This window comes from Meriones unguiculatus, chromosome 4 (genome assembly GCF_030254825.1).
Source record: "Meriones unguiculatus strain TT.TT164.6M chromosome 4, Bangor_MerUng_6.1, whole genome shotgun sequence".
NCBI lineage: Eukaryota > Metazoa > Chordata > Mammalia > Rodentia > Muridae > Meriones > Meriones unguiculatus.
The window spans coordinates 15204857-15447511 of record NC_083352.1 but is presented as its reverse complement, the minus strand read 5'-3'; the positions used below and the strand labels follow the sequence as shown (position 1 = coordinate 15447511).

Here is a 242655-nt window from a genome sequence, read left to right as displayed (position 1 = left end):
TTGTATCAAGTTGACAAAACAAAGAAACAAAAAACCTGGCACAATTGGCTCCTTTTCAATTTGACGCGCTTATTACTATACTGCTATTAAACTATAACCTTTGTTTATTCCCAAGATAATACTGATATAATATGAAACACATCTACCTTTATAAGTCCTGTAGTCTTAAAATTCACTTGTAAGTTCAGTCTTTATTAAAGTGTTCAAAGTCTCTAAAAATTTAAAAGTTAGGTTCCTATAAAACCAACAGTAAGTTGCATGCTTCTTATTCCACGAGGTAAATCTGTGTGCAGTATCTGGGATTTGCTCACTCAGATCTGGTCTTCAAAGCTTAGGCAGTTCTGCTTCTCCAGCCTTGCCGTCCACGCACAGCACAGGTACTCTGTCTCAGGCTCAAGCCAGCGTCAGCGCATAACCTGCTACAGCCATTGCTAGTCATCCCACAGTCCTGGCGTCTCCAGTAGGTTGCACTCTACTGCACCTGAGACTATCTTTACCACTTGGCCTCTTACAGTGCCAGGCCTCAGCTGCTCTCCAGTACCCTTCAGTCCTGCAGCTTCCATATTGCCTGGCCAGTACACATGGAATCCTCGTGCATGTGCCAGGTTTGGCCACAAGTCCGAGATGCACTCTGCTGGACCACAGCTTCTGTGTGCTGATCATTAAGGAGTACTTCCAGATTTTATCTCAGCGGCACCCAGTCTTGTTAATAACAGCTGATTCTTTAGCCCCAGCTGACCAGAAACCACAGACTTATATACAGAATATTATATGAACAGCCCTACCAGATTCTTTGAGAGATTCTCAGACTTTCCTCTAACTTCACAGTTCAGGCTGCCATGGTCTGTACTGCTCTCAGCTTTCTCCCAAGCGCCCACAGAACAGCCTATTAATCTTTTGAGTGTATAGTAGCTTTTCCATACCGTAGTTTCACACACTTCCCATAATCCTCCCAACAATATGGTCAGGTCTGTCCCAGCAATAGCCCACTCCATTCTCTCCTAGTTTGCTTTTTATCACTACAGTAAAATATGACCAAAAGCAACTTGGGAGGAAAGGGTTTATTTGGCTTAGACATCCTAGGCATAATCCATTAAGGGAGGTCACGGTGGGAACCTGGAGGGAGGACCTGAAGCAGAGGCCATGGAGAAATGCTGCTTACTGACTGGTTCTTTGTGGCTCGTTCAGCCTCAATTATACAACCCAGGATTACCTTTCCCAGAAGTGGCACTGCTCCCAGTGTCCTGAGCCGTTCCACATTAGTCAAGAAAATGCCCCTATGGACTTGCCCACAGGCAGTCTAATAGAGGGAGTCTTCTCAAGTGAGGTTTCCTCTTTCCAGACGACTCAGTTTAGGTCAAGTTCACAAAAGAAGATCCTGAGTCCAAGATGGTCTCACTGTAAAGATGATACTTGGGCTGAGGTCTGAGTAACAAGCTGGACATGCAGAGATCACATGGCAGGGAATTCTACGTGGGTAAGAAAGTTGTGTGAGATCCTAAAGCAGAAGTGGCATGCTCTTTCTGTGGTTGGCATGGCTGAAATGCAATATGCAAACAGAAAGTAGTGCAGGATAAAGTCTGGGAGGTGCGCTCAGCCCAGATAACGAGAGCTTGCTGGATCCCATTCGGTCCTCACAGCAACTCTGAGAAGTGGCTGTTTAGTGGTCGGTCTGAGCTCAGAGCCTCCATCAAACTGCACTGCAGTGCTCAGTCTCAAGGAGAGCACCCTTGGCTATCGCGTGGAACAGTTCTGTCCTTTTTAAAGTTATTTGTGTGTACATCTGTATGTGGGTGGGCATGTGCAAACCACAGCACACGTGTAGAGGTCAGAAGACAACTGTGGAGAGTGCATTCTGTTTTTCTACCACATAGGTCTTCAGGATGAAGATTAGTCATCAGGCTTGTTGGCGAGTGCCCTTCCCTTTAAGCCATCTTGCAGCCCTAAAATAGTTATTAAGTCTTTGATGGACACCTCACTCACAGAGAGGTCTTAGTAAAGTTTAGATTTCCAAACTAGGGGTATAGGTCAATGGTGGAAGTACTGGATACTTAGTCAGAGGCTGTAGATTCCAGACGGGCTTGGTGGGGCCGGTGGGGCCTACGGTTCTGCGATCGCTGCTGCTCCAGGCACCGCACTGCACAGCCAGTTTCATACCTGTACTGTGCCTGCCAGGCTGTATGAAGGAGCCAGAGGGTCGATTGCTCCATTTCTTTGAGGAAGACTAAAATTTGTCCTCTCTATGGAGGAGTTTGTACTTTAAGACCAAGTAGAAAGGCTTGGCTGTCATGGATTTTACTTTTTTGTTTTATGATATTTTACTTTAGAATTAAAAACTTACCACTAAAATCCTAACAGGCATTTTCATCAAATAATTACATCATCCGTTGTAAACTTGTACAACTATTCAAGACAACCCAGCTAAATAACAGGGTTGAGAGTGTAAGTTCAATGGTAGAATAGTGATGTGCCCTGGGTTTTTTATTGCCGAGCTTTCTTTTTTTCTCTTTCTTCAAGGAAAATACAAAGAGGCTTAACAAGACACTAGTATTTCGATCCACAACTTAGACAGCTGAAAGGAAGTAAATTTCTTGGGTTGGAAACTTTGATGAAAGCCTCTTAGGGATATAACTTGGTGCCCAAATTGATGCCAGCCCAAATAATTTTTAAGTTGTTCTCTGTTTCCTCTGAACCTATAATTTTTTTAAGCGTAATTTTAATTATCTTATTGCTTCTCAAAAAGTTTTGTTATCACTCAGGAGGCAGAGACAGGTGGATCTCTGTGAGTTTGAGGCCAGCCTGGTCTACAAAATGAGTCCAGGACAGCCAAGACAACACAGATAAACCCTGTCTTGGAAAAACAAAACAAAACAAAAAATTACTTCCAGAAGAGGAAGGAGTAAAGGGAATTGCTGTGTATCCAAAGATTTCCTACGTCATGGGAAACAGAAGGTTAAAGACATAGCTGGGTAAAAAGAATTTACAAAGGACATAAGACATTGAAACACTGCAAGAGAGAAAGTGGGAGTTCCCAGAGGGTCACACCACTGAGTCTTTTGCAATAGTTCAGGAAAGTGACTCTGCCTTAGGTGTTCCCTTGAGGACCATTGTGAAATGTTTATTTGAATAGATAGGGAGGCATCTCGCTGTTTTGTTGAGTAGTAGTACACTTTACAGCACAGGTTGTGTAAAATGTCACGGGATCATATGTCTGACTAGAACATCATTGAGTCAGTAGGCATGAGGCTCCCAGGAGTCATGGCGAGTTGTAAGAGTGTAGAAATTGAGCTGTTGTTTCTACCTTGTGGACAATGAGTAAGCTGCATTCCATGGATGACTTAAAATCCTTATTGTGGCCCCCTGAGGAAGCACAGTTCTCTACTGGCAGTCAGGTCCTGGTCAGTTTGTCCTTTCTGTTTTTCTTAACAGCTTATCTCCTTTTATGCCTCCAGTTTTACTACTTTATCTTTACTTAAAACCCCAAAATTCCATCTGGAATTGAGGAATTACTCAGAATTTCATGTAAGTGATTCTGGAGAGATCAAGACAGTTTGTGCACATACAGCATGGTCACACCTGTCGCCTGCCTACTAGAAAAGGCCATGAAAATTACATAATGAAAAATGGAATCTGTTATGTCTAGCTTCATCTGTTAAATACAACGTGCTGGAATGTGGCACACTCATAATTCTCTTTGCAGGCAAGCCTGCTTCGACCTCTAAACAAGTTGGCCCTTAGGCTGAGAGAGAAGGGATATTCAGGCTCACTCTTTCTAAGTGATCCTCACCTCTGAAGTCTTAATACTTTGTGATCTCCAGTCAACATCATATGCTTATTGATATTGCTCATTAGTTTTGAGAACAGTTTAATAAATGAAATGAGAGAGCTTAGAGAAAGTTCTTCAGTCTGCTTCTTAGTTCCCCGAGTTTATTTCTGTGTCAGAGTTGATTGCAGAATAGTGTTTCTGAGTTGGTGTACATACCAGTGTGTGCCAGAGCACTGGTCTGCACCTATGCCAGTGGGGTGAGACAATTGCCGCCTTGCTCAGGGCGCCACCTCCAGTTGGGCTGAGCTGGGCCTCATGTCTCCTATCTCTCCTAACCAGACATGATAACCTGGTTCCAAAACATGTCTGCCCTAAGGATAAATGCAGAAAGATGCTAGAGGCTCTGAGGTGGTGAGCGGGTCAAAAAGACCCTCCCTGCCAACCTCAGCTTAAATAGACCCTTGAAAAACAGAAGATCCTTAGGTCTTAGGGGATAAAACAGTGGTAAAGTGTTTGCCTTCTAAGGTTGAGGACCTGAGTTAGAGCCTCAGAAACTATCTAATGTTAAAATAAATAAATAAGCTGGGACAAACAGAATCTCTGGAGCTCCAGGGTTGAACTGAGAGACTGTGTCTCAGTATCTAAGGTGAAGATCTATGAAGAAAGACTTCAGCCTTGGGCCTCTACATACATGAGTTACCCACATGCAAAGGCATGTGCAGAAACCACACCCACCTTTCCCACCAAAACAGCTGGGGATCCCTGGCCAGCCAGTCAGCCTGAGGGTTCCTGTCCGCAAAAAGGTAGATGGCACCTGAGAAATAACACCAGAGGCTGTCCTTTGACCTCTGCGTGTATATCACAATATGCATGCATGCAGAAAATACGTGAAAATGAATTCCTTGCAACTCTTGATGCCATTACAAGCCAAAGCCACATCTGTAGATTGTGTTACCAAGGTCTGTTCTAACTGTTCAGTGCCACAGACCATTTGCAGTACTTGCTAGAGTATTTGGAGTGGATCACTCAGTACACTCTGTAGCATTTAGAACTGTCTCAGGATGCTGTAGAATTGACTGTATCTGACCATGGTATATGACAAGACAGGCACGAACATGGAACACCTCCCAAATGGATGAGGCTATCCAGCTAGAACTGTGCCACAGGGTAAAAATCTCTCAGGTGAATCAGGGAAGTGCATAGTAAAACCATTTTGAAATTCATTCTTACCCCAATCAGAATGACAGTAAGAAACAACAAATACCGGTGAGGTTGTGGACTAGGGCACCCCACTGGTGGGGATGTAAACTAGTCCAGCCACTGGGTTTCTTTAAGCCTAACATATAACCCAGCTTTATACCACTCTGGTTGTTGGAATGAGAATGGTCCTTAGTTGGTAAAACAGTTTGGGAAGGATTAGGAAGTGTGGCCTTGTTGGACAAGGTGTATATCTGGTGTAGGCTTTTTGAGGTTTCAAAGCCCATGCCCTACCTAGCTGTGTGCACACTTGTTTTTAAGACTCAAAAGCCAGATGCTGGGGGGAAAGTCTGCTAGCTCAGGCAGAGAAAGCACCCAGCTGACCTTCCTACTCAGCCAACCTCTCAGAGGAATGCCCCCTCTCCCATACTTTAACCTTCAAACTGAATATCCCTCCCTTCTACTTCCTGTACATCTCTCTATCCGTTTTCTTCTTTTTAATAACCCTGTGTTCACTTCCTATCTACTGGTTGCTTGCTCTGCCTCTTGACTTCTGCTTGACTTTATTTAATCCTGTTGACAATATTCAAGCAGGAAGTTCTTGGATTAAAGCTGTGTGCTAAGGCTGAGCCACACCACAACTAAAGACAGATTTTTCCAGTAAATAACACAATCTTGGGTTTCACTGTATGATCAAATATCCTGAAACACAAGGTCTCTCCCCCACTCCCAGCCCCCACCTTCTGCATCATGCTCGGTGGATCAAACATAAGCTCTCAGCTCAGCTACTGCTCTAGCACCATGTCTGCCTACGTGGTCATGGAGTCTGCTCAACTTCTGAAACTTGTACACAGTCCCCAATCACATACTTCGTATGACAAGTTACTTTGGTCATGGTGTCTCTTCATGACAATAGAAAAGGAACCAGGAGACACTCTTCAGGTATTGACCTGAAGGACTCCAGGGCAGCACACCACAGAAATACCTCCACATCAGGCTAATGAAACCAACCTATGTGTCCAGCAACTGAGAAATGGACAAACAACATGTGCTGTCTATACACAGTGAAACTTTTCCATCCATAAAGAATAAAGTTACATCCTTTGCATGACAATGGATATAACTGGAGAGAATTATTAAGTGACTTAAACACATAAAAGCATGTTTCTGTATATGGCATGGAAGTAGAAGCAAAACTATCTAGGGAACAAAGACCAACAGGGAGGTGAGACTTGTAGGATGGGAATACAGTCAGAGCATACTTATGAAATCCTGTGAAACCCAGTACCAGGAACAATGAAAAAAAGTGGAGCAGAATGATAAAAAGAAAACACTGAATTTTTAATTTTTTTCTCAGGAAAAAAAAACCTACAGTTGATAAACAGCACAGTACCAAGGCTCCAGCCTGGGCTATGTAGGAAAACCCACACTAAAAACATCCTACAAAATTAGAATTAAACCATTACAAATTATATTTTCCTTTGTTTCCTATATAAGGATGTATATAACAATTTTCTCAACTTAGTACAGATAAAAGTTTATTTAAAATTTGTAATTTATTTTACCAGGCAGAATCATCCTGTGAGTTCCCCTTTTGGCCTCAGGGACCCAGACTACTTAAAATCTTCACTGCCTCTGTGCTCTTCCTCCTAACAGGCCCCTACATTTTTCTTTTATTCATTTATGGTCCCTTTTTTTGTGTGTGTGTCTTTTATTTTTTTGTTTTTGTGGTGTTCAAGAATGAACCCAAGGCATTGAGCATGCTGAGCTGCACCCCAGCCCACGCTTTTTATATCTTCATATTTCGGTTTAATTAAACACAAACATTTAAGGGGAGAATTAAATAATACACACAGTAGTTTGGATGAACTTTACTAAAGTTCTCACTTTTAAAAACATTAGGCAATTCATGTTAGGTATGGTGTACATCTTGAATTCTAACACTCTGGAGGCAGAGGCAGGTGGATGGACCTCTGTGAGTTCAAAGCTAGCCTGGTCTATGCAGCAAGTTCCAGGCTAACCAAGGCCTGTTAGAGCCTGGAACTTGCTGCATAGACCAGGCTAGCTTTGACAGTTTGACAGTTAGAGCCTGTCTTTTTGTTTGTTTTTAAGCAATTTATATGCCATTTCATGAAATATAAATTTGGAGAGGGGGTAAAATGTCATAGCAGGTAAGGGGTAAAGCATGCACTTGCTGCTCCAGGCTGACAACCAGTTAAATTCTTGGATGGAGCCCTTGTAAAGGTAGGAGGAGAGAACCGATTCCACAGGATTGTCCTCTGAACGTCACACATGTTATGCACACACCTTTTACACAAGAGAGCCATCTTCAAAAATTAAAACCCAAATGCTTGTTTCCCACTTAAATGTGATGCTAAATGGACAACCATGTAGAAATGTGATCGGGCACACAGGGCTGGGCTCCAGTGCCACAGACTACAGGCAAGCCAGCAAAGCCTACTTGTAGTTTCTGCCTTTTCTGAGTAGTACATTTTCCCCTTGTATATGAGTTAGGGCTACTCTAGAAGAAAGGTCTTCAGAAAAGAAAGTGAGCTTTCTAGAATGGATGCCTTGCTTTGAGAAAAGGTAATTTTTAGTTTCAATGCCCTGCCTTAAGAGAAGTTATGATATCTTATAACTTCAGAAGAGAAAGACAGCCGGCAAGGGAGGCTTTGCTTTTGAGGCTGCTTCTAAGGCCTTCCAACCTGTTAGTTCAAAGTACTCGACATGTCAAGGTGCTGTATTAGGGAGTTATCAGTTCCCAAAAGTACATTCAGAGAAAAAGCCCCTGGCTGAGAGCAGCTGAGAGTCTCCTAGAGAAAACCAACAACACAAGTCAAGGAATATTCTGTTCTTGCAAAGTTGAAAAAGTTAAGTTATGAAAGAACATAGGAAGGACTCCAAGACTGTAAGAACCACAGAATTGTCCCCAAAGAGGTGTTTTAGTCCAAGGCTGAAACACTGGGAGGGAGTAGTTAGGCAAGATTGCTGTCTGGGAAGCCACAGGATTCAGGAGAAGGCACCTCCAAGGAGCTGGGCTTGGTCAGCCAGAAATGAGATTGATGTGTGGAGAAGAGGCAGCCTCTGTCTTTGTGAGGGAGATTTAAGGAGACCCAAGCCTTTAAAGACTTGTAGAGTCCAGAATTTGTACCAACATTTGGGAGCTCTGAAAGGCTTTAAACTGAGATTGGATGGAATCAAATTTACAGTTTTGGGAATCTCATTTGCATTTAAAACTCTATCTCTAGTGACTATGTAGAATAGAGGCCAAGCTCATGTTTGAACACTTGGTCCCCCTTTGGTGCTGGGTTAAATAATCATGGAGCCTTTGGAATTTGAGGAATGGCTGGGAGAGGTAGCCCGTTCAGGATAGTGAGCCTCTCACTGTGTCGCCTAACCCCACCTCCAATCTAGAGCTCTCTGCTTCCTAACCCGACAAGATGTCACAAGCCACAAGTGCAGCTCCCCAGGCCAGAAAACAGCAGCAGGCCGTTTGTACAAGGTGGCTGTATTATGTCACCAAGCTGGTCTTTGAACGCATTGCTCTCCTGTTAGGATTATAGGTATACCTCCATACCAGCAATAGCTTCTCATTCTAAGGTCCCAGTGACTGCCCCACTTTGGGTCATGTACCCGTAAAACTGTGGCTGTAATTACAATTGACAACCAGAGTGGGCATCAGCTATGATACCAAAATGGAAAATGGAGAAAAGAGACAAATAGCCACACAGCTTAAGGACCAGTGCTTGCATATTTTTAATAAGGTTGGAGCCAATGGGAATGGTTATTACTGTCACAATTTAATGGGACTAGATTTCTCTCCTCATTTCGACTTACAGGAACCAGGTAACTAATTCCCAAGCAGTTCTGCTATCCATGAGCAACTTGGAAGCTTTATGGGAAATAATCCTTTGCTCACTTCCTCCATCATTTGGTTAGCAACGCTAGCCTGTCACTCACTAGATGTCACTAAGTGACTGACTCTGAGCACAGAAAATCAGTAACTCCTAACAATGTAACTTCATTGTAAAAATGATAATTTTCCATATACATTAAAACGTACACAAAATGTAACAGCTTTTAATTTTTTTCCTTTTAGTTTTCTTCTTAAGAGTACATCCTCCACAAGATATAGCCAGTTAGGTACAAAGATGGAATCTTGGATCTCTTTTTTTTTTTAAGATTTATTTTTATTTTTATTAATTACAGTTTATTCACTTTGTATCCCACCTGGAACTCCTTCTCTCTTCCTCTCTCAATCCCCCCCACCCCCCATCTACTGATAAGGGAGGTCTCCTCTTCCCTTTCCATCTGATCCTGTCTATCAGGTCTCATCAGGAGTGGCTGCATTGTCTTCCTCTGTAGCCAGGTAAGGCTGCACCTCCCTCAGGGCAAGGTGATCAGAGAGCCAGACACTGAGATGTCAGAGACAGCCCCTGTGCCTATTCTTGGGAAATATTCTTGGACACTGAGCTGCAATGGGCTACATCTGTGCAGAGGTTCTAGGTTATCTCCATGAATGGTCCTTGGTTGGAGTATCAGTCTCAGAAAACACCCATGTCCAGATTTTGGGGTTCTGTTGCTCTCCTTGTGGAGCTCCTGTCCTCTCCAGGTCTTACTATCTCCCCCTTCTTTCATAAGATTCCCTGCACTCTGCCCAAAGTTTGGCTATGAGTCTTAGCATCTGCTTTGTTACCCTGCAGGGTAGAGTCTTTCAGAGGCCTCTGTGGTAGGCTCCTGTCTTGTTCCCTGTTTTCTCCCTCTTCTGATGTTGAATCTCTTTTTTAGCTACATGGAATTTCATTACCTGAACAACCATAGTTTAGTTGACTGGTCACTTGTCACTTGGGAGTCTTTCCAAACTTTTGTTACAATAATTGCTGCTACATTGAACCCCCGTACACCTGCTGTTTCATTCACAAATAAGAATAGCTGTAGACTGAATACGTTATATATTATATATATAATAATCCTGTCAGTCATGTGCACTATAAATATATCATTTTGGGTTTTTTTTTTGTCACACAGAAGTATTCAATTAAATGCAGCCTTTTTTAGGGGTGAGAGGCAAAGTCCCTGTGTCCTGCTCCGGCTACTTGGAACTCTTGATCCTCCTCCCCCAGTGCTGGAATCATAGGTTGTGACACTGCACTCAACTAGCCAAGATACTATCTTTTTCCCCAGTTGGTACAAATTTGCAGCTATAAGAGCTTCAGCATTCCCACAGCCAACTAAGTAATGTGGCCAAGCTTGCAATCTACTACCTCCAACTTAGAAAATCAGTTACCTTTCCCTGACCCTGCTGTTTGGGGGGGGGGGGGGGCGCTGGTATTGAGCTCTTCAGATGGTATTCACACAGGCAATGCCTGGCCAGCTGGCTAGTTTCCAGCTGAGTTAAGTAACATGATTGATTTGGTAGATTTTTTTCCATTTCTAAGTGGTTGAAATGTTATTCCAACTCAAGGTCTCTGTGGGTGAAAGGCTTTTAAACTTTTGAAATGTTTACATGTGCTCAAGCATGTGTTTAAGCATGTGTTTATGCTTAGCCGGTTTTGTGGGGTATTTTAAGCTGTTACTGTGATCTGTGATAATCATCTTATGAGTAAGAGATTTATTTTGAGCTGTTTCTGAGTAGAAAGATTTATTTGGGTTAACAGGCTTCGTGCTGTGGTCTGTAGTGCAGGAGAACGTCATGGGAAGGAACGGGGAAGAAGACAAGGCTGCTGCGCTCCTGGTGACCAGGAAAGGGGTGGGGACTAGGGTCCCAGTGATTAACTTCCATCAGGATATTCTTCCTAAAGGTTCTGCCACTTCTCCAGTAGTGTAACAAACTGGTAGACCATTTTTTTCTGACCTGTTTAATAATTTCTTTTTAATACAATCTATTTTGATCTTGATTTTTCCCCTCCCCAGCTCCTCCCAGATCCATCTCCCTTCACACCCAACTTTGTTCTCTCTCTCTCAAAACAAGACCCATAAAAACACAACAAAAAGCAAACAAGCAAAAGACCAATAAAATAACAAAACAAAAAGTTCAGAAACAAACAAACAAACAAATTAAAAAACATGGGGTTCATTCTGTGTTAGTCAACTACTTCTGGGCACCAGGCCTGTCCTGGGGTGTGGTTATGAGACTCCACTGGAGAAAATTGATTTTCCAGTTACCAGCTTCTCGTTTGGCAAATAGCTTCTTGGTTCAGGGTGAAGCTTTGTGTTCAATTCTCCACCATGCTGGGATTTTTTGTCAGGTCTTAAGTATGCTGTCATAGTCTGTATGACTTCTTATGTGCTTCAGTCCTGTTGTGTCTGAGGCACATGCTTTCTTTGAAGTCCTCCATCACCTCTGGCTCTTCCGATCTGCCTCCTCTTCCCCACAGCTCCCTGAGCCTTGAGGAGAGGGGTTTGATGAAGGCATCCCATTTAGAACCGAGTGCTCTCAAGTCTCTCCGCACCTTGTCTAATTGTGGGTCTCTGTTAATTCCCACCTGCTGCAACAAGCTGCTTTTGTGATGTGGGCTGATTCTTGGGGGACATATTAAATCAAGCCTTAACAAGCAGTTTGGTATACAGGATGAAAACAAATCCCATGGAGCTGGGGAGATGGTTTTCAGTGATTCAAAGCATTTACTTTCCTTTCAGAAAATCAGGCTTTAGTTCTCAGGACCCCAAATAGGGTGGCTCGCAGCCATCTATAACTCCAACTCTAGGGGTACCAGACACCTTTGGCCTTCTTGGACGCCTGCACTTTGATGCACTTATCCATTCACATAGTTAAAAAGGAAAAAAATGATTTTTTTTAAAAGCACACAATTCCTGATCTCATGAATTTTGGATAGCCTGTCACCTACTCCTTCAGTCTGCAGTGCTGATGGTAATGGCAGGAGTGCTGACTAGAGGCTTGGCTTGGTTGGTATTGGTGAACACAGGAAAACTCATGCAATGGTAGTCAGCATCAGGGACCAATTTTTGCCCTCTCTCCTGCAGACTGAAACATGACATAAAGGGAAAATTGACGGGACAGAGGAAGGGAAAGAAATTTCTCATCCAGGAGTCTAGTTGAACCATCAGAGAGAATCATGAATTCTAGGACAGTTAAGAAAATTTGTTTTGAAGGTTGCCTACAAAGACAGAAAATTCCTTTTATAGAGAGAACATTTAAGTTAAGCATGCTCCTAACTCAAAGGGATAGTAAGTTTGCCCTTCAGGGAGATTTGAGCAGCCCTCCCATTACAGAGCAGCTTTTAAATGGAGGTAGCTGAAGACATGTAATTATTTAACACACTTAGAGTGTCCACAGAACCTAACTAGGCCATAGGCCCAAGTGTTGCTGTTTAAACACGTTTCCCCTTTAAACATGTGTGCTTTAAAACATCCCCGTACACTATCTTTGGTGATTTGATCCATTTTTTTTTAAAGTGTGATTTGTCATCTTTTTAGGGTGCAGGCATGAGGCTCAGCTCTCCCCCACTTTCCTCAGGTGATGGAATCCCCCTCAACTAAGGCTACAACAGCCTTTAAAGCTGAAAAAGAGTTTCAGGACTAGCCGGTTTATGAAGCATGTAACCCTAGCTGCCCTGGAACTCACTCTAAACCAGGCTGGCCTCAAATTTACACTGTCTTCCGAGTGCTAGGATTAAAGGTGTTTGCTACCATGCCTGACTTCTATTATTTATTATCCATTAATGTGTTGGTGTGTTTGCATACATGTACATTTGTGAGTATGACTTTTCCACAATGCACATGTGGAGGTTAGAGGACAAATTGTAAGAGTGGGCCCCAGGGATTAAATTTAGGTCAGGAGGCTTGGCAACAGGTGCCTTTTCCCACTGACTCATCACACCTGCAACTTGCTGTGTAGCTGAAGATGACCTTGAACTTGTGATTTTCCTGCCTCTATATTTGTGGAGGGTTTTATTTTATTTTATTTATTATTTATGCAGTATTCAGCCTGCATGCCAGAAGAGGATATCAGATCTCATTATAGATTGTGAACCACCATGTGGTTGCTGGGAATTGAACTCTGGACCTTTGGAAGAACAGCCAGTGCTCTTAATCTCTGAGCCATCTCTCCAGCCCCCTGTGGATTGTTTTGATGATCATTAGCAATAATAATGGTCTAAAGAAACCATGACTTAAAAAAAATATTTTCCTGTAGTCATTCCTCAGCATGTTAGCATTGTAAAGATCAAATTAGCATTTTGGGGGTTGCACTGTATTAGAATAGTTTATTTCAAAAACTGCTTCAGTTAATCTGCTCACAAAAATCTGTTAAAACTACTTTGTTTTGGGATTAAGGCAGAATCTCTAATAATTTCTGAAATGTCCATAAACTTAATAATGCAATTTTGTACAAGGTATTTGTGAACAAGTGTTCCCAGCATTGCTTATTATAAAATTAAAAACTGAGAAACATTTTATATTCCTTAGTATCAAATATTTATTCGACTCCACGCACATCCATCTCATTAATATGCAAATTTTCTTTAATAGCTAATAAGACTACATACACACAGCAAAATACTTGTAAATAAATATGAATATCAGTAAATATCTGTCTTGTATACTTATGTTATACTTACATACCGAGAGTTTTGTAAAATTTCTTTGCCAAGAAGTAATTAGAAAGTTTAAAAGTTTAAGTCCCTAATTAGGGAAAGGGCTTGGTACTGTAGGAATTAAATGAAAGCAAGAAAACTCGGGAGAATGTAGCTCAATTGGTTGAGTGCCTTTCTAAACAAAAACATGCACGAGGCTCTGAGTTCACCTTATAAAACTTGGGGTGGTAGTTTATTCCAGCACGTTGGGAGGTGGAGGCAGTAGGTTCAGAAGTTCAAGGTTTGGGGCAAGCCTGTATTACAGGATGTCCTGCCTCTAAAATAAATAAGTAAACAAATAAATAGATAAATGGCGTGCCCCCCTCCCCCGTCCCTTCTCATTCTTTTCTTTCCCTGTAAGGACCTACAAAACCTCTCTGGAGTTTCAAGTCAGACGAGAGATTAGTTAGAACTGAGGCTGCGTTGGAAAACTGCAGCTGGCCAACCAGCCAACTATGTCAAGGGAAGCTCAGGGATGCCCCGTGGCGCTGCGGTGGCAGCTACCCTTTCGTGGGCAGCCAGGACCGGACCTCACTGTACACAACGTCCCACGATGACTCAGTAAACAAAGCCCGCTCCTCCGGGCTGACCTCCCCCCCTCCCCGAACGATGCCCGCACTGGGAACCTGACGCAGCTCCGAAACCGGGCAGCCCTTCGGAAGGCGACCTTTGCTCACACCTACATCCCCGCAGCATCAGCGCCAGGGGCAGGCGGGCGGGCGCGGGGCGGGCGCCGGCCAATCGCCGAGCGCGGGAGGCGAGCGCCGCCGCGCCCCACCCCGGCGGCGGGCAGGCTCTGCGCGCCCACCCTTCCCTCCCGGGTCCCCTCCGCCCCCGGCGGAACGGCGCAAGCGCGGGTGGGCGGGACGCGGGGGGACCACGTCCAGCGGCGTAGACAAAGGCGGGCGTGCGCACGCTCTGACGTAGGCCCGGCCGGCGGCGGGCAGGGCAGGGCGGGAGCGGCAGCCGCCGAGGACTGGAGCCGAGCCTCACGGCCGGTGAGTTGGAGGGGTCCGTCCGGGCCGGGCGCGGGGTCGGGAGCCGGGGTCCGGCCGGCTGGGCCGCCGCCGCCGCGGGCGCTCCGAGCCCCCGCCCGCCCCGCGCTCCCCATCCGGCCCCGCGCAGCCAGCCCCGCTGTCCTGCCGACTCCCCACCCGGTCCTCCTCCCATCGCCGCGCTCCCGCCGCCCCGCTCCGGCCCTCCTCCCAGCCGCCCCGCTCCTCTCGCCTCCTCGCAGCCGGCGCTCCTCGCCCTCAGCGGGCCGCGCTCCCCTGGCAGGCCGCTCGCCGCCTCGGCCTGGCGAGGCCCTGAGCCGAGGAGCGTGGCCGAGGACCGGGCGTTAGGTCACGTGGGAGCGCCTTCACCTGTGCGTCCCCCCCGGCATGCACCCCTGCTCCCCGGCCCTGCTCTCACTTTCTTGTTCGGGTCTGTCTCCGCCTTCTCCGCTCTCGCCCTTTCCGCGTGTCAGACACCACCCCTTGGGGTCCAGGTTTGCCTCGTCCTAGGGCAGTCCTGCTTCGTCCTGCTTCACACCCCAGTCATTTGCCACTACTTTCGCCGCCGTGGTTCCACGCCCTCGGTGGCAGCATCCTACCTGAAAGTTTTACTCAATTTATTCACTTTCCATCTTACTTGCATGTAATATTGATGTCCCAGAAGTTAGAGGGAAAAGTCTGTGTGAAATTGTCGGGCTTCATGGGTGTAAATTCTATCCCATCAACTCTTCATGTTTATTATTAATAGATAGCCTAGAAAGCGGTTGAAGAACTTTGATTTGAGTTTGTTTTTCCTTAAATCTAGCCCAACTTTAAGAAACTTTGCTGAATAGGAGCATTTTTTATTGCAAGCCCGTAAAAATGGGCATGAGAATCACTCATACTGAAATGAAAGACTGTATGGACAAAATTCGGTAATCCCGCCTGCTGGATGTTCTTTTCTCTTTGTGAGAGTAACGTTTTAGATCTATCTTTTGGAAATTTTCAAATATACAAGAATAGTATTTCTAGCTAACATATGCCCGTTATTTAGTCTCAATAACATCCATGGTTAATCTTGCGTCATCTACATCTCCATTTATTTTTTTTTTTTCCATTTCAGGAAGAAACAAAAAATTAGCTCTCAGTTGTGTCTGGGTGTGTGTAGGGGGGTGGGAGTTTACCAATGAATTATATATGTATCTACAGTCCCGGAGAAGCTTTTTGATAGACAATGAGCCTTTACATGTCAAAAAGTAGCTTAAGTTTCAAAATAGATTTGAGCATTGCGTAAAATCATAATATATCTTTGTTGGAAGATACCCTTGTTATGATATGTAATGATGCGGCAAGGGGCTACCATGGCCGGGCCCGCTCGAAGGTATGCCCCTGAGGAATTACTCCACGAAACTGATCTGGTATGAAGTTTGTTGGGGGATGGGAAGGGAGGGCCTGGGGCAGGGCCAGGACCTGCAAGCGACCCACGAGGGCAGAGGAAGAAAGAGGGGTCACTTAGGATAGAGAGAGAGAGCTGGGGCTTCGCTCCTGCACACACCAGCTGCATGAAAGCGAAAGCGATTGCCGGGTCGCTGAGGGCAGGCCTGTAGAATCGCCTGCAGGGAAACAACCCCATTATTAAAAGTTCTTTGAGCTGAGGGGATGGCCCTGTTGGTCAAGTGCTGCACAAACATGAGGACCAGAGTTCAGATTCCCAGCGTCCATGAACAATAGCCAGTTGTGGCACTCATGTACTGCTGGGAGGCAGAGACAAGAGGATTCTGGGAGCCATTTGGTAAGATCCTGGTTTAGTGATAGACCATGTCTCAATAAGATAGAAGGAATAGAGAGATGGCTCATTAGTTTTGAGAACCCGAAACTCTTGCGGAGGACCTGGATTCTGGCACCACGTGGTGGTTTACAGTTATCTATAACTCCAGCTCCAGGTGATCCTATAGCCCTACATGAACATGGCCACACAAACACATACAGTTAAAAAAAAAAAAAAAACAGCTGGAGAAGGCAGCTTGGAGCTTAAGAGCATAGGCTGCTCTTCCAGGACCTAGGTGTGATTCCCAGCATTCACAGAGTGCCACACAATTGTCCATAGCTCCAATCCAGGTCACCTGGCACCCTTTTCTAGCCTCAGACACCAGGTATGCACAGACATAGGTATACACATACATACACGAAGGCAAAACATAAAACAATTTTTAAAAAATGTTAAAGTGGAAAGTGATTAAGGATGAGACCTCACTTCTGGTTTCAGTATGCACATGCATGAATGAGAACTTCCAGATTGTTTTGTCCAGTAACTTTATTTTTTTTTTAATGAATTTTCATGTTTAGAGGGGTTCATTGACTTGTCCAGATACATAGTTCTAAGAGCCCAGTATTGAGTCTAGGAAGAACATCCCATTTTCCCAACTCTGCATTAGGTTTTTTCTTTTCTGCCACAGTGAAGTGCCACTTTCAGGTTGCTCTGAAAACTTTATAATCATGAAAGGTGTACATGAGTTAACATAAATTTTCCCAATGAAATCCAGAATAGTACAATGAAAATATGCTTTAATTTACTTTAAAAAATGAATGTGGCACAAAGTACAAGTTTTGATTATAGCTTTTATTAGACTTTGGAAAATGGTGTCTTAAAAATGATTGGCAATAGATATAAGAGATTTAAATAACATTCACTGCTTGGTAATAAAGTCACTAAAGGGATTACACTAGGGATGCAGCTCAAGTGGTAGAGCACTCAGTATGCTTGAGTCCCTGGATTTGATCTCCAGCATTGCAGGGAAAACTTGTTAATGGAAATTAGACTTGATTAGAAATACTCTTGGTGTTTTGTTTTGTTTTTTCTTTCCTTTTTTTTTGGGGGGGGCTAAGATGGGGAGGTGGCTTCCTTTGTAGTCTATGCTGGCCCCTTGCTCTAACCTCCCTAGTGCTGGGTTGTTTTACTCTTCATGGCTGAGAGAACAATAGTATCCTCCCATAAGTCCTTTCATGCCATTAACAGATAAAAATCTGGGCTGAATAGGTTAGGTTTTATTTTAATAAAACATAGTGTGGATTTCCTAGCAAACTATATGCTATTAAATTTCTTATAAGAAAGACCAGTAAATACTGTTCTGAAAAGTGCATAGTTAGGAAGTTTGTTATTGGAACAGGATAGAGTACATTCACAACAAAATAAGATGGCTACAGTGTATCAGTAGTAAAGTCTTGGGACCACTGTCCTGTTGGTGGTTTGTGACTGACCAAAATGCCCTTATACAGTGCTGTAGCAGTTAATTTTATTTTCCAAAACAGTGTTGCAGCTAGGAAATTGTCAATATTACAAGGCAACCAACAGAGTCCCAAGACACAATTAAAGGGATTTCTTCACATGTGTTGAGTTCTTTGGTTAATTTGGTTGTGGTTAGCTTGCTTGTTTTTCATGACGGAACAGGGGTGTAAACATGCAGAGGATAACTATTGCCAAGATTTCTTGCATGAGATGCCTGTCTTTAAAACACAGGATGCTTAAATGGGACAGCTTCATTAAGTGAATCTGTATGTTGGTTCATGGCCGGAGTGTTTTTACAAGAGAATTTATTAGTGAGATTCCCTAAGCAAGTTAAATTGGAAAGCCAAATGAAAAGTAATGTGACTGATAATAGAGTCACATTCCATCCATAGACAACATGTGGCAAAACTTATTATTGAGTATTGGTTATAGTCCATGCTTCCACTAGATGCCTCTACTTCTCTTTCATCTTCCATCCTGTGTGATGGCTAATCTTAATTATTAACTTGATTGCACTGAGAAACGCCTACAAGACTAGCAAAGCACACCTGGAGGTATCTGATGAGTTAGTGAACAGATTAGTCCCTTGGTAGATTAATATGGCATTACTGAACATCGGTAAAAGGTGAGAAATAAGTCACAGGGACCATGCCCTTCAGAATGTCTTCTTTGTGTATCCCATCTCTGCTGAGCCTGTCTGCCATAAAGTGAACAGCCAATTCCATCACACATCCTGCTGCCTCCCAAGTGCTGGGATTAAAGGTGTTTGCCACCACACCTCACTTCTCAGCTAACTTTTTGTGTTAGGTTAACAAAAACCAGCACAGTGGACCCCTGTCAACTTGACAAACATATCACTGTTAAACCATAATCTTCCTTTTCTTGTTCATCTCAAGACCTCATGTTACCATCACAGTATAAAATATAACTTTAGAAGTCCGACAGTCTTTAAATTGTTCTGAGTCAGGATCTCTCTTACATTGGTTCTCAACTTTCCTAACGCTGAGACCCTTTAATACAGTTCCTCGTTGCTATGGTGATCACAACCATAAAAGTATTTTTGTTGCTACTTCACACCTAAGTTTGCTGCTATTATGAATCTTAATGTAAACATCTGTGTTTTCCCATGGTCTTAGGCAACCTCTGTATAAAAGGGTCAACCGACCCTGAGGCCAACCCTGTCATTTAGTCCTGGAACTTGCTCTGTAGACCAGGCTGGACTAAAACTCAGAGGTCCACCTGCCTCCCGGCTGCTGGGATTTAAAGGCATGTGCCACCATGCTTGGCAAGATTTTCAATACTTTAAAAAGTCTAGAGTTTCTTTAAAAATCCATATTCTCTGAACATTGTGCTCCTGTAAAATAAAAACAACATACATACTTTCTTGTTTCAAAAGGAAAGATTCAGGGCACAGTCAAAATCAGATGAAAGCAAAATCTATGATTTAGCTATGCAGATAGCTCAATGTTCCATAACCAGGAACTCACTCATGATCGTCTGGGCTTGTCCCATTTTCCCATCTCTAATGATAGAGAAAAATGCTTTTTTTTAATATTAGTTGGAAATAATATTATTTTCAGAGTTTCCCTTTAGAAGTTTTATATTGGTACTGTTTACTAAAAATGTAAGCATATGTACAATTTTAATGTTTATGGTAGCTGCTTTGAAAAAATGTAAAAGTGATATGCTAGTTAGTTTCCTTGAGAGTCCACAGTGTGTATTAAAAGATCACGTTGAACCCTTTATATACAATTGTCAGCTAAAAGTTTTAAAACCTTGGCCTGATGAGCTTGCTTTAGGGGGTAAAGGTGTATGTCAGTAAGGCTGACAACCCAGGTTTGATCCCTGGGACACATGATGACTGACTCCTGCAAGTTATTCTCTGACCCACACATAAGCAAACACACAACACTAAATTTTTAAATAATTTCTAAAAATTACTGTTACATGTTAATTTACTTATAGTGTTGGAGATTAAGCCTAGGGCCTTGCACATTGCTAGACAGCTGTTCCACCACTGAACCAGGTCCCCCACCCCTTGAGTTTTTGAGGTAGAGTTAATGCAGGCTTGGGTTCAAACTCTGTATAACTCTGGCTGGCCTGAGATTTGGGATCCCAGTGCTTGTGGTGTCTGCTCCCTAAGAGGACAGTGACTCCTATACCCACTTCCTCAGTGTATGTGTGCTTGTGTTTGAGTGTTGGAAGTAGAACGACAGGCCTGTGTGTGTTCTAGGCGGGCTTCCTACTATCGAGCTATACTCCTCACCCCATTAAGTTTATGTATTGAGACAGGATCTAACCATGTAGTCCTGGTTAGCCTGAACATCACTATGTAGACCAGGCTAGCTTCAAACTCAGAGATCTATGTGCTTCTGCCTCTTGGGTTCTGGGCTCAAAGATGAGTACTACCAGACCCAGCTGCCGTGTTAAGTTTTGAAACAAAGGCTCTGTAGTTCATGCTGTCCTGAAATTCACCATTGTCGCCTAGGCTGGCCTCAAAACCGTGATCCTCCTGGCTGAACCTCTCATTGTTGACATTTCAGCCTGGAGCCACCACTCCCAACTTTCTTATTTGAACTGGCCTTGAACAAAACATAAACCATTACAGTATGTTTTGAAGGACTCTAGTAGGCCTGAGCATGGCAAACATGATGCCCTACAGTTTTTGCCTTCTCCCATATTCCCTCTACCTTGCTAAACCATTAGATTGCATTCTTAAAGCTGGCCACCAAGGTCTCTCTTCTTATTTGGCCACTTTCTCCTCCTGAGGCCAACTACCAAGATCCAGCTATCAAAGTATTGAGGTCCATCAGTCAAAAAAAAAAAGAAAAAAACTTTTGACTCGCCTCATTAACATGCCTAATCAAAATTAACCAACTCATCCTAACATGGGTTCCCCTCTTTCCCTTCATAAACTGCCATTTGCCTATGGGCCACGTCTGTCTCCTCCCTATCCAGAGGCAGTCCTTTGTCCCTCCAGAGCAAAAATCCCTTCCCCCTCTCCCTTGTCCTCTGTCTCCTGTCTTTGTCTCTTATTCCCTACCCTTTGTCCCTCTCAAATAAATCTCCTTTATGCTGAGAACTTGGTCAGGGGGTGTGTGTGGGGTGTCTTGTGCTGACTTTGAGTTCCTTCCTTTTTAGTCAAACACTTTTCTAAATTATCTTGCATTTTGTATTTCCACTAGGAGTACAAGGAGTTGCAATTATTGTACATCCATACCTGATAAAGCTGTCATTTTAGTTTCATACATGCTCGTGAATGTAAAATGGGATCTAATAATTCAAATTTGCATTTCCCTAATATAATATAGAACACCTTTTTGTGATTATTTGCCGTTCATATGTCCTCTCTAGGTGTCCAGATGTTATCACCACTAATTATGCTATCATTGACTTTGTTACTGACTTCTAAAATGTTTATTAAGAGTGTGTGTCTGTGTCTCTGACTGTCTGTCTGTATGTGTGTGTGATACACAGGAGGGTCTATGTGATCTGTGATGTGAAGGTAAGTCAGGACAACTTGTCAGTTCTCTCTCCCTCTTTCTTAAGACAGGGTTTCACTATGTATCTCTGGCTGGTCTGCAACTTACTATGTAGACCAGGCTGGCCTCAAGGTCACAGAGCTACTGCTTCTACATTGAGTTCTGGGACTAAAGGTGTGCATCAACATTCCCAGCTGGTTCTCTCTTTCCATCATGTGATTTCCAGGGATTGAGTTCAGGTCATTAGGTTTAGTGGCAAGCACCTTTGTAGTCTAGGCCAGCTCCCTGGCCCTGTTACTGGCTTTTCAAAACAACAACCCTGCCACTACAACCACCACACAAACACACGCACCTTTTTGCACAAGGATTCAACAGCCTTACTTAACAGTGGAAGCACTGCTCCGAACTGCTTTATTACATGTGTTGCTGATTTCAACTTACATGTTACATGTGGCCCTTTCAACTCTCACAGCAAGTAACCTTCCTTACCAAGCCATCTCACTGGGCCCCACATTGTCCTTTTTAAATTTTAAAGTTTGTTTTTATGTGTATGACTGTGCTTGCATGTATAGAAGCACCACATGCATCCAGTGTGCCATTTGAGGCCTAAAGACAGTATTGGACCCCCTGGAACTAGCGTTATAACAGTGTATATACATGTATAGGCCATGTCGGAGATGGGAACCGAAGTGGGTCTTCTGCAAGAGGAGCCAGTGCTATGGGCCATTGAGCCATCTCTCCAGCCCCTGCCTTCCTCTCTCTTGCTCCCTTCTTTTCTCGGTGATTTTTAAAGAGAGAGAGAGAGAGAGAGAGCGTGTGTGTGTGTGTGTGTGTGTGTGTGTGTGTGTGTGTTAACTGCCGTATTTGTGCACCATGTGCAGGCAGGGCCTGCAGAGGCCAGAAGAGGGCACCTGATAACCTGTAGCTGGGGCTGCAGATGTTTGTCTGCAATCACATGAATGCTAAAAACCAGTGCTGAGTCCTTGGCAAAGAAGTAAGTGTTCTTCACTACTGAGCCATCTCTCTAGCCTACATGGTGTCTTTTTTTAAGTGGATGAAAAGAAGATTAAAATACACATTTTTCCCTAGCTTCAAGAAATCCTTTTTTTTTTTGGCGTGAACTTGGTGTACCATGCTACTTATTATCCAGTGCTAACCCTAGTGAATTCAGAATGGGGGCTGGGGTGGGTGGGCAATGACATAGGAGTGGATGGGACAAGACCCCCAGCCCAGCCCCACTCTTCTTCCTGGTGAGCTAAGTCATCTTTTCCCTATTGTAACTTTGACTGCACCGTGAATACTTTATTTTACCAGAGCTGATTTCAAAAGTATGTACATTGGTGATTCTTTGGGTTCTCTTTAACTTAGTCGTAGTGCTTCTCTGTTTTGGGAAACACAACCTCCTACCAAGCTTCAGCAACCCAGTGAAGATATTCTTTCCACTTCACCACTGATAAGTTAAAATGAAATCAGCCCAGCTGTGGCTAGTGGTCATGTTTGTCCTCACATCAGAAATGAGCATTTGGTAGCGCTGAAGTTTAACCCACCCAAAAGCAAATAGCAAAGTTATAGCAGAAGCAGAGAGCTCTCTAGACTGGGGATCAGAACTGAGGTATGGTGCTGCTTCTGTTCTGTGGTTTGCCTCAGTTAATATTTAACCCTTCGAGCTCTTAAATTGCAGAGGTTGGACTGGATTCTCAGTGGCTAAATTACAACTTTGTGGTTTGTCATCAGCGTGTTGCCTCCAGCTTTGAACTGATAATTGTGTTTATACTTAGGATTTATCAAGCTCTGTGTCAAGCACTAAACTGATAGCTTGATCTGGTTGGCAGATAAAGATGTTGGCAGAGATTCAAGGTACATAAGTTCCACAGTTTTAAATAGAGACCAATAGACATAAAACTCAGAGATGCAACTTAGTGGTTAGCTAACAAACTTCCTGCCGACGTTCACTTTACCTTTTCTCATGTTGGCCTGAATTTTTTGTCTTTTTTATGATAGCCAGGCTCTACATACTTTGAGGAATTCTTTCGGTCAGTAGTTATTGCTAACAGAAGCTGAAAGAGATGGAGTAATTGACCCAAATCCCATTCACACTGCTAAGTAAGTTGGGATTCAAGTTTTAAGGTGTGTCTTTGAGTGAACGGAAACTACTACCGACTGAAAATAACTGAACGCAGCTTTAAAGACGCTTATCCGATGAACAGCGGCATTAATTCCGAGAGGCACCATAACATGGACCCTGTGTCTTAATGTGTGTTTCTCCAGAGTGACTGTATGCACATAGCCATAAACTTGATAGTTTTTTCATTTCCTTCTTCATAATTGGTATTTATTGTAGACATTCTGTTTCTAACTGGGAGATTGTATGTTTGAGACAGGTTTATGTAGGCCTTAGGCCAGAAGGAGGGTATCAGGTGTCCTCTTGCCCTCTGCCATTTTCTTTGAGGTAGAGTCTCTCCCTAAACCTGAGACTCTTTCTTTCTTCCTCCTTTCCTTTCCTTTCCTTTCCTTTCCTTTCCTTTCCTTTCCTTTCCTTTCCTTTCCTTTTCCTTTTCCTTTTCCTTTTCCTTTTCCCTTTCCTTTTCCCTTTCCTTTTCCCTTTCCTTTCCTCTTTTCTTTCTTTTCTTTCCTTTCATCCCTCTCCTCTCTCTTCTCTCTCCCTTCTCTCTCTCTCCCCTCTTGGCTGGAAGCCTGCTATCCCTATGATCCATGCATTTCTACCTGCCTCAGAGCTAGGAATGCAGTTGTGCTCTGGACAGCAGGCTTGTGAGTGTGCTAGGATGTGAACTCTGGGCCTCATACTTGTACAGCAAGCTTGTTTAACCACTGAGCCTTTTTTTCCAGTTTATTTCTTTTTTGAAAAAGATAGGGTGCCAGTGTGTTTTCTGCTGATGGGCCTTGTATTTTTGGGTTTCTTTGTTGTTGTTGTTATTGTGTTTTTTAGATATTTAAAGTGCAACTGCATCTGTTTCCTTTTGCACTTGATTTAGTAGTATGAAGTTTTCAGCTTCAGCCTTATGAATATTTAGACAAGGCAATTCTTTGTTATGGGGCAATCCTGTGTCTGACTTATATAGTAGCGTCCCAGCTCCATTGCACCAGGTACTGGTAGTATTCCTATTCTTAGATGACAGACGTACCTGCAGTTATTAAATGTTCCCAAGGGGTATAAAAAAATCAGCCCTAGCTGAGAACCATTGCTTTCATTTGTTCTTAGTACACACTTCTGTAAGTAGTATGGCTGAACTTAAGGAACCCACATTTACGCTTTATGACAGTTGCTAAATCATTCTTCAAAGAGATCATAACATAGCATGTTAACTCTTTAACCAGTGACATTTGAGGGTATTTTATAATTTCCATCAACACAGTGGTTTGGTAAAATTTACCATAGTGCTGTTGGTTGGTTGGTTTTGGGTTTTTGAGACAGTCTCATATATTCTCAGTTTTCTTCAAACTTACTATATAGGTAAGGATGTCCTTGAACTTCGATCCTCCTGCCTCAGCCTCTTGAGTGCTGGGATTACATGCACGGGTCACAACACCTGGTTTACCATAGAGGTTTAAATCATATTTTGTTGTTGTTTTATAGTTATCTTATTTTTCTTTTGAGTACTTGCTGCTTGCTCAAAATGTAATCTGTATTTTATTATCTTTTTTTTTTTTTTTTTTTTTTTTTTTGCTTGTGGAGTTTGTGTCCTTGAAATACCTTTCCCTCTAAGCTCTAAGACTACTTAAAATTTGATGTTCAGATTCAAAATAATCTTGAGTTTCTTCAGTCCTGCTTTGCTTTTATTATGTTGCTGTGGCAGATGAGAGGATGTGTTTGACCTACACTTGTAGGTTACGGTTCATCACTGAGGGAATCAGCTAGCTTTCTTACGTAACCCAGGACTGTTTGCCCGGGGAATGGTGCCACTTATAGTGGACTGACCTTCTTGTGTCAATTGACATGACAGTCCCCAGCAAGTCAGTCTAGTTAGAGGAGCCCTTCTTTTCACGGGTGAGTGTGAAGGCTGTCTCTAGTTGACAGTTACAGCTTAGGGCAGTTGCTTGAATGAACTTTAATTGCCATCTAATGTGTGACAAGGATCATACTTCGTGTGCTTAAAAAATGCATCTATCCCTAAACAATTTAAATTTTAATTTCTGAGTGAGTGTGGGGGAGGGAGAGAGGGAGGAGAGAGCGTGCATGTGTGGGTATGCATATGGACAGGTGAAATGAGAGGACAGCCATTGGAGACAGTTTCTCCTTCCATGCAGAGATCGCACTTTGGGCATCAGGTTTGCACAGCAAGCGTGTCTTGTGTGTTTAGGAGTGTTAACAGTCCCTGCCACATACCTGTCACTAGATCTGAACTGGTACAGAATTTTAAATGAATTCAATTATTCATTTCCCAGCCTTTTCTGGGACTCCTGTCTTTTCCTACTCAGCTATCACGAAGTTTGAAATATGACTGACTTTGTGTTTGCTTTTTCATTTGGCTCTTGGCTATAGGTTATTTGTTCACTGTGAAATAATATTCAGCACATACTGTCTAGTGAGCATATATTGAATTAGTCACTGTGATTGAGGACATTTGGAGACCTAAGAGGCCCAGATTTGCCACTTGGGATTAAAAAGTTTAGTTGGCTCAGCGGTCTGCACTCTCTGCCTACAGTGAAACTGTCTTCCTTCCTGACAGACTCAGAACTGCTTGGTTCTTGTGTTTTTCTCTGAAGCAGTTAGGTTGGGTTTTTAGGGGGGGGGGCACGAGGAAGAGCAGCTTTTGGTTGATGTGATTCTCGGCGTTTGGTAGGAATCTGGCTAGAGAAGCTAAGAGACTGAGTAAACACTAATTCATGACTTCCCTACCACACACCCTTAAGAGGTTTTTTGTGTTGCTTGAAGCAAAGTAGCATCTGCTCCTAAATGCACACTTTTCTGATATTTCGGCTTACTTCTAACTTTAATATTTCTACTAATCCTCCAAAGTCAGAAAGTTATTTTATAACTGCAGTGTGTGTATTGTTTCCTTGACTTCTAAGAATGAGTATTAGTATTGCCAGTGAACTTGTCAGACTGGTTCAGGGTTTTCTGGTTTGGAGTCCAGTTTTCAAGAGCAAGTACTCTAGGAGGGGCAGGAAGAGGGGAGAGGTCATTATCTCTCATGGAAAGTTTAAAAAAGAAAGAAAGAAAGAAAAAAGATGTTACAAGCCATTTCTGTGACAGCTCGGTGGCCAATATTGTAGGCTTTTGCAGGCCATGGTCTCTGTCATACATCCATATTTCCGTATCTCTTTAAAATTGTAAAAGCCACACCAAGCTCCACAGCCTTATAAAACAAACCATAGTCAGTTATGTGCGGTTGGCCAACTCCTGAACTAAGTGAAGAAATGAATGTGTTGCTACATGTGTTTATTTTAATGTTTTGGGGACATGAACCCAGAATAACCTTGGGAATTCTCAATTGATTGTGATACAAAGAAGAATGTTCAAAACTTTGATGTGTGGGGTCAGAGTTGATATGTGACAGTCATGCTGGGCCCATGGTACTCGACGTAACCTTGGCTAGTGAGACAGAGGGCTCTTGGTGCATCTTCTTGTGGGAATGCTGGCCAAGAGGAACAGGGGCCAGGCTAGAGGGGGAGTGGAGTGGAGGTATGGCTCTTGAGTTACACTGGGCCCTGACAGGTGTAAGGAACACAGTGACGCAAATTCTTCAGTCACTTTGGGGGTGTGGTTAGAAATCTGGCCTGTGTAATGAGCTTAGCCAGTTTGTAAAAATGAAAAGACAAAACACACATGTCCTTGGATTCTAAGAACGGCAAATTCTAATATATGATCCCAGATCTGCCCTGTGGTTTGTCTCTAGAGGAAGTCCTATAGCACCTGGCATAAGTGAGGCTCTGATTATTTCAGGGCAGTTTGGAATGTAGGAAGCCACAAGTATTGCTAAAGAGCATGAGATTAGAGATGGTCCCTTTTCTGGCCTTCTGCTGTGTTAACAGGTTGTGTGACCCTGGGAGGTTTAGTTGATCTCCTAAACTTCACTGTCTTCATTTGTGAAGGGTAGTGGATGACTCCTGCATGGAGTTGTTAGTAGAATAAATGCAGACAGTGTGTGGGTGATGCTTTCAGTACCTTTTGTGTTGTAAGTGTGCGGCAAATATTGTCAATAATTTGAAAGTGGAAGAAGTGGTAATGAGAAATGGGAACATTTATTTGTGATTCAGTGACACTGAAGAGGTGTGTTTGTGCTCAGCATTTGACCATGCTGTCAACAAATGCAAGGCTGAATCTGCCTCATTGCATTTAGTAATTGGAAAATGGAAATAAACTATGTTGACAGGAAGGAAATAACCAGGTGGGATTACATTTTATTACATTTATTTTGTATGTTATATGTGTACATAGCATGTGGAAGTCAAGAGGACAAGTTGTGAGAGTTAGTTCTCTCCTCATACCATGTGGGTTGTGGGGACCAAACTCAGGGCCTTAAGTGGGGTGCCTTTCCCACTAAGCTGCTTCGCCAGCCCTGGGATAATGCATGTTAGTTCATAAAACTTGAATCAGGATTGGTGGTAAACTCAGTACCTGTTTGTTCAGTTTCTTGAACTGTGTGTCGGGGGAGAACTGAAATGTGAGTCCTGGGGAAGCAGAAACTTCTGGCAGTGGCTGGTGTGTAGCCCTGTTAAAGACTACTTGCCCAGCATGGTCAAGGAAGGCCCTGGGTTCTACCCACAGAACCACATGGTAAACATTTTTTGCTAGAAAGATTTGACAGAATTCTCTCGAGTTCAGAACTTGCATTGTTAACCTGCATAATGTGGAGTGAGCACCACTTTCATAAGATATCTGAAATACAATTTAAGATGAGCCGCCAATATACTGAGTGGACTGAAAGAACTTACTTTTTATAAAAGAAATGTGAGCAATATCTTATAAAAGTTTAAATGTATATTTTCTTTTTCTCTACAATTCTATTTCTAGGAATTTTGCTGGTACTGAATCATGTATGGTAGGATTATTTGTCCCTGCAGCTTTTAATAAAAAGGTGCATTAATAGTGTCTAGTCTTAGGGGACAGATTTCCTTAATCCTGCTGTGTTCTTACAGTTGCAAAACTGTACCTGCGAAGAGTGGGGGGAGCTCTGTTTTCACTGATAGAGCTCTCTTCCAAGTTAATTAAGACGAAGTAAAAAGCAAAGGGAAGAACAGGGTGCTGTTAACAATGCCTTCATTTTGGTTGTCTGGCCCTGCTTGAGTAGTACTTACACTGGGAAGAAAATACAAAGCTAATCTTACAGTTGGATCTGTTACGAAGAACTAGCTCTAGGTAACTATGGAACAAGTCAGAAAGGGTTCACATTTTATATTATGCCCTTACCTTTCAAAATGTGGAGTATCAAAAGTTGGCCAGGCCGCTGTTGTTCTCATTGCAGCTGAAAACACTGGAAACCTCCGTTCTTCTCCCTATGTGTATATCTGTTTGCTGCTTTCTTGACCTTGATGACTAGAGAAATAGGCTGTTGGGTCACCCTACCACAGTTGTCCCTTGCTACACATATGGAAGCATATTGAACTTCTTACTTTCCTTTGACTGATGATGTTTCTGTTTCCACCCCCAGCCCTGACAGCATGTAAACAACCTTTCGCCGAGAACCCAGGTCACCACTGAGAAGGGTGCCTTAAGGGAGAAGACTATCAGAGGACACCAATGCCAGGCGTGTCTGGAATAGTGCTCGGTACAGGCAGCATGAGACGTTCTGTGCCAGCCTCTGTGTGCTACTGGCAAAGGCTGGGGCTCTCCTGGTAGGAGGGTCCTGGGGCAGCCAGTACCCGGAGCCCCCCAAGGGAGCATGGGACCAGCTATGAACTCTTTACAGTGAACTTGGTTTAGCTTATGAAGGAATCGTAAGTAAAGGTTACTTAATTCGTACATACGGAAGCCTTTGACATTCAGAAGCCTTTGGTGTGAAGTGCCAGCACTACCCTTGTCTACTGGAGTTAACAGGATTCTTCTGGCACCAAAGTGAACTCTTCTTGGTACTTCTGGCAATACAGATCTTTAGGACAAATCCACCTGCTGAATGCTTTGGGGCAAGAGGAAAGTAAAGCCTTGGAAGCAGCCACGTGGCCGAACAGAAAACTCCCCCTTGTCGCTCGTCTGCCCGGACACTTGGTCAGGACTCGGGTGCCTTTCCTGAAGCCTCGTCCTGCCTCACTCACAACAGACTATCTATGCCTGGGAGACCTGGAATTTCTGGGGTGCTCCTGTGACCCTTTTCTACTGCTATTCTGCGCCCCAGTTCTGTTTTCAGGCAGTTGGATGACATGAACTTTGAGATGGAGTTTGTCACCCGTGGTGGACTAGCTGCCTTTCCAAGGCTTTTGCTGTCAGAAGGGACCATCTGAAGGACTTGTTTGTGTGTGGAAAGGAGGGCACCAGCCTGACCTGCATCAACCACCATGTTCCTGTTGCTGCCTTTTGATAGCTTGATTGTCAACCTTCTGGGCATCTCCCTGACTGTCCTCTTCACCCTGCTGCTCGTTTTTATCATAGTCCCTGCCATTTTTGGAGTCTCCTTTGGTATCCGAAAGCTCTACATGAAAACATTGTTAAAGATCTTTGCGGTAAGTTCTGCTGTTGTGATAGTTTTCCTCACAGGGAAGAGAAGGGCATTAGCAGAAAGAGTGGTTCTTATCAGGAGTCCTTTTACCTTCTGTGTCACAGGGTGGGTGCGCCTTAGACACTGGAAACTGCCACATGCAGAACAGGTGATAGGACATAAGGCTTCTGTTGGTGGGCTGGCCCCTTTTTCCCTCTCACAGGAATCTTAGGTAGATCCTTGCATTCATGCAAAAAGAATGCACAGAAAAAAAGCACTGGAATTATTTTCAGAAAGACAGAGGAAACAGTAGAACCTACTGTGCCATTGAACAGAACTGGCTGTGTTAACTGAAGCAGACGCGCCTAGCAGTTGATCTGTGCCACAAAGACTTTACTATTTAGACGAAGTTGCTACTCTAGTTGCAGAATCTGTTTGAAACAGTCACTAAATCTTCAGGAATTTTTTTCCAGTGCTGAAATGGCATAATTTGAGTAACATGCCCTAAAACATAATATACTTGCTCATGTGATATCTTATAGGTTGGTTTGGTTTGGTTTGCTGGTTCTGGGAATCAAACCAAGGTCTGATGGCATGCTTTGCAAGTATTCCACAGTCTTTACATATTTTTTCCCACTTTCTTTTAGTTTCTTTGAATTCTGTGGTATTCATTGTCCTTACAAGAATGAGCTGGGACTGAAGAGATGGTGCAGGGGTTAACAGCATATACTGCTTCTTCCAGAGGACCCGTGTGTAAATCTCAGCACCCACACCCAGTGACTTCAGCTCCAGAGGAATCCAGCACCTCTGGCCTCTGTGGGACATGCACTTATATGCAGAGACACAGATGTGCACACATACATACATAATTTAAAATGATAAAAAGAATTGAAATTGAGTTAAAATAAGCAGATTATAAATCCAACCATTCTAAAGGCAGCTTGGTGGCCTTCAATATGTTTATATCATCATCACCTGTATTGCCACGTTATCACTTCAAAGAAAGCTCTTAAACAGTCACAGTACTGGGGAGAATTACTAGTTCAGAGCCAGTATGAATTAGATATTTTGTGTGGATGGAGTCATACACAATGCACACTTCTGTGCTTGGCTTCTTCGACTTAGTATTTTCAGAGTTCATCTGTCAGTACTTTTGTGTGTTATGTGGGTGTCTGTACGTGATTTGCTTATGTATTCATCCACCTTTGGGCTGCTGTGAATAGTGCTGCTGTGGATGCATGTTAGGAGTCCCTGTTTGCAAGTGTTTTTTGATTCAAATATGTTCATGTTTTTGACTGTTATAGAAGGGCTAATAGTATCTACTATTACTACATATGATAATTGTGATGGTTATTATTTATCCTGCTATTTTAGAAATAAAAGACAGACACCTGTTATATTTTTAATATACCTATACACTGGAACGGGGCAGAAACTAACCCCTAACCTGTCTTGTCACCTCCCAGCCCCACATCCCCTGCCATTTGTCCAGCCATTCCTATCTAGGCTACTCCCCGTCCATTATTCCCATGAATACTTCCCTTGTTTCCCATTTGGACTGCTTCTCCAACTGCTGATCCTAAGAGCAAGCTCCTCTCGGCCATGCTTTGCTAACTCATGCCAACTCCCTTTCTTTCTCTTCCTCACCTGTCCCTCTCTCCTCTTCCTTCCCGGATTCCTTCTCTCCTCCAAGCCCTTAGCTCCGCCTGTCTCTCTTCTGCCCTGCCCTGGTGTAGGCATTTTTTATTGGCCAATCAGGGACAATTTGGAGGCAGGGTTACACAACATCACTTGATATGTAGGAGCATTTGTTCTTAGAGTAGTGAAGATCTTGGGGGACAAGCAATTAACCCAATAGCTCCAGGCAATGCTGCCACATTAGACTGTTGTGGGAACACGTGTGCATGTGGGGGCCTGAGGTTGATGTCCCTCATCTTCCTCAGTCCTCCTTCCACCCTATTTATTGAACCACACAGTCTCTCTCTCAGTCAAACCCAGAGCTTCTTGACACCTACCTAGTCTCTCTCTCTCTCTCTCTCTCTCTCTCCCCCTCCCTCTCTCCCTCTCTCTCCCTCTCCCTCCCTCTCTCCCCCCCCCCTCTCTAGTATGCTCTGGAGATCTTGTCTCTGATATCTAAGGCTGAAATTACAGGAGGGCCACCATGTCCACCTGGCATTCATGTGGACTCTGAGGAATCTGAATTCTGGTCCTGATGCTTGCATGGTCATTTCTTCTCCCCTTAGACAATGACATTTTTAAAACAGAAGTCAGAGTTCTAAATCTAGGGCTCTTTTTTAGTGTTTAGTTCACCTTGGATGGCATAGGTGAGAAAAAAAGCCTAGACTGCTGGTAAATCCTTTCCTGAATGGAGAGCCAGCCACATGGCTCAGTGGGTAAAGGTGCTTGCTGCCAAGCCTGATGTCCTAAATTCTGTTGCCTAGTCCATATGGTGAATGGAGGAATTGACACCTTGAAAGCTGTCATCCTTTAATATCCTCTCATGCAATGTAGCAAGTATACACATACTATATTAGTCAGGGGTCTCTAGAGGAACAGAAATGACAGAATATATATAGATATATATATAGACAGATTAATTACAGTGGCTTATGGGCTGTGATTCAGTGACTTAGCGTTACTATTCCTGAATAGTAATTAGTAATAGTAATTCCTAAAATGCCATGCAAGAGCAGTGTGGGTAGGAAAAGGTTTATTTCACTGCTGGTTACATATAACAGTTAATCATCCAAAGCGGTGAGGGCAGGAACCTGGAGGCAGGAGGTGATGAACGGGACACGAAGGAGTGCTGCTTACTGGTTTACACTTCTGGCATGCTCAGGTCACTTTCTTATAAAAGCCTGGGCTACCATCCCAGGGATGACTGCACCCACAATAGACTGAACCGTCCCACATCAATCACTAATTAAGAAAATGCCCTGCAGCCTTGCCTGCAGACCTGTCTTATAGAGGCATGTTCTTAATTTACACTACCTTTTCTCAGGTGACTCTGGTTTGTGACCATCTGACATACAACTATCCAGCTCATCTGTCTAGTCTAAGAATGACTGTCTCCGGAAGGAAAGGCCAAGAATCTGATAGTAGTTCAGGCCAATAGGCTGGGTGTCTCAGCTGGTCTTCAGCATATTAGGAATCCTGAAGAAGTGTGTTCTGATGCCACACAATGCCTCTGCAGCAGGAGAGATGAACTTGCCAGTGAGAGTGCAAACAGGCAGAAAGCAAAAACTACCTTCTAGGTCCTTTTATGTAAGCTGCCACCAGAAGGTGTGACCCTGATTTAGGGTGGGACTTTCCACCTCAATACTTGAGGATTACTCCAGCCCAGAAAATGTCCTCACAGGTGTGCTCAGATGCTTGGGTTTTAGTTCATTCCAGACGCTGTGAGTTGATAGCCAAGTAAAATCCTGTGGGGTCGAGTGTTGGATGTCCAGTCCCTATGTATGCTAGATTTGCTCTGCCATTGAGCAAATAAATCTTTTTTATAATTTTGTTTTAAAAATACACATTCAGGGTTTGGAGAGATGGCTCAGTGGTTGAGTGCTTGCTGCTTTCTCAGAAAACCTGAGTTTGGATCCCTCACCAGGTCAGGCAGCTTACAACTGCCTGAACTCCTGATGCGATCATTTGGCCTCTACAGGTGCTGCACTCACATCATGACACCCTCCCTGATAATTAAAAATAACTAGAATAAAATGTTAGCGATCATAAAGTACACATTGGAATCATTAAATGCTGACTGTAGGGCATGTCATCTTAGGCTACCAGAGAGTACACATCTTGAAAATTACTGTTCTGGGCACAGGGATTTAAAGTAGTAATGGAAATAGTTTATACACTTATAAACGTCAAGATAAAGCTCACTGGTAGAGTTCTTACCTAGCATGGCCTAACACTAGCGCAGCAAAAAATACAAACTTTTTCAAAAATTGTATTTGCAGCCAGTTGTAGTAACACACATGCTTTTATTTCCAGCACTCAGAAGGCAGAGGCAGGTGGATCTCTTGAGTGTGAGGCCAGCCAAGGCCACACAGTAAGACTCTGTCACTAAATAAATTTGCTCTTCTTGTAGCTTCAGAGGAATGTTGCTTTCAGAGGCCTCACAGCACCGTGTTACAAACAGTTACAAACAGACTACATGCTAGAGAAAAGGATGGACCTGCTGTTTGTCAATTAAGGTATAGGGTGGCTCTGGAAGTGTCTGGTCTTTTATCTTTGGTGTCCTGAGTTGACTTTCGTGTGTGTGTGTGTGTGTGTGTGTGTGTGTGTGTGTGTGTGTACTCATAGATGCTAGGTACGCACTCTATCAATGAGCTTAATCCCCTGAATTAATCTTAGTGCACTCAAAGAATTGATGCTACTTTTATCACTGACAGTACTTAAAAGGTTATCAAACTTTAGAAAATATATATCTGTATATTCATATATATATATATCTACATCTAAATATACTTGTACTTATATGTGAAGATTGATTGGTTGGTTGGTTTTGAGCAGTGCCTAAATTTGGTCTAGGATAACAGTCTGTTGTCATAGACTGATGGTCTATAAAAAGAAAAAGTTTCTCCAAGAGCAAGGTGCTGACAGCATTGTCTGGTCAGGACCCTACTTCCTGGAGCTTGCTGGGATCCCTTTTATAATCCCCATTTAAAAGAAAAAAAGTTGTTATTTTATTTGTATTAATAGATGTATACATACCACGTGTGCACAAGTATAGTGGAGGCCAGAAAAGGGTGTCAGATGTCTTGGATCTGAAGTTACAGGTGATTGTAAATGACTTGATTGTAGGTATTGGTAACCAAAATCCAGCTCCTCTTCACGAACAGCAAATGATCTTAATGACTAAACTATCTCTCCAGCCCCTATAACCTTATTCTTGAAGGCTTCCCTTAATAGTCTATTCACTTCTAAATAATATCATATTGGAGATTAAGTTTCAACGTGTTTTACAAGACATAAAGACTTTGGTCTCATGGAACAGAATAATCTTTATTTTACCTTTTAAAAGCTTCTTTGTTTTTTCCTAAATCGGGATGATACGCATATTTTTAGAATTGGAAGAAAGCTAAGAGATTATCATAGTTCTTTGATTCTCCCTTCTCACTACACATTTTCATTACTTGGGGAAGCATTTAAGTACTTAATTTGGGCTGTGGCTTTAGCTCCGTTGGTAAGGGTCCTGCATGTACAAAGCAGTGGGTTCAGTCTCCAGTACAGTATGCAGAGGATGCGGTAGCACATGCCTTTCCTAGCACTACCTCAGGAGGTAGAGGCAGGAAGATAGAAATCAAGTTCATCCTGCTACAGAGTGAGTTTAAGCCAGTCTGGAATACATAAGACCCTCTTTAAAAAAAAAAAAAAGTGCTTATTTTGATATCTTGATTCATTGGTTCTGGTGAGCATTTTTACAACACTCTCCAGCCTGCTTCCTTCCTTCCTTGCTGTCCTAGAGGTTGAACGTAGGGCCTCATGCATGCAAGTGCTCTACTGCTGAGCTCTACTGCTGTGCCCTTAGTGAATGGTTCCTAGTAGGTATAGTGTGGGTGCGGCACTGTGCAGCATGCCAGGTTAGGTAAGAGAAGGTAGTACTGTTGCTTCTTATTTGCTTTTTTGAGACAGGGTCACTCCAAGTCCTGGCTGTCCTGTAAGTCACTGTGTAGACTAGACTGGCTTTGAACTCACAGAGATCTGCCTTCCTTTGCTGGGATTAAAGGCATGCGCCACTGTGCCCACCCAGCTCAGTGGTGGGATCTTAAACCATTAAGTTTTGGGGTAGTTTTATATAGTAGTAGGTAACCAAACAAATAACATAATGTCAAAAATCGTAATCATACATGTCTTATAGATTACACCTTTATTACTTTTTGCATATTGCTCTTCAGTGTAATATTATTTATCCTTTTAAATTACCGAATATTTATACTAATAAAGTCATGGGAGGCATAAACTGAGGTAAAAACCTGCTGGCTCAGTCAGGTAAACTTTGATAAGTGTTCTTCTACCAACAGAATGAGCCAATTCCAGCCCAATAATTAGGTGCAGCTCAGGGGTGGTTGAGTGACCTCACGGGGGGGGGGGGGGTAATCACAAAGAGAGAAAAAGTGTACACAGAGAGGACGGGAAAGAGAGAAAAACCAAAATGTTTGTATTATAGAGTGAAGAGCCTCTGGGTCTCTACCCTTGGGCTGGAGAGTTCAGGGTAGAAGGCAGGGTATGCCAGCCATTCCCTGTAACAGGTAGGGTAAGGGATGCTGGGAAAGCCTGGAGGCCATGTCTGCTTCAGTTGAAAAGGCATCTCAGCAGCTTGTTGTGGGTCTGAATCCCAACATTATTTTCTGAACTGTTTACATATGTATTTACAAGCCCGATTCTACAACGGAACTGCTAGCTCCGTAGAAATCTCTATCTGTGTCCTTTACCTTGCTAGTCTACCTTTCTCTTGAGCTCCTCCAACCCCATGAGGGCTCCTTGGCTCTCTTTCCTAGAAATCTTTTATCCGTGTCCTGCCAGCTGCTTTTCTATTGTTCCTGCAAGACCAGAGAGAGAATCCCTATCTCTCAACTGACCTCCTTCCACAAGGGCTCTGCCAAGCCTTTCTTTAGGAGAAACTCCATGCCTGCCACAGATGGGCCTGTCCATGAGTCCCTTACGGTAATTTTCTGTTTCAGGAGTCTTTGCTTCAGATGGTCTCTATACAATAGCAGTAATATTTTTGGCATGGAATTTCTAGGAATTGACTTTCAATTGGATTGAAGATAATTTGGAGAGAAGGGAAAAAAAAAAGCCTGGATATAAGCAAAAAGATGAGAATAAGTTACCCCAAATAAAAGGAGCCCATTAGACCAGGTTAGGGAATATGAGGTCTTGTAATCTGGTCAGCATCCAGCTGCATAGTCACATTTGTTGGAAAGTTACAGAAAAATACGATGTCACTGCAGAGGCTGAAGACATAATTGCAGAGAAAATAGAATTAGGGCAAAGGAGGCAATATTTTTGAGCACTTGGGGTTTTTCAACCAGCCTTGAAACTTAACTGTTACAGTAATTTTTATATAACTGTTTTGGCTTCTCTTAGTTTCACTCTTAATCTGCTGTTATATAAATAATTGAGACTTTATTTATTTATAATTTGCTTCACAAGAACTGAGCAGTTATTACTGTATTGTTAGCCCTCCAGGCTAACTTGGTTTCCTTCCAGTGTACATCCCAGGATACTTGCATTTTGTAGCTTTTCTGCTCAGCTCCTCTCCTCATTTTACCTGGACATCTCCTGTGGCTGAATTCCCTCCTTGCACCCCCTACTTCCTCTTCTCTAATTCCTCCTCCCCTGGCTGGCAGGAAGTCTAGCCCTATTCTCTCCCCTGCCCAGTGATTGGCTGTAAGCTCCTTTATTGACGTAGCAGAGGGCCATTGGGGAGCAGAGTTTATACAACATTGAGCAACAGGAGATCTCAGATAGGCTTGCACCCAGGTATGGGGATACAGAAATGAACATTATTCAATAACTTTATGCCTACACGTAAGTTTAATTGAAAAACTTTCTAGTGTTGTCTGTTGTCTGGGAAGGAGTTGTCATTCCCACCTCACATGAAAGTAATGGAAAGGTTTTGTTTTGAAGACAGATGATTCCTGGGAGGTAAGGTGACAGGAAGAATTTGAGGCTTGTTTTAAAATGTTTTATTTATTCTTTGGTTTCATGCATGATACAAAGCATTTTGATTGTATCCACTCCAAACTCCCCGCTCCCATGCTCTTCTTGTACCTCTTTTTCTTTTTCAAACCCCACTGAATCTGACTCGTTTGGTTTGCATGCTCATGGCTGTGGGGCTGTTCACTTGAACAAGGCCTGCCTTCCACATTCCCGAAGAACAGTCAGTCCACTCTTCCTCAGCAGTGATTGCAATGGCTCCTCAGCTAAGAGGGGGTCTCGTGAGCCTTTTTTTTATCCATGCTCACATGGAGCCTGGCTTGAACTTGTGTAGGTCTTATTCATGTGCCCAGATCTGCAGTGAATTCATGAAGGAAACAACAGCAATGCTGTGTCCAGAAGACAGCACTTCATAGCACTTCTTACTTTTTCCAGTGTCTCTTCTGCAGTGTTCTCTGTGACCTTGAGGATATGGATCAATGTCCCACTTAGGGCTGATCACCAGTCAGTCTTTATTCTTTGTGCTTTGGGCAGCTATGAATCTCTTCATTAACTGCTGTCTGTGGACTTTTCCTTTCTAAATATAGACACATTTTCTGTGAAAGCCTAAGGGGAAGGACAACAAATCCTGAGCTGTTCTAGAGCTGAGAGAGCCTCAGTGAAGAGTTGCTCTTCCAATGAACGCAGTAACCTACAGCCGTTGTCACTGGTGTCCTGGGTTGGAGTTGTTGATTTCACTGTCTCACTATTGAAAAGGAGAGAACAGAATTGAGAGTAAATGAGCAAGGGGTTATTGAGAAGTATAGTAGCAGTTACAGCAGAGAGAGGTCCCAAAAATAGCTTGCCAAGTAGCACTCTAGCTCAGATGTTCTTTTATATCTTGGGAAAGGGTCAGTTTGTCCACATCAGTACATAAATTAGGAATCAAGGTGGAATGAACCTGCTTGACTAATTTGAGTGTATGTGGGGTATTCTGACTGGTCAGGGGATCAGGTGAAAGAGTGCAGACTCAGAAAGTCCATTAAAGTCACCAGAGAGGAGGAAGAACCCTGAAGTAAAAGGACAGCCTGGCAATGAGCCTTTTAGATTTCATCTCGGACTCTTTGTTCCTTTGGCTTATCACCAATTCCATCTACTTCTGTGTTCTTAGAGTTCACTGGTTTCATCAGGACATGCATCGATACTTTTGTTCATTTGATCCCCAGAATCCACCTGGTGGAAGAGAGAGAACCAACCATTTCCCCACAAATTGCCCTCTGACCTCCACACAGGCTTGTTCCTTCCCCCACTCCAGCCCTGGCATGCCCCACAAAAAATAAATAAGTGATGTAGTAGGCATCCTTGCAGGGGTAAGCAGTAGTTAAAGGAGGCAGGTTTTACTAGCCAGTTCCTGAATGCCTGTTGGTAGATCTAGGCAGTGAGAAAAATCACCCTGAAAATCTTGTCATGGCTTAGTAACTTTTTAGTTCTTAATCGCGGGGAAACACACACTGCTGTATGTATTCCTGGTTAAGTCAGAGCCCTGTGAAAACAGTGAGCCCTGTTTGGAAGGCATGCTGCTTGGCTGCCACCTGGTGTCAAGCAACTAGAATTGAACCTTTCACTCTTGCTGTCATTTTACCATTTTTTTTTTCCTCAGTGGGCTACCTTAAGAATGGAGAGAGGAGCCAAGGAGAAGAACCACCAGCTTTACAAGCCCTACACCAACGGTAGGATTGGATCCCTTATTCTAAAAGAACCTCCAAAATAATACTCCTAAATGGTGCTGTTTGTAACAAAATACCTAAGGGTACTTTGCAGAAGAAAAGGTTTTTACCTTTCTGGTAGATTGAAAACTCAGGCAAGGGCTGGGCAGGTGGATTAGTGAGTAAAAAGCTCATTCTGCATTTACATGGCTTGGATTCCTCAGACCCAGGTACAACCTTGGTTCAGTGACATACCTCGTAAAACCCCAGGGCTAATGGGTGGCAACAGGCAGATTTACAGAGCTCAGTGGCTTGCCAGTCTAGCAGCTGTCAGGCTTCAGGCTCACTGTGACCATGGTAAAAGTGTGTGTAGTGAGGGATAAAGGGAAGACGCTTCATGGACCTCTGGCCTGTATGCTCATGTAACACAGTCAATCTTTCTCTTTCCCCTTCCCCCCTCTGTCTTTTCTCTTTCTCCCTCTCTTTCTCTCTCCCCTCTCCATCTTCCTCTTCTCTCTCCCTCTCTCTCTGCCTTCCTTTTCTCTTTCTCCCTCTCTCTCTCCCCCTCTCCATCTTCCTCTTCTCTCTCCCTCTTTCTCTGTCTTCCTTTTCTCTCTCCCTCTCTCCCCTTCCCCCTGTCTTTTCTCTTTCTCCCTCTCTCTCCCCCCTCCATCTCCCTCTTCTCTCTCCTTCTCTCTCTGTCTTCCTTTTCTCTCTCCCTCTCCCCCCATCTCCCTCTCTCTCTCTCGCTCTCTCTCGGCCCTCACACACAGACACACAGAACAGAAACCCTGCGTAGAAGCAGGACAGCATTGACGAGGCTCCTTCATCTCCCTCTCTCTCTCTGTCTCTCGGCCCTCACACACACAGACACACAGAAAAGAAACCTGCGTAGAAGCAGGACAGCATTGATGAGGGCTCCTTCATCTTCCTCTCTCTCCCCCCATTCCCCCCCCCCCCCCCGTCTCCCGGCCCTCACACACAGACACACAGAAAAGAAACCTGCGTAGAAGCAGGACAGCATTGACAAGGCTCCTTGCCCATACTGCAGCATGGCAGATGGCATCACCTGGCACAAAGGCGCAGGAAAAGAGGGAAGAAAGAGTTGGTTCCAGGGGCAAGGAAGGGCCCAGGAGAGAAGGAGGATGTCAGGCTTTTTTTATGTGTGAATGCTCTATCTGCATATACACCCAAATGCCAGAGGATGCATCAGATTCCAGGATAAGTGACTCAGAATTGAACTTACGACCTCTGGAAGAACAGACAGTATTCTCACCACTGAGCCATCTCTCCAGCCCAGTCTGGCTTGCTTTTTTTGTTTTGTTTTTGTTTTTAAACAACTAGAGTTAAAGAGGTGGGCACAGTGGCAAATGCCTGTCTTGCCTACACTTGGGAGATGGAAGTAGGAGGATGAGGAATTCAAAGGTATCCTTAGCTTCATAGTTGAAGGCCAGCCACCACTCCTGAGACCTTGTCTCAGACAGACAAATCTACCAAAACCCAGCCTGATGTTGTGGACGTGAGTGGCCCCTGCAGAACCCACGCATTTAGAGCAAAGACAGTACTTCTCTATTCAGGGACATCAGTCTCATGGCCTAATCTCATGAGCTAATCTCTTAAAATCTGTCAAGGTTTGTTTGTTTGAAAATGCAGCCCAGGCTGGCCTCAGACTCACAGAGATTTGATTGCCTATGCCTCCGGAGTGTTGGGATTAAAGGTATTTGCCATCACTCTTGTTGGGTTTGGGTTTTTGATAGTTTCTTACAAGTATATAATGAATTTTAGTCTTTTCATCCCCTATTTCCCTGTCTCATCTCCCTTTTTTCTGCTGAAACCCTCCTTTCCCTAAATCTACTTCCTGCGTTCCTTCCTTGTATGTAACTGACCCACTTAGTTTACATAGTGTTGCAAACATGAGCCTAAGTGGAAGGTTACATACTGGAGCATGGTATATCCACTACTTAAAGACCCAACACTTCTCAGTACTGTTGAATTGCAGCCACCTTTTTCTGCCCATGAAACTCTGGAGAGCATATTCAGCCCACATTCCAACATGGTATATGGATCCTTCATACTGTAAAACAGTCTTCATACACATGTTCCCTTGTAGCATGCCGCTTGACTAGGGATGTTGTCTTTTTATTTTTGTTTTTGTTTTTTTCAGGAATCATTGCAAAAGATCCCACTTCTCTGGAAGAAGAAATCAAAGAAATTCGTCGGAGTGGTAGTAACAAGGCTCTGGATAAGACACCGGAGTTTGAGCTCTCTGACATCTTCTACTTTTGCCGGAAAGGAATGGAGACTATTATGGATGACGAAGTGACAAAGAGATTCTCAGCAGAAGAGTTGGAGTCCTGGAACTTGCTGAGCAGAACCAATTACAATTTCCAATATATAAGCCTGCGGCTTACCATCCTCTGGGGGTTAGGAGTGCTGATTCGGTATTGCTTCCTTCTGCCACTCAGGTGAGGTTGGGCCTTGGAGGCTGTGGAAGCTGCTCTGCCTCTATGCATGGCTTACCTACCTCACTCTGCCTTGTTTTCCATTTATAAAGGAGGATAGTGGACTTAGAGAGGGGAGTGGGAGGGGATGAAGAAAGGAGGGTGGGATTGGGAGGGAGTAAGGGAGGGGGCTACAGCTGGGACACAAAGCAAATAAAATGTAATTGATGTAAAAAAAATAAAAATTAAAAATAAATAAATAGAGGAGGACAGTATTTTTCCCCCTGGCTAGTCCATTTTACCCTTGGAAGGGCACACTGGAGCACCATCCCTTCAGGCCCCTTACGTTCTTTACATAGCAGACAGAAATGGTTAGATTCCTTCCTTCCTTCTGTATTTATTTTTTTAGATAGGGTCTCACTGTGTAGCTCTGGCTATGTAGACTAGGCTGGCCTGGAACTCAAGAGATCCACCTGCCTCTGCCTCCTGAGTCTTGGGATTAAAGGTGTGAACCAGGTAACACACGAGGCTAGTAGTAGGCTTTCTTAAAGACCGTTTGCTTGTTGGTGATACCGAACACATGACAGGGAACACCATCTGCTTCCTGGGCCTAGCCTTTCCTGAAACTTGCCTCTGGCACAGAAACAGCATTGATCTCTGATTCTCTGGGTCCTGCTCAATTTGTCTTGCCAGATGCTGGCATCTTCCAATTCTACCTCCTGCTTCACAAAGAGGTTTTGCTTTTGCCAGGGTGTCCAGCCAAAGCAAGACCATACAGGTGCTGGGTGTGGCAACTGAAGAGACAGTATTAGCCCACCCACAGTTCACGGGCTGTTTGGAATTGCAGTCATCTCTCAGTACAGGTGCTTTCTCACATTTCCAGGGGAAGCTCTTGTCAGGTCTTCTGTGTGTTTGATGATTCTTTCCTTTCCTTCAGTCACACAGTCACTGAATAACTGTTTGTCTGCTTACAGGATTGCTCTGGCGTTCACGGGGATTAGCCTCTTGGTAGTGGGCACTACTATGGTTGGATACCTGCCAAATGGGAGGTGAGTACAGGAAATGCACATGTCGGCAGCTTGCTCTGAGCAGGGTAGCTGACGCTGGAGGCAGCCACAGCTCTGGTCGCCAACACAGTCCTTGAGTCTTAGGTCATTAAAATAACCCATAGTGAGTGACAGTGGTGCCTGCTGTAATGGCTTCTCGGAACCCAGCCCCCACTCTCTTCCCATTTTAGAGTAAAAAAGGCAGTTACCATAAAGGAGTCTAGGCTCAGGTAGTAACAGATTTTTATAGCATGTCGTTTGTTTTTGCTGGGGATCAAGACCAGGACTCTGTATACTGGGCAATTTCTCTATTACAGCTGGTCTCAGTCCTCCAGATGTTTAATTAAAAACCAAACAAACAAAACAAAAACAATGTTTAATTGCATGGTTCTGCTAGCTCCATAAGTTGACAAATGACTTAGAGCGGGAGTAGATTTCTCTTTCTGCTCACCACCCCTCTTTCTTAAGGAAACTTTACTCTCTTAGGGAAATTCTGGGCCCAATAGACATCTGTTTGGCTGGGGCTGGTAGTGAGGTTGTGCCTGCTGTGGGTGGTGGCTGGGGGATGGGAATCTGAGAAAGCCTGGCCTGCTGGTGCTGGGAATTCTAAGCTTTTACTGTTTGACCACTAAAAGGTGAATGTCCTCAAGTCTCATCAAGTTTCTCTGCTTGTGTGTGGATAGAAAGTTGCTAAATGATACATCTTCACCTTTTGCCATGTATGCTAATATTTCTACAAGTACTCTGTGCACTGTTAAATAATTGGAGTCAGCAATTTGTCCTGTTTTTATACTGCTCAGCTGTCATGTTGTTGCAGGTTTAAGGAGTTTTTGAGTAAACACGTTCATTTAATGTGCTACCGTATCTGTGTACGAGCCCTCACGGCCATCATCACCTACCACAACAGGTGAGAGAATGTATATTAGCATGGAGGGAGAGTCCATTCATAGAAACATTAGGCTTGAGCTGGTGATGCTTGTGAGGTGAGAGGTGTATTCCAAATGGATTGTTCATGCTGTTTTGTTGCTTTGTATATATTTTATACTCAGGAAAAACAGACCAAGAAATGGTGGCATCTGTGTGGCTAATCATACCTCTCCCATTGATGTGATCATCTTAGCCAGTGATGGCTACTATGCCATGGTATGCAGTCTCTTGTTTTGGTTATCTGATCAGCACTAGGTAATCTCTGTACCTTCCACAGGAAGCTTCCTTGATTAGGGGTTCAGACATATAAACATGCTTTTGCATGCAGATCCCAACTTAGAGTTACCCTAATACTGGCCACCCTAGAAGCTCTCCTGAGTAGGGTGATTGGTGCTGTGGTTGGAAGTTGTCTTGTGTCCTTGGATTGAAGGGGTTCCAGGAAAGGGGGAGACTGAGAAACTGAGGGGAGATCACTGAGAATACCTGAGAGGTCCACTTTACCGTTATCGCTTTGTATTTCACTGGATTAGCCTCTGGCCTACTGGTCAAAGGGAGAATTCAGAATCAGGAGTCTGAAGGGTGGCTTCTTAATAGTGAGAAAGTTAAAATTGTGAAACATTAATAGGTTGAGAGGCTTGGGTATGTGTTTTGTGGGATCAGGGTCCTCCCAGAGTGAGGAGATTTGTGTGAGAATGGCTTCACTACTAATTATTTCTCCCTGTCTGAGATTAGGTGGGACAGGTACACGGGGGCCTCATGGGTGTGATTCAAAGAGCCATGGTCAAAGCCTGTCCCCATGTCTGGTTTGAACGTTCTGAGGTGAAAGATCGCCACCTGGTGGCTAAGAGGTAAGTGGGCAAAATGTTCAGTTCTAGTTAGGAAGTAAGCAGAAAATATTTTGGGGGTCATTATTCCCTTTATACTGAGCCTATGTAGTTCTCATAATAAGGTTTTCCCCGAAATAGGACATGTAAAAAGTATGTAAATAAACTCAAATGATTTAGCAAGTTCTGTTTTCATTATATTTTTCCTAATAAACAAATTAGGAACCATCATTCAGTGGGGGAGTTTCTTATTTGTTTTGGGTGGTGCTGGGTGGGGCATTATACATAAAAGCAAATGCTCCATCACCAAGATACACTGACTGCAAGACAAAAAAAGCTTATATTGCTATTTGCAACCTATAAGGTTATGGCTCTTTTTTTGTTTCTTTGTCTTAAAGACTAACTGAGCACGTACAAGATAAAAGCAAGCTGCCCATCCTCATCTTCCCAGAAGGTACAAAGTGACTCAAATGTGGGAAAGTGGTGTGCCTGGGGGGGCAAGCCCATAAGCACTGGGTAGTATCTGGGGAGACTAAAGGCTTGGTAGATTCAGAAGTGTGCTGGCCTTGATAGTGTGCACCTGACCGGTGCAGGCTCCTTTCTGTGACACAGGCAGCAACCCAGCTTCTTGTAGATACTCCTTCAGTCTAGCCCTGCTGCTACCTAAGGCTGGGACAGTAGCCTAAGACAGAAAAGGAATAAGTATTGATTTGTCCAGCTTCCTTAGTGTCCACTCATGATTTGGGTTGATGACAGGTGTGTGCTATTTGAGGGATGTTTTGTAGTGCTACAAAAACACTGAGTGAAAATCCAGGAAGGAAGTGTTTTCTCTTGCATGTGTTTCAGGAACCTGCATCAATAACACGTCAGTGATGATGTTCAAAAAGGGAAGCTTTGAAATTGGAGCCACTGTTTACCCTGTTGCTATCAAGGTACGAGACCTCTGATGCCAGCTGGAATGCACAAGTGGGAAGTGGGGATTGAGCTAGTTAGGGCTACTCCTCTCTGTCCGCCAGCACTGCCAGACCACAGGGCAGAGAGTGGTGGAATCCACAGGGATGTGGGATGGATCAGAAGAGCAGCTGCAAACAGAAACTTGACAAGCTCTGTAGTTGTATCCTCACTATTTGTTCTTCAGAGACATCATTGAAATGTAGAGCACTTCGATTGCACAGGTGACTTGCTGCCAGGAGCAGGGGAGGGGTTGTAAGTTAGGTTGGTACACTGGGCGGAGAGGAGGGAATGGATGGATCCTTGTCATACTACCATGCTGCTATGCGCTCCACTGCCTTGGGTTTCAGTGTCCTCTCATCCCCGTGATGGAGGACTGGATCCTGGGAGCTTTTCCACTCTTGTTTCCTCCCTTCAGGAAGGAACTTGTCCTCCCTGGAGACATGAGATGGTTCAGCTAGTCAGCTTCCCTGTATCCCTCCATCCCCTCATCCCCTTATATCCTAGTACAGGTCTGTATTATTTCTGAAAGAATCTAGACTTTGTGGTATGACTCCCCAAGTAGGCTGTTTTCAGTAACGTTTGTGTACCTAGGATGACACTTAGAGCAGGGTCAGCAGTTTTGAACAAGTTTAATCCCTGCCTTTTCATGTCTGTTGTCGGCAGAGTGTGGTAGAAATGTCCCAGTTGGTTTTCAGCTTGCCAGGAAGAACACCACCTTCTGCCATCTAAGCAGAACACCAGGCCCACTAGTAGCTGAAGGTTGGCTGCAGGCCCAGCGGTGGGCAGGCCCTGGGCCGCCGTCAGTGGTGGATGACATGCCAGGGGAGAGTGTGGAGCAGGGTCTGTTGAGAAAGTGGAGCGTGGGGTCTGCGTCTCACTGTCGCAGTCAGGGTTCTCTAGGGGAGCAGACTGACAGGATGAATCTTCACTAGCGTTATTGGTCCCGGTAGTCCCACTGCCAGTCTCCCAGCAGCAGTCCAAGAATCTAGTAGTTGTTCAGTCTACAAGGCTGATGTCTTAGCTGGACTTCAGTATATGCCAGAATCCTGAAGACGTGGGCTCTAATGCCGGTGAAGGAATGGACTTGCCAGTTAGAATGAAACCAAGCAGGCAGAGAGAACACGCTTCCTTCTTCACGTTCTTTCCATAGGCTGCCAGCAGAAGGTATGCCCAGGTTAAAGGTGAATCTTCCCACTTCAGAAGGTCCAGATTAGGAGTAGATCTTCCCAATTCAAATGATTCATTTCAAGGGATTCAATCAAAATCCCTCACAGGTGTACCCCAGCCCTTTAGATTTTAGTAACTTACAGGTGTCAAGTTGGTAACCAAGAAAAGCCATCACACCACCAATGCCGTCCTGCAGTCCAGCATAATGGAGGCAGGTGGGTGAGGGACAAGGACTTTTATTAGCTTTTTTTAGTGACCAGCGGTTTTCCCCCACACTGTGTTAGCTCCTACAGCATCACCTGGGTGTGGTTAAACAGATTGCTAGGGCTCAGGCCAAATTCTGAGTGGCATTTTATCATGACCCTGGGTGATACTCAGGGTACTAGTCACACGAACACACTGGTACGTCCTCTGCTATGAATTGTGGTTCTCATCCATTGTGAAACATGAAATCTTGACAGAGGTAGGACTCCTGAAAAATAAAATGCATGTAAATTTTCATCCTGTTCACATATTACAAACTTCTATAGATAGTCTCTATTTTTTGTGAAAGTTCTGTCAGTATCTGAACTTGGGTAGCCTTAGCAGTGACAATGCTTTTACCACATTTCTACCAGAATTAAGTCACTATCTGGTTTTGAGAACGTTAATTTTGAACTTTTGTTTTGCTTTTCTTTGCTGTACAGTGTCTGACTGGCATAGAAAGAAAGAGACTCAGTTCTAAACAGGGGAGTTGATCTCTTACTCTTTATTATTATTTATTATAATTTTTTTTACTTTGTATCCTGGCTATAATTCCTCCCGTTTCCCCACACACACACATACACACGTTCCTCCCCTAATCCACTGATAGGGGAACCCTACTCTCCTACTATCTGACTCTAACCTATCAGGTCTCATCAGGACTGCATGAATCTTCTTTCTCTGTGACCTAGTTAGGACACCTTGCCAGGGTGAGGTGATCAAAGAGCCAGCCACTGTGATCTTTTATTCTTAACACAACTTCTACTCATGTACTTACAACAAAAGAGTCAGGTCTCCCTGTGCTGCCCAGGCTGGCCTCAAGCTCATCCTTTTCTCTGTTCTCCAGGTAGCTGGGATGGCAGGTGTACTCCAGTATGTTTGGCTATCTGCACTGTCTTTGTAATTATATGTCATAGATTAGTTTAGAACTTTTACTCTCCCTTGTTTCTTACTGGTATTAAAAAATTACTATTGCCATTTTCATTTTTTAAAATAATTTATTTTTATTTTATGGGCACTGGTGTTCTTCCTCCATGCGTGTCTGTGTGTGAGTGTAGGATCCCCTGGAACTGGAGTTACACATGGTTGTGATCTGCCATGTGGGTGCTGAGAATTGAACCCAGGTCCTCCAGAAGAGCAGCCTGTGCTCTGAACCTTGGAGCCGTCTCTCCAGCCCCTAGTATTGCTATTTTTAAATCTTATGCATATGGGTGTTTTTCCTGTGTGTGTCTGTGCACAGTTTTTGTGCCTGGTGTATAAGAAAGCCAGAAGACAGTATCAGAACCCCTGGAACCAAAGTTACAGATGGCTGTGAGCTAACATATGGGTGTTGGGAATTGAACCCAGGTCCTCTAGAAGAACAACCAGTGTTCTTAATATCTCTTCAGCTCCTATTAGTGGTATTTAAGGTGCATTCATTAAGGCATTACATTTCTTAGTTTTTATTAAGTCTTTGTTTCTATAAAACTGAACAACATTAATTATTTAGTTTTTATTCTGAAATCACAAACTTAGACTGGGAAGGCCTAAAAGATTGGACAGTTGAAACCCTATTCACCGGCACATGAATCTCCATGAGAGTGCTCTACAGTCATCATCCTACAGGAAGAGCAGCAGTGGTTCCTAGTCCTGTGGAGTAGCTTTTGAAATTCTTCTTTCATTTATGCATTCTCCTTGCTGATCCTTTGCTTTGTGATTCTGCAGTCAATGCACTTCCTTATCCATCTCTTCAAACACTTGGTAGAAACTGCTCATGCTTTATGCTCAGGCGGCTTCTTAATGCCCCAGCTTTTTCTGTTACTTCTCATATACCTTCCCTCACCAGGCTTTCCTACTCCTGAGATTACTATAGTCAAATAGTTCAATAGCTGCAGTCACGTTTCTCAGAAAACACATTTGAAACAGCCTTTTCCCTTTATTAAAGTCATTAGTGAAACCCAAGTACCCAATACACCTGCCTTGTTGAGACCTCATGAGTAGTGGGTGTGAACCAATTTGCTAATGTATACTGGTGATTAAATTAGCAGAGTTTCCTACCCAAACAGAAATTTACTTTGTTAGAATTGCAAATATGTAAATTGTATTTGCAATACTTAAGTATATTTACAGTATACTTAATAGAATATTAGAAGCTTTGTATGTGTTTCTTGTTCTGGAGCCTCAATTTTTTTTTTGAATGTCTTATGAAAAAGTAGGTGATTAAATACATGTGCCTTTGTTTAGATATACACTATGTGCATAAGAAGATAGGCCTTATAAGAAAGGAAAGGGTCCATGAAGCAAGCGCAGGAGAATTTTCTCAGTTGTTGAACCTGGGAAATTAGTGTTTGATAGTATGTTACCCTGCAGTGTGTTTTCAGATTGTCTGAAACCTTTGTTTGCCTGTGTGAGTGCAGGGCTATCTGAGGCAGGGACTGTTTGGAAGGACTTCCCTCATGGTCTGAATTTAATCTGGAGGCAGCCAGGAGGAGGGCTGGAGGTCGGAATACCATGTGTGTAGAGCCACATTAGCAGTGTTTACATGGGGCTTGATCCCTGTGGGCCCATCACCAAGCAATGGTCAGAGGCTCGTTCCTTATATCCAGCCTTCTCTCCTTCTGTAGTATGACCCTCAGTTTGGTGACGCCTTCTGGAACAGCAGTAAGTATGGGATGGTGACGTACTTGCTGAGAATGATGACCAGTTGGGCCATTGTCTGCAGTGTTTGGTACCTGCCTCCTATGACCAGAGAGGTAGGTGTCCCCAGTCCTCCAGTGCAAGTCTTAAGTGCTACTGTGACCAGGAGTCGGGCGGAGTGTTCCCATTCATTCTTTGTTGCAGAAAGATGAAGATGCTGTGCAGTTTGCTAACAGAGTGAAGTCTGCCATTGCTCGGCAGGGAGGATTGGTAGACCTTCTCTGGTGAGTAGAGCTGATTCCAGAGAACCTTGCAGCTCTGAGGCAAAGGCCTTCCTCTCCCCCGGGCACAGAAATGAAACCTGCTGGCCCTAGAGAAGCAATGGCCAGACTCCTTACCCTAGCTCTAGTCTGTAGGTGTCATCCTCAGGAACATGGCCTGTGGCCTTGCCTAGTCTTCTGGGACTTCCAGACCATTTATGCCTTGAGGTAGGGACAACCTGCCTCTTGGAGACTTCAGAGGGAAGAATGTGGAGTTTCCTTTGCTACGTTATCTTCCTGTCTCCTAGAACAGGAGATGATACACTGTTGTCTGTACAGCTACTTACTTGTGCCATGGTAGTATGAAAGCAACCAAAGAGAATACATGAAGAAGCAGCTATGGATGGGTCCCATTGAAACTTCTTTACAAGAGCAGATGTGAGGCAGAATGTGAGCGCTAGTTCCATGGGTCTGGATTAAACCCTAGCATCTGCAGTAGTTAAACGAGAGGTAACAGGAACCTGCTCCTGTTCCCTGCCAGATTTTCCTGGGACATTAGCCACATAATGCTCTGCTGACCACTGCCTTCTCTGCCGCTATAAAAGCCTTTGTCTTTTCAGGGACGGTGGATTGAAGAGAGAAAAGGTAAAGGACACATTCAAGGAGGAGCAGCAGAAACTGTATAGCAAGATGATTGTTGGCAACCATGAGGACCGGAGCCGGTCCTGAGCCTCTGTCTTGCACTGGCTGGAGCCGCCACCTCTAAATCCTGATGTGTGAACCAGCTGGAGTTGTTGCTGCCACAGCCTCTACCATCATCCCCGCCACCCACTGCTGCATCCTTCCAGACTCGCCCTCAGGCTGTTCTGGACTCCAGGACTCGAGAGTCTTCAGGGCTCCATGGCTGCCTGCTCTGCTCTAACCAGAGTGCTGCTGGCTGGGGCTCCCTGGGACAGAATGCCTCTTGTTCCTTTATAGTAAGCCTCTAAGAGGAATGCCATTAAAACAGCTCTCTGTTCTGTGCTAGCTGCTGAGAAGGTGGTCCTGTTCTTGCCCTGACAGAATGCTGGGTGTTACTGTGTAGGGGCATCCATGCTGGGGAAAGTCAGAAAAGACACTGCTGAGGCGGGTGCCTAAACAGCCTCCAACCTCGGTTTTGAGGTGGGACAAAAAGAAACTGTCTTCGGGATGTTCATTTCAGTAGCAAGTGGAGTCATAAGTTCCTGTGTTTCTACGTACGAAGATCACCAGAGGAGATAGGAAGAAACCACTGGGACCCTGGGCAGCTGGCTAGCCCCAGGAGTCTTTTGATTCAGACTCCAGGCTGAGCCTGAATGCCTCACATGACTTGTCTGTTTAGTATGTCTCAGTTTGCCTGTTTGTCACATGGAGTTGCAGAGAAAGGGTGATGATGCCTACCTCACAGGGTTGTTGTGGGGTCCCAGTGCTACTGTATTGAAGGAAATGCATGCTGCTCTCTCAGGGACAGCTTTGTAGAAAGTGGCAGGACAAGGTCAGAGCTCACAGCTGCTGCCCAGGGTCTTTAAACTTGTTTTGTGAGTAAATAAAACTGGATGGTAAATGAATTTAGGGACTTTGCCTTCACTCTCGGGAAATGTGTGTCTTCTGTGACACTGTGGCGCCTGGAGAAGACCCTGGACGGCAGGGTCTGCACTACTATGGAAGGAGTTAGTACTGCTCAGAACGGAGGGGAACTTTGATACTGCGTGTTTTCAAGTCTTTGTATTGTTTTCAGCTTAGACACAGTTTTCTCCCAGATGAGAGTCATGGGAAGCAGGGTGTGTTGATGGGTTTGGGGAACAGAAAAGGGGATCGATCTGCAGTCAGTGGCATTCTGGATTTGAGCATGGAGGGACATATTAGGGGCAAGGATGGAGCAGAGGTGCTGGGAAGAAGTGCCGAGTGAGGTGGTAGGGTGGGTGTAGTGCCCGTGCTGGAGGGGAGATGACAGGCCTGCAAGCCCTACAGTCACTGAGGACAGATCCAAAGTCAGCCACTCTGCCGTTTCCTCTGAGGCCCACCAACTTCGAATCCCTCCACAGGAAGATTACCCTGCTTACCCACGTGCCACTGTTACGTCATGGCACTTTTCAAAGTGACGGAGATACCCATCTCCAAGTCTGGGATTTGAGGACATTCTCAGAGTGCAGCCTGCCTCCCGAGGCTATGAACTGATGCCACTCTGAAGCTTGAGGACCCCGTGGTGTCACCCCTCGCTTCCTGTCACCTCAGCCTCCCATTTCCTCCTGCCTGCTCCGTTCCCAGTGGAAAACACTTTTCAAATAAAAATGCCTATGACTTTAAGAACAGCCTCTTGGGAGCTATTTTACAAATGTTCAAAAATAAAAGGTGGGTTTCATCTTACATAGAATGATGGTAGCATTTCAGTGCTGTCCTTTAAACATGTCTAGGTCCAGATGTCCTTTAAAACTTGCCTTTCTGTGGTTTATGGCTTTGATTCATGATGTATGTAGAGGTTTAGTCTTGTGTTTACCTGGCTCCCAACCCACTCACCTGTGATGCCGCAGGGACCAAGGAGGAGGACTCCGTGCGTCTTTCCGGGCGCTCAGGCTGCTTACCTTTGTAACTGGGTCCTGCAGGGTCTCGTAGTGGCACAGGTCTTACATCTAAAGTTCCCAGCGTGCCAGAAACTGGGTCCCAAGGGCAGCCTGAGTACCAGAGAACTCCCACCCCACTTGTCAACCTTTGCCGTGATGTCTTTATTGTCTTAAATTTGGTGACTTCTGATGCCTTATCTACCTCTGAAACTTCAGTAGGTGTTCACTGTCTGAGGGAGAGTGTGTGTGTGTGCATGTTTGTATGTGTGCATTTGTGTGGTGGTGCGTGTGGGGTCCAGAGGACAGCCTGAGCTGTCCATTCCACAGTTGGGACTTGCCTTGTGTTTGAAACTGCAATTAACAGTAGAAGCCACCCTCCTAGCTTTTGTTTGTTTGTTAACACTGGTTCTAGGAGTCCAAACTCAGATCTTCATGCTTGCAGTGCAAGTGCTTTATTGACTGAGCTCATACTCCAGCTCAAATTTCATTAAAACCCACTGCTCAGATGTGAGCTCTGCACCCTGAAAGTGTGTGGTTCTGAAACAGAAGCCCACATCACCACTGCCCTTGTCCCCAGGACATTTGTGCTGGGCCCAAGCCTCCTGGGTAGTTGGAGTTGCAGATCGCAGACAGATTTCACTCAGATATGATGACTTTTTACCAGCTACTTAAAGAGCTTTCTCGTCAGGGTGGTGAAACTCCCCTGATATTAAAATTTCCCTGATAGAGAAAGGAAGCTCGGTAGAAGGATGCCAGCCTGGCCAGGGCACCGTGAGCAAAACTTGATGGAGCTGGTTTACACTGAGAACCACTCCCTTTTGGTACCCTTCAGAGATGAAAGAGAGCTTTGATGTGTGAGATGCTGGGCCAGGCAGCAGCAAGGGGCTTTCAGGTCTCGACAGACTTGTCTGGGCACCACCAACCTGATTGCCGTGTGGAAACCTGGCCTGTAAACCCTGCTGTTCCCTTCTAGAATTTACCAACCTGGGTGGGGTTTTCTGCTGGCCCCATGTTGGCTGCAGGTGCCATCCACCTGTGAGGCACCTTAGTTGCCAGACTCAGTTTCTCGAGCTACACCAACCTGTGTGGCCTGGGATATGCCATCTCATGCACACAGACTCTTGGACAGGCTAAGAGATGACCATCCAGCCATCCATCTTTCCTCGCACGCACACCCCTCTCCCCCAGTCAATATGTCTCTCTCCGATGGGAAAGTTAATAAATTTTGCTCTAGATTAAAAGTATTGATTATTTCATTTGTAAACAATAAATAAAAAGGAGGAACTTTTCACTGCACCCGGGCTAGCGTCTGGTGTATTTTGCTGGTGAAATTTTGCTCTCTGTAGGGGGGTGGGCTTCTCATATGCATTCCGTCCGGCTAGCAGCATTGATTTCCTATTAGTCTCCCAGCACCACCCAGTAACACATCATTTCAGTACCTGCTATTAATGGTCTTTTGATAAATAATCACTTGTAAGTCAATAAATTTTTATTAAACACTGTAGCTCTTTGATTTATTAAAATCCGACCATGTTTGTCTGGGAGAAAAGGGATGCTGAATTGAAGTGGAGATTTTCATACATCTTCCTGACGCGGAGCAGTCACTGCACACCCCAGAGAAAAACAATTGCATTTTAACAGAAACAAAACAGCCGAGTTTGGAACTTGGGCCCAGGGAAACTTTATCACAGTCAGTGTGGAGCTTGCTCTGCCAGCTCTGCCGGGAGCAATAGGCCAGCAGGAACTTGTGCTGGCCTCTGAGCAGTGCAGTCCCTGCTTGACTGCCTCTGGGTGGCACTCAAGGGCCTGGGCAGGTCCCTGGGGCACATACTGAACAACCTTTCCCAGGGTCAAGTAGACACTGGGTCAAACACCTGTTGGAGCAGATAGTTAAAATGGACTGAAGACTATAGGATCTTTTAGCTATCTCTCCAGCCATACTACCAAAGCCACGTCCAGGTCAGGGAATGGCTAGAGACTATGAATGTTGATTATATTTAAGAGTCAGATTGCAAGCCTTTTTTTTTTTTTTTTTTTTTTTTTTGTGGGCTTTTTGTTGGCACAAATTTTTGACGCTTTAAGCCTGGCTGCAGGCCAGTTGCTCTGTGGAGCTGCTCAGTCAGAGTCCCTACCCAGGGGGACCTTAAAGGAAAACAAGGCTGGAAGGGCAGAACAGCCGGGGCCGGAGAAGTCCCTCAGTGGTAAGAGCTTGCTGCTCCAGGAGCCCAGTTATTTCCCAGCGCCGACAGCAAACAGCTTACAAGCTGCCTTTAACTGCAGCTATAGGGCCTCTGAGGACACGCGTACATACTTAAATAATCTTTTAAAAACACAGCTGAAAGCACTTCTCCCTAGTCCTACTCATGGCGATCTGTCGGTACCTAGTGCGGTGAGCAGTGATGGGCAGGGACTTGGGAAGGAGTCCATGAGCCGGGTGTGCACACCTTTAACCCCAGAACTCTGGAGGCAGAGGCCGGTGGTTCTCTCAATTCAAGGCCAGCTGGATCTACATAGTGAAGTCTAGGCCTGTGGGGAATACATAGTAAAACGCTATCAGGAAAAAAAAAGCCCACTGATGCCCTTTAATGTTTTTACCTTCTTTGGGCTTTCTCTGTTGCTGTGAAGAAGGAGCTTCCTCTAATGGTCTAGGGTGGGCAGAGCTGCCATCAGGGGACCTTGAAAAGTGAACAGCAAGTGAGTATTATCAGTACCATCTGGAGTATGCTTCTTTCCATAGATGCAGGAGGTTGGTAGGGGAGCCTGACTCCTAAGGACTTAGAAGGAAGCCTGTACCCCAGCCCCAGTCCCAATGTCATGGAGTGCTGTTCCAGGCCTGGGAATCCAAAGGAAACATGAATACAGCTTTCTAGAGCACGAGTGACTCGGATTTTCATGTACAAAATTCAAGTGTGTTATTACTATTTTATTTTACAACAGTGCAGGCTTGGCCTTGAACATAATCTTACACTCGGCCTCCTGAGCATAAGATCACAGGCGTGTGCCACCACACCCAGCTCAGTCGAGGTGGAAAAACTCCCTAACCTTTGTTGATTCACCTCACTTCTGCCCAGATTCAGCCATTCCATTCTGGGAGGTCTTTGGTGGAGAAGGGGGGCAAAGAGTCGTCTTGGAGGCAGCCTCCTCGGCTCCCAAGATGACTTCCCGTGAGGCCAAAAGCCATCGGGGGGAGAGTGGCTTGCCGGAAGTTCCTGTTCTAGCTGAAGCTGGGACAAAGATGGCATCACAGAGGACATTGCCCACCAGGTACCCCACCACCTGTTGATTCCAGGAGACCAAGGGAATAGCAGAGATTGGGAATCTCCCTTGGTAGGAAGGGGGGAGACATGCTTCTAGAAAAGAGGGTCTGGTAATCCTAGGCATAGCTGGGACCATTTCTTCTTCCCTTGACTCCACGGGCCTGTGGCCACATTTGAAGTACATTCGAGCGGCTTCCTGGATCACCGATGCAGGTCAGAATGGCTGGAATGGGCTAGAACCGCACCTACCACCTTCCCACTTGGTCCCATGAGCTTCAGTGAAAGATGGCCTTGGGCTCCCAAGCCCTGCATCCCATCGCAGGGCCTAGGCTAGGGTCTGACTCTTCCTTGAGCAGCAGGTGGCGGCTGGAGGCAACCAGAGGCATGAGCCCTCCTGCTCAGCCCTGCTCCTTGTGCCTGACGCTCCATCCTGGGTCCCGAGAAGGCTTGCTGCAGCAGATTGACCTGCGAGCTGTGATTTGTCATCTCCGAGACAGGAGCTGTTTTCTCTTGCTTCAGGAGGCCCCTTCGACACCTGCTTTATTTTTCTTCCTGCGCTGACGTGACGGGAGACAGGTGTTAAACTACTTAATCACTTTAAAATTGTTTTAATTTTCTGTTTTTTATTGATCGCTCCAGCACCAATTAATCAGCTCACTGGACCAGGCAGTTAGTACATTAAAAATTGTCAGGGAGGCCGTGCATCTTGCAAAATGTCTAAAAAAATATTCGGCTAACAAATTTTGTTTTTCCTATGGCATGCAACAGCCCTTGGCCCATGGAACTCCCACGCAGAAAGGACTCCTTCCTCTGGGATCTCGATGTCGGGATCCCAGGAAGAACCCTGGCCCGTGCCTTCTTTAGAGGCAAGCAGACGCAGGAAGCTTTGGACCAAGTGTTTGCAGCTCCCTTCCACTGTCGTTTGTGGGGCAGCCCTAAGTCGGTTCTAACCAGGTTTTCACACAGTAGCTAGGTTCCCTTTCCAGAGAACATCCGCACTTCCAACTTTCTTTCTGCTGGTGTTAAAGCTTCCCCACCCCCGGATAGGGGGGTGGGGGCAAGGGCTGGCTGAACTTGGTCAACTCTCTTGGCAGGCAGCTGTGTGGAACTGCCTTCTCCCTGTCCCCACAGCAATGGTCCTGAAGCCCTTTCTGGGGAGCCACGCCGCCATCCCTGTGCCCTGTGCTCCTAACCCTTGGCTCATCTGTAATCACCCCCACATGACAACGATTCTGAAATGGCCTGGTTGTGCTTTCTGAGTTACACAAAGCACAGATGCTCTCCGGGAAGCCCAGCATATCACCTCTGGAGAGCAAACACTTGTATTCCCATCTCCCCATTTGGGTCTGATCTCCTATCGCTTAGTGAGGGCAAGTCCTTCATTATTTCCTGGAACAGTTTCACTGTTATTAAGCCTGCCTGAATAATCTGGATTATTGCTGCTTCCCAGGGGCGGGGGGGTGCCCTCACCCCAAAATGTCTTTCATCCACTTTCCTCCTCTAGGTACAGGTATCTTATTCCCCATGAGAACAAGAAAGTCGCTTTCACTCCGTTCTCACGGGGGACTCTGCCAAACCCCAGGCAGCTTTTTCAGAATCAGAGACAACCCCCCTCCAGATCCTCTCTGGAAGGGCCAGGACATGAGCCCTGCACTGGAGATGTGAGGCCGCCTAGGGGCAGGCCCTGTGTACCGTGCATTCTGGTGGCTGCCCTCAGCCCCACCTGCCCTGTATTAATTGTTATGTGATTGGGTTAGGAAATATAATCCAGTATTGATTTTCTCTCTGGATGCCATGGCTTTATTTGCTCACATCTGCCTTGTGTTTAATTGGTGCTTTGCTCTGCAAACAAGAGCTCGTATCAGCCTGTTGGGTTTCTTTTCCCTGGGCACACTGGCATGCACACACCCCAGCACCCCCCTCCCTCTCAGCCTCTCCCTGACCCTCTCACCTCCAGGCATTCCTAGGGTGTGAGGGGAGTAGGCAATGACCCAGAAATGCCTTTTTTTTTTTAAACACTTGACCTCACAAGGGTGGGTTGATTTCTCTTTGTGTGTGTGTGTGTGTGTGTGAGAGAGAGAGAGAGAGAGAGAGAGAGAGAGAGAGAGAGAGAGAGAAATTTGGAGGGGAAGGAAAATTGTCTTTGGAGTCAGACCTGGCTTGATAGCTGCCTTCTCTGTGTATATGACCCGAGGCTAGCCCATTGCCTTTTGCTGTATTCTTATGTCCCTACCTTATTGAAGAATCCTGCTGTGTGGGATTCTCGGAGACCGTGCGTCAGCGCAGACAAGGCTTGGCACGCTGTAGGTGCTCAGTAAACAGCACTCCCTTTGTCCTCCAGCCTTTGCAGCTTCGTATTGCCTGTTAGAGAGCAGCCTTGGCATGGAGATCAGGCGGGGGCACCTTGTCTGTGTGGACTGGTTGTGGTTGGTGACCCCTCACCTTGCCTGCACCCAGAACTTCTGTTTTCTCCTGTGCTGGTTTTGCCATTTCTACCACACCCAATCTGGCGCCTGTATTTATTTTTTTCTTTTTTTCTTCCTGGGCTGGCTTCTGGCCCGGCTCACTGTGGACTCTCTGTAGTGAGGGGAAGGTGTAGGAGCTGGAAGTAAACACTGGCTTCCTGTGACACACACTAACTTCGCTTGTTTGGACAGGTGAATGTACCACCCTCACGTGCGCAAGATTAATGGCGCTTGTTTCCGCTGGGAGAGGCCCGTGTGGACCCTGTACACTTGTTTGCTGGGCTGACGGTAGAGACCGAAGCTGCAGACTTCAGGTCTGCTGTGTCCAATGCTGTGGTTCCTGCCTAGGCCAGGGGCAGGAAGAAGAATTGCAGGTTAAGGAGCGGAAGCTGCCTGAGTCCTGTCCCTGAGGGGGTAGTTTTTATAAGAAACCCGTCCCAGGCGATTTCAAGTGGATCTAGGAGCTTGACCGGCCCTTCGCTCCAGGCTCATGTAGACCTGAGACAGGAGTGAGGAACTGTGGAAGGGGTTCACAGGGAACGGGCACAGGTGACGTAGGTGACGTCACAGGTATGATGCCACAGGCATGACGTCACAGGTATGGTGGCACAGGGATGACGTCACAGCACATGACTGTTGCATGACTTTGGTAACCGCATGGAACAGCCCGTGGCAGATCACGAAGAGGAGCCGGGACCTGGATATGCTTCCTCCAAAGTCCACATGTTAATAGCTTCATTTCCATTTGGGAGGTGGTAAGTGTGAGACTAGGGACACTTGGGAGCTTTGGTTCATTTGGGGTACGCTCTTGAAGGGTATCTGGGGATGCTAGCCCTCCTTTTCTCTCTCTCCCTCTCAGCTTCTTGGCTCTCATGAGGGAGCAGCTTTGCTCAGCCATCTATCGTTCTCTCCCGTCATGCTCTGCTTCACCTCAGACAAAGCAATGGAGCCAAGAGTGCTAGTTTTATGTCAACTTGGCGGACACAAGCTAGAGGCATTGGAGAAGAGGAAGCCTGCGTTGAGATGCAGCTGTACTCGAGACTGTTCACTCTTCATTAGTGATTAATGGGGGAAGGGCTCATTATGGAGCCAACCCTGGTAGTCCTGGCTGCTGTAAGAAAGCAGGCTGAGCAAGCCACGAAGAGCAAGGCAGTAAGCAGCACCCCTCCATGGCCTCTGCAACAGCCCTTGCTTTTCTGAGTTCCTGCTCCGTTTGAGTTTCTGCCTTCATTTCCCACAGTAGATTGTGACTCAGGATATGTAAGCCAAATAAACCCTTTCCTCCCCAAGTTGCTTTTGGTCATGGTGTTTCCTCACAGCAATAGTAACCCAAACTAAGACACCCAGGAACCATGGGCCCAGACCTCCAAAACTGTAAGCCAACTGTGCCTTTTCTACATGTAGGTGACCATGTCCCTGTGAATTGCAAAACACGGTAACAGGAAGCTGCAGGACTGAGGAGTGTTGCATTTCCAGGGGCTTCCAGATGGGCCACTGCCACTGTTGGGGTCCCCTAAGCATCTTCCAACTGCAGTACAGGTCTTTTCCACACAGGCAGCCTCTCACCCTCCAACCAGCCAACGCAGTGCCGGAACTCGAAAGCCCATGTTGCTTTTTGCCAGGACACAGCTTCAGAAAGTTAGCAGGTTCTAAGAAAACAGTGTCTTGGGCAGCTGGAAAAATGGCTGTCCGTCTAACAGCACTGGCTGCGCTTCCAGGAGTCCTGGATTTGACTCTCAGGACCCACGTGGCAGTTCAACTATCATCTGTAACTCCAGTTTGAGAGGTTCGGACCCCTTCTTCTGGCCTCCTCAGGCACCAGGAACAAATGTGGTACACAGACTTACATGCAGGCAAAACACCATACACATAAAATAAAATTTTTTTAAGAAAAAACTTTGAAGCCTAGGAGCCAGTTGGGGTTTTCTGGGTTGTGCTCTCCTTTCAAGACACAATGGAGGGTCACTGTCCTGTCTCCAGCCTTCTTCAAAAAGAACTTTTGTCCTGCCATTTGGATATTTGTCATCTGGGCACAATTCAGGTAATTTGTGAACAACCTCAGGGTGTAGGGATAGACAGACAGTAGGTTTCAGCTGAGCTGAGCTTTTAAAGTCACTGCTGTTCCCCTCTCTCCACTCTGTGTGTCTTAGGGCACTGACTAGCCGGCTCATTCCAGTTTATCCCCCACACCCAGGGGGTCCTAGGAACCCTTAGGCATCTGATGAGTCCTCTGGCTGAGGTGCCCCTGCTCTATCCAAGGAATCTATAGTTTACCAAGAAGGCACAAAGCCGAGCAGAACTATGGGCGCTGTCCAGGTGCATTGATGCACACTGACCAGTGACCTCTGACCTGGCGCTCCTTCGTCCTTGGCAGCTTTGGCGTCTAACGCCTCTGTATAGTCAAGGGTGCAACGCAGTGCTGTCTTACACCTGGAAAACATGCTGTCATCTCTGGCTTCACACTTATGAGGGGACCTTGGACAGGCCTCCGCAAGGCTGCAAATTGGTACTAAAACCTGATTCGTAGCCCGCTGTGGTCACACACGCCTGTAACTGCAGCACCAAGGATGAAGGGACACAAGAATTGACACAGGTTCCAGGCTAACATGTCTACATAATGAGCCTCAGGCTACTCAGGGCTACATAATGAGACCCTGTCTGTGTCAAACACAAAACACCAACATACAGGCCTGATTGCCTGATTACAACCAGGTTACCTTAGAATCACATGCAACAATGCACAGTGATGTAATCCCTATAAAAATCCCAACGTCCTTTTACACATGAGAAAAAAAAAAAAGGCCAAATAGCTAAGGCAAACACAGCAAAATGAACTAAGTTTGGGGCCATAGACATTTCCTGACTTCAAACTGTACTACACAGCTACAGTAATTAAAACAGCATTCTAGAGAGATGAAAACAGACACTCTGAGTAATAGAGCTGAATACAGGCCCAAATGTACGAAGAACATGCAATAGGAAAAGGACAGCCTTCCTCCTCAGTGCTGAGAAAACACCAGAAATACATCATGCTTTCGTAGGGTTAGCTATTGTCCTAATTTAGTGACCAGCTTAAGGTGCCCCTTTGTCTCCTCCTACTCCTCCTACTCTTCCTCCTCCTTCTCCTTCTTCTTTTTCTTTTTTTAAATCTCCACCCTGAAGGAGATTTTTCCTGGGTTGAACAGGTCTCACAGGAGCTGAATGTGTAGGTTTCTCATTAAGACAATTTTGCCTTTCACCAATAGGACTTGCTGCCTAGGCAGGTACTGGCCATGGTCCCTTCTCAAGGGAGAAGAGCAGACTTTAGCTCTTTGGAAAAGAGGAAGAGCAAGCAGTTTTACAGAGCAAAAGTCAGTAGATCAGTGGTTCTGCTGTCTCAGATCAGAGACACTTTCTCACTATGTTTTATTACTATGTAAACTAGTATTTCCTCAGTAAGCTTGTTAATCATAATGTCAGAGGTTGCTATTTTTCCTCTTCTCTGTCACTGTGGGAAAATATTTTTAAGTTATACATTCAAAAAGGGTTAACATCTAGATTATATAAGGTACTCAAGAGCTAGACAACAAATAACTCAATTAAAATTTAGGGGACTTGGCTGGACAGTGGAGACAAAAATGCCTCCCAGCACTTCGGAGACAGAGGCAGGTGGGTCTCTGAGTTCAAGGTCAACCTGGGCTACAGAGTAAGTTTCAGGACAGCTAGCACTACACAGAGAAACCCTGTCTCAGAAAACCAAAACCAAATCAAATCAAAACAAACAAAAACAAAAACTACTACCATCACTACCAACAAAAATCCTTAGGGGACTTGAACAGCTGTTTTTCAAAAAAGATGTGACCAACAAATGTATGAAAACTGCTTACCTGGGCTAGCCATCAGGAAACTGCGAATTAGGAGCAACCTTTCCCTCCAGCGCTAGGTTGAGCCCAGAGCCCTGTGCATGCCGGACAAGCACTTTATCACTGAGCCCCCCTTCCAGTCTGGGGAATGAATTAAAATCATGAGGAGACATCATCTCCAAACTGAGTGGTGCAGATGTGACTAACTGGAGTCTTGTACGGTCTTCGGGTGGTCAAATCAGCATAATGAAACATGGTATAGGAGTTCCCCAAACGAGAACAGAACCGGATCCAGGTACCCTGAGTCTTTACTCAAAAGGTCTGAAATCAGTCTCTAGAGGAGATATTTCTCTGTTCGTTGCAGCGCTCTCCACAATAGCTTTGGTGTGGTGGCAGCAGGAGAATTCTGAAAGATGAGTGCTGTGCACGTGAGGGAGTTCTCTTCCTCCTTAGGAAGGAGGAAGGCCTGGGCCACAGCGTTGTGGCTCAGCTGCTGAGAGCTGCTGCTAAGCCCGATGAGCTAAGTGGATTCCCCAAGTCCTAAATGGTGGGGGGAAAAAACTGACTCCCGAAAGTTCTCCTTTGACCTCCATGAACCCCTCCCATACACAAATAAGTAAATTTAGTAAAACTTTTTAAATGAAATTTGGACAAGATGGGTGAAACTGGAGAGCATTCTATGCATATAAATAGAGAACAGAAGATCAGTGCTCCACAATCTCACCAAACTCAGAATCAGAATCGGAGAGCAGAATGGTGGTCACTGAGGCAGGCGAGAGAAACAAGGGCATCAACCCCAGACAAGGAACAGGGCGGTTTCTGTTTCCGGCTCTCTTGTGCAGTGTGGTGAATGTGTTTCATGTTAGTGTGTGTCCAGACTTAGCGGCTCTTACTGATGGGCATGCCCTGCACCGAGTGCCTTCCTTGACATTAGCTGACTGAGTGCTTCCGATGAGCCGTGTTGTGCAAGGGTCAACTTAGTCAGTACTTGATGCCTCTGATTTTAGAGTCTACTGGGTCCTCCTGTCCCTTTAAGACATGCCTGGGGCGCTGAGACCAGGAATTCCCCTCTTTCTTCATAGCTCATCTTCTTTGAGACTAGAAGCATCTTTGAAGCTCGGGAGCTGGTTTCCTCAATGGTGTCAGCAGTTCCAACTGTGCAGAGCTAGGCACACACACACCACACACACACACACACACACACACACACACACAACTCAAACACATAAACACACAGACACACATACATGCATGCACACCCAAACAAGCTCACACAAACACATGCACACACCCCAAACAAGCTCACACAAACACATGCACACACCCCAAACAAGCTCACACAAACACATGCACACACCCCAAACAAGCTCACACAAACACATGCACACACCCCAAACAAGCACACACAAACACATGCACACACCCCAGACCAGCACACACAAACACATGCACACACACATACACACGTATATACTCCGTTGGTCCGCCCTCTGTCCTGTTTTAGTGTTGTTATTCTTTCAGTCTTGCTTTTATTTACTTGGTTTTGGTGCTGAGGGTTGAACCCAGGGTGGAGTGCTAAGCCTGTCCTCCATCGCGGAGCTGTGTCCCAGCTCTTATTTTCATCCAACCGGTTTTTTTATTTGTAATTTGTCTTGTTTTAGACAAGGGTTTGCCCTATAGCTTTGGATGTGCTCTCTTTACAAAAGAAACTTTAGACAAAATTTTATCACACAAACGTTGTCATGTAATTGGTTTCTTCTCTGTTTTGTGCACAGAAAAGCTGCTTCTGAATTTCCCATCTGCCAAAGCCGGGCCCTGCAATCCCAACTGGGAGTGAATGGTAGTAAAAACGTAGGCTGGTCTCAGTGTAGGCACATTCTCCTGCCTCAGCCTCTTAGGCACCGGGATGATAGGTGTCTACTACCATGTCAGTCTTAAATTTTAATCTATTTTTGTTACTTAAAGTTTCATTCATTCCCACTTTTCTATTATTGTGTTTTTTTGTTATAATTAAAATTAGGAGCCAAAGCAGGAAGTTGCCCAGTGAGAGCTATTTGGCTTCTCTGGTTCCTTGTTACCAAGAAGTTATAAAGGAGGTATGATGGAACTGATTCCTAAGGATTTCTGAAGCACGTGGAACAGTACAGGACACATTACAAATATCGCGAAAGCTCGGACCAGCAAGGTCAGCAGCGGAGCTGGCTGTGATGGCTGCACCAATGATACAGCGAACCATGAGAGTGCTGTTCAGAAAGCAGGGTGAGCTCATGCGCCTGGAGCATGCTGGCCAACGTTTCTGCCTCAGCATCTTCGTCTGCAGGAGAGCAATGCCAGCCACCTGCAGCAGGCTGAAGGGCACAGGACCCTTGCAAGAGTCCTTTGCAAGGACTGGAGTCTTCTTTGCACCCTAGACCATGGCATTTCAGGGAGCCGGCAAGAGCCCCTGTCGCATCCTGCGGAAGCCGACTGAAGCCTAGAGCAGCGTGCACAGACACAGAAGCCTGTGGTGGCCAGGCAGGTGATGTGAGCCTGTGGACTCCAAATGTTGAATGGGAAGTAAAGGGTGTGTGTGTGTGTGTGTGTGTGTGTGTGTGTGTGTGTGTGTGTGTAAAAGCATGTGTCTAAGATGGTGCAGCTGTAGTCCACAGTTCCAAAAGAGTCTCCAGTGAGTGAACCCGCCCCTCCCCCATAGAGCCTTTCATGACCCCCCTGGCAGCAGCTGACCCACGGGGGGGGGGCACATAAAGGAGCCAGTAGCTATGACTGTCAGCCCACGGGTCCCAGCCTTGACCACTAGTGTGAACTGGGAAAGGAAGAATATGGTCCTAACTGCGCGTGCCCTTTCTGGGCTCAGCCCAGTTCACTGGATTCCATCATCTCACGGGATTTGTCTTCCAGCCTCATTCTGTAGCTAGGGCACCAGCCTTAGAGAGAAATGAACTGGCTTAGTCACAGCGCTGCTCCAGCTACTACTTGCCAAAGTGAAGAGCCACACGCAGGCCTTCGTCTTCACACACCTGTCCCGCTACACCCCAGTGCCTGAGCCCGGGTGATTCTCATCCTTGGAGACTAGAAGTCTAAGATCAAGGTGCCACCAGGTTCAGTGACTTGTTTGTGCTTCGGAGACGGTGACTTGAACTGTGTTCTCACTTCGAAGAAGAGGCAGAAAGAACAAAAAGAGTTGAACTCTCTCTCCCAGCCCCTTCTAAGGGTCACCAATCTCGTGCCTGAGGGTGGAGCTCCCCGGGGCAGATCACCCCCACTCAGCAAAGGTGTCTTCACTGCTTATTGCTGTCACCCTGGGAGTCGGGTTCCAACCCCGCAATGCGAGGGGGACCCATGCACTGGAAGCAAGGCTGTTTACAGAGTGGCTCTCAGTGACTGACAACAGCTGTTTCCTCTCGGTCTCTGCCAGGCACACTCATTTCCTTCCTTCCTTCCTTCCTTCCTTCCTTCCTTCCTTCCTTCCTCTTTTTTCTTTCTTTTTTGAGATAGGGACACACTGTCTTCCAGAAGTGGGCACTCAATATTCGCCCCTCTTTTTGACTGAGTCCTGGCTAGCCTGGAACTGATACGAAAGCCAGGCTAGCTTTGACCTCACCTGCCTCTTCCTCCTGGTTGCTGGGATCAAAGGCCTGCTCCTCCACATCTTGCATATTATTCCAACCTACAAGGTATGCATCCTTATTAGTCTATTGATAATATGGGGAAACTGAGTCCCAGAGGTTAAACAGTCCACCCAAGGATGCAGAGTGGCACAGCTCCGTCCACTGGCCTCTCAGTCTTCTGCCACTTTGGAGGGTTACAGAGTTGCAGGATCAAAGCCGAGGATGACCTGAGCATGGGGTTGGGTTCTGGAAGCAGAATCTCAGTCCCTGCCCCTCTTTTTTTGATCATTGCTGTCACGGTATGACCATTCCGAACCTGGCAAGACATCGGCAGTTACCTAGCCTCACCTGGCCTGCTGAGTCCTAGGTTGGAACTAGGACTCTTCAGACCTTTTTTCTTTTCTTTTCTTTCCTTTTCTTTTCTTTTCTTTTCTTTTCTTTTCCCTCCCAGCTGTAGCACCCTGACAGAGCTGGCAGTGTGTCAGTATACCCCCTGTGCCTCCCTAAGGAAGATTATGAACGCCCTCAGCCTCGGGGGACTATGGATGATGTAACTGGTATAACTGATATGATGAACTTGCATCAACCTAAGAGCTGAATCTTCCTCTACCCCGTGTTGCCCAGGAATCAGAGACAACGTGCTTGCAAGCCCGAACTATGAGATACTTATCAGTCATGTGGCCTGGGACACTGGTTCTCAGCCTTCCCAGTGCTGTTACCCTTTAATACATGGTCCTCACGTTGTGATGACCCCCAACCATAAAATCATGTCGTCGCTACTTCAGAACTGTCACTTTGCTTCTGTTACCAATCATAATTGAAATGTCTATGTTTTTTGATGTTCTAGGCGACCCCTGTGAAAGGGTTGTCTGACCCCCAAAGGGGTTGAGACTCACAGGCTGAGAACCACTGGCTTGGCCCCCCCCACCACATCCTGAGATTTAGAAGACAGGACTCGCACTTAGCCTCACAGGCCTGACATCTACCCGCGCTCCCCCTGTGCTCTCTCTATGGTATTAGCAATGCTCCTTAGAAGTTCCTTGCTCAGAGCTCATGAAGTTCATGAACCCCTCATCTGAAACCTGCCCCTGGGCAGGTGACCCAGGTCCTTCTAGTAAGAATGACACACTTGAGAGCCGTGGCCAAAATCTGTGCTCACCCACTAGTGCCTGTCGGGAAAGACACTGTGACTGTGGACTGTCCCCTTCCCCTGGCTCTGAAGCATCCCTGGTATGGGAGGAAGGGAGGTGCGTGGAATATGAATCTCTGGAAAGTTTTGGGGTTTGCCTGCTTAAACACAGAACATGTTAGAAGTCCTTTTTGAGACTGAAGATAACAGCTGGGTCTGTAGACGACGGGCTGGGTCTGCTTCTTCCTTTTTAGATGGCTTTACTTATTTCACATAAGATTTATTTTTATTATTATTATTTTGCTTTTAAATTCATATTTTAATGTCAATCACAGTCTAACTTGTTTCTAAAGCTCTGATGGCTGGGGCTCTAAAATCATACAATGTGTGTAATTACATTTGTAGGCATTAGAATGTGGTACTGATAATGGACATAAAATTGTGAGCGGGCCTTGAAGATGCTGAAGTTACAAATCTGGATGGCTAGTGTCTGTTCTATCCCCAAATTCACCCTCTGGTTCAGTATTTGACACGGGCTGGGCACATTGTCTAGAGGTTTGGATGTTATTTGCTGATCTCTGAGTCTTCTATTTCGCAGTAGTAGAGGCCACAGCCAAGCGCGTGGTGATCTCTATTCCTGCCATCTTAATCTTGCTCTGGCACCTGCTTCTTCATCCGCGTCCCGATGGCGACTCTTTATTCTTATTACTAATTGTGTGCCCATGTATGCATGTGTATCTGCTGTGAGCATGCACGCAGTACCTGAGGAGGCCGGAAGAGGGCGTCGGACCACCTAGAGCTGGAGTTAATGGCCAGTTGTGAGCTGGTCCCCGTTACTGGGAACCCAACTCTCTGAACTCTGGAAGAGCACGCAGCGTGTGATCTTAACCGCCGAGCCGTCTCTCCAGCGCAACAGAAAATGTCACGACGCGAGAGAACGCTGTCACTATTCCCTTCATAGAAGCGAAGGAGCCGCGGGGAGGTTTCTGGGATTTTCATCTTTATTCTAGTTTTGTTTTAAAAGCCTGGGTACCCAACGGCGCTCTCAGCCCCTTGTGCTGCCGGGGGCTCCCCGGTCTGGTGCCCCTGTTGGAGGAGTGTGGCGGTCAGAACCCTTCTCTCCTTCCTGCTTGGGTGGTCCCAAGCTCTGAAGCCCTTGGGTGTACAGGGATGCCTCGTTGGGTGGCTCCCAGGGAAAACCAAACCTCAGGGTTCTCTCCTCTGTTTTCTCCTCTGCCCGTTTTCCCCGGGTTCCCTTTCCCAGCCTCCTCCTGTAACAGAGGGATCCGCCTAGAGAGTAAAGTGCAGCGGGAGGCCGCCAGGGTCCTGAAGCTCAGGGTTGGGAGAGTTCCTGTTTTCGGGACCCACGTCCCTCCCCGGGGAGGAGTTCCTCCTGCCCCCACCCGTGGTGTCGCGCGGAAGCACACCTGGAACTCAGGCTCCGTCCTTTGCTTTGCAATCCCGGCCTTGTGTGACTCCCTAACCCCTAGGGGGAAAGCGGCGCCTCCCGGGAACCCCACAGCCAGGTTCCCTGCTGGGAAAAAAAAATCCTGCTGCTTTAGCGCAGGCTGCCTGGGTGGGGAGTCCCGAGTGGAGAAAAGGCAGAGAGGCGCGCCACCTCCTCCTTCGATGCACTCACCACCCCTCTCCTCCTTCCCTTCCTGCCCTCCTCCTCTTTCCTCCCCGCCCCCGGAGCTCCTCTTCCCTGACCCCCGCCCTCAGCTGCCGGGAGAGGAGAGGGCAGGGCCGGCCTGCGCGGCGGGCCGGGGCTCAGACGCTGTGCGCGCCCAGGCTGAGCACCGAGAAGGCGGCCCGGTGCTTGCGGAGCAGCAGGCGGATCTTCTCGTCGTCGGAGTCCGGGTCCAGCGGCTTGTTGTACTCGTCGTCCTCGTTCTCCGAGGCCGCGCGGTCGCCTCCCGCACCGCCCGGGGCCCGGGACGTGGACGACGTGGGCTCCAGGGCGCTCTTCTTCCTCCACTTGGTCCGGCGGTTCTGGAACCACACCTGCAGGGAACGAGCGGGGTGCGGGAGCGGGCTCCACTGCGCAGCCACCTCGCTGCCCCGGGGCAGGGACCGACCAGGCTGCTGCGCCGGGCATCACTCGGAGGGGGCAGTAAAAGCAAATACAAGATAGTAAAGCAAGCGTGCCTCAGCCTTTCCTCTGGTGGCAACCCTCCCCGAGCTGCAGCTCCCTCCTTGCCTCAAATGCCGAAGCCCCTGAAATGTCCTCAGCTGGAGTCATGCCTAGGACCCAATGCAGTGTGATGGTAGAGCCCGGGCCTACAGTGCCCTCGTCCTCCAGCAAGCAAAACAAAGTGGAATGAATGAATGAATGAATGAATGAATGAATGAATGAAGCTGCCCTTCTTTTAACTTTCTAGCTCCCCGGGGAACCTCATCAATGATTGCCCTCTAGAAATAAATGCTTGAAATGGCTGAAAACCTTGGAGCGCTAAAGAGGCAGAGAAATGTGTGACAGGAGCCTATGCCATCTTGCGCCACCACAGCACAGCCTTCTCTCCCGGCTGTGACTGTCTGCTGAGGCAGGTCCCATTTGCCCCCAGAACCTCCCGACTCCGATCACACATCTCAGGGAGGCTGGGGGTCCAGCCGAGCTCACGGCCTCCCTCTCCTCTGTCCCCACCGGAAGTGTGGACAGACTAGTGCGGTCGTGGGAACGCTTGTCTCAGGAGCCTGAGGAGGTGGATGCGCAGAGGCTCCTGGTGCCTTGTGAGGTGTGTGGAAGCCTGTGGCTGATCCCTGCTCCCCTCCTTTGCGTGGGTGGGAGCAGAGGATGGTTAGCGTCAATGTAAAGCTCGGGAAGCAGGCCCGCTGGGGCAGTGTCCCAGTGAATGGTTCTTGGTTCAAGTCTCGGCTCTGTGCTTGCTGGCCGAAAGACCACAAGCACCGGGCTTAAGTAACTGACACGGGCTCCTTATTTGTAAAATGGGTCATAATGGTGACATCAAGACAGGGTGAGACTTAAAATGGAGGTACTGCTTATAGGCTCTGAAATGGGCCTGGGTAGGGATGGCTGCCGTTTAGGGAACCACTAGTAACTGTTACAATCTCTATAGTAACATGGGCAGCTACACCTTCCCGCGTCCGGTGGCCTCCTTCCCCGGCCGGGCTGCCAGGCAGATACCCTGTCCTGCACAGACTCACCTTGACCTGTGACTCCGTCATGCCCAGTGAGTAAGCCAGCCTCGCCCTCTCTGGGCCAGCCAAGTACTTGGACTGCTCAAAGGTTTTCTCCAGAGCAAAGATCTGGTGGCCTGTGAAGGTTGGGCGGGTGTGCTTTTTCTTGTGGATCGTGTCACTCAGGGGGTCTGGGGCTGGCAGGAGGGAGGAAAGTACAGTTAGCAGGATGAGCGGAGACCTGAGGGGACCCTGTCTGTGGGGTGCCAGCCCGCGCTATGGCTTCCGCTGGGATGTGTCCTCCTAGTGAGAAGCCACCAGGAACATGCCAAAGCAGCACTTCCGGCATTCAGAAAAATAGTTCCCGCAACCTCTATCCCACTCAGGAGCACAGGACCCCTAGAGGGCAGCTGCACCAGCCACTTAGGGACAGCGAGGACTTAGAACTGGGCCTTGTGCCTTTCTTAGTTTTCCCCTAATTCAATGGCGCTGCCTTCTCCAGGGGACACATGGGAATTTCTTTTCTGGGCCAAGACACTGAGACAAACATGCCCTTTCTTTCACCAAGACTGGCGTGGGTACTTTCCACCTGCAATCAGACCCCCAGGGCCCCTGATTTCCTCCCCACTTCCTTTCTCTGAGACCCCAGCCTCCCTGGTCTGTGGAGAAGCACAGAGGAAAAGCTTCTGGCTCCAAAAGACTAGTCCCCCATGGGCTGCATTGCCTGGCAGCCAGCCGGGAAGCCCACTCTCCCTCAGACCTCTTGGAATCTACTGTACAGTCTGGTGTTGGGGTGACACAGTCATCTGGAGAGGCTGGAGACCCCAAACCCAGTCATGACTGACAGTTCATGAAGGAGCTTGGAGCTCAAAGCAGGCAGAGCGCCCATTTGCTTGGTCTTAGTGTAGTCCAACAACTTGTGTCCTCCTGTTCTAAGCTGGTGACTTCAGTACAGAAGAGGAAAAGGACCTCCGAAGATGGTGGCTCTCAGCCTTTCCAAAGCTGCAACCCTTTAATAAAAGTTCCTCATTTCCTGGCGACCCCCAACCGGAACATTATTTTGTTGCTACTTCACAACTGTAATTTTGCTACTGTTATGAATTGTAACTATCTAATATGCAGGACACCTGATATGCAATCCATGCAAAAGGATCCTTCGCCCCCTCAGAGGGGTCCTGACCCACAGGTTGAGAACCAGTATCCTAAAAGAGGACCCTCTTCAGTTCTCTCTCCTCCTGTGTGTTAAACTGGCCACAAGCTTTCTTGGCTCTTTCCTGGTGTGTGCATGCACTCAAGAGAACTAGGGACAGGATCGGGGAGTGCGGGAGAAACAGCTTGAGCTTATGGTAGCCCCCGAACTAGGCTGCACAATAGGTCCAAGAGATGAGATCTGAGGGAGGTGACTGACATTCAGGCACAACACACAGAGGACAAGGGGGCCAGAGTTCCGGGGGTTTCCACCATTGGTTCCAAATCCCTTCTGCAGTGGGAGCCACAGAAGTGGAGGAGGCTTTGCCTCTGTCCCTGCCACATGTGTGCCCCATCCAGAGCTTTAGAGGACACTGTCACTCTCACATGCCCCTTGCACTTCCCGGGTCCCCGACTGGCCTAATGCCCACCCCCTCCACCCCAGTTCTCAGAAACCCGAGTCTCAGGGACGGGTTGGGTAAGGAGCTCCCCCCAGCAGTCAGGGCCAAGGTCAACTTAGCTCTGTTGTTGCTGAAGGCTGGGCTGCTGTTTCTGCCATGGCCGACATGAACCCAGAACAAGGAGGGTGGAAGGCAGGCCCTGGCTTCTGGATGGGACCTTAGTGGGTCTTGGAACAGTGCCACGTGAAACTGGGCTCTCTGGGATATACTGAACACAGTAAGTGTCCTCCACCTGGGGAGCGTTGGCCTGCTTTTTGCGAAGGGCCTGATTTACTCTGGGCAGAAGCAAACTGGGCTGCCAGCTGGACCCTCCACAGGGCGGGCTGCGTTCGTGGGGTCTGGAACCCCCAAGGTCCCCTGAAGGGCAACCGAAGTGGCAGTGGGTTCAAACACCTGTGCCAGGTGGAAGTTGGGTACGAGTGTGAGAAGGTGGGAGCCGAGGAGAGGGACCAGGCCGGGCTATGTTTAATGGCGGCCCTACAGAGTGCAGCCCAGCCTCCAGGAGCCCCCCACACCTGCCACCTCCCCGGGACAGGCTGGGCTAGGGGTGGCTGAAGGCCCTGTACTCACTGTTGCTGCACGGCCGGGCGCTGCCTCGCCAGTCCTGGCCTGTGTCCGCCCAGCAGTTCCGGGTCCGGGTGGGGTACTCGTTCCCAGCCTTGGAAAAACTCCCCACCTGGGGCCCGTAGTAGACCCCCTGGGAGCCGAGTCCCCCGAAGCCTGTCACGTGGGGGTAGCCAGACAGGAGGCTGCTGTTCGGAGTGGCTACCGGCCTGCTCAGGATGTCCGTGATCCCGTGGGGTGTCCCGGCTGCCAGCTGGGGGCCAAGTCCTGGGGGGCTCAGCTTGTAGAAGGAGTTCTGCACCGAGTACTGGCACATGGGAGCCTTCATCTCCGAGAACTGGGCCAGCTGCGTGTTGTTCAGAAGGAACGTCCCCTGCAGGTTGGACTCCATGGTCTCCAGGTCAGCGAGCAGGAGGGCGGGCAGCCCCTTCGAGGCCAGCACCTCAGATGATGGCCCAGAATCTCATGGCAGGCTTGGAGAATCAGAGCCCCCCCATCCCACCGCGAGCCTCCGACTGCCCTCTGGCCCGGCCCTTCCTCAGGGATGGGGCACCTACGTCAGCCCTCTGGAAAGTCAGGTGTCCAGAGGAGGTGGGAGGCCTTCCGCTTTCCTTCTCGGCCAGCTGGGCCTAAGGAGGGGTGCTCCCCAAACTCAGAGCACCCGGTTTCTCTGCTTCTGAGTCTGGGGGCCCTCCATCAGAAGTTTTAAGTTCAGGGAAGGGACATTTCCTTGATAAAGATATGGCCCATTAGAATACAGACCCGAGACTGGCTGAGCTGAGAGCGCTGTGCCGCCATTGGTCGGAGCCCGCATGGGCCTCACATTGGCTTCTCCTAGACAAATTGCACTTTGAAAGATTGACTGTAAATCAGCCAGTCCGTGTGTGTGTGTGTGTGTGTGTGTGTGTGTGTTCGTGAGCATGTGCGTGTGTGAAAGAATTAGCTCTAGACCTCCTGTGTATCCTCAGAGGCTTGCTTACCCAAGTCCAGTACCTAGTGGGTGCCTGGAGGCAGAGGCTGGAGGCTCTTGTGGAAGGCTTCCTTTGCCCCCTTGAGGGAGAAGAAAAGGTCTGGCTCAGAGGTCACCGTCCCAGGCTGTCCCTGTATGAATCGATGTGAAGCTCTGAGGGGAGATAGAGCTGCTTCCTCTTCCTCCTCCACACAGGGTAAGTGACGGGGGTGTGAGAGTGAGATGGATCATGCAGCTCTCTCAGACTTGAGAACCTGGGGTGGGAAACTCTTGCAGAATGGCCTAGGGGAGGGCTGTGCAGCAGCTCTCAGGGTTGCAGGGGTGTGGGTGTGAGGGGGTAGCCCACTGAGGCTGAAGAGGAGAGCCTGTGGAACCGTTCCTGTCTCTGCCAGCCTTTCTTGGTCTCTTCAGTATTCCAGCTGCCTGGTGTCAGGATGGGTGGAGTGGGGTGCTCTCCTATGATTCCGGGGCAGAGACCTAAGCAGGGCAGTCGGGTTGAGGCTTGGGAGTTAACTGAATCTAAGAGCCCTGGGTGCTTTGTTTCTGATGAATTTTTGCAATCTGCTGGTTCTTGTGTGTGTTGGTGTGTGTGTGTGCAATCTCTCACATGACAACAGGGAAACTGGCCCACAGAGGAATCAGGGCTCACCTGCCAGGCTGCTCTCTAAATTCAGCATTCTTTCCTGAAGTTGTGAAATGACAGGAATGAGGTGATTGCTGTCCAGATGAGTTCTTCCTGACCAGGCCACTTGGGCTTTGGGAAGACAGTTTCTTATGTTTGTGGGGTCTGTGTTTTCACAGGTGAGAGACAAGAGGCTCTTCTTTGTTAGCTTTCTTTGAGGCGAAGGGCTGAGGTGTGGAAGGCTACCTTGCTATGGAGAGTTTGTAATGCAAGCAATAGTCTCTCTGGCATAGGTGATTTAGGTGAGGGATCAGAAAGGATTTTACAAGGGGTGAGATGATCTTTCTACAAGTTTGGATAAAAAAGAAATATGAAAAGGAGTTCTTTTTATTCTTTAAGACTCTCTCTGTGTGTGTGCCTCTGTCTCTATGTGTGTGTCTGTGTGTATGTCCATCCAAAGTGTTCAGAAAAGGATGTTGGATCCCCTGGGGTTGGAGTCACAGTTACAGGCACTTGTGAGAACCTCAACTCGGGTCCTAGGAACCAAACCCAGGTTTTTCTCCATCCCATCTCTTCATCCTGAGAAAAAATTGGTGTTTTGTTTTTGGTTTTGTTCCCTCTCCCCATCTTATAAAAAATATCTGTATTTGGGGGAAATCAACTTGGAACTTAAGACAAGTTTTGCTTTCAGAACCAAATCCACAGAGCAACACATTCTAATTCACCCTTGAAGACTGCCACCCCGAGCAAGGAATGTTATTATCCACAGGAACTCCTTCCTAAGCTGCGAGTAGCCAAGTCTCTGCCTTCTGGAATGATTTCAGCCACTGCATCAGCAGCAGGAAGGCGTTCTAGTCCTTTTCCTTTAATTACCTCTTTACAGCAGGCCTTCAACCCATTTCACCTCTCAGCAACTCTTTGAGAAAGACCTTCCCTTTCCCATTTTATCAGCTTTTGGTGAATAGCTGCTCTCATCTGCATATCTCTGTTCATCTTTGGCTATCTGGATTTACACACCCACCCCCGAGAAAAAGTTCATAAGTTTGCTATCAGGCCATGCATGGGTCAGTTAGCCCAGATTCCCAGACAAGCCACCCAACCAAGGCACTTGTGGTTCTGCAAGTGTTTCAGAAACCCTCTGGGGGAGTACAAATGGAGGGCGGGTGTTGGTGGGCTCTCAGTGCCTGAGACGCTTGGGCTTGGGCGGGGCTGGGGAACACCAGCAATTTGGGGGACAAAGCTTTGGTCACTTTACAATAGGAGAAATTAGGAAGAACATTTGCTGCAAGTGATTTGACTCTTATTTAACGCTAAAGCGGACAAGGGGGTGGTGTTGTGTGGCAACCTCAGTGACAAAATGCAGGAGACCTCAGAACTGTTTACCCTGTTCCCGGTGTGATAAAGGCCGAGACCCCACCAGTGTGGAGCTCAGCTTTGCATAAAGAGTTGGAAACTAGTTCAGAACAGAGATCACTTCCTCTGTCTGCAAGGACAGGCTCCGGCAGCTCCCAGTGGTGAATGTCACCTGGTGGCCTGGACAGGCCCTCTGGTTTGTAGTGTCCCGCCCCTCCCCCACCTTGGCTCCTGATAACAGGGTTGTCCGCACTTTCAGGGGTTCCTGCAGGGAGGGTGGTATTGATTAAGGCGCTTTCCAGCGTCTGGGCGTTGGTGGACAGATTTCTCAGGGGCAGACTCCATCACAACCCAAACCAGGCTACCCTCCTGCCCAGCACCCCAAACTCCCAAAGATGAGCGAAGAAGGAGAGATGGAGCCCTGTGCCATGAGTCAATTTCTTTATTAATTTGACATTTGTTTTAGCTGGTGTAGGGAGAATGGTCTATACATCAGAGTAGGGTGGGGTGGTCTCTCTCAGGAACAGAGCATGTGAGAGAGCCGAGACATAGTTTTTTTTTTTTCCATAACAATTAAAAAAATCAAGGTCATTTCAAAACTTCTAAAAAGCGTCTAAGGTGCAGACTGCAGCATTCTCTAGGCATCAAGTGGGGACCCCAAACTCCTCCTAAACAGCTCCTACTAGCAACGGGAGCGCGCAGCCATGCCGCCGGAGGGCGAGGGGGCGGCGTGCCAAGCAGCCAAGCCAGACTGAGCGGAGGGTGCCAAAGCGGAGCCGGGCCGCGCGGGGCGCTAAGAGCCGCTACGTGGGGCCACGTCCTGGAGCAGAGGGTGCGGGGCGAGGCGGGGCGACCCCGCGCCGGTCCTCGCCCGCCCAGCCCTCCCGGGGCCGCCCCCACCCCCACCCCGAGGAAAGCGAGCCGCGCCCGTGGACCACAGCATCCGTCCCCCCCCCCCAACCGGCGCACCGCCCGGGGCTAGAGCGCGCGCGCGGGCTGGAACCCCCAAGCGGGCCTCCAGGGCGTGGGGGCACGAGCATGGAGGGGCGTCTGTGCTACTTGGAAGGTTTTTATTGTGTCCTGGCGACACCCCCCCGGAAGAGCGGTAGGCGAGGAAAGGTGACCGCCGTCCACCTGGAGAGCGAGAAGAGCCTGCCAGTCTCTCTCCTGGCCCTAGGGGGCGCCGCCCGGGCGTGGCGGAGCCGAATTGTGCTGATTCGGGCCTCCCTCTGCAGGAGACTCTAGTGTGACGTTAAGGCTCTTCCCTGAGGGCTCCGAGGCAAGACCAGCCAGTCGAGGGGGTCCCTTCCTGGCCTGCCCTGAGTCTAGATAGAAGAGGGTCTCTCCTCAGCCTATCCTGCTCCGGCTCTCCTTGCGCTGGGCCCGTGGTCAGAGCCAGGCACTTGGCTGCCCAGCCTGAGCCCAGCTGTCTGTGCCAGGACCGCCTCCATCCTGCAGCCACCCGCACTTCAAGCACCAAGTTGGCTCTGGGAGACCTCAGGGTGGTCTGACCTAGGAACGGGCAGGTACATTCACAGCCCTTCTCCCTTCCTCTTTCGGTGAAAGACATCCGTTAGCTCCTCCCACGGCCTGGAGAAGTCCTTGGGAGCTGAGCTGTTTAGGACTTTTGTACATACTGCTAATGTTTTTTTTCTATTGGTTTGCATAGTATTTATTGTTTTCATATACACAAGGCTGATTACTGTACAGTTTACACTTTGAACACAGACTATTATAGAAGTGCTTGGCGATTTAGAAACCCTCTTCCCCTATTGGACATGCTGGTGCAATCCTCCGACAGCCACAGGCCCTTCTCCCACAGAGGACTTGGAGGCGGGACTCTGGCTCCCTCTGAGCCCTTCAGCAAAGCTTAGGGGCACCTTGCCTCAGTTCTTAAGTTTCTAACACAAGGAACCCCGAATGCGCTCTCAGGGTGATGATTTCCCGCTGGAAGATGATTGATACTGAAACTGAGACACAACATAAAAAATATATATATCCAGTTTATCCATACAGCTTCAGAGGTCACAGTAAAATCAGTGTGGGCTGAGTGAGAGGGAGACCGGCAAGTGTGCACCTGTGTCATGTCATTCCGGGAAGAGCAGTCCCTCCACGGGGGTGGGGGTCGGGTGGGAGCATGTGACGAGTGGCGTGTGTGTGTGTGTGTGTGTGTGTGTGTGTGCAAGCATGGGAGGCTAGCACATGAGGATGTGGGATGATGGTGTTGAACTGATTTCACGCCAGTTTCCAGTTTCCCCGTTCCGGGAAGATCATGTGAGAATTCTTACAAATGAGGTGGAAGTCAAAACTCAAAACCAAAAGCAAACAAAGCAACCAACCATCCCAGCCACAGTAGAGCCCTTATTCGTATGTGCACCCGTGTGCTCTCTGGGGCTTGTCCTCTCTCCCTCACTCCTCTCCCTTCTTCTCGCCGCCTTTGTCCTGATTCCCACAGAGATCCATAGTCACTAGAGGCGGGACTGGAGACTGTAGGTCATGCGTCTACAGCCAGTCGTTCATGCGAACAGGAGACTAAAGAAAGCCCCTTACAGAGGTCATGCCGGGGAGCTTAGAACACGCGCGACCACCCTTCAGTAGCCCTCTGGTCCAGGTCTCCTCCTGTGTGCATGACAGAGTGTGTGGAGTTCAGGATTTGGGTGTTGAGGTGTGATCCTGCAGAACACAAGAAAAGGGAGTCACTCAAAGGTTCCGTGCTTCGGCAGGGCAGGCCAGGAGCCGCAGAGGTCCCAAGCAAAGCCGTGAGTTGAGAGTGCAGTAGCCGAGGCTGGCCTCGAACCCTACCCGCCCTTCCCTGCTCTCTACCCGGATGGGATGGTTCATCTCCCTCGCAATCCAGTCTCTGCTGCTTAGTGCTGGGTGGGCGAGGGCTCAGGAACCTTATACAGGGGCAAGGACAGTGGCGTGCTGCCAGGAGGCTGGGAAAAAAAATCCTGGGAGTAGACTCTCCTGCTTAGAAAGCGGCTGTGACAGCCCCTACGCCAAGGAAAAGGCTAGGGTGGGCAGAAGTGCCTCTAGGCTCTTAGTTCAGGTGGGCCTGCAGCACCCACACCAGACAACATACTGGTCTCGAACTCATGACCTGGAAGCTCCTCTTGGCTCTGGTCCAGAGTCTGACTGACAGGTGCCCTGGCTGTTGACCCGCCTAGTAGTGGACTGACTGGTGAAGAGATCTCTTAAGGAAGGTGCGTTTTCTCGAGACTATAACAGTGAAAGCCGGGAAGCAACAGCTTTGCGTGTGAAAGTCCAAACCTGACAGTCTGAGAGTCACAGCAAGATACCATCCCTGCCCCCACGGCTGTGCCTTCCTGCCCACTGAGAGGCCTGCCTCCTTCCTTAAAACAAAAACAAAACAACAAAAAACAAACAAAAACCCAAAACAAAACCGAAAAACCTTTTTTTTTTTTTAAACGATAGACTCATGCTGTTCAGGCTAGCCTGAAAGCGCCAACCTCCTGCCTCTTCATCTCAGGCGCCGAGATTTCAGGCGTGTGCTATCACACCCAGATATCTTCATGTCTTCCAGCAAACACTAAAGACTATTTATAGGGACTTAGGAGCTGGTGGTGAAGAGAAGGGCATTTCTTTCTTTCTTTCTTTCTTTCTTTCTTTCTTTCTTTCTTTCTTTCTTTTTTTTTTTTTGACAGGGACTCGTTCTTTAACCCAGGCTGGCCCAGAACTCATAATTTATCACAGACTGGCCTTGACTTGAGGCAATCCTCCAGTCTCAAGCACCCAGAGGGTTGGCGTGACAGGTGCGCTCCACCATGCCTGGCTGAGAAGGCCACTGGGATGAAGAGAGCTGATGGTGTTCTGGGAAGTGGCATAAAGGTTGGAGGTCGTTCTGAGGCGGAATGTTCCCGGGCACGGAGCTGTCCTGAGCTCTACAGGTGATGGAGCTGAGTAGGTATATTGGCCGTGACCAACATGACTCATCTCTGTATGGTTCCCTAGGGAGCAGGAGTGCCAAAGGATGTGCCAGAAGCTGTGAAGACTAAAAGCCAGGCACTTTGGCTGAGCAGAAGAGAGCTGCCGCGTGAAGGCTGAGATTCTGCCCCTTCTGGGCTGCCTGCTTCAGTCCTGTCTCTGGGCTGTGTACTCCTACGGCCCTCCTCTCTGCTTTAGGCCACAGTCTCCCATCAAGGCTCTCATCCTCCCTCCTCAGCTTCGGTTCCTGACTCAAACTTGCCCTCCAGCAGCACCTCAGGCTGTCCCTTCCCACCACCGTCCACTGGCTAAGAGTCACTCTAGAGGGCCAAGGTCAAGAGCAGGAACTCTGAAGCCGGACTGGCCATTCAGCTTTAAATGCTGCATCTGTCGTTCCTGGCTGCCAAGCGTTGGTCACCTTACTTAGCTGCTCTTCAACTCGGTCTCCCCTGCCATAAAATGGCGGAGGGCGGCAGCAGGACCTAACACATTACTTCACTGTGATGCGTAAGCACTAAGCATGCCAATGACAGGTCCATGGGACATCGAGGGGGCAGGAACACGTGGGGCTTGTGAGCACTTGGCTCCTAGAAAGTGCTGGTGCCTGAGTGTTTTCTCTCTCTCTCTCTCTCTCTCTCTCTCTCTCTCTCTCACCAGCTGTGCAGTTGCTCTGGCTAGATTATGAGTACTTGAGGGGTGGGAGCCCCTTCTTCACATTCTGCACCCTAGAGCTAAGCATTCCTCAAGCGAGAGGCAACGTGAGATGGGGAGGTTCTGGACACACAGGCTGATTCCCCACATGCTTTACTGCCAGGTCCTAAGCAGAGGAAAAGGCTTAAGTCTTAGCAATCACTTAGGAGAAGGTACCCATTTTTTGGGGTGGGGGTGAGGGGGAGGTGGTGTGGTAAACTAAGACTCAAGTGGAACAGAGACAGGTCCAGCTGGAGCAGCTGGCGGAGCAGCTGCTGGGGCAGGAGTGGGGTAACAGGAGCCTCCTGGCTGTGGCCAGGATTACTCCATGACGTGTCCTCCCCAGGGCACTCTCTGAAAAAGACCCATCCTTCCAAAGCTGACAAATGGCCGCTCCGCTGTGCTCAGAGTGCCAGGATCTTGCACTTTTCTCTCCCACATCTATGCCTGTGGCTCTCACCAGTCTCCCTTTTCCCCTCACCCTGATGCCCTTGAAGTGGCTGGGTAGGAGATCAGATTCTAGCTTGAAAACAAAGCAAAACAAAATTTGCATCCCTGCTTCCTCCCACTAAGACACATGAACTTTAAATTTACTAACATAGTCTCTTGTCAGAGCTAACATGCATCTTGAAACCATGTTTGCATGGAACACACTCCATAAAAAGGGAAACAGAGAGAGACACTGGCCTTTTCCTCCCTCAGCTCCCTGGAGAGTCCTGGAGGGCACAGCCACGCACACGCAGAGGGTAGCAAGAAGCGGCACCTTTTCCCAGGCTTCTGGTAGCGCCAGGGCCCCATCATTGCCTGCGCTCCAGTGCCCACCCTCTTCCAGCAGTCCTGGCACCTCAACACTCAGGCACAATACAAAACCCGCCACATGCGGCCATGAGTCTTGACTGAAACAACCTTCTCTGTCTTTTTCAGCCTGCTTCTTTACTCTCTAGGCCTTGGACACAGAGGTCTTTCCAGTGTGTGGTGGGATCAGAACAAGGCTCAGCTCTGCGCTGCTTACCAGACTGGAGAGTCCCCACAGTGGGCTCTCTTCCTCTCTAACCACCCTCCATTTCAGCCTCCTTTACATATGATACTTAGAGCCATGCTATGTGAGTTGAGGGGAATTTTGAGGAAAAGGCTCAAAATCAGTCATAATAACTCAACTGCCAATACGCATAAATAATCATATGAGCAGTCTCTTGCAGGCTAGCAAGCTTCCACTCCTGAGCTGTGCCCCACCCAGGAGTCGGTATCTTAAGACCCCAGATGACTTAAGGGGATGTAGACCACACTTGCTGACCCTCGCACTCCGTAAAGCCCCCTCACGGGAATAAGAGCACCTGCTACCGCACAGCTGTTCCACGAGGAAAGAACTGGCATTATTGCTATGCGTGGACAGCAATGCTGAGGCTTAGAGAAGGTCAAACGACTTGCCCCGAGTCACAGTACAAACAAAATCTGCCATTGATTGAATGCCAGAGTGCATATGCTTTATTTACCCCCCATGACACAACACCTCTCACACCTAGCATTTGTGGCCCCCTCCTCCGCCACACTCATGCTGTGTTTGGGACCTGGCTGGAGTCTCAGGCAGGCTGAGCTTGTGCCCCTCCCCTGAGCCACACCCAGTTCTGGACACATTTCTGATTGGCACATATCCAGAGGAGACTATTTTCATCTTTCCTTGAGGGGTATGAGGCTGGGGAGAGCTGAGTGACTTAAGGTCATACAGGATGGGAACAGGCCTTGAATCTAGACCCCAGGGCTGGTTTCCATGCTTGGAAACAGATAAGATGCTTCTCATTATTCACAGTAGCTCTGGAGTTCTGGTCTACAGAGTATGAACTCAGGGTTAGTGAGTCGCTGCTCCCTAGGGAAACATAAGACTAGGCAGGTTCTTGTCAGTCTCTGGTCACGCTTTCCTCAACTAAGAACTACATCAGCATGCTGCATGTGTATTTCTGTTTGAGGATGGCACGTTGCATGTATATGGCTCATTCACTCACGCCCACCTCATTGCCACTAGTCCCGGGCCCTCAGGAGGCTTTAGAACTTCGCTTCCCTGGACAGACAGAGCCTGCTTCACTGTTTCCACACAAACAGTGAAATAGCCGTCCATGAAAGAGCACAGAAATGCACTGTGGCACTGAAGAGATGAACGTGAAGGACAGTACATGGCCTGGAACAGGCGGGGATGGGGAATATGCGTGCCAGGTGCTTAGCGGGCACCCTTGTCGCTGTGTCTGGGGATGACTGGGCACAGAAGCACCCTGCACTCACTTCGGATTCCAAGTAACTTTTAGCCAGCAGGTAAATCAGAAGAGGAATGGCTGGGCTCTTGTGGGGTGGGGTGATATGGGTGGGAACAGAGCCTGAAGCCCCTTCCCTAGCCTCTTGTTGAGGAGGGAGCATTCCTGCTGCTCTCTAAACCTCTGGACAGACCTGGGCAGGACCCTACCACTGGACTCCTTCTGTTCCAGTACCCCAGTCACTACAGTGGTACCAGGTTGCTCAGAATTCCTGACTCCTAAGCTCATGAGGTCTGGTGGCTAACTCTCTCTCTCTCTCTCTCTCCGTCTGTCTCTCATTTAACCTCTTTGCCCATCAGTCAGAGTTAAAAATGCTCTCCTTCCTCTCCGTCCTTCAGCCTGCCTTTCTGCTTGCCTCCTGCTTAGGACTTTGGTGAAATCTGAACCAAACACCAGCGCAACTCCAATCAGCTCTGGCTGCTACTGTAGGAAGAACAAGGCAGAAGAAGGCATTTCCCGTCCCTTCCTCCTTTAAAAATGTCTTGCACCTTTGGGTAACTTCCCAGGCATGGATCAGAGCTAATCCTGGCCTTTAAATCAGTAGCCAGGCAGGACCCTCCTGGCAGTGCCAGGGTTAATGCGGTGACCTCCTTAAAGCTGCTGAGGAGTCAGGGCTAATTTTACTCTCCTGTGGGCTCTGCCAATCCTCATCTTTGCCCGAGTGCTGGGATATGTTGGGAAGCACGAGTCAGCACTTCCTGTGGCCCAGGAGGCAGTGCGGGCCCTGCTTTTTGCCGAATGCAGAAAACCGGTGACGATTGCTTTACTGCTTGAGTCTGGAGCTGAGCCCTGAGAGTGCTGCGGGCCATAACCCAGTTAGTGCTGTGCAGAGGGGGCAGGGCAGGGGGGGGTGATGCTTGCTTGCTCCCCGCTGACTCCCACCCCGATGCGTCTTGTACTGAGCTGCCCCGAGCTGAGCACAATGAAGGGCCTCGGGGCAGCTCAGTACAGGACTCCTCAGGGAGGGCAAGATCAGAGCTGGCTGCCAAGGCTCTCAGGCACTGCAGCCCGCTGGAGGTCTTCATTGTACACTCCGGCCCACCCCTCCTAGGCCCACTGCCCTGGCACACACCCATCACACACTAGTAGAGCCCTTAGCCGTGGAAGACCCTTCAGACTTTCAGAGAAGATACCACCCACCCCTGGGAACTATTGGTTTAGTTCCTTCTGAGACACCAAGGGAGCAGCCCTGTTCTCAGAATAGGGAGAGAACCGAAGCCTTGACAGGTTAGGACTCCAGTGAGGCTTAAGGGTTAGCTGGGCATGTTCTCTGACCAAGCACAGCGAGACGTCACAGGCTCAACCGTCTCCACTGTGTTCTGCAGCATCCTGGCCACCAACCTTGGAGCCCACTGCTTGGTCCCTAAGGGGGAATGCCAAGATTCACAGAGTGGTTTTCACACTTCCAGGCACTATTTTAAAATTATACAGGGACAGGCAGGTGTGGTGTAGTGGCACATGCCTTTAATGCCAGCACAGAGGCAGTTGGATCTCTGTGAGTTAGAGGCCAGTCTGGTCTGCATAGCAAGTCTCAGGACAGCCAGGGCCATATCAAGACCCTGTTTAAAAATAAACTGTATGGGGTGGGGTGGTGGAAGGTGTGTCTCAGAGGCAGAGTCTCACCTAGAACCCATGAGGCTCTGAGCTCCATCCCTAACACAGCCCCCCCCCAAAAAAAGACAAAAGAATATATAAACAAGCAAAATAAAACCAAGCCCCCGACTTTGTGTCCTTTCCAGCAGATGGATGTCAAAGGAGATGCATCTGCTTGGAGAGGAAGTTGAGGGGCAGAGACAGTGCCTGGTCTGGGGAGCGGGAGCCCGGAAGTCTGGTTGTAGCTCTGAATTATGCTAAATGCAACGGATGGTGTGGGGGAGAAGCAAGCAGCTACCTCATCAAGGACCATGCCAGGAAGGACAAGAAGGCTGCTGTTACCTCCCGAGGGGCTACTGGAGGAGAGATCACTGTTTGCCCCTTTTCAGGCTGGCCCGCTTCACTATTTGAGCCCCCTTCCTGCCCTCTATCAGGTCCGGCTGCAGTCCACTCCCTCTTAGCTCCACCTGGAGACAGCAGCAGAGACAGAGAGTAGGAATCACATAGGCAGACGAGCAAACACAGGCAGAAGGCGAAAAGGGAGAGTGAGGAGGAGGTGGGAAGGCTGTCCACCAGAGTGGGTAACCGAAGGTCAGCATTGCAGACTGCGGCAGAGCAGAGCTGAGGCAGAGGAGAGCTCGCCGCGGCCGCCAGGGGCCTGCAGCCCCTTGGTACCTTAGTGAGTTTCATAAAGGACTCAATGTCGGCTTCCAGACCCCCAGGATCTGCCAGGGGCCCCTCGACAGTCACCTCCTCGTGCTGCTGGGTGTCGACAGCACCCGATGAATCCACCTGCCGAACGACTTTGCGAACGATCTGGAAAAGAGAGGAAGAGAGAGAGGGCTGGTCAAACCATCAGGGCAAAGTCTGAGATGAACAAGGAAGGTTCCAGCGGCAACATCAGGAGGAGAGAGGCAATGGCCTCCTGTCCCTCATCCACTGGGAGCCAAGAAGAAGCCATTCTCTGCTGTCATTTATGGGGAATGCCAGCGGAGCTTGAATCTGGGGAGTACTGTTGGGACGTCTCTCTAGCCACTGGCGCGGCCATGTGAAGCATGCTTGCCTTGGCCTCTGGCATTCCATTCTGCCACTTGGAATGGATGGGCACCTTGCTGACTATCACACCTCTCCAGTGCTCGAGGGCAGAGGCAACCCTTTTTATCCGTATGTGTCCCTTCTACTCACCCACTCCATATTCATTTATCCAGAATGGGAGATGAACATAAATCATGGCTCAGGCCCTTAGGAAGGGACAAGGACAGACGGGGTCATGACCCCCTCTGTGAAAAACAGCCCTCATGAAACACAATGCATCCTTCCTCTCCTGCTTTCTCCCTTTGCCTTATGGGGCAATGCCTGCCAGGCAATGTAACCCTACCGTGTTGATGTGTGCTGCCAGTTTACTGAGTTCCTAGAGCCCTTCTGTTAAGGGAGCTCCCCCCCCCCCCCCGCCCCAGGACAGTTCCCTGTTCTCCAATAGCTCATCTCAGGGCCAGGCTTCACAGGATTAGGGCTACATGTTTCATGGAAGCTGATCCTTCTGCAATAGGGCAGCTGGAACTATTCACGCTGAGTTAAGCTTTGAGGTTATGAGACCCTCAGTGTCCCGACTGCAGGGGACCTAAAAGCCTCAAGCTCCCCCGAGTTACCCTGAATTGCCAGGGTGGTGGTCTGCAGCCTGCCCACCCTGTAAGGCAGCAGCAAGAAGCAGGGGCAAGTTGAGTCCCTCTGCCTTCCGGAGGACTTTGTCTTGCCAGCTTCTCCCCAGCTCAGAGGCTCCGCACTCACCTTCTTGGTGACAATGTTGCCCTGTTCATCTGTGAATTGTTCCTCTGTCACCTGCTCTCCTGGAATATTCTGAAGCTCATCCCCCTGGAATTAGAAGAAGGGAAAGGCACAGACTGGTAAACATTATTTTTCTAATAAAAGCAGATGAGGAAATAGAAGAGAAGCAGCCGGCAACAGCTGTGACCAACCAAGCCTGGAGCTCAGCGAAGAGCCCAGGCCAAATGAGGGCTCCTGCTGTGTCGCAGCACCATGTTGGACCACGAGCCCTGAGGCAGGCTGGGGCCAGACCTCACGCAAGAGCTCCGTGTGCTTGGTCTTTGCGATGGCAACAATACAAGGTGACTGTTCCCAAAGAGAAGTATGGGATGGAATGCTATAGACATCACCGCCCTGAAGGTGACCTGAGCTCCAAGGTTGTCCTTACAAACTGAATGGAAGCACACAGCCTAAGTCCCAGGGCAGAGCTTTCTCTGCGGCTTAGTGCTGGGGCTGCCGCAGATGCGAGCAGGTACAATGTGAGGCTGTGGCTCCCAGCACGGAGCGCGAAGGGGCCTTCCTGGGTCTTATGGGCTTGCTCCTATCTCCCGACTCAAGCTGGCATTCCCCCGGCTTCGTCCTGTGCATGCACCGCTCAGGCGGTCCTCTGGCACCCTAGGTCCAGCCCCCTAGCCGGCTGCTTGCTTGGCCTTTACCTTCAGGAAGACCCGCCGGCGGACCACTCTCGTGGAGATGGTCTCCTCGTCGTCACTCAGGCCCTCGCTCTCCCCCAGCTCCTTGTCCAGCTCCTGGTGGATGTGCTTCAGCACGAAGCACAGGGAGCCCTTGACAATGTGCATCACGTTCTGACAGCTGACCAGGAAGAAGCCTAGCAACACCAGCGTGACCAGGAGTTGCGTGATGAATGCCCACATCCTCTTCGCTGCCCTTTCCTCACCAGCCCGGCCCTCCAGGGACCAGGGACACCAGGGGCCCAGCTGCTTCGGAGACCCAATTTCTCATTCTCCTCTTGGACTCCTGAGGCCCCCAGCAACCCCTTCCGTTCCGTCTCTTCCTCTCTTTGTTCTTTATCCCTTATTCTAAACAGGAGGCCGAACGATCTCTCCCGAGAGTGACTCTCTTAGCTGGGACAGCATGACCCAAATGTCCTTCCTGCCAAAGAGCCTGGGCTCTCTCCTCACACCCCAGAGGACGTCAGCCTTCTATAATTTTAGCTCTCAAGCCAGCTGCTGGAGCTGTCCAACTGGGATGACGGGAGATAGCAGGTGCTGTGTTGTGGGCTCAGGAAGCACATGCCAGGCACTGTAGAGAGGGGGACGGGACTTGCCTATGGGAACCAGAGGGAAACATTCTTATTCGGGGACTCCACAAGACAAGGAGTCCCAAGAATGCGGCTCTGATTGTGGCTCCGTGGGCAGCTACTGCAGCAACTGGAATGATGCTGACTGGGTCTGGGGCAGGTAACACCCAGGAAAGTTAAGAGCACATTTAAGAAACAGCTCCCGAGGGTGAGCAATTTGTTCAGGCATGGTCAAGTGAACAGGTGCTGCGCCACTGGGAAGCCGGTCTGTCATTCCCGTCAGCCCTGAAGGCCTTCAGCATGGAACTGGGGTTAATTTAAGGCCCATCTCAAAGGCTCTTCTCATGTGTTCAGAGAACGGATTCACAAACACAGTCACGGCAGCAGCTGGGGGGCTGACATTCCAAATCAGGCCCACCCAGCACAAAGAGCACGGCCTTGGGACACAGCACGCTAATGCTACAAACCACCACTATGGCAGCTTAGGAAAGTCAGTCACCTTTTCCCGTGCCTCAGTTTCCTCACTCATGAGACAAGGGTCACTGTGCTTTCCTGGCTGCTCTTTGGAATGCTACTCAGCTCCCACAGCGGTTGAGGAACACAGCCACTCTGAGTAACAAGGGCAGGCCAACTTCTGTGCTCTCTGCCCTGTGGGCACCCACCTGCCTCACAGGTTAACACAACCACTATCCCACCGCGTAGGGTCTCTAGTTTTTCCCATCTTACCTGAGGGACATAGGCAAAGGGAGTGACAGTAGTGTGTCTAAGTGAAAAGATTAAGTAAATGAAAGAGATTTCACTCCTCCATGTTCACTCAGCTTCATTTCAGTAGGAAAATGCTTGGAAAGATAAAATCCCCATAGCGTATAAAAAACTGCAGGTTGAAGGAGAACCTTTCATTACAGCTGAGCTAATGAGGCTAGGGGCTGTGTGTGTGTGATGTAACTGAGATGAAATGGTTTGTAGAACCTGCCTAAGCTCTGTGCAGTTCATCCTAGCATGCACACTCATGAACACACACACACACACGCACCAGCACATGTGAGTTCAACTTTGAATATTTCCCATTTCCACCCAGTTACTAGAAGAATTAGTTAGGTTATAGTCATGTCGGAGTCACACTACAAATCCCAAATGACAAAGAGGTTTCATGAAAATGTTAGTGAATAGAATCTTTGCAAAATATTTTCCCCAAATGGCTCGTCATCATTCCTAGGCTGCTAGACACCTAGGCAAGTAACCAGTAACCATCCAGCAGTTCCCATGACACTGAGGCAATGACATCTCCATTTCTAAGCTGGTCATGTGGCCCTTGCACACTCACTCTGGCCACAAGAATGTGAGACTCGGAACCAAGAGATCTGGACACTCTCAGTTCAGGTTTGATGTGTGACCATGCACACGTGCGCCCCTGCGCGCGCACACACACACACACACAAACTAGAAAGTGAACAAACCAGAGAACCAGGGCCGTGCCCCTTGGTGGCTCTCACCTGCACGTCTTGAGAGAAGGTGCTCTCAGATGCCCACAGGCCTGGTTCCTTGCCGGCCTTGAGGCTGTGGGTCTCGGGCGGCCCCCTCTGCACATGCTCCCTTGTAGACACCAGCACCTGCTCATATTCCTGACGTGTGCTGGACTCCGGCCCTGGGGTGGTGGTGGTGACCGTCCTCTGGAATGAGTGTGGGCCTTGCGTGACCTCCTCTTGCCAGGAACTTCTTGCAGCTCCTTGCTGATACGGTACTGCGGGGGAGTCCTGTTTATCCCAGTCCAGTGTTCTAGCGTCCGGGACAGGTGATAGGTGGCCAGGGAGAGAGAAAGGACACTGTTCACCCTCAGTCTCTGCTGTCAGGTGTGCCCCCCTTTTCCTTATGGACCTTGTCTTATCTGGGACACAGCCTGTAGCATCCTCTACCCCCGAGGCCTGGGAGACTTGTGACTGGCCCATGGAGATGCCTATGTGGCTGATCTGTGCTTCTAGGTAGAGAGGCCTTGAGGGTCACAACCCCTCCCTTTACCTGACTTTCTCCCGTCTCTGAGCTCCCCAAGCACTTTGCTCACAGTAAGGACCAGGTCACTGGGCTCTCCACACCCATTGCCTCACACCCTCCAAGCCATACATTTCTTTTCTGCCCACCTTCTAGGTCACTCACACGTGACAGTCCTCCACTCTCTTCCCTTTCAGATGTGCTCCTTCATGGATTCCAGAGTGCCGCCTGTGTCCAGCTTCTCCCTTCCTCTCTGGTACTCCTCAGGGGCCCCCTCAGCCCTTCCTGAATTCCAGGACTACACTTGAAGCATCCCAGGGCTCACCCCTCAGGTCTCATGCTAACCCTATCCACCGCCTAAGCAAGCTCGTATTCATGGCTTTAAGACCCCTTGCGGTGTTCCGGGCCTCAGAGCTTGACTCTTTCTTGGGCTTCAGACATATGCCCCCAGTTTCCTGCTCTTCAGATCTGCTTTCTGTTTCTTACAGGTACATCACAGGGGTCAACGAGAAGAGCCACATGTGTGGTCTGACCACAATGCCTATCCTACCTGACCTCTTCATGGCTTCCCCATAGTTGTTCTGAAGTTCCTGAGCATGAACGTGTCCTTCCACTCATCCATTGGGGACACCGGGGTTCTCATTGTCCCTTTGCTTTTCTCACTGTCCATGTTAGATCAGACAGTAAACCTTTCTGGCTAGACTTTCAAAACATATCTGGACCCAACCACTACCTACCTGGTTCTTCTCAAGACTAATGTCAGTTCACTCCTCTCCTCTGGACAAAGCCCTGCAGTGACCCTCTGCCTCACCCAGAGGCAGCCACAGGTTTTGGGGGACCCCACTGCCTAACATTTTCAGCTCAGTTCTCGCCCTTTCCTCATTTCCTCTCTACTCTGCCCGGGAAGCAATGACTTCCTCATTGTTGATGGCCCCGGAAGCAATGACTTTCACATTGTCGCTGGTGTAAGCCAGGCACAGCCTGCCTCACAGCCTACACCCCCAGGGGTACCCTCTCTACACACGTGGCCCACCCTTTCGTTCTTTGCAGTCTTGCTAGATTGTCACCCACTCAGGCCTTCTCTGTCACCTTACCTGTAATTCCCGTCACTTTCCCTTCCACAGACAGACTCACCTCGTGCCTTGCTTCCCTGCTTTGCCTTTCCGTTTATCACTTGTAATTACCCAGTAAAATTTCTATTTGTGGGTTGTTTTTACTCTTCTATTTAAATTTTTCTAATTTTTTCCAGTTTCGTGAATATGTGTTATGCATGTGTGTATATGTATGTTTACATGTGCCTGGGTGCTCAGGCATGCGTGTGCGTGCTCATGTGCATGTTAGAGACCTGAGATGGATGTCAGGACCCATCCTCCCTTGGTCTTCCACTCTACTCAGTGAGGCAGATTCTCTGTATCAAACCTGGAGTCTGCTGACGTGGCGGGTTTAGCTAGCCTGCTCGCCATGGGATCCCCGTGTCTCCATCGTCCGAGGCAAGAATTACAGGTGGGTTGTCACACCCATCCAAGATTTATGTGGATTCTGGGGACTCGAACTCTGGTCCTCGAGTTTGTACAGCTAGCTCTTAAACGTTGAGCCATCTGCCTAGCTACCGAAATTTCAATTTTAATTACGGTTGTCCCTTAATACCCAAGAGAGACTGGTTCTATGACCCCCACGGATAAAGTCTCTTATGTGAAATGGCATGAGGTTGCTAGGAACCCACACACACCCTCTTCTGTATTTTAGATCACCTGGAGACTGCTTGGAAAGGCTATGTAAGTGGCTGCTCTACTACAGCAAGAAATACCTGCACATGCTCAGTGCAGCTGCCTTCTACTTGCTCCATATTTAGTTGAAAGCATGAGTTTGGAAACCAGGATTACGAAGCCATGGTGACTTCAAAGGGCAGCTACAACTCTAATTTTATTTAAATTATCTTGTTCCCTGCCAGTACCCCCGTTAGAATATTCCTGCTAGGCAGACATTTCTCTGGTTTCTTCACTGCCTTCTCGTAGGAGCCTGGCGCTTAGTAAATGCTCAGTAAATCTGGGTGCATGAGGGAGAGAGGGAGTGAGTGAGTGAAATGTACCTGTCCACATTGAATGGCTGACCAAAGTCACACACCCAGGAAATGACAGAACCCGCCTATGCGAACCTGCCACTCTAACAGAGAGGCTGCTGGCAGACGGGAAGTGCTGAACAGGAAGTGGAGGTACCACAGGCATTTCACTGAGCCTTTCAGCCTTCCTCCCAATCTTCCTCCAAGTCTTCCTCCCAATCGAAGGGTTTCTTTAGGAAGTGAAATGAATTCTTTGCCATCTCCTTGTGCAAGCACTTTTCCTCCCACAATGGTCCATACTGAGGACCCCAGGGACGGTAAGGAGACTTCAGGAGGGAAGAGGGGGAGAGCACTGCCTGGCCAGTCCCGAGCACCTCGGGTGGGTACTGACCCACAGGAGCCACTGTGCTTTAGGGAGCACTCATAAAGCAAAGTGACACAATCAGAGAAATGGCCTCTACATCAGAGTGGACAGACACACTCAACTCACATCTGCACAGAGCGGGACACTCAACTCATGTCCGTGTCCCTCTCTGTCAGCCCTGACCCTTTGTCTACACTCAGCACCGTGCTGGGGTCAGTGTCTGCAGAGATATGGGAGTGCTCTGGTGTCAGGAACCCAAAAGCTCTAAGTCCCAAACCCTCTCTGCATTTGTCCTGCTGGGCTCCACTGGCAGGAAACCGGCCTTGGCAGTACACAGCTCCTTTCTGAGGGCTGGTGGCTTCAGAGGCCTTCCTGTTTATTTGCCACAGGGCATTTAGAGCACAGGATGAGCGGCGGGGCATCCAAACCTTCACCCAGCGCCAGGAAGAGTCAGACCCAAAGCCCAGGAGGACAGAAGGGACCCATGGACCATTCTTACCTGGCCTGGCTTCTCTCCACAACTTGCCTCACTGAGTGAGAGTCTGTGATTCGGGCGTGAACTCGCTGCTGGCCTGAAACAAGAGACACTTCAGTGTCCGTGTCCTGCTCTGTGCCTGAGACCTCCTGCCTCTTCTTTTCTGACCTCTGACCTTCCTCCTGACCTGGCAAATCAGCCAGGCCGTTTGTGGCATCTGAATCCACTGTGTCGTCCTCCACCAAGTCCTGAGAGCCCAGCTCCAGGCCCTGCGGTTCCTCTGAAAGCGCCCCCTCCAACTTCCACTCTTGTGTGGCGTCAGAGTCCTCGGCCTTGCTGCACTCCAGAGAGGAGTCCTCAGCAGTGACCAGGGAGGGCGTGAGGCCCGCAGACCACACCTGCATGTCAGACATCTCCAGCATGGCGTCATGCTCCGTGGCCGCCAGGGGGATGGCGTCTATGACGGCCACCTCGTTCCAGTACTGGTCTGCACACAGCGGAGAGGGGAGTGCGTAGTGCAGGGAGGCAGGGGACAGCAGCTCGTCCTGCAGCGAGGAGTAACCTGGAAGGGCAGACAGAGGGCAACATGCTCCAGAAGCGATTTCCGTCACACGCGCTCACGTGCAGGACCACACACACTTACACACAGGCACGGCCACAGAGAGGCATGCACATTCAGGGCACGGGGCTTTCCAAGCTCCAAGTCCGAAGCTCAGGCCTTGTGGCTAATGCCGGGACACCCTGGCAAGAGAAACAAGGCTCCGAGCTGGATGTGGGCAGCCAAGGGGTGAAGGTAGAGGAGGGGGCTCCTTTGCGGGAGGGCAAAGAAACACGACTGAAATTCATTCTTATCCAGCTCAGAGCACTAGATAAAGAAGGCTTTATCCAAAGGACTCGTGCTCCGATCTGCCCTGACGGATCGGATGAAAAGCCCCAGTCTCCGTGGCGGGCGGAGTAAAGGATGCTCGCTGTTTACTCGGTCTTTGGAGTCCTGTCAGGAATGTACCTTGTGGGGAGAGTGCAGCCCACCCAGGGTCAGGGTCAGTAACAAGGCTGCCCTGGAGGGGTCTCACAGGGTACACTGAACATCCACAGACCTCAGTGCGGTGGTCAAGTGGGAAACAGGCTTCTGGTTTGGCATGAAGTGACTTTTCCTCAAGGTGCATATTGCTTCCACAAACTCTGAATGATCTACAGTGGCACAGGTGAGGGTTCTAAGGGGTCAAAAACGGCGCAAGGTCAGAGGGCACCATGGGCTCCAGCACACCTGCCCCGCAGTGCTTCATCCACAGGCCCTGAGCTATCCACCCAGCCCTGGCTCAGCAGCGACACAGTGCGGCTCCGAGTCAGCGGCCTACTCCCATACCTGCTCTCCGCTATGGAAAGAAGTCCTTGACAGTGTCTGGGTGGCTTTGACCTTGGCTCCCTGGTGTTCGGAAGTGACTGCGAGTGGAGTTTGTGCGTCGGATGGACGCCAGTGTTCTGTCAGGGGTACTTCAAGCCTCCCGCACCCAGTTGTCAAAGAGAGGTCCTTTCGATTTCAAGAGAGGAGGCGGCATTCTACAGACAAGCTTTTCTGTCTGGCACAATGTGTCAGACAAGCCAGGGAGCTGGCATGTGCCTGCAGTTGTTAAATATGCAGGAGACACAAAGGCCTCATTCGTGTGTGTGTGTGTGTGTGTGTGTGTGTGCGTGTGCACGCACACGCGCATATTAGAGAATGTGCGCTCACGTGTGCAATGGGGTGGGGCTACAGTGTCTTTAGGAACCTTCTACTGTCTAGTCCTCCAAGCCTCACATTGACACCCCTCAATCAGCCCCTCCCCAACAGCCACTATCTCTAAGGCTTTATTCTCACATTCCAGGTTTTTGCTCATTCTCTGCGGCCTGACTTGCCTAGTTGCTCTAGCTCCGGGTGCTGGCTCTCCCAAGTCCTCTGCATCACAGCCACCATCTCCACTCATCCTCCTTTCTCCACGTGCTCAGCCGAAACATACTGACCAATGTCCGATTCCAGGACAGGCACTGTGCTAAAGGGCTAGGACAGACACACATGCGAGCGCGTACTCACGGAAGCAGTTTTCTCCTTTAAAACACCGCTTGTAGCATGGGTCTCCCCGGTAAAGGCTTTCAGCTTTTACATGTCCGGAAGAATCTCTATTTTTGCTTTAATTTAGTTTCTAACTATTTTTTTTTTCTTTTGAGATGGGGTCTCATTATGTACATGGCTGACCTCGAGTTTGCTATATACGTCAAGCTGTGCCGGAACTTGAGGCGGCCTTTCTGCCCCTTCCTTCTGCTTGCTAGGATTACAGGCTCACTACACTTGGATTTTTTCCCAAGTTGGATTCCTTCAACTTGCTATACAGTTCATGTTGACGGTGAAATTCCATCTTCTCCCTCCTCCTTTTTTGAGACAGAGTCTCAACCATGTATCCCTGGCTGGCCTGAAACCCACTGTATAAGCCAGGCTGGCCTCAAACACAGAGATCTGCCTGCCACTGTATTTCTTGAGTGCTAGGACTGGAGGCATTGCTACACACACACACACACACACACACACACACACACACACACACTCCATCCTCCTCCTCCTTCCTATCTCACACTCCTTTTTTCTTTTTTCACTCCCCTCCTGCCTGTCCTCTTTGTCATCACTGGGGAGCAATCCCAACTCTCATGTATTCTAGGTATATATTCTACTGCTGAGCATACTCCAAGCCTTGCCTGTTCTGTCTTCTTTGACAGGTCTTCTGCTTTAAACCCATTGTTTTCTGCTTAGACTGTTTTCTGTGAGACAGGCAGTACCTTTATTTTGGTTCCATTGTACCAAGTCCCCTTTTGTGCTCACTTTTAGTCAGCTTGCTTATTGCCTTCCTCAATATAATTGCCAAAACGCTTCCTTTATATTCATTATTCTTATTTTATCAATGTATTTATAATTTTCATCAAATTCAAAATACTTTAAGTACACACACACACACACGTATACATATGTATATACATATATATGTACACACACATCGTTTGAAATGGTCCTAAGCTCAATGATGCTTTTTATATCTTTTCTTTCCTTCCTGTATTCCAGTCTGGAGGGTGTCTGGCAACAGAGCCTTTGTGCATTTAGGGCAAATGCTCTCCTGCTGAATTCCACCTGGAACAACGTTTTGAACATACACTGCAGCTGTTCTGACTGTCCTAACAATCTGCTCATCTGTATTGGTCCTTTTTCTTCCCGCTACCGAATCAGTTTTTCCTGCTTCTGGTATCTGGTAATCTTTAACTGGCTGCCAGACATAATGAATTTTACCTTTTGGGGCACTGGATATTTTTGTGCTTTTACACATCCTTGATGGCGGCTCTATTAAGCAGTTTGTAAAGCGGTTTGATCCTGTTGCATCTTGCTTTCAGGATTTCTTAGGTAGGTCTTACACATTGCTCAAACTTAGTTTAATTATATCCATTTTCTGAAGCAATGATCCTTCTTTGACTGTAAGATGTCTCAGTGGCCAGGCTAACCATTGGGAAAAGCTGTTTAGTTCTCAGTCTAAAGGACCCTAGTGTTCTGACTCTCTCTGTTTCTCTTTGTTTTTGACAGGGTTTCTCAGTGTAGCTCTGGAAGTCTTGGAACTTGCTTTTTAGACCAGACTTCTCTCTACCTCACAGAGATCCGCCTGCCTCTGCCTCTCGAGCTCTGGGATCAAAGGCACACACCATTGTTCAGGCTCTTCCTGACCTGTGTCTTCGGAAGTAGAGTTGCTTTGGTTTCCATGACGCGAGCAGCCTCTCCTTAACCCAGGGAGACCACCTGTGCTCCTCTAGAAATGCTGTTAAAGCTGACTCTAGGCATCAAAAGGCTCACTTCCTTTGTGTCTCACGAACCTGCCTCATGGGCCACTGACTCTCGCTGCCTCATGTCCAATGTCTTGCAAAGTGTTTTCTCATAGATGACTCTCCATATTGGGCAGCATCGTTGAAAAGGGGTGTATGTCTAAGCCTTGGCCAGAAGTGGTGTACATCATAATAAACAGATCGTCAGATACAGCCATCCAGTCAGCCCTGGGAACCTCATCAATAATTCAGGGTGGGGGTCTTCTGCCCCCTGAAACACCAGAGGCTCTGGGGGTTCACTGGTAACTCTTCCACCTTGAGGCTTCCACCATGTTCATCTGAGTGGACATTTCATCCAAATGAGGCGTGATGGAGAAAACATAGGATCTCAGCAAGTGTAGCACTGATGTGGGTGGGCATCGCTGTTACTGTGGTGTCATGGTCTCTTTGGCCCGTGTACACTCATGAAGGATGTCTCACTAGACCAACGGCAGAGAAGACCTTGGGAAGAGCTGCTTTGATCCTACCTAAGTTCCAGAATTTGATCTCAGGAGGGTTAGATAGCAGTCACACACGTAAGGCGTGGAGCGGAGGAAGCCAGGGGCCTTCCCCTTCTTTCCTCCTTCCTCCCTTTCTTCCTTCCTCCCTTCCTTGTTTCTTTCTTCCTTCTTCCTTCCTTTCTTTTCTCAAAACACACAAGGTTTTCTTCCTGTCCCACTGGGCAGGTCTCTGCAAGGCAGGGAGCAGTTTTTTGTGGTGGAGAGGACCCTGCTCCACTTGCCAGTTATGAGTGGGTTCTGCAGGGCCACAGTGGCTAAGGCCTCCCTCAGTAACATCTGTGCCTGTACCATGTTGTTTTGGCTTTCTGGGTTGATTGAGAGGAAGGTGGGTTCCAGGTGACCTTTCTCCACAGCTGGTGTGCCCCCATCTATCTCGGGGACCTGGGTCCGCACCTCCTTCACGATCTCCAAAGCCAGACTGTGCTGCTTGCCAAGGGCTTCACCCAGCCCGAGTACTTCTTGTCATGGTGGTTGATGGGTGCTTTCCCTCGTTTTTAACAGACTTTGTGAGCACAGAGAGTGGGCCCGGGTTAGATCCCTCTCTCTTGACACTTCTGCGGCTCCTCTGGCATCATCTCGTTCTTGGTTTATTGAGGAGGTTTTACTTGCAGATCACACCTGCTTTGGCTTCATGAGTAGAGTGAGGGTCGGGAGGGACTCCAGCTGACCTTTCTTCATATCAGGTTACTGCCCTGTGTCTGTCCTGACCCCAAATGCTGTGAACCATCCTCTCAGTTCAAAGTTAGTAGCCAACAGACAGCGTGAACATGGTAGCCTGTCCCCAGACAGGCGTCATTCTTCACTAGCTGTATTGTTAAAAGTTGTTGTAAATAAAGTACATTTTATTTCCAACTAGACAACATGTTTCATCAAGACAGATGGAGCTGGTGGGTTTGAGATGCTTGCTTTTTCTTTCCGTATAAGAAATGTTTCAAAAAAAATTTTTTTTAGTAGCATGGGTTATTTTTGTTTTTGTTGTTGTTTTTCTCCTAGGCACTTTTTTCTTTTTGCTTATTCCGTGGGCTTGAGTGGTCCCCTCCTGTGTGGGAGAAGCTAACTGGCCTTTGGGCCAGGTCTCCTTTCTCACAACAGTCCAGGTATATGGGTCAAGAAAAGCTGTGATGGGAGAAGATTCCCCTCAAGTAAGAACCCCACTTTCTCCCCCTCCCCCTCCTCTTTCCTGCAGGCACCGCCCCATGTCCCTGTGACTTCAGACAGAGACAGGCAGCAGCGTGCAAAGCACTCAGAAACTGAGGTGATGGTGACAACCTCAGTGAGTGGGTCTTGGCTGCTACCAGGACAGCCACTGGCTTTGTTGGAGGACAACAGAGATGGTTCAGGAGGCTGGTGCCTCTTCCTCCCTGCACTTCCGATCCCTTTTATCCTTTCATTTCTGACCAGAAGGATACCAGATGTGAGTGAGACAATCTTCCTCACTAGGATAGGGATGAGGATGGGGCAGCCATATATAAGTCAGTCCTGATCCCCTGTGGGGGACCAGAAAGGATCAGGCCTAGGATCAATTTATGATCCCACTGAGGGCAACATGCCTGCAGGGTCCAGACTCTAGGCTCATCGGGCGATCTGTGAAGTTTTAGGTGTAGGAGGCTCTCAGCGTGCTGCACAGAGAAGCCAGAACTAAAGTCAACCAAGCAGGACGAAGGATCCTTTGAAGACGATGTGCTTTTGCTCAGATGCTACCACACGAAGCACAGTGTTCTCCTGACACTTTAGGGTCAGCTCCCCGATGCCCCTTAAGCCTCCTGCCTTTGCTCTCCCTACCTCCTACGCTTCCAGCTCCTCTGCTTTCTCCCTGTTTGGGAATCCACCAGGCATGCCACCTTTCCGGAGTGTTCTTTCCCTTTTGTTTACATGTGGCTCATTCCCTCATCTCCTCTGTGCCTTCGCTCAAATGTAACTATCCTACCATGCTACTTAATCCCTCAGGCCCGTTATTCTGGCCTGTTTACTCCACGTCACTATGATGCCATATCATGCAACACATCGTATATTCTCGCACATAGATCACCTCTGTCATAAGGGGGATTTCACAAAGGCAGAATTTTGTTTGTCTGTTTTCTCGTCTGAGAACCCATTTCACTTCCCTGCCTGGAATGGCACCTAACATGTTAGCTGATGCTTGAAAAATATTTGCCAAGTGGGCTAGCCTACTGCAACTGAGCCCTATCATCAGACACAGAACACACAGAGACTTGGTCCCACTAGCTGCAACGGAGGCATTAGCACTTGTCTGCAATAACGGGAGCCAACAGTCCTTCTTCAGACCCAAGAAAGACCTAAGGGCCTGCCAGTCCCGTAAATGTTTAGTTAACCCAAGGCACAAAAAGAATCAGTGGATTTAACTTGATTGACCTCGCACTGGCAATATTAAGAAACCCGTGTCCCAAACCAAAGCTCCGCTGTTTGGTCCCGTGTATTGTCCCAAAGCATATATGATGATCTCAGCTTCCCTTCCTTTTCCTTCTGTGAAAGGGGAGCTCCCCATTGGGTTCCCACCAGGTACCCAGAGAGCAGCTACATAGAGAGCTGTGCGTCACTGTTCGGGGAACCCTCTGGACCTGAAGAGTGAGTGGGAACATACCCATCAGCAGCCACCATGAGGCAACGCAGACAACACGCCATGCACACGCGACAGATGCCCATGGAGACAGCCGTGAGATGCACGGGGTGGGGTGGGGCCGGGAGTCCTCTGTAACATGCATTTGTGAAAACTGACAGTTCTGGATGCTTGGCCAGGTGGAGACAGTGGAGAACAGGAAGTACAAGGGAATGAGTAGTCAGGATGAGGTCAGAGGCAGAAAGAAAGGAGACAGGACATGATCAAGAGATGAGCCCCACACCCGATGGGGCTAGAGAGATAGCATGTTTCGGGAGACACGGGACGTGAGAGAGAGAATGGGGAGGTGTGGCATGCTCAGGCCCCACCTGGCAGAAGGAGGCCCTGTGCCCAGCCTAGTCTACAGCTCCCTGCTCCCTGATGGTGACACAGGCTTGGCTCACGTGCCCTTGTGTCTAGCATGTACACATCTAGGGGAAGCCTTTAAAACTAGCAGCGTGGGGAACGCCGCTGGCACCACATAGCTGTCCACAGTGAGGAACGGGACACCAGAGGGAGACAACATCTCGCAGCTGACAAGTTAGTAAGCAGCTTGGGATCTACTCTAATTTCTAAGAATGAAGAGATGACATAGGAGGGCCAGCAGGTGGGAAGGCCTAATGCTCAGACTTCTGGGCCCCCACACTGTGCTGAGGTGGGAGTCGGGCCCCACTCGTGTCCGCTGGCCAAAGAGAGGGTGGACAAAGAGAAAGGCCTTGGGACCTCCAGGCTCTACTCCTTCATGGCAATGGCTGCTTCTATTGCAGCTTGCTGAAGAGTACAGGCCTCAGACCCAGCTCAATGGCAAAGGTCAGGGCCTCCTGGGCTTCATCTCCTTGGGCTGGGTCACACTGGGACTCCCTGCCGTGCTGACCCATACTGAAGAGTGCAGGGGAAACGGATGTGATGAGATAAAAGGGAGAGAATGAAAAGGAAGAGAGACCAGGCTCAAGGAGAGGACACCCTTAGTCCTGAGGGTTCACAGTGGGACTTTAAACACCATCGGTGGACCCCCATTAGCCCTTAGGCCAGAGCCTCCATGTTCCTTGCTTCCTATTCACCGAATATTTCAAAGACAGGGACACAGAAAGGACCCATGCCTTGTGAAGAAGAATGAAACAGAAAGCTTGGAGATTTAAGGGTGAGAGCCTAGACAACTTCTCAGACTCAAGCCCTTTCTTGCCATGACAGGCCCTTCTGGGACCTTGTTGGGGGTGGGGGCTGGAGGGCTGGTGGTGAGGGCCTGGGAAGTGTTCCACATGGGCACAGAGGCAGGCAGCCCCGCACAGGTTCAGTGTTATCTGTCTCTCTCACTTGCCTCTGCTCTCCCTGGCAGGAGGAGTTCATCAGCTGGCAAAACAGTCCTCCCATTAACAGGAGGTGAAGAGATGGTTTGGGGGAAATGAGGTGTCATGGGAAAGTGCTGTTAGCACTGGTGCCCAGAAGGCAGGGCCCCAGCTCAGCCCTGGCCGGATCGCACAGGACACTCACCATTCATCTGGGAGGGCGACAATGAATAGTCCCGGTCCCCGTGCCTCCGCTCTGGTTTGAGGTTTCGGCTCTGCCTGCCGGAACCTTCCAACATGTTAACAATCTCACTTCGGTCGATGTTCCGCAGGGCTGTGTACAGATTTTCCACTGTCCGGAGAGAAGAGAGGAGGTGCCTGAGCAGCAAATTCAAATGACTCTAGAGCAGCCGGGAACACTGCTCAAGCCTAATGGGCACGGGGCAGGAGGAAGTCTGGGGAAGAGAAATAATCTTCCTTTTTGGCTAGCTTCTCTTTCATTCAACAGGTCTCTATGAAAAACAAACACTGACTATTTGTAGTTTGTTTTGTTTTGTTTTGCTTCTTTCAATGCTGGGGATGGAGCCCACGGCCTGGCAGGCATGTTCTGGCTTTGCTGAGTACAAGCCAGATGCTCCCTGGCCAACGTGAAGCACCCGAAGGTGCGTGTGTGTACTTGTGCGTGTGTGCATGTGATAGCTCTAAGAACGGTGAGAAAGCAAGGTGAAAGATCTGGCCTTCAGAAGCCCTGATCTGCATCAGTGCATGGAGGATGCAGATCGAGCAGGGCAGGACTCTGAGGAGACATCGGAATGAGAGGGGCCTCTCCCCAGGCAAGAGGAGGAGGATGTGCCTAAGGGAAGAGAGCCGAAGCAGACTGGGGTAGGCCCACCGGACTCTGCTCTGAGATCATGGCACACGTTTGGTTGAGAAATGCATTGAACTACTTCGAAAACAAGAGTTTTCCATCCTGTGACATTATCCTCGGGGGTCCAGGGCAATTTTTCCCTTGCTGTATGAATGGGGAATACTGAGGGCAAGAGCTGTTACCTGGTAGAGTTGCCTGGAAACCTCAAGACTGGGGAGGGAGAGGGGAGACAGATAGAGGGCAAACCTGGGGTCAGCAGAAGGAATGGGGTGTGAAAGGAGGACTCCAGTGAGGAGTGGACCTATCTAGAAGAGAGTTGGCCGAGCGGTACTGACTCTTTGCATTTTCGCCTTCACGGGCCACCCAGAGGGTCAGCAAGGCTGCACTCTGCTCCAGCAAGGAGTTAGGGTTTTCTACACGGATCCGGTTGATGTCTTCCACGCTGAACTGCAGCTCCCGGGCCAGCTCTGCAGGCAAAGAACCAAGAGTCAGTATGAGGGACAAGTTTATCGTGGTCCCCATTAAACCCGGGAAGATTTGGTGCTGACTAAAGAAACTCAGATACGCCTCCTTGAGCTCCCAGTGAACGGGGCAGAGAGACAGGCACCGAGTGAGGAAGTGAATGAGGAAATGAAGGGCCGTCCTTTCTTCTTTCATGACTTCACTGAGGCGATGAGAATGAGCTTTCTCAGCGTACAGGAATAGCTAGTCTCCAGCCTGCGGGGAGCTATAGCTCAGATTCCCTGCAGTACTGCCTTGCTTGGGTGGCCACTGGCTGTCCCCCAAGGGCTAGAGGATAGAAAGGCAGCCTGTGGTTACCACAGCGCGTCCCTGTCATCATCACTGTGACTCCTCACAGGCATTAAGAAGGGGAGAGGAGTATATCAGAGTACTTAAGTATGAAGAAGACCGAAGAGAAGGTGACTGCAAGTCAGAACATGCTTCTACCACACACACGCCCCACACCCAGATCATACGCTTGTGTGCTAATGTGCATCTGTGTAGCGCACATACATATATATTCATGGACATGCATAGACACAGTGCACTTTTGCACACCCAAATACACACACACACACACACACCAAGCAGGAGTAGAAATAGCCTAAGGAATGGCTAGTTCTGAATTCCTGTCACACTGGCTCTCAGCAACTTCCTGCTGTGGTGTTGGAGCTGCCTATAGTTGCTTTAGCATCGTGCAGGGTGGTTGCACACGGGATGTCCACCCGCATGGACATTGCAACAAAGAGCAGCACCGGGGAACAAGGCAGTGTACAGGGCCTGAGGCGGCATCAACGTGCGGGGCGATTTCTTCTGCCTCTCTTCAAATCACGTCTGCCCTGCTGTAGCCAGGATGTACCACAGGCCAGAGATAAGAAGGAAAACATCTGGAGGCCTTGTCTCTGCCCCCCACCCCCACCCCGTCCCCTTTCCCACAGCAAGCTGTCCCTGAAAAGGTAATGAGCAGTGCTGAGAAGGCGGCGGACACAGCCACAGGATGTGTTTTCTCGTCTGTGTGTTTATGTTTATTTTTTTGATCTCCCGTGTTCTGTCACCAGCTAGCTACCACCTTGCTCTCTTAAAGCTGGACCCTCACATTCCCACTGATAAAACAAGGTAAGCCAACATGTCCAAAGACAGCTGTCACATCAAGAGTCAACGCTGTTAGATATAAAATCTGATGTTTATTTTCAAAGGTGTCTTAAGCCAGCTTAGGTCCAGCTCAGCTACAAATGAACAGGGAACACTGGACCCCTGCTACTGCCCTCTAGTCTAACTATTCCCCACCACTCAGACTAGAAGTTGGGAGTGAAACCTGGTGTCAGCCAAGCTTGCCTGCTAGGCCATGCCCTGGATAATAAACAGAAGTTAATGTGGAGATGAACCCGGACACAGTTTTGTTGAGTGAAACTCAAATGTAAACAACAGTGAGAAAGATAAAACCCAGATGGCATGTAAGACTGTTCCCTCCTGATTATTAACTAAGGGAACACAGGTCATGGGTTAAGATTTATAAACTCTTTTCTGCACTTATCTAGTTTTCCTGGCAGCCTGGGCTGAAGCTCAACTCGGCAAGATCGTAAAAGAAATGACTGTTTCCCCTGAGCCTCCAATCCTCTTGTTATAAAGTAAGAATACTTGTTTACAGGGTAAACAGACAAACATGGAGGGGGTGGGGGGCTGAGTGCTCCTCACTGATGCCCAATGGCATTGCCTATAAACTGGGCCATCACAGACTAGAGGCACAATGGATGATGAAAAGAGGGCTGGAAGCCCTTCACCATGGGTCACCCAGGAAGAAGGGAGGACCAAGGGGTTAGGTAGATATGGGGATTTGAGGGGGGTGGTCCTAATTCCATAACTCACCTGCCCAGCTGAGGCCAAGGTGCTCTGTAATGACAGCCATCTTCATATCAGCACGGTCTGTGTCACTGGTAAAACCTGGCAAGACACATTGTATTGTAGTTAGCAGCCCGGGCAGGTCACAACATGAATGAGGTGGGTGTGTGGCCCTTGCAGAAGGATGCTCAGTTTACATAGGGGCTTTCAGACCACTGTCAGGTACAGACCTAAGGGAAGAGCTTTGCTTGCGGCAGACAAAGTAAGATAAACTGATACCAGGACACGGTCCTTGACAAGGAAACCATTGACCGATTCCCTCGACGGGAAAGCAACCACATTCTTTTAAGAGCAAGCATGTTGAGGTGCTAAGCAAGGGGTCTTACCCAGCCGGGACTCGCTGAGAATGCTGTATCGAAGGGCTAGGGGTGTCAGGGTCCTTCTCCTGTCTTCTGCTCCACTGCCCTGCAGAAGACAAAGAAAGGGTGCAAAGGGTTTCTGCATGTACTCCTTTTTAAAGGAGCTGATGCAAGCTTTCATGCTGGAGGGAAAGGGCATGGTGGTCCATGGACTGATATATTTTTTAAAAATGTGGTAGCCATTATCATGCATGAAGCTCCATTTGATACAGCTGCCTATGAGGCAGGTAGGTACAATTATAGCTTCTATTTCACTGTTGAGGAAACTAAGGCAAAGAGAGTAACTTGCACAAGGTCTCCCAGTAGAGACATGGTTTGGATTTAAACTCGGTTTTACTTTCTGGATTCTCTTCTACTCAGTGACTCATTTCTGACACTGTCCTGTGGTTTAACTCTAGGGCCTATTATCTCTAGGCACTGAAACTTCCATTTGAGAGAGAAATAGGTTTCCCCTCACCCCCAGAAGGAGCAGAGAAATTGAGTCACATATGTGAAAGTGACCTTGCTTTTCTTCTAGGTGACCATGACAGGCTAATGATTCAAAGAACAGCAATGGCAGAAATGTGGAGACATTCTGAAGATGCCATCGCTCCAAAGCTCCAAGCAAGCAGCACCATGATTAGGGAGCAGAAAAAGGACATTGGTCAAGGCTTCTGCTTGGAAACCAGGGTTTTGAGAGTGGCTGGGGATGCCAGGGTCCCCTTATTTGAGGGGCGAGATAGGCAAATAAATTGAAAAGAGGCTTGACAACCTCTGTCTATGAGTAAGTGACCTTGGGCAAGTCCTCATTCAGCTGTACACCTCAGAGGCTTCAAGAGTAGCAGGCGGGCTCTGTCCTCCTCGTTCTAGGGAGCCTGGCTCCATATGAAAAGTCCCAAAAGCACCTGACCCCGACATTTGCTCCTCACATCACATAAGCAGGCTTTATGGTCATTCCAGGGCAAGCTCTCTCCGCCCGGCCACCATACAAATGTCTATAGCAGAGCGAGAGCCCTGGAGAGCCTGGGAACTTGAAGTTAGTGCTTCAGGATGAAGAGCGGAGCCCTTTGGACATAAGTGTGTTCCAGGGTCTACCCAGGGAGCTCCAGAGGGACGATGGCAGGCTGCAGCTCACCTTGGTACAGGGGGGCATGGTGATATTCAAGTGGCAGAGGATGTGCTGTGTATCCTCATACTTCATCGCCTTTCGCAGAAACGACAAGAACCCTCCGGGTTCGCGGCTGCTGTCCCTCACCTAAATTCAATTACACACAAGGACCTTTAGCGGGACCCTTTATGCCTCTAGGCTTGTGTTCTCAGGGGTTCCTGCCTCCCAAACTCCTAGACCAAGAAAAGAGGGTGGCCATAGGAGGCCAGCACCTTCACAGGGATGGCCAAGCGGTTCTCTCGAAATGACTGGAAATGGAAGCTTCGCTGTTGGGCCGCTTTCTTGACAGGCACCAAGTTTCCAGAGAGTTCTGCAAATAGAGGCATTCCTTCCAGAACCTACGGGAAAGGAAAAGCATGCTGAGCTGCTTGTCACTTTCTGTTTTTCTCTCTCCCCGAAACCATCCCTCCCACAGGGGGTGGGGTTATAAGAAACCTCACTTCTTGTTTATGAAAGTGTCATAAATGAGCTGTGCCCCCATGGTGCAGGCTTGTAAGGAGCAGGACTTTCACATGTCCCCACCAAAGAGAACTGTTCCAAGGTTGGTGGTCTCTTATGTCAGAAGGACATATCTTCTGAAAAAGTCCTAGGCTATTCTTAGACGTGCTCTTATCTGAAGATGTTTTGTTCATGAGATGTGCTGGAAAGCCTACAAATACTTTTCACACGTAAGGATTCCTTCTATGTATGTAATAGCATCAACTGAGGTGTTCTCATGATATCTCACTGTTGAGGAAACTGCGGCTGATAGGCAATAAGTTCTCTGACTAGTGAGGGCCAGGGCAGCATCAAACCCAGCCATGCCCAAGTCTCAGCGCTTTGGATACCAAGCCAGCTCTTCTGGTGAGTTCTTTCGTCAACTCCACACAAGCTAGAGTCATGTGAGGAGAGGAAACCCCACCAACCAGGCTGGCCTATGAGCAAACCTGTGGTGTATATTTTTGATTAATGACTGACATGAGAGGGCCCTGCCCACTGTGGACGTGCCACTCTTGGGCAAGGTGGTCCTGGGTTGTATAAGAAAGCAGGCTGAGCAAACCATGAGGAGCAAGCCAGTAAGCAGTGTTCCTCCATGGCTTTTACTTCAGTTCCTGCCTCTAGATGCCTGACTTGAGTTCTTGTCCTGACTTCCTTCCATGATAGACTGTGATACAAACTGTATCACAGATACAAACTGTGATACAAACTATATCCTGAAACAAATCCCTTCCTCCCCAAGTTGCTTTTGGTCATGATGTTTTATCACAGTAATAGAAACCCTGATTAAAAGTAGGTCCAGCTAAGATTTAGAGGCCAGGCCCTCGCAGGGTCCCTAGCTTGTCATGTAAATGCGAGAGAGAATCTTAGTATTTGTAATATGTTCAAATCCAGTTTCCATTCCTTTATATCTCATCTATTTGCTCCCATCACCCTTGCTTTCCCAGCAGTTACTACACTCCAGGGTTGCTGGTAGAAGCAGGGAGTTTGGGTCAAATCCTACAGACACTGTCTATGCAGCTTGAGTGTTATCTTAGCCCTCTCTCCCCATCTTGGCTTCCCAAAGTGTACCCTGCAGATTACAAAGATGCCCATAGCTGAGAGAGTTAAACCCCAGTTTATAAGTAAGGCATTTTAAGAAAAAAAACTTTTTTTTTTTTTTTTTAAAATGTGTGTATGTGTGTGCACCATATGCATGCAGGTATCCACAGAGGTCAGAAGAGGGCATTAGACCTTCTGAAGCTGGAGTTACAGGTGGTTATGAGCTGTCTGATACGGATGTTGGGAACGGAACCCAGGTTCTCTGCAAGAGCAGTAAGCGCTAACTGTGGAGCTGGTTCTCCAGCCTCGGAGGTTAATTTTAATTGTGCCAGATGCATATGAACTTCAGAAAGTGCCAATTCTTATCACACAAGTCCCTAGGCCAGCCAAGGGCCACCTCCCTGAGATGCCCTTGGTGTCGGCACTCATGTTTGCCCCAGCCTATCTAAGATGATTCTTGGGAGAAGAGCTGAAGAGGTATATCCCAACAGTCCCTGCTGCTTCAGAGGCAGGACTTCCGGCCTGGACTAGCTGTCATGTTCCAGAAACCAGCCACGAGAGCCACCTTAACCCAGGGCTCTGTGTCCCTGTGCGGAGTGGCTGAGAGCCGCACCTCTATGTCCCTGCTCCGCGCCACCTCCACGAAGTTCTCGTGCTGTTCCAGGGTCTTGTCCACTTTGTCATCCGTCATGCAGTAGCAGCGCAGCCTTCCTTCCCGAGGGTCGTTCATCTTGGCAAAAATGACAAACTTGGCCATGTAGGGGACCGCCGTGAGCTCTTTGTACAAGAGGGTGGCGAAGTGTACGGCCTCCGCAGTCCGGGGGCAGTCGGACAGCCAGAACCTGACAGGAGAGGGGGAGCGGTGAGCCGCGCCCCGGCAGCCGCACCCCGTCTGGCGGGCCCAGCCTGGGTGAGCCGGCTAGGCCTCTGGGAGGAGGATGGTTCCGCCAGGCTGGGCCAAGAAGGGCCGAGTCTCACCTGGCTGAGACATTGGTGGTAAAGTTGGCACACTCGTTGGCGTACACAAGCTTGGTTGTTCCCGTTATATCTTCCCACTGGGCTTGGTCGGTTCCACCTACAAGGCCAGCAGAAGCAGGGCTGGGGGGGACTCTTCCACTCATAAAGCATAAAGCATACCAATGTGCTAAGCACAGGAGAGGAACATCTGAGCAATGCTTGCTCTGTAGCCTGAGCGCTCTGCCTCCTCATGCTCTGCTGTGGCCTCCTCCTTGGGGAGGACTTTTACTCTGGTCATTTTTCTGTCATCGCCCGAAGAAGCCATAAGAGGCCTCGGTAGTTGCTGGCTGGCTTTATCTCTTTACCACGCAGTGTCCCCTTCCTTCCCTCTTCACCTCTCCTGTAACCAGCCGCCGCCAAGGAAGCAGGCACCAAGAGCATCACTTACCAATGACGCTGCACAGAAGGCGCAGGCTGGTGGTGTCGCCCTCCCCGCTGTCCCTGGGGTTGTCGGTCCATGAAGGGGGGAGTGGGATTCGAAGCCCGATGGGACGGTGGAACTTCCGGCGCCTTGGCTCCACGGTGACGATGGGGCTGAAGGTGGCCTGGTTCCCCAGGAGCTTGGTCACGAGCTCATCTGGGACAGGCTGGGCCTGTGGGATGCCAAAGGCAGAAGGCTCAGCCCCAGGACAGTCAGCTACTGGCCAGACAGGGTCAGCCAAGCACCCAAGGAGGTGACCACACCGACTGGACTATCCCATAGGCTTGGATGGGAAGGGTGTCCACCTAGGCCTGACCCCATGGCTTAAGTGTCATTGTGAGGCCTTTCTTCCATGTTTTCCTCAGTGCTTTGGCCCATTTCAGACCTCTTGTGGAATCCTTCATGGGGGACACAGCTGGCCACACTCAGTGGACACACTGTCTATAGTTCTTCAGGAAACATCTGCTTACCTCTTCCTCCCTCCCACTCTCCCTCCCTCCCTCTCTCCTTTTCTTCTTCCCTCCCTCCTTCCCAGGGTTTCTCTTCAGCTTGGATTCCCCAGGGGCAGGCAGGAACTTCTCTAGAGCCCGACCTCCACGCGGCCCTAGGAACGGCAAGGCGGGGCAGCATCACCTGCAGAGCCAGCTTCACTTTCTTGGTGACAGCGTTTTCAGGGAACGTTGCCTGTACCAGGGGCACCAGCTTGCTTCTCAGGGAGCCCCCTTCGGGACCGATGGTGTCGTAGTCCTGGCAGAGCCGGGACATGATCACAAAGTACAGCGGGAAGTCGGTGGTGATGATGCGGCACACACGCTTCTTCTCCAGCTCCTCCAGGCTCCCCAGCTCTGCAACCACAAGCTGCCTCAGGCTGAGCTGCCACTGTGGTCCTGGGGGGTCTCTACTTCCTGGACGTATGGCCTCCTTAGGGGCTTGGCAGTGAGGTGGCCTAGAAGGCTCAGACTGAGCTATGACTGTGGTCCAAGTGTATCCATGCCCTGGGCATACCCTATCTCTAGTGGCTTGGTATGGAGGTGGCCTATAGGGGGTGGTGTCTGGACCCAGAGGCCCAGGGGAAGAGGCGCTGGCCATGGTGGTGGGGACACATACGTTCACTCACATCCTGGGGATCTGACCCTTGATGATAAGGACCACTCCCAGCCCCTCTCAGCCTCCTAAAGCCCAGGCAGTGCTGACAGATACCCAAAGTGTGCAACCCCAGATGCCATCTCCCCAAAGCGGGAAGCCCGCCCAGAACCCCGGGCCCCTTACCCTCATCCATGCCGTTAAGGATCTGGTCCAAGTAGCTTTCTCCGTAGCGGCTCTTGTGCTCCTTCCACACAGAGCCGTTCTCGCTCCGCAGAACCACCAGCTCGCGGTCCCCACGGCCATGGGAGGCAAAATGGGGGATTTCCACAATCACAGGGCTAAGGTAGAACAGAGCAAGTGGTGTGTGTGTGGGGGGGTGCCATCTAGAGGGACCAGGTGCCTGGGCACAAGGCGGGTGGCAGTGGGCACTGCTTACAGCCAGCAGGGGGAAGGACCTACAGGCCAGGGCTTGTGAGGCTCCCCAGAGCCCCTCTCACTCTTCCGGGTAGACAGCAGAGCTCAGGTGACCCAAGTGGCCTCCAGGTCAGAGATGAGTACCTGTGGGTCCTTCCCCTCGAGGGTTTTGAGGACCCTCTGGAATGCCTCCTGGATGAGCACTAAGCCCGGGGCCCCCAAATGGCCAGCTTTTCTCTATTCTCTACTGTAGCATTCTCACACTCTGAGAGCAGCGGGCTCCTTCCGAGCCAGGGACTGCTTCATGGGCCTGTTTGTCATCGCAGCAGAGAAATGAGGTGCTGGCCCTGTCTGGGAGGGCTGTCTTGGGAGGCTCGCTGAAGTGACAGGGACTGGTTGCAGACACTAGCTGCACGCCTTTCCAGAGAGGACATCGCTCACCTGAGGAACTGGGCCCCCGTGGGTCCCAGGGCTATGATCCTGCTGGCAAGGCCCTCTTCCTCGGCCAGTGGGGGTGGTGTGTTCAGCTTCTGGGGCTTAACCAGGCGGCAGGTGATGCGTGTGGGCGCAGCGCATGTTCTCGGAGGGATCACTACCCTCAGGCCGTTATGCCGACTCCCTCTCATGGATCCTCCCCGGGCATCGACCATGAAGCTCACCAGAAACCTAGAAGCAGAGGTAGATCAATGACAGGGCTGGCTTGCTTCTCAAAGACAGAAAAGCAATGGGTCTCGGGGGGTCTGTGCAGCGCTTACCCTGTGTGGACGGGGCTAGCCACAGGGCTGATGTTGTCCGAGGTCTCTGTGGCTGGGCTGCTGGGGATGAGTGAGTCCTCATCATACTCTTTAGATGCCTGCAGAAGAGAAAGTCCTGTCTCTTATCCCACCGCCCTCGGACACCCAAACATGTGCCCAGGACCTGGAGCTCAATGGAAGAAACCACTTCCACAAAATGAATGTGATCCCCAACGGAGGACAGCCTCGGCTCACCACCACAAGCAGAGCAGGGACAGCCCCTGATGGTGAGCCGAGGCCGTCCTCCGTTGGGGTGCTCTGCTCCTCTGCTTGATGCCCTCTCCACCTTTCCCTCCTGCCATCCCCGGGTGCTTTTCCCTCCAGAGCTGGTTCCAGATCCTGCAGCATCACCTCACGGCTACTTGCCCTATGGGCACTGTCTGTGTAAGGGTCTGCGAGGTGAAGCCATCAGGCTCTGTGGGGCTTCCCGCTCCTCACTGGTCCACGCTCAGAGTTGATGGGAGACAACTGAACCCAACCCCTCATATGGAGCCCCAGATGGGCACTTAGAAGAAGTACAATGTACACCTCCAGACTGTGTTTATGAGTTAAGCAAAGAGTTGGGAAGCATGTACAGACCCATGGGTTCTCTCTAGGGGGGAAGAGGGGACCCAAGAGAACGGGATGGTTACAGGACAAGAGTCACTCAAGTCCCCTGGGATTATTCCTGTTGCTTTGACAACATCCAGGGACAGTGTCACAGTGGTACCAGGGCCAGTCTGTTTATCTCTAACGTACAGCAAAATCAGTACCGTATTGTACTGATATCCTAGCACAAAGCAGACCCGGAGCTCTGGGTAGTGCTTCCAGACTAATATCCCTTTGTGGAGGAGGGGTGGGGATTCAGCCCACCTTGGCTGTCAGGCCTTAGGGCAGACATAGCCAACCTTCAACGCCATATCAACTCTCTCATCTCCTTAGGAAATGTTCTTGCTTTGGAGAAAAGTACCCACAGCCTAATCTTTAATGGGAGAAGATTAAACTGTCTGAGATCATTCTCATCCTCCACCTCTACTTTTTTGGACAAATTCAAATGGAATGCTAGGTAGGCAAAAATCAGGGTTCTGTCACAAACAATAGTTATACACCCCGGAACTCTTCGGTCAATGTTGGGGTTTCTGGGGGAAGATGAGGAAAGGCACAGCCACCCCTTCAGAGGAAGCTGACATGTCAGAGCTTCGTTATGCAGGCGGCACCACATGAGGAAGGCTTCCTTCCTGGTCCCACAAGTGCCTGGCCTGAATATCCCCCTGCACCTCTGCATGTTTCTCTCACTCTGAGCCTCTGAGGCTCCCAGAACCCACTGTGGCTATACTGAGTACGCCAACCGCATTGGGCTCTGCGGAACACATGGAAGCAAGGATCTGAAGGCGCTCTGTACGTGCTGTGAACTTTCATACTCTAGGTCCTGTTGTCCCTGGGTCATCAGAACACAATCATGGACTATCCCACGCCCTCCAACAGGAGGAGACAAGGCGTTCCTTACTTGTTCCTGATCTTCAGATCGGATCACAACAGTCTCGGGTGTGACGCAAGGAATCCTTGGGATGGCTGGAGATTCCACCCTGTCAACCAGGAATATCATGCCGTCAGAGAGCAGACTGCTGGAAGCCGACCCTGCCGTCATTCCTGAGAGACCTAAGTGACAAGCCTCAGTACGCCTGTCATGACCTGGCTCATTCACCCCTCACCTCCTATGCTAAAATGACTCCCTCATCTACAAGCCGGCCCATGTGCCCTCTGCACCTGGAAGCCTCTCCCCCACAGGCCCTCCCCTAAGCCCCTCTCTCCCCAGGCACACCCAGTCCTGGCTTTCACCTGCATTTCTACTCTGAGTCCTAGAGTTGCACCTGGCCATTCACAGCATGATCCTCCCACCCCCACTGAGCCCATCTTACACTTGGTCTAGCTTCGGCACAAAATCCAACAGCTCTTTCTCCTCACCCACATCCCGGGAGTCCCGCCTTTCAGCCTTCGAGCCAACAAGTTCTTCACCTGAAACCCAGGAGCTCGAGTGAGTGGCAAGCTGGAGACAACAGATCTGTTCTGTTCTTAACAGGCACCTTTTGGGTCCACCTCTCAAGGTCTCCTCAAGAGTGGGGGGCAGTTTGGGTTTCTGAGGCCCCAAGGTCCTGTTAGTCATAGAAATCCCCAGTCCTGTTCTTCCAGTCCTAGAGCCCAGGGTGTCCCAGTTCCTAGACCCTCTGTCTTCCCCTAGGTTTACAGGATGGAAAACAACACAGCCAGAAAGGTTTTTTTTTGTTTGATGAGTTTGCCATTACACAACAGCTCTTTCAGAGTATAAAAGAGTTTATTACAGATACTCTTTTCTTTTCTTTCCTTTCCTTTTCTTCTCTCTCTCTCTCTCTCTTTCTTTCTTTCTTTCTTTCTTTCTTTCTTTCTTTCTTTCTTTCTTTCTTTCTTTTCTTCCTTTCCTTTCTCTTTCAAGGCAGGGTTTCTCTGTGTAGCCCTGGCTGTCCTGGAACTTGCTTTAAACCAGGCTGGCCTTGAACTCAAGGGTCCCCCTCTCTCTGGCTCCTGAATGCTGGGATCAAAGGCGTGGGTGTGAGCCATCACACCCGGCTCAGGTTACAAGATATTTCGAATCTGCCATTACTGAGGGGCAAACAGCACAGTGCTCAAACCTATTCCCTCCAGACCGTAGCATTCTTTCATTAATGCAGCCCCTTCGTTTCGATTGCTATCTCTCTACCTCGGGGACTCTGGAGGTGCAGAACTCCTGGGGTTGTTTGCAATCCAAATCTCATAAAGAGGTTCGAGCCACCTGCACCCAAACTGGCAACCTGGACACCCCTCCCCCCTCTTGGCCTGAGTGGGCTCTGGGCCCCTGGCAAGCACCCTGCAACAGGAGCCCTGGCCCTATGATCTGGAGCTGACAGGATGGAAGTTTAGTAGTCATGCAGGATGAGCACAAACACGGTGGCATGGGCACAGAGACAGAGGGCGTTTCATGGTGTGCATGTCCTGTTCAGGCAGCTCCCGGACCCTGCATGGGGCCACGGGGGATGAAAAGCAGGCATGGGTTAGTGAGGACTCGTGTGCTGATGATCTGGGATGTGCTTTGGTGAGAAAGACCACAGGGAACGGAAAGCATTTCATACCCATTATGGTTATGTGAGCAGTTCCTGGAAGGCAAAGAAGAGCCAGGTTGAAGGAATGACAGCATCAGACCCGGTAAAGCGAGGGGCATGTTATTAAGTGGACATGTGCTACATCTGTCTACGGGACAGTCACACAGCCTCCGGATTCCACACAGAAGGGGCCATCCCAGTCTCCTGCCTCCCCTTGAGTCTGTGAGGAAGTGGGGCTCTCTTGAGGGAAGGAAGGTGGTGAAAGATACTCGGGAGATCACGAACTTGAAGCCTTACTCACTCAGCGATAATGGAAAAAGACTCCAAACTTTCTGCCCCAGCACACGGTCAGAAGGGCAGCTGACCGACATGTGTTCTCAGTTTAAACAACTTGCCCTGTCCTTTGTTGAAGCTCGCAAAGACGGCAGCCAGCTGTTGCTGCAGCTGCTGCCAGCTCTTAGAGCTGCCTTGAGTAGACCTGTCCCTGATCGAATGCAGGTGCGCCATACCCACCAACTAGACTGCATATAAAGACTCACGATCTAAAATATTAACCTCTAAGTTCTCAATTTCCCCTCCTCCCCTTAGATCATTTGAAAGAAGTTATTTTGTCAGTAGAAAAATGTAAGATGTGGGTCTTGCTAGTTTCAACGTGTACTTGTATGCTTCAAGGGACTCTCAGGGCAGCCCGAGAGAATGGAGCCATGAACTTTGGAGTTCATCACCAAAGACTTCACCTTCATCTTCAGACACGTCCAGGATTTCATCCACCGTCTCTGGGTAGCTCATCCGGTGTTTGTCGCTGACCAACTGAAAGGAGAAAGGGCAGGGTTTCGGACCCACCCTTTCTTCTGTCCAGCTACTGCCCCAAATGAGCAGCCAGGAAAGGATGAGAGAGATGTGTTACCAAAGAGAGCCAGGCCTAGGAGGCAACTGATCTGGAAGCTGATGTCTGGAAGGTACCATAGGGAAGATAATGCCAGACCTCAGACGCCCCATCACTTCCCCCCTTCCTAGGCCCCATCCAACTCTTTGGACACTAGATGGCAGTATGGCCCCACTTGTAGCTAGCCGCAGGGCTATCAGGGGGGAGGTGTTGGCTTTGGGCAGTAACCCTCAGGGCCCAGGTTGTGCCTCAGGGGAGGGGCAGACATACCACCACACTGGTTTCATCAGTGACCACCTTGAGCACGTCGGTTACGGAGATATAGCCCAAACGTTTGGCTATTGCCAGAGGTGTGGTTCCGTTCTAGGACAAAGGTAGAGCAGAGAGGAGTCAGAGAGGAGAGTCTGCCTGCTGCACACAGACCAGCTTCCCCTGGATTCTTCAGAAGGGCCCAAGCGGGCAGGGGCAGACTGCGTCTCAGAGCCAAGACGATCTGTGTACAAGTATGGGACAGGCAAGGCACGCTGTGAGCCTTCAGTGTTGAGTTTTGTCTTGACATGAGAAGGGGGCAAAGCCCCCCACCCCGGGGCTGGGAGGAACCAGTAAGGAAGCCCCCACGAGCCAGTGCCCAGCAGAACAATGCTGCCGACTTCTCCCAAGCCCTTTCTTCGGGGGTCGGTAACCGCACGTTGTAATAGTTAACAGCAATCCTGAACTTTCTTAGCTAACTAATTAGAGCAGCCAGAATTGACAAGTTCCCCAGACAGGACAGGGACACACTTCACACTTTGATTTTGAGAGGCGGAGTTCAGTGAAAACTGCACGAGGGTTCGTTCTCTTTGAAGTTCTTCTCTGCTTGCAAAATGTGCCTGGGCTCCACCCGGCTACAGCCCGTCTGCACTTACACTCTCAGCACCACAGCTTTCCGCGTCGGGTATGGCCTTACAGATAACCCCACAAACCCCACAGTAAGGACAGGAAATTCATCCCGAACCACAACCGCCAAGGCTACTAGGGGTGTCTTGAGGTCTTAACTTTGTCCGCTTGTGCCGTACTGAGGGTATCGTTAGACACACCAGAAGGCGTGCTGCAGGCAGAAACAGCAACAAGCCAGAGGAGAGGAGGCTTGCTGTTGGGAAAGATGCTCTACAGCCACCCAAAGAGAACCTTATTCCAGGCCTAAGCCCTGGAGGACACAGGGCCGATACATGGGGATGCACAGCTCTGTCCATACTCCAGGGTGTCCACAACCTGTGGAGTTAGGGACGTGCGTTCCCCCCTCCCCACCTCTTAAATGAGACCAGGGCGGGTACTCACCGAGCTGACGTCATTTGGAGAAGCACCATTCTTCAGGAGCAACGTTACAATGTCTGTGTGTCCTTGCTGAGCTGCCTGGTGCAAGGGGCTGTATCCTAGCTAAGGATTGAGGCAGACATACGGCAGTATCAGTTAACTGTTGGGGGTGGGGGTGGGGGGAATAACATGCAAACTCCAGAGTCTATCTACTAACCCCCACTCCCCACCCCACCCACCCCGTTTCCTTCTTCGGGTTCAAAGCTCGGGACTGAGACAGGGCCTGGAGTGGCTCTGGCTGCCTCCGAAGTGAACGCTTAGGCACCATCGGCCTGCGAGCCCCGCGTACGGTACCCACGCACCTTGGTTTTGGCGTTGACATCTGCCTGGTGCTGTAGCAAAAACTTGACCAGCTTGATGTTTCCGTAGTGACTGGCCACGTGGAGTGGGGTGTAACCCATCTGGAAGGCGAGACAGGATTGTGGGTGGCAAGACACCCTCAGAGCCATGCTCCAGTGGAATCCTTACAGAGGCAACTGCTCAAGGGAGGGGGAGAAGCCTCGGGGAGGGGCGGGTCTGCTACAGACAGAGCTGAGCCATAGTTCCCATGCTGGTTGGAGGAGGGCGTGAACCTGGAAGAGAGGGCTAGGCAGAAAACTGCTAGCCTTGGAGATGAAGCAGAGAGAGGACAGTGTGGGGCCCAGTGTCTGTGCCAATGCTTAGAAAGGTATGGTGTGTGTGTGTGTGTGTGTGTGTGTGTGTGTGTGTGTGTGGCAGTGGGGGGTGAGGGGAACTAAAAACAGCCGCGCCAGCATCTGAGAAGCCTTCTTTTCAGGAGTGGGTAATGAGCCGGCCTGTGCTGAGGGGAGCGCTGGAAGGATGGTCAGCCACGCTCTGTCCTGCTGATGGGCACAACAGCAGACTCATTTCTTCCACTCGGGGGGGTGGAGCCCCGAGGTAAGTGTTCAGATGCTGTCTGGGGTTCTAGAGTTTATAGGAACTGACCGCGGTCTAAAGTGGTGGGCCATGGTTACTCGTGGGACTACGGGCTGTGGAGCTCGTTTCCAAGCATCTGTCATAGTGATGTTCGTTTGTTCATCTTTGGCAGGGATGAACCCAGGTCTCCCCCACCTCCATGGTTCCCCACGTCTTCCATGTTCAACCTCTGTGCCACTTCCTACTTATTGCTTTGGTGTTATGCCCAAATGGCTGACCCTCAGGCCCTCTCTGGTCACACAGGTCCCCAGGGAGCCAGCTGAAGATTCCAGAGACCCTCTTAACGCAGACCCTATGGGTCAGACCTTTGTGTCGTGGGGATGGCTTTGTAACCTATGAGGCAGCTCTGACCTGCAGACCAGGACCCCGAAAGACTGGACTAGGTCCAGGGCAGCCTGGGGATTTAAAGAGAGCTTTGCTGAAGCTGTGGGCAGTTCTTGGAGGGGTCTTCAGCACAGCCTCGTGACTAGTGTCTCTCTGGAAGGGGAGTGAGTGTGTGCGTGCTGCTGGTGATGTTACCCTGTTCCTTCTTCTGGGGTTTTCTTTGTCAGTACTGGAGACAGGGCCTTGCACATGCCTAGGCAAACTATCCTCAGGCCCTTTGTGCTTTCCACTTTTGTCTCAAAACAAAAGGAACTGGCGTTCCTCTTCCATGCAGTTCCTTATTCCACCAGCTGGAGGTGCCCTGTTCGTCCTCTAACTCTAGACATCACATTTTGCAACTCCTTCCTGTCACCCCAGTCACCTCCGGCCCACACTGCAAATGCCCAGAACGGCGTGCTGTGTGCCACACACACATACACACACGCCATGATACAGGGCTCTTTGCCACCAAGAGCTAGAGAGAAAGTCAAAGTCCATTCAACACAATCTGGGCATTAAAAAAAAAAAAAAGTGCTGTATTTCCAAGCGACTCAGAGGGACCCAGGTATCCCTCACATGCGTACTACACAGGGAGACAGAATTCAACATCATGTGCAAACATCAGCTTCTTGTGACTAACTCAAAGGTCAGCACACTTAGAAAAAAAAAATTCCCAGAGGGGCCATGAATGCCGGTCTTTCCAGACTCCTTACCAGTCTCAGGAAGAGGCGGGAAAGTGTTGATCCACAAGGTTTTTGTCTCCATGAAGGAGACAATTTCAAGGTGTGAGGGTGTGCCCCCGTGATGTTTTAAGGTGTGCGGGGTTCTAGAGGGGGACCCGTGGGCGGGTGGTAGCGGATCGTGCAGCTAAGGGAGGGAAGCATCGCAGCTGCAGGCCTGGGGTTGCCCGCCTTACCCGGGTGGTGGAGTCCACTGTGACGCCATGTTTGATAAGCACGTCTGCCACTGGAACATGGCCTTCCTGGGCTACCAGGTGGAGAGGGGTGAGTCCACTCTAGAAAGAAACAGATGCCTGTCAGCTTGGTGCCAGGGAAGAACCCCAGGCTACAGTGACAGAGAGCTGTGGGGCTGGACATCCCCAAGCCTACGCAGCCCCAACTAGCTACATGGTTGGTCATTTGGCAAAAGGTTTCCTATCCTGGGCCTTCACGTCCTCACCTGAATGTCGGGTGACCAACCTAGGGAAGGATCAGGCAGTTTTTTCTGTTCATAGCCAGACTGCTAATACATGAGCCATCTTTGCCAATTCTGGTAATGAGCAGTTGTAACCAACGTGGAAACCACCAGGCATGGCTGAGTTCCAATAAAGCTTTATGACATAAGCCACGGCCAGGGGCTGTCCCACAGGCAGTAAATTAGCTAAACGAAGGCTCTCAATTGTAGAAATTGTTCTTTCCGGTAAGCCTCTGCGCCTTATTTCTTATTCTAGAGGACACAGGTTAGCACGGGCTATTCCCCGGGCAGAGTGTGAGCTTCGGAGAAAGCACTAACCACGTGGAATCACGCTGGGACCTCTGAAAGCATGTGCTACCTTTGCCCCGCAGCCAGAAGCACCGTACGGAGGGCTGGGCCACTCTGGGCATACAAGGACCACAGTCTTGGACTTCTCATCAGTTTTCTCACGAGGATAGTGATATGTCAAAGGTCACTGCTATGTGGGAATGTGTACAAATACTGCCAGGAAAGCCTGCTTCCCTTTATTCCCTGTGCTTTTTTTTTTTTTTTTAACCTTACTGGTTGTTTTGCTTGTATATTATTATGGTTTTCAATTTTGTGTTTTGTGTTTGTTTGTTTTGTTTTTTCGTATGTGTATGTTAAGCATCTTTGTTTTTTTTTCTTTTTCAATTCTTATTTGTTAGAGAGAGATATCGAGAGACAGAGAAAAAGGCATGGGTTTGGAAGGGTGGGATGGGGGAGGTGGGGAGGATCTGAAAGGGGATAAGGGAGTGGAAAATTATCAGAATATATTGTATAAAAAAGATTTAATTAAAAGAGATTGAGAGAGAGAGAGAGAGAGAGAGAGAACCAACTCCACAAGGCCTGGGGAAGCCAGTGCCTCCACGGGCTTTAGGGGAACTGAAATTTACCAGCAACGTGCTTGGCTTCCTGAAATTCTTAGGCTAATTTATCATTTAAAGAAGTGGTTTCTGAGGGATGGCTCAGAGGTTAAAAACACTGGTTTCTCTTCCAGAGGTCCTGAATTCAATTCCCAGCAACCACATGATGGCTCCCAACCATAGTTCTATAATGAGATCTGGTGCCCTCTTCTGGCCTGCATGTGTACATGCAGATAGACCATTCTACACATAATAAATAAACACAATTCTTAAAAATAATTAAATATACAACTTTAAAAGAAGTGGTTGCTGGGAGCAGTGGCTCAGTCAGTAAGTGCTTCATGGCTTTTAGCATGTTGGGACTTGGGAACATCTCTGTAGTCAGTCATTTCCCCTTCCCTCTGAACTTCTGTCCCTAAAAACAGCTAACCTATCTCTGTGAACATGTGTGTCCTACACGTGTTTTGTGAGTGGACTCACATAAGATGGAGATAGGATTTTGGCTTGTGCGCAGGTGCACATGCACACACGAAAGTCTGGGGGGTCAGAGGCCAAACCCTCAGGCTTCAAGAGCTGTGTACTTGATCTTTGAGACAGGGTCTCTCACTGGACACAGCTCTCTGCTGGTCAATGAGCCTCAACTTGTCTCTGTGATGCCAGCAACCCTGGGACTACAAGCATGTGCCACCAGGCCTGGCATTTTTACATGGGAAGGGTGATAAGAGCCAGAGGGGACGAATGACACCAAGGAAGACATATCTTCTACCACTGAAAGTAGATGACTGGTTCTGAATTACACACAGTATTACTGTGTGTGGATGCTGGCCTATGCTGTGGCAAATATACTCTGGGTTTCCGTGATGTTTCTTCTTGTAGATCCTCTAAGGAGTATAGAAAGGCACTGTGACACAGAAGGGCTACAAAAGCTCAGGGTCTCACTGCCTTACGAGCCAGCTGTGGCAGGCTGCTATCAGCTTACATAGACAGGGCTGTTACCAGGATCCCACCCAGACATCTCGGGCAGAAGCAGAGCCCTGGTAAGTAGGTGCTTAGCACAGAAGCTGACACCCACCCTGAAGCTATAGGGTAAGCTCAGAGAGGCCCACCTTGTTCCCCAGGTTGCCGTTGGCTTGCTTTGACAGGAGAAGAGCAACCATTTCTGTGTGGCCCTCCTGGGCAGCCAAGTGAAGTGGGGTCACGCCTTGGACAGACTCTGCATTCGCTGACCCACCATACTGCAGCAGACTGCGGGCCACCTCTATCTGGTTCTGCTTGGCAGCAATGTGCAGAGGAGTGTAGCCATTCTGAAACAGAAGAAGGTACCTGAGCCCTGTGACCCGACAGCCGAGGTCATGGCAGGACGGCATGAGCGAGGGCTAGGCCTGGCTCATCCTCTGAGCAAGGCTGATGTCGTCAAGGAAAACGTGTTAAATGAACGAACAAACAGACCAACTACTCGATCTGGAGCTGGATCTGCAGGTTCCCAGAGCTGGCTAACATCTGCACCTTTCTCCCCATCTGCTAATACTTATCATCTTTCTCACATGAGCTACAGGGCAGAAAGCATTGTCATCAAGTAAGATTCAGATTCCAGCTTGAAGGTAAGGTGGGTAGGAGTTAAAGTCTCCCATCTCCGCCTCCTGGCAGCAAGGACCCAAAGCCCCCAATGTTTCATAAGTAAAGAAACAGGGAACCACGTACAGCAGCACACATCTGCAATCCCAGCCTCTGGAGACTGAGCCTGAAGCCAACAACCAAAAAGAATGATTGGCTCTTGAGAAGCTAACATTCCCCTTACATACGCATGACTATTCTTTTTGTTTCTTTTCCTTTTTTTCAAAACAGGGTTTGTCTGTGTAGCCCTGGCTGGAGCTCACTCTATAGACCAGGCTGGCCTCAAACTCATAGATCCACCTTCCTCTGCCTCCCCAGTGCTGGGTTCTACTGTTCTTTTCTCAATAACTTTCTAAAAGGAATCTCTCCTGATACGATTGGGCCCAGAGCTGTTCTCTGGGTCTGCTGGCGGGGACTCAAGGATGTAGCTCTGGTCTACTCCACGTTAGCTGCAAACCAGGACAGCATTCCACCGCCTAGACTTCCTGGTGTATTCTTGGATCGTTAAAAGTAGGGGAAACGTCTGCCTTGTTTATTTCTGAAAAAAAATTTCTGGGTGGATTGAGTGTAATTGTGTACTTGCAAGGAAAGTGCTTTCCAAAGGCAAGGCATGAGAACAGTGCCGCCCTGTATCGCGGCTTTGCATGTACTGTTGAGCAAGACAGGATGGCAAGTGATGGTGAAACCTGTTAACTCTGTCAGCAGTAACAGGCTCTCGGTCTGTAGTTGGTCTACACTGCAGCCCAGGCGGGCCCCAAACTTGAGGCGGGTTGTCCTGCTTCAGACTCTCAAGGGCTGCAAATGCAGGCGTAAACTAGCACTCCCAGCTTCACGCTTTATTTTTTTAGGTAGATTTAGTAGCAAGCCAGTGGTTGGGTTCCCGGGGTGAGTATGCTCCTCTTCCTGTTGCAGACAGGTGACAGGCTGGAGGTGGGTCAGTTGGTCACTGTTAGAAACCATTTCTATAATCTTACTGGAGCCTTCCCCCAGCCGTTTACAGTAAGGAGGGCAGGTATCTATCTGCTTCACTTTCCTAGCTTGTGGCGAAGCTACAATGAGAGGTGACTGGCTTTACCCAATATTGTACAACAAACAGCTGACCCTGTAGGTCCTGTTGGCTTCTTGAACTGTGGGCTCAGGCACTTGAGACCTTTTTCAGTGCAGAATTGCGTCCAGAAAGTCCAGAAAGGGCCCGAGTGTCTGTGTTCCTAACCAGCTCCCCAAGGTGATGCTGAGGTTGCTGGTCCATGAACCGCTTCGGGTAGCCAAGCCCTGAGATATTCCGAGTGAAGCTGTGCCAAGCCAGGGGACTTCCAGGGCAGGACCCATGCCCTCCTGGACCTATGCCCACCCAGCCTCCCCAGCAGACAGTTACCGCGTGCAGCTGTCTCCAGACACACGCTTTACCACATTATGGGCCAGCGTCCCTCCAATTGTCCATGGATGGTTTTTTTTTGCTTGCCACCTCCACTGTCTTACTGAGGGTCCACCAACATTTCTGAATGAGGTGTCACAGGAGCAAGGCTTATGAAAGCCTTTTTTTTTTTTTTTTTTTAATTTATGCCCAAGGCACAGTCAAATTTGCAGTATGTCCCTGGATGTTCCATCAGGAGTCCCAGATCACTTGGGCTGCTTTGGGTATCAAACACACTGGCATGAACAAACCCTGGTTGGTCAGGGGCAAGCTTGCCCTGGAGGCAGCTAAATCTTCCAGGTCATCTTAGGTTAAAATGGAAGGTATGAGTCACTGACCATCTCGGAGCATAGACCAACCTACCAGAGTGTCCCCCAAACCCCGGACTAAAGGAGTGATGACCTTTTGTGGGTGACAAGGAGAAATGGCAGCTACGTTGGAGAGCTAGGGAGAGGTCAGACAGGGATCCATGCCAGTAAAAGGCTCCTTTCCCCCAAGGAAATAAGCACAGAGAGGGAGAGCGCACGGGAGGGAGCCTGTCAGCATCAGACCGAGAAGGGGAGAGTTTGGTTTGGGTGCAAAGGGATTTGCTGTGAAATTCTACAAAATTGCCAGACTACTTTGGAAACTATTTTTTGCCATGGAAACAAACCCCATCTGTGCAGGCTTTGAGTTGCCTTTCGCTCTCTTTAAATATCATGAACCTGGCTCCAGCTCCTTTTATATAAGTGGGAATGAGGAGGAGGAGGAGGAGGAGGAGGGGAGTCCGGCTTTTTATTTTTAGAAGCAGGAGTAAGTCAACATCTTAGCCGGCTGTGCGCTGCCTCTGCACACGGTGACGTAGGGCCCTAGGGCTCACTACCACAGGAGGCAGGAGTAGGGGCGAAGCCCGAGGAGACAAGGGCTTCCTGAGACACGCTGTGCCGGCAGGAGACAGATGCTGTGAGCTTCGGTGAGCATTCTACTGAGCAGGGAAAACAAACAGAGGCCACACACTGGGGTCCTCCCCACTGGCGAGCCTGGCAGGTGTCCGTTGAAGTGCACAGCGTCCCCCTGAGTGGCTCCCTCCTCGGTGGGCAGCACAGAGACCCCTGCTGCTGTGACGGAGCTCTGTCATAAATCTCTCTCAGGCTGCTCTGTCACAAGGCGGGGTGTCGCTTCTAGGCTGGCCATGACTGTCTTTTCCTGGCCACTAGTCTCACAGCATCCTACTGCCTCTCACAGATATAAACCCCACTTTGCCCTGGGGGTAGTCCTCTGTCCTCTGGCTTTTTTTTTTTTTTTACCCCCTTCCCTAGTACCTTGAGGGTCACGGAGTCCTACACTTGCAGCACATTTCAGAAGCCAGATGTGCAATCAACTCGGAATATGCAGGCGGCAAAGCCCCCACCACAATGTCTGTATTCAAAAATAGAATGCACAAGGGCGACCCTCACATTCAGGCAAGATTCTTTGCTTCGGGGTCCGGAAAGCTCGTGGGAACCTGGGTAGCCTTCCAGGTGTGGCCACCACACTCAGCACCAGGACCACTTGGAAAGCATGGACAAATGAGACATCTCAGTGGGCCACAGCCTCGCTGAGTGAGATCTCTGAGAGCAGGGCTTGGGGCTGAAGGCTGTCAGGAATAGACCTTTGGCCATCACTGCTTACATGATACAGCTGACATGTGCCTGCTGGGGTACTTGACATGTGCGGTGTGGATTGTCCTTTGTGAAGGACCTTCTGACAGAAAAGCATCGCCCGCTTCCCGCTGACAGTGAGCCCTCAGAGAGCAGCAGTGGTCCTGCGGGGGTACCTGTGAAGGTGTGTTGCCCTGTCTGTGTTTCCAGAGTCAAACACAAAACCTCTGAATTTGCTTACGACCAGCGGTTCTCAGCTGGGTTGGGACCCCTTAGCGGGCCGCCCGACTCTTTCACAGGGGTCGCATGGCAGATATCCTGCACATCAGACAGTTACATTACAGTAGCAAAATTACAGTTATAAAGGAGCAATGAAAGTGAATTTATGGTTGGGGGTCACTACAGCATGAAGAACAATACTATAATGAAGAACACTATATGCGCAGCGTGTAGTAAGGGGTCACAGCATTAGGGTAGCCGCGAACCGCTGCTTTAGACGGAAGCTAGTGCAGAGGCCTTACCCAGGCAGGGCTGTGCGGGGAGCCACCTCGGGGAAGGAGAAGCTTGACGATGTCCAAGTTGCTGTGATGGACGGCCACATGCAGAGGAGTCAAGCCGTTCTGCAGGGTGACGCAGCAGAGGGAGAGAAGCAAAGAAGAGAGCTCACCTCTGTGAGGAACCGTTTTAGACAACCAGGATCCACTCCTCAACCCAGGGCACTTCTTTCACAGGTAAGTACCCACCCAAAACTGGGCCAGGGGGTATGGTTCAATGGTAAAGCACTTGGCCAGCATGTGCAAGCCCCGGGCTTCATTTCATCACAGTGAGAGTGAGAATGGATCTCTCTTATTCAAGGCTAGGGATATAGCTCAATAGTTCAGAGTTTACCCAGCATACGCCCTAGTGTATCATCAGTTCTGTGGGGAAGAAAATCTGCCTGCAGCCAGCCTTGAAGGGGAGCTACTGAAGGACAGTGCCAACAGGATGTAGGACCATTCCTTCATCCCTGTGGGGGATGTGGGCCACGGAATCGTCACCCCTTTTCAAAGAAGGTTCCAGGTCCTCCTAACAGACCAGGCCTTTGTCAGAATTGCGTTTTCTAAGACCATTCTCAATGGAAGGCTGCCCATGCAAGTGATTCCCAGTAGGGAATTCTGTTCCCTCTCACCTCCTCTAGCCCAAGAGGAGAGGAAAGTTCAAACTCACCTTTCCGGCCGCGTTGGGATGTGCGTCGCGTTCTAGCAGCAGCTCAGCCACCCGCACCTTCCCGTACTTTGCAGCTACGTGGAGAGGGGTAAATCCTTTCTGAGGAGAAACGCAGGCCATTAGGACCATGGGTGCCAGTGCCGCTGACCCAGTGGATGGCATGGTTAGGGCTCTTTCTACCTTCACCAGCATGGGAATGCCAACGGGACAGAGAGACCTGAGAATTTTGATCCCTGCAAGAGGCTACACGCCTCCCCAGTACCACCTCGTCTACTCAAATATGGAAAACAAAAGAAAGCTGTCTCCAACATTGTCAAATGGTTGTTGACTCAAAAAAGACAGGAGCTGTGACTTTTGTCTGTTTTGTTATTATTCCTTTGGAGACAGTCTTAATATGTGGCCCAGGCTGGCCTTGAGCTCCAGATGCCCTTGCCTCATGCTCTGAAGCATTGGGACCACAGGCATTTGCCAGTGTACCCATCAGAATCACACCTGGTTAGCCAGTCAGTTATGTTTTGCAGCTCTGGAGAGTGAACCTGGGCCTTGCACCTGCCAGGCAAGCACTCCTCTACCAAGCAACTTCTTAGCCCTTGAGCCCTTTTAGCCTGGATATCAGGAATCTGTCTGATTGGACTACAGCAAATTCCTAGCAACTTAATTGCTCCTGGAGAAGCAAAAAGCCTGGGTGGGAGCAGAGCCTGACCGCGCCCTTTCCGGGGAAGGAGATGACACAACGGGGTCCCACGACCACCGAGAAGGTAAGGTGGGAATCCCCTCAGAGCCCCAGGCCCCGCCTATTGCTTCCTCAAACACTACATAGGGTTTGTTTCTGGTTCTGTGTTTCCAGATCCAGTCTTGCTATGCCGTCCAGCTTGGCCTTGAGCTCCCGGGCTCAAGTGATCCTCCCGTCCCAGCTTTTCAGGTGCTGCGATCACAGGCAGGCCACCAGACCCTGCGGGCCTATCGCTTTCTGGGAACCGGGGCAGTGGCGGGGCTGTACCTTGGTCATGCAAGCTTGGGATGCTTCCTTCTCCAGCAGGGCCAGGGCTGTGTCCACGTGGCCCTCGCGGGCTGCGGTGTGCAGGGGCGTGTGGCCAGCAGTGGTAGCTAGGTTGGGGCTGGCACCGTTCTCCAGCAGGAGCTTCGCCATGCTTGTGTGGCCGATGCGAGCGGCACAGTGAAGCGGCGTCTGGTCGTCCTGAACCCCCGGGGGTGAAAGCACAGAACTGGAAATGTTAACCTTCCCGAGTCCACCTCTGTATTTCTCTCAGTGCAAGTGACTGGGGGATGAATAAAAATGCTGGGATTTCTTCCGGTCTCTGAGTTATAGAAGCTAACCTGCTCTACTTCATTCAGTCCTTACAGGTCACCGGCTTCCTGGCTATTGCTACTTAATTGCCCAAAGATGCGGCTTCCCCAATTGTAAGTGGCAATTGCAACAATGTTTCACAGGGCTAGGTTTCACATCAAGCGGTGATGGACCCAAAGGGGTCACAATGTCCCCCGCAGAAAAGATACTCAGGAAACTGACTGCTATTCCAGCAAGCCCTGTCTCCCCGGCTTATGTTTGAACTCTCCTTTGGTGTTCTCTAGGCTAGGGGTCATGCGGCTCCAAATCACCAAATGGAGGAAAGACAGCCAATTATCCTGCTCTTCTCCAACTGCCAACTACAGCTCATGGTCCAGGGCCTCTATGGATGAGCCATCTGTTACTGGCTCAGAGTAGCTCACAGGTGCCTGCCACTGGCAGAGGCCTGGTTTTTGCCACATGGCCTGTCAACTTGAAAACTTGGTAGCCGATCTTGTGGTTTATTTGCCATAAAGTATGCAACAGGGGATTCTCCCACTTTTAGATCAGGAGATCCTGGCTGATTTTTGCTGATGACACCATCTTGCCAACTTCCTTTTTCCAGTCACACTTGCTGGCCCAGCAAATGCTGCAGGCCAGCTCTGCTCCCTCGTCATTTGTTGCTCTATGGAAACACCATTCTCATACAAAACTATGTCTGACCCTCGTGAACACCAACAGAGCAGAAGCTGAGCTTTCACTTGATCTAAGCGGGAGTGGCCATGACTTCGAGCCCCTGACCCCTGATGAGAATGGCTTTCCTTCATCAGGCTGGAGTGACCTGTGTCCAGGCCCCTCCCTTTCCTGCCTCCAGAACTCACCTTGGCCTTGGCATTAACTTTGGCTTTGCTCTGGAGCAGATATTTGGCCACTTCTGTATGCCCTGCCCGGGCTGCCATGTGCAATGGGGTTTCTACCTTCTGCAAAATAACAATTATAGAACTGTTATCACATGCTGGGCTTGCAAAAGGATACACGCTGAACTCAGATTGCCCCCTGGGCCAAGGAGGATTTTGTCCAAGATCTGGAGCTGCCCAGTGAGTCTCTGTCTCTCTTCTCCTCTCTCGGTATTCTAGGTATATGTGAAAGTAAACCTCAGAGCTAATGAATATTCAAATGTGTGAATGCATTTCCAGATTGTACTTATAGAAGCTCCAAAATAAAAGTCCAAAGATGTACAGACGTGTGACAAATTTAACTGGGGGAGCATCCATAGAGAGGAATGTTCTCCCCACGTGGTCCTGACATCTTTGCTATCCTGAGAATCCCATTTCCGTGGGTGGAGAAAAGCAGGGACCCCCTTCCACAGATCCCCTCAGAGCTGTAGACTAGAGCCAAGAGCCCTCACTGTCCTCCAGAACTTACCACATTGGAGACATTGGGGGATGCTCCCCGTTGCAGTAAGTTCTTCACAATGGGAAGGTGACCCATGAAGGCAGCCACATGGAGAGGGGTCAGGCCAGACTAGAAGAGACAGAGCGGGGTCTGCTGAGTGGGAGCCCTCCCCACTGAGAAGAGCAAGCCATAACGGCGTATGCCCTTCGGTTGCTGTGGAGCTCCAGGAATGGCTACCTGAGGAAATGGACTTGAACCAGGCGGGCCTGTTCTTAGGAAAATGGCCACAGGGGCAGAAGCACTGGCAGATCAGTGCTACCACTTTACAACCCACACAATGGTTTCCTATCCTAAAAAGTCCTCTTGCCTGTGAGTCATCTTGATCCAGCCCTTATGGGAAATGCTGCTATACTCCTGCACACGCCACATTCATGGACACATATGGCCACACATAGCCATGAAGAATCACCACCTATGGCCATGGTGTGTGTGTGTATGTGGGGGGGGGTCCCCTGGGTAAAGCACACCTACGCTCTCTCCTACCTCCGTGACTGCGTCGATGGAGGCTCCCGTCTTCAGCAGCAGCTCCATGACACGGATGTGGTTCTTCTTACAGGCAATGTGCAAGGGGGTAAAACCATTCTGCGGGCCACACAAAGTGTACAGGTCAGGAACTCAAACAGTTGCCAAAGAACTGCCTTTTGGCTTAGAGCGAGCCCCTTCCCAGCCTACCAGCAAGCCGCCCATGACCAAGAGATAGACTATGTCAGTTCAGGCACAGACAACAGACAGGTGTGCCTGCCCTCTGTTTACAAGCGACCGTATTTCTGAACATGATGTTTGGAAACATTTTTTTAAGTCAACCATATTTCTGAATACACTAAAAGAGTAATTTTTGGAGGCAAATCGGTTCCTTTGTATTGGACACTGAGTGAAAAGGCTTCCGATCTACAGCAGGTCACGCTGGCACGTCCCTCCACAGGGACAGGGCTTACTGTGCCCGTCTGCCTCTCCTGCACTTTATAGGGCAGTGGTCTCAAACAAGGCCGGGATTTTGGGGTGGGGGAGGAGATGGAGGTAGAGCTGTAGCCATGTCTTTGCTGCCACAGGTAGGGAAGCAGGGCTACTAGAATTTAGTGGGTAGAGACCAGAGACGGTGCAAAACATTCTACAGACAGACAGGACAGCACACTCCAGCCTAGTGCCAACAGCCCCAAACCCAGGAAGCTTCAGTGGCCCCAGAGTCTGGTGTCTGCTCAGTGCAAGCAGGTGTGAAGTCATGACTGCTCTGTCTTTTGCCTCTGGAGGGTACTTGCCACTTCAGTTCTCCTCTGTGGATGGACAAGTGTGAGACAAAGGTCCTGGACGTGTTCTGTGGACTATGAACCACCTGGTGGCCTCTGGCCTGGGGAGGAGAGTGAGGAGCAGAGCCATGGGAAAACTCTGGCTCAGGTCTGAACTCGTCACCTCTCAGGGCTGGGACCACATCCCCTCTAACAGGAGAGGTGCTTAGCTCAAGCCAGCACGTCCTCACCCCAAAGCAGGTCGAAGGCCAGGCCTGCTTCTGAGGTGCTACTGTCTGTCAGCTCTTAGTCTGACAGGGGCCCCTGAACACACATGCCTGCCGTACACACCACTTCCAGAGTCAGCTCTCCTGGGAACAAACCCACAGTGGACCTCAGCCTCTTGGTGAAGCTACTGTCGCAAGTGCAGAAGGCCACAACCCGCTGGATATGGATTGCAGTATAAAAATTCACATGCCCGATGTGCGCCTGCTGTGGTTTGTCCCTAGCAGCCCCCATGCAGCGCTGGCTTCCTGCTTCCCCTGCCCCAGCACCATCTCTCCCACAGTAGCCAGGGCTCTGGAGTTCTCACCAGGGCTCTGGAGTTCGGCTTGGCCCCTTTATCCAAGAGAACCTTAGCCACCCTATGGTGGCCACAGTGGGCCGCCACGTGGAGAGGAGTCAGGTGGTCCAGGGTGATGTCATCTATCTCCGCATTGTATTGCAATAGAAGTCGGACACAGTCGAGATGGTCTCCCTGAGCCGCCATGTGAATTGGGGACAAGCCGTTCTGGAGGAAGAGGAATAAAGCAATGACAAAGCTTCCGGGGACAGAGCATCGAATTCAGGATGGTGAGGGCAATGCCATGTCCTCCTCCTTGTCTACATGGCTCTTCGGTGTGGAGCCCAGATGAGCTTGGCTCTGAAGAAAATGTTCTCTTCCCACCTCACTGAATCCTCAAGCCCTCCCAAACAGCCTCCCACCAGCCATGAAGACTTCCCTGAGCACCCTGACCGCCATGGAGTTCACTGGGCTTTGCTGGTCTATACCATCCACTCAGTCTGACCTTATTTTCTCCTTTGCCAAATCATCTAATTTTTAGTTGCCACCTTTTCTGTTTTTAAGATTATTTATTTATATTTATTATGTAACAATGTTCTGTCATGTGCATGTGTGCCTGCAGGCCAGAAGAGGGCACCAGATCTCATTATAAATGGCTGTGAGCCATCGTGTGGTTGCTGGGAACTGAACTCAGGTCCTCTGGAAGAGCAGCCAGTGCTCCTAACCCCTGAGCCATCTCTCCAGCCCCCGTCAGTTGCCATCTTGGGAGTGTCTTTTCTCCTAAGTCACAAGCACCTAACATGAGAGAGTTTAAAGTTATAGACAAGATAGTAGAGAAAAAGCAGATGTAACTGTTGAAGAAATTAACACTAATTTAAAAAGCCCTTCTTTGAAAGACTCTACTGATCAGGGTGCCAAAGCAGATGCTGAGACTCATAGCCAAACTTTGGGCAGAATTCAGGGAATCTTAGGGAAGAAAGGAGAGATAGAAAGACCTGGACAGGCCAGGAGCTCCATAAGGAGAACAACAGAACCAACAAATCTGGGCCTGGGGGTTGGGGGGGTTCTTGCAGAGACTGATACTCCAACCAAGGACCATGCATGGAGAGGACCTAGAAGCCCTGCTCAGATGTGTAGCCCATGGATAGCTCAGTTTCCTTGTGGGTTCCCTAATAAGGGGAGCAGGGCCTTTCTTTGACATGAACTCAGTGGCCGGCTCTTTGATCACCTCCTCCTGGGGCAGGGAGAGGGAACAACAGCCTTGCCAGGCCACAGAGGAAGACAGTGCAGACAGTCCTGATGAGACCTGATAGACTAGGGTCAGATAGAAGGGGAGGAGAACCTCCCCTATCAGTGGACTAGGGGAAGGGCATAGGGGGAGAAGAGGAAGGAAGGGAGGGAGGGGGCTACAGCTGGGATACAAAGTGAATAAATTGTAATAAATAATAATAATAAAGGCTAAAATAAAAAAATTAAAAAGCCCTTCTCGCTCAGTTCTAAGATAATAGAAAGACACCGACAACTCCATCTTTGGAAAGGCAAATTCATTTGAAAGAAGAGAGTCTGGACATAGGATGCCACTGAGCAGGGGTTCCCTGCTCACGGCTTTCAAAGGATCAACCCAGAAGGCACAATAAGTAGCCAGTGCAACTGTGCTCCAAGGTCCTAGGCTCTTACCCAGGCTGGCAGCAGGGCCTGGCAGTGTTGTCCAGTGTTAATTTTATAGACATAATAGATACAAGACTGAGGGGGCTTTGGGGTCTTGTGCCACTTTGGGGTCTGGAGACCGCTTAGGCCAAACATCGTGAGGCAGGCTCAGGCCCTCGGCAAGGAGGCCCCAAGAAACCATTGCATGAAATTGTAAAGATGAGGTGTTAGTGGGAATGCAGGCGTCCTCTGAGGAAAGTTGCAGGCAATGAGCCTCAAGAGAGAGACTGTGTGTGCTGTACGGAGGGGAGCTGGAGGAGCAAGGACATGAAATCTCAATGTGGGCCCAGATGTTGGACACAGAGCTGTAGGATTTGCTGTCTGCCCTGCTGGGGTCTGGTCTGGCTTTAGTCTGACCTTTCCTTGCTTCTGGAAGGGAACGTTTACTCTGTGCCATGGTGTAGTGGAAGTGTGTATGCTGTCATGTCTGTTCAGGGATCGCAGTTAAGAGACCGTCTTGAGTCTCAGAAGAGAGCTGGGCCTTTACACTCTTTTTAAAAAATGTTTTAGGAGCTGAAGAGGTGGCTTAGTGGTTAAGAGCATTTTGATACCCAAGACCCACATGGTGGCTCACAACCGTTGGTAATTCTAGTCCCAGGGGCCATGACCGCCTCTTCTGACCTCTGTGAGCACCAGACATGTACCAGGTGCACAGACATACATGTAGGGAAAACATACATACGCTTAAATAAAATAACAATTATTGAAAAAGGAAAGAAATTAAATCATGTGAGGGCACATGCATGTGAGGTATAGAAAGTCGTGCTAGAAGAACAAAAAGCTCTCCTAACTACTGAGCCATCTCTCCAGCCTAGGCCTCTGCATTCTGTATGGTGTTGGGACTATTAAAGACTGTGAGGATATCCAGAGATATCATTCACATCATGAGATGGAAATGAGACTTTGGGAGTGAAGACTTCCGTTAGCACCACCGACAGTGATGTGCTCGGGTGTCAAGCTGATGGAGGGTGGAGCTGTGATGACTAATCTCCATTACTGTTAACCCGTCTGGATTTGGAATCTTTACGAAGACAGACAGGTGTGTTTATGGGGGTGTTCTTCCAAAGAGGTTTAAATAAGAAGGGGAGACCCGCCCTGGAGGTGAGTGACGCCATCCCTTGGACTGGGACCCCAGATGGAATCAAAAGGAAAAAGCCACCTGAGCACCAGAATTGTCTCTCTCTTTTTCCTGACCAAAGCTGTGACAATGTGACCTTCTACTTCTGTTGCCACGACTTTATCACCAGGAAGGACCGTGCTCCCTAAAACTGTGAGCCACAGTGAACCCTCCTTTCCTTAAGTCTCACACGTATAAGCTATTTTGTCACAGCCAAGAGAAAAAAAGTCCAGCCCACTTGGGTGTGTCCTGCAAGATGGCGTACCCAGGAAGGAGCACACACCTTGGTTTTGGCTTGGATGGGCGCCCCGTGGTCCAGCAGGATCTCTGAGATTCTCACGTGTCCATTCCGAGCTGCACAGTGGAGCGGTGTCAGTTCATCCTTCATGAGACCGTGAAAGACAGAAAGCCCAAAAGGCAGCCGTCAGTGGCTGTGTGGCACAAGTCTGTCTGCAGTATCATTCCCAGGTTTGGAAATTCTGATACTGCCTTCGGGCCAGCTTGGCTTTGGCTCAGTTTTGACTGTCTCTTGCTGCACCCAGCTGCTACTGCAGACCACCCAGTGAGGCAGGTGGCACTTCGCTCTCTGAAAGCCCGTCACCCCAGGGAGACTCGAGGGCAGAGCTCACCCCCTGTGCTGTCCCCGAAGGCTGCCGGCACCTACCTTGGTCCTTGTTTCTATCTGAGCCCCTCGGTCCAGCAGGAGCCTCACCATGATCACGTTCCCCCTGCGGGAGGCGATGTGCAGAGGCGTGATGCCGTTCTGCAGAAAGAAACAGGGGCAGTCAGAACTCAGTGCTTCTGGGGAAGGTAGCAGCATGCAAACCAGTGACTCCGCAGCCCCTGCCCCCAACCCCGTGACTGCTGCAGAACAGGCAACCCCTTTAGCTCTGGAAGCACATCTCATCTAAGGGAGGGTCAGGACCTGTGAGGACCCGATGGTACTGTGTGGTTAATCAAACCAAGATGACCAAGTCCACATCCCCCGGTCATCTGCAATCATCCCCTGCCTCCTGTGTTCGCCCGGAGAGCAGGTGTACATGGAGTTCTGCATTTTCTCCAGACAAGAGCTGAGAGACAAAGTGATGGCCTAGCAGGACGTCTGATAGACACTGGGGCTCTGGCCCGCTAGGCATCTCTGGCCTCCAAGGTGCCGGACAGAGTACCGGCATGCATGCATGTGTGAGAGAGGCAGGGGCACCCCGACTCTAGACAGCCTAGACTCTGGACAGTGTGCAGACCGTCGGAGGACGTTACCTGAGGTGTGAAGTTGACGCTGGCCCCCCGGTTGAGGAGCAGCTGGGCCACGTTGAGGTTCTCGTAGTGAGCTGCGATGTGGAGGGGCGTGAATCCCGTCTGTCAAAACAGAGGGGTGGGGGGAACCACTTGTGACCTAGCAGCACCTCTGTCCCAGAACCAGCGTGGGGACACAGGGCCCGACACACAAAGCAGGCTTTGGCCAGTGTAAAAAATCCGTGGAAGGCGTGGTGAGATGCTCTCCAGGCAAGCTGTGCTCAAAGGTTTAGGGCTGCCTCAGAGTGGTTTCCAGTCTTTGCCTTGTGACCAAGCCAAACTATCAACTGAGATCACCTCTTGTGAAGAGATTTCAGTCATCAGCGAAAAGGGTTGTGGAGCCCGAGACAGCTAGCCCCTTAACAGGGTCTGGGACTCAGCTGGCTGCCCAGAGGGTCCACTGCTTTCTCCCTGCTCCACATCCTTGGACACATCCAAACAAACCCCAGGGACAGGGATGTGGTCGAATAGATGGACAGAGGAGGCAGTATGAGCAAGACAAGCAATCTAGCTGACCGAGGGACAGCCAGAGGCCTAACTGAATGAACAAACGGCCTTCGGTTAGTGACACTTAAAACATCAGAGAGCAGGGCACAGCCCCACACATCTTCAGGAACCCCACTTTCTACCTCTTGCTCTTCCACAGCTGGGCATGATGACCACCTCATCCAGCGAGGGCAGCAGAGAAGGAAGAGGGTGGCAATCCAGAGCCCCCGCTGAGGTGCAGTTTTATTCTGGATGGAGGCCCACCCTGCCTTCCTGGGTGCTGCTTCTGGATGCCCCAAGTAGCCAGAACCATCCCAGCAAGGTCTCGGCACTCTCAGGGGACTTAAGGGTACCCACAGAGCCCCAGGCACGAAGGCACAGCTGGGCTCTGAAGCTGCCTCTAGCCCACAGTCCATCGGCGCTCCACCCCCGCCTGCTTCCCCTGGTGTGCACCCTGGCTTCCCTCACCTTGGAAAGCACATCCGGGTTGGGGTCGTTCTGCAGCAGGACTGCAGCTGTCCGAGTGTCATCATTCCGGGCTGCGATGTGCAGGGCGGGGAGGCGCACTTTTCCTTTCGTCCCGTAGTTGATGAGGTGAGCCACCACGTTCTCGTGACCCTGCTGTAGAGCCACAGCCAGCGGAGTGAAGCCATCCTGGTCAGCGCAGAACAAAGGTGGGAGTTTAAGACTCTTTGTATCCTCTACGCTCAGCTCAAGCACCACCTCCTCCCTGAAGCCTTCCTTGCCTCATTTGCTTGCTCTGTGCTCCCACCGTGACTGCATTTGTCCCTCTTCTTGAGCTTAGTTTTCCTACTGTATGCGTGCAGTCTGCCTGTGTGCCATGAGGGTCCGGCTGATCATGTCATGTTTGCAGTCTGCCTGTGTGCTATGAAGGTGTCTGACTGTGTGTACCAGGTGTTTGTTGTCTGACTATGTGCTAAGGAGGTCTGAATGTACGTCATCTGTTTGTAGTCTGACTGTGTGCCATCATCTACTTCAGGTACCCAAGGTACTTCCAGCACAGGGCACATTTCCCAAGGGGCTTACTTCTGTGGCCACGTTCTGATTGGCTCCATTCTCCAACAGAAACTTCACCACCTCCAAGTGATTCTCCTGGGCAGCCATGTACAGGGGAGTAAAGCCTTTCTGCAAACCCAAAGAAGAAGCCATTAAAACAGCGGAAGAGACAAGAAGACAGGTGCAAGCCAGGCATGGACAGGCCTGGCTCTCTCTTCATTCCCTCATTTTGCCTCTGGAAAATTATTACCTAAGGCCAAGATAAGATGACTCCTTCCGAGTATTACCTTCTGAGTGAGCCCCTAGCTCACACGGTCTCTTCTACTTAAAAAGTTATTTTGTTGTTAATTATGTGTACATGTGTATCTGTGATGTGGGGTGTGTGTGTGTGTGTGTGTGTGTGTGTGTGTGTGAAGTACAAAGCAGCCAATGCGTCTTCTATGGAGCAGAAAAGAACTGTGTAAGCGAAGAAAGACTTTCTCTAGAGTAGGGGCTGGGAAGCCCTCACCTGAGACTGGGCATTGACGTTGGCTCCATAGTTGACCAACTCTCGGACCACCTCATCCTGACCGGCGAGGGCAGCGATGTGCAGAGCAGTGTTCCCCTTCTGCAACACAGAGGCAAGGAGGAGAGGAGGTTCCCTCAGCCTGCTCAAGGGATTGTCACAGGCGGGAGGACCAAGGTCCTAGTTGGGAGGTCCCAAGGCGGAAACATCTGTGTCTACAACCAGCCAGTCACTGATCATGAAAGACTAGTGAGAGCACAGGGAGCAACGCTCCTCTTCTTCTGACACATTACACCACACACACACACACACACACACACACACACACACACACACACCAACTGCAAGGCTCAAGGAGGCCCCTGGATCTGTGGGGGAGTCACAGGACAGGGGTGTGGTCCTCTGTGTTCATGAAGAAGCAGAAGAGATGATTTAATTCTTTCTTTCACAAATCCCTGATTTCTCCATGTTTAAGGAGCCATAGCACCTACAGGAAGAGGGGGGTCAGGCCAGCACCGTGTCTACTTAACCGCCCTGGAGCTAAGCTCTGGTTTCTGGGTTGAAGAGGGAAGAGAGGGGCCAAGGAATCCATCTTACACTTTTCTATTCATGAGCTCAGCTAAGGAGCTGGGGCAGGTTTTGGTCTCCTGCTTTGTCTTTATTTTTAATCTTTCCTAAGCCCAGGAGACCCATGACAATTTCAGAAAATAGCTGCAGTCTGCCATAGCCTAAGATTTGAGGCTCACCGTTGTTTTTACCCCCTCTTCCTCTATGGCATTCTAAAGGCACGCTGGCTTATAAATGTCTATAAATAAGATCTACCAAGTAAGTATTCGTCACAAAATAAAAACCGAAGGCAAGGATTTGGAAAGAGTGGCATTTACTCAGCTCTGGGGAAAGGCCAGGGGAAGAGGCACTGCAGGTTTGTGGCCAGGTACATTAGAGGCCACTAATTGCCTCTTGGTCCCTGGGAAGAGCAGGTGACACAGTCGATTTGTGACAAGGGGCTGGGAGCAGGCGAAGCCCCAAGGAGCAGCCCTGCTCACTGTACAGATGAGTGAGCGGGGAGTGACGTGAAAATTAGAGAACTTCACCCTGAGAAAGGATTCTACCTTCACAATATTTTCGAAGCTCACCTCCTACAAATTATATCTGTTCTCTCTATATCGTTCAGCTGCGTTTTCTGCCTGAGAGGTGGCAAAATGCTTGGGGCAGAGAGCTAAAATTGAGGCTGTGCTCAGGGGCCCGTGTAACAAGCATCAGACAGGAAATGAAAGGTTACGGCAACTCAGGCAAAGAGACAGCAGGGTGGGGAGAGGGAGCTGGGAAAAAGGGGGGGCAGCATGAGACAGTAAAAGGAGATTCTTTTGATAAACAAGTTTCATGTTCATAAGAAGTAAGGCCGTTTTGGGGGTTGAGTGTTGGTCAGTGTTAGACCGTGCGTTTGCTGTGCATGAGATCCAGGGTTCCCCTCCTAGCGATGCAAAATTCATAGCTTTTGCAATCTATAGGAACTGATACTTCTATGCCAAACAGTTCCTGAGAAAAGGCAGTGACACTTCAGGCAACCAGTCAGGGAGAAAATAGATTTTTGGGTGGACAAGAAGATTGGCTTAGAGAAGGACAAATCAGAGGACAGGCTTTTCTTCAGTGGCAACACCATCACTATTTTTCACTTAATTCTTACACCAGGTAATTTATATAGACAGCTCGGTTAATTTTCACACCAGCCCTGCAAATACATGACATAATCCCTATTTGCAGTGAGAACACTGAGGCTTCCCAGTGACCAAGGAACTTGCCTTAAGGCCACAGAGCGGGAAGCATGTCAGCAGGGGCTCAACCCTGGAGCTTGCAGAACTTCAGGGACCTGTGGGAAGCAGTAAGAAGCCACCATAAAAGGGTCATGGTTTCAGAATCCAGTGATAAGGCTAGACTAAAGGCCTGCTGACTATTTCTGGAAACAGGGTCCTGTGTCTTCAGGTGGCCCCCGGGACTCAGAGAAACAGGATGTAATGAGCAGCTTCCTGGAAACCCAAGACTGTGTTTAGGCCGGTTTCCAAGCTGCGGTTTGAGGAGACCCAGGAAGGCCCACAGACTGGAATTTCCAACGCCTTGTTCTTACCTTGGTTGTCGTTTCCAGAATGATCTCTTTGTGAAGCAGTTCCACCACCATCTTCACGTGGCCCTCCTTAGAGGCCAGGTGCAAGCCGTTCAACCCGTTCTGCCAGGAGCAGAGAGGTGGGGAGGTTTTGGTTAGTGGCGCTATCCACTCTGCCATCCTAAGGACTGGGTAAGGTGTGCAGAGGAGTGGAGGGCAGAAATGCAGGGTCACTGGGCGGGTAGAGCTGCCACGGAGAGAGCCACCTGCCGAAGCATAGCTAGGGCAGGGGTAAGGAACACTGGGCCCAGCTTGCAAAGCATACATTAACTGAAGAGCTGCTTGTCAAATGAGGGGGTGCTTGGCAGGTCCCAGCCCTTTCTGCAGCTGCTCCTCTTGCTGGGGCAGATATGATGAGGGTCTGCTTCCCCTTTCCAGGCCTGTAGACAGAGATCTACCAACGCTGCTCTGGAAGGCTCCAAGTCCTGGCATGTGGGGCTTCTGGGATGCAGAGGTGGGGTTGTGGTAATAGCTACACTCTGCTTACCACCGGAGATGGTTCTGGTAGCATGCCAGCAAGGATGTGGTTCATTTAGTGTTTGGCTTGGCAGCACTGCCACCTACGTGGTGGGTACTGGTTGCTCCTGAAAGCCTCAGGACTGCAATGTGGACAAGCCTAGGAGGAAACCTCTAACAGTGACGATGCTCAGGGGTGATTTGTCCCTGCTCTTTGGGGCTGGGATACTGATCCATAAGGATGCTGGATGTCTGGCCACAGAAAGCTGGAGGGAAGGTGCGTTAGAGGCTCTGGATTCCACCTTTCATCCGAAGCCTAAGAAACCCAGCGTGGTTAAATCAACAAAGACACACAATCCTTCTACATCACAGCCACATGAGAGCAAGCCTGGTTTTGGCTGCCCTCCTCCTAGGAGCTAGCTCTCCTCTTTTTAATCAGGTAAATAAAAGCATAGTTTACTTTTTAATAACAGTCTGCATGTGACCTCAGCGATTGATCTACATGGTTCTACTTTCTGTCCTGGTCTTCAGGAGTCTCTCTTTCTTTCCTTCCTGATCTGCAAGCCTTCCAGAAGCCCACTCCTGGCAGACACAATGGTCTTTCTTCCAAGAGGGTCAGTCTGAGTGGGGTCTGAACCCCAATGCGTGTCTCACCCTCCCTTCCGGATTCTGCTGCCACCATCTTTTCCTCCTTTATGACTTTGCCTTTCCAAGTGTGCATGCTCATACATGTATGCATGCTCACATATGTGTGGGGGCCTGAGGTTAAAGTCAGAAATCTTCCTTGATCATTCTTCAACCTTATTCTACGAGGTAGAGTCTCTCAGAGCTCATAGATCTCAGTAGCTTCGCTAGGCAGCTTGCTGCGGGATGTCCTATCTCTGCCTTGAGGCGGAGGCTGGAATGGCAAGCAGGCCACCATGCTTGAAGAGCAGCTATGTGGGTTGTGATGATCTGAACTCAGGTCCTAATGCTTGAGTACCAAGTGTGTCAACTGCTGAGCTATCTCCTCAGCCCTCATGCACTCTCTGTAAGTTAATTTTTCCATCTATCACTCAGATGATTTGAATATAATGTTCTCTCTTAAAACCAAAACGAAACCCTATTAGGCACAGCCAACCAGTGCATGCAAGAAACTCTGGACTTAGTAGAGGACAGAATGCACTAAGCACCTTCTGGGGACACAGCTGTAGCTGCAGATACAGCTGTGCCTGTAGATACAGTGCCACAGGTACTGCTGAGTATCTACCCAATTCCAAACCTTGGGAGAGCCAGCAGTGCCTGGCAGTCCCCCGGAGGTGATTAAGAGACAAACTTTCACTTAAAGGACTCACTGTGGCTGGGGTGATGCAGGAACAGATACATTCAAAACACCCTAAGTGTCCCTACAGGCACATAGGAAAACGTGGCACAGAGGGGGAATGGGCTGCTCTTTAAGAAACGGTTCCACAGCCAGACATCCAGTCCATGTAACACTAGAGTGACAAGTTCATTTACAATGGCAAAATAAGGACGCCATATGTGCTTCTAAGTTCTAAACCCACATGCTGACACATCAGAAGCCACACTTCTAACACTTCTCATCACGCGTCCTTCTCCCTTCATGAGGAAGCTGGGTTCAACAGGTGCGCAAATGCTCCAAGCATCAGAGGCAAAGCTCTCTCTAGCAGTGAGCCTCTGCAGGTGGATGGAGTTTTAGCTGTTGTAGCTAACCAACCAGCCCAGCAGCTAAGGCTGTGGGGTACCTGAGGACCAATGTTCCATCCTGTTTTCTGAGGAGACTCCGCCTTACTAAACGCAAATCTGGTCTACAAGAGAGACTACTCTCAATAGTGAGAGAGTGCCCCATGGATAAATACCGAATTTAACACTTTCTTTTTCTTTCAGCAGATTTTTGGAATTGCTCAAGTGCGAAGAGGGAGGAGTACAAATTATGTGAACTATTTGTTCTTAGCTGTGAGTATGGACAGGGATGAACTGCAATTTACCACCTCTTCATCGCCAGGAACCATATGCTTTTTACTTTAGTTAAATCAGATGTGAGTTGGTTGCCAAAAGTAAGAGGCAGCCTCCTGGATCTCTCCTTATCACTTCAGCTCCTCATCCAACCTTCACAGTCACTTTCTCTTGAAGCCAAATGGCAGATGGGGTGTTGAGGGGATTAGGAGTGGGATAAGCTACATATTTCTTCTCTCAAATAACAGTGTAGAAGATAAGCACAAATGAGTTCAAGAGACTTGAGACTAGAAGCTAAGTGAGACACAGCAGCTGCTTGTTGCTCTTTCCAGTCGTGCTGTCCTGCAGGATGCTAGCTGGCTTGCGATCCTCTCCCCACAGACCCCTGGCACTGGACCCCTCATGTTAGACCACCTGAGATGCCCATGCTGTTAGTTGCTCCGCTGTGTTCTTTTCCTTCTACTTTCTCTTGTTTTAACTTCGATATTCTCTACTGCTCTATTTTAAAGTTCTGAGTCTCACCATGCCTTTGTCTGGCCTACTGATGACACTGTTGAAAAACTTCGTTCTGACTAAGAAGGTTTTTAATCGCTCTATTGCATTAGGTTCTTCCTTGGGCTTCCCATCTTTATGCTGAAAATGTCCCATCTGTTCATAAATGTCATTCATTTCTTCATTGGCGTCTTTCACATTTCAATCTGGTTCTGAGTCTGATTCCGTTGACCGTTTTGTCTCTTGGTTATAGTTTGTGTTTTGTCTTATGTGGATGTTGCATTAATGATTCTTAATCAACCGCAGGTATCATGTGTAAGAACAGGAGTCCTGGAAACACATTGTTTATGGCTGGAAACAGATCTGATTCATCTGTGGCATGGCTGGCAGACATCAGGAGCTGACCTGGAGTTGAGTCTCATCATGTCTGGTCTGTGAGCCTCCACACTCCTCTCAAAGGAGACTGCAGTCATCGTGAGCTAATGGAGGGGTCAGGGTCCCAGAAGGGTTTCAGTGTTCCTGACCTCCCAGCTTTTATCTGCTCCAGGTACCTGTGCCTCAGACGGACCCACCTCTCTGCCTGTGCGTCCATCCCATTGGCAGCCTGTTCTTCCTGGTGACACAGACTAGAAGCGGTAGGCAAGCTTTCTTATGGTCAGGCTTGGTATGTCTGAACCTCAAGAGTAGGACGCTTTTTTTTTTCCATTCCCTCTCCCTTACTTTGCCTTGTCTGCACTGGGCTTGGATGGGTGTTCCTTGCATGACCGCCCATCCTCTAGCAGAGCCAGAGATCTGCTTGTTACTGGGGTATGAAACCTGGGCCTAGGACAGTCGCTGGCCTCCTCGGGCTACCAGGATATCCAGAGGCACTGACCCAAACCAAGCGGGAGTGTCTCTGGTCCTTCAGCAGAAGCAGTCTGTTTTCGCTCCTCCTCGAAAGGACAACATTCGCGCGCGTTCCGGAGTGTGTTAGCAGGCCTGCTGGTAACAAGAGAGGCACTATTCCTCTTCTATCCTCCACTAATCACCCACGGCCTCGGGAGCTTCTCTCTGGTTTCCAATATTTCCCATGAGCACTCAGTCAAGGCATGGAGTCAAAAGTTCACCGCAGACCCCTGGGCCTCTAAGATTTTTCAGGGTTTTGCCCTGCAGGGGGTCACTGCGTCTGCATGCACGCTACATGGTGATGGATCGCGTGGGCCTCTCTGGACGACAGCGCCTCTCTGCCATCCAGACTGCCTGGTTGCTTCTACTCCCTTGGCCGCCAGCCAAGTTCGGGAAGATTTATAATTTTGCATATTATCTGTTTTGTTTTTGTACAATTAGGGTGACAGCAGCATCCTCTGAAGCTTCTATATCCCACACCCTCCCTATCGGAGCCTTCTAGACCCCTGGGCTTCATAAGCTGTCATGTCACAATGGCCTTAATGAAGAGATGGTCTCTTTGAGGGGGAAAACATCTTCACACTACCATTCCTGACCAGTTCTTTTCTCATGCCTTTGCCCCCTTTTAGGTAAAAATGTCCATTTTAGAGCATTCTTCCAAGAAGCATGTCTGGTGGAGGAAGGGAACCCTGTGAGCTATGCAGCTGCTCTCAGTGGATCTTATGAAATTCTTGAGTCACATTCCGCCTGCACGACTTAACTCGGAGTATTTTCTTGTACCAACTGTGAGAGATTCCATTGGCAGAAACTGGATTCCAGACATTTGTTCTCGGTAAACTCTTCCTCTGTTTAGCTCCTCTGATTGCCCCAATTACACTAATTGATTTCCAAATGTACAAATACAGTTGACATGTCACCGGAAACTTAGCACGCATCCAGTCAGGAGCAGAAGGAAAGCTTCAGACAGTCAGCAGCTGGTACCCTGAGGTCCCCCAGCTCATGGGAAGCAGCAGGGATACCTCAAGAGCTGGTGCTGATGGTCTCAGAACACACACAGCCCTCACACTTCCTGTTCACCCATTTCACCCTGTCCACGGAGCACACGGCCCCAAACTGGGTCCTCTGACTAAGGGCTCACAGCCCCCACCCCCAGCCCACCCACCCAAAAGTCTTTGTTGTGGTTACTGCTGTCGTGATGACCAAAAGCAATTTGGGAAGGGAAGCGTTTATTTGCCTTCCACTTCCACAGCACCGTTCATCATCAAAGGAAGTGAAGATAGGAACTGGGTTGAGCTCCTCTCTTCCAAAATGACTCTACCTGTTTTAAGCAGACATAAAACTAACCAGGACACAAAACGACAACAACAAAAAAAGAAAGGATCAGGCGGCGTCTTGCCCCTGGTGTGGTCACAATGTAGAGCTCAGGCACCTAGGTTCCTGCTTAGAGCCCCACTCTCCTGCATAGTCCTTGGTTGAGAACCAGGGACAGTAGACACAACACTGGGAATGGGTATCAGAGCAGAAGCAAAGGGCCCTCTGGGAAGTGACCTACACAGCAGGCACGGGTGGCAATCCACAGAGCCCATGCTGGCACAGGGCACCTCAGAATGAACCCGGGGCAACGAGTGGCAGGAAGTAAGGAAAGGATCAAAGAATGACCAGGACACAGCAAAGAAGTCAAACTACTACAAGGACTCCCTTTTTCCCAGCTTGGGTTTTAACAGACATCGCTGAGGTTCAAACCATTGAATGGAACAGAATCAAAAATAAGAGACAGGCAGAGCCTGAGGAGCTGTTCACATTAAATGGTCCTGTCACCTATGGTCAGGTGTATACCTAGGAAGACCCGTGGAACAAGAAGGGAGAATGAGAAAGTGGGATGGGGACAGAGAAAGGCAGGCAGAAGAAGGGAGAAAGGAGAGACACAGGGAAGGGAGACTGTGGAGAGGAACAGCTGGACCCTGGATGGAATGTTGACTTGGATGCATGTGGGAGCCAGGCGGGTGGTCTTCTTACTTGTGCCTTGTACAAACTGGAATGTCCAGGGACAACAGAGAATCATGGATGGGCAGGAAGGTCAATAGATATAAAGATCACATGGAAAAGCAGTAGCAAAAAATGCAAGCAAATGGGGGCGGGCGGGAGTCTTTGTGCTGCTCTCTCTGTGCTTCTGTAGACACGAAACAATTACAGTTTGAAGGAAGACAGGAGGGAGGGGGAGGCAAAGGTTCAGAAAGGCTGTAGGAGAGGAGGACAACCTGAAGTTCTGGCTAGTGAGCGGGGGCTGGGCTGGGTTTTCTGAAAGCCCTGGTGGAGACTTTGACCACATCTGCCCGGTCTAATTTTTGCAGGACCCATGAAGAGCTGCCTGAAGCAGAGCTCCAATGCTATCCAGTAAGGATATAACCTGCCCTGAGTGGCATCAACCCATGCCAAGGGAACAGTCCTGGCCTCACATGGATGCCTGTGATAAGGACCCGCCACCTGCCATCGTTTCTACTTTAGAGGGTTTATGGCTCTGCAGAGGCCACTTGGTGGGGAAAGTCTGTTAAAAATATTCTATCTTGCAATTTAATGACTCAGGAGGCAGATGGAGCTGAACAACTGTCAGGGCTGGGAGGGGGTTACCCTTCCCTCCTCTGTGAGCCTGCATTCCTCTAGAGACAGGGGCAATTGAGAGTGGAAGCATCCAGGAGGACTGTACCAACTTAGAGAGGGGGCCAGGAGCGAGCTGGCTCTAAGCATTTTTCCTTCTTGGCTTTATTACAGCCTAAATCCAGTTTTCTGCCCAGGTAACTCTTAAGGATCATAGTTCAGTTTTCCTGGGAGGAGGGGAGATGCTGTGATCTGTTTCATTATCTTAAGGCTTAAAAGGAATCACAGTAATTTCTGAGCTCTTCCTAGAGGCCAATCGACCTCAGATCACCCTCCCTCTGCTGTGTGGTTGCTCAAAACTTGCAGTGGCCTCCATGCTCCAGAATCCCACAGCTCAGCAACAAACCCACTGCCGAGTTTTCAGGGCCCTCGGGAGTGGAGGGGGAGGGTGTTCAAGTTCAAGTTAATGAGAGAATGGGCACTGAAATTGAGCTCAGCAGCTAAGAATATCTCCCATGGACTAGAAAGATTTCATGTCCGAGATCTTGAGAGTTCTTTATTTAAAAAAAAAAAAAAAAAAAACAAAAAAAAAAACAAGAAAATCAGGCCTCCCAAGGAAGGGCAATGGGGTTAGAGGAAGAAGCCTGGGGAGGGAGGAGGAAGGCCTCTAACCAGTCTTACCATTTGTCTCTCTAACGGTTTGAAGATGATGGCCTATCATCCTGGTATCTGAACCTCAGCAGGAAACGCCTTGGGTATGTGGAAAAGCCCGACACTGTTCCCACCAAACTGCTAGGCATGGTGTACACAGTGGGGGAGGGGATACTTTCAGATACTGTACATTTCTGCGGTTTTGACTTTAAGCAAAGCATGCATCTGTCTTGCTGTTAAATAAAAACAAAACAACAACAACAACAACAACAAAAACAGCTGAAATCAGAGACAGGTTACGTACAGTCTATAGCCATCCCACCGTGAACATGCCCTATCTTAAAAGCTGAGGGGGGCTGGCACTGGGTCAGTGCAAGCATGGAGAGCCATGCCTGCTAACAATTTTAAAAAAGTAGCAGGTTTGCCACCAAATATTAACATTCCAGGCTAAGTCATATCGGGAGCCTATTTCGATCAGGGCGGTCCTGCATTCAGGTCTCCTCCACCAACCAGAGTGGTCCCAGTCTGCTCCAGGCTGGAGAGAGAGGGTTGAGAGAGGGTCATTGCCCTCAGCGAGTCTACCGGCCTCTCTGCCAGGCACATGCCCTGTTTTGAAAAGGTAAACAGCTCACTGAAACATGTTCCCACAGAACTTAGAAACACCCTCTGTGGCGCTTTGAATGAGAACGGGCCCCATGGGCTCATATATTTGAATGTTTTGGTCCCCAGTTGGTGGAACTGTTAGGAGGTGTGGCCTTGTTAAAGGAGGTGTGTCATCGGGGGCAGGTTTTAAGGTTTCAAAAATCCATGCCAGACTGGCCTCACTCCCTGCCTGAAACTTGCAGATCAGATGTGAGCTCTCAGCTATTGCTCTAGCGCCGTGCATGCCTGCCTGCCTAGCTGCTCCTACACTTCCTGCCACCAATTATGAAAATATCTCTTACCACCTAAGAGACTAGAACTTTCACTGGGTAACTTTCACTTACCCGGGGTTAATAGAACACCTTGAAGTCACTTTAGACTTACAACTGCTATCCTACTATGTACTCAGATCCGTCTTGGGTTTCCAGTGTGATCAGCTTTTATAATCTAAGCTAATTCATAGCTGCTATCACGAGTTATGTATTCTGTATCCTTGCCCAGACAATGCAACTTCTCAAAGCAGAAAATCCAGAAGTTGAAAGAAACTTCCTAAAATCTACCATAAACGTTTAAAGCAACCAGTTATGAATGATGGTTGATAAACCAATGTTTATTGTCTCAATAAGTTGGGATCAGTTGGAACCAGAGACTTAATCGCTTATAAAAGTCTGTTAAATATTTTCTATGAAGTGTCCCATTCTATTCCCATGTGATGCGCTCCAATAAAAACAGGACACACACACACATACCATACAAGAGACACACAGAAAGACACAGACAGAAGGACAAACAGATTCACAAGCCAGCCTTCAGGCAGCCACCATACAGACATACACCATACAGACAGAGATAGACAGCACAGGAAGCACGAAGTGGAAAATTCAATCTGGACTAGCCCGTGGCTAACTGACTCCCAAAGGAAGTGATTTTATTTCTTTCCGTAATGTGACACAGACGCATTATTGGCAGCTCAGAGTTAATCCCTGATGTGTATAATCTGAGCACTTGGGGGTGACTCTGAGTTCTCTCCTTGTGTGCTGGGGTGCACAGTAACCACTGACGTGCATTCTGCACATCTGGTGATGCTTATCTTTCCTTCCCCAGGCTCTGGGATCTGGGAGATGGCTCTATTGGCTGCAAATGGACATCTTTATGAAATGAACTAGACAATTCTTCTCTCTCCTTCACTAGAAAAAAAAAGAAAGGAAGGAAGGAAGGAAGAAAGAAAGGAAGAAAGGAAGGAAGGAAAGAAAGAAGAAAAAGGAAGAAAAGAAGGAAGGAAAGAAGAAAGGAAGAAAGGAAGGAAGGAAGGAAAGAAGAAAGGAAGGAAGGAAAGAAGAAAAAAGAAGAAAGGAAGGAAGGAAAGAAGGAAGGAAGAAAGGAAGAAAGGAAGGAAGGAAGGAAGGAAAGAAGAAAGAAAGGAAGAAAGGAAGGAAGGAAAGAAAGAAGAAAAAAGGAAGGAAGGAAGGAAGGAAGGAAGGAAGGAAGGAAGGAAGGAAGGAAGGAAGAAGCAGGGCATAGTATTGCACATCTGTAATCCCAGCACTCAGGGAGGCAGAGGCAGGCGAATCTCTGTGAGTTTGAAGCCAGCCTAGTCTACAAGTGAGTCCAGGGCAGCCAAGGCTACACAGAGAAACTGTCTCAAAAAACAGAAAAATTAAAATTGAAATTAAAAAAAGAAAAGAAAGGAAGGAAAGAAGGAGAGAAGGCAGACCCAGGCCAGTGGGTTTAAGCAGTTGTGCTCGCTGCTTCGGTGTTTTAAATTTGCCTCTCTCTGCTTCCTTTGCTCTGGACCTGTTCTGGCCACCTTGTAAGCTGTAGTGGGCATTCAAAGTGGCCAGACGGGGGAGGGCTTTAGACAGCCATGATGAGGAAACTGTGACACATTCCTACAAGCAACAAAGAACACCTTGCTTTCCACCTGTCCGTTGATCCTGATTAGCAAGGTGAGCATCAAATGGAGTAGTTCCTGCTAATCCCCCAACTACGATTTCCCTTTTAAAAGTGATTCAGACTCGTGACAGAAGCTGCAGCAGGCTCCAGTGCGCAGACAGGGCATTGCATTGTCTCCTTCTCTTCCTTTGATGACAACCAGACTCGCTCAGTACCAGACATGAAACAATACAGTCTCTCCCCCACCTTCATCCCCTGCCCTCACCCCGGAGCTGCTCCCGGGCAGCAAGGCTTGAGAGTTTGAAGACATTCTGTGTGGCTGTAGGACACAAGCACATAGGCAGAATCTGGGACCACATGTTTTAATGTCATCCTAGGCTTGTGAGGAGGTCCGAAACAGCAGCTAACAGGCCTGTAACAAGCATGTCTGTGGTGATCTAAAGCCAGCCTCCCGAGCTTGAGACAAGTCTCCTCACCCTCATCCCGCGCGTCCCGGGATGCCACGGAGACCCTTGCACTACTCCTCTGCAGGCCCTTGTTTCACAAACAACGAAAGATGTGACACAGGGCTCAGTCACCTGTCACTGGCCTACACTAGGCGCATCACGGTAGCCCCGAGAGCAAGTGTGACAGACATCAAAATCTTTTCTGGCTCCTGTGTGGCCAGGAGAACGCTGCGTCTGTCCCCTCCCAGCCTCAGGCAGGCTTCCAGCCTCGGTTTTTTTCGAGCACAGGTCATGGTTTTACCCATTGCTAGCTCGGTAGTGCATGGCCATCATGAGGGCTCCGCACTGTGGACTACCCCAGAAGGCCCAGCACGTGCCCCGCGCACGCGCACACACATACACATACACACACACACACACACACACACACACACACACACACACACACACCACCGCCGCCCGTGGCACCATACTGACTTGCCATCTCTAGAAACGAGCATGGCTTGTTCGGGCAACTCGCTTCTCGAGTGGCTAAACTGGCAGTGGGAAAAGCCAATCAGCTCATCCTACTCAGCCTGTTTTTAATCGCCATGGTCTCTGCCCCATGCCGTTTGATTCTCTAGTGACTTCTGGATGTCGCTGGAAGCTGGATGAAGGAAGCAGGGACTGGCCGGAGTGTGACCGTCTCCGCACAGCCTGCCCCAGCCACACTGCCCTTGCTGCTCCAGGACAAGGGAAGTGCTTCCTGACTCAGGGCCCTTCACACTTTTTCCCTTTCAGGAATGCTATTCCCAGAAAGCACCCTGCTCTCTCCCTCTCATTGTCCAGGCCTCTCAAAAGTTACCTCCTTCACGCGTCTAAAGCAGGCTCTGCCTCCCAGGTACCAATTACCGGATAAGGGCATCAGTTAGTGTGCTTTCACGTGTGCTCTCTGTCCCCTTTACTAGCGTATACTACTCAGCTCTCTGTCAGGCGTGTGCAGTGCCTAGAATGGAACCTAGCACACAGTAGCTGCTTAATAAACACGTGTGTGTAACGACTCTACAGTGAGGTGGGCTTCTGAGTGTCTTGCATCCCTTTCCACGGGGCTAGCATGAGTTACCTGTGGGGACCTGTCTCAGGTCACCTTTCCTTCCCACCTCAGATGCCCCTGCGGCTGTGTATCTCCACTGTTAGCTATCTGTCCCTACACTACTCCACTGGGGCCTTTACAGTGCACACGCTGTGTGCTTCCAGAACACCCAGCGTCCCGGATGGTGCCGCCCTCCTAAGCCCGACCCCCCGGGGTCATCCTGGAAGTCTGCCTCCCATTCCAGTTCACAGTTTAGGCTTTGTTGGCTCTGTTTATTCTCCTCAGCCATGAATTTTATCCAAGCTACCACCAATGTTCTGGACTGCTGCAGCACTCCCTCCTACAGCCAGGCCTCCTACTGTCCCCTCTGCAGCCTCCATCTGTTTGGAGCCCAGACTCATTTTCCTTTGCTCTCAGCGTAAAGATCAGAATCCTTAATGACATCTGCAAGCAGGAGAGAGAGCCAACCTGGTTTCACTAATGCAGTTGCTTGGGTTCTCCACCACCGAGCCATCTCCGCTCCTCTTGGTGAGTGGCGCTCCCTAAAAGCTTTTTGCCCTTGTGCCCCCCTCCCCCATCCATCCCCCTCAACCAAAAACTTCAGGGTTAAAGTCCGAGGCAGCGGGTAGGTGCAATACATAATGCATATATGTGCCTACCCTTGTCAGGCTCGGGATCACGCTGTCCAGCTGGGTACTGTCACGCCCTTGTCACTGGTAAGATGCGGCTCTCTCCAGTTTTCCCTCGGCTGGGTCCCCAGCTGTCTATACTCACCCATGCTGGCTGTCCCTTCGTTAGCCTCAGCTCAGCTCACAGACCTTAAAGTTGCTCTGACCTCTAACCCTAGGTCAGGCTCCTATGTGCTCGGAATATCCTAGAGCAGCGGTTCTCAGGCCTCCTAACACTGCGACGCTCATGTCGTGCTGACCCCCAGCCACCTAATTACTTCGTTGCTACTTCATAACTGTCATTCTGATACTGCTGTGAGTCTTAATGTAAATGCCTGTGTTTTCAGAAGGTCTTAGGTGACCCCTGCGGAAGGGTCATCTAACACTCGCATCCCACAGGTTGAGAACCACTGTCCTATGCCTTTCCTTTGTGGCCATAGCCATACATGATTATCCAGTTATCAGTTCTCCCTGCCTGCAGGGGTAAAGGGGCAGGGTTAGTCTATGCCCCTGCGCACAGGAAGACATAGGATGTGGGGATGCACAGATCCAATGATGCCAGAACAAATGACAAAAGCAGGCATTACGAAGTCACATGTAAGTACACGTTCACCCTGGTATGAGCGTCTTCTGCAAGCAGACACTAATGTTAGTTGTTCAGGCGACAAGAACCAAAAGATGTGTCCTGGGCAAGCATGTCTCCTACGTGAGCCGAATTCCTCTATGTACGGACCTGGAGTAATTACCCTCTGACTCCTGCCTGTGGAGACTTTTTGGGAAGGGTGTGTTCATGTAAGGTGAATCCTGGGTGCCTTACGGCCATCACCGGGCCCTGACCAGAGGACAGAAGCCTGTGTCCAACTGCAAGCAGCAAACATGTGTCATGGACAGCAAGCTTTGCACACCGGCGGGTTGCTTTATTTCCTGGTGTCTTTCATTTCCTTGGTGTGGCAAGCAGTGTCCGCTTTGAAAGGAACGGGTTGGCAGCAGCCAGGTCTGTGGTCTGAAACCTAAGGCGGGACCCCCTTCCACACCCGCAGACAGGCATTGTCATCAGCCCAAGAGAAAGGGTGTCAACAGAGCACCAAGGACACCCACCTGCCTCTTGCTTTCATCCTCTGACACCTATAATAAGGCAGATAAGGAAGGGAGGCATTGCAGAGGGCAGCTGCCTCCACAGGAGGACCTTCAAGAGGAAGCCATTCCTTGGTGCCATTCCAAACCCTCCGCTGCCACAGTCAGCCAGGCACAGCCTCTGTCGCTCAGCTGCCCCTGAGTGGGCAGCTCGCTGGTCCTTTGAGATTGGGAGATTAATCCTTGGAAGGCCCCCTTAGGTTCTGACTCCACTGGCAGTTGCATGGCAGCTAGGACACAGCAAACCTTGGGACCCCTAGGCTGGGGTTGCCCATTCAGTCCAGAGAGAGGCTATAGATGGAGGATGCCAGATTTCTCTCTCAGACCTACCAATGAAGACTTCCTCCTTGTCCCCAGGCCTTATTCACGCCTTCTTCCACAAAACAATGTATTCAGCATTCTAGCCAGCCTCTCCTCTGTTCACACGGGACATCTGACTCCACCCTTGAGGGTTCAGGAGTCCATCTGTTTGTGGCTGTGGATACGACAGTATCCTTTTCCTCACCCAGGCTGCCAACTCAAGTCCAGCTCACACACCTCACCACCCCCACCCCAAGTTCACTGCCATGGACATCACAATCGTAGCCTATATCTATCACCTGTCTCACCCTCCTCGTTCTTTTGCCGTGGACTGAATCCAGCACAAGACCAACTCAACCGTAAGGGGATCTTGGACCCGGGAAGGGGAGGGTTAAATTCTGTAATTCCAGTCAGACCTGGAGGGACAGGGAGAAGATGACGGGCAGAGCCCAGAGGCAGGTTGTTGGGGATGCCGAGCAAACCTCTACCACATCCAATATGAGCACACTGTGCTAAAAGCAAGAAGTCAGTCTCAGAGGGACAAACATTATGGATCCCACTTGTAGAAGATCCCTGAGGGGTGGTCGAGTCCCTAGATGCTGAGAGCAGGAGGTTGTCTCTTGCAGCACTCATCTCCCTCCCAGTGCTTAGGAACCCCAAAAGACTACTGAGGGGAAAGAAATCTATACCATTGCTCCAGCACTAGCCTAAGGCTCCTCCTGCTCCTTTCCAAAGGCCACCTCCAAGGCAACAGCAGGATCCATAGCAGCTTCTAAGGGAGAGGCTGCAATGGCCTGGACTGAGCCTGGGCATCACTGCCAGTGCAAGGTAGCCTTTCTGTCTACGGACCCAGGCTGGAAGGTAGCAACACAGGGTGAACCAGGGCAGAAGCCCCAGTGACTTCTGAAGCTCTGGAAAGAGTGCAGCAGGACAAGTCCCAAAGCTGTCAGGGCACAGCAGCGGGCAGGGGCCCCTCCTCCAAGCAGCCTCACTGTCCCCCCACCCGCTGACCTGGTTACAGGTGTTAATGTCCACTCCATTGCGCAGGTGGTCCAGAGCCTTGTCCAGGTTTCCCGAGCGCGCTGCCCGTAGAAAGCTGGTAGCAGCGTCGGCCTGTGAAGGAAAACAACAGGGTCTGAGCTTCCCCGTGCAGCAAGGATCGGGTCGTCACGGGAGGTCACCCTGGTGCACATGACATCCCGGCTGTGGCGTCAGCACCCACAGGTCCCGTCTGGAACTGCCTTACAGCTTGGGACTCCCTCTCCTTGGGCACCTTTACACATAGTTATCCTTGCAAGGAGGAGAGACCAGCTTTGAGAGTAATTCCAAACCAGCTCCAATGGTGAACACCCCACACGGCTGGGTTTGGCTGCCTCCATGGTGCAGAGCCCTCCTTGTTTGGTTTTGTTTCTCCACTGCTGGGTATTGAAACCAGAACCTCATACATGCTAGGCAAGCGCTCTACCACTGAGCTACATCCCTAGCACCCCTACACCCACCTTTTCTTTCTTTCTTTCTTTCTTTTTTTTTTTTTTCTTTTTAAATTTTGAGACAGAGTCTCACTAAGTTTCCCAGGCTGGTCTCAAGCTCTCTGTAGACCAGGTATACCTTGAACCTGTGATCTTCCTGTCTCAGCCCCGCCAGTCACTGGGACCACAGAGCTGCACAGGCCCGATCAGGATATATCATACAGGCTCCAATGCCAAGGATTCAGCAACATACACACAGCAGCCAGTGTGAGCTGGGCATGGTGGCCCATGCCTTTAATCCCAGCACTCAGGAGGCAGAGGCAGGCAGATCTCTGTGAGTTCGAGGTCAGCCTGGTTTACAAAGTGAGTCCAGGACAAGCAGGGCTTGTTACACAGAGAAACTCTGTCTCAGACAAATAAAAACCCAGGCAGCTGATACTACTGTGGTCTCCATTTAGCAGAAGTCACTGAGAGAACGGAGAGCTGAGGTAACTTAGCTCAAGGTCACGCTTGAGGTAAGAGGTACAGCTGGACTCCAAAGCAGGCAGCATGGCTCTGAAATCCTAGTTCTTTTTTTTTCTTTTAAATATTAATTTATTTCTAGTTTATGCGTATGAGTACTTCATTTAGTTGTGTGTCTATGGAACTGGAGTTACGGACAGTTGTAAGCTGCCATGGTGGTACCAGAAACCAGACCTGGGTTCTCTAGAACAGTCAGTGCTTTTAACCTCCGAAACATTTATCCGGTCTTAAATCCCAGGCTCTTAACCTCCCGGATTTCCTGTGGCCCTTGCCAAGCAGATGCCCATCACAGTTCTTCTTCCTGCCTTGCCTACCACTTGGCCACCTGCCACGAGTTCAGTAAGAGCCTGTTGCCCAAAGCACAGGTTTGCATTAAAGGCGAATGCTGGCCAGGGACAGTACTAATGCAGACAGGACAGTGGGGCACAGAGGACCGGAGGGCGGGCAAGGCTCATCATGGCTGTTCTGGGTCCTGACTGAAAGCTGGAGCAGGGAAAAACTTTTCTTGTACCCTTGAGGTGCTTCAGAGAAGTAACAGGTGATGCAGATGATAAGCACAGCATTTAGCGCACAGGATACGAAAGAGCGCACCTAACACGCCAGGGTGACCAGGGGACTAACTATTCCTCCAGACAATTCCACCTGTGGCATCCTCCTTCTGTAGGCGAGTCTTTATCCTTTCCCACAGCACAGTCTCAGAGAGCAGGAGGTAGTGAGCTGAGCTGTGCCTCCAGAAGATAAGCCAACACCCTCAGCCCTACAGTCTGTGCTATGTCCTTTGGAAAGAGGCTGTGCCGAAGTCACGAAGTTGTAGCTCTAGGATGAGATCAGCCTAGATTCTGTAAGTCAGCCCTCAGGCCAGTACTCAGTGTCCTTAGAAAAGATGGAAGAGGAGGCACACCCAGAGAGGGGGACTGAGCCACACGCCAGGTGGCCTTGAAGAGGACAGAACACAGAAGACCTTCCCTTGTGCAAAGCCACGGCCCTGCTCCTGCTTCACGTAGACTTTTGGTTCTCTTGCCCGGGAGGGAACAAACTCCTACTGTTTTAAGCTATCTAGTTTGTGGTGCATTGGTATTGTGGCTGCAGAAAACTAATATGCATGCTAGTGGTCTGATCCCCTAAGCTTGGAAGTCTAGCAGCCCACAACCACCGATCTGAAATACTGCTGAATAGTCCCTCTCCAGACAAAGGGCCTGTGTGTCACCATCGGTAGCCGGGAAACAACCGTGAGTACTGAAGCCCTTCCCCAGAGCCTGTCTCCCTCTGGCCCAGGTAAACTCCTCTTATGTAAATTCGAAACCAAGCCCTGAGGCTGTCTACTCCCATCCAAGGCGTGCTCTTTCCCCTGCCCACCACACCAGCAGGCCCTCTTTGACTTTCTTGTGCCCTGTGGCATTTCTGTGCCTTGTCCATCTAGGCCTGTACCTGGCTGCTTTCTGAACTCCAAAGTTCTGTCTCACTCTGGTCAGTGGATTCAACTTGTTTGTCTTCAAAGTCCTACTGGGCACCTTCTTTACAGGACACTGTCCCTGAACATTAAGAATTTTCCATCTTTACCTCTAGAAATGGTGGGGGAGGAGCTTGATTTTAGACGTAAAGATGTTTTTAAAAAAATCTCACCCCTTTCTAGTTTTAACTGTTTGGAGCAGGTGCTAAATGTTTTGAACCTGTCAAAGTATTATCTGACTGGAAGGCCAGCTTTCTTGGGCAGGGTATTGGTGCTGAAGGAAACACTGAGAGAGAAGAACCTGCCCATGGCTCCCCAGGCATGAGCTCAGTTCTCAGCAGAATCGGACTCACAGCTTCTCCCTCGGATGACAGCTATGAGTGCTGACTCAGAAGGGCTTTCTGAATCCAACCAGAGGGAAATCACAAGAAGAAGAGCGTTAAAGAGGCATTTTTTTCTACCATTGAGCTGTCTTTTACAGCGCAGTAATGGGATTCAGGATTAAAACCTGAAAGTGGGGGGGATAAAAATAGAAGCAATCTCAGATGCCATTGCCCGTTCAAAGCCTGATGATAGGAAAGAATACGGCAGACAAGCGGGTGAACGGGCGCCAAGCGGCAGCAGAGTGGCTAAAGGCTTTTCTGCAGCTTCCACAGCATAACCTGTCCAATTCCAGCAGCCAGCACTAGGCCAACAGCGCAGGGCCTGGGGAAGGACCTCGAGGCCTTCCACACACACCAGGCAAGTGTTCTACAGCCTGGTAGAGGGGTGTAATAGTCACCCCGCTTTTAGAATTGGTTACACTGAGGTTTGGAGAGGTGAATGATTTCCCCCATTCTGCAGCTCAGTGTTGGTCTAGAAAGCTGGCCGTGACTATGGCCTGTGATGCCAAGGTGTGTTCTCAGTGGTGTTTTGTTTTGTTTTGTTGTTTGTTTGTTTTTTAATATGACTGTCCGTTTGGGCAATCTTGCCAGATATAAGGCAGGTGAGGGTGCAGTTTAATCTAGGTAGGCCGCACAGGCCCCAGCTTTGTCTCTGAGCACTGTGTCAAGAAGAACACAGGCCTAGAAAGGGATCACTTACTTCCAGGCCTTTTTATCTTTTTTTCCCCCTCACAGATGATGAAACTGATAGCTACACATATAGAAAGGATGGCTACCTGGATAGTCAGAAGCGAGCAACCATTGATGAGGCTGTGTCCGCCTGCCTTTTGGCTTTCTAAAGGATAGAGTAGTCAGGACACAGCGGCGTTCTTGGGACGAGGCACACATAATGATGCCACTCCCACAGGCTACTATGTACAGTGCCCTCTGGTTCTACAGTGCATTTACTGAGATTCTATTTAAGTCTGGTATCCTGTTGGGAGCGGGAGGAATAAAAAAAGGAGAGGGAGCGAGGAAGAGAAGAAACTTGGAACACGGTGGCCGAGTTCTAAAGTGGTCATTGGCACGCCAGGGACTCCACAGCCATTCATGAGAGCCTCCAAAATGGCAGATGATACTCAGGCTGCAGAGCAACGGCTCTAGTTGGCATACGAGACTCATCTCTACTATCTTGTTCCTCCAACCCCCCACTGCCCATCTGTCTGGTTCAACTACTCCAATTTAACTCCCCGTGCCTGGTGTACACAAGAACAGCCTAAATGGTTTAACGGGAGGAGGAGGAGTCAAAAGAACCCAACACCTTCCATTAAAGAATACCAACCCGAATAAACACTAGCCAGGGAAGCAAAAGCAGCAAAACACTGAGCATTTCCCTGGGCCCTGATTAGCTAGAACAGAGTCCATCCAGCCCCTGCCCAGGAGCCTCAGGGAGGCTGCTATGGAGAAGGCCCACCCGCTGTCTGTCGGAAGATGCCAATTCACCGATCTTGACATCCTCAGCTGGTTACAGATGTGATCACACGCCCTGGATGCCCCATTCAGGCTACAGTGTCTTTGTCCCTTCCTCACGTTTTTATCTCCCTCCCCTCCTCCCAAGCACCCCACTTCATGTGTGTGTGCGTGTGTGTGTGTGTGTGTGTGTGTGTGTGTTGGGATGGAGAGTACATAGCACATGTTTTCCTATGTTTTGGGACCCATGTCCCTTCCATTCAACCCACGTGATGTCTCTGAACTTCCTTTCAACTCAAGTACAGAGCTCTTGTTATGCTTTAAACACTCAACGTCAATTAGTTTGCTCCTCCCAAGAATCCCCTGAGCAGCTTCTTCATTCTCTCCCTTTTCACCAGATGAAGCAACGAGCTCACAAAGAAGTTAGGTGACTCGTTGGGTCCACAAGGCTAGCAGGGAATTGCCCGGGATTTGAATCTAGATATCGTATTTCCAGGGCATCAATCTTAGCCACTCGATATCATTTTCAAATGCTCGTAGGGTTCCTCTCCAGGTCAGCGCTAGCTGGAGGACACTTCTCGCCTTCAGAGGCTGTGTGCACGTTGGAAGGAAGGACATGGAAGAGGGAGGAAGAGAATGGAATTGTTGCTGGGACTCAGGTCGGGGAGGGTTATAAGATGAGGTAAACCCTGGTTACCTGGAATGCTCAGACCATTGCACCTGTACTTGTTGAGTGGAGCAAGACTAATATAGCAATGACCCAGGAGGCTAGTGGCCTGGGAGGGGCCCTTCGGGAACAGGATAATAAATGTCTGTATCCTTGTAACTCTGAGTAGGGCCCCAAACTCACTGTAGGCTGGACAGTGCTTCATTTCACAGGAGAGAACCCTGAGGCCTCCTGGGCCACACCTTCCCTGGGGGCGGAGCTGGCCTAAGCTTCCCATTAGGCAGAGCCTAACTTCCTAGATCAAAGTCTTGCCTATCCAATGCCCTCTGAAAAGGGGAATTGCCCCTGGAAATGAATCAGAAGGTAGCTCCTTTGGCAAAGCCATGGTGGGAACTCCAGGAAAGACAGTCTCACAGTTCCTGGGGGGAGGGCAGAGGGTCGGGTCGGGCCCACCCAACAGACTAAGGAAGCCAGGCAGTAGGCTAGATGGTAGTTCAGTGGTAAAGTGCTCGCTCACATAGCACGCATGACGCCCTGGGTTCCACTCATGACAGCATAAGCACAAAATAAGCTCAGGACCCAGGTCTGATTCCCCTCCAGGCCTATGCCAGGCCTCACATTAAATACAGCGTAGCCCTGGCGTTTACTCCCGGAGTTATGTAGGAACAGGAGTGAGGGCCGGGCCACCAGCATTTCTGTGATTTCCTTCCAGAAAACTGGGCTGTCAAACATTTTGCAGCATCCCCAGAACCCTGGTCAGACCACAATTGGATACGAAGAAATAAAAATCGGAAATGTCACTGAAGAAGCAGCCGTCTGAGTGGTACCCCTTCGATCTTAAGACAACCCTGCAGGCACCCCACCTTGCCTCGAAGGCTAGCTGGTACAGGTGCGTGCAAAGATGGGTGGCCCCCACGGGGAAGACCTGCCTGTCAATTCCTAGTCCCTGCTTTGCCACTTGGCGCCCTGTGCCTCCTCGAGTTGCCAGACCCTAGTGTTCCCATTGTTGGAACAAGAATCCTGCAAAGCCGGGCTCTGGCATGCACAGATTTGCTTTCTTGTGCCCCATTCGTTTCTGTTCTCTAAGGGACCTCCAGGCACTTGGGCATTTCTAAGGACTTGGGGTCAGCCTTGCGCCGGACAGGGACAGGGCCGAGACCCACGTGCCCGGTACAGCCGAACTCCCAGGAGCCTGGCTCTGCTCCCGGCGAGGGGCGGCAAGCCCCGGGGCCACTGCCCCCTAGCTCCAGCCAGCCACAGGTCGTGCCCGCGGGCGTCTCCCCGGCCGGCCCAGCCGTGGCTGGCCGCAGCCTCCAGGCCTGAGGAATTTTCCTCTGGGTTCGGCGGGGCCGCGGGCGTGAAGCAGCAGGAGGGCAGACCCTGAGCGTCCCCGCCCCGCGACCCCGCGACCCTGCGACCCCGCGAAGTTGGCTCGCGCCGCCCCCGCCCCACCCCCACCCCACCCCCCCGCCCCACCCCCACCCACCCCCCGCCCCCGCCGGGCACTCACCGCGGGGTCTGAGCCCGACCTGCGCGGCCGCGCTGCCATCGCCCGGCGCCCGCTGACACCGGAGCTCCCTCGGCGTTATCTGCTGGGCGGCGCGGGGCGCGCGGGCAACTTCCGAGGCATCTGGCTAAAAATACAGCCGCCCCCCGCCCCCCTCCGCGCACGCCCGCCCGCCCCGGCGCCCCGACCCTGCGCGCGCCGCTAACGCCACCGGGTCATTTTCGCTCGCTTCTCGCGCCGGGCGGGAAAGCGCCGCGCCACGATGGATGCCCGGGGGCCGGGCCCCGCCGCCCAGCCCCGCAGGGCCCCCACGGCTGCAGGTGCCGCCGCTGGAGCCCCGCTCGCCCGGCCAATGCGGGCCGAGGAGCTCCGGGCTGCACAGCGCTCTCGCCCTGTCTCGGCCGCCAGGGAGCCCGCCCAGGCCAGCGTGAGCTCAGCAAAGTCTGTTGGTGCCCCGCGGCCGATTCGTGTGTTTGCGGCTCCCCCATCACATCCCAGACTCCACGCGCAGCTTATTCAAGAGTCTGCGCCAGAGTCCCAGTGAATGAAGCCGAGGAGCTAGGGACAGGCATGCTGAGGTGACTGCTGCCTCCAGTTCTCCTCCCTGGGGTGGCCTGCTTGAAATATCACTTCTGGCTGAGGACCTGGAGAAGTACCCCGGGTTTTGCTCTGGAACGGTACCCACCTCTTTCTGAGGTCATTTCGGGGACAGATGTCAAAAGCATGTCGGGAGCCGGGGTGGTGCTGGGGATGACACCAACCACTATTACAAGCAAGGCCAACTCTGACTAACAACAACAACAACAACAAAAATGGTCAGGAAAAGCTGCCCCAGGCGACATACCAACCCTGCTGTCTGACTCGTCCAGCAGTGTCTTGTGTGAGGGACGAGTGTAAACTAACAATCATTATTTCACTTTGCCCTCAGTCACCTGTGAGCTGGACAGTGCCGAGCTCAGAGAGGTTCACAGCGCAGGCCAAGGTCACCACCATTAAACAGAGGGTCCAAGAGACCGCAAGCCAGACTGAGCCAGGATCCTGCCATGAATGGCCCTGTCAAGGTTCCTAAGGTAAGTGTGCAGCGCTTGGGAAACGGCTCTGTGGATAAAGTCCGCCGTAAGAACATAAGGACCAGAGTTTGGGTCCCCACAGAACACGCTCAAACGCACGCAGACATGGTGGCCTCATGTAATCCCAGCACTTGAGACGCAGAGTCAGAGGATCCCCGGGGGAAACCGGGCTAGCCACACTCTCTGGAATTAGCTGGCAAGCTCCGGGCTCCGTGAGAAACTCTACCGCAATAAATAAAGTGAAGTCAAGGGAGACACCTGGCAGCAACTCCGGTCCTCTCCCCACACATGGGTTCACGCAGCAAGCCTGCCCACACACGTGTGCATCCACATCGGAACACATACACACCGCACACAGGCAAAACAGGAGAAAGTGTGTAGTGCCAGGAAAACCAAGCGGAAGACCAGAACATCATGGTGTTCATCAAAGAAACGGTACTGAGCGAGAATTGGTCACTAATAGGCAAAGAAAATCCCAGCTCTCCAGGACCCCAGCACTACCGGAGGATGAATTTGGAGACACACACCCTCTGTAAGACTTTGGGAAATGCCTATACTGCTGTACCAAACTGCAAGTGTTATTATCCAGTCCCCTCTTCCCCATTGCTGAAATACAGGCCATCCTACAGATCTCTTGCCTGGGTGCTCCTTGAACCTGCCTCCCGGGGGGTTTACTCAAAGCCTCTGCACAGAGAACATCAATTAATAAGTCATGGTTACCGGAACAGCCATGATTGCAGTCCACTAGCATATCCCCCGGGACGACAAGCTCCTTTCCAACATTAATATTTAGAGAGAGAAAGCTACCTACTCAAATGGAAGATAAATAATGTGTTTTGTTTTTTTTTACTTTCAAAAGCACCATCTGACTTGCAGAAAAAACTGACAGGCTATTTTCAAGCCATTTGAGGTGTGGCTGACTTATTAGGAATTGCACATTTAACATGCACAATTGGGTAAGTTTTGGCATTAGCACACCTCGAGAATACCATCACCACAATTGAAATTAGGAATGTATGAACCATTTCCAGTGTTTCCTGGGACCCCTTGGTATTCAGTCTCTGCATCCTGCCTGCCGGTCTACATTCTTAAGTTAGACATCCTAATAGATACAGGACAGTATCTCACTGAGGTCTTAGTTTGGATTTCCTTTAAGAACTAATGACATCTTCTCAGGTGCACATCTGTTGTCTCTGTATCTTTTTAAGCAATGCTTTTGCTCATTTTAATCTTATTTAAATTTTCTCTCTGTCTCTCAGTCTCTGTCTCTGTCCACCCCTCCCCTCTCACTGTGTGTGTGTGTGTGTGTGTGTGTGTGTGTGTGTGTGTGTGTGTGCACGTGAATCGTGCTAGGAATCAAACCCCGTGTCCTTTCCCAAGCATGGCAGCCTCACACCTCGGGGGAACTATAAGCACCCTGCCGCAGAGATCCTTCTGTTCTGTGCTCCCCACTTCTCCCCATGACTGGAGCAGAGCCGGGCTGATTTTCAAGGCTGACATTACAGTGCCTTTCTACTCATCCTCAGGATGATGTATGCCATGAGATGAAAGTGAACAGAACATCCCAGCTGCAAGGAGAGAGATGATTCAACTCGCCATTCATAAAGGGTGTGTCTCTGCCAGCGCTACTTCAGGACAGCAGAGGAAGCTGGTTTGCCACAGGAATAACAATGGAAACTGGGAACTTCCGAGCTTCTCTCTGGGCCCTGGATACTTCCCCTCTATCTACCGTTGTTACTACACAAGACCACACATATGGTCTTCTCTTTCTCATCTCCTATGTTTGTCCTGCATCAGGATGCTATGCTTTCCAAAGCTTTACCTACTGTGCCCAGAATAGCTGCTCACAGCATCCATGGGAATCTTCTCTAACTCACAGCACAGAGTTGATGGGCTGAGGTCAAGACAGGAGTGGCTGCCAGAGACTCTAGGCTCCTTCTTCTGTCCCATAGTTTCACAGGCTCTGCAGCTTCCCCAAGCTTGCCAAATTCTTTTCAGACAGTGTCTCTACAGTTCCCTCACCTCGCAATCATAATGAAGCACTGGGGTCTCGGCTGTAGAACCGAGTCATCGAAACTATGTCGGGAGACTGTACCTGGGAGGAGAAGAAACGAGCTGGGCTTGGGAGCTCACATCCCCGAGCCCAGCACTTAGGAAGCTGAGGTTGCAGCTTAGTGACTTCCTAACCAGCCTAGTCTACATAGGGAGACCTTGTCTTAATGAAAGGGAGGGCCAGTGGCTTGATAAAGTGGGAAGTTCTCAGAGCGATGGGAACCTTGGACATTTCTAGCCTGTGCCTGCCCTCCCTGCCCACCCAAGATGCTACTCATTCTCTAGGTCTTCTTAAGCGTGGAAGAACACTTTTGGGGTTCACTTTGAAGTTCTCAGCTCATCATGCCTCCAGGATGCTGAGGGACAGGGGTGAGCTTTGTTGCATACAAGATGGCTCTTCCATAAACAGGACCTCAGAGCTATGAGCTGGGACAAAGGTGGAGTCAAAGCACCTTAGATCCTACCACACACAGTTGCCAGGCTATTCCTTTTTCATGGAGGCAATGAGACTTGGAACTCACTTCATGGAAACAGAAAACCTGCTTCCCTGGGTGGCACACCGCCTCACTGTGGTTGGGCCCACTGCAGTTGAGCTGTGACGTTTCCCCAGGAGTGGCTGCATTTCTGAACATTGCCTTCCACCTCAGGGAAACAAACACAAGTCTGCTTACCTGTCCAAGGACCATGAGGGTTATAAGAATGTCAGCACTCTCTGACACACGGCAGGCACCCAGTCAGTGAGAGCCAGCACATCTCTCCTCTTTTTCTCTATCTTCTTCCCAACTGAGGCTTTGTCTAAACCTTTCTTCCAGAGGTCTGGAGTGTTTCTGATCTAACCTGAACAAATTGAGGCCTAAAAGAGGACCCCAGATCTCTGGGCTTTGCATGCTCTGTCTTCCATTTGCCGTTTTCTGCACAGACAAAACAGTTCTCAAGATGCAGACACATGGGATGTCTGAAGGCCCCTTGTAGCATCTCTGGGCCATTCACCAGAACAGCTGAGCTCTGGTCCCACTCTATCATTTCTGCCCATCACCCACACAGGGAGTCACCCTGGCTCCAAAGGACCCTGGGCACCATCGATAAGGGCGTGACTGAGCTACTCCACCCTTTACTGAGAAAGACGGGAGGTTTATCACCCTTATGAACGAGGAGTGAACACCCAGTGGAGTGTGTGAGGCACCAGGGGTGTGACTGCCCTCACCACTCTCCTCACCGAGTAACCAGGAAGGATCTTTCCAAAGTGTTTCAGGAAACACTGGATGTTTTGTTCCGTTGAGTGGCTGAGGCCTCAGGGACACAGCCTGTGCTTAGCATGGGCCAGGCCCTCAGCAAAATAAGTAGGTAGATGAATGTTGCATTGAATTGAATAAGACAGCATCACCACCTTACACCCATGTGACTCCTTCTGAAAATCCACACCAGGACGGCAGAGAGGAGAGAGAAAACCCTGGTTGTTCCTCTTTAACAGTCTGTGGTGAGCTCCCAGGAGCTAATCGGGGTAACCCGGCCTCCCAGAGTGCAGCGATGGCCAGTGCGGGGGACTATTTAGGGAGGTGACCAGGGCTGGGTATCAGGTCCCATAGTGTTGGCACTAGTGTCTGTCATGTTCCTTTTAAGAGGGTTGGACACCTTAGAGTCTATTTTTAAACTCATGAGAAATATGCTGCATGGATTCCAGTGGGCCCATGGATTTGTTCCAGGGGGATAGTCATGGAGAGGGCAGGGGCGGCAGAGTGTGACAGAATCTAGGGCTTTCTCCTAACATACGCATGGGGGTTTCCTTATTCCTGAGATCAGACACTGACCCAGGATGGCTTGAGTTACAGGCCGGCTGTTTGGCACAGCCTCGGTGGAATTGGAGTCTGAATGAGCCTGTAAGTTGGAAGAGTTGTCTTATGCTGGCTCCGTTTTTTCAGCACTGAGCTTTGTTTTCTGATACCTCTGAGTCCTAGTGTGGGGAAAAAAAATCCATGTTTTTATATATCTGTCAAATATCATATCTTCTGGAACACCTGCCCTTTCCAGCCCTGCAGAGACTCCCACTGGCAAACAAGCCAAGTGTGCACTCCCTGCTGGCCCTGCACCCGGTGCCTGAGAAGCCCAGGCCCTCGGCTGGAGAGAACAGAGCAAGAGATTGAACCAAGTGGCAAGTCTATTATTTTCCCAATACTGAGCCATAAACAGGCTCCAGTGTCACTTTGACTCATCAAAATGCCAGATGAAGAGCGCAGATTGTTTTCTGTGTGAAAGCAGACCAGAACTTTAATATCCCTTTTGGTAGGAGAGGGAACCAGAACTCCTAAAGAAGGACAGGCCTTGAGCAAGCACATACTTCCCTTGGGGCCACCAGGGGGAAGGAGGGGTTAGGCCTCCTTAGAGACCCACTCACTCTGAAACTCATAGGTGCAGCATGGAGGCAGAACCTTCCCAGAGATGAGCAGGACCAAACCGAGTCCCAGCCCAACCAAATGAGAGCTTCTGCCAGGCTTGGCCAAAACAACAGATGTGAGTCTTAGCATTATCCTGCCACACACCAGAGACACCATACTTAGCAGCCGAGCCGGAATCTCAATGAATTTAATCCTTTCCCATTTCAGAATGAGCCATATCTGTGAAAAACAGTCCACCGTTGAGGCTGCCGGGCTAAGCTGTGCATTGCTTCATGAGCTGCTGTGGCCCCTGTCGGGACATCCTTGGAACCACTGTTTTCCAAGGTGGAGATGTGATGCCTGCTTCCTACCCAAGAGCTCTGGGCCATGTGTTGGGGGGAAAAAAAACAACATCCCAATCTTCTCCCACTGCCTCCCTAAGATGCATAGTTAAGTCCAGGCCCATGGGAAGCACTTTGCTTTAACTTTGCTTTTCTACTGCCAAGACAGTGACACGCTCGGTTCCCCCAGGGTCCCCAACTCCTTGTTAAGGGAGAGAAGATGTGGGGATGGTGGGAGGTAAAATAATTCTGTTTCTTTGACATGAAGTTTCATCCCAGTTACTCCATTTCTAGAGCCCTACTGTGTAGTCCAAGCTGTCCTTGAGCTCACAGCAATCATCCTGTCCTAGCCTCCAGATGCTTTCATTCCACGGGAGCACACGCGCGCCACCCCCCCATACCCCTTGCCAGATCATAACTATGATTCTAGGAGCATCACCATCATGGCGGACAGAGGACCACGCCATGCAGCCCTGCTTGTCTTCTGCTGGCAGAGCTGGCTGCATGTGAAGCCGATGCTTCGGAGCAAACTGCTGACGGGGAAATGAACTGCGTTTGGAGACACAAGTGAGCTGTGTTGCCAGGGTGGCCCCATTTACTGAACTTCTGGTGTTTCTAAACATGAAAGACAGTTTCTCTACAGCCTGTTACTGTGGGAAAACACACACACACACACACACACACACACACCGGGAAACCACGGCACCACACTCACACCCACCATGCTAACCTGGGAACTTTTTCTGTGTTTTGTTGGTCAGGCGTTTTTTTTGAGATGCGGTCTTTCTGTGTAGCCCTGGCTGTTCTGGAACTTGCTATGTAGACCATGCTGTTCCAAAACGCAGAGATCTACCTGCCTCTGCCTCCAGAGTGCTGGGATTAAAGGTGTGTGCCACCAGCGCCTGGCTATGGGGAAACCACTGTAAGGTGCAAAGTGGACTTGACTCTTTGCTTCCAATCCTGTGGTTCTGGAAGAATACACAAGGATGCTCTCAGAGAGCTCTCGTGGCAACACTCACCTGGGGCTAGTGCGTGGGTGTGTCTGCCCTTCCTTAGAAATGCACATCTGCCCTCTGACCAGTGACCCACTTAGGCCTCTCCTGTATCAGAATCTTTAAGATGGTGAGTGGCCTGCTGCTAGCCACAGGGACTGCTGCCTGCCGCTGCCAGGAGGGGCCTGTGCCCTGAAGTTGGCCATTAGCGAAGAAGCCCCCGAGGACCATAATCTGTATGCCTTCCACAGCACTGGTCCACGGTAACTCCCTTTAGTGACAATGACATGCAGATAAAAGAGCAGGAAGGGAAAGGCTTTGGAGATAGCAGCTGAAGTATGAGCCAGGCACAGCACTTTAGAAGTCATGCCATGTTTACTCCTCTGCCTCCCCCAGGGGTCTACTGTTAGTACCCTCCCCCACACCCCCACGCTACAAAAGCATCGACAGAGACGCCTTCAGTAACTTGCCCCATATCACCCAACAGTGGCAAGGGGTCTGGGCTTGGCTCTCTTAGAAGGGCTGGAGGTATTATTAGATGAGGCAAGAGAAGTGAATTTCAGGATTTTACAGGAGGAACTGCTAGAGTATCATCACTGCTGGTCTCTTTATTCACACAAGACCACAGGCACTGGTCAAAGAGTCGTTCAAGGTCGACTCTATGCCGCTGTCCACCGAAAGTAGGCCCCCAGGACTGGGTGACAGGTCACTGACCAGAGCTTGTTGAAGAGCAGTGGGAAGACGAAGAGTCTTGCAATAGGGAACTTGACCTAACCCTGCCTGCTCTCCCTAAGCTCCCTGGAGTAAACACCAGCCAGCGGCAGCTCTGTTTTCTGTTGTCTTCCCTACACCTCCCAAACCCGGAGAAAGAAGGTCTCCAAGGCAAGTGCTGAGCCTTTCCCGCTGGCCCCGAGTCCTCACATAGGAGGCATTAGTTACTTGTCTCACTGCTGGTACAAAATACCTGGCAAAAGCAATTGAAGGAAGGAAGGAAGGAAGGAAGGAAGGAAGGAAGGAAGGAAGGAAGGAAGGAAGGAAGGAAGGAAGGGCTTGTTCTACTTTCTAGCCGGAGGGGATGTGTCTCACCATGGCAGGGGAGGCATCGTGATGGGCAGAGAAGGGGGCAGCCAGCCACCTACAGCCAGGAAGCAGAGCGGTGAATGCTCAACTCCCTTTCTCTTCATTTACTGCAGAGCCTCAGCCCATGAACAGGTTCTACCATCAGTGGGTGGGGCTCCCCACTTTAATTACCCTAATCTAGATCATCCGCATGGGTATGCCCAGCCCAGAGGCTAATCTAATCTGGATAATCCCTTGAAAACATCCCTAAACATTACCCTCTAGGTGATTTAAAATCCCATCAGGTTGACAGTCTAGACCAACCATCACATATGGTGACTAAAGAGACGGAGGAACCCACAAGGTAGCCCACTTTCCTTTCAGTCCAAGGGTCAAGGACCTATCTACTGGCTATATGCTGACTTCTGAGATTTCCTCTCTCTACCAAAGCATTGTAAAGCACAATTCAGGTTAAACTACTAACCTGGACCGTCCGGCTCAGAGCACCCCATCTCTGCCCTATTTTCTCTTCACTGCCAAGGCACTGAGAGCAAGCGCCACACAGAATATTTCTTATGAATCTCATCATTCTTGGTAATTGCATGGAGGCCATTGCCTTTCTGTTTAACTTTCCTGTGTATCCTGGATGCTCCTCTTCTAACTATCCTTTAGTGCAGCATTTATGCCTCCCTTTTTATGATTATTTAAACAAAAAGGCCAGGACTCTGGCTACACTGAATATCACTCCACACTGCTCCCCTAAAGAAGGCTCCTTCCACAGTGAGGACCCATCCAAGGTCCATCTGGACACTCCTAACCTACATAACAATAAAGCAATCCTGGGTGTTCATCCCCTACTTCAAACACTGCCTTTAGCCAGAGTCAGGAATGGACAACTTCTTTTAGAGCTGTTGGCCAGGGAGGTCTCATAGATCCCAAAACCTTACAGGCAACCGCCAATGTTCTTGCTTAGCCCCCCTACCTCCGACACCACATACCTGAGTCAGAACTCAGAGAAAGCAAGCTTGTGCTGGCCAGGAAGCTTCCTTCTTACTGGCTAACTTTTCTAGTGCTGGAAGGTGCTCTATGCATGATATTAGAAGGGAAAGGTGGAGCTAAGAAACTTTGGCCAGACAGGTCGCTGGCTCTTGGGAAAAGCCCCTCTCCCCCACTTACACCGCTTACACCCAGTGGAAAGTAGATGGTGATTAAGGCAGAGAGCCATGATTAGGCAAGAAGCAGAGAATTAGAGACTTGACCATGCTCAGCTCTAAGCGGGGCATCTTCCCAAGGCTCAGGGAAAGATTCCCATTGCAAAGATAGGGAATGACTATAAGGAAGCAGTGTTTTCTCCAAGTAACAGGGCAGGTGCGTGTGTGGGCCCGAGGCAGTTGTGGCAGCATTCGAAAGACCGGTACCTATCCAAGCTAGACAAAATAAAGAAATGGCAGCTTTAGGATTGGAAGTCAGCAAGTAGAGCCAAGTCTAGGGGTGTGTGCACGCTGCTCCAGTATTCTAAAGATGTGGACATCGGGGCTGTGGATGACTAAGAAAGAACCTCAAACATGGAGGAGCGAAGATGGGATGCCAGGGCACCTGGCTGAGATCAAGCTGGAAGGCATCTCAGGAGAATCTGTTCTGTTGGCAGCTTGGTGTGCTCTGTCTTGTGGCCTTTGTACAGGCTACTTCCGGGGTGTTTCCGACAGGCAGTGCAAACAGCCTTCAGGTTCCCTCTGGGGACCGGCCAGAGCACAACCAACCGGAAAGCAGACCAAGTTCACCTTTCAGCCTCCAGTCATTTCCTCGTTGACTCCAGCTGAATTCAGAAATAGGACAGCTTGTCCCAAAGGCCTGTGGGAGTCTGCTGTGTTAGCCTGAGTGACTCAGGGTTACAGCATCCACTCTCTTTCCTCCCCCTCATAGATGAGGCATCTATCTCCCTTGCTGGAGGCAGGGTAGGGCTTAGTGGATCGCTGGTGGGTGCCACCGTGGGTGATGAGGAAATGGTTTTCCTGAGTCTGAGGCTCCTCAAAGGAGCTCTCTCCCTCCTCCGGGAGTTGCTAGCTCATGTTCTTGGAGAGATGTGTGTGGTGTGTTGGTGTAGAAAGCTTATAGTATAGCCCGAGCAATTTCAGATAATGGATCAAAAGTTGGCTGGAGAGTGTGAGGCTCCGTTGCTAGGAGCTGGGGTGGAGAGTGGTAAAATGGAGGGAGAGATGGAGTAGGAGGGGCTGCTATGGAATGAAGGCTAGGGGTGGGAGCAGGGATGGAGTGGGGCAGGAAGAGGCAGGTGGACACCGGTGGTTGGGTCTGGGAAGGCTAGTAAGAACAGAAAACTGCTGGACTCACTGCTCTTTCTGCAGTGTGTTCGGAGTTTACTAAAGGAATTGCTTAAAGGGAGCATGGGCAGATGTTTGCTGTGCAAACTCTCATTGTCTTTGCCTCCCTTTGGAAGGCTGCAGTGAGAAGAGGCTCTATTGGAGAAGAAAGCAAGCTTCTCAGAGGCTAGGAACCCTCCTCCACACACACCTCCCAGGTCCCTTAATCTCCCTTCTCCTCAAGTTTTCCCAGAATCCTGGCAAATTCCAGGAGTCTTGACTAGCAGCCTCTTTGTGTCCTGTGTCATGATCCCAAGTGGTACCTCTTGGGTAATACGTGATGGCCCAGCAGAACTGTGCAAACAGGCAACTTGGCGCCACATCCCAGGGTGTCTGGTGTCATGGAAGAGACCTATGCAGTCCCTCAAGGCTCAGGATACCCAAGCTCACCTGCCACTATTTTCCCAACACATGCCCAAGTTGTACAAGTCACTGGGCCATACACTCTTCAATTTTTACCTCTGAAAAATGACATCTCTTTTCCTAGTGGGATCATCATGCAGAAAGGACTTAGCCCTGTGTCCAGCAATTCTGTTCCCTGAACATCTGTGGGCCCCACCCCAGCCCTAGCTAGTTTGGAATTCTGGGAGGGATGGACCAGAACCACCTCAGGTGATCTTGGGAAATCAATGTCTACATATTCAGCTGGAAAATCTATTACATTGAGTTCATCCTTTTTTTTTTAACTTCATCTTATACTCTAATGACCTACACAAATCTGGATCCCACACTAAAGAATTCTGCCCTTCTCAGCTTATAAAATTTTGTGTTTCACTGACTTGATTGTTAGAGCCCAGCTCACCAGAATAACCTTCAGGCCTATGCCTATAACTAAGTGGTACAGGCATTTCCAAACTACCAACACTGGAAAGGCATCTTTGCTTGTCTCAAGTCCATTTCACCTGACTAAAAGACCCTCCCCTTCCCCCATAGCCACAGAGAGCCGTTAAACCAACTGTGTGTAAACTCCTGAAGCCCTGCTGGCCAGGGAGGAGAAATGAGATGTTTGACTAAGCCAGCTCTTCACAGAGGAGACCCGGTAACTGCTCAGGGAAGGCGAGCGAGCGTGTTAGTCTGGGTCCTCCTGCCAGGGCTCCAGAGTTGTCTAGCCAAGAAACAAGCAGCAGGAGGGACACGGTGAAGGTCAGTGGGGCCCCTCCCTCACCCCCATGTATTTGACCATATAGAGCAGAAACCTTCGGAGGAATCTCTTTCTTGGAAAGTGCTCTCTCTCCGGAGTTGGGATGCGCTTCCCTGTGACTCCCATCAGCCCTTCTCTGGCTGTGCACTGTGCGTTCCACAGTGAAGTCTGTTCCTACTGAGGCGGCACCGGGACAACAGAAACTTCAAACACGTGAGTCCTTGCTTCTCCCCAGTCCCTTCACAACCTCTCCTTGCCTGGGTCTAGACCCTCCTCTTGCCAACTACCTGCCTGCATTCCTGCTGCAGAGAGTATAGCTTTCTGTGATGGAATCCAAACACCATTCTGAGGCTGTATCCACCCCCCCAAAAAAAAAATGCTCCCAGGAACACCTAACCCAAGAGGCACACTGGGAGAGAAGCTGTGGAACCAGCTGGGTGTTCTCACACTCAACTGCAATCTCTAAACACTCACACCAGTGCTTCCTGATAGTGGCCCCCTGCAGGCAACTCCTCTGTCTCCCTTTTCAGCCCAATTCCATCCACCCACCCCCAGCCTATATGGTCCCCAGAGCAAAGAGAATATAAACAAAAATCTTCCACAGTCACTACTTCATTTTGAAACTCCCTGGCTAAAGCAAAGCATCCTTTAGGAAGATAATTGATTAACCCCACGGTAAATCCCATAAGGCTTTGTACATATGATCTTGATTTCTTCCTTCTGTGAGACCCATGGCACAATCCCATACTACCCCTACAGCATTTTTACATGATAGACATCTGTCGATCTCCCCGGCAAGTGAGTAGGGAAGGCAGGAGAAAATAATAAATTGTTTTCAGGTACTTTTTAGCATCTATTGAATAGATTCTGATCTATTCTGATTTATTCAATAGAAGCAGTGTGTGTGTGTGTGTGTGTGTGTGTGTGTGTGTGTAACACTCATGTTCATTTGGGAACTAACCACACTTACAGGGGCCTGCGGAGACATTTCTGCAGCTGAGGGAGCACGCTGTGGCGCAGTTGCTTTGAAAGTTTATATGTTGGTGGAGGAGTCTGGGATCTGGTTTTTGGAAGTAGAGGCAACTTCTCTACTCAGTGGACCCAATAAGGATTTTTGGAAGGAGTGGGAAAGTAGGTGACATGACAGTCCCGAAGCCCGCCACTTGCATCCTCCATAGCGCCCCAACTTCCATGCTTAAAGCCAGCACTCGGTGCTTCAACTCCCTGAAGTCCCACTGAGAGGCCACCATGTGAAGGACTGTCCTTGCCAACCCCTGCTTACCCTCTAGGGTCCCTGCTTCTCCTGGCCGTATGCCCATGGAAACTGAGTAGGATGGGGGGGGGGAATCCAAGCCCCAGGGACCCGATTACAGTAGCCACGAAGCCTTGAATAAATGAGCCAATAGCTCTGTGCCTCCAAGTTGTTAGCTGTCAAATGCAATGATTTGTGGGTCACACCTGCGTGGCTATGGACCACAGGCTGGCCATGGGCCTGGGGGGCATTTTCCGCTTCTCTCTTTGCCTTCCCAAACTCAGTATCCATTCTGACTGATGAGCCCTAGCCTCTCCTTCACTTCTCCTCTCGACTCCTCACCGCTCATCTCACCTCTCCGCCTTTGGGCTTCCACCTACTGTCCTCCACACTAGTCTAGTCCATTATTTGCCCAAAGCCAGGATCCCTGTTGCACTTTTTTCTTTCCCTTCAGAAATTGTTGCGTTTTATTTATTTATTTGTTGGTTGGTTTATTTATTATATGCTATGTGTGGGTGGTGGGTGGGTGTGTCGCACTGCACCTGTGGAAGTCAGAGCACTACTTGTGTGGACCAACATTTTCCTCCTACCATGCTGGTTCTGGGGATCAAAGTCTTGTCATCGGGCTTGATGGAAAGCACCTTTATCTGGTCAGCCATCTTGCAGGTCCCCCATTTCCTCCCCCCATTTTTGGACACATGTCATTACATATCCTAGGCTGGCTGTAAACTCTGGGCCATCTCCTACCCCCGCCTCTAGGGGGCTGGGTTTACATCATCACTATAGATGCCATAAGATCTAGCTTTCTGTTTGCTGGGGACCCGCTATTGCTCACTGTTGCTCTGATATCATTCAAACACCCCAAAGAGCCAAGTTAAGCCCTTGTGGATCCCATGGTTGCCTTAAATGTGTCTTCCTTCTGGGCCTTGTGCTGTCTGTTCTCACACCCTTCCTCTTGTAGTCACCCTTCCCTTCACTCTCCACGGTCAACACCAAATCTGTCCTTACAGACATTCTGGGGCAACTCTCTTCTCAGGCTTCCTGTGAACCCCATCTTTCAATGCTCCCCCTCTTCTGAAATTCCAAAGATGACCCCATCTGAATCCTGGACCACTGCATTTGGGTGACCGCCTTAGCTCTCCTTGAAGCCCTCCATATTTTAGGAGCCTCCAGTGCAGGCCACCTCAAAGCTGCACCTCCATGAGCCTTCTCTATCCCAGGATGCTCAGCAATTGCTTATCAGTTAAAAAAAAAAAAAGAGTGAGGAGAGGAGGCAAGGAATCAGGGATGTTACAGAAACCTGGGTGACAGTAGGGAAGTCCCAGCTAATCCCCGTGTGTTGCCCCAGAGCCCTGAAAGGACTGCCTGGACAGGAAGCTTACTAAATGGGCTGTTCTGAAGACAGACCCCACCTACGTCAGTTGTCAGGAATGGCTGTGAGCCCAGTGCTGCTAAACAAACAAACAAACAAGCAAACAAGCAAACACAATTAGCTTCAATAAGCAAAGCTACAGTTTAATTCTGGCCCAGGCATTGCTTGCTCTGGGTATACTGAAAAGCTGGTCACCGAGTCCCCACACCACAAACGGCTGAGGTAGAGAGCAGTGCTCAGGTCAGTTAGCTTAACCCTCGAGCCCCTATTAAATGTCACTTCCTGTCCCGTGCATCCAGTGCGATCTGCTAACACAACTCAGTGCTCGACACCGGGAACTTGACTGGCACACGCCTAGCACTCTGCTTCCTTCAGAGAGAAAACAGTTGAGCATGAAGTAAGTTTTCAAAAATTGAAATAAAAAAATCCAGACGGAGAGTGAGAATCCAACCTCTGTTCCTGTCCATCACCCCACCAGAAGCTGCTGGAGAGAGACGGGGGGCTCTGCCAGAAGGCTGTCTGTGTGGGAGGGCACAGACAGGGAATTAAGGTGGAATGATGCAAGCTTTCCTTAACGAATTGTCCAATGGGGAGGGGGAAACAAATAAACCATAACTTGACACATTCTCAAATTCTCCACACACATGCATGCAGAGTGGTCATGTCATTTTAAAAACTGTTTAATTTATTTAGGGCAACAGATCCCAAACGGAGAGAAAACCAGCTGCTGGAAAAGGTTGTAGCTAGAAGGGACCAGAGGAGGGAAAGCATTTATCCTGGCGCAAGAAACAGGTTGTAGACAGCAGGTGACATCCTGAGGGAATGTTCGCTGCTTATGGGCAGGAACCGGTGCCCCAGCACCATAGGAGTGGCCAAGCCGTCCCTGGGTGCAGCTCAGAGGTGTGGGAAAGCCTTCCTCGGGTCCCAGTGTAACTGTTGACAGTGCATGCAGAGAATGTCACCACTGCTCCTCCCCGTGTTTACAGCCTGAAGACTGCTCCCCTGTAGAGACTGTTCCTGGGGAGATTAGCCAGCCCTGCCTCCTTGATCAGCTGCATACAACAGCCCTGCCTCCCTGTTCGGCTGTATATAATGAAGCCACTGTGCTTCCTGGTGCCACGGCTTCTCCCTCTGAGAGCCCAGCCCACCCGACTCCACCTTTTCTACATCTCCACGGTTCTCTTTTCTTCATTCTTGTCTCAACCTCTTGTCAGGGTTCCAGGACCCAAGCCACGTGGAGCCATGGCACAGGTGACCTAGAGGCTGGCACCGGTTTATTGGTGATTCTGCCCAAAGCTTAAGGGAGCTGGATTGGCGACTACATGACAGCTGATAACCCTGAACGGCAATTTGCTCACACTGGACAACTAAAACACCAGCAGCCATTGTCTCTTCAACTCTGTGCCTCTCCGGGTCCATATCAGAAGACAGACTGCCATATACTGACTCTGACATACAAAAACCACGGCTCCTACCTGACCACGTAATAAGGGAGGGTAAGGAACAAGGAACGGGGAATAGGTGCTACCACATTGCTGTCCGAGAAGGGAACTAGCATTAGTATATGGAATTTGACAGTTCCTAGCATCAGACTGTCATGGTAGACGGGCATCTCACAAGCCCCGGCCAGAGCATGGCTTAGGTAGGTGAGGCTGAGCTTGGGAGGCAGAAAGAAGGGGAACCACGAGGACCCTGAAGAGGTTACACAGCACACCCACAAAGATGTCCTGCCTTCCTCGGGGCACTTCTGACACAGTGCTCTTGCACATGAGTATGACCGTAACCTCAGAACTGTTGTCAGTGCACCATCCCCGGGAGTCTCTGTCTGAAGGGCCAGCACTGACACCCGGCAACAGGGCTCCTTCCTATCCCTGTTTGGTTGAGTCAGCGATGTGTACCAAATACAATGCTCTCGGCCTTCCCAGTCTGGACGGCAGATGATTCAAGATCCCTTCCCTCCTGTTTCCCTGGCTGCCATTTACCAGGACATCGCTCCTAACTAACCTGCCATTCAGGTGTTGGGAATGGGACAGAATTCATTTATCAGAGACCGCAGCTGAGCAGGGATACCAACAAACACAAAGCCTGGGAAATCTGATTCTTCGCTGTTGACATACTGATGTGAACACCCAATCCAAGCCAGTCACACTGTCAGTAAGCCAGACCCAGGCTTACAACCCTCCTACTACGCCTCAAAATCAAGCATGTGGGACCAGAGCACAGACCCAAGGCTCTTGTGCAAGCAGCAGACACCATTCACCTTAGCTCATCACACGCCCTGTCTGCGGCGAGACTGTTTTCTTCTGTCACACATACATGTGGCCAGCAGATGAGTTAGACATTTAGCAACCCCACAGTGAGACGACTCAGTTGTATTGTCACCCGTTTGGAGACTTCAGCAGTTCTCACCTGGACACCAGCACTATTGTCCTAGCTAGTGCTTACTCTCACGGCCCTTCATCCCCTGCCAAACCGAGCTTCCTGAAGCACAAAACAGAGCCTGATGCTGCCCTACTCAGAATCCTTGCTGGCTTGCTGAGCGCCTGCAGAGACGTTCAGGAATATGCATTGTAGCCTCTGACTATCTCTTCATCCTCCTCTCTTGCCACTCACCTGTGCCCCACACCGCAAACTCAGCCTCCTGAGCTGCCTCTATGAGCCCCACACAGTCCATGCCTCTTGCGTCCTGCGAGACCCTATGGATTCTCCGAGCCTATGCCAAGCTCCCACCTCCCCAGAAGGTTTACTGGTGAGCACCCTACCCCAACAGAATCAAATCTTCTCATCTCAACTCCTGCTATGCTACATCTAATCCACTAATGCAACGTTCACCAGTTGTTGGGGATCAGGGACTATGTTAGTTGCTGTTGCTTCTAACTCAGTAAAATCTTATCGGCTTGAATTAAGGGCATATTGAAAGTAGGAAGGACTTTCCATTTTTCCAAAGTTCTTAGAATGGTGCAAGTTATTGATGCAAAGGACTTATGATCCCAAATATAAAACAGTCTATCCAACGTTTCCTGGAATACATAGCACTGTTCTAGCATATACTTTCTTTTCTAGCTATCCAAGGGCAATCAATGTAGCCTGCCACTAACAGGTGAGGACCAAGGGGCTTGGAAGTGGGCATTTCTAGTCTAAGGGTAATATTTGGAAAGTAGCAGATCAAATATCCAAACCTAGGAGTTCTGGATGCGGAGATCACCAGTGGGACCATCTGCTGACTAGGGGTTCTGCATCTCACAGCCAGCATATTGAGGCTGCCAAGAGACACACGTACAAACCAACAGCCTTCAGCATGCCCAGGGTGTAAGCGAAGAAGACACACCCCTGAATACTGTTCTGGAAACTGAGAAGACTGGCTTAGTTGTACCCTGCCAAGGGGCAAGGCCAGCGGCTAGCCATGCAGCCCTCGTGGTTCCTATGGAAAGCGAGAGTAGCAGCCTCCACGTCCCATTAAGGCACAGGAGGGGGACAGGTACGGAAGTACACGCCTGTGATTCCAGATCTTCAGAGATTGAGACAGGAGGATTGCCCTGAGTTTGAGGTCAACCTAAGCTACATAATGAGACCTTGCCCAAAGAAGATGCAAGATTAAGGAAGGTAGAGTGATTGCTGTAAGTACAACTAGAGCCAAGCATGGAGGCTTACCTCCTGCTACATCTGCACTTGGGAAGCTAAGGCAAGAAGACTAAGGCCAGCCTGGATAAGGCAGTGAGCTCCAGGCCAACCTGATCTAGAGCAAAAATCTGTCAGAGGCATACAACAAACAAACACATAACCACACTCTAAGCTCCCAAATCAACCAAACAAACAAAAAACATAAAATGAAAAAACAAAACAAAACAAAACAAAAACTCTAAACAACAACAAAAAAAGGAAGTGAAAAGTAAAAGCAAAACTAACTGCATCATTTCCATACCCAGCATTTGAAAGGCCAGAGTTGGGGCAGCAAGCCCAGTACATTCCTGGGCTGATCCACGGCCACCGAGATCTGTGCATGAGAAGGTATTCAGAAGTCATGCAAGTTCTCACTGACCTTAGGTTTCCTTCAACACCCCCATCAGCTCACACGCTCTGCGATGTGATGGACCCAAGACTGCTGGGACTGAAGATTTTTAAGATGAAAGAGTACCCAGAAAAGACTCTAGAGCTCAGGACCACTGTCCTAAGGTGGGAAGGAAGATGTCTGCCCTCTTCCCCACCCAGCTCCCCGTCTACCATGTGCTCTGCATGCTTCCACTTTGCTTTTACCTCAGCTCCTAAGAATCCCACCGAAAATTGGTTCCTTGCAGAGTACAACTCAACATTCTTTTAGAAAATCTGACATGTATGTAATTAATAGAAGACTTTTAGAGACAGCTTAAGGAAAAGCCTCCCGTGCCTGGTCCCTTGGATTCCATTGCAATTGTGGCAAAGGTGTCTCAGGACTTGGAATTTCTCTGGCACCTTCAAATCACACTAGGGGGGGCAGTGCTAGATGCTACACAGACATCCCATGAAAGAGTCCTGCCGCTTTGAAGAAAAAAGTGCCCGCGCCCACTTAGAAACAGCCCAGACCAGCAGGCAGAGCAACTATCTGTCAACCGTCAATCGCCGAGCTCTGCAGAACTCAAGACCAGGGCTTCTAGAGGGACTAGCTTCTTGAAGAATATGGAAGACAGATGCCCCCTCTTCCAAAACATTGCTTCGTATCCTTCTTTGGGAGAGGACAAGGCCGTTTCCTGGCCAAGGTCATCCTCGGAGAAGGGCTTGAGACACTTCCATAGCCACAAAAAGACAAGAAGCTTCTCTAGAAAGAGAGTGAGCCTTAGGGAGAGAAGAATGGAGGTGGAGGCCATTTACTTGTTCAGTTTCTCCCTCGTTTCTACTGGTACCAGCTGCCTCCATTCCTGGACCCTTCCCACTGCATGTTAATGTACTTAGTAGGTTGGCCGGGTCCATTAGCAGCAGGATCATTTCCTCCCTGTGTGGATACAGGAAATTCAGCACCTGTGGCAAGCTAGGAGGGATGGTGGTGGCCAGGGGTACATGGGGGGGGGGCTGGGATCAAAGCAATTCTCCCTCTAATAAGCTCTTCAATCCATTGTCCCTGCCTGTCCAAGAATGACAACCCAAGCTTGCCAGACGCAGTACAAGTAGGCTACAGGCCAGGCCAGAGGTGCCTGGATTCAAAGCTGCCTCAGACACGAGGCCTTTAAGCTGTGACCACCTAGTTTCACTTAGACCTGCCTGGAGCTTCATTGTCCAAATTGGACAATGATGGACTCAGCCAGATGGACTCTGCCAGTCAGTGCTCACAACTTGACTTAGTAAGTAAGGACTGAGAGCTCACACTCACTCATTCACTGCTTTTAAATTAACTCACTTGAAAAAATATTTTCAACCTGATGTTGAGGACCTCCTTGGAGGCCGGGGGAAGTGAGAGGAAATGACTCAAAGATGAGTCAGTCTAGAAGGCTGCCCTCCCCCAGCTCTGCTTGAAGGAGCAATGACACAGACGTAAATAAGCCTGGAAGTGTGGGAAAGAGAAGAGCTGTCTCCTGTAAGGTGAAATTGAAGAGCACACTGGGGAGAGAACCATGGAGGGGCAGAATTAGTTGCAACTATAGACTTACCCATCCAACTGGTAAAATGCAATCAGCCAGTAGGTGCTTTGCCAATGCCTTAAGGTTTGTTCAGTCATTGGCATCACCAAGATATATGAGTGCTTATATGTGCCAGGCACTAAGGGTAAAGGATAAAGGCAGGGATAACAGCTCCACAGATCCCACCACATGGGGTATGTGAACCCCCAGTGAAAATGGCCAGTGCCAGATTCCTGTGAAGATGCTGGGGTGGGACTGAGGAGGGAGGCTGGATGGCAGGACCAGGGGTCCAGTTTGAGAGAAGCCAGGCTCTCTCCTCAGAAGGTGAAGCCACTGAGGACTGGAAATGACAGGATGAGGCCTACCTCTCCACAACCGCCATGTCTCTACGTAAAGAGTAGGGACAGGGGAGGGGACAGGAGGGAAGGTTAAAGTACAGTGTATTAAGCAGGCAGAGGGTCCTCTTCATCCCCAGAACAAAAGGAAGAAAAAGAGCAAGAAGCAAAGAAAGATGGGTGGGAAGGTTGCACTGGGAAGAGGGCCATTTGGAGGAATACCACTGCCTCTTCTAAAAACAAAGCAAGACAGACATCCTCGGGGCCCACAGCCAGACAGTATGCAGAGAGTGAGAGCCCTAAGTGAGAGGTCGCCATCAACCCCTCACCGCCCCGCAGGGACTCAGGACGCTATGGAAGAAGAGCAGAAAGAGTGTAGGCCAGAGGGAAGGAGAACACCAAGAAATGGTCCTCTAAATGGACATGATTGACGCTCACATGAACTCACAGAGCCTGAGTCAGCAAGCACAGGGCCTGCACAGGGCTGCGCCAGGTCCTCTGCTTATACTGGCTTCCAGTTTAGTGCTATGGGATTCCTGAGTGTGTGACCAAGTGGGTCTCTGATTCTTATGCCTTTTCTTGGGCTCTTTTCTTTATGTTTGTTTTGTTCAATTCCAATGTGTTATTTTATATTATATCATACCATATCATGTCATACCATATCATATCATATTGAAAGGGTTAGACTAACTTTGTAACCTATATGTCTTCTAAAGCCTATAGTTTTGAGTTTTAGGTCCAGGTTAAGCTAAAGCCTCTTAGTACCTTTTCAGAGAGTGAAGGAATGTGACCCTATCTGTGAGGACAGATATAAAAAAAAGGGGCAAGCAAGCAATGACCTTCACTCAGCAAAAGAAGGACAAGACCCTTGTCCTTGAGATAGCGTTTCTTAGCAACGAACCTAGACTTCTTCTGAGTAGCTTTTGACCTCCAGCCAAAAGTCTGTAGCCCCTAATCTTCAAGGATGAGCTAACCACCCCCACCTTAAATTGCAGCTGCATCCACACTTGGCAGGACTGGCCAAGCTTGAGCACCTAAGACTAACCAATTATCTTACTTTATAACTTCCTCATCCAATCCTAAATTGCCAAAACTGCAACTTCAAATTTCCCGCAATTTTTCTTTTAAAAACCTAAAGGCCTTTGTTTCCTGGTGCCACTCTTTGCTGACCGGCAGGGGTGACCCCGTTGTACAATGGTTAATAAACCTCTTGCTTTTGCAGCAAGTCTTGGTCTGGGGGAGTTTCTGGGAAGGGCGCGATTGAACTCCTGAGCTGTGAGACCCCAGGTCTTACAATATCATATCATATCATATCATATCATATCATATCATACATCATATTATAGTATAGTCTCCTAGAAGCCCATTTGTTTTCTAATGAGAGACAGAAAGGGAGTGGAGCCAGAAGGGAGAGAAGGTGGAGAGAAAGTGGAAGGAGTAGAAGGAGGGGAAACTATAATCAGGAAATATTATGTGAGACAAAAATCTATTGTCAATAAAGGAGAACAAATTTATAGGAAAATAAACAAATAAGATTAAAACAAGCGAGGCCTCGGCTCCCTCCGAGCAGCTTGGCTTCCCAGCACTGACGCCCTGAGCGGTCTGGATGGCTGGCACGCAGAGCCCCAGTCTACTTTCCCTCTCAGCAGCTGGGATTACAAATGACCATACTGCAAACCCGCTGTGTTTCCACGGGAGCTTCTGCCTCCCTTCCCATTGTGCCAAGGGCAATGTTTCGCATAGTGAGCACCCACAGCCTTCCTTGTTTCGTCTTTTCACGGGAGGGAGAGATGCCACACGTCACTCTGTCGGCTACTGGCACTGCCTGTTCCACAGGAAAAGGCCAAGAGCTGACGGATTAAGGTCTGATTCCTGGAGTTTGGTTTCAAAGGCACCAGGAAATAAAGGCACCAGGTAGGAGTAAACGCTATTAGTTTCAGGACCCAGACTGTTGAGGGCCTCTAGTCTCACTGGGGTAAAAGACAGACTCTCATAATGATACAGATACGCAAAGCTTGTATCTTCTGCACCTGTGCCCCAGTCCCTCCTTCCACCTCTCCTCTGACCTCACCCTCCTTAGCTCTTCATTCTGTTGCTGCTGCTCCCTCCACCCCCATCGTAGCCACGCCGACCTTAGCACCTTTGTAGGTGCTGTTGACTCCAGCTCTCTCTCCGGAAGTAGAGAGGGCTCTCTCCCTGAGCTGCATCATTAAGTCTTTTCTCGGTGACTCATTGCTGGGTCTCCTGAGTGCCCATGAGCCCGCAGAACTCCCCACACCTTATTCCCCTTGTCTGCTCCCCCTTCGCAAATTCTCACCATTTCTCCTCTTTTTGCCGTCCTGTGGATGGAACCCAGGTCTCCTCCATGCTAGGCAAGCACACTAACCCTAGCTCCAAGCCCACCACACTCTTTTAATAGGTGTGAAATTTTCTCCTTCACACGCATTAAGCCTCCACTGCTCAGCTGGGGCTCCAAGTCTTGGCGGGAGGGGGGGTGTTCCCTCTCTCCTCTCTGCTTTGTTCCTACTACCCAGGACTTCACCTGACCCTTCGTAAACGTCATGATGGCTGTTGACCAGCCCCTCCCCCCGAAGAGGAAGGCTTTCCGTGTCCTTTAGAGAACACTCTGTTAGGTTTATCTCATTTTTGTGATAATCATAAAAACCCTGCCTTTCTAAGAGTGTTTCATTTAGGTTAACCTTAAAACAAATAAACAAAACAACCAACCAACCAAAAAAGCAGCTAGTTTTGTAGAGAAGCTGACAGGTCATTTCTGGAGTGAGAGGTGCCAGTTTGTATTACCTATCCCCCAGAGCTACACTGGTCTCTGCTCCCTCTCTCTCCTCCTCTCTTCCCCTCTCCTTCTCTCTCCTCCTCCCTTTCCCTCTCCCTCTCCCTTCTTCTTTCTCTCTTCCTTTTCTTCACCTTCTCCCTCTCCATCTTCTCTTTCTTCCTCCTCCCTTTCCCTCCCCCTCTCCCTTCTCCTTTTCTCTCTTCCTCTTCTTCACCTTCTCCCTCTCCATCTTCTCCTTCTTCTTCCTCCCTTTCCCTCTTCCTCTCCCTTCTCCTTTTCTCTCTTCCTCTTCTTCATCTTCTCCCTCTTCATCTTCCCCTTCCTCCTCCCTTTCCCTCTCCCTTCTTTTCTCTCTCCCTCCTCTTCACCTTCTCCCTCTCCATCTTCTCCTTCCTCCCTTTCCCTCTCCTTCTTCCTTCCTTCCCTCTCCCCCCTCTCTTTGTCCCTCTCCCAGCAGACCTCTTTCCCTTGGGTGAGCAGCAGACATTCATAAACTACCATTTGAAGAACCCAGAAGGTATGTCCATGAGGTTCCTGGCTTTGAGGAAAACAAGCAAGCCCCTTTTCAAAATGAGGGCGAGAGCCCTCTGGCAGAGTGACCTCTCTCTGGGTACTTTTAATTCTCTACTCCTTGCCACTGGCAAGTGGCTCCAGGGTCATGAAAGCCACTAGAATCTCTGAGGGTTTGCTCTGTGATGCATCCTCAAACCATGACACCTAACCCCTGAAGCAGAACATAAATCAGAGATTCCAGACGGAACTCAATTCTGCAGCAAATGAGACATAAGGAGTGAAACGTAAAGAGTGAAATAATTGAGCCAGGGCAGAGGACACCTGCCTGTCTCCTGCCACCTTCAGCAGCAAGTCCTTTGGGGAGGGCGAGGTTTCCTCTGCATGCCAGGGGCTGGTGCCCTCGCCCACCAAGGGTGGTGACAGCCTTGGGGCTCACCTGCTCAGACACCCGCCCCTCATCGCCCTCCACAGCTCCCAAGTACTTACTTTACAGAAGCCCATCTTGTAGATGGAACCAGGACCCAGCCAGCCAGGCGGGCGGGCTGTCAGAGCAGCAGGAACCCGCCGCCTCTGCTCTACCACCAGAAGAGGCCTTATCAGGGACTAAAGAGCAGGGCGGCACCCGCGTGTGGCCCTCAGATTGTAGCAGGGCCGCAGGCCTTGGCGCGGAACTTGTGCCTCTACTGCATGCCTCCTAAGAAGTTGGGGTGTGGGGTACCCTCTCATGGCTGGGTCTACAAAGGACACCTGGACTCTGAGGGTTTTTTTTTGTTGTTGTTGTTTGTTTTTCTAGTTTTTACTTTCACTGGTGTCTTTATATTGCTTTATTGTCTTTAATGGCTGATGGATAGGGAACCGGGACACAATCTTAATAAACAAGGCCCCAACTCATCCTGTTTCTGGAAACCATGGGTGAATCACCAGAAGACAACGGCTTTGAAAAGGAAAGGGGTTGTATAGGAATCAGACCCAGCCATCTCGCTCCGCTTCAGGACACTCTCAAGCAATCCTGGCAGCAGAAGGACTTTTTTTCTTTTCTTTTCAGTATCTGTTCAATCCAACAATGGGGTGATGTGGCAGCCCAGAGGGGCTAACCAGTGAGAACACTGCACCCTCGAATAGCGCTTGGCAGCTGGCAGAGGGAATGGCTGACCTGGAGGAACTGAGCTTGGGTTTGGGTTCATAGACCACCTTGCCATTTGTGTACCCTAAGGGGTTCCTGGGGTCCATTCCCAGAGGTACACCGATTTGTGTTGCCTGTCCCTCTCTTCCTGACAAGGGTCTCTCCATCCTTCCTCATGGCTTGACGGAAGCTGGGCCAGATCCCCTGGCTGGGCAGCCATCTGGCTCCACAGCTTTGCTGCAGAACCAAACAGGCCCTGCTGGGAGGGTTCAGCTGCCACGGAAAATGCCCCGGACAGCTACAAAATGACCTTCTACTTTTCTTAATAGTTGGAGAACCCCCCCCCCACTGGAGTCCCCGGCCTCCTCTGCAATCCAACACTAACAGGTAGGGGAGGGCTAACTCGATTGCAGCCACTAGTAGGACTAAAAATGACCAGGATGCTCCCAGTGGCCCACACCCTTAGGCTGGCGTCTTTTGAGACACTGGACTCAAAACAGTGACATTCTTCCTCCTTCCTTCCCATCTAAAACACAGAAAAGGAGCAGCATTTCAGACATAGTAACTGGTCTGGCATAGCCACAGACATGGGGCTAGGTTAGCTCATGACAGGCAGGGGAATGGCTCTGGAAAAACAGAGAGCTTGTTGGTGGTAAGGCTTCAAAAAAGTATTTCTGGGACTAAGCCATGGTTGTCAGCAGTAAAGAAGGATATGCTCAAGTAACTGTGTCACCGTCCATGGAAGGGCAGTGTTTCCCTTTTGGAGGTTTTCAGACTCTAAGAAGAAGCATTGCATATAAGTAGATATTTAACAGCTCTGTCTGGATCCTCCTGTGGTGCTTTGGGAGGACAGTCCCTCACAGGTCTCTGAAGCCTAGGACTCAGGTTGACCACCATCTCTGGGAGCTGGGTCACCTCGGAGTTAACTCCAGATCTGCCCTTCCCCCAAAAAGGGGCTTATATCCTTTGGGAGAAAGGCCAGCTACCCTCAGGGGCAAACCAAGTGCGCAGGCTAGAGAGAGCTGGGCTGGGGCACACGGTCTATTCAGGAGCAGCCCCAGCAGAGCACTCCGGGCCTCAGGTGACACCAGACGTGGCTCCTGGTGACAACCCTGTACTGTGAGCAGGAGTGCTGTCCATTGCTCCTCTGTTATGGGACGGTCCCCATACGACTCTGCCGTATGACATCCCTCTCCTGTTGATTTCTGTGGTGGAACCTCGGGATCCATCGCAATGCTTGGAGCTGGGGGCCAGGTTGCCGCTTCTCTCCTGAACCCTGAGACGGCAGCATTATCGGCTCCCCACACATCATGTGCTTAGTGCATTATGACATCCCCGCAGTGTGGGTCAGTCCCTGTAGCTCCTGTCGCCTGTCCCACTGCTCCCTCCGCACACAGGCATTCCTCTGTATCGTCACAGTGGTTCCAGGATCTGTGGACACCAAACTCTGAGGTGCTTGAGCCCCTCCCACAGCAGGGACTCAATCTCAATATGTAATACAACGTAAAGACCACGATGGCAGCTGCTATGCTGTTTCTCAGTTTGTATGATTTTACTGCCTTTTCTTCTAACCAATTGCCTGTCTTCACCTGGTAGTTGTTTGAACTGATGGATGTGGAATCCAAGGAGTATGGAAGGTCAAGGGTATGTTCTTCGTTTGTCCATGTTTTACAAGGCCTTTGAGACTTTGACAAGATTCTCTGGGCATGTCCTAACACAAAATAATATATTATTAATATATAATTATTACTACAGTATTTCAACGTCTGTTACATAATATACTTATTATATAATGTGATATATTAATAATTATGTTAATGCACATTAATAATTCTATAACATGATTTATATAAATAATGTATGTAATTTTTGCTCATCAGTACACATTTACCTTTCAAGAGCCAACTGAAGATGCTTGTTATGCCTGCCTTCAGGCGACTGAAAACCAAAATGTCAAATATCATAGCTGGGGGTGGACCAGCATTCTATGGCTGAAGACCACACCCCCAGCACACACACACACTTTGGGCTGGTTGCAGGCCATTATATAAACTGCTGTGGTATGGCTGTCCCAGTGGTTCTAAATCAGCCATTATCTTGCAACCCAAATATTCTCTTTGTTCATCATGTCCAAAGTCCAGAGAGATGTCTCCATGGTAAAACCAGGTTTTACATTTCCGGCATCGATGTAGAAAATAAGCAGAAGTTCTAGAGCTACCTCCCCCTCCGGAGCAGCCTCAGGGTCAGGGGTCATGGTCTCTGCGGCATTCTCCTTCTGTGAACCTGGTCACACTTGTTTATTACAGCAGTGTGTGGCACTTAGGGGATGTGTTATTTTATGATGGCCACTTGTGCGCGTGTATGTCTTCTTTATTAAAAGCGAAGTCTTTGGGGGCAGAGAGTGTAAGATATTCGTCAGTAGCCTGCGGCTTTAAACATAATAGATGCCCAGGAGTTACTGCCAAGTGGGCCGTGGATGCATACATGCGAAAAGGGATGAGTGATTTCTTCCAATAAACAACTGTTGAGAATTATAAAGGAAATGAGTTTTGTGGACCTCACTAATTTCTGGTGAACCCATGGTAGCTGCCAGAACACATTGTTTTTCCCCCTAATTGGAAAGAAACCATCTGTTTAATAATAATTCTTTTTTTTTTTTTTTTTTTGAGGAATTTGGCCTTGTGAAATCTGTTTTCTTGAAAAGCAGGACATCTACCTTTCCCTCACTGTGTTGTAACCACGATTCCCAAGACTATCATTGTGACTGCGTGCACAAGACTACCCAGTGGCAGAAGTGGTACCACTCTCTGACATAGGACCTGGGTTCTCTTGAAAGTTGGGTACTGAGCTGGGCTTGGTGGTGCCTCCCAGCACTCTGGGAGGCAGAGCAGGTGGATCTCTGTGAGTTGGAGGCCAGCCTGGTCTACAAAGGGAGTCCAGGGCAGCCAAGGCTACACAGAGAAACTCTGTCCTGAACAACAAAACAAAACAACAAAACAAAAATTGTGTACTGGTAGCTTATCGGCAACAACGCACATTTTCATGGCATTTAAACTCCATCCCCACCTAACTCAGGGCAGACAAGCACCCTGCCGCACAGCCAGCTCTAGTACCTAAACTGTTGAAATTTCATATTCCTCTCAAAAGAAATATCTTTGAGCATGCATCAACAGATGCACACTTGCTTATTTACAAGCCACACACAAGTATTATTGTGCCAATACATTATGTGCGTCGTAAAACACATGGCAAAATGGAAAAAAGTTTAAAGATGAGATGTTTTCAACCTAGAAATAGAAACTCTAGACCCTTCTTGAACCTTCCTTGCACATCTCAGAGATGCTTGGATCCCATGTTGGAATGCACAGGACTGGGGCTTACAGTGAGGGTGGCGAGCCAATGCCCTGGAGGCCAGGAGGGCTCATGGGATGCAGACCCACTGCCCTCCATCTTTCATCTTCCTCACTAGTGGGTGCTGTGGTCCTAAGTTTGATCCAAAGTTATAGCTGATGCCCACACTTTGTTAGGGATGTCAACAGAGAGCAATTTGGGTGTGACCCCAAGTGTCTCACAGACTGATTGGGGGGAAGGGGAAATCCCACACTTTGCCTTATCCATGGCAACCACCCCAACTCTGTGAAGCAGGAAAACTAAGGCCATGTCACACTCCTCTAAGAAACAAGTGAGGCAGCATGGAAGTGTGGCAGCAGGGGCACTGGGACACTTCCACAGCGTCACGTGTCTCACACACAGCACTCGAACCTTGTGGTTTGGGGACAGTATGGGAAATACAGTCTACAAAGCTGCTCAGAGCTCAGTAAGGATCTCCATCTTGATGCATGGGAGCACGGCCCTTCCACCCAATGGCTAAAGAAATAGTTGCTTAGAAGGGACAATCTAGGGGAGAGAAGTGGCTGTTAGAGATAAGGAAGGGAGCAGGACGGAACAAGCAACAGAAGTAAGATAGCGCCCAAACTTAGGCAAGAAACACTCACATTCACTCAGCTCTCTTCTCCTCTGTCTCTTCTTGTCTGAAGCAGTCTAGACAGATATTACTTTTCATGTAATGTGTAGATATTTAAATAGCTTACACAAATTAACGCATGTGTGAAAAGGTGAAGGCAAGTTTAGCTCAAGAACAGGACACCAGGAACACTGGCAAATTGCCTCCTGCCTCCTTCTCCTCCTCACCCTCAGCCTGTGCTCTCCGAGCTCACACCACACATTTTTATAGATTCCTAGGACTTACAGCTGCATCCCTGAGCGGGGCATAGTATCAATTCAGTGTTTTCACACTTGAAACAGTGCGTGGCTGCCATTACTGCTACCTTGGTCCATGACTAGCTCACACAGTGGGGTCCTGTAAAGTGCCTGGGAAGATGTCAGCACAAACCACATGGAGAATTATTTCTCTCTGGGTTCTGGATGCTCGCTTCTCCTCACACCTGTGGGGACTATTCCACAGGCAACCTTCTGCTGTGTTACCAGGCGGCGCAACAATAGACACGGTGACCAGGGGTGGGGCAGGGCATGACTGTTTTCCACATGAAGATGTGTTATACAGCCAGAGAAGGCAAGCTGGGTGAAGGAGCCCAGCCGGAGCCCAGCCAGAGCCCACGAGAGCCGTTCCGATTTGGCCTCCTCACCATGCTTCTGCCCAGTAGACTAGGTCAATGAAAGTGCTTTTATGAGCACAACTAACTGATGTTCCGTTATCCTTCTTAAAGCCAATGGTCAGTGGCATTATCCTCGCAGCCACTGTACCCCCCCTCAAACTAGCCTTTGGGATGCACTTTCAGTCAGGTTCATACCACAATGTGCTGTGACTGCCCCCATTCTGTGTCCTTCAACACACAATGCATTAGAAGACCCCCCAGTGATCCAGTGCCCTTAGGTGCTTGTGTGGCAGCTGCCACTGAAAACTTCAGATGGAAGGTCATCGGCTTAGTCCGCATATCAACCTCCATTTGCAACAACTGGAGGGGTTTTGTGTGTGTGTGTGTGTGTGTGTGTGTGTGTCTGTGTCTGTGTGTGTGTGTATGCACGTATGTTTTTTTTTTGTTGTTGTTGTTGTTGGTTGCTAGATGTTAGGGTTTTTTTTTTTTTCAGGAATACACAAATTGATTGTATAACTAAATGTCATTCACTGTGATATTTCTACATGTGCACACACCACTCATCAACTGTACCCATCTCTGCTCTGTCCTGCTGCCCAGGAGGAAGGATTTCACCTAGTGACAGCTCTGTGGAAAGGGAGTCCCCATATCTGCCACATTTAGAGCCTTTATCTTTCCCTCTCTGCCTGTGTAAATCACCCTGCTTTTCTAGAAGAATATTCTTGCCCCCCTTTTCTCTCCGTCTCCCAGATCTGAAGTATTCCCAGAATAAGCCCAGAGCTCGGGTTCACCAGGTCTCCCGGCTCCCCACTCAACGCACCTGCCTTCCTGAGCACACAGCGCCCCCAGCCACAGCCCTACTGATGTCCTCAGGCACGAACCCTGTGGTCCATTGCACCTGGGTGCCACAGCCCTCTCTCAGTGTGGAACATGGTTTAGCCGCTGCTTATAAGGATTAATCATTTCATTGTACACCGTGAGAAAACACTAATAGCAAAAAAGAGAGAGAGATAAAAACTTGCCTGCAATGTGGGTATAAACATTCACATTTTGACACATTCTCTTGGCCATTTTTCTTTATATATGAATAATAAATACTTTTTTGGAAATGGGGATTATGCCACAAGTAAGATTTTTTTAAACATATTTGTTTACTTTATGTGTATGGGTGTTTTGCTTCCATGTACATCCGTGCTTGTTGCCTGTGGAGGTCAGAAGAGGGCCCCAGATACTCTGGAAAAGGAGTTACATATGGTTGTGAGCCACTGTGTGGTTGCTGGGAATAGAATTCAGGTCCTTGGAGGAGCAGCCCGTGCTCTTACCCACTGAACCATCTCTCCAGCCCCCACTCATAAGAATTTGGATCTGTGTTTGTTCAAGCCTTGTTGTGCTAACATGTTATTTCTCCTCTGTATAACTCCTCTGTATCCACATATACTATTGTTCTCAAATAGCCTTTCCCCCCTCTGCCCTCCCACCACCCTCTTTTTCTAATCTCCCTAACAGAACTTATATTAATCATCCTAGTCTACATTAATTTTGTTCCTGTCAACATACTCTGTCTTTCTTGCACAGATGCCTGATTTGCTGTCTTGTCTTTCTAACAATTTTGACCATTGCTTTTGAGTTCCTGCTCATGGTGTCATCCCTTGAGCTCAGCAACTATGTCTTACACACAACACGTGCTCAATAAACACGTGAAGACTTTCAGATTGATTCCTAGGGTTTGGACTCTTCTCCCTTCTATGTTTTGTTCTCTTTATGCAAAGGCAAGAACAGCTCAGACTCATCAAAAGATGGGAATCAATACCGAGAAAGGCTTGAGGCTCCCAGGCTGTACTTTCCTAACTCGATTCTACCTTCCCTTGGCGGTGTAAATGAGCATCGTGAGATGCACAGGTACAGTGCTGAAGCATGCTGGGCCTTCCTGGGATTTACTGATGGTAGGTCATCCTAGGATATGAATGATTCAAGCACCAAAGAAGGAAGAATGAGATTCAAACTCCCTTTGTATTCTATTTCAAGGCCTTAAGACAAATATGACAGCCCTTAAAAGAAAATTTAGGCCAGACAGGATTATAAGTTAACACACTTATTTTTCTGTCACTAAAGTGGTTAAGAAGCATTTTCCAGACATTTTACAATGGCTATTTTTTTTTCCGTTCCCAAATGCAAGTACGCACACTTATGCTCATACACTGTCGCTCTCCCTCATAAGGAGGAAGTTGCGTCCCCTACACACATGGCTTCCTGCCACTTGTGAGCCTTTCTGAGTTACCTGCCACCTTCATCTCATAGTCAAAGTGTGCCAGAGTGGAGAAGAAACAAGGCCCTGGGCTTATCTCACCCCTCACTACCTCTTCTTGGCCCCGCCCCACCCCTGACAGCCCTTTCCCGCCAGACCTTGCACTTACCCAGCTGTGTGATTCTAATAGATCGCTTTCCCTCTCTGGGCTGCTTTCCCTCATTTGTACTTGCACTGTGGCCTCCCACCAGCTGAGAAAAGCCTGTCAGCATCATTACCAGCTCCGCATGGACAAGGGGTGGAGAGAACTGCAGATCCCTTCCATGGAGCCGGCCTCTGCAGTCTTGCCTGTTCCCTCTGCCTCGAGAGAGGCATCCAACCGCCCCCCCTCCCCCCGAAAGCCTTTTCTTCCTTAGAACTACAGTCACCACCAGAGGGAGCACGTCAGCTCCTCGAGTCTCTGAGTGGCTTTCCTGATAGCGAGCTGCAATGCTCTAAATGAGGAGTGCTGAAATGCTCTGAGCAGCAACTGTCAGTTGGAGGATTCTAGTTGCCAGGGCTGGGGGCAAGCCCTGGGGTCCCATTCCCCACAGTGTCTTATCTGCTGCATCTTAGGCAAGAAGGACCAGAAAGACTCTCCATAAAAGATCCAAAAGGATGCTGGGGTGGCATCTTGAGATAGTGCAGGAGTAGAGAGGCGGAGGGAAGAACCCAGCAGGCTGGAACTTATGAGCCAGAGCAGGCTTCCTGCAGAGGTCACTGAAGTGCTAGGGGCTGCCCGCTGCCCCTAGCCCCTTCCATCCCCGAAGCCCGGAGCATCCCCCCCCCCCCCCGGGTGCCTTCTGGAATGTTTCCTGAGGTGCCTTGCTCACTTCACAGCCCTCGGCTGTCTGAGGATGAGGCCCTTCCCAGCTTCCTGCTATTTACACACCAGGGCTCTCTGAGGACACATGCTTGGTTTTGAGAAGCTTCCTCCACAAGGCTTCAAACAAAAACCTCAATTTTGGCATTTCCTAGAAAAAAAAAAAAACTATTTAAGGTTTCTTCTTGTGGCTCACTCTACTGGAATAAACCCAAAAGCTGGGGTCTTGGCAGCACTCCTCACCCCGCCTGTGCTCCTGGGAGCTAAAGGTGCCACTTGGTCCTTATGGCAACCATGAGAAGGGCTGTTACTGTCACAGATGTGGAAACTGAGGCCCCCTGGGGGTGGGGGCCGGGGTTAGGGCAGCTGCCAACAGACCCAGGCAGCACAAGCTGGGGTGGAGCTGTGTCTGTCCCCAGGAGCTGTGCCTCCAGAGTCCCGTTCCCAGCAGAAGGCTTGCTTTCTGCTGTCCAAATATCCTGCAATGTGACAGTCACAGTTTTCTAGAGTACGCTTGTGATGCCCAAATTTTCTTTGATTCTCTGCATAAATTTACTAGGGAATCTTGTAGTTTAAAAGGCTACTATCTCTTTACAGTTTTTTGCAAAGAAATATGACTTGGCAGGGTGCTTCATAGTTTTGTTTCTGGTTTTTTTTTTTTTTTTTTTTTTTTTTTAGTGCTAGGGTTTAGTCTGGGCGTTTGCATTCTAGAAAAGATCTTGTCCATGGAGCCACAGCCCAGCCCTAGAAAAGTTCTTATTTTGTAAATGAAGGCCTCCTAGCTCTGTCTCAGTATTCTTCAGATAACATTGATGAGAGTCTCTAGAATGTTCTTCACGTGAGCACAAACAACTGTTTGTTAAAGCTCATTGGAGGCTTACAAGACTACAACTAAGACACTTCCAGGTGGGCTGCCTCTCTGGGGAACAACCGGGCTCTTCCGGAGGGATGTTGGTCAAGATGGGATGGCCAGTGTGTTCTGCCCCAGGCTTCTAAATCAAGTCTGTAGGTCCTGACATGTTCACCTGCTTCTCTTCAGGATACACAAAGTTCACCAACTACACAGACTACTGATTCACACAGAGTTCCCTCTGAGGTCATCTGATCCCCAAGTGACTCGTTAAAACGGAACACTATTCTTAAGCTCAATTATCAATCAAAAGTATTCTTCTCTCTGGTATGGCTGCTTTCCACAGATAATAAAATCCCATCAACTTCCTCCAAAGAAAATGTGACCTATATAACAATGAATAGCAATTAATTCCCTGCCGCAATGTTCAAAAGCTAGAGCTGTGCTAGAGCCAAGATTCCTAGGAGCTCGCTCCATCTTGAATGGGAGCTTTCAGTGGGTAAAGGGACCATCAGGGGCAGGTCCCAAGTACCAAATGATAGCACAAAGGGAAAGTGCTCAGAGCCAAAAAGAAAGAGCAAGCAGCCTGCAGCACTCAGAGCAACTCAGAATGCCAGTTCCAGGCCTGGCCTACTTCCTAAGAGCTCAGAGGAACTCTAGAGATAAACCACGAAAGATTGACTTCTGGAGATGATACAATCTCTTTAGGCTGCTTGGGCTAGGACGTGTCACAGCCCTGTCCTCACTTTCAGAGATATGTCCACGAGCACACCCAAATGGCCACTTGCTCTCCACCACTTGAGCCTGCTCTTTGGGTCACACTCGTCATTCACGAGTGAGAAACTTCAGTGGTAACTGCTCGACATGTCTCAAGAACGTCCCTACAAGGATACAGTACAACGGAAGAAGGGGCTAGAGGTGGCGGTGCATTCAGGAGGGTGAAATAGGAGGAGCAAGAGTCGCTCAAGTCCAACCTAGGTGGCGTGGCAAGACCCTCTCTTGAAGACAAAACAAACACAATGAAGGGAACTAGGTGACGACAGACCACAGAATGGTGGCCTGGGAATCAGGGATCCAGACTCTGGCACGAATCCTGACCGAATTCCCTAAAACTCTGAGCTTGTCTGCATCTTCCTTTTCCCAACAGTAGAATCAGAAGCCAGCTGTTACCCTGGTGCACTCCCCTAAACCGTGAGGCCAGGCTGTGTATCTGCTCACTCTCTGATGGAAGGCAAGCCCAGGGAAGTTCTCAGTATACAAAAGGATTAACCGGTATAGACTGCTGATCTCTTTCTGGGATGTCTACCCACAATGAAAACCTGGGTGGCACAAAGCCTTGACACGAGCTCAGTACATGGCTGTGCTAGTAAATGAACCTGATGTCCTTAGTGGGGAACGATCCACCCATTGTAACCCACCCAGGAGGAAATCAGCACTGAGTCACCAGCTCTGGGCACCTGAAGAAGACGCAGAGGTTGCAGACTGCATGGGCTCATGGGTAGGACAGTTCGGAGGAGACAAGAGTCTGGAGGTGGAGGACAGATCTAGGGTCCAGTGGGTGGGAATGGGAGGCACAAGGGAGGCTTTGTGAGGTGGCGCGACCTGTTCTGTCTTGATTGAGGCAAAGTACAAGACTCTATGCATTTACTAAAATTGGGGGAAATGAATAAGAGAGAAATAGGTGTTACTATATGCAAACTTGAAAAGTAACTGTTCAAACCATTTTTAGTACCAAGCTTACATCTTCCAAGACAGGGATGCAACAATGAGAAATGTCTCTATCCTGGTTCGAATCATCAATGCTCGTCACAAGCTTGTGGTTTTGAATGTTTATTCCAGACTTCTTGGGGAAGGTAAGGGAAGAGAGAGAGTCTGGCTGGCAGCAGTAAGTCACTAAGGGCAGGACATAGAGAGCTGTAAGCCCTCCTGGCTCCCACCTTACCTCTTCTTATAGGGCCAGTGATCTGGAAGCTCCCTGTTACGATGATCTGAGCCATCCAAAATTGTGAGCTCAACTAAATCTTCCTGCCCCCAAGTCATGCTGGATATTTTATCACAGTGACACAAAGGGCACTAACACAGCATCCAGAGTCAGCTTGGACCTGCCTCTCTCTGAGCCATCCTTCCGGCTCAGGGCTCAGCTACCACGTGCCTAGCCCAGTCCTTTCCTGCAGGTTCATAATCTGTAGACACGTAGCAAGAACATCACCACCTAGCCAGCAGGGGGATGGGCCGTATTTACTCCCTAGCCCATGTCAATGAGGAAGAAGCTCCTTCTTGCTGCCAGGCTGGACCAAAGACGCAGGAGTCAAGAGAGCAAAGTCAGGGGGAGACGTTCTTGATATCCCAATTATCCCCTCAAGTGAACTTTTCCAACAAAGAAACACAGGATGCTGGTAAGTGAATATCAGATAAGCCACAAATAAAGGTCTGGTGTAAGAATCTCTGCGAAATATTTGCTTGTAGTTTGTGGGGTTTTTTTCCCCCTAAGTCTGGAAACTGTATCTCCCATGTACAGAGGTGTGGCCATCATCTAGAAATGCAGTTTGTTGTAACTCCATAAGTTGAGACCCACATACCCCTGTCTGCTTTTTAACTAAGCCCTGGGTTTGTTTGCAAACATCTCTGAAAACCCAGCCACAAAGCAAGCTGAGGTGTCAAGTAAGGAACAGGAAAGACAAAATAACCTCTGCTGTTATCCTTCCGGAAGCCGGATGGTTAGGAGGCAGCTCCACCTGAGAGTCTATTCCCAGGCAGGCTAGAGGACAGACAGCAGAGCCAGTCCTTTCTCTCTGTGGGATGAATTACTCCATCTCGCAGGACATGAAGGGGCAGCATATACAGGCCCCGAGTTGGGCTATGCAAATAGCCCACTCTCCCAGGTCTTTCCTAGTCACTGCTAGGTGATTCATGATGGTTTTCATACATTCCAGTTCCTGTGCTTACAGCAGCTTGTGACTGTGGGTGCCACTCATGGGGCTCCCTAATGTAAGGAGGGGTGTTGCTTTGATCTTTCTGTTGCTGCCAATAGCAGGAAAATCTAGCCAGAATTTGTACCAAATGCTACAGCAGAGGCCAAGCTATTGTCTACTAATGAAGTTGGAGGGACAAGGTCAAACCAAAGTCTCTGTAGGTAAGGTTTGTTACGGAGAAAGGGATGGTAAAAAGAAAGATGGTCAGACAGGAAGCAGTCCCTGCCTAAGACTGGGTTTGCAAGGACAGGTGAGAGTCTGTAGGAGGATGGCCAGGGGCTGCTTTACCTAGTCCCATCTATACTCAAAGTTCCCAGCCATGTATCCATGGGGGCCATAACAGTGGACCACAGGAAGAAAAGAACCCAGAAGCATGAAAGGGATGATGCCAGGACACTTGGGAGTCCAGCTGGAAGTGGGTGAAGCAGAGGCTGAAGCTGAACTCCAAAACCCCTGATTCCTAAGACCCTTCTGACTGATGGGATAGCAAACATGAGACACCAGGCTCAAGGCTGCTGTGGCTTTTTACAAACTCCAGATGTGTCCCAAGCAGGTGTGCTCAGCCTCAGTCACTTCAGCCGTGGTTGCATGACTACAGATAGACGGTGGTAAGTCAGGGCTCCAGGCTGACTTCAGTGGTCACAGGGTAATGTGATGGAGGGCATTGAAGACATCAAAGGAATGTTTAAAAAAAAAAATCTGTCCCAATCTCATTACAGAAGTAACATGGATAGAAACAAGAAGTACCTGTCCTCTCTCTAGAGCTCAGCACCCTTGCTTGTCTGAGGACGGTGACATACTGCCACTGTCCTATGGAGTCTGAGTTTAGAATCCTACTGGGGAATCAGACTCAAGTGCAGCTCAGTGCTGCCGCCTACTGTTCACCACACACCTCTACACCAAGCAGCGCTGCTCCTTCCTTTCCCCAGCAACACCCCCCAGCACGGGGTTCCAGCTCAGGTTGACCATCCTGCCTAGGACACTGCCAGCGGAGGGGCTCTCTGAAACCCTGCTGGTCAAGTCTTCCTTCTGGCTTAACGTGTGAGTTGCTGGTGTTGTATAAGTAGTTGGGAGTCCAGTCAGAGCAGCTCAGGAAGTGTACTTAGGAGGCCATAGGGGTCCTACAGATCTGAGTCCTCTGTAGCTACTGCTAGGTCCTTCCGCGGCCATTCACAGAAGTTATGGGTGATATCCTACTGGACTGCTCTTCAGGCTAAGGCTGGAGAATCACGGGCCCTGGCAGAAAAGACTCAAAGCCTACAACCTACAACCAACAGGCCCCAAGCCAGCCACCTTTTTGGCCAAGCCACACGAAGAACAGTTGTGTTGGTTTTCTCTTGCTACAATTAACAACACCTGAAATGATCAGCCCCAGAGGGAAAAAAAAATTTGTTTCGGCTCAGCTTTGAAGGTTAAGTCCAGGGTCTGGTGGCCCAGGGGCTTCAGTACGCATGCCAACATGATACATCCGGCAGAGACGTGTGGCAGCCAGAAAGCGAAAGAGAAGGAGAGGGAGAAGAAAGGGCTACGGTCCTGGTGCCCACCATTACCTAATATCCTCCAGCTAGTCTCCAGCCTCGTCGAGGTCCTACCCCGTCCCCGTGGACACCACCTGGCGCCACGCCTTTAACATGAAGGCTCTGGGAGAGATTTAGTGTGCAAACTGTAGTATACAGCTCTGAAATGTTTTTAAATGGTTGAAGAAATAAAATAAAATCCAAAGGAAAGACTGTGGACGCAGCAGAGCCTATCTGGTGGACAAAGTCTGAAATATTGAGTCCATGACATTTCAGAGGCAGTTACTGGGCCTCTGACCCTCACGTTACATTCCCTGTGTCTAGGCCAGGGCCTCCCTGGGCTGTCAGGACCCTCTGTGGGCCCCACTCTGGGAAAGGAGAGGCAGGAAGGAGCTAGAAGCAGCTCGGCGCAGATCTGCTCATCTTCGGCTCTCCTCTGTGGGCCAGCCCAGCTGCTGAAGGGAGGGCTGTGCGTTCCCTCAGCTCTGTCAGGGGTTACATAACCGCAAAGGCCCCAGACAAATACTTCAGCCGTTTTCCTAGCGCCAGATTGGCCAGAAAATTTCCCTGCATCCAAGACGATACACAGAATTCATCAAAATGGCCTCCTTCTGTGCTACAAATCCTTTCTCCAACCAAAAAGTTCTGCTGAAAATTCAGGGGTTTTTGTTAACAAATAAAATCTATTTAAAGGAAAAAATATCCTTACTCCTTGCTATTCTGACAAACGTTTCTGACAGTAGTAACATAAACAAAGGAAGTAAGGATGTCATTCTCCACTTACATCATTCTACATTCTGTCTGTCTGAGCAGGTACCCTGTGATGAAACAGCAAGAGCGTGGAGTGACGCAGGCCCCTTGCCGGGAGCAGCTCAGGGCCAGACTTGCCAACCCTCACCATTACCATCGCCAGAGTGGGGCAGCTGCAGCCCAGCTTTGCCTGTGATGGCGCTGGGATGGGAAATGAGCATGATGTTTCCTAGACAAGAGTCAATTGCTCAGAGCTCTTTCTCTGAACTGGTGGCAGTCATCTGGGCTGAGGGCAGGGAGTGTAGTTGGGGAGAGGCAGCAGGGGCAGGGCACAAAACACAGCCTGGAAATGAGCAAGCATCATGAGACATCATAGGCTGCTGAAATGAATTTACAGTGTAAAATGTCCACTGTGGACAGCTTAATCAGAGATCACCCCGACAGTTCCCTGGTACCTCCCGGGAAGTGGCACTCTCTTACCCCTTCCTCACAGAGCAATTGTAGGGCTTGGTTGACAGGAAGGCTGCAGGGAGCTATACAACGGTAACTCTCACTCACTCACTCACTCAGGTGATGCCTACTCACGAGGATGGAGCTGGTTCTGGGGTGAAGGAGAGCAGGAGAGCTCAGCCCTTGGCCTGACGCTGCGTGAGTTGACTTTGTGAGGACAGTGATACAGTGTTTGTGTAGGGTTTCTATAAATGGAAACCCTCCTCAAAACACAGACCGTTTCCCTTCTTTTCCTTCCCAGTTTTTGTTCTGCAGCTTGAACCCAGGGCCTACTTTTTCACATTTCTGCCTGTCTCAAGTCAGTCTGCCTTAATAACACACCATAAACAATGGGCATTTAATTCTCACAATCCCGGGACAGTCAGAGATTGGAGGCACCAAAAAACGGGCTCTTGGGTAAACGTGCTCTCTCTCTTACTTGCTCTTCTAGCATGCCCTCACTGAGCTGAGAGGATTCTAGAATCCTTTCTTTTTCCAATGCTGGCCCTACTTCCATTCGAGGCCTTCATCCTCATGGTCTAGCTACTTTCTGTTATCATTTGTTTTCCTGTTACTGTGACAAACACCATGGCCAAAAGCACAGGACGGAGGAAAGGGTCTGTTTAGCTTACACGCCCAAGTCACTGTCCGTCAAACGGGAGAAACCACGGCATGGACTCAGCAGGAGCTAAAAGCAGAAACCATGGAGGAATGCTGCTTGCCAGCTTGCTCATGCTAGGCTAGCTTTCATATGTTGCTCAGGACCACTCGCCTAGAAAATGATGCTACCCAGAATGGGCAAGGCCCTCCTACACCATCAGTCAAGACACCCCCACACGGACACGCCCACAGCCCACAGGTCGATCAGATAGAATCCTCCCCTTAAGACTCTCTCAGATAACTTTAGGCTATATCAAGTTGACAGCTGAAGCCAACTCCCAAGACCCCCTACTCCAGGAACCCAGGAACATCACAACAGGAGTAGAACCTGACACATGATCCGGGCACAGAGATGAAAACAGTCTCACAGTGAATTCAGCAACAGCACCAATGGCCCTGAGGTGGGGGACACGCAGTAAGAAGAAGCCTCCCAATCACTTCCTGCTTGTTAGCATGGCCATTATCAAAAGCACCAAAGAAGAACATGTCGGAGAGGCAGCGGAGGAGACAGTAAGTCTTGTGTACTCTTTATAGAAAGGAGATGTGGCATAGTAGCTGCAAAGAGCAGCATGAGGAAACCTTGAACTCTTACTGTGAGGCCCACACAGCCAGCATCCAAGTACCGCACTCACAGGTAAGACAGCGTTATTATTCCATTTTAAAATAAGAACGACCCTGCCAGCAATGGTGCCCTGAGCCTATAATCCCATCCTTGAGAAGTGGGGGGTGGGAGGACTGAGGCTGAATGGTTTCTTTGAATTCAAGGCCAATCTGGGCCACACAGAGTTCTAAGTCAGCCTATGGGAATGAGAAACTGCCCAAAACAAACAAACATGTTTATAAAAATAGGAGAGAGTGAAATCCCGTTTTTGTGATCACCTGGATGAGCCAGTAAGACAGCCCACTCAGGGAAACGGGCTGCAGAAGGATAAAGTCTGTGATTCGACTTATCTGAATGCATTACTGGTCTGGTCTTCCTGTGAAAAGATATCCACCCGAGGCTGCACGATTTGTAAAGGACAGAGGTTTTCAGCTCAAGCTTTGGAGGCTACAAAACCAAAGTGGACAGATGGCAGCCCAAGAGTGAGGACAAGTGTGAAAGAGACCTCATGGTGAGACAGGAAGCTGAGAGTTGGGGGGGACCAGGCTTACTCCTTTTATAGCAACCCGCTCTCTCTGGGACTCATTGCCTTCTAGAGACCAGCACTGAGCCCTCAATGGCCTCATTGTCTTGCACTACCCAGGCTCTGCCTCTTAAAGGTCCCACCACTTTTCTACTTTATCACATTAGGTCCAAGCCTCCAGCACGCTAGTGTGTACCATTCAAGCCACATCTAAACTGTCAACGACGTATTTTATGTAATCATTCACACAGGGGCTGAGGCAAGAGGAAAGTGGGGCCTTGTTGCCCAGTGGGTAAGAAGTCTTAGTTATGCAACAGTAATGTGTTCTAAAAAGCTATCCAGCGCCCAGAGCAAGCAACTCTGTGTTGTGTGCTTGGATAGATAAGAGGGGGGCGTGCAGGCCACTGTCCTTGTCGCCCTGCCACAAGGCAGCAGGGATAAAGGGGCACAGGGAAACTTTGGTAGGTCCTGGGTAATTAATCCCCGTGCCTACTGTAACCACTCCAGGAAGGTAAGCAGGTGTGTATATTCATCAGATGGCATGCTCTAGACCTGGGCCCTATCCTCAGTCAAGCTGAAAAAAAAAAAAAAAAAGCGCCCTTTCTGCTGCCCTTAATTGCATGAGGACGGGCAAAAGCAGGGAAAGGGTTTGACAGGAAATCTCTGCCAGCACAGAGCCTCCTGTGCTGAGAAGCAGCCACCAGACCACCAGACCCAGGATAGCTCCAGCCTGTCCAGATGTTAGTACCGAGGTTCTAAAGGCTGGAGTGACCAGCCCTGAATGGGACATGAGGGCCAGGGCGGCCATCTTTAACAGGTGGGAAGCCATTATCTGGTGGCATTGCTATAAGGCTGGGAACCAGAAAGCATGGTGCTGATCTCACAGCAGACCACCCGGAGCCAGAGAGGAACAGCTGGTGGAGACAGGGACATGGGGATCCAGGGGGCATCAGTGAGGAAAGACAGGTCACCTTTCACTCAACCTGTTGCTTGTGAGATCTGCCTTCCATTTTCCATTCAAGCAACTGCAGGCAAACCATGACAAACGCTCCTGCCGGACACCAGAGAAGAGCGTGTCTGAACGTCTGACTGCGGTCATCACTCGAGGGGCTTCGCCGACCGACAGTCTCAGAAGGGATCTTGGCTGTGAAAGGACGGCACGGGGTAAGTACAGGAGAGACGGTTGTCTCAGCTGAGCCAACGGCACCACCGTCTGTGCAGAATGCTGGCACTGCCGCGTCACTTCCGCCCACGTGTGTGAGGCTCCTGGGTCTGCATCCAGCTTGGGAACAAGTAAGTACAGGGCAAGTGGGGCACACGGCATTGCCGTCAGCAGGTTCCCTCACACACTGAGGGCCTGAGCGCTCCCCGAGATGGCCTACACCAGGGATGGGGATGAGCCAGAGGCACAGGCAGGCACCACGCTGTTGAGCAAACTCCAGAACATTAGGGTGAGCAGTTCTATCTAGGGCTTTTGAACGGGGTGATTTTTAGAACAAATTCGTAGCAATTTATAAGTATATGGGTCTTGTAAGCCTGAGAGACAGTGTGGGCTAGAAATTATACGTAGGTCAGGAGAGGTTTCTATAAATCTCTCCGCATTTATCTTCGAGGAAAGCCAGGGAGGGTAGGGATGGTCGGCACCCTGGATTTTCTTCCTTTTTTTAATTTTTTTATTTTCTTTTTTTTTGGTAGGGGGAATGCTCGGTATAATATTTATGGAATTCGTGCACTTCTCCAACCTTGGTACAGCATCATGGATACCCGCAGATAAGTCATGGGTTTGCTCTGTGTTCTAGTTAGGGTCATTATTGCTAAGATGAAACACCATGACCAAAGCAAGCTGGAGAGGAAAGGGTTTGTTTGGCTTTCATCGTCACTGTACATCATCTAAGGAAGCCAAGACAGGAACTCAAGCAGGGCTGGAACCTGAGGCCAGAGCTGATGCTCAGGCCGTGAAGGAGTGCTGCTTGTTGGCTCGCTCCTCATGCTTGCTCCTCATGCTTTCTTATAGAACCCAGGACCACCAGTCCAGACGAAGCCCCACCCACTCCATCACTAATTAAGAAAACGTCCTATGGGCTGGTCTACAGGCGGATCTTACATCTTCGCCTTCCAGACTACCTCCTTTCAAATGACTCTAGCTTGTAGCAAGCTGACATAAAACCAGCAAAAGCTTCTGACTTCCTGGCCTGAAGTCAGGAAAGTGAACAGTGGCAATAGAGCTATAATGCCAGCTATAGTGGGGGGGGGTGTCACACACACTTAGGGGCCCATTTACTTCCAGATGCCAGCATGCTACAGGGATGGGTCTCAGAACAAATCACGTTGGAGCAAAGTTGGGATTTATTAAGAAAAAGGCAGCACACACTCTTATTTAAGCCAATACATTAAGGTAAGGAGGCATTGAAGTGTCTTCACAATAGTTTTGAGTTTATATAATTTTGTCCTCTCTCCCCGTGTGTGTGTGTGTGTGTGTGTGTGTTTATAACTCAGGGGACAGCTCTAAAAAGTTGGTGTCCCTTGCATCTTCTAGGATCTGGGGATTGAACTCAGACTGTCAGGTTGCATGCAAGCACCTATGCTGGGCCACCTCACCAGCGTTAAAATCCCCTTTTCTAAAGGAGCTTGTAAGGCGGTTCATGAGGTATATTATTCAGCCTTAGAGGAGAGCAAGGAGTGAGGCCCTTGGCACGTGTTTGTGCTCACCCCATTATGACCTCTGGCACAGCATTGAATCTCCTAAGCCCAGATTTCCAAGCTATATGCATGAAGCTACCTCCAAAAAGACAGAAGAATCAACAATCAAAGAAGAGACTGTTTTAGCAGGATTGCAAAGTGCGAGCCGTGTATAAATGTAAGGTTCCTAACTTCAGTTCTGCTTTAGACTATGGAAGATGAGATTTCTCAGTCCCGAGATGCATGCATGAGAATCTGAAGGCATTGGAAGACCACTCTCTCCAAGTGAGCCTCCTGCATCTGCCACATGTGTGAGCCCTGAGCCTGCATCTCTGCTTGCCCAGGGTCTGGGGGGCGGGGGATGGGGAGAAGCAGGTACCTTTATCCAGCACACTGGTGATGGTCACCTCTAATTTGAAAAAAGCGCTTGCTTTGCAATGTGATGGGCTGGCCAAAGATTTACATTTCCAAATGAGATGCCTGGGGGCTCCTGCTTCCACTTCCTCTTCCTTCTGATTTCGGTGGTCTCCCCGGGCCTGTTTCTCAGGAAAGAGATCTATGACTAGTTGAGTCACTCCTTTCTAATGTAGGTGCGGCTCACTAGCTCTGTGAGTGGGGGCAGGAGAAATGACTAACTCCAGGAAACCATCTCATTTGAATAGATGTGCATAAATTATGTCTTCCAACAAAATTATCTGACCATGGGTAAAGGAAAAGGAAATGGGTCTTTCTGCTCCTTTCCATCTGGTCCTCTTCTTCCCTCCCACTGCTTTCTTAAACACCAAAACAATTTTAAGCCTCCATATGCAGAAGTACATGCTGGTACATACATTACACAGAGACGTGCAAAGTGTTTGTGTAGCAGGGTCACCCAAGTCTGGTTTTCTTCTACACTTCCCGCCTCATCCTCCTGCTTCTCTTCAACTTTATTTCTGGTCTTTCTCTGCCAACAAGAAAGCTTGGGGCTGAAAGGACTCCTGGTAACTGGAAGAGTCATGAGTGCAATGCTGGGTAACTCCGTGTCCCCAGGGTCTGCGACTGGACAAACAATACCCCATATACAGACCTCTTCACGGAGGAGAAAGCAGGCCCAGAGCAGGGCAGTAGCACAGCCAGATTTGCAAAGTCTGGGCATCCTGCCCCTGAGCTCGGTGATCTTCCAAGGGTCACACTGGCCCATCCTGCTGGCACACTGATTCAGTGGGCAGACTCTCAGCTGTGCCCTAAGAAGCCCTTTCCAGCAACGTTTGCCCTCAGAAAGGTGTGATAGGTGGCAGGACCAGGAGCAAGTGCAAACACGCGTGGGTGCACGGCACCTGTCCTTATCTAAGCCACTCTTGCAGGCAGGCAGCTCTTGGCATTCATCCCAGGAACAGAGGCCAAGGGCAAAGCATCGCTTAATTACTGCTTACCATGCAAGTTTTTGTGTCAGTGTGGACATTGGCCAATCTGCAAAACTCTGTGAGTTCTGACCAGCCTGCAGTGAACTGCTCCCAGGGACCCACCCTTGCCTGACGGTGGGTCCTAGTGCAATAGGAAAAGGGGTGGCAGACACTCTAGGCAAGTCCATCACCCACCCTGCGAGAGGCCTAAGCCACACCCTCATGATAGTTCTTTATCCAAGACCATACTGCCACCTATGGACCCTTGCCTGCCATGAGCCTCAGCGGTCACACTGCGGCTTCATAATCCATCTCCCTCTGGTTTTCACACACAACCACCTGAGGTTGCAGAAAGCTGAATCATGTGACTTTCCCACCATAAACGGAAGAGACTGAGATTTAGACGATGGTAGTACTGAACCACAAACTCAGAAATGAGAGAAAATGTGGTAGGTAATTAAATGAATCTAGATTAATAACCTGTGACACCCTCACCTCCCCCCACCCCCACCACAAAAAACCCAACAACAACCTGTTTGCTGTACGTGTCCCAGCTCCGTGTGAGATAGCAGTTTCCCAAATATCCACCTCCCTGTGGACGCTGTTGTCTCTGTTGTTTGCCTGAAGAGATGAGTGTGGGAAGAATGGCACCCACGCCAACAACGACTTCACACAGCTCACCCGACAGAGCTAGCTACATAACGGGCACGAAGGAGGGCCCGAACACTGTCTTCCTCCGTGCCTCGAGTGAGGGGATGACACTGACCGAGTTCCAGGAGGCTAAACTAGACTAAGACTCTCTGAGCATCCCCACATCAGTTCCACGGACGCAGAGAACCCGGCCCCTGTTCTTCCTGCGAAAAATAGAAACACTGCTGGGAAGACCTTCTCAAACCTCCCTGGCCCCTAGCCCAGATTCCCCAAGGTTCTGTTATCACCAGTGATCTCTTCCATTTTATCTTTGAGATTGGTTATCACTATGTCATCCAGGATGATCTGAACCTGCAATCCTCCTGCCTCAGGTGGTAAGCACCCCGTACCTGTTGTAGTGGTCAGTTTTGGTTTTTGTTTGTTTGCTTGCTTGCTTTTGTCTACTTGACCCAAGTTACGGTTGTATGGGAGGGAGGAAGAACCTCAGCTGAGAAAATGCCCCTATCGGATTGCTTGAAGGCAAATCCGCATGGCATTTTCCTGATGAATGGTTGCTATGGGAGGGCACTGTGGACAGTACCACCCGTGGGCAGGTGGTCCTAGGTAATAAAGAAAACCGGGTAAGCTTTAGGCAAGCAAGCCAGCAGGTGGCACTCCTCCATGTCCTCACTTCAGTTCCTGTCTCTAGGTTCCTGCCTTGAGTTCCTGCCCTGACTTCCCTCTATGGCGTAAGGCAACTGTAAGCTGAAGAAAACTTTTTTTCTTCCCAATTTGCTTTTGGTTAGTAGTGTTTATTATAGCAATAAAAATCAAACTAAGAGAGAAACTTGTCGTGGAAGTTTTTGTTGTCATCCCAAGTGTGGGGTGTGGGAATGCTTTTAGTTTATCCGCAGCTGGTAACAGCCTCGTGAGAGGGCATTGTGATCCTTGTCAGCTGTAAACTGCTTCGTCCATGGGGTTTTTACCAGCTGAAAGACATTGTGGTGTGGACTCTGAGAAGGTATAAATAGGAGGGAAGGAAGGAGGGAAGGAAGGAGGGAGGGAGAGAGAGAGAGGGAGGGAGGGAGGGAGGGAGAGAGAGAGAGGGAGGGAGGGAGGGAGAGAGAGAGAGGGAGGGAGGGAGGGAGAGAGAGAGAGAAGGTTTCACTTCTAGATGCTCCTAGAAAGAAACTCTTAGGAAAATGTTTCAGAAAGTTGCTGCTGCCCCCCCCTGATGCCCCTGCTGCTGCTGCTGCTGCTGCTGCTGCTGCTGCTGCTGCTGTTAGTCCTTGTTGCTGCCTTTGCTATTGTTGGATGACTGCTGGTTTGCTGGATTGCTGTATATCCATGATGATGAAGAGTGGAATCACCCCCAAGGGACTACGCCTGAAGAGGTCTGCATCCCCTGTCCCTACTCACTTTCTCTCTCCTGCCAAGGGTTGGAGGGGTTGGAAGGGAGGTAGAGGCTTAATGAACACCGAATAAAGTAGGTTTAAAAAAAATCAGAAACCTGCAGAAACTGGTGCTAGAGAATGGACTATTGCTGTGACAGACCTGGCCATGTTTTTGCAGAGGACTATGGGAGAAGTTTGGAACTTCGGGCTAGAAAAAGCCTTTGAGTGTTGAGTGCGCAAGGAACTGTTGTGGAAAGTAAGAAGGTGAGCCTGGGAGCAGGGCAGGTAGAGGCCTGGCTTGTCTCAGAGGGAAGCAAAGATCTTCTGGGAAGTGTTTCCTCAGGAGTCAGCACACGCAAACTGTGGTCAGAGGGAGCCGAGCCCGAGTCTCATGCTGGCAGCTGAACTGGGTTGTATGTAAGAGTCACTTAGGAGGTGTTGGCTTTTGACGGCGTGAAGGGCCGATGGAGAGCAGCTGAGGTTTGGTGCTGTGCAGCAGGGCTGGAGTGCCTGAAGAGAGACTATCGGTGAAGGTGCAGCCTCACTCAGCTGCAGCAGAGACCTCGGCACATTGGAGATACCATGAGATGACTGCCAAGGACAGTCCCAGCTGTGGAGTGGAGACGGTCTGAGCCTATGATGTGGTGTGTGTGTGTGTGTGTTGCAGGTGGTAGAGCTGGAGAAGCAGAACTGCTCAGGCCCTGTGCAGCCCAGGAGATCCTGAGTCCTAGATGTCAGGTACTAAGCTATTTACACCACTGGGGCTTTTTCTTGGTTTTATCGCCACTGTACCCTGGTTCTTCCTTGCTTTTTTATTGTAAGGAAACCCATAGTTAAGTGGTATTAGACTTCTTGTTTGTTTTGCTCTTTTTGAGACAGGGTCAGTCTATTATTTAGCTCTGGTTGTCCTCAAACTCACTAAGTAGACCAGGCTGGCCTCAAACTTACATAGATTCAGCCTCCCAAGTGCTGAGATTTAAAGGCGTGAACCACCACAACTCGCCACCTTTAAAAAAAAACAAAAAACAAAAAACAAACAAACAAAAAAAACATTGTTTTGTTTTTAGACTCTTAGAAGTGTTAAAAATTTTTAAAGACTATGGGACTTTTAAAGTCACACTATGTTTTATATTGTGACATTAACATGGCATCCTGGGGAGCAAACAAGAAAGGAAAGGTAACGGTTTAATAGTGATAAGTTTGTGTGTCAAACTGACAAAGGCCAACTATGTTGCTTGGTCTTTTGTCAGCCTCCTACAAGCTAGAGTCATCTCTGGAGAGAAAACTAAATCGAGAAAGAGTTCTATCAGATTGCCTGTCGGCAGGTCTGTAGGACACTTTCTTGATTAATGGTTGATGTGAGAGGGCCCAGCTCATCGTGGACAGGGCCAGCTCCAGGCAGGTCGTTGTGGGTTCTATAAGAAAGCAGGACCCAAGGAAGCAGCATCCCTCTGTGTCCCAAGCTTCAGTCCTTGCCTCCAGGTTCCTGCCTGGAATGCCTGCCCTGACTCCGTTTATGACGTTTATGACGGACTACAACTATTAGCTGAAATAAACCCTTTCCTCCCCACCTTGCTTTTGGTCAGAGCAAACTGAGACACTCGGCTTCTTCTCCATCTTTCTGTGCTTACAATTTGTGCTCATGTACTCACCGCAAATACTTGTCTGAGTTATTTTCTTTAAAAGACAGAACCACAGCCAGGCTTGGTGGCACACACCTTCGATCCCAGCACTTGGGGAGGCAGAGGCAGGTGGATCTCTGTGAGTTCAAAGCCAGCCTGGTCTACAAAGTGAGTCCAGGACAGCCAAGGCTACCCAGAGAAACCTTGACTCAAAAAAGAAAAAAAAAAAAAAAAAGACATGATATATCTTATTTTGCAACAAATACCTACGAGAAATATTCTTTTATAGCATTCAGTGCTTCTGTCTACATAACCTGCAAGTTTCTACCCCAGAGCAACTGCCTATGAATACAAATACCTCCCAAGAAAAGAACTAAACACAAAACGTTCACATTAACTCTACAGCATTCATTCTGCTCTGAGGTCTTGGCCCTTCTCCTCCAGCAGCTACCGCTCAGACCACTGTCTAGTCAGGAACGGTCTGCCCCACGCCCTAAGATTGTAAAGTGTGACCCACATGTCATAAAACCACTCAGGACACTGGAAGTGGCCTTGAACAGACTCCTTCAAGGTAAGCATAAAAACACCTCATTCTTTTTGGAAGTATGACTAGATCACACAAACTTGAAACACCTGAATAGGGTCAGCTCTTGTAACCTACAAGCTCTGGGAGGATAGAGTCAGGCAGAGGCAGAGTGTCAGTACATAGAGGATGAGGCTGTTGCACATCTGACCTTAAACAGATATGGGTCAGAAGGAGAGTTGAGTGCCCCAACTTACTGCCCATCCGGTTGCCTCAGAGAAAGCACAGAGTCAGAGCTTGATATGACAACTAGACAGCAGACCTGCAAGATAGCTCAATGGGTAAAGCTGCCTACCATCAAGATGACAACATGGGCCCCCATGGCAGAAGGAAAGAACTGACTCCTGATGGTTGTCCTCTGGCTTTCACATATAGGTTGGAGTGCAAACATCGCCCCAAAATAAATACACTAACTAGATGGCATCCCTGATGTCCTGGCCTCTTCAGCTATTTTTCCTGGACAGTGAGGGGCTGTACTCAGGCCTCAGTGCCCTGCATGAGCTCATGGAAAGGACAGCCACGTGCTCAGAGTGGGAACACAGCAGGACCTATGGAGGATAGAGCAGCATGGTGGGGGTGGGGGGTTACCGGAGGAACCGCAGGTTGATCTGGTGCAGACCTCTGGGCCAAAAGTGTGACCCCGTGTGGCCCCTACTTACCCCGCAGCCTTTTTTGCCTAGCAAATCTTGTTTTAGGGCAGGCCTTTGCTAAGGGAAATGTGGAGAGCCTGGGCTCAGGGGAACTGACAGCTGCTCCAGGATGAGACCGCTGTGGTGGTGGAGGCAGGAATCAGCCAGTCCGCACAGCCCTGAATGATTTCACCCAGGAGCATGGATTTTTCTTTCCCAGTTTCTGCAGGGCTTCCCTGAAGATGGATGTTGCAATGCTTCCCTGCACTCAGCTTGATCCTTGGAAGTGTTCCCCCACCCTCGCCGCCCGTGGTACTGTGGACGTGTGGCATATTGTCCTTCGGGTCTTTGTCCATAGGTGGTCCCTGCTTTTAGTGCATCCAACATCAGAAAATCCAGAGTAGCTTCAAATGCAAAAGAAGTAAGAGACAGAAGGAATTTAATCAGGCGAGAGGCAGCTAGCTTTTTACAACCAGGGCATTTTCCTAGTACATTTAAGAATGAGACTCGATTTCCAAAAATTTTCTCTGGGGCTCAACTTTTCAGGAACATGACTATTGTCAATTGAAGAGAACAAAATAGTGTCTTTTTTTTTTTTTTTTTTTTTTTTTTTTTGGCTTTGCTCCTGATACTGACATGCCAAAGAGAGTTGGGGTTTGCTGAGGAAAAAAAAAAAAAAAAAAAGATTTACTCTACAGAAATGTTCTGGCATCTTTGCTTACAGTGTCTTTTTAGTACATTCTAAATAAGCTCTGGAAATTTCTGCATTGCAAAGGAAAACATCGAGGGAAGACTGCAAACTCAAAAGTACTCTGACAAGGTCAATGAAAGATGCTTGAGGTATTCTGGGGTCTGAACATCTAATGCTCTTCCTCCTCTGGGTAATTTTTCAACTTAAGATGCTAGTATTGATTGTCTCTAGGCTTTATTGACGAACTGCTTTTTAAAACTGAAATCTGTTTTAATTTACGTAGTCTTTCTTCTCAAAATTCCACCTTCTCCCACTCCACCCTTACCACCACATAACATGTCCATGGAAGATGGGCCTGTGCATCCTGGATGTCGTCTCAGCTTAATATTTTATTAGCTAATAAAGGGCTGCTCATAGCTCAGCATAAAACACAGCCATTTCCTCACAAAACACAGAACTGGCCTGTAATCCCAGCACTCAGGAAGACAGAGGCAGGCGGATCTCTGAGTTTGAGGCCAACGTGGTCTACAAAGCGAGTTCAAGACAGCCCAGGCTACACAGAGAAATGCCTGTCTTGAAAAACTGAGAACAAAATCGTAAGAAAAACAGAACTGCTTTTCCTTATCAAGCTAACGGAGTGTGTATTCTTGGATTACATACTTGAGTATTTACTCAAGATAGTGGCTTTCTATCTCACTGATTAGGTAAGTAGCAAAGCCACACAACCCAGTGGAGGGTCTCTGCACCCTGGTAGGTGGTGGCAGGCTCCAGACCTTCTCAGGAGAAAGACATCTTTCATATACAAGCTGGCATGAGACGGGAAAGTTGGGAGGAGCGTCACTGTGTGCCACCTGTTCTAACTGGCTATCTAGACTCTTCCGGCATTTATCAAGCTCCACCTTAGCCCCGGTTCCACTAAGCCAGAAAATTCCAACTGAACCACGCATGTCACCTACTTGCTGGGGCCCGATGGGGACAGAACGACGATTCTTTTTGAGAAGTGCCGCCTGCACCTTGAAAATGCCTTTACGTGGATGCTATGAAACATCAGAGGCTTCACTCAGTGATGCGAAGGTGAAGCAGCGTGACCCAGCCACTGTCTCCTCAAAGTGTTGTATTCAAACTAGAAATGTCTGTCATTGTCACCTCTGTGTACTCTAAAAAAAAAAAAAAAAAAAAAAAAAAAAATGCACAGATGAGATGGCCCGGTAGTAAAGGCACTTGCCGCCAAGCCCGATGACCTGAGTTTGATCCCTAGGAGCCACATTAGAAGGCGAGAGCCAACTCCCACAGATTGCCGTCTGACCACTGCATTAATTATGTGGCGCACACACACACGCACACACATAAAATAAGTTTTAAGTGATGATAGTGCAGAACCCCTGGCTTTCTTCTAGACATACAACTCAGAGTGTGTGTGTAGCAACATTCCCAGATGACCCACGCACACATCCAGGTTGAGGAGCACTGGTCCAGACCTGGAGCCACATCCGTTCCTGTACTCTCAGCCCATATATTCCATGGGCAGCTAACAGAGGGACAGATAGATGTCTGGCTGACTGTAAGGATGAGTGAATGAATGAGTGACTGATCAAATAGATAAGATCCACTGACATGAGAAACAAAAATGCTATACTACCGAAGTCAAAGAGATGTCAAACACTTGGGAATCCTGGCCATTTCTGGGCTCATTCACCACCCCCTCCACACACGCCTTTTTTAAATGGTGAATTGTAGGCACTAGTTTTTCAAACACTACTGTATTTGTGGGTTCCTTAAAGCTTATACCTCCCTTCCAACCCCCCAACCCCAGGTAGGGGAAAAGTTGTAAGAGAAAGGGGACATAGGCCTCTTTACTTCTTCCTGCTGGGTAGGGTCATAGGATTTTTTTTTAGGGCAATACCAATGACTGTCATCAGGAAATCCTGAAGTCCAGGTAACCAGCAAAGCAGCAAGCGTAGCGAACAGTCTTCCTCCATCTCCTCCAGGCCCCCGCCCCTTCTTCCTCTGAACTATCATACTTACACCCCTCAAAGTCCTCAGGATTCAGCTAATTCCAGCGGGCAAAGATCACAGTCTGCACAAGACAATTAACAGGTGTGGACAAACTAAAATGCCCCACGTGGGATTAGAACAAAAAACATGTTTACACCTCACAAACCGAAACGTCCCCAACAGTGAGCAAAGGCTCCAAAGCCCACAAACTCCTCCATAGAGTTGTACCATGCTGCACAGCTGCCATCCTCCTGTGGCTAACCTCGGATTACTGAGTAAGAGAGTCGCACAAGGCCTGGTCAATTCAAAAGGCAGGGCATGTGATGTTGGGGGGGGGACCACAGGGGCACCCGGGTCTATTTGTTTTTCAGCCATGCTGGCAACCACTCGGAGGACTAGAAGTCAGGAAGAAGGCCTCGGTCAACTCAGGATAAGCAACTGCTTCCGTCACAGTGGTCACAATGGTCCCTTGGATTAGCTGGTGGTGAGGACCATGCTCAGTGTGGGCTCTACAGCCGGCTGCTTCCTGCCCCCCTCTCCCCTGGCATCAGCAAAAATACCAGAATGTGTTAACTTGGGAGGACCGGACTGCATGCAGAATCTGTCCTTGCCAAGTGGATCCTGGACTGTCCACTTCTGTCACATCCAATTCATCACCTAGTATAGGATGGGCTTGGAAACTGCAGTCCGCACGCATTCAGAGCCAGAGCACCAAGGGAACGTTGCCTTCACACTCCTTAGCACTAGAAATCTCAATGTCAAGCAGCCAGAATGAAGGCCTTTCTATCAGAGGCCCACAGGTAATACTTCCTTTGAAATCTGTGTTTGTTTGTTTTGTTTTTTTCTCCCTCTAAATGGGAAGCCTTCAAGTTTTGTCGTAGATACCTTTGAGAAAGGGATAAAAGCCATGGATCTCTTCTCTCTCCCAGGGAAAGTGTACATGAGGACATTTTTAAATTTCAATTTCAAGGGAACTTGAGTTATTCAGAGAGTCCCTAGAGTGCAGAAATTCTAGGTTAATAGTCACTGATAGAAACAAGGCTATGAGCCTTTTCTCTCGACACAACTCTACTGCGCACACTAATGTCAATGGGGAAAGAAGAGTTGTATTTAATGAGGGGGTAAGCAAGACTTAGAAATTAGAGATGACAGCATTTGAAAGGCAGGGGCAGAAACATTAAGACAGACCACAAGACAAAGCTAGAGTGAGGCCCTATACAAAGCGGGGTGGGGGAGGGGAGGAAAAGAAGAGAAGGAAGAAGCATGGTGGGAAGGCAAGGCCTCTTGGGATGGCTGGTCAGAGGCCAGTAGACCCAATGGCTCCTTCAGGAACTTTCCCAGAGCTTGGCTCACTGACGAGAGTCAAGTTTCTTAAATCCATATTGCCTTAATGGCTTCTTTTTTTGACAGTTGCAGACTATGCGCTCAATAAATACTTATTGATTCATTGATTTCTTCCCTGGCTAGTGTTGCCAGGAATTAAACTATCTAACACAATGGCTACAGCATAGGGCTATAGGCTGCCTGTCTTTCCACTTCCAAGGGACTGGAGCTTGGGAAGTCCAATCTGTGGCAACCAGAACAGAAGCAGTTTGACAGGAACCACTGGTCCCAGCCATCTAAAAACACTGATGTACCACCCGCAGTCTGAATTTTTCAGAAAATGGACACTCCCCCGTCGACCTCTGCTGCCATGCACTGGCCCTCATCAGTGAGGAGGAAGCCCTCCTCAAAGAGGGGAGAAGTGAACAAGGGCATCCTTCCAAACTCTCCCTCCAGCAAAGAAGGCCACCAGATAAATCTGCTCAAAGATTTATGATATAAAAGAGAGGGAGGCCCTGGTGTGAACGTGTGAGTTTCTGTTCTTGATGGACACTTTAAAACTCTGCTAGATTTCCAAAGCCCAGAGGAGCCAGACCATTACAATCTTGTCTTCGCAGGCCAAGAATAGCTCAAGATTTATGCTCCATGTTGGACAGACCTCCTCTGTCTGGATGCTGCCTCTGAGCAAATTGTGCAATCCTGCCCTGGTTTTGACCAGCTCTGTCCCAGGGGTTCACTGGCAGCCCAATTTGCCAAGAAGTGCCAGGTCAGCCCTTCCCAGGAAACGGCACAGTCAAGGCACAAATCGGGACAAAGCCATCAGCACTGACAACGTGTTTGTGAGCTGCACCAAAGAGAAATGTCTTCATAGTCAGCATCGTCTCCAAAAAAGGTGGGGGGGGGGGGGTTGGAGCCATACATGAAGAAGCCACAAGAACATAGAGGCATTCCCTGAGATAGAACCATTTTGGGGTGCCTGAGGGAATGATGTGAAACTGGATAGGTCTTCCAGGAGCTTGCCTATCACCAGGAACACCACTGGAGAACAAGTAAACAAACTTCCAAAGGCATGGTGCAAAGCTGCCAACAGGAAACTGCAGCGTAGACAGAGAACGCTCAGTCAGTGCACACTGCAATTGCTACTTTTCAAAACTCCTGTTATTTTGGCCTCGGGAATCCCTTCTCTTGGCTGTTAAGCTTTCCTTTTCTGTGATAAAACACCTGACAGAAATAACTTGTGGAAAGAAAGACTTCTTTTAATTGTGGTCTCAGTGGTTTCTGCCCATGACGGCATGGCAGCAAAATTTACATCATAGCAGACAGGAAGGACAATGGAGCCGTAACAGGAAAGGACCAGAATAAAATACAGGGTCTCGGCTCTGTCTTATATGCTGGACAGCCTAGCAAGCGTTCTTTAGCCTCTGAACTCTGGTTTCCTTATTAACAAACTGTGTCACAGTTTTGGGGTGAAGCTCAGCTGCAATGATACACATGTCACAGAAAGATCTGGAGCAGACAGTGAGTGGGATATTCAAGGCAATGACAATTCCCGTCCCTGTGCCCAGAGTGACTAGAAGGGCTCATGGTGTCCCTTGCTCTGTGCTTATCATAGATGAATTGGTGGTTCATCTTCTCTAACAGCCTGGAGGGGACAGAAGATAAAGTAATAGCGAACTCTAGTCTTAAAGGCAGAGACACAGAATAGGTTGGAACCTGGTGGCTGAAGCCAGCCTTGCATGCTCAAAGCCTTGGGTTCTACCACCAGCACACACTTTATTCTGAAAGCCAAAATGCTATGGACACGTTTGTTTATTTTTTAAGTGAGAACATTTTTTTAAGACTATGAAGGGGAACAGTGATAGACAGGAAAAAAGTTCTGGAGATGGAGCAGAAGGGAAAAAAAAAGACAACCACTAAAAAAAAAGAAAACTGCCATTCTATATTGTCAAACTATGAATGTCACTATGGTTAAATTTGCATTGTTAGAATCTGTTTACATTATAAAAGAAATTTGAAATTTCCAGACACGGTGGTGTACACCTTTAATCACAGCACTAAGGGGGCAGAGGCAGGAGGATCTCTGTGAATTCAAGGCCAACGTGGTTTACATAACAAGTTCCAGGACAGCCAGGGCTACAGAGAGAGACCCTGTCTCAAAACAAATGAACGAAAAGGAAAGAGTAAAAGGAAGAAGCAGACCCGCACAGCATTGCTACTGTAGAAGAAGAGCAAATGTCAACCACCCTTTGTGCCTGCTCAGCCCTAAGGCTCAGCAGAGCTGCCTGAACTGTTATCTGTCAGTCCATCGGTCCAGCCAAAGGAGCCAAGATTCTAGAAATGACCTAAGGCCAGCAGTGTCATTGGAGTTAACTATTAATACGGGAAAAAACTATATCACTTAGCACTATATTTTTATAGTAGATCATCTTGGTGATAAATCAATACTTACATGTACAAAATGCCTAAGAGGACAGTTACCAAGTTAGACATAGATGTCTTTGTCATTAGTTTCTTAAAATGTGTTATCATGGTGCATGTGTCAGTGGTGCTCAGGTGTACATAGCCCACGGTGCACATGTGAAGGCCTGAAGATTCCTATTTTTCTGTGGGTCCCGTGGATGGAACTCGGATCTCATCTACAGAGCCTGGACACAGTTCTGAGATTACATTTGTCTGATGGGACAATGACAACCCTTTTAAAATCTGTTTGCACGTACTTTGTGGTTTGGTTCGGTTCGGTTTGGTTTGGTTTTTGGCACAGACTATCACCGTGCTTCCGTTTTGCTGGCCCACCAACCACATCTGGGAACCTTTACCAGCATAACATCTTAGCTGTGTCTTTCTGGCCTCCCAAAGATCCTTCAACCAATGGGTTTCCTCTGCCTAATTCATCTAGCGATTCAGGATTCATGAGAATAAAAATGCATGATACAGTCAATCGGGACAAACTTTCTGTTAAGAGTTTTCCTAACAGCAAGATTAAGGGATCAGCTGAATTCTGTGCTTATGAGTGGCACAGATTTGACTCCAAGACACACCACATAAAGACCTTGGCCATGGGCCCTGCAGTGTTTTACTCTCAGGGGAACACAGCATCTTATGAAGAAGCCATAAGTTCTGTAAACCCCACACTCCAAAGGTTCTGTTGGGTCTTCATGAGCTGCGGCTGTCTCTAAACTGACCTTCTCCATGAAGTAACTGTAGGCTGGGTGTGCATGGAGCCCAGCAGGCCTCACAACTCGGCTCCATTCCCAACCATGTCTACACGAGACTGTCAGATGCCTGCCTGACCAGTGCCTATAGGAAATCCTGAGTACCCCTCAGGGGCAAACACAGGGCCCACCTCAGTGCTCAATGGACCCCAGAGGCTGCTACGTCATCCAGTTCATCTTTGCACTCACTGGCTCCCAGATCCATGTTTCCCATCTAGCCCCCTCCAGACCAAATGTATAAACCCACAGGCAGAGAAGACAGCCCTTGGCACCCAACTAAACACTTGTGAAGCAGAACCTGCTCAGGCTCTTCCTACCTCACTGTCCTTCACTCAACACAAAGGAGGCAGCTGCAGAGTCCCGTACCCTATCTCCTCCTTCCCATCCCTCCTGAAAGGATTATAGTATCACTGCCCGTCCCCCAACCACCATCATCTGCCTCCTCCCCCAGACTCCTTCCTCAGGCTTTTCCACACGGCTGTCACCCACCGTGTCTCCACGGTGCCCGCTTGCAGTGAGCTCCACATCTTGCCCTCACTGCTCCTCGGCCAGGGCACTGCTTTCCACTGCCACCTTTTGCAGTCTTCCCCTTTTCATGCTTGTTCCCTTTCACGGAGCAATGACCTGCAGGCCCTTTTGATTGAGGTATCATGCTACCATGGTTTTTTTTTCCCACAAGTAATTAACTTTCCTTAGAATAAATTAAGGTAAAGTACATATAACTTAAAATTTCCTAGTGTAACAATTTTTTCCATGTACATTCCTTGTATGTCACCTTGTATGTCATAAAATGAAACAAAACAAAAAGAACCCTGATCATCTCCCAAAGGGAAAGTCCACTCATTAGAAACAAATCACCTTGCTCCTCCACAGGCCTCCCTAAAACCATCATTCTACTTCTGTGTCTGAATGTGACGTTAGCAGCCACACAAAGATCATCACCTAGTATCTGTCCTTTTGGGACTGGCTTATTTTGCTAAGCATAGTGGTCTTCCAGGTCTGACTACATGATAGCATGTGACAGGATTTACATTGTTTTTCAAGGCTGAGTAATGGCCCATACCGTACATATATCACATTTTCCTGACCTGTTCATCAATGGATGGGCATTTGAATCGCCTCTGCCTTTTAGCTGCCGTGGATTATGCTGCTGTGAAATTTTGAGTTATAGATCTAGAATCTATTTAGAATTGCTAGGCCATATGGTAATCCTCCCCCCCCCCCCGAAACTGTTCTGAGAGAGTTTGGTAACAGAACCTCCAGGACCAAGAACAGGGTGAGTGCCAGAGTCCCATTTCTGTTACAATGTTGAGGGAAGAGTGTGGTTAAGTCTGGCAAATGAGAGAGAAAAATCTGAGCATCGGGGAAGGTGTTTGAGACCAAGAGGAAGACGCCTGTGCCCTGTTTCTCAAGTGCCCAGGGGCTATCACAGCATCAGTGAAAATTCCTCCAAATGCTATAAACCTCTTCCATGACAAGAAACAAAGCTCAACAAAGTGTTGGAAGAACCTAGGAACAGAGCTGAAGACTCACAGCCTAAACTGCCTGGACTTCCCCTACCCTACCCATGCTGTTCTTCAGCCTGGAGCACCTCCCAGTAGTGAAGTCACCCACCTCTGCCCATGAGGTACAAAGAGCTTTCCAGAACTCCTCTGCCCCAAATAGCTGTGAATGCTGCATTGGGCATTTTCTCAGCTTTGTTCCTGTCCATGTGCTCCTCTCCTGAAATGAGTGTCTTACGAATCTCCAACCTTCGGTACAGGTACGCTGCAAGCACTTTTGGACAGATACATGCATATCTTTTGTTTGTTTGTTTGTTTGTTTTTCAAGACAGGGTTTCTCTGTGTAGCGTTGGCTGTCCTAGACTCGCTTTGCAGACCAGGCTGGCCTTGAACTCACAGAGATCCACCTGCCTCTGCCTTCCTGAGTGCTGGGATCACAGGTGTGCTCCACCATGCCTAGCCACATGTGTATGGTAAGCAAGACTGATGTGGATCTTGGGGTTTTCTAATTGAAGTCATCAAGCGTATATAAAAGGGACCTTGCTCAGGGAGGCCTACATTTGGAGTTTTGACTCTTGCTCTACACCTTTGGCACACAGGAAGGAAGGGAACGAGGCACACCAGTAGAAGGAGTGGTGTTCCCATGAGGCTGTGCCCTCCCTTCACCACTCCTGACATTGATGTTGGAGCACATCTTACGTGGGGCTGACCACAACATGCTACATACAATGGCACTCTTCTGTTACGATGCCCCAAGCGTTTTCTAGGTACTGCCTTGTGTCCTCTGCCAGTGGCAAGGACAGACATCACTCTGTCAAGGTGACTCATGATGACTTGGGCAGGGTTTATCTGCTTAGGGACCTTCTCAAAGGCAAAGCTTGAATGCAGATTAGAGACGATGCACAAAAATCTCATCAGAAATAGCCACAATACTTATTATCACCTGCACATAATTCATGACTTGATATATCTCGTGAATAATTAAGAAATCTGCCTGGGAACCTCCTCTTCCAACAGAACTTTTGGAAGAATATGAAATGATTTGCCATAAAATATTGACCTTGGTCTAATTCATTTACAAGGCTCACTTAAGTATGGAGAAAGGGCTATGTCAAAACTGCTCCATAGCATCTTTAAAGGACTTAGAAAATTCAGGGAACAGAGAGAAAATCTATAGAATAAAAGTCTATGCTATTTTTAGCACCATGAAATCTTGGGACAGGGAGCAAAGTCCCTGAAACTGCTTTGTTGCTCTAGTTTCTATCCTGAATGTTCCTCAAGCTCACATAGATTCACCTGCCTCTGCCTCCTGAGCGCTGGGATCAAAGGCGTGCGCCACCACCCACCCAGCCTGGGAGCCCACAACCACCTCCTATAGTTCCAGTGGATCTGACACCCTCACACAGACATACACGCAGGCAAAACACCAGTGCACATAAAAGAAATCATTTTTTTTAATATGGAGAAGCTGGTAGAGCATGCCTATAATTCCAGCACTCGGGGAGGCAGAGGCAGGCAGATCTCTGTGAGTTCGAGGCCAGCCTGGTCTACAGAGCAAGTCCAGGACAGCCAGGGATACACAGAGAAACCCTTGAAAAACAACAACAACAACAATAATAATAATAATAATTGAAGAAGACACCTGATGTTGACCTCTGGATTCTGGGTAAGTCACAGCCTACACCCCCACACACATATCTGTATATATGTATATCACACACACATATGTACACATGCTCAGCTTATTAAACTGTGGGTTAAGACCCTATATAAGGTTGAGTGACTGAAAATGGAGGTTGCAAAACCTTTGGCTACAGCAGAAGGTTTCTGAATGCACAATGGCCAGAGCTAAATCAAAAATCTAATGTGTAATGAATCTGAGTTATTTCTGGCAGCCTTGTGATGCACTGTGTGGCTTTCCTGTAACCTCGGCTCGGAACACACGTGTGCACTTTCCTGTCAGTGGTAAAAACAAATCCTGCCTGAGATGCCTCTGCTCAAATTAAACTTTTGAAGGTTATGAATTGCAGTGGTTTTTTGTTTGTTTGTTTTGTTTTGTTTTTCCCTGTGTGGTTTTCTACTCTTTTGGAAGTATAATGGTTTAATTGGGGAAGACAAAGGTTGTTTGTTTGTTTGTTTGTTTTTTAATATTTTCTACTGTCATTCCTAAGCAGGTAAGCACCAAATTAGCCTATCTTTGTATTGCATTGGAAAGTTTGATTTTAAAAATTGCTGTTTGAAATACTACTGACTTGAGTTTCATAGATAATCGTTAAATGAACTTTTGCTGGGATTAGGACTGAGTTTCCAGCAATTTCGGAAATGACCCAAAGGCATTCCTGTCATTCTGCAGCATATTTATGTGCTGCAGCGTCCTCAGCACTGTTAGAAGATCGAAATATCGACCGACTCTGAAAAGCGCCGAGGTTGCTCCGTGGCCTGTAACACCAACTATTTCATCAAGATTTAATTACTTACATAAAAATAAACACATCCATCTCATTATGCAAATTTGCTTTTTGTGTTCTAACAAAGGATAAAATGTTACCTATACCAAAAGAATTGTCTGAAAATAAGTTCCTGATTTACTATTTGGAAACGATTGGTTTGCATTCCTACTTTCTGTGCCTGAGCATCACGGGCAAAGAGGTTTCAGCCAGAAAACATTGAAGAAGCCCTGCCCTTGAGGAACAGAACTCAGGTGGGCCACAGAGCATTCTCAGAGTGTCCTGCAGGGAGACCAAGCCAGCCTTGCACCCTGAGCTCCTCTCTGCTTACTTGTGTGGCAGGAGAGGGGGGGCTGATACAGAGCAGAGCCGTTCTACCTCTTCCAAATCTGCAGTCTTTACCAAATGACCCTTGTCATTTGGGGCCCTGCGGTAGGGCAGGCAGAACTAGCAAATACATATATTATATAAAGCTGAACAAGAGAGGGGGGCTTATCATTTATGCTGGATTGGGGGGGACAGGCTTAGCAAATCTTGGTAGGTAGGAGAGGTCTCTGCAGTGCTGCTGTCTTCAGGCCATAGGGATCTGAAAGGAGAAAGCTTCGGTGGATATTTCTGCACATAGTGTCAACATCGGCATGCCATTCCTCTGAGCCTGAAACTCTGGGGTCCTTGGCTATGCCCCCAGACTCATACATTCCCCACATGACCCCCTAGAAGTCTGGCTCCTTCAACAGATCTGGAGAACAGTCCCAGCACCCCTACAGGCGGAAGGCCAAAGCCCCAGCAAGCTCAGGGGTGCCACCATACTGCCTTCTGTGCACCTGCCTAGTCCCTGTCGTGTACTCGATCAAGGCTCCATGCACATTACCCCATCCATCCCCTAGAGCCCCACCCCCACCCCCAGGCTGCCTCCCAGCTGTGCAGCCCAGGAGGCCCATGGCCTGTTGACAAATGCAGAACATTTGTGGCAAGACAGCCAGCAGCCGCTGCAGAGGAAGGGATGGGAAAACCTTTATTCCTCCCATTGCCCGACTGCCCTTGCTTTCGCATTGCTCGCTTTCCCTTGAAAAGCTCCTTCTCTAAGCACGAAGTGTGCCCTTCCTCACAGGAATGTGCAGGAATGGCCCTGCATCCCCACAGGGCTCCTCTCTCTTTGGGACACAGCCTTTCTCCAGGCCCTGCTTTCCTCATTAAGAGCTGGCCAATGAGTTGCACTCTGAGCATCTTCTCTTAATCAGGCCGGTCATATTTAGGATGTCACAGGACCCATGACGACCCTACAAGACAGGCGTTGTCAGTCCACCCCCATTTTGTTGATCAGAAGCTAAAGCTGCCAGAAGTTCACCAAGGTTTGGACACGATTTAAGCGTGTCCTCCAAGGTCCATGCACTTGGGCCCATTCCCATTATGAGGTCATTGAAAGCATGCCCCATTTAGTTTTAACTGTCAACTTGATATGACCTGGAATCACCTGAGAAGAGTCTCTTTAAAAAAAAAATTTTTTTTTGTTAACTACTTGAGAATTTCTTACAATATATTTTCATCATATACACCTACCCTCAGTCCTCCTAGATCTACCCACTCTCCTACCTCCCCAACTTTGTGACCTCCGCCCCATGAATTCGATTCATTTACCCAAATGCTCTAGGGTGTGGGCTCTGTCCTGGAATGTGGTCTACCTACCATGGGTCAGACCCATAAAAACAAAAACAAAAACAAAAAGCCTGACTGCCCACCTCCTTGCCTCCATGTTGGGATTTTATCTGGCTTGAGCTTGCACAGGTCTTATGCACATTGTCACAATTTCATTGAATTCATACTTGCAAATGCACTGTTGTGTCTGGAAAAAAAAAGCATTAGTTTTCTTATAATCACCCACCAGCTCTGGTTCTTACAATCTGTCTGCTCTCTTGGGAATAGAGTACTAATGAAGAATTATCTAGATCAGGTTGGCCTGTGGGCACGTCTGTAGGGGACTGTTGATTGTGGGTGCAGGAAATCCCAGCCCACTGTGGGTGACACCATTCCCTAGGCAGAGTGTCCTGAACAGTGTGAGAGGACAAAGCTAGCTAAGAGCAATCTAGTCGTCATGCATTCATCTCTCTGCTCTCGACTGTAGATCCTTTAAGTTCCTGTCTTGACTTTTCCACAATGATGGACTGTAGCCTAGAACTGAGATCAGAAATAAACCCTTTCTCTTTTCAACTTGCTTTTGTAAGGATGTGTCGTCATAGCAACAGAAAGAAAACTAAGGCAGTGCATAAACTTAACCTACAGGGTTTAAAAGAGGTACTCATAGGATTTGATTAGAGTTAGAGATTGTCATCAGGTTAGAAGGCCATAATTAAATTATATTGTTTTGTTTTTGTTTTTGTTTTGAAAGAGGGACGGTCAAGGAGACATCGAGGTCCCTTGTGTCTTCCCATGCAAATACCACTTTTGATTCTGCCAGCAAGACAGCCATCACACCCCTTCACCTTGACCTCCAGAACTATGAGACAAAACAAATGCCTTTTCTTTATAACATACCCCATTTGTGGCATTACTTGCTTGTTTCAATTGTTATCAGTATTCTGTTATTGTAAAACAGACTAGTAAATGGCCTATGGTTATGAGTAGCAGAGCCGAAATTAGGATCGAAACTAGCCCTACTTCAAAACTAGATGTGGTGACACACATCTTTAATCCAGCACTTAGGAGGCAGAGACAGGTGGATCTCTGAGTTCAAGGCCACCCTGGTCTACAGAGTGAGTTTCTGGACAGCCAGGCCTATAAAGACACAGTCTGCTTCAAAATAAAACAAAACAAAAAACTCTAGCTAGAATCATATGCTAACATGAAAATTCAATTAAATCAATGTGAATCATATATCTGGGAACTCAGTAAACTGACCAATGTCCAGCTGAAGTTCACTGGTATTTCTGGGTTTCAGGACCAGGTTTTCTCACACTAGACAACCCCAGAGCAAAACCTTGTGTCTTCCTCACTTCAGAGCCAGGGAACACTGGCCCCTGGGGTCCTAGACACTTCAGATACCTCCTCCTTGAATGTCATGTCTTTATTAGAAAAATCTGGCCATGAGCACAATTTTTGTGCCTATGATGGCTAATCTTGGTATCAGCTCGAATATATCAACCAAAACCCAAGCTGCTGGGCATACCTGCGAGGGATTCTCTTGATTTGTCTCTGTACTAAAAATAAACTTTTGACAATTAATTTGTGGATAAACAAGGAAAAAAATGACAACATGGCAGCTACTGTTGGTTCTAGGAGTACCAGATAAACTGACAAATGAAAATTATGAGCTCATTGAAAAACCGTAACCAGCCTCAGATTCAGTCTAAAGTTTCTTGCATGTGCCCTGGAAGAGAATTGGTTTTTCAGCTGCCATGGAGGTCAAGATGTAGAAAATCAAACCCAATCATTCATTATAAAATTGGCTGACCCAAGCACCATGGAGAGCAGCTGAGATATGGCACTGTGAGAAAGGTCATCAGCTGTGTGGAAAAGGCCTGAAGAGGCCTTTGATGAAGGTGTAGCCTCAATAAAGGATACCCCAAATCCCAGAGTATTGGAAGCTGCCAGGACCATTGAAGTTCTACCAAGGACAAGAGCAGGTAAAGAATGAAACCTTGCACAAGCTATCTGTACTGCTGATGGCAGAACTTACACAGTGAGTGAGTTCCAGCTGTCAAACATTGAACTTTATCACATGAATTTACACTAGCAGGTTTTAGTTTTGCTTTGATTTGGCTTTTTTCCCATGTCTCGGCTCTTCCCTTTTGGAATAAAGGCATATGTAACTTGTTTTTAAATCTATATTGGACTTTTTAAGCACTTAAATTCATAAAGGCATCTGGGGTTTTAAAAGTTGGACTGTGTTTAATATTATGATAATAACATGAAAGACCTTAAAGGACAGGGAATTGAATAGTCATGACTTAAAGCGATGTGTTTTTATGTCAAATGGACAGGGAATGTCCTAGTTAGCTTTGACTTTCAACTTGAAACAGTCTAGAGTCATTTGAGAAGGGAGTTTCAGTTGAGGGATTTCTCAATTGGTCTGTGGGCATGTGAGTAGAAAGTGGTCTTGATTGTTAGGTCATGTGGGAGGTCCTAGGGCACTTCGGGCAACCTCATTCTCTAGGCAGATGGTCCTGGGCTGTATGAAGAAGCTGTCTGAGCATGGGCCTGCAGATGAGCCAGCAAGCAGCGTTTCTCCACGCTTCTGTTTCAAGTTCCTGCTCCAGTTCCTATTCTGACTCTCCTCAGTAACAGGCTACGACTTGGAAATGCAAGTCAAGTAAATTCCCCCCCCCCCCCCCAGTTTGCTTTTGCTCACGGTGTTCATCACAGCAACAGAAATGGCAGTAGAACAAGGGATAGTAAGTCATGTCTGTGTGAGAGAGGTCAGAACAAAGCCACAGGGTTGTGGCCATGTGAGGGGGAGATAAGGAGCTTAGTGGGGAAAATTGGCCCCCAGTTTGCACCTACCCCACCCCAAAATAGTCACTGACTGTTGCTGCTATTATTCCTGGTGTAAGAACCAGCTAGGAGCACATCCATGACATTCAAGAAGACAGCAGAGCCCAAGAGCAGTATTAGACTTGCACCCTTCACAAACCATTATAAAGACATATAAAAGAAACCTGATATTTGCAGCAATGACTGAGCCAAGAAGCCACCCAGGAACTCACTTTAGAGAAGGCCTGGGGGAGTTTTTTTATACACAGGAATTTCCTCTAGCCATTCCAGCCACCATGGCCAAGAGCAAGTCACGCTCAAGGTCACTTGGATGGGAAAATACAAGTGTCGGCCCATGAAGGCAAGCTGTAGCCAGGACTGGCTATGCAACCTGTGTGTCCAGTGCAAAATGAAAATGCAGAGCCTCCTGTCAAAATAGGATGAGTAATGTCCACACGGCGACAAGCACAGACTCTTCCAGGGATGAGACCCTGTGTGACTGCCTATCCTGCAGCCAGAGTCATTTACAGCTCAAAAGAACCAAAACAACCCCCAAACCCAGCGTGTTTACGATACATCACAGATAGAACGGAAGCCACAGAGAAATCAGAAAAGAATTGGGCCTAAGGAGCATACACTGGTCATCACAGTCCTACCCCAGCTTCAAATCCCTGGCTGCAGACATTCTAGGTCTATTGTGAGACACCAGACGTGAGAATCGAGGCATGCTGGGCTTGGAGAGGTGGCACACAGGAGAGGGAGTTCTGCTATTCAAGCTTGGCAGAGTTCTGGGATTTCTGAAGAACACTGACATTCCCCAACAATTAAGTCAAATTAACATAATTCAAACAAAACATCTAATTTTAGCTATGTGTAACAATTCTGCCTCAACAGAACAGACATCCCTGCCTCATTCCAGGAGTGCCATGCCAGGGAGATGCAGGCTGGAAGGCAAAGCGCTCAGCCACTGGCCTTCCACCTAGGCCAGCACCAGATTGCTTCTGTGTTCCCCCCAGAACACAGGCTCCTGGAGGCTTCTAATCCCCAACAACTGAGCAGTCCGCTGTCACTCACACCTCTCTGGGCATGGAGAAGTACCAGCAACCTCCCTGCTGGTGTGGAACCTGAAGCCCAGAAGCTCTTGCAAGGAACTACCATTGACTCCAAAGTACACAAACTAATCCCTGCTCTAGTGGGTATGCATGCCTGTAATCCTAGAATTCCAGAGGTGAAGGCCGGGGAGCACGTGTTTAAAAGCCGGACGCCTGCATAGGAAGTTCCTGGCAGTCTTGGATGACTCAAAACACCAACGACTGTGGATATAGCTCAGTGGGAGAGCGCTTTCCTGGCCTATGCAAAAGCCCAGGTTCTATCCCCAGCATTACATAAACACACACAATAGTAATGCTTATGCTGCCTGCTCCCCTGGAGACTCCAATGCACCAGTATTTATTGTCCTGTGTCTGAGCTGAAGACAAGATCCATCCATTCAACTAATAGATCTGTGACCTATGAAGATGACCTAGGTGGGCCCTTGGACATGTCCAATGTAGGCAGGAAACACAGTGGTCGGCAAACAAGACCCAAGGGCCTAGGGCAGCTTACAGACAGTTTGGGTGCAGCTCACAAACTAAGAATGATCTTCAATTTTTCACATGGCTGGAGGGAAATGAGTAATACTTATGAACGATAAAATCTGAGTATCTTAGTTAAGGTTACTATCGATGTAGTGAAACACCATGACCAAAGCAGCTTGGGGAGGAAAGGGTTTACTTGACTTACATTTCCACATATCGCTGTTTATTGCTGAAGGAAGTTAGGACAGGAACTCAAACAGGGCAGGAACCTGGAGGCAGGAGCTGATGCAGAGGCCATGGAGGGGTGCTGCTTCCTGGCTTGTTCCTCCTGGTTTTCTCCGCCTGTTTTCTCACAGATCCAGAAGCACCAGCCCAGGGATGGCATCACCCACAATGGCTGGGCCTGCCCCCATCAATCACTAATTAAGAAAATGTCCTACAGGCTTGTCTTCCAGGGGCATGATCTTGCCTGATCTTCCAGGGGCATTTTCTCAATGGAAGCTCCCTCCTCTCAGATGATTCTAGACTGTGTCAAGTTGGCATAAAACTAGCCGGCGCACTGAGTGTTGATTAATAAAGTTTATATCAGTAAATGATGCACTGCCATACTCTGTCTCTGTTCTCTTTCTATGGCCGTTTTCCTGCTTTTGCCACTCGGCTGAGCATTTGCCACAGAGGTTGAAATATTACTCTTTGCTGCCTCACAGCAGAAGATTGTCAGACCCTTATTGAAAGAAAGCAACCAGGGCTGTGATAGATGATTGGTGCTCATGAAAGATTCTCTCTGCCCAGTATAGCCAGGAAAGGGTTCCTAGAACACTGCCGTTCCTCTGAGACTGATGCTCAGCCCTGACTCTTGAGGAAGTCACCCTGAGACTGTTCCGTGTCAGGAGAAAGATCCAGGTCCACATGAACTGGCATGTCCTTTGATACTACACAGGCTGCGAGACTAGAAGTAGAGAGCAAACGTGTTCTCAGCAGGCTCTAGCCACATGCCAAACTGAATGTGGCACCCCAAAAAGACTAATGAGGGCAAAGGAGCAAGGGACAGTTCTGACTCCTCTGTTGAGGGCACATTCCTCCCGCCAGAGCCATGAGAGGACTACAGCAGAACCTGAGCCCTGTGGTAGCTGCCTCCTCTGCAGGCACCAGTAGAGCCTGAATAATTTAGCACCTGCAGCAGCAGGCCTGAGACTGATCCTGCATCAGCTGTGCTGGCTGCCTCTGGCAATAGGCCTGCCTCCACATTGGCCCACAGAACAAGCCCCCCCCTTCTCCAAGTCCCTCCCTCTGTTTTAGACTCAGACACTCTGCTCCTAATAGCTGGGATTTCTCACCAGCCTGTAGAGGAGTTGGGTTTGGATGCATATTCTGGAAGTTGTTTGGCTGATAAAAATAGCTGTGTGCTCTGGACAAGCCATTTCCTTTTCCCAACGCATTTTCCCTTGAAGGAGAGGCATGTGGGATCTCTCAAGTCCCCTCCAAGATGCTGTCTGTCTAAAACGACGGCACACCTGGGATCCCCACTGAATCAGAGGCCGAGGCAGGAAGATGCTTGACCCAGGAGTTCAAAGCCAGTCTGCACAATATGGCAAAATTAAAAAAATAAATAAAACAATGAATATACATAAATAATATATATATATATAAGTAGTATATGAGTAAATAAAAGCTGTATCTTTTTTGGTAAAACAAGCTTGTCATCTAGGCTAGTCCAATCCCTTCATTCTGCAGATGAGAAAAAAAAAAAAAGAGAGAGGCCCAATGGAGCCAGATAATGATTCCCAAAGCCCTGCGACTACTGCTAAGGGACAGTCAGGACCAGCGTTTGATTCCTAACACTTTTACTCCTAGCCACCATTCATACACCACAGGTACCTGGATATGTTTCAGGTCATATTTACATTTCTTCCTTTCCATCTCCCTGTCTCTTCACACCACACACACACACACCTGCATTCATACCTGCGTCTAGCTTGGCACCGATATCTAATGTTTGTTCTTTTGGAGGGAATACATCCCTTGGAGTTTTGGAGGCTCATGTGGGTAGGGCTGGCATTTTATTTATGAGCCAAGGAAACTGCTACACAGAGCTCACTTGAGCTCTAGGCGTTGTGCTAAATTCCAAAGCAGTGTTTAGGGGCTGGAGCTCAGTCGATGTTGTTTCCCTTACAAGCATGAGAACTTGAATTCTGCTTCCCAGTAAACACACACACACACACACCAGAGCATCTTTTTGTAAGGCGGATGCTGGATAAGTGGACACAGGCAGATCCCTAGGCAATGTAGCCGAATCCTTGAGCTTTAGGTTAAGAGATGCTATCTCAATAACTGAGGTAGAGCGTGGCTGAGGAAGGCACCTGAGGTTGACCTCTGATGGTGAGTTCACCAGAACTCACACACTACACACGCACACTTAATGTGTGTTTAGCCTCTCCCACGCCTGGTCTTTCCCCTCATCTTGTCCTTTCACAGCCAGGCATGTGGATAGAACCCTGATCCAGTTCTCGGAGCTGTGCCTCGATCCCCTTGCCTCTGAGCCTCAGCTGTAAAGTGGGTGTCCTGTGCACCAGCCAAGACTGAGAGAGCCAGGAGAATGTGAGAGATGGTGTTCCCACCACCTGCATTCCCTGTTCTGCTTCCCCTGTGGAGAACACATCGACACGGCTGGACGCTCTGGGCTGTGCTCCTGCCGGAAGCAAGCAGGGTAGGCAGGTGACTGATGAGGAAACCAGAAAATGGAAGGAACCCAGTTCTACAGAGCCTATGCATGCCACCAAATGTCTGCCACACATTGGGGCTTTGGAGAGAAGGGCTGAGATTTTACCCCCAGCTCTGCCACTAACTCAGCGCAAAATGCATTTAGCCTCCTCTCTGGGGAATAGAAGCATGCCTTCCACTCTCTGCCGGGATGCAAGGAGGACGATGGCATGATAGCTCAGAAGGCATGGAGAGGGGGTGCACTGGGCCCTGCTCCTCAGGGCTCCTAGAGGTAGGGCATCCAAGAGTTCATCTCCCAGAAACACAACTACAGACAGTTTCTAGTCCATGGCAGCCTCACCAAGCCATCACCTTCCTGGAGCACCCTCTTTTCCTCAAGCCATGCAGAACAGCCACTGTGGAAGCCACTGTCTTTCATGAAGACAAGAAAGCAATGCACTTGAGAATGGTGGAGATGGCCCCTGGATCAGAGACCGGTTCAAAAAGAAGTTGATGGCAGAGCAATTACAGGGGCACACCTATAAACCTAGTGCCAGGAAGGCCTGAGTTTGAGACCCACCTGAGCTACACGGCAAGGCCCTGTCTCAAATGTCCAGGATCTGGAAACACAGATCAGTGACAGGGTGCTGACCTAGCATGTGTGAAGTTCTTGGTTCCCACCCCAATATTGCAAAAACAAAATGAAAAACAGGATTGCAGAGAAATGTAGTAAGTGAAAAGGCTAGAATTTGCCCCCAATCAATAAATTCACTTCCACCCTGGGGTAGATGTTTCACTTCCCCCAAAACGTGTGTGTGAAAGGCTTGGTCACCAGGATGGCACTGTCGGAAGGTATGGTACATTTAGGAGGTAGGGCCTGGGGGGAGTACGAGGGTCTTTGGGAATGTGGCTTTAAGAAGCATTCTGGGACTCCAGCCTTCCACAATTTGAGCAGGTCTCCACCGTGTGCTTTCTGTCATTGCCATATGGCACCTCAACCAGAGGCCTGAAAGCAATATGCCTACCCTCGCATAGTCTTGAGCCTCCAAAATTGTGATCCAAAACAAACGTTTTCTCTCTATAAGGTAATTACACTAGGTTATTTTGTTACAGTGAAACAAACACAATGAAACCTCTACGACACCAGCTCTGCCTGGCAAACTATATCTCATGTGCCACAGAATGCCAAATCTGCTTTCTAGGGAAAAAAAAAGGGAGGAAGGGATAACTGCAGATATCCAGCCCTTTTCCCCCCAGAATCAGACTCTCCCACACTCCCTCAGGTTGTGACCCCAAGTGGTCAGATACCGCTAGCATGTTGGCAGCCATCTACCTTCCAGCATGCCATCTCACGCGGCTGGACTGCAGCTCTGGGCAATGGGAAGGAAACGGAGCACAGAAGAGCAGCGTGGGTGCCAGCCCAGGGCCACAGAGGCCTGGCGGCCCTCAGTGAGCGAGTGGTCTGTAAGCCGCGACAGAGTGTTTGGCCCTGCCCTAGAGGCCACAGAGAGCAACTGAAAGGCTCTGAGAAGTGACAAGCACCGATTTTGTGTTTTTTAAAAAGTAACTCGAGGGCCTGAAGAGACAGCTCGGCTGCTAAGAGCGCTGGCCACTCTTCCAGAGGACCGGGGTTCGATACCCAGCACCCACGTGGTGGCTCACACCTATCTGTAAGCCCAGTTCTAAGGTATCTGACACCCTCTTCTGACCCCCACAAGCACCAGGCACAGAGAGATGCTTGCAGCAAAACAGCATCCACATAAAATAAGAGCTCTGTAGCAACTCTGGAACAAGAGAAATGCCAGGTTGGGCAGGCAAGAGCAGCAAAGCTTCTTGGAAACAGAACAACTGACATTGGAGGGCAGAGAAGGCCCAGCACCGTGGTGCTTCTCAGACCTTTAAAACCCTGTATTACTACTGTGTGTGCGTGATGTGTGTGTGTGTGTGCCACCGTGTTCATGTAAAGGTCAGAGGACAACTTCGTTCTCTTGCTTCCACTCCTACTTCGTCTCTAGGGATCAAATTCAGGTCATCATTCTTACCCAGCCAGTGCCTTTCCTACCTACTCATCTCCCCATCCCAATAGCCAGCAGAGCTCTTCACCCATGGCGTGGCTGACCCCCTTGTATGCCCTGCACACAGCGGCAACCCCCATCTTCTCTGTGGTGGTAATATTGACGTTTGGGTTTAAAGAGCTAAAATTAGGGGCTAGTTTGCACTCAGTGGCTAGCACTTGGCCACCATGGGGGAAGCCCTGGATTCCATCCATCACACTGTACTAGACAAGACAGACAGATGGTAGAGGTATACACTTGTTTCACGATGCATGTAGTTTCCGTGTCCTCCAAATGCAGCTGCCTTCAGCCTTAAGTCAAAAGTCCACCGTGTGTGAAACGAGGAAGAAAAAGATGTCCTCCCTCCCAAGTTCAGCAGCAGCATCAGGGTTCCCAAGACACTGACCAGGTGAGCAGTAGGCGCTGGGCTCCACCAAGCCTCAGTCAGAGAACACGGATGGTGGGTTCACCACGCTTCTGTCCTATCTGGCCTCACATTCTCCATCACCACGTGACGTCAGAGCAGAAGCTCTCATTTCCGGGGTCGATGGTAGAAATCGGCATAGCTCTTTGAATGGCTCTAAATAGATCTGCTAAGTACCCACGGCAAGGGAAAAGGCTACAGCTACAAATCTCACGCCACTCCTGCAGCTGGTTCAGGTGCCAAAGCTATTCTCACTTGGTCTGCTTCCGAGTCTTCACTGAACTATGGCTTTGGGTCAGATTTGCATTTCTCCGGTCTTCCCTAATTCATCTCAGAAGTCTCTGGCAATGGTAAATAAATACCACAACTGACCTTCCCAGCCATATCTAGAAAGGAACTCATAATATTTACATTACATCCAAGTGGGACTAAACTTTCATGTCTGAAGTCTTACCAGGGGTAAAGAGGAAAACTCCAATGGCTGTGTTCCCTGAAATCTTATTTACCCACTGAGACATGAGGTTCTCTGCCACTCATGTGCCCACAGCCTGTTCATGCCTGTGCTGGGGCTTTAGATTGCCTAGAACGGGAGTAGAGGTGGGGGGGAGTGGAAACCGAGTGTCTGACCTGATCTCATTGAGTGCTTAATAGAGCCCCGAGCTTTTAACGCACAGTAAACCTCCTCATACAACACGAAGGCCCTTGTGAGGTTCCAGTGACCTTACTCATAGGCAGGTAGCCTTATCAGGGTGGTCATTAAGGACTTGGGAAGCAGTGTTGACATTGCTCTCTGGTGGAAGAGTTGCTGTTAGTGTATGAAGCCAAGGGTTGAGATGCAGGGAGCTCTGACAGCAAGTGAAAGCCTTCATCCTTAAGGTCCTGACGATGCTCACAGCTCATCTCAGAGATGCCAGCACGGTAGACACATAACAGACCAAGCAGCCCGGGGATAACCAGTCTGGACTTCCTCTCACAGAAACCAGGAGGACGAAGAAGGTTCTGAGGAGGGAGCAAAGCTGATTGGCATTTTTAGAAGATCATCCTGAAAGTGGAGCGCAGTGCGGAGCCCGACACCCGCCCCCATGTTAGTTTACAATGGGCTCGTTCCATGCCCAGATGTCTTAGGGACCGTGCCCCAGCTCCACTTTGAGCCAGGACACTGTCACCAGCTTGGCTCTAGTTCACATCACCTTGGGATTCTTAATTAGAGTGTGATGTCATCTATCAGCTCCAGCTCTCCTCCCCCAGAAGGCTGGGTTCAGATGTCCTCATTGACAAGCAGGACATCCTTTGTCTTTTTCTTTTGTCTGTGCATAAATTATCTGCATCGTTTTTTGTTTTTTTTTTTTTAATTGTGTGAATACAGAGGAGAATTGAGAGGAAAACTTGGTCACCTGGAAACACACATCATCAATATTGCCAAGTGTGGTGGTGTGTGCTTCTAAGGCCAGCACTCGGGAGGCTGAGGCGTTCGAATCGCTTGAGCTCAGGTTTACAAGACCACCCAGGGTAACACAGAGAGATTCTATCTCCTTAAAGGAAAAAAAAAAGAAGGTATTTAAACACACACACACGTATGTACACATACATACATATATCATGCTATCAACTCGGTAACTGCGTGACAGTCCCTACTTTAAATGTAAGTTGGGCAGGGGTGTGGTGGCAGACACCTCCAATCTCACCTATGCTAGAGGGCAAAAGAGAAATTGCGGTAAGCCTTGGCAACTTAGCAAGATCCTGCCCCCACCCCCACCCCCTTTTAGGGGTGTAGATGTGGTGGGGACCATGCTTGCTCATGTCAAGGCCAGAGTTTACTGCTGAACATCTTGCTCTGTCATTGTCCACCTTGTCTTTTGAGAGAGGATGGAGCTCAATGACTGGCTGCCAGCAAGCTACAAGGATCTTACCCCATCTCCCAGGCCTGGGCGTACAGGCACACAACACTGCACTCGACTTTGTATTTGGGTGATGGCGAGCCAAACTGAGGCCCTCATGTTTGTGCTGCCTGCACTCTCGTCACTGGGTTGTCAACCCGACCCAAATCAGTCTCAAAATAAAGAACCTTTAAAAATGGCCAAGAAGACATGGCTCAGAGGTTAAGAGCACTGGCTGTTCTTCCAAAAGTCCTGAGTTCAATTCCCAGCAACCACATGGTGGCTCATAACCATCTATAGTGAGATCTGGTGCCCTCTTCTGGTACACAGGCACACATGCAGGCAGAATGTTGTATACATATTAAATATATATATATTTTAATATCTAGGGAAGCAGCTAGGTGGTTAAGTTTGCATAGCATACACGGGCCCTGGACCCAATTCCTGATAACACACACACTTGCACACGCACAAAGATGGCCCTGCCCGCTCCAGCCCACTGCTGGTATGATGTCTTCCAGCAACATTCTTTAGCTCCTGTTTTCTTTCGGCTCGGCCGCATGTGCCACATTTAAAGCACCCAGAATGTCTATATTCCAAGGTCGGCTCTAGAGGGCACAGGGCTGAACAGCCCATACTTAGGCTGTTCCCATATGCTCTCTCCCTCTGTCAGAAAGCTACTTCAGGGCATATTTCTGAGAAAGTACCCACCCTCCCTACGGCCCCCTTCTCTCTTAGCTCAGTGAAAGGTCCCAGCAACTACCTACCCAGACACCAGGTCAGAAATGAGTCCCTGTTATTGCCGAATCCCAGGAGCACACACATCGACAGCATTCACTTTTGCATATGCAAATATGCTAATGGGATCAAAGGGAATTTGGAGCTGTCCTGAAGCACTCCTCTCCACTGCACCCACAGGGAACCCCAGCACCCGAACAATTCTCTAGCTTTTCATCGGCTTTTGGTCCTTACCTGACGTGTCAGCTCAGGTCAGCCTGGGCATCAGTGTTTTCTCTATGTCTTGCTTACCTCAGGTTGGAATAATCTCTGCCTCAGGACCTCCTCTGCTCTCCTGACTGGCCCTGCCCAGCTCCTTCTCCAGTCTCTGGCGCCGGCTCCCCTTGCTGGGCCCACAGTTCCTGACCACCTCCTCATCCAGAGTCCACTTTGTCACTGCCACATGTGCTACTTGCATCACTGGATGCTCTGTTCCACACATCTGGATGGCCCCTTACCAGCCCAGAGAGACCCCACCCAGCAGCCAGCCACTTTCCTGACGCCAGGGATCCTCCACCGCACATCTTTCCAAGACTAGTTTTGTGTTTCCAGGCTGGCCTGAGGCTCACCCATAGGCTACTCGGCGTGCTAAGGTCGGCTCTTACCCACTTGGAAGTCTGCGAGTGCTCTATGCATCCCTTGTAAAATGCAAAAGCTTTCAACAGGACAGAAGAGAAGGAAATGACAGAAGGCTGCTGCCGTGCCCTTACACACCCCGCACACTATTAAACACTTGTGTGATGAAGATGCTGATGTGAGCAGGCAGAGACTCCCTGAACGAGAAAATTAGGGGAAATAGTCTTTTTGTTTTTCCAAGACAGACTAACCAAAAGGAAAGCAGAGGGCTCCTGGCACTCCGTCTTTACCCATTCCTTCCTCTGGACTGTCAGCTGGGAATTCCCAGCCACCAAGTAGGTTGTTCTAAGACATCCATGGAAGCCTTTGGATCATGAGGCAGCTGCAACCAGAGTTCTGTGGCTCTGTGCTGAGCCTCTAATTTGCAATCCCTTCATTTTGAAGAAGGGTTACCTATACTAAGCTTTGGCTTTCCTCAACCTTCCTTGAAAATCAACAATAACAACAGAAGAGCCATCTTCTCATAGGCAAAGGATCCAGTCACATTGGAAATTAATGGGAAGAGAAGTTCAAAGTATTATCTGGTTTTGGCTTGGTGATCTATAATGCAAGTTCCCTTTCCTGGAGAATGTATTGTGCTTTGTACTCCTAAAATCCAGATCCTCCGACGTACAAGCAGACCCATAACCCAACACATCTCATCTTCCGTATGTTCTTTCACCCTAGAATCACTGGCCATGACCTTGGTCATAGCTATTCCCAGAAAAACCAGGACCGCTTTCGTGTTACTGCGTCCAGCTGTACTCGGTGCTGGACTTAACAGAGCCTGAAATATTCACTCTCGTCTCACAATACAGACTGCCTGCCCAGATGATTGAGTGGGCATGTGATACTAAATCTATTCCAAATAGCAACTTCATGTCTTTCCTGAAAGGGAAATGAAGATGTGATTTAAAGTAGCTTTTTCTCATTTGCTAGCGCTGAGATAACCATGTGCCTGCCTTCCCAGATGAACCCCAACAGTTCACGAGAAGGGTTGGCCAGAGGGTTTAATCAAAAACAATTAGTTAGCTCAGGACTATCAGATCTCTATCACTGTAACAAATGCCTGAGATAATCAGTTTATTAGGAAAAAAGGCCTGTCGGCTTACGGTTGTGGAGTGAATGCTAGGGAGCCTTGACGAGACAGCACGTGATAGTGAGGAAAGCTTGGCAAGGCCAAACTCGTATTTACCACTGAGGCACAAGAGAGAAGAAGAGTCTGAAGGGGCTAGGTTCCCACAATGCGCTTCTAGGCTACATTCCCCAGGGACCTGAAAACTTCCCATGAGGGTCCACCTCAAAAATGTCTCAACACTTAACCAAAGCACCTGGCCTGGGATCGCATTTTCGATACATGGCCCCTAAGATCATTTCTGACACTAAGTTCAGTAACCATCTTGTATAACTGTGTGTGGCTCTAACCTCTGATGTGCACAGCTCTCACCCGTTGATTAAAGCAGAAGAAATGAAGTTAAATTTAGCATCTTGTCATCCCGAGAGGACCAGAGCAAAACTACTAAGCAAGCAGCCTTTGCTGGGGTGAGGAAGACAAAGCTTGGGGGAGACAAGCCACAGCCTTGCGTCCCTTCCTAAGGAGGTCTACAATCTGGCTGAATTTCAGCTTCTGCCTTGCCTGCTTTAATGGGATAGCTGTGGGGCATGAGTGACCTGCAAAACGCAGAACGCTGGGCGTACACACAGGCATCGTATCTCGGTCTGCTAGGCTGTTCCAGCTCATGACCTGGGAGTGAAAAGAGCTCCCAAGGAATACCTTACATCAGGGAAGGAAGAGCTAGGCTGGCAACTGGGCACGAGGTAAGCTAGGAAAATCCCGTCTTTACCCACAGCCAGCACCTGCCACAGCTAGAGCAAAAGGACTACTTCCTGCTTTTTGAGGATCTCCATGGACAACAATCAAATGTCAAAATGGGATTACCAAAGTGGTGACATGCTTTAAAGTCTTGCAATTATTATTAAATCTTTGCTTTTTAATAATTCACAGGCAGTACAGATATTACGCAGTTCAAGAACTAAATAGGAGCTTTACACACAAATATCAACTCTCTATAGCTTGTGCTAGTAAACAGCCTAACCTCAGGACCCTGGGACAGCATTCTCTGAATCCTACAACCTAGCTTTTAGAAACCCATCTGGAGATAACAGAAGTTTAAACTTGAAGCTCTTTGCAAGCCAGTGTCCTGGACCAATTGCCTCCAGCCTAGCCTGCTATCTTCAGTCCTGCCCCACTGTACCCCACCAGCCACCCCACACTTAAGAAACTGCTCTCCCCACCATATCCACTGCCCAAAAGTTGAGCAAAGGAGGAGAGCTGAGAGCTCTTCTGTGCCTGCAGCCAGGGCAGGAACCCTTCCCACTCCTGGACTTCTGTTTTTTCTGCCTGTGCCTTTTCCCTGTCTATTCTAAAGGCTTTGGTTCCTTGAGGCCCTGTTAAGAAACTGCTCCAAACAGCCAAAATCAGTTGACATGTAGCACAGCAGACACCGGACAAGAAATAACTACATGCTCGCCAGCACAGTGCGTATCCATAGATCAGGCAGTTCCTCTGCCTGCCTGCCTGCCTGCCTGCAGTTGCTATTACTGTGCAAATGACCTGGGAAAGATGCATCAGGCTCCCTCCCAGTACCCCCTCAAAGATAGCCAAAGAGTGCACTTTTCACCTGAACACATACTGAAGCTGAGACGATGCAAACGCCAGAAACAAAGAGTTCCTGCCTCAGATCATCACTTCCACAAACACCCATCGCATGCCCCTAGTGTGTGAAGCACCATGCTAGGTGGTGAGCAACCAGTCACATACAGAACCTGACACAAGCTTTTCCTGCATCAACATCCGAGATGAAGTAGGAGGGCACAATGAAGGCCACGGAGAGAGCCCAGTTAAAGACACCCTGTCCTTTTTATCCTCCTCCTAGCTTCTGGATAAGCATAATAGGCACACAAATTCTCATCCTCACAGCTTCCTCCGCCCTGGAAAACTGTCCTTTTAAATGCAAATGCGTGCTTTACACAGGTCTTACCATTTATTGCTTTCCACTGTAGCCTTCAGAAACTAGAGAACCTAACGGTAAATGTCATAAAGGCTACGTTTTTGCTTTTTAAAAATAAAATACAATAAAGCTGCAGCTAGAAACAGCAAGGGAGGGTGCTGCTAGTTAAGCAGAAAACTGAATGGAGCACCTGCAGAGCACCGGAGTTGAGCTCCGATCTCTGTGCAGAGGTTTCTATGTGTGTCAGTCAGTGCGTCACAACATCAGCCTCCCTCCCTGAGGCACAGCACCCATGGCAAGCACCTTCCCACACAGTACCGTAACTGTAAAAGCTGAAACCGCTGTTCAGGTTACAACCAACGTTATTTCTACAAATGGAAGGCATGTGGTTCTGCTCAGTCAGCTCCAGCTAAGGAGAGAGCTGAGCTCTATCCTTGTAGTAAATGCGGAGCGTCCTTGGCTCAGGTGCGCATTGCCATGAATCGCCATGTCTCTGCGGGAATGTACTCACTTGCGTGTAGGAAGTTCTTTTTCTGCCTCTGCTAGATGAGGAAGATGGCTCCAGAGCCTCTGGGTCGTCTGTGAGATCACAGAGTCCTCCACTGCTTGGTTTTAATGTTACGTCTTGAAAGATTCCTTCTCTAGGAAGCACTAGATTTAGGCCTCACCTTATATGAACCTTCAAGTCAGTACTGCCCACTGCTTCAAGATCCAGCGGAACGGTCTCTAAATCCTCCTTTGGAGCTAGGGGTATAGCTCAGTGGTAAAGCATCTGCTTAGCACACACAAGGCTCTGGATCTGATACACAACACCCCTCACAAATTAAAGGAAAACAAGCAAATAAATGCTCCTTTCCATATTGCCTTTACTTCTAGGGTCTTCCGCCTTCTTGTAGTCTTATATTTTGCTGTAGGTTTTAGCTATGCTACCCTAGGCAATTGCCCAATCACAATCACCAGGAAATATAAACGAAGCATCCCCGAAAGCCCCCATAACATCTCCCCCAATAAAGAATAAGTCCTGGGAGTTCACATCGTCCCTATCAGTTTGGATTAAAACTTCCTTGTTGTCGTACCAATCATAGCCCTCAAGACACTGCAGAAAACCATGCAAATCTGTATGGAAGATTTTGGAACACCTACTGACGCAGTATGCTGTGACCAGCTAGTAAGTCAAAACAACGCAATCCAGGGAGGAAGGAACCTGGTCTCACCCAGGACTAAAACGTGGAACAAAGTTGACCAGGGAATATAAAGATAAAGATCAAAGAGGTAAAACGCATATTAGAATTGCTGTGTTTCATATCTGCACATCCCACGAAGTCAGTTCAAAAGAAATGAAATTAAAGAACGTTTTGCTTTGATTGTTAGTCAAAATGTTATCTCTGGTGTCAGCAACATGAAGAGGAGGCTCAAGGCAAGAACTGGGGTGAAAATGTGGAGAGAGTTTTCCTCCAAGTTCAAGAATAGGAATGGAAAGATAGAGGGCTGGCATCATTGCCAAGAAAGTGGGTGAAAGCCGCGTGTGCTCTTAAGAGGCTTCCCTGCCTGAGCTATGGGATTGGCATCTGAGACCCTAACAGTGGGATTCTCCCTCTAAGTGGCACCAGCCCAAACTCTGATTCACTATTGGTTTGGGGAAAACCTCTTTCCACTCTTGCTTAAGGAGTGTGTCATGCTGAAATTACTATTTACACACAAGATGCCAATATTGAGGCAGGGGGAAGAAGGGACAGGGTGGGAGCGGGAGAAGGGACACTTATTTTTCGGGGATATAGGAACAGCAAACATGCTTATTCCTTAGCTTAAAAATTAGAGAACGTCTCCATCTGCCCAGAGTCCTCTCCAGGAAAAGAGCTGGTATCGGCCCTGCTGCCTACTGCAAAGTAAACTGTTCCCTATCAGCTGCAGCTTCCATATTTCCTTCTCAGAAGGAGACAATTTCGGGAGGGAGTCTTTCCTAAGCAAGGGCAGCGCCTCTGTGGGGAAGCTCCAAGCAGTTCTCAGGCCCCACACCGACTTCCTTAGGTTAAAATGGCTCTCGGAAGCTCTACCTTGGACTCCCAAATTCCATCCACGCTCTCCGAGCCTGTTCATTCCCGCAGCTCGAGCTGTGGCAGTCAGCTGCTTGGATGGTGTGGACCTCCAGGTATTTGTAATTAGACCGAGGACGTACCCTAAGGTGGCTCTTAGCATGCCTTGATCTGAAAGAGGGACTGCAAATAGCAACAGTTGCTTTCAGGGGTCCTAACCCCTGGGGCGTCACCATAGACCCTTGTCCCATGAAAGACTGCCCCATGATGACCCACGGCAGAGCCCTTCTCCAAACAGGCCTTGGGTCAGGCTGGACAGCGAGGCTTCTAAGGGAATCCCTCTTCCCTAGCACCAACCACTCCTCCGGAATGACCTTAACCTAAAACGTTGCCAAATGCCCAGGGGGTGAGTCGCGTCTTCCAGGTCTACTCGGGGACCCACACGGGGTCAGGAAAGGCCCAGGAAGGACAGTCGCCCCAGCAGCGAGCGTCCTGAGAGATCTGGGGAAGCTGCTCTCTCCGTGCGGCGCAGGACAACTAACCGGTCACCTGAGCGGGAGCGGGCAGTGCCACCCCTGGAGCGCCCGCCGTGCTCGCTCCCCCCTCCCCGGCCCCCAAGAAAGCCAGGAGGGCATCGCTAACCCCGGCGGTGCAGACCCTCGCCCGCTCCGACGCGCGCGGAGGCGGCAAAAGTTCCTCCAGAGCGCCCCGGCCTGCCGGCCTCTGTCCAGGGTGCTGAAAGGAGCGTCCGGGCGGCGCGCCCCGGCCCCGGGCCGCCTCCCCCTGCGGCTCCCGGGCGGTCAGCTCCCGCGCGGCCGGGCGCCCTCCCGCAGCCGCTCCGGGCGCCTCGGTGCGGGGCCGCCGCCGCCCCCTTACCTTCTTCTTGCGGTCGCGGGAGCGGTTCCGCCGCTTCCTGTTGGACTCCTCCTTCTCCTTCTGCTCCTGGAGGGCCTGCGCCTCGATGTCTTTGATCTTCTTGAGCTGTTTGGCCGCCTGAGCCATGGCGGGTCGCGGCGCTCCGTCCCCGCCTCCCGGGCCCCGCGCTCTCCGCCAGCCGGCGGCGGCGGCGGCGGCGACACCCTCCCGGGAGGAGCCGGCTCCCTCGGCCGCGGCGGCGGAGGCTGGCTGCGGCGCGCCGGGGGCCGGGCGCCGGGCGCGGGGCGCGGGGGGCGAGGAGAGGCCGGCCGGCGCGCCGCTGCCCGAGCCCCGGGGGTGGCGCCTCCCGCCGCGGCCCGCGCTCGCTCGCCCGCGCCCCGCTCCGGCTCTGGGCTCGCCGCGCGCCCTCGCCGCGCCCGCCCGGGCCCCCCCTCTCCTGCGGCGGCGGCGGCGCGGGGGGCGGGAGGGAGGAGGCTCGTACTGCGGCGCGGGCCGCGGAGGGCGGGCGCGCGGGCCGGCGGGCGGCGCGGGGGCAGCGAGGCCCCGGGGCGGGGCGGGGTGGGGGCGCCGGGAACAAAGCGGGGCCGCCGCGACCCAGCCCCGGCGCCCTGCGGACCCGCGAGCCTGGCGGCGGCGGAAAAGCCGGCATCGCCCCGTGGGGCTGCGGAGCGTGGGACCCGGGCCGCTGCGGCACCGCTACGGGCTCCGCTAGCGCCGAGCCTGGCCCCCCGGCGCCCTCCGGGAAGGGAAGGGCCGCGGCTCCCGGATGAGAGCTCAGTTTGCCCCTGGCAAACCTAGGGGGCCTTTCCTTTGCATATTTACCAGTTAGAGGTCTTTTGTCTTTTGTTTTTTGTTTTTTAAAGTGTGTCCAGCGTCAAGTCAAATCTTTTTCTCTGGGATCTTTTTGGACGGGAGCGGAACTGGGTCTCCTCACCAGGGACCGCCCACCCCGCATCGCCAGGTCTCTCCTCACCCTCCGTGGGTACTGTGGTCTGGACCGGCGTTCAGCTGTAAAGGAGCCTTACCGGTTGGGGTCACGCAGCCACCAACGCAGGCTATGGGAGGGGGAAATGGCATAAGCTCCTTTCACCACTCAACCATGTGACAGGCGGGGAAACTGAGGCCCTGACCCTTTCAGTCTGGCGCGGCTCCTAACCTACCTCTTCCCCCCACCTCCTCCCACGGGGTGCTAGGGACAGGGTTTGGACAGCGGTGTTTTGAGACTTGAGAAGTTATTACGAAACAGCCTGCCTCCTCCTGCTCCCATCCCAACCCCGCCTGTGCAGGGGCTTGAAGCAGCTCCAGTGAGCTGGGACCGAGCAGTTCTGGGTTCTGTGCCACCCCTTTCCTCACAAACTCATCTCGCTCAGTGATTTCCACCTCTGTCTTCCCCCTGGGCACCTGACAGGAAGTGAGGCGCTGGCTCAGCCTGGGGTTTTGACAGGTCTAACTGCTGTCTTCTCCCAGGGTCTCCTCACCATGGCACGGCCAATCACAAGAGCAACTTCAATGGTCAGGTAGTCGCTTTTTTCAGTGTAGAGAAACTGGAAGGTTGGTTTAAAATGTATTTTAAGCCTACATCCCCCCCCCAAGTCATCATTTCAACGTGAAGTTGATCTATTATTGATGTGATTTTGCATTTTTCTGCTGAGTCTTCCGACGCTAGTCTATTCTCGTCTGGATTCGGACGGGGCGCTTTCCCTCACCATTACAGGTCTTTCTGTGGAGAGCATACCTTAGCTGTACCTCGCCGGCCCGGAACGACACCGTCCGGGCTCCCGGCCCCGTGTCTTTTGCATCCCTCTTGCAACCCACTCATCTGTCCCTTGATTGTAGCCATGTTAATATTTTCTAACAGTTGTAACTACTGCTACTCCTCAGAGAAGCATCCTTTTTGTTCCAAGATGGAGATCAAAATCTCCTCTCTTACCTACAAGGACAAGAATGATCAGCCTCACCCTGATCCCCAGTTTTTCCACTCCAGGTCTTTGGGTACCCATGTGTCATCTAAAGGTTCCGGGGGTATCTGCAACAGGACCTGCACCCCGCGGCCCCTGCCCAGACGGCACGGTCCGTGCTTCATCTTCACATCACGCCCCCCCCCCCCCCATCTCAGCAGAGCTCAGGAGCCCTCGGAGAGACAGCCTTCCCACTGTAACCCGGCAGGCGCGCTCGCACCACACCTGACACCGGATTCTTTTACATTACGGTGATCAGGGGGGTTGGTGCGTGTCTCCTACACTAGATTTTTAAGCTCCACGGAGAGAGGTGTACCGCTTCCTTCCCGGTTGCATCTTCAGCACCTTGGCCAGTGCCCCACAGTCAAGGTCGCTCAGCGGCGGTGTTCTGATTTCAGGACTAAGAATGAAAACAGCAGCACACAGGTTGCAGGGAACATTTCTGCTCTTTTACAGATGGGTACAAATAAGGAACAGGGAGGTTGAGTAGCTTTCCTGAGATCACACAGCTAATAAAGAGTAGAGGTAAAATTTGAAGCTAAAATGTAATGATCTGGTAGCAGAGCCCACTTTTTGCCATCCTACTGCCTCTGAATATGAAGGAAACCGTTTCTCTTCCTAGTCTGTAACCAAGGACAGTGATAACGCCTCCTTTGAACGAAGTGGAAGAGGGCACGGTGTCCTCCAGGAAAACACAGAGTGGACTAAACTGGTGTTTGTTGAAACCTGTGCCTGGTCTAAACCACTTTTACCTCCAGAATACAGATGTCTCCTACATATTAAAATCTCTACAGGAGTCGTTTGTAAGCAAAATAAAATAAAACAAAATCTCTCTGAATGAGAATTAAGCATCCTCCCTAGAGTCCTTCTTGTTGTTTAGCTTCTTTAGGTCTGTAGATTTTAGTATATTTATCCTATATTCTATGGTTAATATCTGTTTATAAGTGAGTATATACCATGCGTGTCTTTCTGGTTCAGGGTTATCTCACTCCGGATGATCTTTTCTAGTTCTATCCATTTGCCTGCATGATTTCTTTGTTTTTAATAGCTAAGTAGTATTCTATTGTGTAAATGTGCCACAATTTCTGTATCCATTCCTCCATTGAGGGACTTCTAGGTTGTTTCCAGATTCTGGCTATTATGAATAGCTGCTATGAACATGGTTGAGCAAATGTCCTTATTGAATGGTGTGGCATCTTTTGGATATATAACCAGGAGTGGTATAGCTGGATCTTGAGGTAATGCTGTTTATTTCTGATATTCTGAAAAAGCACCAGACTGATTTCCAAAGTGGTTGTACAAGTTTGCACTCCCATCAGCAAAGGAGGGGGGTTCCCCTTTCTCCACATCCTCTCTGGGATGTGTTGTCACTTGAGTTTTTGAATGGCAAACAGGATAGACACCAGAAACAGTGGAAGAGAGGGAACAGGATGGGAACCTACTATAGAGGGTCCTCTGAAAGGCTCTATCCAACAGGGGATCGAAGCAGATGCTGAGACTCACAGCCAAACTTTGGGCAGAGTGCCGGGAGTCTTATGGAAGAAGGGAAGAGGGAAATAGAAGGACACAGAGAGGCAGGAGCCCCACAAAGAGACCAACAAAGTAAAAAAATCTGATCCCAGGGGGTCCTGCAGAGACTGATGTACCAACCAAGGACCATGCAAGGAAAGGACCTAGACCTCCTGCTCAGATGACAGGTAGCTCAGTCTCTATGTGGGTGCCCAAGCAAGGGGGAGCAGGGGCTGCCTCTGTCATGGACTCAGTTGCCTGCCCTTTGATCACTTGCCCCTGGCAATGCGGCCTTACCAGGCCATAGAGAAACAGGATCCAGGCAGTCCTGATGAAACTTGATAAGCTATGGGTAGATGGCAGAGGAGGAGAACTCCCCTTTCAGTGGACTAGGGGAAGGGGATAGGGAGGAAGAGGACGGAAGGGTGGGGCTGGGAGGAGTTGAAGGAAGGGGCTTCAATTGGGATAATGAATAAATTGTTAAAAAAAAATTTAAA

The 242655-nt window shown here is 49.1% G+C and overlaps 3 protein-coding genes across 19 annotated transcripts; 1 reads left to right on the top strand and 2 right to left on the bottom strand.

The window, feature by feature from the left end:
• Window positions 1–14408: 14408 nt before the first annotated feature.
• On the top strand, window positions 14409–52046 carry Gpat4 (glycerol-3-phosphate acyltransferase 4). Its single transcript, XM_021634817.2, has 13 exons — window positions 14409–14555; window positions 28913–29918; window positions 39195–39264; window positions 41405–41705; window positions 42656–42730; window positions 43545–43634; window positions 43777–43870; window positions 44387–44502; window positions 44877–44932; window positions 45325–45410; window positions 49446–49574; window positions 49663–49742; window positions 50339–52046. The coding sequence occupies exons 2-13, from the start codon at window positions 29754–29756 to the stop codon at window positions 50445–50447; spliced, it is 1371 nt and encodes a 456-aa protein (XP_021490492.1). The 5' UTR covers window positions 14409–14555; window positions 28913–29753; the 3' UTR covers window positions 50448–52046.
• A 15531-nt stretch (window positions 52047–67577) lies between these two features.
• On the bottom strand, window positions 67578–72774 carry Nkx6-3 (NK6 homeobox 3). The gene is made up of 3 exons (XM_021634819.2): window positions 71956–72774; window positions 69764–69933; window positions 67578–68602 (listed from the first exon to the last, which is right to left on the bottom strand). The coding sequence occupies exons 1-3, from the start codon at window positions 72338–72340 to the stop codon at window positions 68369–68371; spliced, it is 789 nt and encodes a 262-aa protein (XP_021490494.1). The 5' UTR covers window positions 72341–72774; the 3' UTR covers window positions 67578–68368.
• A 2544-nt stretch (window positions 72775–75318) lies between these two features.
• Window positions 75319–239103, bottom strand: Ank1 (ankyrin 1). Of its 17 annotated transcripts, none has more exons than XM_060381480.1 (45): window positions 157728–157971; window positions 151289–151390; window positions 137052–137150; window positions 134930–135028; window positions 134452–134550; window positions 133873–134058; window positions 132883–132981; window positions 132290–132388; window positions 131909–132007; window positions 128832–129029; window positions 127500–127598; window positions 126987–127085; window positions 126443–126541; window positions 125274–125471; window positions 124274–124372; window positions 123589–123687; window positions 119527–119724; window positions 117259–117357; window positions 115346–115444; window positions 115008–115106; window positions 113961–114053; window positions 113542–113614; window positions 112835–112858; window positions 111611–111707; window positions 111199–111277; window positions 109674–109771; window positions 109360–109584; window positions 108688–108842; window positions 108052–108263; window positions 107386–107590; window positions 106959–107055; window positions 106594–106822; window positions 104675–104800; window positions 104430–104549; window positions 103283–103361; window positions 102924–102998; window positions 100892–101023; window positions 99894–100040; window positions 91570–91956; window positions 91419–91491; window positions 88004–88286; window positions 85214–85297; window positions 84176–84241; window positions 83768–83892; window positions 75319–77567 (listed from the first exon to the last, which is right to left on the bottom strand). In XM_060381480.1, exons 1-44 carry the CDS (start codon window positions 157764–157766, stop codon window positions 83794–83796), a joined length of 5565 nt encoding a protein of 1854 aa, XP_060237463.1. In that variant the 5' UTR covers window positions 157767–157971; the 3' UTR covers window positions 75319–77567; window positions 83768–83793. The 17 variants fall into 17 exon arrangements, with proteins under 17 accessions (XP_060237463.1, XP_060237464.1, XP_060237458.1 ...); XM_060381481.1 differs by having other exon boundaries at window positions 91582–91956; XM_060381475.1 differs by lacking the exons at window positions 83768–83892; window positions 157728–157971 and adding an exon at window positions 238692–239100 and having other exon boundaries at window positions 84101–84241.
• Between the last annotated feature and the right edge of the window lie 3552 nt (window positions 239104–242655).

Bases quoted from the DNA above. Each gene is read 5' to 3' on its own strand.
- Gpat4 (XM_021634817.2), top strand. From the start codon at position 29,754: ATGTTCCTGTTGCTGCCTTTTGATAGCTTGATTGTCAACCTTCTGGGC. The intron at 39,265-41,404 runs GTAGGATTGGAT...TGTTTTTTTCAG, and splicing joins TTACAAGCCCTACACCAACG to GAATCATTGCAAAAGATCCC. The intron at 45,411-49,445 runs GTACGAGACCTC...CTCCTTCTGTAG, and splicing joins TTTACCCTGTTGCTATCAAG to TATGACCCTCAGTTTGGTGA.
- Nkx6-3 (XM_021634819.2), bottom strand. From the start codon at position 72,340: ATGGAGTCCAACCTGCAGGGGACGTTCCTTCTGAACAACACGCAGCTG. The intron at 69,934-71,955 runs GTGAGTACAGGG...CCCTCCTGCCAG, and splicing joins CGCCCGGCCGTGCAGCAACA to CCCCAGACCCCCTGAGTGAC. The intron at 68,603-69,763 runs GTGAGTCTGTGC...CGTTCCCTGCAG, and splicing joins TGACGGAGTCACAGGTCAAG to GTGTGGTTCCAGAACCGCCG.
- Ank1 (XM_060381471.1), bottom strand. From the start codon at position 238,817: ATGGCTCAGGCGGCCAAACAGCTCAAGAAGATCAAAGACATCGAGGCG. The intron at 151,391-238,691 runs GTAAGGGGGCGG...TTTCCTTCACAG, and splicing joins CCCGCGACCGCAAGAAGAAG to GCCGACGCTGCTACCAGCTT. The intron at 106,823-106,958 runs GTGAGACTCGGC...CTCTCCTGTCAG, and splicing joins ACCACCAATGTCTCAGCCAG to GTTCTGGCTGTCCGACTGCC.